At 39.7% G+C, this 275,239-nt stretch overlaps 6 protein-coding genes and 1 pseudogene across 18 annotated transcripts; 5 read left to right on the forward strand and 2 right to left on the reverse strand.

Annotated features, from left to right (window-relative positions):
* Positions 1-16,729: 16,729 nt before the first annotated feature.
* On the reverse strand, positions 16,730-72,387 carry BLTP3B (bridge-like lipid transfer protein family member 3B). 5 transcript variants are annotated; one of them, XR_013536663.1, is made up of 21 exons: positions 72,200-72,387; positions 64,406-64,568; positions 61,443-61,481; positions 57,940-58,031; positions 56,179-56,368; positions 54,951-55,091; positions 53,742-53,912; positions 52,676-52,856; positions 48,498-48,581; positions 47,617-47,799; positions 46,186-46,304; positions 42,049-42,190; positions 40,820-41,013; positions 34,456-35,918; positions 33,652-33,769; positions 31,262-31,389; positions 27,816-27,966; positions 25,974-26,230; positions 21,002-21,110; positions 18,755-18,936; positions 16,730-17,817 (listed from the first exon to the last, which is right to left on the reverse strand). XR_013536663.1 is itself a non-coding variant. In XM_078376068.1 (21 exons), exons 1-21 carry the CDS (start codon positions 72,241-72,243, stop codon positions 17,689-17,691), a joined length of 4,032 nt encoding a protein of 1,343 aa, XP_078232194.1. In that variant the 5' UTR covers positions 72,244-72,387; the 3' UTR covers positions 16,730-17,688. The 5 variants fall into 5 exon arrangements, 4 of the variants coding, with proteins under 4 accessions (XP_078232194.1, XP_020658966.3, XP_020658968.3 ...); XM_078376068.1 differs by having other exon boundaries at positions 34,704-35,918; XM_020803307.3 differs by having other exon boundaries at positions 33,652-33,827.
* Positions 72,388-81,697: 9,310 nt separating this feature from the next.
* On the forward strand, positions 81,698-92,886 carry ACTR6 (actin related protein 6). The gene is made up of 11 exons (XM_020803341.3): positions 81,698-81,997; positions 83,133-83,250; positions 84,508-84,576; positions 86,026-86,149; positions 86,304-86,439; positions 86,523-86,579; positions 88,056-88,154; positions 89,279-89,357; positions 90,473-90,644; positions 91,616-91,754; positions 91,923-92,886. The coding sequence occupies exons 1-11, from the start codon at positions 81,930-81,932 to the stop codon at positions 92,050-92,052; spliced, it is 1,191 nt and encodes a 396-aa protein (XP_020659000.1). The 5' UTR covers positions 81,698-81,929; the 3' UTR covers positions 92,053-92,886.
* A 3,698-nt stretch (positions 92,887-96,584) lies between these two features.
* On the forward strand, positions 96,585-135,044 carry SCYL2 (SCY1 like pseudokinase 2). Of its 4 annotated transcripts, none has more exons than XM_078376071.1 (19): positions 96,585-96,754; positions 107,287-107,482; positions 112,197-112,354; positions 114,401-114,534; positions 114,638-114,696; positions 115,466-115,615; positions 116,121-116,342; positions 117,417-117,533; positions 117,995-118,120; positions 118,343-118,519; positions 120,759-120,881; positions 121,897-122,010; positions 123,726-123,858; positions 124,286-124,404; positions 128,242-128,342; positions 129,090-129,150; positions 129,256-129,345; positions 131,111-131,230; positions 132,735-135,044. In XM_078376071.1, the coding sequence occupies exons 5-19, from the start codon at positions 114,685-114,687 to the stop codon at positions 133,356-133,358; spliced, it is 2,289 nt and encodes a 762-aa protein (XP_078232197.1). In that variant the 5' UTR covers positions 96,585-96,754; positions 107,287-107,482; positions 112,197-112,354; positions 114,401-114,534; positions 114,638-114,684; the 3' UTR covers positions 133,359-135,044. The 4 variants fall into 4 exon arrangements, with proteins under 4 accessions (XP_078232197.1, XP_020658980.2, XP_072856333.1 ...); XM_078376070.1 differs by having other exon boundaries at positions 96,698-96,754; positions 114,390-114,534; XM_020803321.3 differs by lacking the exon at positions 114,638-114,696 and having other exon boundaries at positions 96,617-96,754; positions 114,390-114,534.
* A 7,637-nt stretch (positions 135,045-142,681) lies between these two features.
* LOC144583374 (U6 spliceosomal RNA) lies at positions 142,682-142,777 on the reverse strand (annotated as a pseudogene).
* Positions 142,778-144,133: 1,356 nt separating this feature from the next.
* Positions 144,134-175,539, forward strand: SLC17A8 (solute carrier family 17 member 8). The gene is made up of 12 exons (XM_020803340.3): positions 144,134-145,829; positions 152,673-152,922; positions 154,122-154,240; positions 159,420-159,534; positions 162,073-162,160; positions 166,213-166,299; positions 166,539-166,675; positions 167,850-167,999; positions 169,587-169,719; positions 171,121-171,231; positions 172,693-172,820; positions 173,877-175,539. Exons 1-12 carry the CDS (start codon positions 145,729-145,731, stop codon positions 174,213-174,215), a joined length of 1,758 nt encoding a protein of 585 aa, XP_020658999.2. The 5' UTR covers positions 144,134-145,728; the 3' UTR covers positions 174,216-175,539.
* Positions 175,540-194,256: 18,717 nt separating this feature from the next.
* NR1H4 (nuclear receptor subfamily 1 group H member 4) lies at positions 194,257-238,458 on the forward strand. 5 transcript variants are annotated; one of them, XM_020803342.3, is made up of 11 exons: positions 194,257-198,661; positions 198,967-199,095; positions 201,979-202,120; positions 208,932-209,297; positions 212,104-212,244; positions 219,509-219,642; positions 221,238-221,336; positions 223,551-223,650; positions 225,289-225,435; positions 234,128-234,241; positions 235,451-238,458. In XM_020803342.3, the coding sequence occupies exons 3-11, from the start codon at positions 202,036-202,038 to the stop codon at positions 235,687-235,689; spliced, it is 1,425 nt and encodes a 474-aa protein (XP_020659001.3). In that variant the 5' UTR covers positions 194,257-198,661; positions 198,967-199,095; positions 201,979-202,035; the 3' UTR covers positions 235,690-238,458. The 5 variants fall into 5 exon arrangements, with proteins under 5 accessions (XP_020659001.3, XP_078232198.1, XP_020659002.3 ...); XM_078376072.1 differs by having other exon boundaries at positions 209,150-209,297; XM_020803343.3 differs by lacking the exon at positions 198,967-199,095.
* Positions 238,459-242,167: 3,709 nt separating this feature from the next.
* Positions 242,168-267,145, forward strand: GAS2L3 (growth arrest specific 2 like 3). Of its 2 annotated transcripts, none has more exons than XM_073000230.2 (9): positions 242,168-242,265; positions 249,486-249,518; positions 249,757-249,925; positions 250,627-250,745; positions 253,160-253,301; positions 258,078-258,141; positions 258,898-259,036; positions 262,043-262,150; positions 263,241-267,145. In XM_073000230.2, exons 2-9 carry the CDS (start codon positions 249,501-249,503, stop codon positions 264,615-264,617), a joined length of 2,136 nt encoding a protein of 711 aa, XP_072856331.2. In that variant the 5' UTR covers positions 242,168-242,265; positions 249,486-249,500; the 3' UTR covers positions 264,618-267,145. The 2 variants fall into 2 exon arrangements, with proteins under 2 accessions (XP_072856331.2, XP_072856330.2); XM_073000229.2 differs by lacking the exon at positions 242,168-242,265 and adding an exon at positions 242,466-242,483.
* Positions 267,146-275,239: the final 8,094 nt, after the last annotated feature.

Raw genomic sequence — 275,239 nt, forward strand, 5'->3', positions numbered from 1 at the left:
CAAAGTTCACCATGTATAGTTATGCATACATCATAAACACTAGAAACCAAACATCTATACATTTTTTGCACTTGTTTATAGAATTCATAAGGAAATCTCAAAATCAATTATGTAGATTCTATCCTTAGACTATAGGTTAATTCTTTCACACCCTGCCAGGATCCGTTGGGGTGGAGTTCTGCAGAGTTGCTGAGAAAGTTTGTTTGGTCTTGGTGTAATGTGAAGTCTTAGAGAATATGGTAATAGATTCTATTCTGCGTGTGCTTGACTAGGGTTCTATACAGAACTCATTTATACTGCTGCTCCTGGACTCTGAAACCCAGTCCCACAGGAGGCCAGGCTGGGGAAGCAGGTGAAGACTTTTCTCTTCAGGCAAACTTTCCCTTAGTGACTGGCTGCCTGAGTGAGGTTTTTAAATAGATTGTTGTACCTTACTGCTTTGAATGTGTTTTTGATGTTGCTTTGTTTACCATATGTTAGTGTGGAATTTGTTTGATCCTTTTTAGTACAGTGGTGCTCCACTAGACGATTACCCCGCAAAACGGGTAATCCGCAGGACGATGACTTTTTGCGATCGCTATAGCAATTTGCAAAACGGTTTTTCCTATGGGGGATTTCGCTGGACGATGATTTGGTCAGTGCTTCACAGACCGTTTTTTGCAAGATGATGATTTTTACAGTTGATCGGCGCTTCGCAAAATGGCTTCCCTATGGGCGATTTTCTCTGGATGATGACGATTTTTCCCCATTAGAATGCATTAAACGGATTTCAATGCATTCCAATGGGGAAATGCTTTTCGCAAGATGATGTTTTTGCAAAACAGTGATTTCAATGGAACGAATTAACATTGTTTGGCGGGGCACCACTGTATTTGTATACTTCATGTTTTTAGTTTTAATATTGTCCTTTAATGATGTATACTGCCTTGGATCTTTTTAAGGAGAAAGGCAGGGTAAAAATATTTTACATAAATAAAAACCCTGAGCCTTGGCTTTTCATACTGGTTCCTATTTCCTGACCTGCAGCTTTACTTGGGAATTCCCTCCCAGAGTGTTCATATTAGTCATCAATCTCTTTCAACTGAACTAAAATGCTTGAATGACATTATGAAGACTACTTGATATATTGACTGCGTGTCTTCAAAGTACACATGAATGTATAATTTCCCCCTCTCTTTTTCATCCTTGTATCTTAGTCATCATAGAACACACATCAGAAGTGAGCTTTCTCGTATTACAGCCAAAGACTCTGGTCAGAGATATCATATCAGGGAGCTCAAGGGAAATCCCTAAATGAAAGGGGACCAGCAAGAATCCTTTTCATTCTTCATTGAATGGTGAGTTTATAAAAGTAATTTAAATCTTCATGAAAGATATGTTCTGCAGCTCTTTTCATAATAGGCTTGACTGCTGCTGTGGCACTGTCCATGGTGCAGCAGTCTACTTCTTGTGGAGTCTTTGTCTTCACTACCTTTCCACCGTTTGCAGCATGCATTTTGGCAACTGTTGAACGCTATTTACTTATTTCTGATGACACTTGTTTTCTGCCTCCGATATTGGAGAACATATTTAGGGCTTTCCTGCTGAAAGAGGCAAAAGCCTCTTGGCATGAGGTGCAGTTCCAAAAAGTTGGGTTGCATAAAACTAGTATGTTATTCCTGTCACTTAAATAGAACTGTTAAGGGTATTTATAGGAATATAAGCTTTATAGTAGTACAGATATGGTGTAATATTCTTATCTGCTTAATTCAACTCATTTTAATAGTAGACATAGCACTGCAGCTTGTTGAACTCAAACCTTTGGAGGCTGGTAGCATTTGGCTCAAGACACAAGTGCCAGAGTTTTTCTCAAACTGTTATAAAAATCTAAGCTGGAAAATATCTGCCTTCAATCCTCTACCTCCTCTGATGTCTCAAGCTCCTCTTTGCTTCCATTATGTTTCAGCTTTATCGATAGATAACCTGTTGGTCTGTACATATTGGCTCATCGGTGCTCCATTTCCCCCTGTATGCTTCTCTGTCACAGACTTTCAGGTTTTACCCCTACCTTGCTCTTTTTTATCCCTACCACACTCCACTTTAAATAAAAACTTAGCTGAGGTCAGACATATTGCATTCTATTGACCCTGAACCTGCAGCTTAGGTAGCACCACACTGAACTCACTAAAACATGTGCCATCAAATTAGGGAGTGTTCTGGACTCTGTGATTTTGAACCTGGACTCAGTGGTTGAGTTCTGGCTATGATGCTCCTATTCCTATAGTCTTCTGCAGCAGATAAACTTTAAAGGGGAAAAAAGGTTGAGGGAGCTAACTAGAGTGATGGTGAACAGCTTCCAAAGTTGGTTAGGTCTGCAAAGTAAACCAGGAACTTTGCAAGCTGTTAAGGAACAGGCTATTTGCCATCTCTGCTTAGAAGCAATGTGACGTTAATAGGAACAAAATTATTTTTAATACAAAATGTTTCCCTTTTTTCTCTTCTCCACCCCCTTCTTCCCTTGCTTTTTTATTTGCAATCAATAAAAGTGAAGTTTTTTATTTTAAAAATCAGAATAAAGCTAGAGCAGCAGTATTGATCCAAACTACCATGAGCCTCCTTTTGCCCGAGGGGCTGACCACGCATACTTTCTTGGAGGATATAAATTCCTAAAATACACAAGTTTAAAACAACTCCGGGAGGCAGTAGAAGATAGGAGGGCCTGGCGTGCTCTGGTTCATGGGGTCACGAAGAGTCGGACACGACTAAACGACTAAACGAACGAACGAAACTAATCCTGCATCTCTTGGCTTAGCTTAGTTTAGTAACAGTACTGCAAAATAGTAATATTATTGCACCTTTCCCCACCAATGTGTTACATTTCCTAGTCCTAACAGTACTGCCATATACTTTTTACCATGACAGAACAAGACTCAAATAGCTGGAACAAAGCAGACGTTGCATGGAAGACAAATAGTATCCATAAAAGCAGCATGTGATCAACATGCTTGCTTGCTATAATCAAGATACTGTACTCTGTTATACAAATACTGTAGTAAAAACGAATGTACATATCTGATTCAAATTATAAAATGCGTGTACTATTATATACAGCCAGCTGACTGCTTTCTTATCTCTGCAGAAACCAATGTAAAGTCAAGATGAAGAAACTGAGATCCTCTGTAGAATGAGATATAGATTTGCTGAACAGAGAGTAGAGAGCTTGAGTGTCAATGACCTGTAGTAATGACTTGGAACAACACAGACAAGACACATCTGGAGTTATATTCACAGGAAGATCAGTTGTTTATCAATAAGAGTGATTTTTCAGTGGTCATCAAAGGTACACTTAAAACGCATAAAACCACACTGCTTTAAGTGCTAATTTAGCTTCAGATTCAAAAATGTTTGAAAAATCTCACAGTGTATGATTCATTATTATTGCCTGGAGCTTGAGTGTTATCCTCTCCTTTATTGAGAGGGTGGAGGGCATAGATGAAAGAAGCAGAAAAAAAGTCAGACTTCTTCTTTTATTGTTTTGTGCAATTGCAAAATACCTGAAATTTACTGGAGAGGCATTACCATTTAAAGCAAAGTGTGCTTCTTATATATTGCCCTATGGTGCTAAAATGTGGTTTACAATTTAATTCGGCAGATTGTATATTGCTCCCCACTCCCCAGCAAGCTGGGTACTCAGTTTTCTGACCTCAGAAAGCTGAGGCAACCTTGAGCTGGCTACCTGAACCTGTTAGAATCAAACGCAGGTCCTGAGCAGAGTTTCGACTGCAATACCGCAGCTTCCATTCATGGACATTAATTTTAAAATGGAGTAGAATAGAATGATCTAGACAAATTTTCTTTGCAGTATGGAGCCTGAATTTCATGCTTCAGGCATGTCAAAGTTCCCAGTAGAGTCATCCAATTCATGAACTGACAGAAATGAAAAATGCAGGGTTGTCTTAACTTACCATTACACCCTTTGCTGTCTTTATTGGTTAATGGTAAAGTGAAATAAAAAATAAATGAGCTGAACTCTTAATTAAAACATGTCATGTCACCAAGTGTGCCCCAGCATGTAAGTCTGTGTGTATTCTTAGCCTCTCAATAGCTTAATAAGAATGTTCATAAAATAAACAATTTATGCCTGCCGGTAGGTGGTACAGGAAGAGAAATAGGAGCAAGCAGGAGCCCACTTTCCTTTCTTGTTCCTTTGTGGGGATTTAGGTTGGTAACCTAAATAAACCTAATGGTGTCCTGTCTCTGTAGATTACAGCATGAAAAAAATTGTAGACACAAGGTATAATGTTGACTACATCTTCCACAAATCTTTTCAGTTCATAAGTGTTGCAATAAGTTTAGCAACAGTTTATCACACTCCAGCTTTCCCATTCCTGTTGCTTGGATGGTTGAAAAAGTATAAAATGATTAATTTGGAAATTTGGGTAATTTTTCAGAAGAAGATCACTGAATAATACTTGGATTAAAAAAATAAAGCTTCTCTTCACCGTTTTGTCATCTGGACTTCACTTCCAATGGTCCAGAAAATATATTCAGGTGATTTTCTTAAGTGATGTTTAAAGTTTTCTTTCTTGTTTGTTTGATTCATATTTTGAAGATGAAATTGGTAAGCTACAGTGGATGAACGTGGATGAGAATTCTAACAGGTTCTCTTCTTTCTCACATTAAAAACCTTTATAGTGGATAGATTCTGAAACAGAAGTATTCGTAGGCTGAAATCCAGCAGTAAGTCACAACTGCAGTAATATAACTGAATCAATGAAACTTACAGAGGAGTAAACTCACCAATTATTCAATGTGCTTACTCCAGTTGCAACTCATTACTGGATTTCAGCCATAAAATCACATACAAAAATACATTTGCTGCTTGAAGACTTTGAAGGAGAGAGGACCGATTCACATTTCATAGGGCAATGGTAGAATCCTATGGCCAGAGACACTCACTATAAAGCAGAAGCAGGCAATTTCAATGACTCAGGGGACAATTTTCTGCCTCTGGGCTGGGGGCACGTAGACCACCAAAAATGGGGAGAAAGCACATTTCAAAGTGGCTAGATGTCTACTTCCAATTTTGCAAAATGAGCATTTGTTAGGGGTGAATGATGCAAAGGGACTGCTAATCCAGAATGTTAGCAGGCAGGACTGCAACAATAGCTGATTTCAAACAATCACAATGCAGACTGTTTTCACATATGAAATTTAAATTGTCCAGAACCTCTCATGATGTTGATGTTACTATTTGGCTACCTTTTAGTGAAAGCATTTATAATGTGGCTTACATTCTAGCTAATACAGTTTTTTTTTATTTCAAAACACTCACAAAAATTAGTAATTACCTACAGTATGGTAGTCTGCCCATGACATTGCATTTATTTGCTTTCACAATTTCTAGAACTAAGGAAAAGTTTCAGATTTATCACTAGGTGGAGCTGATGCTCAAGTTCTTTCAATCTGATATAACTAAAACAAAGGCCAATATAAATGTATGTACGTAAAAGCATCTAATAAAAACTTAATTGGAAGGAGTAAGCTACAGCCTTTTGGGAAAGCAACGTTTCAGACTAGGACATGGTGATGTTTCTCATTGAACTAACTGCATTGTGCATTTCTGTTTTACTGGAACTTGGGTGATGTGTGCTGATGACACAAAACTAACAAAACACATAAATTATAAGTTCTAAAAAACAGTATGATACACAAGACTAGGTCAGTATCTAGAGTTACATGAATTAGATAAAATGTAATAAAATACAGTATAGCAATCATTTATTTGGAGACTTTTAATGTCTAATGTATTCCTCTATTGGAAGTGACACAGAAAGATAACTCAGGTTCCTCAGTGTTCATCAGATGACTAAGATGACGGTATGATGCCATGTATACAGGATATAAATGCAATTCTAGTGTATTAAACATGGCATTTCCAGTTCATGACAAGAGAGTGTTAATACTCACAATAACTTAACATAATAACATAAGAAGAGCCCTGCTGGATCAGGCCAAGGACCTATCTAGTCCAGCTTCCTGTATCTCACCGTGGCCCCACTAGAGGCCTCTGGGAGCACACGACACAACTAGATACCTGTCTCCTGATACTCTTCTCTGCATCTGGCATTTAGAGGTATCTTCCTTCTAAGCCTGGAGATTATACATCCCCATTAGAGATGGGGGTATTTCTTATACGAATATCCCTGCACAAGTGGTGATAACAAGAGTCCAGCCCCATGGGGCTGGATTGTCCACTCACCTATCCACCACTGCTGTAGACACCACAATTCTTCCAATGGCTCTGCAGATCATGTTCTGCAAGCCACTCTTTGACCTTGCAGCGAGGCTTCTCCTCCCGCCTCCTGCCAGGAGTGGCTAACTGATCGTGATCTGTGGAGCCATTGCAAGTATTGCGGCATCCACAGCAGCAGCAGATCAGTGAGTGGACCTTCTGGCCCCATAGGGCTGGACCTCCATTATCACCACTTGTGCAGGGATATTCGTACAAGAATACCCCCATCTCTAATCCCCATCATGGCTTGCAACCTGCAATGGACCCCCTCCCTCTAGAAATCTGTTCAATCATCCCTTAATGGCATCTAGGCTAGATGCCATCACCACATCCTGTGGCAAGGAGCTCCACAGACCAACACCACGCTGGGTAAGGACATATCCTCCCCTGTCCTCACTCTCCCAACACTCAATCTGAGTGGATGTCACCTGGTTCTAGTATTGAGTGAGAGGTAAAAAAGCTTCCCTCTATCCACTTTATCCATCCCTTGCACAATCTCTTAAAATGTTGTATCCAGTCTGAGCAATGACTCAGTCTGCAAATCCTAATCTTTATGAGAGCTCAATATAGAGTTGGACTTATTTTGCTCAGCAATAAGGAACAAGGTAAAGGACAACAGCTATCCAGGAGGACTTCATTCACCTGCATTACAGAGACTCAAGAAGATAAACCAAGGGAAATTAGTCTCCTTCAGTTCTGACCAATTGACTTCAGTGTCCAGCAGCACAAGAGACTTGAGACAGGAAGGAGACACTATTGCAGTGACTCGTTATGAATCTATTGCCCTCACCAATGCCTGTTCCTGCAGTTCATCTGGTTTCAGTGTGCATATCTGGAGGCAGATGCACAGGACAGAATTGTACTACCCCCCTTAGTGTACAACCGTCTCCTTTGGTGATGCTGAGGTCATCTCAGTTTGTTTGATTGGAAAACTTCACCGTACGTTCTGAAGCCAAAAGTGGCTCATGACCTTCAAGTCAAACATGGATTTGTTCCAAGTGGTGTCCATCCCCACTCATGCTACCAGAAGATCTGATTTTCTGTTCCAAATATGATGATAGTAGCCTGAGTGTGCAAGAACTCTCTCTAGTCCTGTTGTCATGGACTGATCACTACCTGGTGGGGTTTAGACACAGCTGAACTCATAGCCTCTTCTGGATTAGTGGGTGATTAAGATGGTCTGTGTTAGGAAGCTAATGGATCCAAGTTGTTCATCTTGAGGTGTTTCCTGTCACCTAAGCAAATGAATCTGTTGAAGCCCTGGAATAGAGAAATGTGACCTGGATGATGAACATGATCACTCTTAGGCAATGAAAGAATTGAAACATGAACTTCTAACAAGCTGTGAGAAAGTTACCAAAAACAGGCCAGAGCTCATTGGGAGGCATATTCCATTGTGATGGAATGTATTATTGTCTACCTCCTTTATGTCTGCACAGAGTCATCCAGCAGCATTCTTTTGAGTGGTCAAGAACTTATGACACTTTGGTCCCTTAGAAGAATATACAGACCATTCAGCAGTGTGCCGTGGGAATAATTTTGTACTACACTTTGAAAACAAAATCAACAAATGTGGTCTACTTGAATGCTGTAGTTGACACAGGTTCTATGGATGTTACATCAGCCCTTGCAGCCTGAGTATCTTGGACAACATGTGTGTGCTGGATTCTTACCATTCTTGGGTTATGAAATCAGCAAGGGGAGGACTAGCTTAATGGTTATGGGGAATAGGTAAACCCACTGCAACTGCACTCTATTCAATAGACAAATCTTTCAAATTGTAATGTTTCAAATGACAATATTTCATTTGAATATACAACTACATTAAGTAAAAATATTAGAGAGGCATCTTTAGGTTAACCAAGTGTGCGGCTTATGTGATGTTTAATGAGCTGGTATAGACAGTAGGTTGGAGCACCTAGCTGGGGAATGAGGGGTTAGGAGTTCAAATCCTCAATGTGCCTCCTAAGAGAGGGACCAGCTGAGATCACACAGAGCACTTGTGACTGAGGCTACCTGTGTAGCCTTGGGTAAGTTGCAGAGTCTCAGAGCACAAACAAAAGAAGAAAATGGTAAATCATTTCTGAATGTTGCTTTTCCTGTGCTGAAACACATGATTTCGCAAATATTTGGCTTTTTCTATTATTTAAGATTTTCAGTTATTATAGATCTAGCATTTCCCTAACTCATTTCCTCATATAAGATTAATACAATTTTTTTTTCATCACAGAAGAATGGAACTGTTATCTCATAAAGCGTTCAACACTTAGTTTATTTTCTAAAAGCAATGCCATTGACTTCAATTTATTTTGCAATCAAATACAAATGGAGGGTGAAAAAAAATCTAATATGGTAGCATCTGAAAACTAAGGTCTTTGGAGTCAAGTTTCAGAATAATTTATTATTTTGCCTAATTGTAATGGATATCTCATAAGACTCGCCTGATATAATTTGTAATCTTAGAATTTGAGAGGTTTATTAAAAAATCATAATAGCACTTAGAGCTGGAACTATTCCATTTAATCAAGGACCAAATATATAATTTAACATGGTAATTCTTTACTTTAAAAATTGTCTGTTAGATTCATTTTTCCTCCAAATGCAGAGTGTACAAAAGTGTACATTGATCACCTTCAATGAAATGAAATCACAGTATTGTTATCTTTCCCACTACCCACACTGTTATGAAAGCCTTCTCTAGTATCATGGTCATGAAGCATCAGAGTGACTGTTCCTATTCATACAGTACAGAGGATATTCCAAAGGGTGGCCAGGATCACAGAATTGTAGAGTTGGAGAAGTCTACAAGGGTCATGTAGTCCAAATGTCAAAGCTCTTCACATTTGACTGCCATACTACTTCTTTACTTTACTTTACTTTTATTGAACTTATACCCTGCCCCTCTAGACAACGTCTACTCAGGGCGGCTTACATGAGTAATAAAATACAATAAAATAACATACATAAAAACCTACTAACTAATATCTATTTACATTCGCAAGACGGGTTAGTTAGGGAACAGAAAATAAGTTAATTGACTGGAGGGAAGGCCTGCCTAAAGAGCCAGGTTTTTAAATGGCTTTTAAAAACGCCCAGTGAGGGAGCCAGACAGATTTCCGTTGGGAGAGTATTCCATAGCCGAGGGGCCACCGCCGAGAAGGCCTGGTTTCTTGTTCTTTCCTTCTGGGCTTCTCTTGGCATAAGGCCCCTCAGCCATCCCTGCTGGCTTTGCCGAGTGATTCGGGTAGACCTAGGTGGGAGAAGGCGATCTGCCAGGTATTGAGGTCCCAAACCGTTTAGGGCTTTATACGTGATCATTAGCACTTTGAAATCGATGCAGAAACAAATGGGCAACCAATGCAAAGCCGCCAGGGTGAGGGAGATATGTTGATATTTTCTCACCCCACTAAGAAGCCTGGCTGCCGCATTTTGCACCATTTGAAGTTTCCGCATCAATCTCAAAGGCAGCCCCATGTAGAGTGTGTTACAATGGTCTAACCTCGAGATTACGAGCACATGGACAAGAGTAGTGAGCCCCCCACCCCGTCAAGATATGATCGCAGCTGGGCAATCCACCATAGATGAAAATAGGTGAAGGGCCACGGATGCCACCTGGATTTCCATGGTAAGCGCCAGGTCCAGATGTATCCCCAAGATGCGAACCTCGCTCTTTGCGGCGAGGGTCATCCCCCCAAAGGAAAGGGATTCACCCAAACCACTGACGGAGGGACCGCCCACCCTCAAGACCTCCGTCTTGTCCAGGTTCAGCCTCAACCCATTCAACTGCATCCATTCCAGTATAGTCTCCAGGCAGCGCTGAAGGGACTGGAGGGCATCCACTGAAGTAGGTGAAAAGGAGATGTAGAGCTATGTGTCATCAGCATAGTGATAACATGATGCCCCACACCCCCTGATGACCCTACCCAGCGGCCTCATGTAGTTATTAAACAGCATTGGAGAGATGATAGACCCCTGTGGAACCCCACAATTGAGGCTCCATGGAGCCGAAGTATTCTTGCCAAGCTGCACTCTCTGGGGATGGTCCTCCTAGAAGGATTGGAGCCAGGCAAGTGCCAGGCCACTGATTCCCAACTCAGAGAGCCTCCCCAGGAGGGTACCGTGGTCGACGGTATCGAAGGCAGCTGAGATGTCAAGGAGGACCAATAAGGACATATTGCCCCTATTGGCCTCCCTCAACAGGTCATCCAACAGTGCGACCAGTGCCATTTCCGTACCATAGCGTGGCCTGAAGCCCGACTGAAACGGGTCCAGGGCATTGGTTTCTTCCAGAAGTGTCTGAAGCTGGTCTGCCACCACCTTCTCCACCACTTTACTAAGGAAGGAAACATTGGCGACGGACCTATAATTTCCAATGTCGTCCGCCGCCAATTTGTTTTTTTCCTAATGGGCCTAATGAGTGTCTCCTTGAGGGAAAGGGGAAACTTGCCCCCCTGGAGAGACCCATTAATTATTTCAGTGGTCCATTCTGTTGTTACCGGCCTGGCTTCTTTGATTAGCCAGGCCGGGCAAGGATCAAGGAAGGAGGTGGTGGCCTGACAGCGTTCAAGCGCTTTGTCCACCAAATCTGGCGTCACAGGCTGAAAGCTTATCCGTTCAACGAAGTGAGATTGTCTAGCAGCCCTTGCCTTAGCTAGGTAACGGTTAGTTGCGATCCTGACAGCTATCTTGTTATAACCCGTCGGTTTCTTTCTCCAAATGCACTCTAGCCGTCTCAATCTACTCTTCTCCAGGCTAAACACAACTCCCTCAATTGTTCCTCAAATGGCTTTGTTTCCAGACCCTTTACCATCTTGATGGCTTTCATATGAATAGCTCCCATATTCTCCATATTTGTGGTGCCCAGATGTGGACACATAACTCCAGATGGTTGACCAAAGCAAAATAGAATGGCATAACCACTTTCCTTTGTATGGACACTATACTTTTGATAATGGAACCTAAACACACAACAGCTTTTTTTGCAGCTGCATCATATTGTTGGCCTATGCTTAGCTTGAAGTCTACTAAGACCCCTAGATCATTTTCATACATACTACTGCCAAGCCATATGTTTTCTGTCAGTAATATAGGTAATTGCATATCTCAAATATTGATGTTTCTTTCACCAAATTTCATTCTTCCTTCATATGAAATTAATCCAGCTTTTCACATGATCTGTTCTGATGGAGGCTAAACATACAGAGATGAAATACACTCTTGGCTGATGTGTTTGGCAATGGAAAGGTTACATATCAGCATAAAGGTTACATGTTGGCATAATCAAATGTTGCAGTGCATTCATTTCTTTTAGGATGATCTATTGCTTTTTATGACCCACACAGTCAAAGGCCTTGGAACTATCAGAAGGCATTTTCTTCTATAATTCTGTGTACACACAAATAACCATTGCATATATAATATAGTATTTAGTGCTTCTTTGCTTTCTGAACCCTGAAAAAGATAAACATTGCAATTTTTCACTCTGTACTGTATATGGTAAAGGTCATTGTTGCAAAATCTTGAGTATCACTTTGGTTGCATGAAAAATTAATGCAATGATCGTATAGTTACCACATTCCTTGACATCTCACTTCTTTGGGACTGGAATGAATATTGAATGTTGTCTGTAGTGCACTGTTTGTTTTCCATATTTTTGGAGTTTTTATTATAAATCTGATGATACAGGACTATTGGAATAGGAAGGTATTTAACTCTCTAAGCAAACAAGAGCTAAAAATGTGCCCTAATGTTGTAGGGCAGCACTTACAATACTCCTTTTTATTGAGATTATGATGACATTTGAGACTAGCTCTATTCTACTTATGCCTAAAAGATAATAGATCAGTTGAAGGCCTTCCTCTGTTTGGGATGGAGATTTTGACCTTGGATACAAATCTTCCTTAGGGAAGTGATAGAAATCTATAAAGTAGCCCTCCCCTAACTTTGGAATGATCCAACTGTCACAGATTATTCTCATGCTGAAATAAGTGTCAGTCCTTGTCCTGTAAGGAGACCCATCTCATCAAAGTGTGAACTGCCAAATATTGTGACCTGACTACGATGAATAGAAAAATTCTGTTTCCTGGTTGGTTCCAGATTTCCGAAATGTCTGGATCAAGACACCCTAGAGAGACAAAAAGGTGTGCCAACCCATCCAAGTTGATACTTAAACCCATCCTCAGCTTTTGAAAGCATAGACTTTTTCTTGTGGTTGTTTCTACAAAGAGGTGTGTAAGACAACAGATGCTCGCCTTGAAGGAAAGAGTAGTTAAAATTGTCCTGAAACATTGATCTGTATTCCCGTGATTTAACCATAGTTATTCTCTAGCCCATGTGGCCACTGCAAATCCTCTGGTTGAGAAGCTGTGTGTAGCATTTGTCTATACCCTGTACAGTTTATTAGGTTTCCTTAGCAGGATTTTCCTGACCACAGCACAGGTAGTGGAAAAGCCCACAATTACCACTGCCAAAGGCTTTAAAGCTACACCAACTTGAAAAGCAAAATTTCAAAAACAAAAGCAGAATTTCTCAGTAATACATCTTCCTCTGGGTGCCAAAGCACATGAAAGAAGGATTGTCACCAGAGCATTAACTAAAGGTCCTTTTGGATGCTATGTAACACTACATGAGAGAATACTACTTTGAGTAGTATTGAGACTGTTTCTACCCTATAGGGAAAAAAAATACACCTCCCTACACAAGCCTCTCAGTAGCTGCCAGGAAAACTGCATCTTTGCCAGATATTTTTGATTGCAGAATAATCATAGCATCACTGACTGCCACCTCAGAGTCAGGGTGTGTGATTGGGTTTGTTGTCAGCTGGGTGCGACCCCTGTGTTGGCGCGGGAAGAAGAGACGGAGGCTGCTCCATATTTTTAACACGACTTATTACTAAACAAACTCAATTCAACAGGTTCAAAAGGGTCCATCAAACTCAACTCAGGCAAAAGGCGGTAACTTCTTACTCTAACGTCCAGCGTTTTAATATCACTCCTCACTTAGGGGCCGGTCCAAATTGCTCCCAATCGGTCATGGGCCTCCGTGGGGTGCTCCTCATGGCACATACTGTCCCACAACATGGGTGCCTCGCCCAGTCCCCCTCGCGTTGTGGCTGGAGTAAAGAGGGACTGGGACGGATCACCCTCCTTCCCCCAAGCTGGTTGCGAGGGTATACTACCACTGTCTATTCTAGTGGCTCTAAATCCTCTTGCTTCGTGCTCGCGTCCTTTGGGTCAGGCAGCAGACCTCCTCCCAGTTACAGGTTTGGAAACTCCATCATAAGCGTGGCAAATCCTTGTCCAGTGCTCCACTCTGTCTGTACTGCCTGGTCTCTCGTGGGAGATTGTTCGCCCGTTAGAATTCTAAAACTCTGCGCGCTTTCTTCCCCTTTTATGCCCTCCTCCCACACAATCAAATCCAGCTCCTCCACTTTCTCATCAGCTAAGCAAACCTCAAGTGACATTTTCCTTTCCTCTGTCCCCTGATCTATTTCTACCAATATGCCCTCCACCCAACCATGGCTCTCCTCTGTCATCTGCTCCATGGAGGACAGCACACTGGCTCTCTTTCCTTCACAGGGGGGCACAGTTCATTCAGTTTTCAGACAAGAACCTCAGTCTTGTCTGAGAACTGAATGTAGCGAAATTAATATGGAGAAGGAGAAACACCAGTGGAAAAGAGTTGCTCTTTGTAGACTCTTCTACTTGCATGGATATAATTATACCCCTCCCTCCTTTCAAGGAAGTCTCTATTCACTGCTGTTTGCCTGATGCCAAGTGCACGAGAGCCTGCAAAAGCCTGATTAGAGTCCTCACAGGGAAAGGAGCACTGCTTTTTGTAGCTCACTGATGATCCCAACAATGTGAGGAACAATCCGCTTAGCTGTCTTGCTTCAGATTCCTATATAGAACAGGACACGGCATTATTTCCCTTTTTATCTTTTCCTGGTGGCAGGAAAAAGTAGAAAGTCAGAAAGGTTAGAAATCCTAGCTCTTTTCAGCATGGCTCTGGACTGGGATGGTATGGGTAGTTCTGCTGGGAACAGTCAATAAGCTAATCAGCCAGACTTGCTTGAATAAATTGCTCCTCAGTAACCATTGGCATAATCATGGGTATGAGTGGTAAAGGTTATCAGCTGAGGCACTACAGTTCCCTGCTAGGATAGAACAAAGCCTATTGTGTAATTTGGAAGGAACTGGTCCAATATTGACCAAGCAATGTGCTTTGTAAATTTGGAGGGAAAAGATCCAAAGGAAGCTCAACAATGACCATCATGCACAATCAGGGATGGATGCTACATTTTAGTAGTACTCCAAGGCTGAAAATTGGAAGAAACATTATGGAACAATTTTTCAAGACCAGTTTCACCTGCCATGTTCTCCAGACCTCCTGATGATTGGATCAGCAAAAGGTCTAACTGATTCATGTCCTATTCCCCCTCAACCTGTAGTTTCTCATCTCTTGCAGATCCCACTGTGCTGCCTGAATGGACAAGCTCAAGGACTGCCAAGGCATCGTTTTCATCTCCTGTGGATCACACTGTGCTGCCAAAATGGACAAAATCAAGCGTAACTGAGCAGCTACTGTGGGAGAGCAATAGAGAAATTCTATGCACCCAAAGAGCTTGAAGAGATGGACAAGAATGCAAAGGCCTCCTTAAAGACCCAGATGTACCAAGGCAGCAATGTCATCTTTTCTGCTGATTCTACAGCCTTTCATAGATGCTTTCCCATAGAGGCCACAACAAAGGACAAAAGAAAAGGGAGATATTATTTGCTTGATTTTTAAGCAAACAGGAATGGAATTGAGAAGTGGAAATGAACAAGGAAAACAACCTGGAAATACTGTAAATCACAGAAACACAGTTCAAGGAGAATAAGGATATACGCGTTAGAAAAGGAGACAGAAATGCCAAAGCATGTAGCCCGGGGGTCTATAGTACCGTATTTTTTGCACCATAAGACACACTTTTTCCCCACAAAACAGGGGGGTGGAAAATCTGTGTGTCTTATGGAGCGAAGAAAACAGATTATATTTTCCTGTTTTCTTCTCCTAAAAAATTGGTGTGTCTTATGGAAAGGTGCGTCTTATGGAGCGAAAAATACGGTATACTGGACTCCTTGTCACAAATATTAATTTCTGTGATGTTGGTGACCATAGAAATCTGCCATTACTGGAAGAGCAATCTTCTGCTGCCTCAAATATTTATTTATTTAAATAGTCCCCGGCAGAGATGATAAGGAGGACTCAGGTGTGTAAAAAGAACTGGATATGCCTGAGAGGGAATCTCAGTGTCTTATGTGGCTCTTTGGCAGATTTATGCAAAAGATTTCCCACCAGAAGGCATAACAGTCAAGAAGAGAGGCGAAGACAGCAAAGAAAAAAAGATGTTATTGTTTATCTTATGATTGAGAAACTGGTGAGGAGAAAAATTTAGGAAGAACGAAGGTAAGGATTGTTAAGTAGAAAAGAGGCAAGAGAGGAAGCCATCCTGGTTTCGAGTAAGGAAAACAACTGGGAGCGGGGAGATGAGCACATGCTTGGATAGCCAAAGCTTTCCTCATTTGTTAGATCCTGCCTTGCTTGGGCAGCAAAAGGGAACAACCCCATTCTCGCAGAATTGTTTATTCCAACAGATAAGAATGTACAATCCACAGGTCAGCACTGGCACATCAATGTCCTTGCTGGCTGGGGATTTCTGGGAGTTCCCGTTCAAAAAGTAATGTGAACAAGCTGTGCTGCAGGTATGCTAGCAGAGTAATTTGCTCACACTAAACCAGATTTTATAAGCATTTTAAAAGTATTTACTAATACTTAAGGATACTAGTATTTTAGGCAATGCATTTCTGCTAGACAGAACTTTTTTGGGCTGGATACCTGGAAAAGGGTGTCAGTAACACTAAAAAAGATATAGCCTACAGAAAGGGAAAATAACTGGATGGATTCAGCAAATGGCTGCCAGGAATAAGAGCTGATGGTTTCACAGAAAGGTCTATGAAGAGGAGATGTGGTCAGGAGAAGGGCACCAAATGAAGTTGGCTCACCTAACCAAGACTGAATCTGTTTAAAAATAAGACTGATTATACAATTTTCATTAACAACTGTCCAAGACATTTTGATTTAATCATCTTTATGCTAAATCTTCAGCTGAATTCCTCTTTTTAATCCAGGGAATGAGGATTACATCAAAGAAAAAGTATCAATTAAAATTAGTTCCACTCAAGCCAGTTTTTCATTTTCCCATAGAGTTTTCCACCAGCTTTTAGATATTCGGATTCTTGTTTGTGCTTTTAAAACAAATATTAAAAAGATACCCTCTATTCACAAAAATACTGTATAATTCAGACACAAGGAATATAGTAATGTTTTCAAGTAAATTATTCAGTTATATACCTTAAGTGAATTTTCCAGGAAGTGTGTGTTTTTAACACATAGTTTAAAAAACGTACTGCACCCTTTTGCACAAGTTTGTAGTTTTTTATTTATACATTTATCGCAATTTTCAGCTGAAAATTAGAATTTCAATTTTTACAGGTAACCCATGGTTTAAAACGCAACTTTTTATTTTTATGGAATTTCACACGTTTGATATGACAATTATAATTAAAACTTTTCTTATCAAGCATATTAATGTACAGCTAGATTACAATTTTTACAAAGATAAAACTGTTAAAGGTTTTTAAAATGCACTGGTACCAGATCAAGAGTAAAGACTGTCTACAAATGACTAATGATCATCATTAAGAGAGTCCTGGACTCTTCCTTTCTATAACATAATGAGAAAGCTGCTATCTAGTGGACTAAGCAATACTCCAAAGCTCCTCAAAAATAGCCACAAGTTGCAGATAAAATGGAACCCAGTATTTGCATTGCTCCTGCACTGCTAGAATGTTTTCCCATTTTCTGCAGTGACAGCATTCTTACAATACTATGGTTTTTGCAAATTAACACCTTTTAAGAATTTGGGCATGCGGTGGGGTGCTTTTCCCCAGACAAATTCTGCTTATGTTAAAGACCAGTCTCTAGATGGTTTTAGTAGCTATAGTGGACCACCTAATGTCCAACTATATACATAGTGCAAATTTAATCTTCCCCAAATAGTGTTCTCCTACTAACAATAAAAGATTTTTATCTTCACAAATGAAGATATCTTATTGATAACATGTGGTACACTTTACTCATTTATTCATGCCACCATCTATTAACAAATTAGTAACTTACAGTAGAAACTGATTCTCCCTGCATCATAGTTTAAAACCAGAACTAAAAAAAGAAAGACATTCTAAACCTTTATAGTTATTCACATAACTATATGTTCCACAGAAATTTTGTTCTGAGCTCATTAAAAAAAAAACCAGAAAAAAAAGCTGTCTGAAATGCATCCCTTTTTGCTCCTGAGCTATAGATGGAGTCTGCTACTGCTTATTTTCATTATTCATCCTTTTTAGACGGTGAAGTAAAGTGTCTTTCTCCAAGTGAGCTTCAGCAAGCGCCATCTTAGCTTTGGCTAATTCCTGTTTCAGACATTCATTTTCTTCAATAAGCTGAAATAATTAAGTAGAAAATACAGGCTTTAGTTTTCCTATGTACTGCTAGATTAGTTTTGGCAAGAAGGGTTTTTATAAGCTATAGTGCCTTCCCAACAAAAGTTATCAAAAATATCAATTATCTGAAAAGACGTAATACCACTTGTGTCTCTGCTTTTACATAATGCTTTGTAAACATTTTGCCAGCGCTGGCTTTGCTGCAAAAATAATCTATAAAATGAAAATAAGCAAGGCAATAAACATGGTAAATTTTACAGACACAACCACAAGAGTACGATGAAAATTGCTACAAAAATAAAATAATTATGTACTAATTATACATTTTTAAAGCTATAAAAAATTCTTTCCCCACTGCTTGTAGTGTTGGAGTATGCTAATTTACATGGCACTCTCACATATGAATACACTCACTTCCACTGTAATCTCACTATTGCTACACTTCAAAGCAATTTATAGCCTGTATAATGAAATTGTAAACTGCCCGGAGAGTGCTTGTAGCACTATGGGGCGGTATATAAGTCCAAAATAAATAAATAAATAAAAAATAAAAAAATAAAATAAACATGCAATTAAAGCAGAAAACAGTGGCATCTTAATTTGATTTTCAGAATGGGTTTTGCACAGAAACTACACTGATCACTGACTGATGGGTTATATTGGGAGAAGGACAGGAGGTCACTCGTATTAAAAAAAGGGAACCTCCTCAGAGGTATTTAACCTCTGCCAGAAAATTCTAAAGGGCACATAGTGGCCTCTCTAGCACCATATGCTCTTCCAATATCTCCAGGAGACACGAGGCTAAAGCAACTCAAGTACATGCTTCAAGTATCTTTCAGAGAAGTTTGTACTTTGTTTTACAGTGCAAACAATAATTTTGATTGTTCTCCTTACTACAAATACATATTTATAAAAACACATATAGATTAATGATTACCTGCTCTTTAACTGAATCAGAGAGTGACCTCAACACATTAGGAGATCTAGTAATTTCTGGAGATGTTTGTGTGGCTTGGGAGAGATAGTTCTGTTTTGTATGCGTACTAACTTCAGCAGCCTGATCACTTGAACTTGCACTGGTCTTATTCTTTGGTAAATCACTACTAAGTATGCGGTTATCTGTTTAAGAGAAAACAGAAAATTAACGTTTTTACACTAACACAGCAACCGATCAAAGCAACTTAATAAATTGCATAATGTCAATATAAAAATAAATTGAATTGTAATCATAAGGATGTGAACACAGAGAAAACTTTTTTAGAAAAAACTTTTTGTTGTTATTCATCAGCATCAGAATGGTAAAGCAATACTATAGTAATAGTACCACAATACTAAAGCAAGACCAGTCCAAGTAATAAGAGTTACTAATTATTCCATACTGAATAGAAATTTCTCTAATCAAGGCATTTTGAAGATGCATATCCACATACAAACACAAAAGAAATGAAAAACCACAGATTCGGGTAGTTAAAGTGCTATTTGTTGCTCTTTGTTGTCAAGTCAGAACCGACTTATAGTGACCCTACCAGGACTCACATTTAACAAGTGGCTTTTACCAGTTCCACACTCCAGTGAGCTTCCATGGCTGAGCGGGGATTCAAACCCAGGCCTCCTGAGTTCTAGTCCATCGCATTATCCAATACAGCACACTGGTTATCTTGAAGTACTATCCACATCCATTTATGTACAAACATAATCTCACATCAAGACACTCTGGTAGAATTTTTTTTCGGTTTATTGTTAAAACTTTCTTAGAACTATACACCTGCATTTAGACTGACAAAATCAAGCCACGTAACAACTTCTCAATTCAAGATATCTGACTTCTGCAATTACTGGGCTGCTGGAGTATCTCAGTGCTAAGACTTAATCAGATGAACCATGTTCTACCATTGCAACTGGAAATAAGGAAGGGGCAATAGCTTTTATATGTCAGAGAAAGTTGGTAGATTGCTCTGAAACTTGGCAGAGTAGCAGTGATTGGCATGAAGGTGGCCTGGCTACCCTGTTTTCCCAAAAATAAGACCTAACCTGAAAATAAGCCCTATTATGATTTTTCAGGATGCTTGTAATATAAGCCCTACCCCAAAAATAAGCCCCAGTTAAGTGAAATCCCACCCTCCACCATTGTGCAGCATTGTGCAGCAACCAGAAGATGATGACATGACTGTAAAATAAAACATCCTCTGAAAATAAGTCCTAATGTGTTTTTGGAGCAAAAATTAGTATAAGACCCTGTCTTTTTTTCGGGGGAATACGGTACTTCTGAAAGACTGAAATGATGTACTGATGGGAGCTCAAAATTCACAACTGATCTCCAGCAGATCTGCCTGATCTTGTCTGTGGTATTGCCTACTTTGTTCCAGCTAGACTTGCCAACTGATTTGAACAGTATTTTTAAGAAAAAGATTGCTGTGCTATGTCATTGACGAGATCTGGGATGTATTGCACCCCAACAGTAATACACAGTATTCTTGATTTTTTTTAACCTATAGAAAGTCATGCTATAAGACTTATTTCCATGATACGTCATAGTGTTTTTGGCCATGACACTTAGGTTGACGGACTCCATCTCCCTTTTTGAGCCTGTCGCGCCAGCTTCGCAGGTGCATTTGATGGAAACACAGGATAGAGCCTTCCTTATGGCTGCTCCCAAACTCTGGGACTCCGTCTCATGGCAGGCCAGGCTGGCCCCATCTTTCCTATCCTTCCACAAGCAGGTGAAGACATTTCTCTTCAAAAACACTTTCCCTTAGTGACTGGCAATCTGAGAGGGGCTTTAAACAAAGTGCTTTGAATCTGCTTTTTGGTGTTGATTTTGTTTAACATTTTTAGTGTTGTATTTGTTTGATTCTTTTAAAAATATTTGTATATTTAGTGTTTTTACCTTTTAAATATTGTATTTTAATGATATAAGCCACCCTGGGTCCTTTTAAAGGAGAAAGGTGGGGTAAACATATTTTAAATCAATCAATCAATCTTATGCCTTCATTAGTAACACTCAACTATTGAATATTAAAAATATCATACTAATCTTCTGATAGTAACAAATTAGCAGTTTATTAGACAACTGAAATGAATGTGGTCTAACAATGTGGGTTTCTACTAACCAGTTCCTCAGTTCAGGTACTTCCACAGTGTATATCAATATTAAAAATAAGTACGGAAATCAAGACAGACATACCTCTGATGCAAAAGGAACCATCATCTTTCCTTTCTAGAATAAGTAGGTCAATATGCAGTGTTATAGGGACTGATTCAGGAGCAGTCAGATTGTCACGTGGGGTGTCATCCTTGAAAAAGAAAAGCAATAAAAATGCTTGATTGCATAAAAGGACAAATTCCAAATGTGCCCACCAGCCCAAATAGATTGCAAACTTCTGTCCTAATTGATTAAAGACAGAGGCACCACAGTTCTGTCTTTATATTCATTGTATACTCAAGTGGATCACAGTGGCTGAAACACTATTGGTTAGCTCCACAATCTCTGGATCTACTGGTCTAATAATCTTATAACTGCACAGCTAGAAAGGACCCTATGGATCATTGAGTCCAGTCCCTGTCAAGGAGGCACAGTGGAGAATCAAACTCCCAACCTCTGGCTCCATAGCTGGATACCTAAAAAACTGAGCTGTCCAGCAGTTCAGCATATAATATACTGCACTACATGGATCCAGAGATTACACTGTCCACATAAAGTCATGGATTGCTGCTTCATGGATTGCTGCCTTGTCGTGGCGAAGGGGCTTGAGTAACTCAGAGAAACTATGGGCTATGCCGTGCAGGGACACCCAAGACGGACAGGACATAGTGGAGAGTTCCGACTAAACGCAATCCACCTGTAGTAGGAAATGGCAAGCCACTCCAGTATCTTTGCCAAGAACGCCCCATGATCAGAAACAAAAGGCTAAAAGATATGACGCTGGAAGATGGGCCCCTCAGGTCGGAAGGCGTCCAACATGCTACTGAGGAAGAGCGGAGGACAAGTACAAGTAGCTCCAGAGCTAATGAAGTGGTTGGGCCAAAGCCGAAAGGACGCTCAGCTGTGGACGTGCCTGGAAGTGAAAGGAAAATCCAATGCTGCAAAGAAAAATACTGCATAGGAACCTGGAATGTAAGATCTATGAACCTTGGGAAGCTGGAGGTGGTCAAACAGGAGATGGCAAGAATAAACATCGACATCCTGGGCATCAGTGAACTAAAATGGACAGGAATGGGCGAATTCAGCTCAGATGATTATCATATCTACTATTGTGGGCAAGAATCCCGTAGAAGGAATGGAGTAGCCCTCATAGTCAACAAAAGAGTGGGAAAAGCTGTAATGGGATACAATCTCAAAAATGATAGAATGATGTCAATACGAATCCAAGGCAGACCATTCAACATCACAATAATCCAAGTTTATGCACCAACCAGCATTGCTGAGGAGACTGAAATTGAACAATTCTATGAAGATTTACAACACCTTCTAGAACTGACACCAAAGAAAGATGTTCTTCTCATTCTAGGGGACTGGAATGCTAAAGTAGGGAGCCAAGAGATAAAAGGAACAACAGGGAAGTTTGGCCTTGGAGTTCAAAACAAAGCAGGGCAAAGGCTAATAGAGTTTTGTCAAGAGAATAAGCTGGTCATCACAAACACTCTTTTCCAACAACACAAGAGGCGACTCTATACATGGAAATCACCAGATGGGCAATATCGAAATCAGATTGATTATATTCTCTGCAGCCAAAGATGGAGAAGCTCTATACAGTCAGCAAAAACAAGACCTGGAGCTGACTGCGGTTCTGATCATCAGCTTCTCATAGCAAAATTCAAGCTTAGACTGAAGAGATTAGGAAAAACCACTGGGCCACTCAGGTATAATCTAAACCAAATCCCTTATGAATACACAGTGGAAGTAAAGAACAGATTTAAGGAACTAGATTTGGTGGACAGAGTGCCTGAAGAACTTTGGATAGAGGCTCGTAACATTGTCCAGGAGGCAGCAACGAAAACCATCCCAAAGAAAAGGAAATGCAAGAAAGCAAAGTGGCTGTCCAACGAGGCCTTAGAAATAGCAGAGAGGAGAAGGGAAGCAAAATGCAAGGGAGATAGGGAAAGTTATAGAAACTTGAATGCAGACTTCCAAAGAATAGCAAGGAGAGACAAGAGGGCCTTCTTAAATGAACAATGCAAAGAAATAGAGGAAGATAACAGAAAAGGAAAGACCAGAGATCTGTTCAGGAAAATTGGACATATTAGAGGAACATTTTGCGCAAAGATGAACATGATAAAAGACAAAAATGGGAGGGACCTAACAGAAGCAGAAGACGTCAAGAAGAGGTGGCAAGAATACACAGAGGAATTATATCAGAAAGATTTGGATATCCTGGACAACCCAGACAATGTAGTTGCTGACCTTGAGCCAGACATCCTGGAGAGCGAAGTCAAGTGGGCCTTAGAAAGCCTGGCTAACAACAAGGCCAGTGGAGGTGATGGCATTCCAGTTGAACTATTTAAAATCTTGAAAGATGATGCTGTTAAGGTGCTACATTCAATATGCCAGCAAGTTTGGAAAACTCAACAGTGGCCAGAGGATTGGAAAAGATCAGTCTACATCCCAATCCCAAAGAAAGGCAGTGCCAAAGAATGCTCCAACTACCGTACAATTGCACTCATTTCGCACGCTAGCAAGGTTATGCTCAAAATCCTACAAGGTAGGCTTCAGCAGTATGTGGACCGAGAACTCCCAGAAGTACAAGCTGGATTCCGAAGAGGCAGAGGAACTCGAGACCAAATTGCTAACTTGCGCTGGATTATGGAGAAAGCCAGAGAGTTCCAGAAAAATATCTACTTCTGCTTCATTGACTATGCGAAAGCCCTTGACTGTGTGGACCACAGCAAACTATGGCAAGTTCTTAAAGAAATGGGAGTGCCTGACCACTTTATCTGTCTCCTGAGAAACCTATATGTGGGACAGGAAGCAACAGTTAGAACTGGTCATGGAACAACTGAGTGGTTCAAAATTGGGAAAGGAGTACGGCAAGGCTGTATATTGTCCCCCAGCTTATTTAACTTATATGCAGAATACATCATGCGGAAGGCTGGACTGGAAGAAACCCAAGCCGGAATTAAGATTGCCGGAAGAAATATCAACAACCTCCGATATGCAGATGATACCACTCTGATGGCAGAAAGTGAGGAGGAATTAAAGAACCTTGTAATGAGAGTGAAAGAGGAGAGTGCAAAAAACGGTCTGAAACTCAACATCAAAAAAACTAAGATCATGGCCACTGGTCGCATCACCTCCTGGGAAATAGAAGGGGAAGATATGGAGGCAGTGTCAAATTTTATCTTCCTGGGCTCCATGATTACTTCAGATGGAGACAGCAGCCCTGAAATTAAAAGGCGCCTTCTTCTTGGGAGGAAAGCGATGACAAATCTTGACAGCATCTTGAAAAGCAGAGACATCACCTTGCCAACAAAAGTCCGAATAGTCAAAGCTATGGTTTTTCCCGTCGTGATGTATGGAAGTGAGAGCTGGACCATAAAGAAAGCAGACAGCCGAAGAATTGATGCCTTTGAATTGTGGTGCTGGAGGAGGCTCTTGAGAATCCCCTGGACTGCAAGGAGAACAAACCTATCAGTTCTAAAGGAAATCAACCCTGAATGCTCACTTGAAGGACAGATCCTGAAGCTGAGGCTCCAGTACTTTGGCCATCTCATGAGAAGAAAAGAGTCCTTGGAAAAAACCTTGATGTTAGGAAGGTGTGATGGCAAGAGGAGAAGGGGACGACCAAGGATGAGATGGCTGGACAGTGTCTGCGAAGCAACCAACATGAACCTGACACAACTCCGGGAGGCAGTAGAAGACAGGAGGGCCTGGCGTGCTCTGGTCCATGGGGTCACGAAGAGTCGGACACGACTAAACGACTAAACACACACACACACACACACACACACACATAAAGTCAGGAAAAGACAGGATGAAATTGCACAAAAGTGTCCTTTGTTACTATTTCAAGATACGTTGGTGAAAACAGATTGTATTATTTATTAAATGTTTTTAAAAGGCAAAGCATGAAGCCTGGCCTGCCAATTATTGAATAAGTGGTGAAACGTACACATCTCCTTAATATCTTCCCTAATTTTGCATTTTTCACTCAGATGGACTTAGGAATTGTATAGTACTAATAAGAGCGGGTTGACGGTACGTATGTCTCTCAGCATGCCTTCTATTTTTTAAAACTAAAAATAGAATGGACAGGCTGGTAGAATACCACAGCTTAAGTAAAACCTAGGAAGCCAGGAGAGGATTAGTACTGGTTATACCAAAATATTCATTTTTAGGTCAGGGAGCAAGAATACCTGGAATTTTTGTATGCCTACTGCCTCATGTACCACCCAGATGACCTCTTTTGGTAGAAAACAGATAGTGCACTTGTATCAGGGAAATACACATTTGAACATTTGTTTAAAGCAGCCCAACACCAACTAATTACAGTCATGTTATATTATAGTACTTCTTTTTTAATTAATGGAATATTTTAATTTTATTATTATACATTATTAAACAGTGTGTTTATTCTCTCTTGCACTAAATCACACTCCCAACCTCAGTTGCTTTGTTTTGTTTCAAATATTTTTACAAGAGGAACGAACAGCAATGCTGCTTCTCATCTTTATGTGCAGACAGGTTTGAACACTGCCTTAACAGAAAAGATACTAAGGGTAAAAAAAAAATGCAATTGAGCTTTACAATCATAGATCATTGTATTAGAGCAATTTTACTGGAAAAGTCTTTACACTGCAGATAGTTCACTTCAGAATATACTTCCCAGCATACAACCACATTTCCACAAAACAAGGCAAGGTTCTCACTTTGGGCTATAATACTGCCAAAATGCTGTTCAGCTACTAAGCAGATGTGAAGAATAAATCTTTAAATAAACAACCACTGATGGGAGAGAACTACATGAAACTAATCATCCACTGCCATTTACTTAAAGAAAACATATAATATAGAACTGGGACAGTTCTGTATAAATCCAGTTCACCCCCAACAGTGCCTGACTGAAAGCATTCTACAGATCTTAGAACATTTAATGTAAAGTAGGTGGAGAAAAATCATATTCTATCTGAAATAAGCCTAGATTCATTTCGAAATGACATACTTTTAAGTTGATTCTTGTATTAGTAATTTTAATTTTCATAGGCATCACTTCTGCAACCATTTCATCTTCCAAAAAACGCTGAATGTTCATGAGTGAAGAAGTTAAAAAATCAGTGCTGAGATCTTCTATATGACACTGTAGAAACCCATTTTTCTCACAAAGCAATGAGTATTTTATAGCACTGGGTCCACTTTCCCATCTCAGTCTTATTTCAGGTGCTGATTTAACTGGCCCGGTCACAGATTTAGGATCTGAACCTGTGACAAAAACAGTACAGCATCAGGTCAACCACTTATAGGAGGTGAAATGCATCTGCAGATACCCTCTTTTCCAAAATGGTATTTATTTAATGAGCATTCCACTTTGAAACAGCCAACACAAGGTTACTGTGTTTTTCACTCCGTAAGACATACCTCTCCATAAGACGCAGCTCATTTTCAGGGGAGGAAAGCAGGAAAAAAATATTCTGGCAATTTCAGCCCGCTGGGCCCGTGCAGGTGGAGATGGGGGAAGCCTCGGAAGAGTCCAAGAGTGCCTTCCAGGACCCTTCTGAGGCTTCCCCTGCGGGGCCAGCAGGGGAAAATTGCCAGCTTCCAGGACCCTTCTGAGGCTTTCCAAGCCTCTGAAGGGTCCTGGAAAGTTGCGCTGTTGCCCCCGCTAGGGGTGGGGGGAACCTCCGAAGGGTCCTGGAAGGCACTCTCGGACCCTTTGGAGGCTCCCCCTGCCCCTCCGCGGGGCCAGCGGAGATGAAATTGCCAGCTTCCAGGACGCTTCTGAGGCTTTCATCCTGGAACGTCGCAATTTCACCCCCGCTGGCCCCATGGGGATCGGGGTAGGGGAGCCTCCGAAGGGTCCTGGAAGGCACTCTCGGACCCTTTGGAGGCTCCCCCTTCCCCTCCGCGGGGCCAGTGGAGATGAAAGCGGCAGCTTCCAGGATGCTTCTGAGGCTTGGCAATTTTCCCCTGCTGATTATAACAACCAAATTATAGATTTGAGGGGCACACATCCTTTTCGCTTACCGATCTTTGCATTGCAACGCCGGGAAATCAGCTGTTCAGCGGCTCCAAAATGGCCGCCGGACGACCCAAAATGGCCGCCGCAACCATTTTCGCGCCCTGCCCTCGCTTACCGGGGGCGCAAAAGTGGCGCTATGAGGAAACTTTGCTTAACGGTGAGTATAGAAGCCACTGGAACACATTAAACTAAGTTTAATGCGTTCCAATGGCATTTTGCGTCCCGTTTAGCGATGTTTCCTCAAAGCGAGGATTAACCTTGCTATGCGGGACACCACTGTAATTGTTATGAAAGATTGGAAAATCTGCGAAAAATTCCAGATTCTGAATGATTTCAGAAGGTGGACATAGATACTTTTACAAGACCACTAGAAATGAACTTTGTTTCCAAAATAGTTAACATCATGCCCCATTTTTATCTTTCCAAAAACCACATCCCTCCCCAACTCTTCTTTCATCTCCTTTCAGCAATAACACAAATTTGTAATTTAAAATAAAAAATTAAAAAGACATAACAAACCTTATTTTAAATTTAAAATTAGCACAAGTAGTTTTTCTAGAGTGACTCTAAATTCTACTAACAATATCTCTCACAGAAATACATTTAAGATTTTATATTATTTATATATACAAAGTCTCACATCTTTGTGCCTCCTTCTGGAATTTCTTCATGTTCCCAAAGGAAAATACACACCCCAGTTTAGGAACCAATGTTCTAATTACAGAAGTAGTGACCAACTTATTAATTTAAAATAAATCCTTAAAAAGGCAGTATAAGCAGCTTTTTATAAAGTATCAGTTTTTAAAAAAATATTATATTTGTTCTTACCTGCTGTTCGATTGCAGAGATAATGTCGAACACTGATATTGCCTAACTGATTTGGTTTCACTTGATTTACTTGAATGCACACTTCTGTATCTTCACCTCTGAGATCAATTTCACCATTTATACTAAAAATTTTGAAAACCACAACAGACATCTGTCAATAAAATTAAAATACTAATTAGTAATTAATCTGTATAGTCTCAGATGCTGTCACCAACTTTTTCAAATGACTACACTAATACTATAAAGAATCAATTTAAGTAACTTAAATTCAAAACTACAGAAGACAACTTACAATTTTTAAAAAGATTATATTAATTTTAGTTCTGTACCCACTGAGAACCTCTGCTACCCTCTTTGAAGACAAAATTGCTCATAGCTGCAATTAAATAGGACATAGCCAATGTACAAATTAATTTCAACTGTTTTATCCTTCAATGCCAGCAGCATTCTTGCTTTGGCCTATTATTTTCAAGATATTTATTAACAGAATGTTTATCCTGCTTTCTGTATGATACATCCAAGGCAGCTCACATTTAAAAAGCTACAACATCAAAATTAAACTAATGAAGATTTCTATCTAACAAGAAGAAGAAGAAGAAGAAGAAGAAGAAGAAGAAGAAGAAGAAGAAGAAAAAGAAGAAGAAGAAGAAGAAAAGAACAACAACAACAACAACAACAACAACAACAACAACAACAACAACAACAACAACAACAACAACAACAACAATAATAATAATAATAATAATAATAATAGTGTGCTGTCAAGTCAATTCTGGCTTATGGTGACCTCTTTCAGGGTTTTCTACCAAAGGAGTATTCATAAGTGGATTATCATTCTTAGCATCCCGGGGCGTGCCCAAGGCCACATAGGTTGGCTCTCCTTGCATGAAAAAGCAACCTCTGGCTCCAGAGCCAGATACTTAACTCAATCAGTTATGAAAAAGATTGACAGCTCACCACTATGAAGACCCTTTCCCATGCCCAAGCAAATGCACCCATGCTAGTATGAATGTAAATTAAAGACCACCCAAGAAGTTGTCTAGAATTTTCACAGTATAAGAGTAACGGCCAACTACTTCCATTTTATTGCCTTCCATTAAGACACAGAGAATACAGATAGTTTCATATTTTAGGTCACATGAGTTTAGAGCTTTAGATCATAACTTGAACTAGGCTTGCAAGCAATGGAAATGAGAGTAATAAGGAAGTCACATGCTTCCAGTTTCTAGTTTTAGTCAGTAGTTCCCCTGCCACATCCTGGACCAGTTTCAGTTTTTAAACACTCCTCAAAGAGTGCTCAATTACATGATGCAACAGAAGCATCTCTGTCACAGTAGTCAGATATGACATTTGACAGAGATGGTCAGCGGTGCAGTACTCTAAGAAATTTAAAAGCATTTCCCCCAAAAAGCTCTCCCTAGCTACTCCTGCTAGCCATAAATAGATCCAACATGCTAGTCTCCAAGAGGAGTCCTGTCAAGCCAGGTTGAACACCTTTCAAGCCTTAATCTGGTCACATTCAACTGGCTTACAACCAGCCTCAATTTTTGGAGGCAAAGTTCAGAATCAGAATGTCAATAGCTTTCTTATACTCTGATGGAACTGGGTGTCATCCATATATTGATATGACCATACCCCTAATTACAACTGTTTTCTATCTGATATTGTTTTTATCTTGACTGCTGTAATGTACTTACAGTTTAAGATCATTTGCAAAGCCTCTCTGTGTATAAAAAAGCAGCCCATAAAGTGATGGGGACTGGTCATAAATATCCTAACTCAGCTGCAATGGTTACTACTTTGTGTGGCGTTCACTCTTATTATGTTAAATTAAGTCAGGCATTATTCATGATTTATGCTGATGTGGTTGAGAGGTGGGGCCACTAGAGATGTTAAAAGGCGGAGCCTGAGAGGAGAAGGGGGAGAGTTGAGTCAGAGTTAGCGAGGAAGAGGGAGAGAGTTAGTTTGGGAATCTGAGGAGTGATTAGTCTGAGGAGTGAATAGTAACCTGTAAGATAATATAGAAGATTGTTATGGATGCTTGATGAACCTGAAGATACTTATAAATTATTATAGAAACATCTGTAATCAATAAACCTGTTTTATTCAAAAGACAGTGATGAATGGATCTTCGTCTTTCCTAAGAAAAGTACACCGATAAAGAAATCAACTGGTGGCAGTGTGTGAAAAGGTGTTTTTTTCTGGTTTGCCTTCGTGAGCTCTCTGTTTTGGGGAGGTAAACAGGGGCCACAAGGGGCAAATGTCACACTTTGCTTCTAAGCAAAACTTAAAATATTAAATTATATGTAGTTTGGTAATGTATGCGATATTGTGTACTCTTTGCATCTTACCAGGATTTAAGAATACAGGAGATGTTGTTGGGGGGATGTATGGAAGTTCAGAAGGCTCCAACACAATGTATGCTTTGATGTGTTGTTTACTTTCATCAACCCTGTTTTCCCTAGATCTGCATAATACTGACACTTTTTATTTGCAACTGTACTCTTTGTCCATTATCTAATATGACTGAGGAAATGTAGGAATGAGCTTTTTTTTTAAGACCACTCTTAGCACTGCCATTTTATTGTACACTGCCATGGAATATTATAAGGGAGAACTTAAATAAAAACACCATTAGATTATTGTTAAGCCATCCCACAGGACCTCTCGTATCACAGTAATTCATCAAATTGTTACAGTCATACAACACCCAGTCAAATTAATATTAGTAATAAATAACTTTGCCTTGATTTATTCCTTCCCTTTCAAAAGTCTGCTGTAGTCTGTTTATTCTCTACCCATTCAAAAAGTGTGTGTTCTCTTAATAATTACTATTGTTGCTTTTTATTTTATTATACTGTTTTTATTCCATTTTTATTGTTAGCTGCCCAGAGTAGACTTGTGTCTGGATGGGTGGGGTATAAATTTAATAAATAAATAAATAAAATAATCAGAAAAAGCTATAAATAGCAATGAAACTGTTCTGCTCTAAGCAGTGTCTCAATTATAGGAGAAAATGTGTGTACTGTATAAGAGTGGCTAATTAAATCCACCAGCAATAATGACCATATAGATCCCTAGGAGAAAAGACAGCTAGAAAAGACCAGGGGACGCAAAAGCCCCGGAGCTCCCAGTATTTTGAGCACTATTCTTAAGCAAATATTTGATAGCCACTTGCTAATTTCAGAATTAGTAAACTGAACCACTATTTAATATACACTTTTCTTCTAGGGTAGCAATAATTAAAGGCTCCTCCCACACATGACAGCTCCTCCCCACCCAATTTCAACCAAACAAAATTCATTGCCCTATCTCTTGCATTCATTCCCATCAACCTATTTACTTTGAGAGTAGTAGTAATGGAGTATTCCTAAACAAAGAATTGTTCAAACAGGCCCACCTCACTGAAAAGTGTAAAAATGGCCTCCGCATTTGGAGAACATTACCATTTCTTCGCTAGCCTCCTGAGCACCCTCTGAAGCTGCACTGAGGTCATCGGGAGAAGGTCCACCACAATTCTCCATCACTGTACTTTCATCAGGAGTGTTTTCCGCTGGTCTGCTTGACATGATCGCTTGTATAGTCAAGATATTTTTAAAAATAGACGTATTTAGATTTGTTCTGTATATTCATTCATAAAGCTACTTTACGCTATTGTCACCAGCTTTAAAAGTGGGGGACAGTGTATCACACGAGGACATGCAATGCATATTAAACTAGCTACAAAATAACTAAAGAAAAGTAAGCTACAAAAGAACCTAGAGATTTCAAATATTTTTACCTCATTACCTCATACTCTCCACCTCATCCCCAGATCCATTACTTAATTTTTTACAGATACGGCATATTGACCATCAAGACTTTTGTTTCTTCTGTCTAGTCATGACATAACCACTGTAACCCAGGAATATTGTAGAGAAAGTAGAAGTTTTGCTGCCACCCAAATTACAGGAATGTGTTAGAAATTATCTCCTATTTTAGAGTGCAATGAACAATTCTCAAAGAGTCTTTTAAGCTAAAGATTTGAGGGGTTACTTTGCTGGTAGCTTAAAGTGTTTAAGCATCCATAATAATGGAAGAACTCCTGAATCAATAGGATTTAAAAAGTTTCTAAAAGGTATCCCTGTTCATTTAAATGAACCATATTTTTCCATGTATAAGATGTCCCATGTATAAGACACTCCCCTTTTCTAACCCAAAATTAAGAAATCAGTATTTTAAACATAAAATGGAACCCATTTTTATTTAGTAATTAGGCAACATTTACATACCAGTACTGTCATATTATGCATTGCACTTTAACTTTATTCAGCCTCTGGGCTCAGAACACTCGGACATTAGCAGCTCCTGTTGCATCTGAGCACTGCCTACATGCTCCAACTCCAAAGTGTGTTCCAATTGGTTTGTTCAGCATCAGCTGACATCAGTTACATAAGGCTCATGAATGGAGAAAGCTAAGTCTCCTGACTGTAGTAAGCTAAGCCTTGTGATTGAAAGAAGCCTGTTTGCAGAGGCAAGGTTTGGGCACTTTTGCAATTGTGCGGTTCTCTCCTTGGCTTACTTCCGTGTATAAGAGGACCCTCAATTTTTATTTTAAACAAAAGTAATGTCTCATACACGGAAAAATACGGTACCATATTTTTCCATTTATAAGACACACATCCCACTTTTCTACCCCACAAATTAAGAAAACTAAGTTTTGAGGATTCAGCCTCTAGGCTCAGAATGCTCAGACACTAGGAATCCCTGTTGCATCTCCAGGCTCCACCTCTGATGAGGTGTGTTCTAACTGGTTTGTTTGGCATCAGCTGACATTAGTTCCATACGACTCGTGATTGGAGGAAGCCTTTTTACAGAGGTAAGGTATGGGCCGTTTTGTTCTTGTCTCAGCTTACTTCCATGTATAAGACACCCCTCAATTTTTAGTGTAAACATATTAGGAAAAATTAGTGTCTTAGATACAGAAAAACATGGTAATTCCTTTCCCTTATTGTGGGAGAAGGCTTTGAGTAGTGTGATAAATTGTGCATGCTGCTGAGAGACATACACCTCCTTTTTGCTGGTCAGCACAACAATGGTAGATTTAAAGAAATAAGAGTAAGTGCCTACCATTGTGCAACATAAAGGCCAAAGATGCCATTCTAACTTTCAAAAATGTTTTGCTTTTATTAATTTATCACGCTCAATTTAGGAAAATGCCAAAGACAACAAATTTACAATTCTCAGATAGACGCTCTTGGAGGACAGTTCCCAAGATGAGAAAAAGACTGCAGAAGTAACTGGTAGGCAGACAATAGAACTATGTATCTAATACCACAAGGTTCTGTCTCTGGCTAAAAAAGTTGTTCTTTTGAAATTTGGCTTGCATTTTAACTTATAAATTTCTCTCAAATCAGCATTTAAACACTAAATTAGATACAAAAATATATTTTAATCATAATCACTCTGATTTATATAATAAAAACTTGGTTATCCAGTAACTGGTAAAATTTAGTCACAATTTATATTACAAGAATCCAGTCTGCTTAGCTAGCATGAATTATGTTGACAAGTAATGTCAAATAGAAGCCCATCACCTATATGGGAAACCAAGCCTATAAACTCAAGGGACCAGGTAACAATGTGTAGCATTTTCTCTATAATGGTAGTCACTGAATAATCCCAACATTGTAGCCCAGAAATCTCCAAATATCTCCACTGATTTCATTTTAAAGATATAAACTAAAGCCAGTGCTAAACATTAGTACAATAAGAAAGAAGCTCAAAATAGATAATGATTGTTTCATGCAGTGATTTTTTTAATCACCAAAATGAGTTGAATAGTAAGTTTCCTTACCTCTTTCAAAAAAGCTTTGGCTATCACTTCCATCACTCTCCAAGTAGTGTTCCTCCAACAACATGCTATCAGTAGAAATGGTATCCAAAGAGGCTTGTGATGGACTTTTCTTCATATTCTTATAAGAAACAGAGAATGCAGGGAGATTGGACTGGCAGGGTTCCTTAGGCTTTCCACTTTTTAATATAAAGATATTAGGAAATCATTACTTAAGGTGAAAAAAGTTACAAAAGAGCAAAACTGAAAACAAATGGTGGAAATATAAATGGTAGAAGTTCTGAGAGTGAAATCCAGCAGTGTAATTTATTCAGCTTGGACTTCTGTATTCTAGATGAGTATTTCTATGCAATCTGCATGGCTCTATCACCATCTTGGGGATGCTTTACCATCACTAGAGCTTGAATGTACTATGCAGGTAAACTATGTCACCTTCTAAATCTTTTCTAAATACTGGGAATTCTTCCTCTACTCTAACCACCTATCTCCTGATGATAATTCCTCAAGATCTCTGTTTTCTTCCCTTTCTTGTCACATCTTGCCAGGTGTTCTGTCTTATTCATTTAAGCCCTGCCTCCCAGACACTTCTGGTGACAGCTGGCACTTGCACAGAAATATTCCACCTATTACAGAAGAAATGCTTAGCATGTAGGAGAAGCCATCACACAGAACCCCCTTCCTAAGTCCTAACAATGGTAACATGCAGAACAGGCTTAAGTCTTGAAATACATGGGAGTGCCTTTTACTTTAGTATGTTAATTTCAACTCTGAACGCAAACAACCAGCAAACCATTACATTTTCTATACCTTAATGAAGGTGGAAATACAAGCATTTTGGCTGCGGTCAACTTTTCTTTGTCATTTTCAACCTCTTCAGACTGCCAAACATCAGATTCAAACTCTGCAACTTTCTGAAGTGTGCCTCCTACTCCACTTTCCTTATTCACAAACTCATTTTTGTCATGTTCCTTGTCCGTAAGCATCTCAATAGAACCTTCTTTGCAACTTAAAACATTAACCAGTTCCCTGGCATATGTGCTACTCTTATCACTTACTGACTCACAAATTTCTTCTGAATCACTTCTACTGAAGAGTCCACTGCTATTTTCATCATTTATTTTTTCAAACAGTTTTTCTGATGCGTCATCTGAGAAAGAACTTCCTCTTCGCAAATCCGTATCACTGTCTGATTTGAAAAGCGGATCTGTCAGAATGGCTTTACTAATATCAGCATTTGTATCTAAGTTGCCTATCTGGGCAGCATGAGGAGGTATTAGCTTGTTTTCTGATGTACACATTTCTCCATTTTCCACAGGTGAGAGATCTGAAGCCACTGGACTTTCTTCTTCCAAAACAGGAGATTTGCAAGCAGTTCCCTGTGTCAGTGGATGGAGTAACAGAGCAATGTCTGCACTTTTCAGCAAGATCCCAATACAAACATCTGCCTGTTTAGCAGGTTTTCCTGTCACAGTCTCTACATCTTTTCTTAGGTTATCGAGGAGCAATACTAGGGATTCTTGGAGGTAGAGTAAGAAAAGATACTGGTAGTGGTTGATCTGCATGCTCACATGTTTTTGAATGTGAACAAGAACATGAACATCTGCATCAGTTCTAAAGCATGTAGATGGGAATCCTGAAATACTGTTCACAGGGCACAGGTTTTCTGTACCATTGGTCAAGGTTTCTTTCTCAGTGCTATAATATTCTTTCAGAAGTCTTTTACGATGTAATCGACCAGCAAAGTCACTAGAATCACTTTTTGCAACATTAAGAAGTTTGTGCCCATAGGAGAAAGGCTCTTTAAGTGACTGTTCAAATCTTGTTGGCTGGCAAATCCACAATGTAAGTGGGAATGAGTCCACAAAGCTTATTGGCCTTCCTTTCCCGCTCCTCATTCCTTCATAGTCTACCCAGAACTGGGAGAAATGCACTGCCCAGACATCAGAAGCAGCAGATGTTTTAAGTGCACATTTGTTTAGTCTGGGGACAATAAAGCCTTTGTAGATGTCATGCATCTTTGTATCTTGCTCATAAGCATGTCGCTGGAAGATTGGATGCAAAAGATTAAAACAGTCCGGGGATTTTGGAAAACTTGTGAAAGTTCTGCTGAAAAATTCAGAGTCTTTAAAGTTTTGAAACACTGCTTCCAAATCAGAGTGTCTACAGTTGGGCGAGTGTCTAGTATTTGTAGCAATCACTTCAGAACTCTGGATGGAAATTGCATTTGGGTCATCCCTATGATTTTGTTTCCTCTCAGAAGGAATTATGAACTGCAATAAAAACAAACAATGGTTAGGAACCGCAGGTTACTCACCTGTAATTATAGTTCTTCAAATGGGCCTCTGTGATTCACATTGTGGGTGATCCGCGCCTGCGCAGAGCCTCTTTGGAATATTCTAGAGCTTTTGCAGTAGCAAAAAACACATTAGAATAGACCCCTCCCTCTCGGTATAAGTACCTTGGCGTCAGGACTCTCCCTTCAGTTGTGTCAACCACCGCAAGAAAAAAATATTGCATGGCGTGACAGAGGGGAGGTCGGGTGGGATCTGTGAATCACAGAGGTCCACCTGAAGAACTACAATTACAGGTGAGCAACCTGCCGTTCTTCTTTGTGGCCTCTGTGAATCACACTGTGGGTGATAAGCTGTCTTACCCAGGAGTAGGGTGTCACACTAAGGTGGAAGCCAAAACAGCATGTCTGAATGCCACATCAGACTTTTGTCAAACATCTAGTCTTTAATGTCGGATGAAAGTAGATGGTTGTGCCCACGTAGCTGGGTTGCAGATTTCAGGGAGAGGCACCCCACATAGGAATGCTGTAGAGGCCACTAACACCCTGATGGAATGAGGGTCAATAGCTTGAGGGACCAGCTGTCAAGCAAGCTGGTATGCAAGCTGAATAGTAGAGGCAACCCAGTGGGAGATTGTCTGGGAGGTGACTTGTAGACCTTTGTTAGAGAGTTCATAACTGACAAAAAGGCATGGGGAATGTCAAAAGGGTTGCGTTCATGACAAATAAAAGGAGAGGGCTCTCCTGACGTCCAAAATATGAAGAAATTGTTCATGGATTGTTGCGGGAGGCATCTTTTGCACAGGTGGTAGAAAACTGTGTGATCTAATTCCCACTCGTGGGGTTGAGAGTTTGTGCGGTTGAGAGAGTTGGCTAGGTTGTTGTCTTGGCCTGCAATGTGCAGAGCTGTGAGACATATGTGGGGCGAGAGGCACCATTCCTATAGGTTGACCGCCAAATAGAGGAGGCTTGGGGACTGTGTGCCTCCTTGTTTGAGAATATAGTACATGGCTGTGCTGTTGTCAGTGGCAATCTGGACCACCTTGCCAGCTAGGCCGTTTCCAAATGCTTTGTATGCCTTTATCACAGCTAATAGTTCTAATTCGTTGAGGCGCAGTGAACATTCTCTGTGGGACCAATTGGTGTGTATTTTTAGAGAGCCACATTGTGCTCCACAGCCAGTAAGGCTAGCATCAGTTATGACCTGTATTTGAGGACGGGGTTGCTGGAAAGGGCATCCCATAGACAGATTTGGGACAAAACGCCACCATTGGAGTTGTGAAGCAAGTTCAGGAGTAACTCTTAAAAGAGTGTTGGGAGGATCTGTCAGTGAGTCGAAACATGTGAGGAACCATGACTATAGAGACCTCATCTTCAGGCGTACGGGTTGTATGACTGAGATCATGGAGGCCATGATACCTAGTACATGTTGGACGAGGATGGCAGGAACCAATGCATGGGGGTGTGTGAAACCTTGGAGAAGGGAGATGAAGTTTTGTTGTTTGTCAAGTGGGAAGAATGTGCGAGCTTGGGTGGAGTCTATGGAAGCCCCAATGTAATGACTAACCCTTATAGGACTCATTTTGGATTTTTGCATGTTGACTGTGAGACTGAGATCGCGAAGGAAGAATAAGGTGAAAAGGATGTCTCTGCGAGCTTTGTGGTGGGAACAAGCTACAAGGAGCCAGTCGTCTATGTATGGGAAGATGAGGATCTTTTGAAGTCTGAGGAAGGCAGCCACTGGGGCCGAGCACTTGGTGAAGACTCTGGGAGCTGTTGCAAGTCCAAAAGGAAGCTTTTTGAATTGGTAAGCTTGGGGCCTGAGGTGGAATTGAAGAAACTGTCTGTGGGAGGTGTGGATGGAGATGTGGAGTATATAACTCATAGATCTATGACTGTGAACCAGACGTTTTTTTCTGAGAAGAGGTAGAATGTATTAAAGGGTCACCATATGGAATTTTGTGGTGATGACATGTTGATTGAATTCTCTGAGGTCTAGAATAGGTTGTAAACCTCTTTTTTTTGGGGGGGGGACAGTGAAATAACAAGAGAAAAAACGTCATTTTGTTATATAGGTTCTGTTGAGTCCTTGATGAGCAAATTTTTTATCGCTTCTTGTAGAGTTTGGGACAGTGGAGCGACAATGTGATGAGAGAGTTGATGGAAATGGATGCAGTATCCGTTTTGGACAATGGAAAGAACCCGTGGTGATAGACTGCCAGGCAGGTAAGTGTTTTGAGAGAAAAGGGGGTTGATTTGTGATCTCGGTCGGGAAAACGTCGAACATGATGTTTGGGTTTGTGGTCATTGCGCCTTTGGATAGGTTGCTGGTGAGGTTTTTGTTTGTGTTGTTTAAACTACGGTAGTGTATAAGTTCTGACGTTGGGATTGGTGTTGGAACCTCTGTTGTAAGGTGCCTCCCACTGATTGTGTCAGGGGTGCTGTTGATAAGTGGGATACATGTCCCATCTTTTGCCGGCAGAACTTATCTTCTGAACATTGTCTAAGATGTCATCAAGTCTTCAATACGTGCTCGGGCATCTTCCATAAGGCCGGCTGTTCTTAGCCAGGAGAAAGTCTGAGTGTGACAGAGGTAACTATGGATTTAGTTGTGGCGTCTACTGTGTGTTAGGCAGAACATTTGCTGTTTGGCGACAGAGAGACTTCCTGTTGGAAGGTTTGTGCTAACACTTTCTTGTCTTCTGGTAAAGAGTCAAGAAAAGTGGCCATGTTATCCCAAAGGAAGTGTTGATATGCCCCTGTGACAGACAGGTCAGGAACCACTCCTGTCCATCACAATAGAACCTTGACAGATCAACCAATGGGTGAACAGAAGAGGCTGAACGGAGGCTATTTAAGAAGAATGGAAGGCAGTTAAAGTTCAGTTGGAGATATGAGTTAGTTAGAGAGAAATGAGAGAGAGTTAGAGAAGATTTCAGTGAGAGTCTGTGTTAGAGATGTCAGTTAAAGAGAAGAAGTTAGGCAGTTGGGACCAGTCTTGGGTTAGATAAGGGTAACAGATATAGAACAAGAAAAGAAATGAACAAATACTTGAAGTAACATGATTTTATCCAAGCTAATATAAATGTCATAAAAGTACAGCTGATTTACTTGTGAACATTTTAATAAATATTGTTTAATTGAATCATACTGATTGAAGAGTTATATTTGATGTAATGAGGAGTGACTCCTCTGGTGGCAGCAGAAAGAGTTGAAAAATAAGTGTCACACCTGAAAGTGAACCTGGGTTGTGGAGAGAAACAAACAGGGAAACTGGGTGCGTCACAGCCCCCATAGCTCCTTGGTAGTTAGCTACCCTCATAGTAAAAGCCGCTGATGAGTAAAGCCACCTGCCCATAGAGTCAATTCTTTGACTGTCTTTATTAGATGGGATAAGGGACTGTGGGTTTCGAGATCTGGATTGCGAGGCCTCAACAAATATCGAATTTGGAGAAAATGTGCTCCAGGGTCGTGTATCTGACAGAGATTATCGATTCTCTTTGAGACTGAATGAGAGGAGCCTGGTTTAGTCCAAGATCGCTGAGCTGAGCTAAGAAGAGATGGTAGCATGGAAATATGGATTGGGGTAGTTGTGTCCTTGGAAATAGGATCATAAAGGTGATCCGCCAGTTCGGTTATGGGGCAATGTGTTTTTTGCTACCGCAGAAGCTCTAGAATATTCCGAAGTGGCTCCGCGCAGGCGCAGATCACCCACAGTGTGATTCACAGAGGGCACGAAGAAAAACCATAGTTGATACAGAACAGCACATTTTGATTAAATGGTTCTCATACAACAGAAGTGGAAGATGTGACAGAAAAGTAACCTGCTCCTATTCCAAAATAAGTTGGGTCGGTATGTGACTCCATCAAGATTTCTGTAGAGTGTAGGGTTGGAAATCCCCAATTGGTACGGTCTTGCTTATTTAAGAAGAATGCTGAAGTGGCACATGCATGGTGAACTGCTTGCACAGTACAAGACTTGGAGGGATTACTTCATTACACTGAAGAGCAAATTTTTAATGGAAGACTAAGAAGAACAAAATATATGTGGCAAATAAAACCACAAAAATATAGTAGTGTTTGCTGGTATATTTTATGCTTTAACAGATTTACTGTGATACACATTTTGGCAACTAGAGTTTATAACAGCACACACAATACTGGCTAGATTATATCTTTCTTATTTTGAAATTAAACACAACCAGTCTGAAGCTTCTAAGCAACTTTTCACTTACATACAAGCTGAATCTACTGGCCATGCCCCAAATGGTTCAGAAAAACACCTCACATCAACTCATGGATTCAGTTTACGATTAAATCCCTGATTTTTTTTAAGTTTCGAGATTACTACACTATGCTAAAAGAGTCCATGTACCTTGGCTATACTGAGCAATATCACTGTAGATATTCTTTCCCAAGGGTAACCACATTAACTGATTCCCCACCTGTTGCATCTCTGTTCTTTTTTTTAACAAGCATTCCAGTTCCTTCATTTTAGCTTGGAAACTTTTAGCATGAGAGGCCAATATAAAAGATACTCAAGTTTTATGTTCCCTTTTAACTGCCAGATGCCTTAATAGAAAGTTAAATAGCCATGCATACTATTGCTCCATATGTGATCACAACAGTCAGAAAGGTTGTGTGGTGCCCAATGTTAGATAAAGACAAGTTTTCCAAAACATGCTCCAATTTAAAAAGCTTCCAATGTTCAATTAGAATTAGAGATGAGGGAAGGTAATATTCTGTGTCATGTATATGTAATTCAGAAGCTGGTCTTTATTAGCAACACATTTATTTTACTTCAAGTAGCTATTCTTATACATCATTCACTGCAGGAATATAACACTGAGCAACATTGAGCTGTATCTTTGCAAACAGTACCTTTATCATTAACCCATCAACTCGGACATCAACATGTTCTTCTGACTTTGAATTATCATTTAACTTGTACATGGCCATGAACTGACTGAGACTCTGTTTCAAGTCCAGCACAAACTGGTTTAACCAAAGCATACTCCTCTCATCCAGAGTGAACTGCAAAGCATTTAGCTGAACGTACAGGTTGGAGTTGGGAACTAAAGGAAATAAAAACAAATTATTTCATTGAAAGCATTTTTAACCTAGTACCATTCTCTCTAGTATCTTATCGAGGACATGAAAATTATTCTAAATCCAATACTGTAATCAAATGAACAGCTGATTTGGAAGCTCATGTTCTAACTGCATATGGAATATTATTACTGAAGAATTAAAATGACTTTTGCCTGAAAGGTAACGAAGCACTGACGGTGAACAAGCAAATGGTTGCTTGATAGCTACATAAATACAAGTGAGACCTGCAAGAAAATGTTGCAGAGATTAGTGTTCTTATTCAGTGTTCCACCCAGTCATGATTACTTTCAGGATATTTCATTCTATCCTACTCCCAACATTTCCCATGTTTTTGTGTTCTCTTCCTCATTACATATAGTTACCATTCAACTGCCACTGAAAATTACCAGTCCTCATTGGGTTGTTCTTCTGGATGAACTGATCTCCTGGGAGGGACTACTCTTAGGGTTTGCTTCGCAAAGCATTTTTTACACTTCTAGAAGGTTTCCCTAAATGCACTGATAACTCCATCATACTTCTCAGGAGCCCCATCTGGCTATGCAGCCATCATAACATACCAGCCAGATTCATTTGACAGAAGGGGGGTGGAATATGCCTGTACATATGCAAAGAGCATACGCTTATAAACTCAGTAACTGGGTGGGCAGGGGGAGCATTCTCAACAGAAGAGTTAATTCTCAGTTACATCGCTTCTTCTAATATCAAAGAAGTACAACTAACAGACTGAATCACAAGCTTCAGGTCTATTCCTTCCATTTCCAAAAGCATCTGGACAGAAAAAAAAAGAACTAACAATTTCAAATGGCCTGGCAGCACTAAGAGGAAAAGGCAGCACTGTACTTCCCTCCTCCCCCAAAGGGCTTAAACTACCATCAGCACAGCTGGAAACTACCTCCAAGTTGCACAACTCCAGCTACACCAAAACTACAATGTGCGCTTAACAGATAATTAACACATACACAAAGACACACAAATCAAAACGGAACAAAAATCCTTACTAGGAAAGTCCTTTCCATCTGGATAGTAGTATTCAGTGAATTCAATATGAATGGCTGGCATTTCTGATGGAAGGTATAGAGACTTTTTATTGCAAGAAATAAGAGTTTTAGGAGAACAACGATACTGCTCTGCTGTAGAGACCTGAAAAGATGAAATTCAGTAACAAAGACTAGTGAAACCTCCATGGTATTTCAGAATAAATGATTAATCTACTTTGCAATTTGTGTGCTGGGTTTCTTAGCTTTAAATTGCTGTCTTACTGTTTTGTTCCTTACTAAAACATGACTTAAGAAACAATTCATTTATGCTTTGAATAATTGGCTTGAATACCACAATGATGAAAAGAATGTTAAAAATGTAAATGTAAAATTCATGTTATAATATCACGTATTAAAATATAAACTAAGAAAGTATAATTCTTTTTGTACAGTGGTGCCTCGACTTACGAACGTCCCTACTTACGAAATGTTCAACTTACGAAAAGCTCTGCTTGAAAAATTTTGCTTCGACTTGTGAGTGAAGCTTCCCCTTACCAACACAAAAAAAAAGTCAAGGGAAAAAGGTGGGAAATTCAAATTCATAGAGGCACCGGCCAGTGAAGCCGGGAACCTGGCGGCAGGAGAAAGAGAGCCTTTTACGTCTGTTGTTACTCTATTCTTTTCATATGAGTTTCTTGCAGGCTCATTTTATCCCTCTTTTTAATTAAAGTTTTCTTTCCTCTTCTTAGATCCTCTCTTTTCCATGGTGGACTTTCCTTTGGTGCTTCCCATTTGGTTTTCTAGCTGAAATTCTGAACTTCCTTCTGAGTTTGGTCCTAATGATCCACTTGATTGCTCCTCTTCCTGTTTCTCATCTGTCTTTTTCTCTTCTTTCCTACCCAGTCATTTCCCCCTTTTTTTTCATAAAGTCTTCTGCCTTCATCATTGAATTAATAGAATATCTCTGCACCTGGAATTGGAAAGAGAGACCTTCGGGTATCAATCACTTATATTAACTGAGTTTGTTCTCAGGAAATCTGTCAGCTCCATGTATTGTCTCTCCTTTTCTGCCTTCTCTGCCATGGAATATATTTCAAAATCTTACTTTCTTTTCCTTTTATTGTGGATCCATTATCTTGCATATTTCTTACAACTTTTCCTCAAAATACTATTCTCGTGAATTTAACATTTTCTCTGGGAAGTTTATTATTCCTGGTGTATGCTGTATTAATTCTTCGTGCTATATCTATATTTTTCTGTACTTCCTCTGGTTGCATCTCCATAAGTGGGGCTAAAAAGCTAGTTACCAATTATATTGTGTCTTCACCTTTTTGTTCTGGAAGATTCTGGAATCTGAATATGAGGCTGGCTCTCTCCATTTGTAACTTTAGCAGGTTGATTTAATCTTGTTTTCTTTCATGTTGCATCACTACCAGCTCTGCATTCATAATCTCTTTTTAAAGGTTTATTTTATTTTGGCTATTTCTTTTTTAATTTTTTACAATTTGTTGTTTGATATCAATCATCTGCGACCTTAATCTTGAATTTGTTCAGACAGCTGAAACATTCCTCCTTGTTTCTGATGTAATCCTGTGGATAACATATTTTGAATGTTCTGTTGCCAATCCTTAAGTGTTTCTTGCCCCAATAATTTCAAATTTTGTGCCTGCACAGGTGAGCCTCTCAGGGCCTTTTCCTTTCCCCCCTTCGTTGTCATCTTCCAAATTTCTTAAAGATGCTATCTAGTTTCTTTCCAGCAGGTGTCGCTGCTGCCCCACCTTTCATTCAAACAACATTATTTACATTGTTCGTTCCTTTAGTCATGTCCGACTCTTCGTGACCCCACGGACTAGAGCACGCCAGGCCCTCCTATCTTCCACTGCTTCCCGTGGTTGTGTCAATTTCATGTTGGTTGCTTCGCAGACACTGTCCAACCATCTCATGCTCTGTTGTCCCTTCTCCTCTTGCCCTCACACTTTCCCAACATCAAGGTCTTTTCCAAGGAGTCTTCTCTTCTCATGAGATGGCCAAAGTACTGGAGCCACAGCTTCAGGATCTGTCCTTCCAGTGAGCATTCAGGTTTTATTTCCCTTATAATTGATAGGTTTGTTCTCCTTGCAGTCCAGGGGACCCCCAAGAGCCTTCTTCAGCACCACAATTCAAAGGCATCAATTCTTCGGCGGTCAGCTTTCTTTATGGTCCAGCTCTCAATTCCATACATCACTACAGGAAAAACCATAGCTTTGACTATTCGGACTTTTGTTGGCAAGGTGATGTCTCTGCTTTTTAAGATGCTGTCGAGGTTTGTCATCACTTTCCTCCCAAGAAGCAGGCGTCTTTTAATTTGGTGGCTGCTGTCTCCATCTGCAGTGATCATGGAGCCCACGAAAGTAAAATCTGTCACTGCCTCCATATCTTCCCCTTCTATTTCCCAGGAGGTGATGGGACCAGCAGCCATGATCTTAGTTTTTTTGATGTTGAGTTTCAGGCCGTTTTTTGTACTCTCCTCTTTCACCCTGATTAAAAAGTTCCTTAATTCCTCCTCACTTTCTGCCACCAGAGTGGTATCATCTGCATATCGGAGGTTGTTGATATTTCTTCCAGCAATCTTAATTCTGGTTTGGGATTCCTCCAGTCCAGCCTTCCGCATGATATATTCTGCATATAAGTTAAATAAGCCGGGGGACAATATACAGCCTTGTCGTACTCCTTTCCCAATTTTGAACCAATCAGTTGTTCCATATCCAGTTCTAACTGTTGCTTCTTGTCCCACGTATAAGTTTCTCAGGAGATAAATAAGGTGTTGAGGCACTCCCATTTCTTTAAGGACTTGTCATAGTTTGTTGTGGTCCACACAGTCAAAAGATAGCCCATCCAAAACACGTCAGCACCTCTTTCTCGCCAAAATGTTCTTGCAGCCACCAATCAACATGAGTGTTTTAAGACAGGGGTCTCCAAACTGTGGCCCACAGACCGTATCTGGCCTGTCTTGCCTTTTTATCTGGTCCGGTGAATGACGTAGGCTCAGTGCCACAGGCTGAGGTCCGTTCCCTTCAGCCTGTGTGTGCGGGCGTACACGTGTGTGCTCCTTCAGCCCTCGAAAATGTGTTTTCTGATTCTAATTTCCTCCATCAGCATTGTAATTAGACAATATGTGATTAAACTATTTCACAGAAGTGAGTCTTTGCCTTTGATTAAAACAGTTCATTCACCAAATAATTTTTCTCCTCTCCTCCCTCTTTCTCTTTCTTCTCCTTTTCCTGATCAAGGCTGAGGGATGGGGGGGAGGAGGCTCACTCTACCACAACTTGAAGGGTTACAGGATCTAATCCACTTTCATTAACTCGTTAAGACCAGCTTCCTTCTGTGTCATTGTTTTAGGTCCATAAAGGTTTCTTTATATAAAACACACATCATACTAAAGAGTCCAAGTCAGGATATTTTCCAAAATCATTCTGTACTCTTCCACTCTCTGCAAGGAGTGTTCCAAGCTCTTGCCCAACACAGCTTCCATCTCGGTCCATGCATTCAGAAATATTTCAGGGGGTGGGTGGGACAGCTTCCACCAATTTTTCTCCCCTTTCTGTAGCCTCTGCTGCTTCAGACACCGCTTTTCCTAGCGGACCATCCTTTGCCCCCTACATTGGGGGTCTCGAAACAGAGGCGTCCTGGTCAGTTTCAGGAGCTCTTCCAAAACGCAACCAGTCTTGCTGCGACAAAACCTTGCCTCCCAGAAAGTATAATTCTAAAAGCTACATTTATGTCAACTGTAAGGAAACCAAGAGGTATAGAATAAATCTAGACTGTTTCATAACTATGTCTTCAAACAAAACTATGAACAACTTGAATTCTAAGTGCAAAGTTAAAAGTGGCTAGAAGAGTAGTAAAGTTTTCTGTGGAACCCAACTTTCTTTCCCACCTTCATTTCCCCAAGATTGAAATAATTCAAGAGATGCTAAAACACAAATCATTGAGACAAAATAATCTTAAACCTTGATTTTGAGGGAGGGGGAAGCACATATTCCATCCGAAATGGATTAATTTGGTATCTCTAATCACAGTCATATTACGTCAAGACACTTCATAGAAATACATATTACATCTTTATTGCAACAAGAAACAGAAGAACTGATTTCAGTGACTAGTATAGAAATATACCTGATAAATGTTAACATCTGCAAGTCTAACCACCACAGGGCTGGACATTAATTTATCCTTTGGTTGCTCCAATGACATAGATGAAGGCTTAGCAATTTCTTTAGGTACTTGTTCCTTGCCTGGAAGAAGTAAAGGATATAAAATCATGAACAGGATATAGTTTATGCTTAACTATATTCAGAGAGAGATTCCAGTTCTCTCCTGACCTTGTACTACAAAACACATTGTAAAAGCTATGTATTAGGTGTGTCTGCTGCCTCTGAATGCAACTGTGATTTTAAAACTTTGCTCTATGTTGTAAACACCCTAGAAAACCTTTTCTTATATAATTTACAAATAACCATGGATACTAACCATTCCAAGATGGTTGAGGGCCAGCTGGGCTATACTCAGCTGACGCTATGCTGAATCCCTCTATCCGGCTGCTGGAAATTTCCAAGGACTACCCTCATCTTAGGGACATGATGCTGCTGCAGGTTAAACCGCAGAAGACTCTGCGCTGCAAGGTCAGAAGACCAGCAGTCGTAAGATCGAATCCACATGACGGAGTGAGCTCCCGTTGCTTGTCGCAGTTCCTGCCAACCTAGCAGTTCGAAAGCATGTAAAAACGCGAGTAGATAAATAGGCCCCACCTCGGTGGGAAGGTAATGGCGTTCCGTGTCTAGTTGCGCTGGCCACGTGACCATAGAAACTGTCTTCAGACAAATGCTGGCTCTATGGCTTGGAAATGGGGATGAGCACTGCACCCTAGAGTCAGACACAACTGGTCTAAATGTCAAGGGGGACCTTTACCTTTACCTACCATCATCTTGGCTTAAGTAGGTTTGAATCTGGTATAGAGCCCTCCTTCATCCCACCCCTTCTCTACCCGCTTCTTTGGCTCTCCTGCTAGCTGATCTTAGCCAGTACAGCAGCTGAACACGGAGGTCCTTCCACCAGCAGATCTCTGAAATCACCCAGCTTAACAGGTTCTGCCTATGCCAGGATAAGAAGATGCTACTCAAACCCCTTATACCTTTGACAGTGAAATCTCTGATTTATGATTTCACTGTCAAATACAAATTAAATTTAACAATGTTAGCAACAGGAAATTCATTAGTTTTCTAAAATGCAAATGATATTTGCTTTAGTATAGGTGTTCACACTTGTCAGACTTTTGCAGGCATCTCCAACCTCATTGTGTCTTTTCTTTTAGTATTCTAAGCACCAGTCTGAAAAAACTAGATTTTGCACTCCCAGGGAAATGAGAAATTCTTAGGGGGAAATAATATAAAAGCTAAGAAATCATGACCAAATACTTCCAATGCAATTGCACGATTGCTTCCAATCAACTCAGTGGAGTCTATATCCATGAAATGCACTGTAAGGTTTGAGTGGAATATTATTCAATGTTTCCCAATAAGTAATATAATACTGACTAGAATGAGATACCTGTCTGTACGTGCTGAGGAGACCCCTGAGGTGAGGATTCAGTGGGAGACTCTCCTCCGTGATCCTTCACAGCCTGCTTAAGCAATTCTACATTGTTTCTGAATTCCTGTAGTAATTCTTCTGCCCATCCGCTTCTGGCTTTGGTAGCATCGCTAAAATGCATCCAATGGCTGCAGCTGTCATCTAAAAATATTACACATATTAACAACTCCAGAGTTTTCAGTATGTTTTAAAGTTCTTTACCACATAAACCTATTTACAGCCATTTTGAAAGAATATATTCTTGTTCATTTCTAAATTCCTACTTCTGTTATATCTATGTCTAATGCACTAACAGCTTAATGACTACAAAAATAGTTCCACTGGATCAGTTTAAAATCCCATCTAATCCACAGTGGTTTCTCTGGTGACCTGTCAGATCCAGCTGGAAAGTCAAGAAACAGGAAGAGTACAGCCCACTTCTGTTGCTGCTTAATGATGCAGATCTCTTTTTTTTTAACATAGAATTTCAGACATAAGAAACTGAGCCATCAAAGTAGCTATTGGTGCCATTTGCCTATTTTACAAGGTTAATACTACTTACTAGATAACAGGATTGTTGTAGAGGTTATAATACACATGAAATGTTAAAAACATTATAAAAAGAATTCCAAAATATTTAAGTAAATATTTCAAGAGGGAACAGTTTTCACACAAGGTAGTAAATCTGCAGTACTGTCATTTCATTTGCTATAATATCATACCACATGCCAGGAGATGTATCACTCAGTATGAGAGGGTTTGATAATTATAATCATAAATTAATTACAAAAAACTAGTGTTGTTAAAACAATTTATATAAATATGATCAATAAATACTACAAATGAGCATTTAAACTTACCTGCTTTGTGAAAAGGGTAGTAGTCTACGGTTAGTTGACTAAAAGATAGCTGCATAGCACCTCCTGAAACACGTCTGTTTGCATCTGCAAAATAACACAATATTTAGCAATGCATATACGACGAGCAAATTCCTGTTGTGCAAAATTAAGCTGGAGAAAATCAGATCTGATGCTGGAAATATTTAAATTAAATGAAATAAATAAATGCAAATAAATAAATACATCTGCCTCAGAACCTGAAAGCAGAGATAGAAAACTTTAAAATAATTTAAATGATTTCCAGTGTTAGATCTGGTGTATGTCAGCATAACTTTACATAGCAGAAATTTACCCATTGATATTTATTGTTTTCCTTAACAAGGAACATCCTCTCATCGATGCCTTCTAAAGCAACATCTTCCTATTTTTTGTTAGCTCTCGAATGGCTATCCTATGAAGATCTATGGGGAAATGCGTCTTTCCAGCTGTGGGGTTACTCCTTTGTGTCAACTGATATGAGAACATTTATAGGCTGAAATCCTGTTGCTTAGCATAGTAAGTTGTTACGACAGTAGTCCATTGAATCAGTGGAACTTATAAAGAAGTCGACTCACCAAATCCTGACTGATTCAATGGACCTGCTCTAGCTGTGGCTTACTACACTAAGCAACAGGATTTCCGCCATTTCCCCCTTTTTGTACATTCTTTCACTAACTGCATTTCTAGCTTGCCTATTTTTTGTCCCTTACTTATTGTCACTTGCATCAAAGCCCTATCCATTACACAGGAATGTGACTAGAGATGGGCATGAACCACTGGTTCAGCAGTTCGGCTGATGGCTTTGCAGGTGTTCTACAATTTGGCACCCCACCCCCTCCAGTGGGCACCTACTCAGAGGCAGCACCCAGAGGAGGCAGGGAAGGGAAGCCGGGACACTGCCTCTGACTGGACACCTGCTGGGGGGGCAGGGTACTGAACTGCGGAACAACTATACAGCCATCAGCTCAACCAGCATGAACTGCGAAATACCAGTTCATGACCATCTCTAAATAGGACACATAACCTTGATACTATGAGTATTATACTATAAACAGGCAGAAAATACAAAATGAGGGGAAAGGGCTGATAATTCCTAGCCACAAGAGTCTGAATACCAGTCACTAACAGTGCTGCCTCCACTTACGGAATTAATCCGTACTGGAAGGATGGCCGTAACTCCAAATTTTCGTAAATCGAAGCACCATTTCCCATAGGAATGCATTGAAAACCGATTAATCTGTTCCAGCCGAAGAAAAAATACCCCCCCCAAAATTGACCACCTCCGCCGGTGAAGCCTGGGCTTCCCAGCCACTGTGACAGCTGCCTCCCAAGGTTCCCCGGGAGAACTTCCAGAGAACTTCTGCCCCGCCCCATCAATTCATCCCAAGGATGTGGAGGTAGGAGTCTATTTATTAGTGATACCTACTGAATTGTTGATCGGATTCCAGGAGGGGGGGGGTGTCAAACGCCCTTCGTCACCCCTCACCAGAGAGCCATGCCTCACTTTGTTCCCTTCTACTGGTCTCCCGGTCTTTCAATGCAGCCGGCATTGGCGCCCAGTTGCTGGCTGCTGGCTGGCTGGCGCGCACGGCGCCCACTGGCCCGCCTCCTCTCATCCTGTTAGGTTTCCCTCGCCAGAAGGCAAGCGGTGCCTTCCACCCCAGTGGTCAGGCAAGCAGCTGGCGGGGATGCTGCTTTTGATGCCACCTGCCCCCTAGCCGGGGAAAGACGGCGTTGTAGGCGCTTGGCGTGACTTGGCAGCTTGCTTTCAGCTGCCTGCCATGGGACAGCGAGGCAGCGGGGGGGCACTGGAACCGAGAGGAAGAGTGGGCTTTGCAAAGAGGGCCAGACGCTAGCCGAGGGCTGTCCCAGAGGAAGACGGGCGCAACAGGCAGCGCGGGCTTTCTCCAAGTTCTCCTCCCCTGGAGCTGGCACTGAGGGCACAGACGTCCTTCGGGCGTCGCTTCTCAAAACAAAACGGGTGCTCACCACCATCCAGAAAGGGCCAGGAGGGAGGCTGAGGTGCTTCCTTCCCCTCCCCTCCCTCTTACCTGGGAGGTCCGGAAGGGGTTTTTTCTCTGGAGGAAGGAACTATGGGGAAAGTTGCAACTTGCCTCCTGACTTTGGCTGGCCTGTTCCTGGCGACCAGAGCAGAGCCCTTCACAGGTAAGGAGCCACCCCACCACTGTACATTTTGGCCCTTTCATTTATGTCTTTGTTTATGCCATGTGGCGGCGGTCCCTGGGAGGCCTCCCATGGCGGCTGTCACAGTGGCAGGGAAGCCTGGGCTTCCCCAACGGCACCGGTCAGCGTGGCTTCCCCGGTGGCAGCAGTCACAGCAGCAGGGAAGTCCGGGCTTCTCCGGTGGCGGCGGTCAAAGTGGCTTTCCCAGCAGCGGCTGTCATGGCAGCAGGGAAGCCTGAGCTTCCCCAGCAGTGGCGGTCAGAGCGGCGGGGAAACCCAGGGTTTTCCTGCCTTTTTCCTTTCGTAAGTGGAAGCTCCAGCCACAAGTCTAACCAACATTTTGCAGCTGGAGCTTTCCGTAACTCGAAATTTTCATAACTAGGGATGTCTGTAAGTCAAGGCACCACTGTATAGTCATGTGAAAAACAAATGTCTATGCTTTACACATCAGGACACAATAAAAATCATCTGGTCCTTAGCAGGTCCTAAAATTAGGTAAATAACCTCAGAGGACCAACACATGACATTTTACACCATGTCATTATTTATTTTACAAAAATAAAGTCAAAATGGAGAAATCATGTGTGACCTTATGATTAAATAGCTTATAGAACAACCTTTAGCAGCAATAACTTGAATTAATACTTTTCTGTATGACTTTATCAGTCTCTCACATCATTTTGGAGTAATTCTTCTTTACAACGTTGCTTCAGTTCACTGAAGTTTGTGGGCACAGCTCCCTTAAAGTCCTGCCACAGCATTTCAATTGGGCCATTTAACACTTTGATTCTTTTCCTTTTCAGCCATTTTGTTATAGATTTGCTGGTGTGCTTTGGATCACCGTCCTGCTGCATGACCCAATTTCGGCCAAACTTTAGTTCTCGGACAGATGGCATCACATTTTACTTTATAATCCTTCTGTATACAGAAGAGTTCATAGTCAAATCAATGACTGCAAGATGCCCAGATCCTGTGACAGCAAAACCAGCCCAAATCATCATCCCTCCACCACCATGCTTGATAGCTGGTATGAGGCGTTTATGCTGATATGCTGTGTCTGGTTTTCACCAAATGTGCCACTGTGCATTATACCCAAACATCTACACTTTGGTCTAATCTGTCCAAAGGACATTATTCCAGAAATCTTGTGGTTTGTCCAGAAACAACTTTGCAAACCTAACCAGTGCTGTCATTTTTTTTAGAGAAAAGAGCTTTTTCCTGGCAATCCTTCCAAACCATACTTATTCAGTATTTTTCTAATTGTACTGTCATGAATTTTAATATTTAATATACTAACTGAGGCATGTGGAGCCTCAGATGTAACTCTTGGGTTTTTGCAATTTATCTGAGCATTGCATTGTCTGACCTTGGGGTGAATTTGCTTGGATGTCTGCTCCTGGGAAGACTGGCAACTATTTTTAATGTTTTCCACTTGTAAATAATCTTTCTCACTGGGTTTTAAATTGTTTGGAAATAGCTTTATAATCCTTCCCAGATTGATGGGCATCAACAATGGCTTCTCTGCAATCATTGCTGATGTGTTTCCTTTTTCACGTTGAGTCAACACACACCTGAATGTTCCTGACCAGCAAATTGCTAAAACTTTGGCTTTTATAGAGATGGTCACAGTTGCTGATGATCAGTTACTCAAGGGCATTTGGTTAGCAGCACTTGACTGCTACTTAGTCTTTTAATTCCTATGGAAGCAGAAATGGTGTGCTTCGTTTTTCACACACGGCTTCTCCATTTTAGCTTTATTTAAAAAGTAAATAATATGTCATGTGTTGTTGTTCCTGTGAGGTTGTACTTAACTAATTTTCAGACCTGCTAAGGACCAAATAATTTTTATTATGTCCTGATACATAAAACTATAGAATTCAAAGAGGGTGTACTTTCTTTTTCACATGACTGTATCTGACAGATAAAACAAAGCCTGCAATGCTAACTAAAATGATGGCACCAACTAAAATGCTTACCTTTCTCCTTAGCATGAATATCATCACATATATGCAGATCCAAGTGGGAAACTGCTAGATGATAAGAAGTTTCCTTAACATCAAATTCATTGAATAGTTTCACAATTGCATCATTTTGATCAGCAGCTGCTGATGATTGCTGTGTTTTTACTTGCTGTGTACTGGGTGCAGGAGTAGAACTCTGGAATTCAAACATATAATTTTACAGAAATGTCTTAAGACTTTCACATTAAGGAAACTTTCAAATATTGCATTTAGAATATGCCCTTAATGGGCTGCAAGACACATTAGTTGTCACCAACAAGTCACAATACATTGAAACTTTTGAAAACAGTACAGTACACTGGCAATGGTGCGGCTAAAAAAAACTGTAAATAAATAAATAAATAAAATTACTGCTGCCAAGGCACCGTGATGAATATGGGACTTCAAATGCAAAATATTATTAGAGGGATTTAAAGTTCAATTTTCTAAAAGAGAAGTATTTAAAACGCTTCTTAAATCCCAGAATTTCAAGAAGTCTTATTCCTGAATAAATAGATATAGAGTGACAGCCTGAATGTCTTATGCTAATATACATTGCAGGTCTGGGACCTGTACAGTCTTAATATTTTTTTTCTTTAATAAACACTAATAAACACTATTGAAAGAACAGAACTTACATAGGTTTTATAGGTGTATATTAAAGTTTTAAAATAAATAAATAAAATAATAACTCCTGAGATGCTGACTGATTCAACGGACCTATGACTATTGCAACTTACAATGGGATTTCAGCCATTACATCTGTAGTAACAATTCCACATTAGCCTCACATGACATATTGACGGCCCAATTCTTCTGAATTATAACAGGGAAGCTGTACAATGCTCTAAATAACAAAGCATGTAAGATCTGAAATTGTATTTAGTCTTTACAGATGTACCTTCTACAGCAAGCAAACAAAGGGTTGCGACATATAAAGCTCACACCACTGGAAGCTTCATGCAAGTCCAATTTTATCAAATGTTTAAGTATCTCTCATAATCTTCTTGGCTGAATTTGCAGTCTCATAAGACAAACTTACTTGAGTGGGTTCAGAAGCTAGACTTTTTCTCTGTTCAGCTGACTTTTCTATTGCTTCGCTAAGAGATTTGGCATACTGCACCATAGCTTTCAATTGGGAATCAGTCAAAACCCACAGCAAATCATCTAATATTAGAATCAGCTTGGATGCCACCACATTGCAATCCTTTAGCTGTTTGTGGGAAGAAAAGTGACAAAAATATTAGGATACATATGGAGGATACATAGTTTGTATAAAGTTATGGAATAAGGGTAAAGGGAAAACACAAAGTATAAAAATCCTACTAGCAAAACAGAACCTTTGTTCAATCATTTCTGCATCATTATAACCCTTGCTGACAGACATTTCATTCACACAGGCAAGCATGAGATTGCATCATTAAACTTCAGAGCACTCCTTCTTTGGACACTCATCTTAACAACCATGTAAGCATTTTATGTGTGCAAAAAAAAAAACAGATGAATACTATTTGATTTAGAAGCAGATAAGCTTCTGTGCATTGAATGTATGTTGTGCCATTCCATTTGCAATCTCAAGGCAACTAGCAAATGAACCATGCATAAAGTATTTATACTGAATCAGTAAGAACTGGTAAGAATGAAAATAAACCTTAGGGCATGTTGTAATACATTTTAAAAATGGAAAGCTAGCCATCGCATTCTATAGATATAGAATTTACAGCAATTAATTTCCTCAACCACTAATGTCTCATACTTGTAGAACATGATCAACAAACTTTGGCAAGCCTCAGCGGTGACCAGGCTTTGATTTCCAATGGTGTGCTTGTCAAGAGGACAGGCAAGTTCTTCACTGTGACGTTATGATCAACATTAGAGACCAATCAGAATCAGGATCCCTAGCATTTCTGCAGACTCAGGAGAAGGACAGATATCTTCATTAGTAAGTTCTGATTAACAGTTCTGTCAATGTAAACCTGACGGCAACAAAATTAAACAACTATCTGTAAGAAACTATGGCCAAAATCCTGCTTCTTAGCATAGTAAGTCACAACTAGAGTAGGCCCACTGAATCAGTGGGATGATATGGCGAATCAATTTTACCACAAGTTCCACTGGTTCAAAGGGCCTGTTGCTAGTTGCAGCTTGCTATGCTAAGCAATAAAATGCATATACTTTTTCTGTGGAACTTTTCCCACTTATTATCATTCAGGAATACATGAATTCATCACATATCTATATTCAACATTACCCTTCTTTTTAGTGTGACCCTAATTTTGGACTGGTTAGTAATCAGGCGAACTGGAGCACTCATTATTTCATGCTGAGAGCTTTGAATTGCATCCGCTTCTATTCTGATCATCTGCCAGTTTATTTCTTTAAATGTCAATACCTGAAATAAAACAAACACACACAGATTTAAACATCTGTTGGAGAAATGTATGAAGTTTTAAAGAGCATTGATTCCTAGATCCCAGATGGACTTGGCAACAGTTGGAAAAAAATACTGTATTTACATTTTTTCGTAAACAGAAATAATTATCTGATAAATTTAAGCAAAAGGAATAGGCTTCAAGTAGCCAGTACTTCAGCTTTTTTTATTTTATGCTGTGTGACTGATTTAAAGTTAGAACAAATATTCTTTATACTCAAGCCATGAAGCACATTAAACACGCAAGTAGCTTGTTGAAATCAATGGAACTTAGAATGAATCTTCTCTGAACAAAACCTGAAGAGTTTGGTTCCTTCCTAATACAGTAGCAATGGCAGAGAAACCTATTGTTAGATTTCTGAATATGATGCAACGCAAAATATACACTTTGAGGGAGAAAGATACCTATAAAAGATTCCCAAGTGATTATTTTAATGTATAATCAAGTCACATTTGTTTAACATACCAGCTACCTTCACATCTACTATTTTTATTCAGAGATCAAGTTATGCATGTGTGGATCTATGATCTCCTACAGCTGGAGTATAACATATGATATGAACACAATGAAGTATACAAGCAGATTCTATATTCTTGACTCCTATGGAATTCATCCCCCCTTTACAAGTGGTGTTGTTCTCAGTACAGTCAAGGTCCATAAAAAGCCTCCATCCATACAGTTCCATTAGCAACAAGTTTTGCATATTATAAAATAGGTGTAACTCCCACAAACCAGAATAAATGAACTGGCTTGTTAATTATCGGCTTAAACCTTCATGAAATCCAAATAGCACTGAAGAAATCTCTAAGTTAACAGTGCCACTCGAGACTGTTTCAGATGTGCAAAACAGTCTTAATATCATAAGCTTCCATTAGGATTAATTTAAGATTGAGATTTAAATAAAATTAATAGCCAGATGATTGGTTAGCCAAGACTGCTAAACAGGAAGATTCTACAAAAGGATATAATACATGAAAATAAACAACAGTTAAGGAAAAAATTTAAAAAGAATTAAAAAGCTTATCATAAAATTAAAATGAGACTTACTTCACCACGCTGAGAATCTTGTAACCGAGTAAATCTTAGATCACCATGTTCCCAATTTGCATTTACACTATATATTCTCAACTGGGAAAGTTCAAATGAAGCATTGAAGGCTTTTGCTCCAATTCGGATTACAATGGAGTTCACAGAAACAGATATTCCTTCTACAACTTTTTCTGCAAAACCATACCCGCTGAAGAAATAAAATGCAGACATTTGAATCAAAACTTTAGTATATATACATATGGAAATTTTAACAGGTATTTCAAAGACAGCACAAGCAATTAAAAGAAAAATAGTACTGGACTTGATAAAAGACCAGTAAAAGAATACAGGTCCTCATAGAATTAACATACTGTAAACTGGTTCTTCTGAAATGCAGACATATAGAAGAGTCCTACACATCCCATGGACTAATTATTTTATAAAAGGATACTTCATCAGATAGGAAAACAGAATGAAATAGTTGATTATTTAAAAATACACACTCTTGTATCTTGAACACATAATTCATCATGACAAATACAATATACTACAATGTTTCATTGAAGGCAAGATTGAGGATGAAGTGGAAGAGGTAGAAGGCATATTTCTTGGTTGAGCAATGTGATGCACTGGACCCCCCTAAAGGGCTGCTGGGCATTCAGCCAGAGAGTTCGACAGGCACTTATCTACCACCTTTGCGCTGGGATAAGTCCCAAGACCTCAGCAGTGAGTAGCCTAAGCCCTTTGAACAAGTCTGACCTGAAAAAAACACTTTACATTTACTCAGTACTTTGCAAGTACAGGCACATGGGCTTTGTGATTCCTTAGAATTCACAAGAGCTGAGTTAGGTAGGACTCTTAAATGATAGCTAGTTTGTGGCCCTCTCCCTTCCTGGATTTAGCCAGGCCCTGTTGTTCAAGAGACCAGTCCTTTGTAAGGATTTTTATAATTTATTTTTATTAGAAACATGAGTTTCATTAGAAATCAGTTTATATTGCATAAGCATTGGGATCAAAAAACTTATTCAAAGATCATTGCAATTAAATAAGATAGCTATTTCCCATTTAAAATAATACACACTAAAAAGCTGAAACTATGGAGGGCTATAGTGGGCTAGCCCCACCTCCTTCTTTTTCCTTTATTTATATCCTCTCTCCTTCAAGCTACATGCTCATAGCATCATCATGGAAAAAGATCCAGAACAGAACTCAATGAACCACATTCGGTTACATTCACATAATCTATTGTCCATTTTCTACCCTCCTAACTCCTCCCTTCTTCATGGCCTTTCTGGCTGTTAACCAATTAACTTTTAGAGGTTATACCACTTCTCTCCTCCTCTTATTCCCATGAGAGTCCAGGTGTTGTTTATCTCTTCTCTAAGAAGCTTGGAATATTGAGTCTTCCAGGGGCCTCTCCATTTGGCCTTCACGATATCTGGATCCTGGCTTTAACAGTCTTCAGGAAAACACTCTCATGGCGCTTAGAAAAACACATTCCCAAGTCTCTCAAATCATCTTCACACAGAACCTGTCTGACTCCATCATACATTTCTCTGACTACATATCCCATCATCATGACAAGTAACATACTGACTGGACCCTAATAAAGAACAACTAATCCACACAATGAGAGATAGGTAGAGATGGTAGCCACCCATAGAGAAAGAAGCTGAGTCTTGTTAAGGTAAGAGCCAGCCACCCCCATCTCAGCTTCAATAATTCAACTTTAATGATAAGCACAGGGAGAATCCACTGAATTATTAAATAGTAACTGACCTTTGCCCTGATGCAGTTGCTATTGGAGATGGTCCATTAGGGGCACGAGGTTCTTCACATGTACTCATTTCCATTATTACTTTGTCCAGTGACTTGAACATGCAAGAGAATTTTGGAACAAATGAAATGTGCTGAACTACATGCTAAATAAATGCCATCTCACAGAATTAAAGCTTTAGTAAGATCTCAAGAATAAATGCTAAAAAGTTTCAGAAATAATTTGGTTTACATGTTCTACTTCAAACTCTCAGAATCAAATCACATGTATTATTTCAGTTTTATGTTAAATATTAATATGCACCAGCCTTTTCAGTGAAAAGGTAAGAGTATAAATAACAATATTAAATTTTATTACCTGATTTTATCCAACTGTAAAATCCTACTGAGGTTTCAGGATCATAGGATTGACATTACTTGACAACATATAACAAGAACTTTACGAATATCGACATCTAGAAATCAGTCTAGATGTCACATGAATTTCTCCAGCACTCAGAATTTAGTGATTAGCTTGTTCCCTCACAAATTTTAAAAAAAGGGAATTAAAAATTCTTTTTCTTAAAAATGAGTAGAATATTATATTCATTTTACTCAGCTGTATTAATATTAGGTCAAGACATTTTCACCATCTATCATTTATTTATAGATGACATGGCTAGCTAAGTTTCACATCATAGGTTTTTTTAGATTAGGCATCCTTCAGTCTCAAGAGACTATGGTAATAAGCTCTGAATAGAGGATTTGGAACAGCATCTAGTGTGGCTGAGAAGGCCAATTCAAGAGTGACAATCCCTTCCACATTGAAGACAAATACAGTCTGTCCCCTGTCCAGCTCCCTGATTTTGCTGGTTTCAGGACTCCCTCTTTGCCTAGGGCTGCTAGACAAGTGTCTCTTCAAAATGGGAGAGGCCATGATGCACCCCCTGCCTCCAGGCTGAACGCTCAGATGTCAAGGTTTCCCATCTGTTGAGGTCCATTCCTAAGGCCTTCAGATCCCACTTGCAGATATCCTTGTATCGCAGCTATGGTCTTCCTCTAGGGCTCTTCCCCTGTACTAATTCACCATGCAGGAGATCTTTCACATCATAAAGTTCTCTTCTAAACAGTACTTAGCAAATATGATTGGCTTGCCAAGGAAAGTATAAAAGCTAGTAAAACTGTGAACAGAGATATTTATACTAGAAAGTAACAACAAACATCAGTTTCGGTAACCCTCATCCTGGCATTTTCCAAACACAATTGTAAAAAAAAATAAAAAATGACACTACGAGATTTATTTTCTACACTTTCAGTACTATATACAATGTAACCTTAGCTGTTATAAATAAATGCAAGCTCCCATCCACTCCTCAATAAAAAGCTATCAAACTGCATTCCATGAATGCCAGTAATGCGTCGTCATCATTTAGTCGTGTCCAACTTCGTGACCCCATGGACCAGAGCATGCCAGGCCCTCCCATCTTCCACTGCCTCCCAGAGTTGTGTCAAATTCAGTAATGCAGTCAAGGTCAAAAAAGAAAGCCAGCAGTAGTATGCAAACAAAAATGGATGAATTGCCTTGTAATAATTATTAGAAGTCCTGATACAATTTCATCACTTGGGACAATCTATTTTTCACAGTAATACTTGATATGTAAATTTAGCTTTTGAAAACTCATACACAAAAAAGGTCTCTTTTAGGGTCTCAAGCACCCCCTCTGCCGTTACTTGTGTGGAGTTTATGTCAAATGACAATCATTCTTATCTGCCATTACATAATAGCTTTCATGTCAAACTCTTCTTTAATTTGGAAGACATAGTACTAGAAGCCTGCTAGAGACTATAGCTTAGATATTTTAAATTCTAATGCTTGAAAAGAATTAGCACAAGAACAAGTGCATTTCAAAAGGTCAGACTAGCATTTAATAAGACAGTCTCATTAAAGGTCGGTGACTCACAGGATAACTGATGTGTGACTACCCAGGGATCTGAAACATAAATATCATCTTAGGAGTATCCGAAGGGGAGAGAATGGGGAGAAGAATGAGAATCAAAAAAATAAAAAATAATAAAAAAAAAGATGGTAACCATTTATAAATTCCTCAGTGCTTCCCAATATACCAATATGTATAAGGAAAAGTACTGTTTAACCAACTCGATATCTGTTACCCAGATGAAGTTTGATCTCCTCACACTAAAGTCTTATTGTTTTCATTTAGTTTTGTTAGTTTTCATCTGTTCACTTCCTACAAGCATAAACAGTGTTCCCTATCTCTTAGGAAAAAAATCAACTACATTTTTTTCTACTTTGTTACCAACTTAATCCCACCAATGCCTGTGAAGGTTCACTAAACGGGTCCTCCCTCTCCCCTAATAAACCAGGAGACATCTTTAAATCAAAACAAGTTTCTGTATTTATTAACTTTGGTAACGGTAATGGAACATCATGAAAACTTGTGGTGAACTTTTGTGGGAGCAACGACTCAGACAGGGGTAACAACACGTCAGTTTCAAACGGGTTAGTAGACTTGTGCTCCCGTGGACCTGCCAAAATCCTTTCAGATTCTTGGAGTTCATCTTCATCCATCTCAGGTATCAGAAGGGGGAGGGTTTCCTCATCTCCGGACCACCCCCATATCAGCGATCCCTCCCCTGGGTTGGAATCCCAAGGTCCGGGAATCAGCCCAGTCTCTTCAGTTCCTCCAAATGCCATGCTCTTTTGGCTTCTTTTCCTCTCTCTGCCGCCTCCTTTTCCTCTCTCAGCCTCAGTCTCCACTCTCGGGTTTCGGATTCACCCCACTATGAAGGCTGCTGAGGGAGTCCCTTCCTTCTCCGGTTCTCAGGCTCATGCTTAGGAACCTGGACTAGCTCCCAATGTCTGGTCCATGGATCTTGCATCCATATCATCTCCCAGCCACCCGGGATGTCGTCATGGTTCACTCTTATATCCCCCGCTCCCGCCTCCACTACAGCCCGCCCCCAATCCTCCTTTCCCACCATTTCAGGATCGGTCTGTGTGGCTACGGTTAACCTCCTCATTCCCCTCACTAAGTCCTGGGTGTCGACTCCTCAATGTGTCAGTCTAGGAGGAGTGGGTGGTGGAGTTGCCTTTGTCCCTTTTGATGCCTTGGGGAGAGACGGCACTCCTACTAGAGCTTCCTGACCCAGACTTCGGGCTCCACAATGCCAAGCAAAATATTTTTGAGCTGCCATGAAATATTTTTTTTTAAAAAATGCTTCAAATATTTAAGAAGCCAAGGAAGAGGAGAGGGAGTGTTGAATATTTTGTTATTATATATGAAGCAATAAAACCATATATACAAGTGGTATGGAAGGATGTGCCTCACACAGGTAGTATCGCTACTCTTTGAATCCCTAGTGATGGTTTTGTCCCCAATCCACTTTATAATATAACTACTACAACAAAATGCCCTTCTCTCATATATATCAACTTCAATTAATTCTGTTTGAACTGCAAGAAGAATTACAAGCTGCATGCTTTCACAGCCAAATTCCAAACTTACCAAACAGATTGGATGTGTTTTCAGTTTTGTCCATGGTATCTGCAAAATAAAGCAGATGTAAAATCCTTGAAGACAACATGCCTGGAAAGTATCCGAGACATACAAGGCATCATATTTTTTATCTATCAGTAAACAGTAGGATGAAGCCTACTTTTCTGCTATTATAATGCCCTAAAGTCATTTTACCATATTTTGTTAGGTACTACAGTGGTGCCTCGACTTACGACCGTCCTGACTTGCAACCAATTTGAGTTAACAACCAGCTCTGGTCGCAAAATTTTGCTTTGACTTGTGACTGGAGCTTTGAGATACAACCAGAAAAAAGGCAGGAAAATTTAAAATGCTAACCATTGGTCAGTGAAGAGACTGCTTCTCTGTAGCTCCTTCGCCCCAGCGGTTAGAGAGTGTGCGTTTAGAGAGAGGCTTCAGACTGCCTGGTACTGCTTTTTGCTTTTTTAAATTTTTTTAAACTGCCTGTTCTGGATGAGTACTGTACAGGGTTTTGAAGTGTGGGTTTGGGCTGGGAGGGTTATGTTTCTGTGCTTTGATGGGTCCTGCAGTGTGTTTTTCAGTCTGTGCTGGATTGGGTTTGTTTGATTCGGGGGTTATGTTTCTGTGCTTTGATGGGTCTTGCAGTGTATTTTTTAGTCCCTGCTGGAATGGGTTTGTTTGAGTCGGGGGTTATGTTTCTGTGCTTTGATGGGTCTTGCAGTGTGTACAGTGGTGCCTTGACTTACAAACTTAATCCGCTCCACAAGATGGTTGTGACTCAAACTGGTTGTAAGTCAAAGCACCATTTCCCACAGGAATGCACTGAAACCCCATTAATCTGTTCCAGCCACACAAAAATCACCAAATATTTTTAAAAACACACACACACTGCAAGCCCCATCAGAATGCGCTGGGGCCGGGAAAAAACCACACCAAAAAACAAAACAACACTGCAAGCCCCACTGGAACACACTGGGGCCAGGGAAAAAAAACCACCAAAAAACAAAACAACACTGCAAGCCCCATCAGAACTGGGATTTTTTTGGGGGGGCGGGGGGCGGGGAAATCACAAAAAAAAATCACAGCACAGAAATATAACCCCCCCTCCAGCCCAAACCCATGTTGCAAAACCCTGTATGTACTCACTCAGAAGCAGAAGGCAGCACCAGGCAGTCCAAAGCCACTCTGAAAACAAATACACTCTAACTGTTGGAGCAAAAGTGCTACAAAGAAGCAGCCTCTTCACGGACCAACGGTTTGCCCTCTAATTTGAATTCCCCACCCTTTTCCCCACCTTTTTTCTGATCGTAACTCAAAGCTCCTGATGCAAATCAAAGCAAAATTTTGCAGCCGGAGCTGGTCGTAACTCGAATTGGTCATACGTCAGGCCAGTCATAAGTCAAAGCACCACTATAACTGTGCCATTTTTTGTCCCTGCTGGAATGGTTTTTTCCCAGCCAGAATGGATTAATCGTGTTTCAATGTATTCCTATGGGAAATGGTGCCTTGATTTGCAACCAACTTGAGTTACGACCATTATTATGGAACAAATTAAGTTCGCAACTCAAGGCACCACTGTAATACAGTAGCCAAAATCAAGGATCTTTTTAAAAATGGCATAGACATAAACATGGTACAAAAAGGGGCATTTCATGCACAGAGACTGACAGTGTGCATGATGAATATAAGCAAAGTCCTTCACCCTGTTTCCATAACTGCATGCATGCAGCATAACTTCCTACTTAAAGATCTGTAGACGCAATTAAATGGTGCTGGATTCAGAGTTGTTCAGAACAGGTACAACTTTCACAGACTATCATCACTGTTTAAACCAACAGTGCTGATTACCTCACTTACTTTTGGTACTGGACATGCTCCTACTTTTTTTTCCAGTGATATCCGCTCCAGACCACAAACTAGCAAAAACTATAGCATAGCTTGAACTGGCTGAACAGTTCACTGAGTTTGCTGTAGAGCCATAGGCTGGGAGCCAGATCATCCCAGAGTAGCCAGTCTGTGTAGTCATGAGCAAGCTGCACAGTCTCAGAGCATCCCCAGAAGGGAATGGAAAACTACTTCTGAATGCTCTCTACCTAGAAAATCATGAAAAGGGTCACCATAAATCAAGTCACCAAGAACTGACTTGACAGCAATAGCACAGCTTAAGTTTCAGACTTTGCACACCCTCTTATAAATGGGTGGTGGCAATGCTGTGTCCTATTCAATAAACTGCCAGTTATCACAGATCTAGAAAAACAAAAGTGCAATGAAGACAGCTTCTCTGCAAGAAAGAGAAGGGGGATACTGTACATCAGGGGTCACCAACCCCCAGGCTGCAGACTGGTCCCGCTGGGACAGATGAGCGGCAAGCAGGTGAGTTGTGAGCAAATCTCCGCCTCCTGTCAGTGTGCTCCTATTAGGTTCTATTGCCGCTGCTGATCTGACAGGAGGCGGAGATTCATCCCCACTCCCCTCCTGCTGCTGCTAGGTCAGCTGTGGCATTAGACTCGAATAGGAGCCTCCACTCCTATTAGGTTCTAAGCCGCTGGTGATCTAACAGGAGGTGGAGCTTCAATTGCAGCTCACCTCCTGCTCACGACAAATAAATCCCCCGCCCGGTCCTTGGGAGAATGGTCTTCAACTAAACCGGTCCCTAGTGTAAAAAAGGTTGGGATCCACTGCCGTACATGATCAAATTAGTGACAGCCAAAAGAAAGCAAGAACTTCCCTCTGAAAAATTTCCGCATTTGCCTCCGAATTTGAAGTTTCAAAATAAGTAATTAGAGAAAAATGTCTAATTTACTGACAACTCATTTTTGCCACAATATGCACACCATTACTCATTCATAAAATGAAGAAACATCTATGGTAGCTTTAGTTTTCTTTGTCACAGTCTATTGAGAAAAATAACAGTAATTTGTTTTTTAAAAATAAAAGGCAAAATTCCTGTTCCAACATAAAAGTCTACTCACCCTGATAGATGCTTTATTGCAAAATACTTTGTTGATGGCAAGCCAGGTGGGAAGATCTAGCATGTTCTGAAGTACTTCTTCATCCAGCTCTAAATTGGTTAGCTGTCCTTCTCCTTTTAGGGTGCTCAAGTTGATTTTATCTGGTGACAGGTTTTTGGTGAACCTAAAATAAATTGTTACGCATATATTACCGCAAAGCAGTTACTTGGTCTATAACTTTTTATGAAAATACACTCAAATAGATCCATGAAGATGGGTATCTTGTGAAAAGTAACTCTAGATCTGAAGACTAAGCATTAAAATATTCACATGAAAATTAGAAGATGCTGTCGCAAATGCACACTTGCAAGTCTATTGGATTCACGCCATATTTTACAACCAGTACACAATTATCTGTTGTACACTTTTAAAACTACATTTTATATATTTTAACCATATAATATGTTTTATGAACTGGCTGTACACTTTTTAATTGCATTTTGTATATTTTAGCCACATACTATGTTTTATGAACTGGTTGTACATTTTCAAACTGCATTTTGTATATTTTAGCCACATACTATGTTTTATGAATTGGTTGTATATTTTCAAACTGCATTTTGTATATTTTAGCCATAAATATGTTTTATGAGCTGGTCACCCAACCGTAATAAATAAAATTCAACTCACGCTTGCAAGTCTACTGTTTGCTTAACTCAGAGATGGGAAGTGTGGTCATCCAGACATTGTTGGACTACAACTCCCAGCATTTCCCACCACTGATTATGAGGATTACAGTTGACAAAAACTCCAATCCTACAATGATCAGAAGGCAGTACTTTTTCCATCCCTATTTTAGATCAAACAAAGACCATGTTATGATATGGATTACCAACCAACTAACCACTGCAATGGATACTTTTGGAGTTTGTGTTTAGAACAGATGGAGAATGAAAGAAACTTTGAATACAGAATGTCAAGGTAAACAAGAAGAGTTGAAGGCAATACAGTATTGGGGTAGCAACAAGAATTTGGCTGATGGACACCTGTAAGAGAAAAAGAAAAGGGGAACAAGTTGAAAGGGGAGGAGACAGGCTGGTTAGAATGAATTTAGGATACTACTATTTGCAACTGTTTTCATCTCAGACTTCATTTTATTGTAAATCCGTTTTTATTATTCTTCAAATGGACACATTTACTGTGAATTACTAGTGAACCACATTGTTTACAGTTTGAGAACTTAGCCAAGTACTTATATTGCTATTGAATAGTTGGGCTAGTGTAAATACAATGGTGTAAACTGCGGTGATGAATCACTGCTAGTCGATGCATTGCTGCTTGAATCTTCTGTTGTACACCAAGTCACACAACTGGCATAAAACTTTGTATACAAGCAGGAGCTTATTGATCAAGGGCAATTCAATGCTGTCATTTACACTGCTGCAGTTGAGCTGCCAATAAGATTGTGGCCATTAGGTTTATACAAAACCTTGCCTCACTCATGTGGCATTATAAAGTAAGAGTGCTGCTAATCAAGGGAAAACTTCCATGTGTAGGGAAACTGAATCATATACTGTAACAGACACTACTTGTTCATCCGACAACATCACATTGGCAATAGGATATTATTTATTTTATTTGTTTAAAATATTTTATCCTGCCTCTATCTTTACAAGGGACCCAGGATGGCTTACATCTATAAAAGACAATATTTAAAGCTAAAAACAGTAATGAATTTATTGGAATTTACATTCGTGGAAGTTGGACTTCTACCAGATATCAAGAAAGTTAAAGTTTCCTATTTCCTATTCTATCTTTGTGAATGTTTGGTAATCTGATCAACATTTTTGTGATATAAAAATAACCATGGCATCAGGCTTTTGAGTACTACAGAGCTATTCATGAGGCAAAGATACTTCTAGCAAGAAGTTTTTAGGCAAGAACTTAGGCTCATGGCCGTGGTTCATGTCCTCAGACTACCAGAAAGGCAAAATGCAGTTTCTGTTTCTACATAAGAGATAATGGAGATATTAATTTAGGGGTTCCACATACCCTGGTTGTAAATCCAGCTTGGCGTCTTGCAGTATATACTTTCTTAATGTTGCATCAATGTTTGTGTTTCTATTTTGGGAGATGACTGTTGAGTTCTAGTACTCAACCAATGCTGAAACAGCTATCCAACCTTGTTCTCAAATGTAGATGAAAACAGTGTCTTTCCTCTAATCATATGCATGTCATTTATAAAGAACCACTGACTAAGAATCCTTCAAGTGAAACTTAGTATTTCAACTGAGCGGCTTAAAGCCAAACCATCCAACCAGGCCTTTGAAAAGTTCTTTTTCCACTTAAAGGAATACTGGAGGGAGGGTGTTTAAAAATTGAAGCCATCGTTCTGATCCTGTAAAACTTCAGTGAAGACTAAAGCAGTACCAAAAAGCAATGCCACAAATATGACATTCAGTGGTCTGAAGTACTGTTGCAAGCTATTTGTATTTTCCCCCTGGTATGCTATAAAGTATAGAGCAATTAATAAATTATAAATAACATCAAATATGCACTATTTGCTCTTCTTTCCTATATGCTTGCCAAAAGGGAAGAAATATATTCCAGCATGCACTTTATCCAAAGTACTTCCGCAATCAGATGTGACCACATTTTCCAACAATTTATGATAAAAGAACAAGAATAATTCTTATCAATCACTGAAGACCAAACGCCTCTGAAAAGAACATGAAAATATTTGACACTCCCAACACTGAGATCTTTTTCAACTGAGAACTGATTAGAAATCATTTTCACTTCCCCATGTATTTCTCTCCCCACCTCCCCCACCCATACTTACTCCTCTTTATTCTGGACAGTTTCACAATAAAATGAAGTAAAATGGCTTTTATTTATCTTTGAACAGGAATGCTGCAATACATCAGCTTTATCCAGTCATAAAAGTATATGTTGTAACTCAGTGGGTTGCAGCATTTGGATCAGGAGGAGTTCAATTCCACAATGCGGTTACTGGGAAAAGAACCAGTTTGTGCAGCCTTCGGCAAGCTGCATGGTCTCAGAAGACCACCACAAGAAGAGACTGATAAACTACTTCTTAGTATATATTTTTCTTGAAAAAATCCTGGCAGAATTAAGCTGATGCTATATAATAATTATTATCCTTCCCTGAAATTGGGACCATCATTCACATGAATTTTTGCATGGACATCTAAATAGAGTATCTTCATATATTTGAGCAGACACATTTTCCTCTGCTCTGAATTCCACTAGAACATCTAGGTGGAAAAGATACAAATAATTATTTGCATACCAGAATTAGACAGAATTATAATTAAGTGGTTTATAAACTGGCTGACGAAAAAAGAGAGAAGGGAACAAACCAAATTTAAAAACAGGGAAAGCACAGTAGATAAGAATGGGAAAATACAATGAAAGGGTTGTGCAGAATAATACTGATACTCAAAGGTAGAGATGGGCATTAACTGCTGAAGTAGTTCATTATTTTAGCCAAGCAGGTGTTTGGCATTTCGCACCCGGTCAGAGGCAGGGTCCTAGCCTCCCTGCCCCTCCTCCTCCTGGCACTGCCTCTGCCCTGAAGGACGCGGGGCTGTGAAGCTCTGAACACCTGCGGCTAATAAATGAACCAACATGAAGAGCCTATCTCTACTCAAAAGTAAATTTGTCATACCACTAAAGAACACAGACTGACGTGTACTTTGGGATCATATATAAGGAAATCTAGTACAGGCACTCCTCACTAAACGATCCAGTTCAGTTGTTATAACTAGGTCATTAAGCAAGGAGCAATAATAGTGTATAAGGGAGTAATAAATCATGTGTCATTGAGAAGGGGAATGGTGAAGGTGCAAGAATGGATTTAAGAGGGTCGTAAAGGGTTGTAAATCCAAGTGATCCTTAAACAGGTAGGTGAGGAGTGAATGTATCAGCTTGATGTAGGTCACATGAAAAAGATCACACCACTGTTCCGGAGTTCTGCTCATGTGGCTACTTAGATCAGCGTTCATAGAAAAAGAAAGCCATCAAATCCAAAGCCAAGTTGGCCCCCTCACTTTTGTCATTCCATCATCAGGCAAAAACCTTCTTTTTCAGGCAGGCATTTAAGCAATAGGTGGTGTGTTAGGAATGTTGTACTTATTGAATCTATAGTTTTATTAAATGTTTTAATGATGGTTTTTAACAACAGTGGGCAAAATTAAACTGTGTATATTTATGTAGGTGGAAGCCAATGAGGTCATTAGCTGGTGCTGGTAAGATGTAAGTGAAAGCTTCCTATCTCTAGAGAGCAAGGGGTTGGAGCCTAGGAAACTGAAAATGGGGAATAGGATGTTCAACTCATTTAAATTCTACTGAGACCACATCATCAGCTTCCACAAGTATAAATTTATACCAACAGGATTTTGGTCATTATGTGTTTGCTTTTTAGTACTGGTTGTTTTGATGTTTTTAATGGTTCTAATTGTATAGGTTTAACTGATTGTGAGCTGCCTTGAGTCCCTATAAGCATATAAAGAACATAAACAAATACACAAACATTGCACAGATCACACATATAAATGTATAAAACCCAGATTAGAGAATGCAGAAAAAAGAAAACAAGGATAATAAAATGCATCCCAGAATGGAACTTGTAAAATAAACAGCTTTAGAAAGCAATGGATTGAAGACTCCCATTACAAGAATGACTCTTGACTTCCCATTATCTACAACTACATTAAATCAATGTCAGAGGTTAAGATTTGCGCTTCAATCACTTCGGCATAATAAGATAAATGAATAATACATATAAGGAATGGTTAAGGAATCAAATGATCTGTGCCTTCAATAGTGAAGTGCAACCCTCAGTTTTCATCCTACTATAGATCAGATTATAGAGAATGATACAGCAGATATCTCAGTACATAATATTACATGTAAATGCAACAGCCATCAAGGAAGGACCACAAGACATTTATTCATTCACTTTAGGCGTGGTATAACCTACCTGTAATGAGACATATAAGTGTGGAACATTATTTGTAAAAATTACACTACCTTTTTTTAAACTTTCAGATTTAACAGTGGAAGATTGTTCATTCTCTCTTAATTTGGCAAGACACCAGAAAATATATTGATGTTATTAATAAATGAAAACCCACAATAACTTTGGTTAAACGGTCTTTTTAAAATAGTGCAATCCTATACATGTCTTCTCAGATGTAAGACCCACTGGATTCAATGGGACATCTCTAGTCAGATGTGCCTAAGTCACTTTTGCTCTCAGAAAATCATGGTAAATAAAACAAAGATTCAATGGATTATAAATCAATGAACAGTAACTATCTATAAAATATCCCATTCTTCCCCTATGCTGGTTTCCAAAATAGAAATATTCAGCCATGGTTTAAGAGAGTGAGATAAAAGGTTACCAAAACATCCTCAGCTCTCACAGAGCAATCCTACCGGGCTCCGTGCAGAGAGCCAAAGGCACATCAACCATCTCATCCAAAACTTTGCCAAGCTCATGACAGCAGGGTGCAGGCTAGGAAACAGATGTTTTCCTTTCCCGTAAAAATGAATTTTATGAGTTTTTCCCATTTAGTTTTAATGGAAATTAGTCTGTTTCAGCTCCAGAGGTGGCACAGCCCTGCCACTCTTTTGGAAGCAAGGCAGGCCCTCACAGCACACCTTCTTTCCCCATCTCAGAAAGAGTTCCAACAATTGGCTGAGGAGGTTTCTACAGTGCCTCAGAAATAGAGTAATACAGTAACTCTCACAGCCTAAGAGCATCTCTCTCACACACTCTCTGCTTTAGGAGGGAAACATACTTTGTGGCATCCTACCTACTACACCAAGGCAGAGCTAGAATTCATAAAAGTCACAGGGTCACTTCACGGGGCAGATTGCTTCACTTCTACTGCTTCATTCATGTAGAAGCATTACTGCTGAACAGATAACCAAGGCTGGAGTTGTTTATTTAATTTATTTACATACCACCTTCTGTCCACCATAAAATTCAGGCACTTCTAGGCAACTTCCCATCCTGGTATGCCTGCAAGATTGTTTTGCCGTGTGCTCCTGGGCTATACAAACTCAACCAAAATGGCAAAAAAAGAATTCATCATCTTCCAAAAATAGGCATTTCAACATGTTCTGTCAAACACCGTCATTAGCAGCAAGAGTGTATTTAACCATATATTTCTGGGAAGCCTGGTTAGTAAAAAGAAAAAGTGTATTTTAACACTTTAAAGATTAACAATTTTTATGTGATGAAAGCTTTCATGAGCTACAGTCTACTTGCATCTGTTGACATGGGCTGCAATTCTCAAAAGGTTATGTCTGTTAAAATTTGTTAGTCTTCAAGATATCACTAAACTCTTCATTATTTTTACATAATACTATACAAAGCTTCAGAAGATTCTGAATAACTGGTATAGAATACTGCACATTTGAATACTGTACATCCTTTCTCAGAGAAAATCAATTGTCCATTCTTCCGCTTCTTTTCTACATGCTTGTTACCTTAGTAACTTAGTAACTTAGACTGCAATCATATGCATGCCAACATTTTATTGTTTTTTTAAAGCAACTCTATGTTTCATCATACAGCCTGATGATTTCATAGCTGTACATACAAAAAACAATGCATATTTCAAAATGACAGAAGGGGCAAAAACACTTGTTGCCTTTGCATGTCTCCTCCGCACATGCACACTACTCTCAGAGGCAGTCAAGAAGGACTTTAAAAGGGCATTTCCAAGAAACACAAGCCTCCTCGGCTCGTCCGCCTATATTTCTCTCGAGCAACTGGCCACTGACTAGTAGCTGCTAGCATGGCAGTCTTTAAAGAGGATTACCTCGGAGACGGATCTATCAAGAGTCCAAGGACAAGCACTATCTAAGGTGGTTATTCTTTCGCTCAAAACCCCGAGACGGCGACCACTCCCTTCCCATCGCCATTTGGACGGGGGTGGTGTTGGGGGGGCGGCCAAGCTGAATCATAGTCCCAGGCACGCAAGCTGTCTCGCCCGGCGCGGCGCACAAGTTGCCAAGCTCGCCCCCCCCCCCCGCTCCCGTCCCCCCCACCCCCGGATTTGTCATCCCCGCAGCCAATCTGGCGGCGCCTTCAGCCCCGTCGGCAACAGATAGTGCGCACGGTGACATCACCGGCCCGAGCGGCCGCTCGCTCCGCCCCCTCGCCCCCCCCCCGGCAACGTGTCAGCCACACACACACTGCTTCCCAACCCACCCACCCCGTCGCCTTCAGCGCTCGCCCTCGGTTGCCAGGCGAGGATGCCCACGGCTCCCACGAATGGGGTCAAGGTCCGCTCGGCTTTGCCCCGGTGCGCTCTCCTGAGGGCGCGGGGAGCGAGAGGCAAAGCTGAGCCTCGCTGTCTCGCTGGCAAGCCCAGGCTGCCTCAGGAAGCACCACGGGGAGACCCCCAGCATAGGGAGCTGCTGGGATGGGAAGACCCACCCACGCACCCACCATTCCCCTCCCTGCCTTGCGACAAGGCAAGCATACCCTTGTATGCGGGCGCATACACACGTGTGTACATGCGCACACATACACGCAACTCAAAACCAAGGGCACGTCTTGCAGCAGCCCAACATTTAAAAACACGCCGCCCCATTTGCAAATTCCTTATCGAGAACCTTTCCAAATGCTCTCGTTCACTTCGCTATTGCCTCCCGACGGAGTGAAACAGGTGCGCTGTGAGGAGGCTTTTCGATCTCGCCCGCTGCCCTCAGCAAAGCGTCCTCCCCCAAAGTGGCAAAACCCTTCCCGAGTGAGAGGCGCTCAGCCGTCCTGACCTGGAAAGGTGCTTCAGGATCTGCTTTTTTATGATGCTCGCCATGGCCTGCGCATCCCAGCCCCGAGGCTGCCCTCTTCAAGGAAAGCAAAAGCAACCCGGCGGTTGACCCATCGCTCCTTCCTGCCCGGTGTCAGGCAGCGCCGCGGAACCACCACCGCCTCCGCTCACCCTCGCTCCGGCCCCGCCGCCATCTTGATTGCAGCACAGCCCGCCGGCAGGCTCGCGAAGAGCGGGGGCTGGGCGGGGACAAGGGCGGGGCCAGGCCCGCCGAGCCCTGCCCACCTAGGCGCGGTGTCCCTTCGGCGGTGGGCTGAGCGCTACAGCCGCTGCTCTGGGGCTGCGGTAGGGCGGGCGGGGTGGCGGCTTCTTCCCCCGGCGACTAAACGGACTTGAGAGGCCCGGCCACGCAAATGGGGCGACCCTTTGTAAATACGTGTCTGTTGTACTCTGAGTAGACCCGGGAGGTACCTCAGTATAGGATTGTTTCCTCACTCTAGCCTATTTGCAAAAAAAAAAAAAAAAAAGGGGGGGGAGGTAACCAGACAACCTCCCCTGAAGCCTTGTAGGCAACCTCAGCAAGCATCTCCTCACCAACAATGGAAGAAGGAGCATGGCTGATCGGCTTTGCATAGCATCATGTCAATGGCCACGGGGGTGATTTTAATGTTTTATCCAATTGGGAACAAAACAGTCCTTTAAAATAAGTTTTATCAGACAAGTGACCGCGTTAGTCCGTTTCAAGGGGGGAAATCGTGGCACATTTGGGACTAATAAATTGGTTTCCATGTGAACTTTCTGTGGTTTACAGTTTTCTTCGTCAGTTACATGTAAGGTAAAGAGAAGTTAGTGGTTTGTGCATACTCAAGAAACATACACATATTCTGAACAAGTATACGTTTGAAAATTAAAAGAAAACAATATATACAGAAACTCAAAGACAGCTTGGCAAGCCTCCAGGATGTATATCAAGGTGTGAGTTGAGGGTTAATAGCTTTGCAAAAAATAAAACACTGGAAATAACTTGTGACTGAGTATTACACTCTTTTCTTATGTGCATAAATGAATTTTTAAACTTATAAAAATGTTTTAGATTATTGTTTTATATTATTCTATTTTTAATTGTTTTCAATAATTTATTGTGCCTATAGGTTTACTTGTATTTTAATTAATCTGAGACTCTCTTTATGGAAGAAAGGAGGCATAGAAATGTTACCAATATTATACTATTTAACAAGAGAAAATGTTGGAAATAAATTGTGTCATTGCACTACATTGCCAGCTGCAATGTTTACAAGTACTGTACTACTATTGTTTAAATTTGGACTGAAGACAGAACAACAGCTCTCACCACTGTAAAAAAAAACCAGCATGTGTCAAATACATCTTGTTAACTTTTATTTTATAATAAATAAAGTGGAATTTGTTGGAACTTGCTTACAGATAAATATGTGCAATATCGGGTCATACACAAGCACCTTCAGCTAGCTTGGCAAGTTTTGGGGTCTGAGTCCCAAGTCCAAGTCTTTGGTACCATGTCCCAAGCCTCAAGCTTGAGTCCATATTAAAAACAAGGTTCCCCCCCCCAGAAAAAAGGAGGGGCTGGATAGGTTCTGAATTGAGTCACCAGTGTGACTTAAGTCTGACATGGCAAAGTCCTGTGACTTGAGTCCCTATCCCTGGCAAAAGCCTTGAAATGCAATTGTTTTTGTGTATTCAACTGTCAAAGTCACTTTCTGGGGAAAAAAGATTAAATTTTCCACTAGGTGGCAGTAAATGTTTTCCTATATTTTTACTCTATTGATATTAGTCTGTTCAGTTTGCTAAAAAGATAAGTATTTAAGGTTTATATTAATTTGCATGACTAGTAAGGATATAGAAATAAACTGTTTAGTCTCAAGTCTCTGATATGTTTTTATATATGCTACTACTTCCCCTTTATTCAGCACTGGTTGGGCCTCATCTAGAGTACTGTACTGTCCAGTTCTGGATACTACACTTTAAGAAGGATGCAAACAAACTGATGTAAATTCAGAGGAGAGCAACAAGGATGATCAGGGGACTGGATTAAGCCCTGTGATGAAAGACTGAAAGAACTTGGCATGTTTAGCCTTGGGAAGACAATAATGAGGGGAAATAACAGTTTTCAGATGCTTGAAAGGTAGTAATACAGAGGAAGGGCAAAAACTGTTCTTGATCATCCCAGAGTGCAGGACACATAATAAGGGACTCAAGCTACAAGAAGCCAGATTTAGGCCAATTATCAGGAAACATATCTTAACTGTTAGAGCAGTATGGCAATGGAACCAATTACCTTGGGAGGTAGTGAGCATTCCAAGAGAAAATTGGATAATCAGCTCTCAGATCTGCTTTGATTTGGATTCCTGCATTGAGCAGGAGGTTGGACCTGATTGCCTTATACGCCCCTTCCAACTCAATTATTATATGATTCTATGTTACTGCTAGAAATCAGACAAGATAATGTGCTTTGTGGGCACAGGAGAGAGATGTTTGACAGCAAATATTAAAAACATTTGCTTCATATTGCTGCTAAAGAAGCCACTTTTGTCAACAATAGTATAAGATTGGCAGATGAAAACTAGTATTACAATAGATAGCCTCAGTTTGGACAAATCTCTAAAAGCAGCCCATTTAATCAGGAGTTAGAATAAGAAAAAAAAAGGAAGATGAAGGAATACATGCTTTTTACTCGCTAGCAACACAGGGGTAAGAGATACTGTATTTCATAGCTTTATACTATATTTTTATGTTTTAATAATTATATATTAAATGTATATTTTTTTAAGAAATAGAATCTCTTTTTGCAACATAACTGTGGCTAAGACAGTTACCAGAAAATTTTTACTGCCTTAAATGTATGCTTTTTTTCTAAAATACAAGCTTGCTTAATAAAAGACAATATATTAGTATGCTTGATGTGTACCTTTTAAATACTATTAAATAGGAAATAAAGTTCTATAAAGAATATTCAGAATTACTTTCAAAGGTGCAATAGATTATCTGGGTTCTTTACAACTTAATCCCTGAAAAGGGGGATGCCAGGCATGGCTTATCTGCACAGGCTTTTCCAAACCTTTGGGTTCCATTCTACTCCAGTTTAGGGCCTGAAGAAGATGTTAACTGTCAGACCTTGACTTGACAAAATGATGTGCCTGCAATGATATACAATCTATATTTGCCATTGCTTAATGGCAGGTTGCACTTCACCTGTTAAGACATTATAATCAACTCTTCAACGATGGCCAGGATCCAAAGAACTACATTATGCCTGCCCAAGGAGGTGGGTATTTTCAACAGAATTGTTCTTGCTCTTCTGTCTTTTAACAGCAGATCTCTCTGCCATATCAAAATTCCATTTTGAAAAGACCTGCTTTGAAAAAAACTTATGATGTAACACAGAGCGCTTGTGTTAGGGAAATATAAAGCAGAAGAAACAGCTGTTCAGCTCTTTGGATCCCAGCCAGTATCTTTAATAAGGTTATCTCTGGCTGGCACTACTTTTTAAAAGCTTTTAATATAGAAAGCTTATTTTATTTTACTTAATGAGGACCATAGCAAATCATAACACTGTGACTGAAAATCTTAAAAATCTAAAATGAGAAATAAACTGTTTCACTGACCTTCAAGAATTACAACACATTTATCCAATTTATGAAAAGATTAGTGATGTTGTTAAGATATAAACACTGAGCACACCGACAGGATGGGTTTAACCCCAGATTCCCTTGTGTTCCATTTCCATTTTTAGATTATGGGAAGACATCCAATAGTTTATACCAACTTTTTTAAAAAGCTAAAACCCAAATACCACTATTAAATATTCTATCTGACTGCATGCAATATTTCTATAATTGCTATGTAATTGCTCTTAAATGGGGCTTCAGTACACAAACATCTAAATCAGCTCCCCCTTTCTCCCAGCTCTTGTGGGTTGGCCCTCACTTTAGTCACTGTAGCATTCACCGTTATTATGAAGTAGTCGTGCATATTCATGTTGCAGCCTAATGTCACTAAGATGCAGAGCTGAGAGATATGTAATAAAGAGGCAGAGTCAGAGTGAGTCAGAGTCAGAGAGTAAGAGAGAGTGGAGAGATAGAGTGCGGTATTTGGGAAATCTGAGGTGTGATTAGAGTGAAGAGTAAATAAGAACTGTATAACAAATAGAAGGTTGAGATTGATGATCATTAAAGCTGTAGAAGTTACCTCTGATTAATAATCAAACATCTGTAATCAATAAACAAGTTTTATTTAAAAAACAGTGAGGTTTGGACTTGCATCTTCATCCTCCCAGAAGTAATGTTGATTTAGTGATCAACTGGTGGCAGTGGGTAAAAAGGAGTATTGGTTTGCCTTCATGTGCTCAGGCAGGGACCACGAGGGCAAACATCACAGTCACTAAAATTAGTTTTAAAGAATATGAGAGATTTCTAACACAGTACTTGTTAAAAGCACTTCTCCACTCCTGAGTTCCCTCTGAAATAGTATGACAAGTGTTGTGTCATTGTAGAAGGTAGCCTATTCTGTCACCAGTAGTCCTGGAAGACATCTGTATTCCTTAAGGATAGTTAGAGAGAGAGAGAGAGAGGTGCAGCTTTAGATTAAGGAATTCAAATACAGTAATGTGACGAATGCCCACATCACTCCTGTCACTCAGAGCTGGAGCTCATTTGCATGAGCCTATGAGGGGATTGGAGGGGCGGGATCATTCAGTCAGTGAGTTAGAGAAAAAGAGTGCAAGGTGTGAAGGAGAGAGGTTGAAGAGTAAAGAGAGATAGAGAAATAGAGAGAACTGATATTAATAAAGACAACCTGGTTAAAGTGAATAAATAAAGCAAATGGTGATTGAGTGTGTGACAAAATATACAAGGTTTCAATGATTTTGATTCTATACAATGATTAAAGAACACCTGTGATTCATATTCAGCCTAATATCTTTTAATAAACAAGTTCTGTTGGCAGCAAGTGTCTGATTAAAGTCTTTTACAGTGTGGATAGGGGAAATCCACTGGTGGCAGCGAAGGACAGAGAGAACGTTGCCAGAGTGAACCCTTGGTTTGGGGGAAACAAGCTGAGTGGGCACTGAGTTAACGTCACAAGTAGTATACATATACTTTAGTTCTCTGCCCCAAATTTTCTTTCTATTTCATTGGGATATTCTTTCAGAAGAGACAGAAGATAATTTGTGTTGTTCTCTGTTGAAAAATTGGGGCAGAAGTCCTATTTTCTTTTCAAAACTTCATTTAACAACTTCAGCAGTGTTGTTGATATGACCTTCTGGGCTGACCTGCATGGTAGTTTCTGTACACCAGGGGTCATCAACCCCCAGCCCACAGCCTGGCGCTGGTCCATGGGCTTCTTTTAACTGGGCCGTGGACACGGATCTCGCCCCCCCATGCATGCATGGGGGCATGTCACACTCACAGGGTGGGCATGTCGCGCTTGTATGCATGCGCATGAGCACAACACAGTCAGCCACAAAGCGTGACACACCCACCCACTCTCAAAATCTGCCTGGCTTCTATTTTGAGCCCAACCTGGAATGGGAGCAGCAGCAGCGGCACCTACTTGGCGAGTGCGGGGCTTCCTCCCTGCCTCGTAGGGGCTGGGTCCAACCTGCACCCCCCAAAGTACCCACACATCCAGAAAGGGAGCTCTCTCCCTGCCCAGCAGTCTTCTCCCTCAGGGGTTTGGCGCCACTGAGGCTTCTGCTTTTAGGTCTCTCTCTCCCCCTTGTTCTTCATGGATCACCTGAGATTGCTGCTGCTGTTGCCTCATCCTCTCTGCAGCTGAGGTGAAGGAGGGGCCCCGCTCGCAACCTGACCGCACGCTTCTTCCTTCTGCCAGGCACTCCTCCACTCCCTGCCCAGACATGCCGTGGGAGGGGGTGATGCCTTCTCACGTGCACTCCCCACCCTGTCTCCTTTCGCAGCTCGCGTCCACCCATCCCTCTGTCTCGACGCTCTGTCACTTGTTCCCTCCCTGTCTCTTCCTTTCCTTTTCTTTTCCTGCTGCTGCTTGTTTGCCTCCACCACTGGGACCAAAGAGACGCGGCCAACAAGGAACAAACAAAAAGGAAAGGAATCTTGGTATCTAGTAAAACAGAACAAAGCCTATTTTATATTTGTTTCTTCCATGTAGGCAGAACACAACATATTTCAAAATATACAGTGGTGCCTCGCACAACGGGCGCCTCGTAGAGCGATGAATTCGCTGTACGAGGCCATTTTTGCGATCGCAAATGCGATCACAAAACGATGCCCGTATAGGTGGTAATTCACAGAGCGAAGGTCCGTAAGCTGCTCGCTTACCGACCTTCACTTTGCGACCCGCCGATCAGCTGCGCGCAACCATTTCGGGGCTTCCGGCAGCGTTTTCGCGCGCTCCCCTTGCTTACCAAGGGCGCGAAAACGCTGCGCCCGGCCCCTTTCGGCTGTTCCGGCGGCCATTTTGGACCCGCCGGACAGCTGATGGCAGCCATTTTGGCGCCCTCGTTGTGCGAGGGGAGGGTGCTAAAATGGCTGCCGGCCCCTGGGAAACATCGCACTACGGTGAGTATTCTATGGCATTGGAACGCATTAAACGCTGTTTAATGCGTTCCAATGCCTTTTTGTGTTCCGTAGTGCAATGTTTCCCACAGCGAAGGTTAATCCGGAATGGATTAACCTCGCTGTGCGGGTCACCACTGTATTGTTATTCTCACCCAGTAGTTGAACATATGTAGCACCAAAGACTGAAAGGGAGCAGTTTTGCTTCAGTGTGAGTAGAATTCTGTCTTCAGGCCCTGATGTAGTTTAGTTGTATGTAGGACCCACCATGTACCACAAAGAGTTCTACCATCCAGTACTCCACTATTCCTTTTCATTCCCCAGTATATGACTTCTGAATCACCCATCTCCTTCTGCCTAACCAAATGCAGACTGAACGAGGAAAAAAGGAAATTCAATTTTTAAGCAAGGAACATCTTACTCCAACACGTCCAATTGAAGAGACAGTGGTCTTCTCATCCCTTTGAGAGGCTGGATGTCACTGTGGCCATTCTGACCATGCATGGAACAACTCTAAACAATGATATTTTGTTGTATCCAGACCAATAATTGATTATTCTTCCTGCACTGCTTCTTCCATTCATTTTACCTTTTACCTTTCAGCGGTAACAATCTGTCAACAGATCGCTACAAATACCAACTCCATCTGCAGCTCTTGGAAACTTTTGTTTAAAATTTATAAGGGTCCACCCCTTGGATCTTTATCCTTCAGGATCAAGAGAAAGAGGAGAGCTTTTTTTTCTTATGTCCAAATGGGAATGCCATTAGTTTGATGTTTTCTTGCTAAATCAGCAATGCTGATCATGTGAACCCTGTCTTGGTAATTCACTTCTTGTGTGATAAGAGGCAGAATCAGTAGGAAATCAGTACAGTGTCAGGCCTGTGATTATTCTTGTGGATATTCTACATTTGGAGGGGTGGGAGATGGAACTTTGCTAGTGGCAGTCAAGATTGCTTTTGAGATGAACTGTGGAGCGGTTGAAAAAGAATGCAAAAGAGAAAATGTAGAGGAAACATGTAAACTGTCTGGAAAGAATTTGAGAATTTTTGTAGTTAAAATATTCTGCTGTGGTCCCTTGTTGACTATTGACACTTTGGAATATACAGTAATACTATGAATTTCCAAAACACTGTAGATTTATTCACATTTTAACGTTCATGAAATTAACATTCAATATTTTCCTCCACCACTGTTATTTAATCTCTGCCCACCCACTCCCAAAATAAAGAGATGGACACAGGTGTTGGAGTTAATTAGGTCCACACTTTATTGCTTTTAACCTCCAATTACCTCCAATTACTCTCATCCTGCAGAGGGGCCTGGATGTCATGTGGATCCCTGAGGCAGGCTCTACGGGTATCTCTTACCCCCTCTCCAATCCTAAGTGTGTGAGTCTCAAGCCCTGGTCAGAGCTGTCCCCTGAACAGCTTGTACCCAGCTGGCCACAGACTGGGAAGAAAAACCTCCCTATCTGCCATCCACCCAATTGTCTAGAACTAAGACATGCAATGGATGGGACTATACCTTATTCACCCCTCATCCCACCAAGTGAAACACTATATCCTGGTTGCTGTGATGCTGGGTGCAGTAGGACCCCATGTGCTTTTTGGGAGCTCACTGAAACTCACCTTCTCTTCCACACTACCTGACAGGTTGACCTATTTAAACTGTGACTCAAACCTAGAATAGCGCTCAGAATCCCATGGGTAAACAGTGTGGGATAGGCAAAATACGTCCACCCACCTTTTATACGCCAATCAGGTGAGACGGACCCAAAATTCCTATCCTGCCCCGAAGCGACCACCTCAGCCACACTGGACCCAGGGCGGGCACGTTAACTCAAAGGAAAAAGGGCTGGCTGGGGGCAGAAGGATCTCATAATTGCACCAACATCCAGCCTCAGCACAGTCTTGTGGGAAGCGCCAATTGGTGCCTCTACCTGCCTATGTCAGATCAGGAGACGTGGGAAAAGTAGTTCCAAGCTAGCGTATGAAGCCATGCCGGCAGAGGTATACATTGCCCACCAGCTCCAGAAATACAGAGATGAACTCAAGTGTTGGAGTTAACTAGGAACACACTTAACTGATTTTAACCCCTCTATTGAGGGGCGGGTTGTGGGGGGGCATGTTATAAATCGTGTGAGGAATTGGTTAGGGCTGTGGAGCATGGAAGGGATGAGGGGAGTGCATAGTGGGGTGTTTTTTGTCAATGTGGGGCAGAGGAGTCGTCGTGTGGCATGGTGTGGGATTGGGAGGGGAGGATCTCCTTTAGGGCAGCCATACAGCTGGGACGAAGGTAGAGTGTGTATGTATGAGAGGAGTTGGGTAGGTCTAGAGGTGATTTAAAAAAAAAAGTAGTATGTCGGGGTATGTGCATATGAACAGCAATGATGGGGAATTTTGGGTAGCGGAGAAGAGACATGTTCAGTCAGTTGTTGGAGGGAGGGAGGTGTGGAGAGGGCAGGTCAATGTGATAGTGAATGAAGGGTGTGTGTGAAGATTTGGCTAAGGAGTGAGATGGAGACGAGATGCGTGAAGTATATGTGGGAGACAGCAGGTCTGGATAGGACCTTGTGTTCCTCCCAAACATTTACTTACCTTTTCTGCCAACAATCTATTGACTTTAATTTTCAGTTTTCGCTTCCGCCGGTAGGCAAAATAACAATTATTTAAACCGGAAACGCTCTTTTAATTTAAGTCTACATGACAAAAATAAAAAAGGATAGTGGCGTCAGACTGACTGATTTATTTATATCTATTTATTTCCGTGTTTAAGGAAGTGGATTGTAATCCAGGAAAACTTTAGAATGACGTAAACCAAGGAGTCTTTAAGGTGCCATCCTGTTTTTACATTCATTTTTGTTACACACGCCGGAACCGATTAACAGAATCACCTCTACAAAAAACATTTAAGTCATACGTCTATGCTCACAGCAGAGCAAGGCATAGAGACATAAGGAAGAGAGAGACCACACGCGGATTTGCCCTCATATCCGGTCGTGCCACAGGCTTTGAAGGATGGAAGGGAAGGCGGCTGGTCAGGGATGAAGTGCCGCGGACTGGGTGGCGGCAGTAGCCGCGCTTCGATGTCCTTCCCGAGGCTGAGATCGTTTCCTTCCTAACCCGGGAGGCGGCGCCCCACAGGTCGGAGAGAGAAGGCGGAAGATGGCGACGCTTGTGTTGGACAACGGGGCTTACAACGCGAAGATCGGGTACAGTCACGCTCACGTCAGGTGAGAAGCCGTCTTCGGATCGGCGAATCAGCTTCAGGAAAAAAAGGGAGGACTGCTTGCAGTTCAAGACGTTAGCAGGACTGTGAAGTTTCTGGAGCAGGCACGTGTGAGGAGGTTTTATGGGTCGATGGTTTGAATGAATGAAACGTGTTCAGAAACTTGCACGTCTTTCAACAGTAAAATGCCCAATGATAAAGTGATACGTTGGTAACAGCAGATGACTTGGCTGCAGACTTTTAACTTCTGAGTGCTCACCACTTTCCCCTTCCCTCCCCCACACACTACTACATGAATGCATTCCATTTATTCATGATTCCTTGATATTTTTGAGGCTCTAGTGCTGTATCTGATTGCTTGGGTATGAATTTGCTTGTGACCTCTTTCTGCATAGGATTAGACTGAAAACCAGAGGGGCAAATGAAATTGCTGATCAAAAATTAGTAATCAATGTCAGCCTTGTAGGATTTGTTAATCATTTCAGGCTGTTGCAAAACTCAGAAGTACAGTCTTGGCTCTGTTTTGTACAAGATAACAAGATTTAATTCTTTGCCTAGTATTTGAAAAGTGTTCTGCATTCCCAGTTCCTATTATGGAATTGGATAGCTTTTTCTGGTTGATGGGCCAGAAGCAGAAACAACTTTATTGCTGTTTGCAATCTGTGATGAAAGGGGTGTTGTTAGCCAATTCCACCCTATGTTTTTGCAGAATGTCATTTTAACAGCCTACTGTATTGCAAGTTTTTTTTAAAAAAAATTAAGCATCTGATGTTTACTTATGGGAAGATGATTCCAGTAGTTGTGCAGATGTTTTTGGCCTAGAGCTCTTGCTCTGTCCTTGTACACTGGTATGCTGAGGAATTTGAGCCAACAAGGGCCAGAATTCCATTGGTGTTCACAGGAGGCTTGTGTAATTTATTGCAGCTAATTGATACAGTGTGTCTGGTCACACATCTGACAGTTCAACCAGTATGCCTCTCAGCTCCTCCTCAAGTTAGTTGCAGGGACATTAGTACCTGAACATGGGATTCTAACCAACATCTGGAAGGCCACACTTTTTCTACCCCAATGTATATTTGGCAGCTTGTTAAAATATGTATTTAGGAAGCTGGTGTGTTGTTTGTTTTTCCTTCCTACAGTGTTATTCCCAACTGTCAGTTTAGATCAAAGACTGCTCGCTTGAAAACGTTCACAGCTAACCAGCTGGATGAAATTAAAGATCCATCTGGGCTTTTTTATATTCTTCCTTTCCAGAAGGTAATTGAAATTTGGAGATATAATTTTACTCAGATTGTAGATTACATTTAAGTGAGCTCCAACTTTGAACAATATTTTTTTAAAACCACTAGTATTTAGAAGTCTGTTGCAACATACTGATAATATAATTATAGTAAATAACATTCAGAGGGGTAGGAGGATGTTTCATTGTTTGTGTAAAATGAAGCTTGCTATGGCTTAGATGCAGTGAATGATTCCGTGTTTCCATAGGCCCCATGGAGACTCCTCCATCTGTTTTTGTGATCTCTGGAATTCCCAAAGCTTCTGCCCCTGCAAAATGCTTTTAAATGTTTATTTAAAAGATGAATAACTCTCCCAGAAGCTTCCAGGAAGTGCAGTTTACCCGTAAAATAAGGAATTACCTGGGAGGAAGTCCGAATGCACTCAATAAAGCTAACAACTCTCCAAACATGCAGAGGATTGTACTGTAAATGCTAAATAAGAACTGAAGTATATTTTGCTCTGTTCATCAGGAAAACTATATTGTGAAAGGAATGGGTTTTAAAATGAGAGGCTTCCGAAACATAACCTCAAATCAAGACTTTGTTATGAACCCAACTTGATTCTTTTGAGGCCATACAATATTTCATTGATTAGTGTTTGGAGAGAAGATCTGAGAAAGCTTCTCATAGATAAAAGTATCTCTAGGGGCTGCATCTAGCCATGAGTTGGGGGCTCAGGATTCATGATAACAGGTTGGAGAATTGGGCCAAAAGAAACAAAATGAGTTTTAACAGAGATAAAACTGAAGGATGGCATTCAGGTGGGAAAAATTAGAAGAACACATAGCAAGGATGACACCTGATTTGGCAGCTGTTATGTGTGAAAACAACTTCAAAGTCCTAAAGACAATCACTAGCTGGATAACTGAGTGATTTAGGTATCTGCCTGTGAAGCTCAATTCCACATGGTGTCTCCTGTGAGTAGAGCCCTAAATGTATTTACTCCTTGCATCTGATTTTAAATTTTAAAAATCAATGCTGTTGAAATCTTGGCAACAGTGCTCTAATATGCACATGAAGTATTTTATCAGATTTAATTGTAAAGCGTCTCAGCCATTGATATGAGCATCAGGTTCTTCTGTATAGTATACTTTATATTGTGCCTTTCCTCTTTTTTCAAAATAATTTGAAAATATTTCATTTTGTTAGTACAGTGCTGAAAAATAATGGAATAAGCAGTGTGATATAATACAGGTAGCAAATGATAACTTATAAAATCCTTTTTGAAATGCAGGGCTACTTGGTAAACTGGGATGTTCAGAGACAAGTCTGGGACTACCTCTTTGGAAAAGAAATGTATCAGGTAAATAAAACATTTAGTGTGCCTTGACTAAGAACCGGAACATATATCACAGGGGGTAGCTTAATACCTGAATCATTTATGAATCTGCTTTAATGTAAGCTATGAAAGTCCTGATTAGTGCTTTGCATTTAAATTATGGTTGCTGAATGTGGGTATTGTAAGTATCCAGAATGAAGTATCAGCAAATGAAATTGTCCACATGATATCTGGAGATTTTGGTAGCCGTGTCTTAGAGTCTAGAATTTAGTATGTTCAGCCTCACTTACAGAATGCTCACCTCAACATCTTTCACAATATTACATTTTGTAAGCCATTGATTACTCATGGCTTGTCATTGTCTCTAAGCATGTAGTGTGATGCATATCAAAAAGTTGGCATTAGTTCATTTATACTGTTGGTAGCCACTTAGTGCAAGCCACCCTTATAATGTTTTTGAAAAGCAGGGCATTTGAAAGGCAAGGCATCTTTGGGCCCTGGACAATTAGGGGAACAGGTGGCAGACTGCAGAAAGAGACTGTATCCAGGGAGGTATTGGAGGTTATGGGGCAGAACTGAAGATTAAACTGCATTTGTATAACAGTGAATGTTTTTCTATTATGCTATGCTAATAAATGACTCAACAAATATACAATACAGTATTGATACTGTAATTCTTTATATGGCTACTGAATATAAGCTCTGTAACAAGTGAGTCAAGTGGTGCTAAGTCTTAGAAAGTGGGTATAGTACAGCAGCCTGAATCACTTAATTCACATTCTGCTCAATTGTGCAATAAAGTCAAACTTTATTGACTTTATAAGCAAAATGAAGACTTTGCCATATAAGGCTAGATTCAGTGTTATACCCAGTATGTAGTGGATATAGTAATGGACTAGGACTCAGGAGGCCTGGGTTCAAATTCCTGCTTAGCCATGGAAAGTCACTAGGGGAGTGGCAAAACAATATCTCACTTACCTTGAAAACCCTATTAGGCTCACTATAAGTTGGTTCTGCCTTGAAGGCACATTAAAAACAAATCCAATGTTAGTCTCTACAAAGCAGCCCTGTTGAAAAGAATGCAACCTATATTACAAAAATGTGATGCCATTGCTTTAAAGTGAGTCTGCTCTAGTTGTAACTAATATTGAATTTAGCCAATAATGTATCATTTTTCCAGGTAAATACGCATGCTAGCACTATTGACAACTAGTGCATCAACTAGAAGTCTCAGCTATGAATTATAAGAAAATTTCCAGAGCTCATCTTGGCCTCACATCTTAGTCTCTCAAGTGTAATAAGAGGACAATATCAACTGTCTTTTAAAATAGTTGTATGGGGTACTGAGATGTGAATTGCTTTGAAATATAATATGTACCTAATGGTTATTAGAAGTGACTCTAATTGCCAGGGACCCATTTCATCTAGTTTTTAAACACTATAAACTAAATATTGACATATTTTTCTATGCAGGTAGACTTTGTTGATACCAATATCATCATCACAGAGCCTTATTTCAACTTCAGTTCAATACAGGAATCCATGAATGAAATATTATTTGAAGAGTACCAGTTCCAAGCAGTTCTCAGAGTAAATGGTGAGTGTTGACATTCTGGTGTAGTGTTTTCTAAAATCATGTTTTTGCAATATTTTGATATTGATTGGTATGATATTTTCCATATTATATCAATGCATCCGGTATCCTCTCTCTATTCATATACCTGACATTATGGTATGTTATTATGTTCCAGCTGGGGCTCTTAGTGCCCACAGATACTTCAGGGATAACCCATCAGAATTATGCTGTATCATTGTGGACAGTGGCTATTCTTTTACGCACATAGTGCCTTACTGCAGAAGCAAAAAGAAGAAAGAGGCAATTGTAAGGTAAAATATTGATCTCTTAAGAAAAAGAGATGATTATGTTCCTGAAGTACATAAAGACTTAAGAAAATTTTTCTTTTGTCCAGGATTAATGTTGGAGGAAAACTCCTGACTAACCATCTGAAGGAGATAATCTCTTACAGGTAAAGCACTGATTAAATATTGCTATCTTGTATAAAGTTGATTATGATAGAAGTATTGTTTGTTGGGTTTATAGGGCAAGAGCAGGCTGTGGTGTACCTACTGACAGGTGCAACCTGAAGCCAGCTTCCCCTTGTGAGACCATAGAAGTACAGTGGTGCCTCGACTTACAACCATAAACCGTTCCAGAAGATGGACATAACTCAAAATGGTCGTAAGTCGAAGCAACATTTCCCATAGGAATGCATTGGAATGCGATTAATCTGTTCCAGTCCCCCCAAAATTACCTAAAAAATCACAAACAAAAAAACCACACAGCAAGTCCCATTAGAAGGCGCTGGGGCTTTAAAAAAAATAACAAAAAATAAACAACAGAGCAAGCCCCATCAGAAGGCGCTGGGGTTAACCCCTTCAGTGCCTGCACCAGGTCACTGGTATCAACTCCTTTATCCACTAACCCCCTGACTTTGGGTATCTCTCCCAACTCGTGAGTGTCCACCTGTTTATCTTCACGTTGGGGCAGGGAAGGAGGAGGGGATGTCTGGGTAGTCTGGACCCGCGACGGGAGTGACGGCACTCCTACATAAGCCTCCTGGCTGGGGACCTCACATAGAGGTGAACCCTACTAAATTTTATAAGACTTGCTACTGCGAAAAAATAATGCAGCATTAATCTGAAATAATAATTCATATGAACCTGCCTTCAAAAAGACAAAATATTGCCACGATTCTGGTCCCAGTCTTGGCCTTTCCATGTTGAATTTGTGCCACCAATTTTATAGAAAGTTAGGCACAGCTAAACAAACTCAGCGGGTTTCGGCATATAAGAGTACTCAGGATAGATGTTAACCTGCAGTCCTAAACACACTTACAGCATAATCCTATACCCGTCTAAATTTCATTGAGGCTTATTCCCAGTTAATGTTAATAGGATTGCACACTTCATAGTAAGAAACTCTCAGATTATTCTGTGAGCCTGATATTAGCATAACTTGTCCAGCAGATTCCAAAATTCATGGTGGCGTAATAACTTTATTACACCATCAAAATGGATTTTAGGGAAAAAATTATGACCAATATGGGTTGCTCTCGTTTAGCAGCAAATGTTAAGATTAAACAGATCCTTATCTAACAGCAGCTTAAGACTAGTAATTAAAAAATGGAAAATAACCGTTTTTCTTTTAATGTTCAGTTATTCAACTTTATCTATGCTTGCTTTCCATTTCCCAAAGTGGATACTTTAGAAATGTGGCATGTGGATAGCCAAATAAAGTAGTGCAATGTTGGGAATAATTATTCACCCTACTGTGCTTTTTTGGTCTACCAAACCTAACTCTAAGGGTTAGCCTTAAATGTGTTTTTTCAGATAGCTAACTAGTACAAGTTTAAATAAATCTTAATTTAGCACTCAGAATAGACTGGTAATTAAATGTTTAAATACAAGTAACATCATTTTCTGAAATTAATGTAATTTTATAGGCAACTCCACGTCATGGATGAGACCCATGTTATTAATCAGGTGAAAGAAGATGTGTGCTATGTTTCACAAGACTTTTTCAAAGATATGGAGATTGCTAAGTATGTTGTTGAGTTGGTTCTTTTATATTGCAGAGCACAATTCATGGTCATTTTGTCTAAACCCTGTAGAATTTATTGCCTATTGCTTGCTTGTAGTTTAGAACCTAAACACATTGACCTGGATCTGTGAATATATTCATTACCAAGTCCACCATGTCAGGTCCCAAGGCTTACTAAGGCTCTTCCTCCCCCCCCCCCCCGGGCAAGCCTTTTGGACAGTGAGGAAGACTTTTAAGGTAAAAAAACCAAAGCAGGATCTTCAATGGTGGCAACCATCCCGCTCCCACTGGCAGTGATCTGTGGCAATTTTTGTCTTTTAAAGTCTCCCTCCCTGCCATCCAAAAGACTTCCCCAGGGCGAAGGGGAGCCCTGGGGAACTCAGCTGAAAGCTGAAATGGGAAAGGATAGGAAGCTTTTAATTAAATATTTCCAGTGCCTCGATCTGATTCATGCCAACACAATGTTGCAGAATAGGGTTTTGCCCATAGGATTTTCCGCTTCATCCCTAACAAGCAAGCCATTTGTACTTAGAACTCAAGATAAAGATCTTTAAGAGTTTTTTTTTAAGCCAAACTTGAATTTATAGTCTCTTTCACTGAAGGTACCGTTAACTTATGAATGATTCTGTGCTATTTTCCAAATGATTTATATAAGTCAGCATTCTCTGTATACGCTCTGTATAAACAGTAAGTAGCGGTAGTGATACCCAGTGCTATGTAGTAGACAGAGAAAATGGGCTAGAACTTGGGAGACCTGAGTTTAATTCCCTAGCTCTTCCATGGAAACTCACAGGTGTGTGTGTATAGAACTGGTAAAAACCATCAAATATCTGACTTGTGTTGATAAACCTATTAGGGTGACTGACACTGACTTGACGGCATATAACAGCAACAGTAGTGATGCTAATTGCAAATTGTCTCATTGACCAGAAGGCATCTTCTGAACCATTTCCCACCTCTTAAATATTAGCTAAGCTTTATTTTTAGAAGCCTGCCTAACTTCAAAAAAGTTGGACTTAGAGCCACATTGCACAAAACATAGTAAATATTCGGGAAATATTGCTGGGGGTGGGCTTTAAAAAATCATTAATTTTGATTTTTCTGAATTTCAACAATCTCTTCCAGACTAAAAGGGGAAGAAAATACAGCAATGTTGGACTATGTTTTACCAGACTTCAGCACCATAAAGAAAGGGTTTTGTAAGGTAATTGTGTAACACCGTCTTCTGCATTCCCCCGAGATAACAAAATAAATAAAAAAATGAACCTCCCATAGATTTAACCATTTTTTCATCTTGTGTACCTCAAATGAAAAACAACTTTCCAGTCTATGACACACTGTAGTTTGGCACAAAATAGTCATATATGTATTTTTGGTATAAATCATTACAGCAGAGTAATATGACTACCTGATACATTTCTATTTGTACAGTGGTTCATGTGCATAATTCTCCACTTGTTGGCAAGTGACTTGGCCACTGACAGCCCCAGGAATGGGATAAATATGAAACCTACAACCTATTTTTGAAAAACAAAATCCTGTTTGAGAAAAACGAAGATATGGACTCAGTTATCAAACACTTATATCAAGCAATTCTGTTGAGTACAATAGGAAATTTCCAAGCTAAATATTTATGTACAACTGCAGCCTCATTCTTCAACTGTAACATGTTGGGCACAGGTGATAACTCATTTTGTATTTCAAGATAATCAGATGTACTTGTGTGGAAGAAGCATAGGTTACAGATTCATGACATGGGTTGGCTGTTCTGGAATACAACATATTTTGTGCATGCTAGATACAAAAAATTCTATGTAACATATCGTATTTTCCATGTATAAAACAACACTCTTTACTTAAATAATTAGACAAAAAATTGAGGGCCATTTTATACATGGCAGCCACTTTCCCTGCCTTTTGCGAAGCCACAGGCAGCCGTGAAAGCCCGGCGTGACTGCACCCATTTGATCCTGAAGCAGCCATGAAAGGGCTTCAGAATCAAAGGGGTGCAATTGTGCAAATTTTCTAATTTGGGGGTTAGTTGGAAAAGGAGTCGTCGTCTTATACACTGGGTCGTCTTATAAACAGAAAAATACGGTAACTTCATTTTAGTATACAAAATTATTTAATGTTTGATGTTAATTTCACATCAAATGCTTTTCTGTCAATAGGCAGCGTAGTATTTTTAAATGATCTCTTCGATTCCACAGAAAATGTCACTTTTCCTATTTTGCGAATGTAGAAAATATTTTATTTTTAATATTTGATGCAGTTCTATACATTCCTGTGTTTTAAGTAACTGGTGTCTGTTTGATATAGCCAAGGGAAGAAATGGTCTTAAGTGGAAAATACAAAACTGGTGAACAAATACTTCGTCTTACAAATGAGCGATTTGCTGTTCCAGAGATACTCTTCCATCCTTCAGATATTGGCATTCAAGAAATGGGAATTCCTGAAGCCATTGTTTATTCAATTCAGAACTTGCCAGAAGGTAGTTTTATTAAAACAATGAAGCATTTGTTAAATCTTATGATGGAATATGTTGCACCTTCTGTTTTGCTTCATAAACTGGTTAAGGATAAAAATTGTATTGTCTAGCTTTTTTATCTTAATAGTGATATTTGGGCTCACTTTAGAAGTTCTAGGATCTTCAATGTAGAATTAGTGTTGGAGCTTAAAGACTTAAAACCCCAGTTTAACATTTTTCTCTCTGAACTGAACTTTCTTAGCATTCAAGAACTCTAGGTCTGGTATCGAATTTAAGAAAACCTTTGAAACAAACCCTGAATAAATACCTAGTTAAAATGTTACGACACATATATTTTTTAGCAACATGAGTATGTGCTTTATTATTACTTACATAAAATTATCATAGTTATCTGAGAAATTACTGAATTAAGGCAGTTAAAATGAACCCAAAATTGCATGGGGACCACAGCTTTACTTTAGCACCCTATTCCTAAACTTAGATCAATTTATTTTAGTATAATATTTAGAAGCATGCTGCCACTCTTCCAAGGCAAGTGCTTTTCATTCCAGGCTAGGAGTGCAGTCTTAACATCTCATGTAGCTGATAGAGCAGGTTAAGATAAAAATGCATCTCTCATGGGTCTGGGTTACTTGCTGTTGGAAAGCTCTGTAGGTACAGCTCTTCTCTGCAGCGGTAGAGCTCAAAATTGGGGCATTCTGAAGATAGTTCTTTGTTCTTTGAGGCACCCACAGAGCTGCCATTGTTAATAATTGTCACTGGGGTGTTTTTTTCTGGAGGGGTGTGTTAAAAATATCTGTTGAGCCTCTTCCCCTCCCAACATTTGCCCCTGATCAGTGCAAAGCCGAAAGCCTTTGTAAATGGCAGATTGTCCACTCTGTCCTCCACAACATTAAGCTGCTCCGCCCTTTAAAATAAATTTTAACTAAGTTACTGCTGAATGCTGAATTATCTCCATGGGATCTTCTCCACAGAAATGCAGCCTCATTTCTTCAAAAATATTGTTCTGACTGGAGGAAACACACACTTTCCTGGCTTTAGAGACCGTGTTTACTCTGATGTTCGATGTCTCACTCCAACAGATTATGATGTTTCCGTTGTTCTGCCAGAGAAGTAAGTACTCCTTCATTTACAAAAGCTTATCAATTGACAAATATTTATATTTCACACTCCATCTTGTAGTATGTTTGGACAGCATCTGCTCTGGTCATAGTAGAGTATTTTAAAGAACTGTGTTTTTACAGATTAAACAACTGAAGATTATTTTTTATTTACTTTCAGTCCTATAACATATTCTTGGGAAGGTGGAAAACTGATTTCTGAAAACGATGACTTTGAAGATATGGTAGTCACAAGAGAAGACTATGAAGAAAATGGGCACAGTATATGTGAAGAGAAGTTTGATATTTAAGTGAATGTGGACATTATACTATATATATGTTGATAACTGAACCAGCTAATCTTCTTACGTTGGGACTGCTTTAGGATTCTTAGAGCAAAACCTGTATTATGAAAAGAAGTACTCCTTAGGTAATATTGTGCTTTCAGTTTATTGATTTCGTAATTCTTTCTTCTGGCCACTAAAGTTCTGAAAAAGGGTGAGAATTTATATATTTAGAGTGTCTTCAATTAATTTTGCAGTATACCACACATTTGATTCTAAAATCAATGTTTATTTTGATTGTATATAACCTTTTTTTCTATAGTTTTTACTCAGCTGATTCTGTTGCCTTTGACTGAATGCAGAAAAACTGGATACTTTTTCAAAGACTGGACTTCAGATTTTTTCAATCTCCCATTTAATTCTAATCAAGTATTATAAGAAATCTAAGTAGGATCATTGTTGTCTGTTCTGATGTGGGGCAAAGGGTAATAGTAGAAATCAAAATTTGAGAAAATTGTGAAGTCTTAAGCTTTTGTTAGACAAATGTTTTTTATAACCTAATGTAATTCAAGTCACTGTCTGAACTATTGGATGTTGGGTATTTAGTGCGGTAGTATTATGTAAATATTATCTCTGGAACTCCATAATAGAATGTGTCTGATATTTAAGCACGTGTTGAAGATAACATATTTTCCATGCCTATCCAGTTCAGCTTAGCTTGTGCTTTTATAGTTACTGTATTTTATGTATTGCTCCATACTGTATGTTGTACCATTGTTGTATACTACTTTGAAAACTTTAGACAAGTGGTTTATAAATATTACTAAATAAAAAGAGGGTGGGGCAACACCAATGACTGAATTTAGTAGCTTCAAGTTTCTTATCTCTTTCAATTTTTTATTCTGTCAGAATACAGGTTATGTAAAAGAATGAGATGATACCAGATGAAAAAATGGAAAAGAGTAAAGATTTTTTTAGAATGTTGGCAGCATAATTAAATCGCATAAAATATTCATTGTCTCCCTGAAAATAAGACCTAACCTGAAAATGTCCTAGTTTGATTTTTCAGGATGCTAGTAATATAAGCCCTACCCCCAAAATAACCCCTAGTTGTGAAACCCCGCCATCCACCACTGCACAGCAACCAGAAAAAGATGACATGACTGTATTTGAATAAATGCAGATTGTTGTACATGAAAAAAAATAGAACATCCCCTGAAAATAAGCCCTAATGTGGTTTTTTTGAAGCAAAAATTAATATAAGACACTGTCTTATTTTCGGGGAAACACAGTATTGAGTTATATTTATTTAAGAGTTATAAGAAAAATAATTTTGTTGGCATAATAGGACTTTGGATTCTCTTGCTCATCACCCTTCAAGACTGAAGTATTTGGGAGTCACATGACTTATAGGAAAATTGCAATGCCTGCTAATTTTAATCTTTTCCACTGCCCTTTAGAGATGGGGCAACCAGACATGTATGTCTTATTCCACATGTGGCTATATCACAAATGTATACAGCCTTATTAAATTATTGGTTCCTGCATTGTTTATGAAACAAGTTTTTCAGAGCAATATCCAGTTCATTGATAAGAGCTGCACTATACAGAAAAGTTTTCAAGAACAGAGCACTATACTATCTTCATCTGTGAAATCTAACTTTGTTTCTTGCAAGAAAGTCAGTAGGCCAACAGTAAAATGGAAATAATGAAACATTGCAGCAGAAGTATGATAGGAAAATAGCTGTATTCTCCATCCCCTGCAACAACACAGCGAGACCCCTCATCGTCGTTGTTGTTTAGTTGTGTCCAACTCTTCGTGACCCCATGGACCAGAGCACACCAGGCCCTCCTATGTTCCACTGCCTCCCATAGTTGTGTCAAATTCATGTTGGTTGCTTCAATGACGCTGTCCAACCATCTCATCCTCTGTTGTCCCCTTCTCCTATTGCCCTCACACTTTCCCAATATCAAGGTATTTTCCAAGGAGTCTTCTCTTCTCATGGGATGGCCAAAGTACTGGAGCCACAGCTTCAGGATCTGTGCTTCCAGTGAGCATTCAGGTTTGATTTCCTTTAGAATGGATAGGTTTGTTCTCCTTGCAGTCCAGGGGACCCCCAAGAGCCTTCTCCAGCACCACAATTCAAAGGCATCAATTCTTCGGCGGTCAGCGTTCTTTATGATCCAGCTCTCAATTCCATACATCACTACAGGAAAAACCATAGCTTTGACTATTCGGACTTTTGTTGGCAAGGTGATGTCTCTGCTTTTTTAAATGCTGTCGAGGTTTGTCATCGCTTTCCTCCCAAGAAGCAGGTGTCTTTTAATTTGGTGGCTGCTGTCCCCATCTGCAGTGATCATGGAGCCCAAGAAAGTAAAATCTGTCACTGCCTCCGTATCTTCCCCTTCTATTTCCCAGGAGGTGATGGGACCAGTGGCCATGATCTCAGTTTTTTTGATGTTGAGTTTCAGACCGTTTTTTTTGCACTCTCCTCTTTCACCCTCATTACAAGGTTCTTTAATTCCTCCTCACTTTCTGCCATCAGAGTGGTATCATCTGCATATCGGAGGTTGTTGATATTTCTTCCGGCAATCTTAATTCCGGTTTGGGATTCCTCCAGTCCAGCCTTCTGCATGATATATTCTGCATATAAGTTAAATAAGCCGGGGATTCAGATTTTGGGAATAGTCCACACAGTCAAAGGCTTTTGCATAGTCAATGAAGCAGAAGTAGATATTTTCCTGGAACTCTCTGGCTTTCTCCATAATCCAGTGCATGTTAGCAATTTGGTCTCTAGTTCCTCTGCCCCTTCGGAATCCAGCTTGTACTTCTGGGAGTTTTTGGTCCACATACTGCTGAAGCCTACCTTGGAGGATTTTGAGCATAACCTTGCTAGTGTGTGAATTGAGTGCAATTGTACAGTAGTTGGAGCATTCTTTGGCACTTCCCTTCTTTGGGATTGCCAAAGAATGCTCCAACTACCCAAAATCTACATTTTGAATAGTATAGGTGGAGAAGCAAACATAAAGATTGGCCAGGTACACTTCCGTAAAGAGGCTCTTTCACAAGCTGGTAGTGTGACTAAGAAGACCCATCCCTTATACTCATCCCAAACTGCACCTCTGATTTCAACTAGAGTTAAATCATTTTCACAGAAAAATGTTTCCTAATTCTTTTAATTAAAAATTTACTATTGTCAGGAAAAGTTCATTACAAAATATCCAAGAATTTTGAAGGCACGCTATATAGTTATGACTGGGATAAACATAGATGAATAGAGCACTCAAGAAAAGTAGAATATATCCTGACAGAACTTGGTCATCTCATAAGAAGCTTATTCAATCTTCTTGTAGAGTAGTATATTTACACAACAGGGCTAATGCACTAACTCTTGACTGCATTCCTTCAATGCCCTATTTCTGGGTAAGTTTTGTTGTGCCACTTGAGAAAATATATTCAAAGCCACTTAGCAAAGATTAGTTCCCACTTAATCTATCTCTTCAAACTAAGTGATAAAACTAGCAGAAAGGTAGATTTCCTCTTTGATTTCAATGCATGCCCATGAGAAATAAAAATACCAATCCTCAGTACAGATATATCTATTTATCACACTTATAACCTGTTTCTTGCAAAGAGCTGAGGCATGGAGGGTTATATCTCAGGAAAGGAGATGTAAGCCCCCAAAAGATCTGTGGATCTCATGTTTGAATAAGGTTGCAAACTTATGCATACATATTTCAAAGTAACTGGTTCTGAACATGAAGGCTTAGCCACTGAAGATTCAACCTCCATTAATTTATCTGAAATTCTTTACTATCTCAGCTTGTACCTATCACCATAACAATAAATTCGAGTAATACACTTTGTCCACCTCTATTTACCAATTAATTTTTCTAAGATACTCTTCAGTTTTTGTGTTGAGGACATTTTTTTCCTATGTCAATTACTATTAATTTAAAACGTTTTTAATCCCAGCTTTCTCCCTAAAAAGGACCCAAGTTTATAATAAGAACTAAGTTTCTAAACTTTAATCACGCCCCTTTCTTTTCCCTCATAATTAATAGGGCCCAAATACTTCGTTTCTCTATATACCACTACTCTAAAATACAGTAATCTTCTTTGTGTACAAGAACTGTAAACAATATTCCAAACGGAGAAAGATACAAATATAAGCTGTAAGCTTTATTTCAATCAACTTTCAAAAATTCCCGTTTCTAAAAATTGCTTTTTGCCGCAACTACCCCACATGGAACAACTCTTCCCGACAGCTCCTGCCCAGTTCAGAGGCCACTCGTCAGCGAACCCGTGAAACGGAGCACTCCTCGGCCCCTTTCGTTTCCACGACACTTATTTTGGCACGCCCTCTTTTTGTCCCTTATTAACGGTCTCGCTAAGAGGTCTTCGAAAGGACGCTCGCGCGCTTACTGAACCCGCGCACGCCCTCCTCTCTCCTCACGCAGCCGAACCGGCCGTTGGTAGGGGCCGCCTTGGACGAAACCGGCGGTGGCGGTGGGCGGGGCTTCCTCCCCATGATTTCCGGCCCTGGCGAGGGCGCCCTGTTTTCTACCTCCCTTCCCCGTGACAGGAACGGGAGGCGGCAGCGGAAGCCGGAGTGGAAGTGGCCAAGCTGGGTTCCGTTGAGGTGGCTGTCATGGTGTAGTCGCGCCCCGGGTCGACACCGGTCAACCAGGCCCCACGGTGGGCGCTGCACCTTTTCTCCCGGTGGAGGTGAGCCGGTGGGGCCTGCCGCGGTGGGGGGCGGAAAGTGGCCTTGAGACCCAGACGCCGGGGAGGGCCTGTTTTCACCACCACCACCACCACCCCCACAGTCGCCAACAGGGCCTGCTCGATAGAGAGTCTTCTTCTGGCCAGACTTGGCCGGGAGGAGGATTTGAAGGCCCTTCGGTGCCTTCTCCCGTTCAGAAACCGTCCCCAAGTGATTGCCGCCGAGTTTGGGGAAAGGGGAAGTCACGGTCAGATCCGCCCGCCCCCCTTAGGCAATATCTGCACCTTTTGTACCCACTTCTAGCTTCACGAAGAGCTGTTCCTATTTGTTGTGGGGTTGCTCTAGGTTCAGAAATACCTTTGTTTGTGTGTTTAGTCGTGTCCGACTCTTCGTGACCCCATGGACCAGAGCATGCCAGGCCCTCCTGTCTTCCACTGCCTCCCGGAATTTGGTCAGATTCATGTTGGCCACTTCCTAGCATTTCTTAAATGTTGCTGAGCTTACTCACTCGGAGGGGGTGGGCGGACTTTTGTAGGACTGGTTCCAGCTGTCAACTGATCAAAGTTTTTTTTTAAGAAGGCGAGAATGCTTTTATATTTAGGCGGTTGGCCACTCACTAAATGCATTAAAAGTAGCAGGGATGAATTGTGTTCAGCATAATTAGTGCCTAGCAGAGGCATGTTTTATTTTCAAGACATATGTAATGGTCTGTATCAGTATAAGCACACACATGCTTTATGTTCTGCTAAGAGAAACTAATATATCAAATAGATGATAAAACTAAGGTACTTAAGCACATATTGTATCCCTCACCTCCTCACTGGCTTATTGCAGCATCTGGCAGAGCTCTTGTTGTTTTTTAGTCATTTAACCCCATGGACCACAGCACGCCAGGCCCTCCAGTCTTCCACTGCCTCCCAGAGTTGGGTCAAACTCATGTTGGTAGTTTCAGTGACACTGTCCAACCATCTCATCCTCTCTCGTCCCCTTCTCCTCTTGCCTTCACACTTTCCCAACACCAGGGTCTTTTCCAGGGAGTCTTCTCATCTCATGAGATGGTCAAAGTATTGGAGCCTAAGCTTCAGGATCTATCCTTCCAGTGAGCACTCAGGGTTGATTTCCCTCCGAATGGATACGTTTGATCTTGCAGCCCAGTCTTTAAACCAAATTTCTTGTTCCAAGGAAATGGCCTTTATAAGATTACTACTGAATGAAAAATAAATGTAGTTTGGTGCTTAATATATAATGGGCCTTGAATTTTCAGATAAATGTTTTGATATTATAGCTACATCTCCTGCAAAACAGTGAGTGAAACATGAATGAAATGAAAACTGCTGTCTTTCGGTGCTGTTGTCCAAAGTGAACTTACCCTTTCCCCCCTAAAATAAGACCTAACCAGAAAATAAACACTAGTGTGATTTTTCAGGATGCTCGTAATATAAGTCCTACTCCAAAAATAGCTCGAGTTAAGTGAAACTCCGCCATCCACCATTGTGGAGCAACCAGAAGATGACATGACTGCATTTGAATAAATGTAGATGGTTGTACATGACAAAAATAAAACATCCCCTGAAAATAAGTTCTAATGTATTTTGGAGCAAAAATTAATATAAGACCCTGTCTTATTTTTGGGGAAACAGGATACAGTACTAAGAATGGAACAGAACTGAATACTAACATATGTAGGGAGCAAGTATCAGCAGGCTACTTGGACTTTTTTTGATTGGCCAGGATTTACGTGGGAGGAGAAACCTCATTTGTTTCAGTTGGAATGACTTCATGGAAGACATTTTTAGGATTTCACTGTTAATTGTTCAAAAGATAAGCTAGAACAGATTTTCCAATGCTTGTGGAACATGATACAAACAGATGACTAGATTATCAGAGTTCATTGAACCCATATTATTGCAAATTGAATAGATATGTCTGTGTGTAAATGTTAGTATTAGTATGCAATGCTTGGGGGGGGGCTTTGAAGATAATTTGGAAATTTCAGTTGGTTCGAAATGCAGCAGCCAAGTACAAGAAGCATATAACTCTCTGCTACAACAGCTCCACTGGTTACCAATCTATTTCTGGACCCAATTACAAGTTCTGATTATGATCCATAAGGCCCTCTACAGTTTGGGTCTAGACTATTGGAAGAACTGTATCTCCCCGTATGAGCCTTTCTAGCCCTTAAGATCTTCAGTGGAGGTCATTCTCTCAGTCCCATTGCCATCACAGGTGTGATTGATGAGAACATGAAAGAGGTTTTTGGCTGCTTCCATGTTGTGGAATTCTGTCCTTCAGGAAGTTAGATTGCCCCCTTCCTTTTTATCCTTTTGATAGATAAAGATCTGCCTTGTCATGCACATTTTTAATAACTTTGAGTCCATCCTGGATGCTGAGTTTTTATTCTTCTAAGTGTTTTTAAATGCTTTGAAATTTTTATTTTATAATTGTTATTAATTTTATGGTATGGTTTTTAACCTTGTCATTTTAACCTTGTGTCTGTCGATGGCCATATTTTCTCCGACGGAGACAGGTCATTGAAGGGACACATCTAACTGACTAGAATTGGAGCCAGTAATAACCACAGTGTGCAGCAATACAGGATTGCATATCATCTTGGTGTGCCACTCAGTCCTTACTCTTTTTCCATCTTATGCTTTCACCCACTAAGCAGAGGGTGAAATGATTCCTGGACAGGCAGTCCAAAGATTGGAGTTGGAGAGAGACTATAGCAGTAATGGCTAACCTTTATGAGCCCAAGTGCCCAAACAGAGACACAAAACTAAATTATTTCTTTCAAAGTGCCAACACTGCAATTAAATCTGAATACTGATGTTTTAGTTTAGAAAAAAACAACTCATACAGATGTCATCACCTTTTGTCTTCAAAACATATCAATGATACAAACACTTTTTTATTGAAAAATAACTATTAACTCTAGTAAATGGAAACAAATATCAAAGTAATACAAGCCAGGTAATTTGTACAAACTTAAAATAATTATATGCATGTATTTTTTTGATAAGGGATACTCAACTTGGCATGCTTTTGCACAATGTGATTTTTGATGTATGCATGCTGATAATTTGTCAAACCTTGGCCCATATGCTGCTGGTTTGAGAGCAACATATGTAGCACCCAGACAACCAAGATAGTGTGGTTGCTGACCTTGAGCCAGACATCCTAGAGAGTGAAGTCAAGTGGGCCTTAGAAAACATGGCTAACAACAAGGCCAGTGGAGGTGATGGCATTCCAGTTGAACTATTTAGAATCTTAAAATATGACACTGTTAAGGTGCTACACTCAATATGCCAGTGAGTTTGGAAAATTCAGCAGTGGCCAGAGGATTGGAAAAGATCAGTCTACATCCCAATCCCAAAGAAGGGCAGTGCCAAAGAATGCTCCAACTACTGTACAATTGCACTCATTTCACACGCTAGCAAGGTTATGCTCAAAATCCTCCAAGGTAGGCTTCAGCAGTATGTGGACCGAGAACTCCCAGAAATACAAGCTGGATTTCGAAGGGGCAGAGGAACTAGAGACCAAATTGCTAACATGCACTGGATTATGGAGAAAGCCAGAGAATTCCAGAAAAACATCTACCTCTGCTTCATTGACTATGGATCACAACAAACTATGTCAAGTTCTTAAAGAAATGGGAATGTCTGATCACCTTATCTACTGAGAAACCTAAATGTGGGACAGGAAGCAACAGTTAGAACTGGATATGGAACAACTGATTGGTTCAAAATTGGGAAAGGAGTAGGACAAGGCTGTATATCGTCCCCTTGCTTATTTAACTTGTGTGCAGAATACCTCATGCGAAAGGATGGACTGGAGAAATCCCAAGACAGAATTAAGTTTAAATGTAATGAGAAGAAATGGACATACTGGAAGAAATATCAGTCTCAGATATGCAGATGATACCACTCTGATGGCAGAAAGTGAGGAGGAATTAAAGACCCTCTTAATGAGGGTAAAGAGGAGAGCACAAAAATTGGTCTGAAGCTCAACATAAAAAAAACCCAACCAAGATCATGGCCACTGGTCCCATCACCTCCTGGGAAATAGAAGGGGAAGATATGGAGGCAGTGACAGATTTTACTTTCTTGGGCTCCATGATCACTGCAGATGGTGACAGCAGCCATGAAGTTAAAAGACACCTGCTTCTTGGGAGGAAAGCGATGACAAATCTAGATAGCATCTTAAAAAGCGTCACCTTGCCGACAAAGGGCCACATAGTCAAAGCTATTGTTTTTCCAGTAGCGATGTATGGAAGTGAGAGCTGGACCATAAAGAAGGCTGACAGCTGAAGAATTGATGCTTTTGAATTGTGGTGGTGGAGGAGGCTCTTGAGAGTCCCCTGGTCTGCAAGGAGAACAAACCTATCAGTTCTGAAGGAAATCAACCCTGAGTACTCACTGGAAGGATAGATCCTGAAGCTGAGGCTCCAATACTTTGGCCATCTCATGAGAAGAGAGGACTCCCTAGAAAAGACCCTATGTTGGGAAAGTGTGAAAGCAAGAGGAGTAGAGGATATCTGAGGACGAGATGGATGGTCAGTGTCATTGAAGCTACCAACATGAATTTGACCCAGCTCTGGAAGGCGTGCCCTGGTCCATTGGGTCATGAAGAGTCAGACACGACTTAACGACTAAACAACAACAACATTTATAAAGCTTATTAAGTACATTGAAATTCTGGACTTGTTTCCTCCGAAGTAAACCACCGTCAGAAAAGCAGCTATATATAGGAGTGCAGAGTTTTAATACACATTTCACTTATTTGAAATGTAGAGTTGGAAAAGAGTTTTACAGATAGCATGACTTGTCAGAAAGATAAGTAAAGCAAATTAAGTGTGGACTTTCACAACAAGCTAAAATAACCAAACAAAGGGTACTGTACTACCATCATAAGAAGCTCACTGGAAAAGGCAGCAATGCAAGAAAAAGTGCAAAGCAAGAAAGACTGCACATGAGATGGATTGACACAATAAAGAAACCCACAGTCTTTTTTGATGTTGCAGTCAAAGTAGGACCAGCAGCAGAAAGACAGGGATTCAGATTTTGGGAATAAAATGTGATACTTTTGCCTGCTTTGGGGATGATAAATAGAGAAACACGATTGCTCCATACTTCATACTTCTGTTGTTCTCAGCAGAAACTGCAGAGCTAAATGCAGTGGCAGTTAACAGTTTTTAGTCAGTCTCCCTCCCTCCCTCCCTCCCTCTCTCTCTCTCACACACACAAACACATCCTCGCTCCCTCCATTTTGTACATGCATGTAAACAAGCTTCATGAAGTTCACGTTCCTTCCCTCAACTGGAACTTTCCCTCCTTGAATCAGATCCCTTTTTTCAGTTTTGAGAGTCTCTCTCTCTCTCTCTCTCTCTCTCTCTCTCTCTCTCTCTCTCTCACACACACACACACACACACACACACACACACACACACACACACACACACACACACACACACACACACACACACACAGCCTCCATTTTGTACATACATTTAAGCAAGCTTGATGAAGTCACATGTTCCTTCTTAATCTAGAGCCTTTCCCTCCCGCTTGCAGTCACCTCTGGGTGGAAGCAGTCATTCACAAGCCCCGGATTGACTGCCAGGTGCCAGCTGTAACCAATCAAGCAGGCTTATCTCTGATCTCTTAAAGAAGGAGTGCCGGAACCAAGGAAAATAGCAGGAAGAGGTAGCTAACGATGGTGCAGTTTGAGGTTCGGTTGTGGGGGCGTGTAGTGGGGGGTAGTGCTCTGCTTGCATGCCAAGGGAGACATCTCCACGTGCCACCTGTGGCATTCTTGCTATCGGTTCACCATCCCTGATCTAACTGAATCAAATGTTTATTTCAACATGCATATACAGTCGTAACTTGACTTACGACTATTAATCTGTTCCAGAAGATGGACATAACTTGAAATGGTCATAAGTCGAGGCATCATTTCCCATAAGAATGAATTGAAATGCAATTAATTTGTTACGGCCGAAGGGGAAAAAAATCACCAAAAACAATCACTGCAAGACTCATTGGAAACGCGATTAATCCCTTCCAGCTGAAGCGGGGAAAGAAAAGCAATCAAGCATGCAAGACCCATTGGAAATGCACAGAAACAAACGGAGCAGATCAGAAATGCACAGAGAACAAAGGGGGCAGGTTGGAAATGCAGGAAAAAAAAGGAAAAAGCAAGGGAAGCATGCAGGACCCATTGAAAACGGGGGGAAAACCCAAAAGCAACCAGCCCTCCCAAGACCCATCAGAAATGGGGGGAAGCAAAAAAAAACCCAACCCCCCAAGACCCATTGGAAATGGGGGAAAAACCCAAAAAGCGACAAAACCTCCCAAAACCCATCGGAAATGGGGGGGAAGCCAACAAACAAACCCCCCAAGACCCATCAAAGCACAGAAACATAACCCCTTCAGCTCAAAACCATGGTGCAAAAACACTCAGAACAGTTTTTAAAAAGCAGAAAACAGCACCTTACTTTACCAGACAGCCCGAAGCATCCCTGCAAACACACACACACTCTCTCTCAGAAGCAGAAGGAGGCCGTCCCAAGCCTCCTACGATGCACACTCTCTAACTGCTGGGGTGAAAGAGCTACAAAGAAGCAGCGTCGTTGCCACCTACAGTTAGAAATTTGAATTTCCTGCCTTTTTCCCCTGCCTTTTTCTGTTTGTAAGTGGAAGCTCTGGTTGCAAGTAGAAGCATAATTTTGTGTCTGGAGTTGGTCGTAACTCGAAATGGTTATAAGTAGGGACGTTTGTAAGTTGAGGTACGACTGTACTTCAGTAAATACAGAATGTTATGCCTGGCTGCAGGATTCTACCAAGCGTACAAAAAGAAATAGGTAGATGTGGACCGGATGTTTTGTATGGGTGTGATGGATTACGTTTAGCATTAGTGATGAATTTGTGCAGTCTCTGCTGAAGAACCAACTTTTTTCATAAGAAATGTTGTAGGAATTATCTGTTAGCAAGTGGCCTTTCAGAGAAAGCAGAGTTGATAGATGGAGATGCTATCATTTATTTTAGGTTGAAGAATCAAAACATTACAATATTAGCACAATATTATAGAATGGTAGAATTGGAAGGAGGTAATGGATTTTGTAACTTAACAAAATATCAACAGATTGGAAGTATAAGAAGAGCTGTACTGGATCAGGCCAGGGCCCATCTAGTCCAGCTTTCTGTATCTCACAGTGGCCCCACCAGATGCCTCTGGGAGGCATAAGACAACTAGATACCTGTCTCCTGATACCACTCCCCACATCTGGCATTTTGAAGTACCTTTCTTTTAAGCCTGGGGGTTATACATCTCCATCATGGCTTGTAACCTGCAATGGACTTTTCCTCCAGGAATCTGTCCAAACCCTTTTTAAAGGCATCTAGGCTAGATGCCCTCTCCACATCCTGTGGCAAGGAGTTCCACAGATTAGCAACACACTGGGTAAAGAAATAGTTTCTTTTTTCTGTTCTCACTCTCCAAATATTCAATTTGAGTGGCTGTCTCCTGGTTCTGGTATTGCATGAGATGGAAAAGAGTTTCCCTCTAGCCACTTTATCCATCCCCTGCAGAATTGTACAGTGGTGCCCTGCTTGATGACGATAATCCGTTCCAGGAAAATCGCTGTTAAGCGAAATTGTCGTCAAGCAAAAAAACCCCCATTGAAATGCATTGAAAACCGGTTCATGCGTTCCAGTGGGGAAATACCTCATCGTCCAGTGAAGATCGTCCATAGAGAATCGCCGATAAGCTGTTTAAAATCGCTGTCTTCCAAAGCAGGGATCCGGAAAGCAGCCATTTTGCGGAACCAGAAAAATCATCGTTTATTGAACAAATGGTTTGTGAAGCAGGCTCCTAATCAACGTAATGCGAGAAAACCCATTGGAACCATTGTTTTGCGATTGCAATAGCGATCACAAAAAACTCATCATCAAGCAATTTTGTCGTCAAGCGGGGTCATCATCAAGCGGGGCACCACTGTATATGTTTCAGTCATGTCCCCCCTCAAGTGCCTTTTCTCTAAAGAACCCCAAACACTGTAGCCTCTCCTCATAAGGCAGGTGCCCAAGCCGCATCATTTTAGTTGCTCTCTTCTGCATCTTTTCCATTTCCACTATGTCTTTTTTGGGGCGCGGCGACCAGAACTGTACACAATACTCCAGGTGCAGCCTTACTAGCATTGTGTACAATGGCATTACAATGTTGGCTATTTTATTTACAGTCTCCTTTTTAATGATATGCTATAAAAACCACCTGTAGCTGAGACTTGTAGGTATTTCTCCAGCCCTTGATGAATAATTTAGGCACTTGTTACTCTTCTTTTTTATTTAAATAGAATGACTCAAAAGAACCAACCCAACAACGCTTTATAATATTCATCTCTCCAATCTATATGGTACATAATTAGATGAACAGATACTTAGCTTCCAAACCTGATATACTGTATAGCTCTGCTTCCAATTTCCAACATAGTTTCCTCAGAACTACATTATGTGAATATCTTTCTACGAGCTAAGTATTCATTTTAGAGTCCACTGAGATTGTACCATTAGCCTTCCCCAAACATGTGGAAGCAGAATTCAGAAAATCAAGCAATTATTTGACATATTGATGAATTGATTGATTTTTTTTAAAAAATGTAGTTTTTTATAGTTCAGCTTCATTTTGTTCCTTACATATTTTGTGCAAATGTATCCCTCTATATTTGCATAGCAAGGAAGAGTCTTGGGTCTGTTTCTTCATACTAAGTTGAAATGCAGTTGCTAATATCAGCTAAAGTAGATCCATTGGCTGAAAACTCGTAGTAAGTTACAGCTAGAGTAGGTCCATTGAATCAGTTCATTTGAAGAGTTGACTTGGTAAATCCCCATGGATTCAATGGGCCTACTCTAGTTGTACCTTTGACTAGATTTCATCCATTATATCAGTGAGATTAACCTAAGCATTGATGTACCATTTAGCATTTTATTCAGTGGACCTATTCTATTTGGGACTAACAAGTAGTTAGCTATACCAGAATAGACACTTTGGACTGTATCCAGAGTTGATTTTTGCTGACACTAGCATCTGTTGACCAGGTGCCCCTTTGAACTCTCCTTTTTAAGGAAAGTGAGGATTCAATTTCACCTTTTCTACCTGCAACACTGCCTTCCAGAGATTTCCACAGCCTTCTAGAACAGGGGGAGGCTGCAGAAGAAGGAATTTAAAATGCCGTATCCTTCATTCTATTTGCAGGATTTCTTCACTTTATCAAAAGCCTAGTGGGAATATAAAATGTTCTTTTGTTTGTGGGAAGAAAACTTTGGAGCCAACGCCATTTATTTAAACATCTGAGAATATTTCAGCATATTTTAATTAATTAATTATCCATTTGTTCTTCTAAAGCAGGGGTCTCCAAACTGTGGCCTACAGGCCACATCTGGCCTACTTTGCCTTTTTATCTGGCCTGGCAAATGCCGCAGGCTCAGATCTGTTCCCTTCAGCCTGTGCATGTGTGTGTGCTTTCCTTCGCCCCTCAAAAATGTGTAAAATATGTGATATGGCCCTCATGCTGAAAAGTTTGGAGTCCCCTATTCTAAAGGTATGGCAATTAAAGATATTATGTAGCACATTTTAACAGAGTTCAGTAACTCATCTTGTAGATCAATTTGTGAGCTTTTGTCAAATTTGTGCTACAAATCTGGATCCTCGAGTCTAACTTGCAATCAAAGGAGGTTCTTATTCCAGTGGTCAAATGAATTTCTGCAGTCTTTTGAGCTCGACTTTTCACTTCTGCCTTAATGTAGATTGCTTAGTCTTGTGGTTGGTCTGGCCTGTTTTTACAAGAGACATGCCTTTCTTCTCTTGCAACAGCTGATGATTTAATTTTTATTTCCTGTAACATCAGCTTCAGAGAGAGAAAAAACTAATTTTGAAATGCACCTTTCTATCATTTTGTACTTAGATGCATATTTAAGTGTTAGGTGTAACTTAAGTACAGTGGTGTCCCGCATAACGGGCGCCCCGTTTAACGAATCCGCATAGCGATGGCTTTTTTGCGATCGCAAAAGCAATCGCATTGCGATGATTTAGGTAGTAAAAATCGCTTTGCAATGATCGGTAAGCTGTTTCACTTACCGATTTTCGCATAGCGATGTTTTTGGAACAGCTGATCACCGGTTCCAAAATGGCCACCCGCTGTGTTTTCGCACCCATTCCTCACTTGCCGGGCAGCGAAAATGGCGGCCGTATGGAGGATTTTCACATAGCGGTGAGTTTACAGCCCATAGGAATGCATTAAACGTATTTTAATGCATTCCTATGGGCTTTTTTGTTCCATATAGTGACAAATCCACATAGCGACAATTTTTCCGGAACGGATTATCGTCGCTATGCAGGGCACTACTGTATTAATTATTTACACTGAATGTATCCGATGAGGAAGCATAAAATTATGAAATAGACTGTGTAAATATGTAATGTTTATTTTCTGTTTAGGAAAAATTTCAAGCTAGATTCTGAGAATTCTTTTTGTTGTAGGCAGAGTACCGTCATAATAATGGAGTCCATGCTAAACAAATTGAAGAGCACTGTTACCAAAGTGACTGCAGATGTCACTAGTGCAGTTATGGGAAATCCTGTCACCCGAGAGTTTGATGTTGGCCGACATATTGCTAGTGGTGGCAATGGGCTTGCTTGGAAGATATTTAATGGCACTAAAAAATCAACAAAACAGGTAAGATTGTAACTTTTTGTAGTATGTTTCATGAAAGTTATTAAAGAGTATGTGTATTAATTGCTGAAAAAGTAGACACAATGTACATATTATATTCATGTAAGATATACCGTATGTATATACAGTATACATATACAAGTTAGGTTGTTAAAATGCCTTGATGTATAATAGATTGTAAGAAAATCAAGAAGAACTAAATGTTGTAAAAAAGTTTTTTTTTCATTTTAATTTCTTAAGGAAGTGTTCTTAATTTCAAATCCTTCCTACTTAACTGTTTTTGTGTGCATTTGCCTTGATATTACATTTATAGGAACTGTATTTATTTTTGGAGTAAATCACCCATTAGTTTGTGAGATTAGTGGCTCATGTTCTAAAACTATTATTATCGTGATTATTTTAATTATTTTATTTTAATTAAATAGATATAAGTTTTTTCTGGGAAAGTATGGTAAAAGTATAATAATAATAATAAAAAAATACATAATAGAAAAATAGACATGAATTTTTTTTCAGAAAGACGCTTTTGAAATATAGCAATCTTAACCATGCCTTTGATAACTCTATTTGTGTTTGGGTCCGAGATGACAAAACTGATAAATAGTTAATACTTTGGTAGTTGAATGGGACTGCTGTATCTGTGTCATGAATTAACCAATTGTTACCTTAAGGAGAATTTTGATATATGTAATATTTGCTTTGGTTGTCCCACTGCAGTTTGAAATACAGCATTGAGCTCTGCCCAGCCCTTGGATATCAGTATCAAGGATAAAACATTGATCTCCATACAGTGGGGTCTCGACTTACGAACTTAATCCGTATTGGAAGACAGTTCTCAAGTCGAAAAGTTCTTAAGTCGAATCCGTATTTCCCATAGGAATGCATTGAAAACCATTTAATCCGTATCTGCTCTTTTCGTCCATAGAAACTAATGGGAAGCTGCTATTCCGCCTTCTGCCACTAGAGGGGGATAATTTTTTTCTTTTTTCCTTTTAACCTAAGATGACTTAGCTTTAAAAAAAAAGGGAAAAAGAGTTCGTAACTCGAATCTAAGTTCGTAAGTCGAGTCCATATATTCCTATGAGAGCGGTTCGTAAGTCGAAACGTTCGTATGTCGAGCCGTTCGTAAGTCGCGACCCCACTGTATTTCCCCTTTTCCACTGAACTCTGGCTCCATTTGTCTAGGAACCTTCAGTGTCAGCCTGTTGGGGTAGTATTTTTGGATATTGTGATGCATATCATGGATAGAGACATACGGGTTTGTCTGTCAGGAGATGATTTCCTATAGTAGGCCATTTTTTGAAGAAATGCTATTCTTATTGTCATGGATAGGATGATGTTTGGCCATAGTAACATAAGCCTTAGTCACCTACGTTGTATATGGAGCTGTTTTTGAAGAGTGTTCAGAAGGTGCAGGTAGGGCATAATTCAGGGATCAGAACATTTTCAAACATATTACACTGATGCCATGCAATCTATATTTTCTTTTTGTTTCCAAGCCCAAGTCAAGGTATTGATTATTTCCTATAAAAGGCTTCAGTGGCTTAGAACCAAATAGCTGAAGGGCCCCATCCTCCCATCTGAATCTACCAGCCATTTACTGTCATAACATATCAAGCCAATTCTGTATAAGTTACATTGGTACCAGTTGCTGCCCGGACCCAATTCAAAATGCTTGTTTTGACATATAAATCCCTAAACGGCTTGGGCCCTGGATACCTGAAGGACCGCCTCCTTCCATATGAACCTACCTGGCAGTTAAGATCCAGCCAGGGGGCCCTTTTGAAAGAGCCGTCCCTTAAGGAGGTAAGAGGGACAGCTTGTAGACAAAGGGCCTTTTTGGCAGCTGCCTCCAGACTATGGAATGTCCTCCCGACTGAGATTTGTCTGGCGCCGACGCTGATGACGTTTTGGCGCCAGGTCAAAACCTTCCTGTTCTAGAAGGCTTTTAATTGAAATAATATTAGCTGTGGATCCGATGGCAATTTTTATATATATTTTAATTGTATTTTAATTGTTCTGAATTTTTATTGTATTTTAAATGTTGTAAGCGGCCCAGAGACCTTTGGGTAGTGTGGGCGGCATATTAATTGATTGATTGATTGATTGATTGATTGATTGATTGATTAAACTACAATCCCTCTATCTGTATTTTCTCATCAAGGAAGGTAAAGCTAGTAGTAACATGGAAGGAGAAACCTCTATGATTGTTATTTGTGTAGGCTTGTCTCTGAAAAATGAGGGTTATCATAGCTTTCAGTGTTTGCTTTGCTTCTCTTAATCACCAAGTAGTGGCCCATAATGACTGATGTACCCAAAGGCACTCTGATTAAAATTTGTTTGAAATGGGTCCGGTTAGTAGGTGTTAATAAGGAATCCTGTATAGTGTCTAAGGAATTGTGTGCAGAATTTCATGGGAGGAAACTGAGGATATTTCACTAACAAATTGTGAAGTCATTGCTTTTGACATAAGCTTTTGTATTTTTTCATGTGCGATTAAAATAGGTGTGTCTTAAATCAGAAACATTGTGACTGACATATGGTGAGAGACTCTTGTCTAGTGCTTGTTTTTTCTTTAATAAAAGTATTGTGGTATGGAGTCTGCAGTTGGTTGACAATAGGATCAGGTGTGTTACATTGCTCTTGACCCTGTGGCAGCCAGTGCATAGTTAGTCTGCCTCATCCTGCCTGATCTGTAGTAGAAACAAAACTCGTCTAAAAATGTATGAAAGAAGCATCTTCCATTACAGAAATGAAGAAGTGCCATGCATGGAAAGAATAGTTAATTCTACTGTGTTTTTACTGTGCTTATATCTTAGTAGTATTTTCAGAGGATGTTAGAACCATAATAAATATTTAGTCTCTGTATGGTAAATTATTGTCAAATTAGTATGTGGAACAGTACCATATTAACATAACGTAAAAACAAACAAATCCTTATTACAGCAGTGCCCATTCCGGAAAAATCGTCGCTATCCGGATTCGTCGCTATGGAAAAAGAAAAAGCCCATAGGAATGCATTAAACCCCATTTAATGCGTTCCTATGGGCTTAAAACTCATCTTTAAGCGAAAATCCTCCATACGGCTGCCATTTTTGCTACCCGGTATGTGAGGAATCGGCGCAAAAACACAACAACGGGCGGCCATTTTTTTCCCGCTGGCCATTTTGGAACCGCCGATCAGCTGTTTTTAAAACATCGCTATGCGAAAATCGGTAAGTGAAACACCTTACTGATCATCACAAAGCGATTTTTACCATTAAAAATATCGCAATGCAATCGCTTTTGCGATTGCAAAAAATCCGTCGCTGTGCGGATTCATCGTTAACCGAGGTGCTCGTTAAGCGAGGCACCACTGTACTGGATAATTTTTTTCCAACTGGAAATTTTGTGGATAGACATGGATATAACCTGATATAATTTTGATTAATATTGTTTATAAATGCCAGTTTAATTCATTTTTGTAATTAGAAGGTTACTGTTCATCTCTGTTACGTTTAAAAACTATAGCAAGTGTATCTTTTTACTCTTGTCTCATTCTTTCAATAAAAAGCCATTTAACTGATTTTGTTATTGATACTTTGCAGCCAGTTTCTTTACTGAACTACTACTCAGAATGAAATGCTTTTAAAATATCTGATTCTGTTTTGCTTGTCAGCTTCTTGATGTGACTATCCCATGCCAGTTAAGCAAACTGGATTGTTTATGCAGAGTCTTGAGTTTCTTGGTAAAACTGAATCTTTAAGGGGGGGAAAAACTACATGTCTCATATATTGCTAATATATATATAATAGTATTGTGACACCTTTCTTACATGGTAAAGTAAATCTTCCTCTAGAAGATTTGGAGAATTTGCAAGGGAAAAAGGTGCTTACTCCTTACTTCATACTTTCTCTCTAAAATTGGCATCATGCAAGAGGTAAAGCAATTGCTGTAATATTTTTATCCCAGATTTTTGCATTTGTTTATTATTTTATTACATATACAGCAACAATTGTATTTTTTAGCGTGTGTGGCAGTTCTGGGCAGATATGGGAAACAGATCTCAGTGATCATATTTGTATTCGATAACAGTGTCTCCATACTTGCTGTTGTGCACGCACACTCACAACATATGCTTGCTTTTCTGTATTCATAAATGAGTTTTGAATAGGTGTCATAAGCCTCCCGAGCTCTTGGTTTTTTTATCTTTTAGGAACTGAGGAGTAAGAGTTGTATGCCTGTGTAACCTTTCCCTTGCTTCATTACTTCATATACTGGCTTTAACATATTGGACTTATGTTCTTAATAGTGGAGTTTCCTATTTTGGTTGAAATGAGAAAATCTTATCTAATGTCTGTTTTCTGATAAGCATCTTAGAAACCCAGTTTGATCCTACTGTAGTTAGTTTACCCAAATTTAAAGCAGAATTCTGTGTTTCAGGCATAACAAATCAGGACTAAAGTGCTAAAACAGATGTGCAAAAGGAATAGAAGAGAGTTGAGCTGGTGGATGTTCTGCCTTGACATTTGGCTCTGGTTTTCTAATCTGTCATTTAGAGAGCCTTTGTGATACATATATACAGGGTGGCAATGCTAGTATTGTGATGGCTAACTTGTTTAAAAATTGAAAGACATTGTGAAGATTGTTGTTTTTTTTTAAACAGTAATACATATTACATTAGTTCTGTAACTATGTTTCTTGCTTTACTAATTATGTTATCATTCTTTATTCTTAGGAAGTAGCAGTATTTGTATTTGATAAAAAGCTTATAGACAAATATCAGAAATTTGAGAAGGATCAAATTATTGATGCCTTAAAACGAGGAGTTCAACAGTTAACAAGACTTCGACACCCCCGGTTGCTTACTGTGCAACATCCACTAGAAGAATCACGGTAAATGTCTGTATTGCTTACTTAATTATAGATTGTGTAGACACTGAAGAAGTATAGTTTCAAAGTATTCTCATAATTAATTTATCTAACTTTGATTAATTTTGGAAAACTATGTACATACGCTTTGAGTTTTTAATTCGAAAGACAAATAATATACAGTGGTGCCTCGCTTAACGAGTGCACCGCATAACGACGAAATCGCATAGCGATCTGTTTTTTCGGATCGCTAATGCGATCGCTTAACGTTTTTCCTATAGGGCACAATTCGCTTTGCGAAGACCGGTAAGCGTTTCGCTTACCGATCTTCGCAAAACAAAGCCCGACGATCAGCTGTTCGGCGGCCAAAATGGCCGCCGGACGCCCGGAAATGGCCCAAAATGGCTGCGCACAGCGTTTTCGCGCCCTCGTTAAGCGAGGCGAGGGCGCGAAAATGGCTGCCAGCCATTACGAAGCTTCGTTGAACGGTGAGTATTTGGCCCATTTGGAACGCATTAAACCATGTTTAATGCGTTCCAGTGGAAATCCCTGCCCCGTTCAACAATGCTTCAGCATAGCGAAGGTTAATCCGGAACGGATTAACCTCGCTATGCGAGGCACCACTGTATTACATGCTTGAAAGATATTTGGAATATTTATTTAACATTCCAAATATTTCTCAAGCTTGTTTCACTTCTTAATAGCAACCTTAGATCAATGATCCCTAAAAAGTGGGCCCTATAGCTGCATTTGAAAATTTGAGAAGCTGTCATTGGCATCCAAAATTAAAGTTGATGTGCGACCTACCATACAGTAATCACAAAATGGCCGCTTTATATCCTGCCTGATCATAAAGGACAAGTAACACATCTAAGAAACTGAATGCATGGTGGAAGTTCAATCTGAGTTTCACGTGCTAGATCATGTATTCTGAGAAAACAGCAAAATGCCCAGTTGACATAAGGCAACCTGGTGATGTTCAGAAAAGTACACACACAATTTAAGTGCAAAACATCATTTCTCACAGTTCTGTGGTTACCTTCCCCCCCCCCCGGTGAATATGTATGCTTTATGAAGAAACATTGGGCTGTAGTTGTCTGACATTTTTATTTTTTAATCATGTCTTCAGGATACACTTGGTGCCAGAGGCACTATTTAGTATTGGCTAGCATTTGGCTTTGAGGGTTATATACACTCAAAGGGGGAAAATATTTTTATATTTTTGTCATTGGTCAGGAGGAACATTAAAATCGGTGCAGGTCAATCAATGAGGAATGTTTGCATAGTGGCCACTTTGGAGGCCCCAGTCTTAGGGAAACAGAACATAGTTTATCTGTTTCCTGTGAAGCACTGAAAAACACCAGCAAGGGTCGTTCGGGGGTCCCACTGTCTGAAGCAGAGATAAAGTTCTGTTCCTTCTTCCATTGTGGCATTACTGCTCATACGTACTGCAGAATAAAAAGAGGCCACTCTCTCATAGCAGAGCGTAATCATTCTTCCAAGGCATCCTTCTTACAGTGTCTGGATCAAAGGATCTCTGTGAGCCAAGTATTTAGGAAGTCTTGCACTTTGGAGAGGTGCCCAGAGAGCCTCCTCAAAGCAGCCATGTGTAAGGTATTGTGAGTTTGCCACCCTGGCAGTTCTGAGGCATTTGCCTCATTTCATCTGATAGCAAACTTGACAGTTCTCTCCAGAATAAGGTAGTTTTTATTCAAGAGCACAGGAAAGAAAAATCCCAAATCTGAATTTGGGATTTTTCCTTTCTCCTGACATTCCTGTATGCTTTGGTGGACCCTTACAGCTGTAGTGTCGTGTTGACCCTTGCAAAAATTGAAATGTGATTGTCACGATGCAGTTCAGTATATTGCATCCTGTTATTGTAATAAAGAAGTGTAATATTTGGTGCCCTTCAATGTCATACATTATAATGTTTTTCGTATGTTTTGAAGCTGCCAATGTGCCACAAGACACCTAGGATGCCCTTTCTCTTACTTTGTAGTTTATTTAGATAGCAATTAAGGATATTGGCCCAGTAAGTTGAACTCCTGTTTCCTCCTAGGGACTGTTTAGCATTCTGTACAGAACCAGTATGTGCAAGTTTGGCTAATGTTCTTGGAAGCTGGGACAACCTTCCCTCACCTTTGCCATCTGATATCAAAGAATATAAACTCTATGATGTAGAAATGAAGTATGGTTTGCTTCAGGTATGTAACTGCTGATTTTTACAGTTTCATCAATACTTATGAGCCTTAGAAGATATGATACATTTGGTGTCATACACTGGTTGTCTATCTCTCTTTTCTTCAGATTCTTAAGTCTGCATTAATTTCTATTACACAATTTCCGATACACAGATGAAAATATTTGTAAGTGTGACATCTTTCAGAACTTCTGCAGTATTATGCCTTTTTCCCCAATTTTATAGCTCTCAAATCTGAGTATTCACCAATATAAATCTGGCACCTCAAACTATAAGATTTGTCTAAACAACGGAGCAATAGAATCAGTGCTCTTACAGTAGGTTTGTACAATAACCACTTGCCTGTTGGTAAAATAAGGTCAATCTTTAAAGAAAAGAACAGTGTCTCTAGCTATCTTCCCTGGTTGGAAGATAAATTAGTTTTGGTTTCTCAATTCATTGGCTCTCATTTGACACCATTTTAAAATGTTATTTTCTCTTTCCCACGTTACTGTATGTTCTAAAAGAAGAGTGAGTACAAGTTCATTTTCTATTTCCTGAGCAAGACATGGATAAAGACAGGTTGCACACCTTATGTCAGGTGATGTTTCCAGGCTTAGCCTGCCTAGGTCTTCTGGTGATGTTGTCACTACATAGATGGGAATATTCAAATAAGATTGCATGTACTCTGTGCCTCCTGGAAAACCAGATCAAGCATCCTGCTTTTGCAGAAGTCATACCTGTACTTGAAGATTGCTGCTGAGGTGGAAGAAGAAGGTGAAGATAGGCTTCTCCCTCATCTGGGCTTGAATCTCCTCATCTTTCCTTCCTTACTGTAGCAACAGCTCTTCTGAAATCAGTTCTAGGAAGAAAAATTCTAACATCAAAGCTGAATTTACAGAACTTCAGAATGGTAGAAAATGAATACCCTGACGAGAATGTCTTCTTCCTAACAGGTTTCTGAAGGTCTGTCATTTCTTCATAGCAGTGTAAAAATGATCCATGGCAACCTTACTCCAGAAAATATAATTTTAAATAAAACTGGAGCATGGAAGATTATGGGATTTGACTTCTGTATTCAGTCTATAAATCCTTCTGAGCAAGAGGTAACAAGGTGTTTAATTTTTCTTCCTTATTGAAGTATAGACTGAAAATATTGGAAATGTAACTAATGTAACTTTTAGTATTAGTTGTCTAACATACACAAATATTGTAACATAACAATTGCCTGTGAGTGTAGGTTTCAATTGCAGTGGAGTGTGAATAGCAATGGAACATTAAGAGGATTTAGGACAAGCACAAGTTCATTCTTTGCACAGTTCACATAGTTCAGAAACCCTAATTGGATTGCCATAGTTTTAAAACAAATTGATGGCACAGAACATTTGAAATAGGCTATTTATTATTCACAATATATGAAGATCATCTTGCTTCTTATCCTTCCTTCAGAATTTTAGTGCTGAATGGCTAAACTCAGTAGTTTCTAAGCTGCAGAAAAAGAAAACGTTATTATAATCTCCTTAGGTATTAAAATAAGACTTTTCATTGTTAAGATTGCATTGCTTATCCTAAATTTTTTAAATAACCTTTGTACTATTTTTTTTCTTACAGCAAAAGTTCTCTTGTAAAGAATGGGATCCAAATTTGCCATCTTTATGTCTTCCAAATCCAGAATATTTGGCCCCAGAATACATCCTTTCAGTGAGCTGTGAAACAGCTAGTGACATGTACTCTCTTGGAGCAATTATGTATGCTGTGTTTAATAATGGAAAACCTATTTTTGAGGTTAACAAGCAGGATATCTATAAAAGTTTCAGCAGACAGTTGGATCAGGTACATTGAAAAATTGGATGTCAAATTTAGAACACATAACTTTGATGAGCAACTCACTCTTGCAGTTTTGGGGCACTATGTGAAAAGGTAGACAATGTGAAAATAGAAAAGTAAGCTGAATTCCATGGAATTTCTAAAGCCAAGAAGAGAATAATTGAAATAGGTTCTCGGAACCTATGTTGTGCAGAGATTTTTCCCTTCCCCTCTCTTTGAGCCAAAGCCAGATCAGTTGTGCAACATAAGCAAACATCAGTCGGACACCAGACTTGAGTGGTGAGGACTGACAGAAACAGAGACAAAAATGGGGCCACTAAGCGACATGAATGGGATGTTTATGAGCTTTGGAGGATCCCAAGTTTTGTAGAAGCACAAAAAGTATTTTTAGAAAAAGAAAAGGAGAGAATTCCTCTTGGATAGTCCTATGAGCAGCCTCTGTGACTGTAAAAAGCTGAGTATTCATTTTTAAAACACAAAACGGGAATTGAAAGATGTGAACTGGAGAAGGGCATAGCTGGCCAGCTAGAATCCTGGTGAACTACATTGCAGCATTGTGTTGCCTTTGTACTGTTTCTATTTGCAAATATCTATGCCAACACACCACATAATATAGTTGTGAATAGCCCTATTAAGGTGTTATAAGTATAATAGGAATTGAAATGCAAGGCAATATGCTAGCCCTGTGCTTCACCACCACTCTCGCATGAAGAGAAAGTTTGTGATAACAGGAGTCTCCACTGAAGTTATCCACACAACCCAGAATGCTTAAAAATTAGCACTGGTATTCCTCTATAGACAGCGAATACTTGGTTCTAGAAAAGGTTGCTCTTCAGATGAGAGGAGTGATCCACAGATTTCTGATTTTGCAACACTTGCAACTACTGAAGAGGGCTTGTATATCTATTTGTGTCTTGTTTAGCAAATATCTGTTTATACATATTGCAGAATCAGGTTTTTTTGGCACAGAACTTGCAGAAATTCATTACCACATAGAACAGAGTACAGTCTATATTATATACACACTACATGCAGAATATTGTTTTAATATAAATGGTGATCTGTATTTTATTTATGCAGCTTAGTCGTTTGGGTGCCAATAACCTTCAAAATATCCCAGAAGAAGTCTGTGAGCACGTAAAGCTGCTGCTAAATGTAGCACCTGCAGTCAGACCAGATGCAGACCAAATGACTAAAGTGAGTAAAGAGAAGGGCTAATTTAGAAAAGCTGTAGAAAATAAAGCACAGCCTTCTTAGCTGCTCTGATTAGCAAATTAGTGTATATGTGCTCAAATGTGAACTTTTGTTTGAACAGTGTTCTGGTCTTGAAATGTATAAATTCAGATGTTTGTGATATAAGAAATTAAATGTGCTTTATTCTGAAAAGAAAGATCCTGGTGATTTATCGAAACTGTTTTCAGAAAGTACTTTTTTTAGACTATGGTAATATGATGCTGACTGGAAAATAGGTCATATTTATGGAAATACAAAAAGCAAAAATCCATTTAGCATAACTGCTGTTCTGATTATTGTACAATACGGATATTAGACTTGCTTGTTTCATACAATTTTATGAATTTTATTTAAATGTTGTAGAGATTTTGATATATCATGTTCATAACCTCAAGGATAACTTCCATTTTTATGTTTGTGTTTAGATACCATTCTTTGGTGACGTTGGCGCCGTGACACTACAGTACTTTGATTCTTTATTCCAAAGGGATAATCTGCAAAAGTCCCAGTTTTTCAAAGGGCTGCCAAAAGTTTTACCAAAACTACCCAAGGTTGGCAAGCTTGGTTTATTTTATAAGACTGTGGATTTTTTTCTAGTTAAACTATGAATTGGTGCTTCATAAAACACTATTATCATGCTGAAAAATGTTCAACAAATTGATATGTATATTTTTAAAATACAATTTTTTTTAATCTTTAGAGAAAAGTCAGCATAATTGTCAGCATTTTTAAAGAAAACTTCAGGTGCCAACTAATAGGTCTTTTTCTTTTAGCGTGTTATAGTACAGCGGATTTTGCCTTCCTTGACATCCGAGTTTGTAAATCCAGATATGGTACCTTTTGTATTGCCTAATGTTCTGCTTATCGCGGAGGAGTGTACCAAAGAAGAATATGTAAAGCTAATTTTACCTGAGCTTAGTCCCGTCTTTAAACAGCAGGAACCAATCCAGGTATGTTTGTGGCAAGTCTTAATTTACATTTGCTGTTCTTGGAAATTGCTATTTTCCATTAAATCTAGATCCATTAACCAAGTGCAAGAATGATATACTTTTACCCCAGCCAAAAAAGCACATCTTAGCCAGTTGTTTATATCTCATAAATGTTTAAAGATCCCTTTCCTAATTCAGAATGTACAATGTTTTTTTAATTTGTAGGTTTACCTAATTATTTTTGTGTTTGTGAAAACTGCAGTGGCAGCATGCTCAAAACCAATAAATCTATCTTGAAAAATGAAATGATTCTAATATCTCACTGCAGTTGGTATAAGCTCAAGAGAGTTAGTTATACAGTAATTGAGATGTTTTTAATTTTATTTTTAAATCCTCACCTATAGCCCTGCCTAAACATTCTTAAAGCACATTGAATTAAACATTCAGGCTGAAAATAAATGTTCAAATAAATATGTATTTTTTTCCTCTTCCAATATTTTAACTCCATTGGCATTATCCTTTTAGCTATGAATCAACATGCTATCAGACTGATAAAGGAAGCCTATATTCCCATTTCACATCAATTATGTATGTGCTGGTGATATCCCCCAATATATCTTGATTTAATTTTTTCTATCTTTCTATATTTCTCTCTGCTGCTTTTGCAAAAACCTTATGTTGCAATCCTCTGTCCACCAGGAAAAAGATGTTCTATATTTCAATGGAATCCTCTTTCTTGTGCTTACTGCATTCCTCCAGTGGTATAACGTTCAGCAGTGCATTACATGCAGTTAAGAATTTGGTGGTTGTTTTTCTTGTGACACAGCAGTTGCGGGAATTGGCGCACAACAACATAAACAATTGCTTTTTAACTTGTAGCAGTTCACTAAAAATTCATGCCATTAGACTTATGCTATTGTGAATGTATAATATGACTCTGGCCTGGGCTGGAAGGAGATGGAATATGGATTTACCTATCTTTCTGTGGGCACCAATGGAAGAATTTTCCTTTAAGAAACACAAAAACACAACAGTGCATATGGGGGTGTGGGTGCTTGTATAGTTATACTGATGTTTTCCACCACTGCTGATTCTCCATATGGCAAGGAACTGAGATGAGGTCCTCTAAGAAGATCTTTCTCCCATATGAGCTTGACTGGGCATGACAGACCACTTCAGAGGGCTTTCTCCTTGCTGTTGGAGATACAGCAGGTGGGCACTAAAGCTAGGGCCTTCTGAGTTGCGGTTTGCAGAAACTGGAACAGTCTCTTTGAAAACTGCACCTTGATGTGTTGCTAGCAACTTGCACTTGCTGGCATAGTATTCAGAAATATCTGAGCCATCTCCATGGCATAGTAGGAAGGACTTTGTAGGAGGGCTTTGTGTCCTGTTCATGTAAGTTGTAATTTTATACTGGCCAGAACCTTGTTTGGGATTTTCTTACATGCAACTAACTAATTTTGGACAAGCAGGAGTCTTATTTGACAAGGTATCTGTTCCATGACTGGCTGCACAACTGGTTGTGCAACCAGTCATGCAATAGATAGCCAAATACAGTAACTGTATCCTGTTCAAGAAATCCCCAATAGGATATTGGCCATTATCTTTTATATTGTTAGTCACTTGGACAAGTATTCTTAGAAGGACTGAGTATTTTTTTAATTTTATTCTCAAAACAATCCTTAAGGATAGGGTTACAGTTTGGTCTGAGGTCCCCTAGTGTAAGTTATCTAGTTTTCTGTGATCCTAAGACTGATGTTAGCTGTCCTTGTGCCATCATAAATATTTCTTCTTTTCTGGTCTTACACGTGCAGTGTAACTTCTGGAGCACAGTCACATTTTGAAGTAAAAAAGCTTAAGCAATTAGTGTCTTCATAACATATATCCTGCCTAAAATTTCCAGCCATCCACATATTTCAGATATATTTAAATATGGTTCAGTTGAATAGATTATGTGCCAGTTGGGCATTTACTGGAAAGGCAGAGTTGTTGTTTGTCAGTAACAGAGTGCAAGTTATATAGATAGTACTTCACTGTGTTAGTAATCCTTTAGTAAACATCTGCAATCTGAATGTTAGAACAGAGGATAATATCAGGATGTTCTTGTTTTTCATGCTTACAGGCTAGCAACATGGTGAGTGATGCATTTGCTATGTTTACTTTAATATTTAAGCTCCAAATTTAACAGCAAATGTTACCTTGAAAAAAATTAACAAATCAAAATTGTATAATACATATACATATTTTATTTCTTGTACAGATTCTGTTGATATTTCTTCAAAAAATGGACTTGCTGCTGACCAAAACACCTCCTGATGAAATAAAGAATAGTGTTTTACCAATGGTTTACAGAGCCTTGGAAGCACCTTCAATTCAGATACAGGTCTTGAAGCTTTTTGTTTTGTTCCCCTCCAGTACATCTAGAGAAGGTTTTACATGTTTGAAAGGAACATATTTTCTTAGATTTTCCTTAATTTAAGAAATTTTAATTAATTTATGTCTACCCCAGTATTAAGGCAAGCCTGCACAAAGCAACATACAACAAAACTATTCAAACAGATTATGAGGAAGAGAAAATCAAACTTACAACCCTTAAATTTCAACAACTATTTTAAGAATAGTCACCTTCCCTTGCGGTTTACATATGGAAATAGATTTGTAATACCTGTGTTTATGTCAGGTCCTGTACCTATATTTTAAAGTCAAATACTTTCCTTGCAAATTCCTTTTAAAGCAAACCAGCACACTTTGCTTTTACATCTCCTTCTCCTGCCTGTGCAGATCTGAGTATTATGTTCCATTGTTGGGAAATTAGAAGCGAAAGCAAGAATATATCTGATGTAACAGTTTTGATTGTCAGTCATGTAGAACTTGAAATGTCACATTCTTCCCAGTATTGCATAGATGCTGTGTAAAACATTTGCAGGGCCAAAGGGCATGGCCTCTGTGTGATAGACTTCTTTTAGATATCCTGTTGCTACAGTAATATTATCATTAGTAAAGGAGGGAGTCCTACACTGGAGATATCCTATGTCTGCATTTTGTTTTAAAATCAGCACTGAAAAGCATGGATACCTTCAGATGTTGCTGGAGTACAATGTCTAACAGCCCCAGCCAACATAGCCAATGCGAGTTATGGTCCAGCAACATCTGGAGAGATGCATGGTCTCAAGCTGTATTTAAATGATTATATTTTCACATTATTATTATTATTATTTAATTTTTACTAGAGGCCTTAAAATGCTAAGAAAGTGGGAGCAAACATTTGTGGAAACAAATCAATAACTACTTTGAAGGAACATAGAGACAGTGATGAACTGAATGTTAGTTTAGAAAAACAACTGCTCTCAATCTGTTTACTGTTTTATGTTTAATAATACTGATACTTTTATTTGCAGGAACTCTGTTTAAACATTATTCCTACATTTGCTAACCTTATAGATTATCCGTCAATGAAAAATTCTTTGATACCAAGGATTAAAAATGCGTGTTTACAAACATCATCTCTTGCTGTAAGTTAACTAATATTTGACTGAAAATGATGTTCCAGAAATCTTTGAAATGGCATATCAACTTTTTTCTTCTCATTGAATTTTCTTCCCTCACCCCCCTTCTTCCTCTTCCATTTTCCCCCTTTTTTGCACATTTATTCATTCATTCATCCATTCAACTTCTTTACCGCCCATCTGGCTACCAAGGCCACTCTGGGTGGTTCAGAACATGGTAACACAAACAACACTTTAAAAAACATTAAACTTAATAATTATACAAAAACCAAAATTAAAGATACTAATCCACATACAAAAAAATACGACATCAAAATAACCAAAACTAATTTAAAAAGTCAAGATGGCAGAACAGGTGACATGAATGCTGAAAAAGCTTCTGCACGATGATGTAATCTCTGGGAAAGCATGTCTAAATAGCCATGTTTTTAAGGATTGTTTGAAAATTCCCAGTGAATTTAATAAACATGACGTTCATCCAAGATTTTGCTTCACTATTGGAAGGAAATCATTCATTTAAGGAATGCTTATCTCTAATGTGGCAATAATGGTGCTGGAACCTATAGCATACTCTACATCAAGTTTTCCCTTTTTAATTTCTTTGTGTCACTTTTCTTATGCTGTATGTCATGATATTAGTTTCCTAGTGGATATCATTCACTGCTGTTGGCAGAGAAATGCAGAAACAAAAACTATCAGGAATAAAATATTTGGAGAACTTACTGGCCAAAATCATATGGCATAACTACAGGCACTCAACTCGAGTTTGTGCCCAGAATACTTACATGAGCACTGAGCCAGAAGTGCATTGTGCAGTTAGTCACACTAAGGACGTGTGACCAATTGTTCAATTACAGAGCACAATTCCTTGATGCCATATGTAACATCTGTCACATTTACACCAGTGTTGCTTTATGTTACACCAGAATGAACAGGATGCTAGCCGTTATTTCTGTATGAACTTTCCCATATACTAACATCACCCACTGAGCCTGGACTAAATGTCATAGGTAACCTTTACCTTCAGAGTTACCTGAAGGTAACTCTGAATTAATCCAGCCTTATACTTCTCCTTTTGTGGTTGCTCATGGTGATTCATTTTTTTCTTTGTCTTGATGAATTAATTTCATGGATTGGCTGTTTTATTGTTTCCAACTTTTTAAACAATTAATGACATAAGACTTGCTTATGTTTTACTCATGGCAACTTAAACATACGGTAGTTGAAAAATAAGATTAAGTAAATAGATTATATAATGTATGTATGTTGTGATATCACAAAACAATGTAAAGGATACTATGCTTCATAGAGAAAAACAAACTTGTTGCTGTGGTCCCATGTTCTCCTGAAAATAATTTTGTTTCCTGTGCATGTAATAATTGTTTAAAAAGCTGTTTCTGAAGTATTTCTTCACAGGAGAGTAGTTCGTCATTGCTGTATGTGTTGTTGACTGTGCAGTCTTAATACATGTTTGTTCAGAAGAAAATTTCACAGAACTCACTAGGGTTTGCTCCTAGATGAATAGGTATTCCGGTCTTAGATGAATATTGCAGTCTTAACCCTAATCATAATTTGTGGGAAGTTAATTGAAAATTCAGCTCCAGTAAACCCATTGCTTTTGGGTAATTTTCAAAATCTTAGTGTTGCTTGTAATTCTAAAAGTTTTTTTTTTTTTTTTTAATAAAACTTCAATTTAGAACATTGCTTTCTGTATTTATTAGGTCCGTGTAAATTCCTTAGTCTGTTTGGGAAAGATTTTGGAATATTTGGATAAATGGTTTGTTCTTGATGATATCCTGCCTTTTTTGCAACAAATTCCTTCTAAGGAACCTGCAGTCCTCATGGGAATTCTAGGTAATATGATCTTTTGTTTCCAATACCGCATGTAATTTTCTCTGTCTAGCAATCATCTATACTCTATTGTGACAAAAGGTTTCAAAGTCAGTGATTTTTATGTTAATATCATGAATATCACTTTTTAAATGTCCTATTTGTTTCTGCTCACTTTTCTGTTCAGTCAGCTCTGTCAAAATTTGTATTACCATCTCAAGTTCACATTGGAGTCTTTAGTTGTAGAAATAATTACTTTGGCGTCTTTTCTTTCACCATCCTCTTCGCAGACAAATACAGAAATATATATGTTTTATCAAAGGTGTGTTTTTGGAATGTGTCTTTAGCGTATTTTTTTCCTTTGAAACTATAGTAGTATTTAACAGGTTTAGTAATTTAATAACTGCTTGTTATTAGTAGTTAAATCATTGTGCTTAATGTTTTACAACAGGTATCTACAAATGTACATTTAGTCATAAAAAGCTGGGGATCACAAAAGAACAACTTGCAGGAAAGGTGCTGCCACATCTGATTCCTCTTAGCATTGAAAACAATCTTAATCTAAATCAGGTAGGCTACCTTTGTTGTAGCTTTCGGAGAAGTAGTCATGTCAGTCTGTTTCAGCAAAAATACTGTAAAAGTATTGTGCTACCTTCAGGATTAAAACATTTATCCCAAGGCGGATAAATGTTTTAATCTGTGCATTACAATCCTGTGGATTCCATTTAAAATGAAATTACAAAAATGTGCACATGGCTAAGAATGCAAAATTATGGTCACATATATTCTTCATTTTGTATTCTGCTTTACTACGATAATCCATTGCTACTGTTTGTTGCAGTTTTGATTTAATAAGACAGACCAAATTTCTTTCATTGGTCCTGCTGAATTCTATAAATATGTTGTATTTTAAAAACACTATTTTTTCACTCCTCCAATGACTTTAACTCAGGTATTGTAACTTTATAGCCATCTTCACTTCCTGATTGGTATGTGCTTTCATGATCCAAGTGGTGAGAACAGTGCCATTCAGTCATTGCTATTCTAAGTGCACTGAACATACAGTGGACCCTCGACTTACGGAATTAATCCGTATTGGAACAGTGGCCACAGGTCGAAAAGTCTGTAGATCGAGGGTCCATTTTCCATAGGAATGCATTGAAAACCATTTAATCTGTTCCAACCAAAGAAAAAAATCCAAGGCTTCCAAAGCTGCACCTGCTGTCCTCTGCCTTCTGTCCCCGCTGCCTTCTGACTCCCATCCCCGCGGGGACAGGAGGCAGAGGGCACCGGGGACAGAAGACAAGAGGGCAGCAGAGGGGTTTTGGAAGCCTGGGAAGCCGAAAGCTGGTAGCAGGTGCGGAGGTCGGGGCAGCTTTTGGCTTCCTGGGCTTCCTAAGCTGCTCCCACTGCCCTCTGCCTCCTGTCCCCGCTGCTCTCTGTCTCCTGTCCCCGCGGGGATGGGAGGCAGAGGGCAGCGGGGGTGGCTTTGAATTTCCCGCCCTTTCCCCCTGCCTTTCGTAGATTGATGCTCCGGAGCTTTTCGTACCTCAAAATTTTCATAAGTAGGGACCTTCGTAAGTCGAGGGTCTACTGTACTAGGAGGAAGAATGGTAGCCCCCACCCCTGTTGATTTTTCCATCACCATCTAGATATGGGCGACAATGTCATTGTAGAGTTTTCCCACGTTGGTCTGGAACCTTTGAAAATCAGGGTTCCCATTTACGTGGAACACTGAACTCTGTGGATATGATTTTTCAGTATTTATTTATTTAATTATTTAATTATTTAATTATTTAATTATTTATTTAATTTATACCCCGCCTATCTGGCCCACTGGACCACTCTAGGCGGCTTCCAAATGTAAAATCAAATAATAAAACATAGACAAATACATAATAATCAAACAAGAACAGCAGTAAAAATAAAAAGGGAAAGTAAGAAAAAATCAAGAGTTGGCTGGAGGGAAGGCCTGAATAAACAGCCATGTTTTTAATTGGGTTTTAAAGGTGCCTAGCGTGGGGGGCGCGCGAATCTCCGGAGGGAGATTGTTCCAGAGGTGAGGAGCCACCGCCGAGAAGGCCCGGTTTCGTGTCTTCTCCTTCTGGGCCTCTCTCGGCGTCAGGCTCCTCAGCCTCACCTCCTGACTCGCGTGGGTGATCCGGGTAGACCTTGGTGGGAGGAGGCGTTCCGCCAAATATCGAGGTCCTAAACCGTTTAGGGCCTTATAAGTAAGCATTAAAACTTTGAAGTTGACACGGAAACAGATGGGCAGCCAATGCAATGCAGCCAGCGTTGGAGAGATGTGTTGATATTTTCTCACTCCTGTAAGGAGCCTGGCTGCCGCATTCTGCACCACCTGAAGTTTCCGTGTCAGCCTCAAAGGCAGCCCCACATAGAGCGTGTTACAGTGATCTAATCTTGAGATTACAAGCGTATGCACCAAGGTAGTGAGCGCCCCCACGTCGAGATAGGGTCGCAGCCGGGCAATCCGCCAAAGATGGAAAAATGCGGTGCGGACTACCGACACCACCTGAGTTTCCATGGTGAGCGTTGGGTCCAAATATATGCCGAGGCTGCGGACCCCACTCTTCGCGGCCAAGGTGGTCCCCCCAAATGTGAGAGAGCCACCCAAGCCACCTACCACGGGGGCACCCACCCTCAGAACTTCCGTCTTATCCGGATTCAGCCTCAGTCCGTTCTCCTGCATCCATTGCAGTACGGCCCCCAGGCAACGCTGAAGGGAAAGGACAGCATCACCTGCAGTGGGTGAAAAGGAGATGTAGAGCTGGGTGTCATCGGCATATTGATGACACGAAGCCCCACATCCCCTAATGACCCCACCCAGCGGCCTCATATAGATGTTAAACAGCATTGGGGAGATAATCGACCCCTGTGGAACCCCACAATTGAGACTCCACGGGGCCGAGACGCTCTCCCCAAGCTGAACTCTCTGGGGACGGTCCCCCAAGAAGGAACGGAGCCAGGCAAGTGCCGAGCCACCAATTCCCAACTCAGAGAGCCTCCCCAGGAGGATACTGTGGTCGACGGTATCAAAGGCCGCCGAGATGTCGAGGAGGACCAGCAGGAAGATTTTGCCCGTGTCGGCCTCCCTCAACAGGTCATCGTACAGGGCGACCAATGCCTTCTCAGTACCGTGGCACGGCCTGAAGCCCAACTGAAATGGATCCAGGGCATCTGTTTCATCCAGGTGAGCCTGGAGCTGATCGGCCACCACCCTCTCGGCCACTTTGCTCATGAAAGAAACATTGGTGACGGGCCTATAATTGCCAATTTCGTCCGCCACCAGACTAGGTTTCTTTCTTATGGGCCTAATGAGTGTCTCCTTGAGGGCGGATGGAAATCTACCCTCAAGGAAAGACTCATTTATTATTACTGTGGCCCATTCTGTTGTTATCGGCCTGGCTGCTTTGATTAGCCAGGCCGGGCAAGGGTCCAAGGAGGAGGTGGTGGCTCGGCAGCGGTCAAGCACCCTGGAGACGGAATCAGGCGTTACAGGCTGAAAAGAATCGAAAGTCACCGGGTAAGACGGAGCGCTGGACATCTCTGCTCGACTCACTGTTTTTAAAAACGGAGAGAGCTCCCGGTGGATGGCCTCCACTTTAGATTTTTAAAAGGCTGCAAACTGGTCCAGGGAAAAACTAGGGGGAGGCCTATCACCTGAACCAGTTCCAGATAGGTCGTGCACTATACGGAATAACTGCGCCTGCTGGTTGGACGCTTCGCTTATCCGGTTAGCGAAGAATGATCTGCATGCAGCCTTTACCTTAGTCAGGTAAAGGTTAGTTGCGACCCTGACAGCTATCCAATTGTAGTCCGCCGGGTTCTTCCTCCACCTACGCTCTAGCCTTCTCCTATGTCGCTTCATCGCTCGGAGCTCCTGGTTAAACCAGGGCGCAGGCCGAGCTCTGAGCCGGAGAGGGCGTTTAGGTGCGATTGTGTCTATAGTCCTAGTGGCAGCGATGGACCAGCTGTCAACCAGAGCCTCGACAGGAGCGCCAGCCAGGTCAGCTGGAACACCTCTCATGGCCTCCTGGAATCCAACAGGGTCTAGTAGCCTTCGAGGTCGGACCATAGAAATAGGTCCTTGCTCCCTGCGAGGGGGGAGTGCCGCTGAGAGGTTGCATTTTATTAGGTGGTGATCTGACCATGACAAGGGGACCGACATGAGGTCAGTCACCACCAGACCACACTCGCTCCAATTGGTGGAAAAAAACAGGTCTAACGTATGGCCACATACGTTAAGAATCATGCTGTGAATTGCTTCTTTTCTAGTTGCTTCATTTTTGCCCATTCATTTACTTTGATATCTCTTCATACAACATTTACTATTAAAATGCTGTTCTTAAAACTATACTTATGATGTAAAATATATCTCTCTTTTAGTTTAATTCCTTCATTTCAGTCATAAAGGAGATGTTAAGTAGATTGGAAGCTGAGCATAAGACTAAACTGGAACAAATCCATATTATGCAAGAACAGCAAAAGTAAGTATGTCTGCATCATTGTAGTTAACAGTGAATAGGGTAATACAGTATTTTACTGTCTTCTGATATACTTGGCTTTTCCACATTGAAGAATTCTCATCTATTAATTATCCCACATTAATTAATATATGAAATTTGATGTCCTAGAGCAAACCATGTGCATTCAGTGATGCAATTATATTGTTTAAAATCAACATTGGGATGTCAGAATCCTGTGGGTTTTCGTGTACAGTTTGCATAACTTGAAACACAAGATGCAGCTCCCCCTTCCTCCAACATACACCAAAAAAGGAAAGAAATTACACCTGTCTGTCCAGCCTTCTGACCTAGCCTGTCCAAGCCCAGCAGAGCTTGGACATGTTGGTTTCTTTCCCACATACATCCTTCCTAATCTCCATCAGATGGCTTTATCTGTGGAGTAGCACAGTAACTTGTTCTGAGTTTGAGATTGCTGTTATTTTGATGCTTTGGTTGTTCTTTGTGGGCTGAAGTTGTACCTTGAGTCTCTGGAATGAATTTAGAAAGCCATTTTGTATTGACATGAAGAAAAATGGATAGAAAATTCTGCATGTGACTTCAACAATGCATGCATATATTAATTACTAGATCAAGAATTCATCAGGTCAGATAGTTTTGTTTCTCTTAGTAAACATAGAACATAATTCACATTGCTGGTAGTTGTTTTTAATGCTGTTGATGCTAAAATGAATTACTGTACCTGCTTATAATTGTACCATTATGCTACAGATCTTTGGATATAAATCAAATGAATATGGCTGACGAAACAAAAGCCAGTACAGGCAATCAGGTAAGTTGCTGTTTTAAATGGATTATTCCCATACTTGGTTTAACTTATATGGATTGTCCCTGTATTTGTTTTAACTATTTTTCATTTTTTTTTTAATTTGAACAGATTGACAAGGTGTTTAGCAATTTAGGAACAGATATTGTATCAGGTCATTCTGACTGTAAGGAGAATGGACTACTGGCAAATCAGAGAAAGGTGAGTTTCAATGAAAAGAAGAACATTTTTCATCTCTTAAGTTTTCTTAAAGGTGCAGCTATAAGCTAGGTGAATCAAGGCTATTTATCATGCCCAATTTAAATAAGTTCTGGTTTACAAGAGCCTTATTCTTCCTTGTTGGTATTGATGATTATGAGATACACAGCTTTGGTATCTAGATTTGCAACTTTGTTTTCTCTCTTTTTAATTTGAAGAAGGGATACTTAAGGTATAAGGAACACTGTATTTAATGAATATTTTTCATATGTTGTGATATTGATAAGTGTTTGAAATATTAGTAACTTTATGTTAAGAATTATAGTGGAATTGTGTGTTGATTTATTTAAAATATGCTGCCCCCTCTTTTTTTAAGCAGAAAGTCTTCCAAAGCAGTTGACAGATCAATTTGTTAAAAATTATATTTCATGTCAAGGTTGTCATGAAAAAAAACAGCAGGAGAAGAGAGGAAGAACCTGGTTTCTAATAGAGCAGATAGTGCCCTTCTTCCCTTCCCTTCCTCTGCTGTAACCCGATGGATGGATGCAGCTAGGTGATAATTACAGGTTCCCAGTAGAGGTAACAGAGTGACCCTGCCTCCTGCCTTTTCCTCTGCTGCAGTCTGACAGAATTATATATACTTTTTGATTGAGAATAATTTTATTTATTTATTTATTTATTTATTTATTTATTTATTTGATTTTTACCCCGCCCCTCTAGACAACGTCTACTTACATTATACTTCTCAATAAGAAGGTCTCAAAACATGATATATCAAACATGTTTCACTAAAATTGGTTTCAGTCTCTGCAGGGGCAGATTTTTCACATGCATATTTTTCACCTTTATACAAAGGAGCAGACTCTCTGTCACCTTGTACCCGATTATCTTTTCAGGTTCTGATAATCTTATAAATGACTCCTCCCATGAAGCATAATTCTTTTACTTCCCAGCAACCAAATTCAAAAACAGATGAGATAACGTGTAGGCCTAGAAGATGCCACTATACTACATCTGCCATACAACTGGGTTCAGTCTAGTAAAGATTTTCATAAGAGTACCCTTTATGGAATTGCTTTTTCCCTCAACAATTTTAGTTGAGTTTTTTACTGTCTTGGTCCCAGCAAACTGTGGTGTATTGCCAGAAGCATCTGAGAGCAGGACTGAGAGCAGGACTGCGTCTGGCATACAGTGGCCAGAATCCTGTTATTTGCATATGTCAGTGTAAGTTACATTGCATAAATCTCAGTGGCAAATAACCGCTAGTTGAAGAACTGATGTTTGCATTCCTCATTGCGGCATAGTGCATAATAAGGCATACAAATGTCAGCTCCCTTACTAGTGGGAATTTGCTGCCAAAATGTAGGCTGCTCAATTTTTTCATACAGTTATGCATATGCAATAAGAATCTGGTCACTTTTTCTGTCAGATAGTGGTCTTGATCTCACTTGGAATCTTCTCAGTGGGGAAGTCAGTGGAGTTTTTCTCCCTTGCTATCAGTGGTAATTCTGGCTTTGATAAAGAGCAATGGTTTGGACTGGTTTACAACAGAAGATAATCAAGGGATGATGGAGAAGGGTCTCTCAACAGTGTCGATGGAGTGGGCATGCTTTAGTCCGAGGTAATCAGTGTATATTGTATCTCTAAATCAGATAAAAGCATTCCATTGGTTGGAATGGATATTTTATATAAAAGAAATGCAGTCATAGTCTACTCAAACTGTAAAACTGAATCCTGTGCCACCTTGCTGTTATATATTGTCTGGCAGGGATCACTTACATTGGAGGAGAAGCAAAAGTTAGCAAAGGAACAAGAACAAGCACAAAAACTCAAAAACCAACCACCACTTAAACCTCAGCCTCACACAGTTACTGCTCCAGTCAAACAGGTATGGATGCAGTCATGACTGAACTCTACGTAGTAATCTCTGGTTCTGTAGCAGCAAGGCACAAAAATATATGTTCTGTCCTGTGTAGCTTGGAATAGTTGTGAAACTCTTTACATATTTTGCTATTGTGTAAATGCATCTGAAGAAGCTATATTGGCAAAACGTAGAGTGCTGATAGCTGAACTCAGAATGTTTAAAAAAAACAAACATAGAAATAATAAAAGTATAGCAGCAGCTATATAAATCATTTCAGGTGACATTTTTAAAAGGTCCAGAAAATAGAAAAGATTTTCACTTCAGGCAATTATGACTGTGCAGTAGATAAACCTCTTTAAGGAAACTTCCAGAGCTGGGGTGCCACAGTTCAAAAGTTTAAAGCTGGACTGCCACAGTTCAGTTGGCTACTGTCCCTACAACCTAACACCAAAGTGGCAACCAGACAAGGACTCAAAAGACCTCAGTCTGTAGCTAGGTTCACATGGAGAAAGGTAGCTCTCCATGTATCCAAGACAGACATAAAGGGTTTTAAACGTAAGCTATCTTTCTTTTTGTGACTAATTGCTTGAAATCCTATGGCATAGCTCTGCATGTACAGTGGAAAACTGGTGCAGCATTAGTGAAAAGTGTGGCAGGATGGAAAAGCTATTCACCAAGCACCTCTACATGACAAGAGCTGCATGTGAACATCCATAGACATAACTATATATTACTCCAACCTGAACAGGATTGCAGACATAGTTTTCCTGCCAACGATGCTCTCAAGACTGACCACTATTATGCTTGTTCCCTTGCTTGATCTGAGTACCAGCTGGTGTACCTTAGATCTGAAAAGTCTGATAATTCTTCCTTATAGGAGAGGAATGAAGATCCATTGATTTTGAGGAGCCAGTGCTTTTTTTTTCCACTGCTGCTACAGCAAATATTGTTAGATATGCAGACATAAAACTTAGCAGTAGCCAAAGCAGCAAGAAAGGGAGGGGAGTAGCAGCAGCTCATTTCAGAAAATGCTTGTTTAAACAAAAGTATATATCCCAACGTCTAACTGAGGTAGCTGCTACAGAAATATAATTGCATAACTTGTGAACTTTTCTATGGGCTGAACACACAAAATGGTATTCCTGCTACCTAAAATGGGCCTTATTCTGTTACCATGTTTCTTTCAACTGCAGTCTGTTGATGGCATTATTATTTCAATTACAACTATATTTGGTTGTTGTGGGGTTTTTTTTGGGGGGGGGGGCTCTTTGGCCGTGTTCTGAAGGTTGCTCTTCCTAACGTTTCGCCAGTCTCTGTGGCTGGCATCTTCAGAGGACAGCACTCTGTCCAGAGTGTTGTCCTCTGAAGATGCCGGCCACAGAGACTGGCGAAACGTTAGGAAGAGCAACCTTCAGAACACGGCCAAAGAGCCCAAAAAAACCACAACAACCATTAGATCCTGGCCGTGAAACCCTTCGAGAATACATACAACTATACGTATTTCTTTTTTATTCATTTTGTTTTGCAGACAAAGGACTTGACTGATACTTTAAGAGAGAACATGGCATCATTGACCAGCCAGTCGGTCAACAAACCTAAAGTTCCTTCTTCAAGTAGCTTTTCTTCAATGGGTATTGGAATGGGTTTCTCATCATCAGTTGAAAGCAGCAAGAGAAATGGACTAAATGCTAATGTGGGATTTCAGTCTTCTGGATTTGGTATTGGGGTTGGTACTGTAAGCCAGAATTACTTTGGTAATGCTGGTGTCACTGGATTGGCCAACATGAACATGTTGCCAACAGCAAACATGTCACCTTACAACCCTGTGAACACTACAGCTGCAGTTTCACAGCCATCACAGCAAAACAGGCCACCTGACATGTCAGCTTTAGACAGCTTGTTTGGTCCTCAAAAACCCAAGGTTAGCATGAATCAGTTGTCGCAACAAAAAACAAATCAGTGGCTTAATCAGTTGGTACCTCCTCAGGGTACCAACAATTCACCCTTGGGGACACAGATGAATGTAATGGGACAGTCTGGCTTTGGCTTACAGGGAAATCCTTTCTTTAATCCTCAAAACTTTGCACAACCAACAAACAGCATGACAACCAGCAGCTCAGCTAGCAATGACTTAAAAGACATCTTTGGATAATATCTAATTGTGAGAAAGCTAATTGAATATCTCTTTATGTCTGGTAAAAAGCTGATTAGAAGAAACTTCATCTAGCAAAATGGACACAAGAAAAGCTTTCCATGATGGCTTCATGCTACTATTTATGTTCCTATGCATTTAATTTTCTTAGGCATCAAGTAGCACCTTTCCCCTATTTTACAGTTTTGTGGTCAGATTGAATCATAATACCCAGAAAAATTAGAAACCATGTACCTCAGAACTTCAGGAATTTGTCTCCATACCACTGTGTACTTCTAAAAATAAATAAATTGCAAATAAACTTAAGTAGATACATTGTAAGTGTTAATAAGGGGTTGGGTCCATTGAACCCACAAGACCTTAAGTCTGTACTAAATTGTGGTCTCTTGTTGACTTTGCATTGTCTGAATTTACTATGTTACTGAGTTATAAATACCTCTTGGTATAGGATGGTTTGTAGTTGGATGCATGTATTAGAATGAAAAAATATATAAACTTCAGACTAGATTTCAGGACAGAATTCTTCCCTTATAAGTACTACTCCCAATTGAGAATAAAGTATATTTGAGAGTGATACTTTTAAAATAAAAAATGAGCTGTCGTTAAAACACTGCTAAGGTGGCCATGTTATCACTCTTCCCATTAATAATGCCAAAATGTTTGGCCTTACAATACCAGGCATATTGTGTTTCCTGAGTCAAGTCTAAAAATGCAAGGTAACTTAATTAGACTTTGGTTTCTACCTGACACCTAGTTCATGAAATAATGCAAATGAAAGTTAATGAATGGAAGTCTGTTTCAGATCATCCTAGAATTACAGTACACTACCTTAGAATTTAGAATTCATGCTGAACTTTGGGCTGCATAATATGGAAAGATTTCAGATTACTATTTCAAACTTTACTGTTTACTTCTGAGACAAAAGTAAGTTTACCATCTCTGCAATGTACTTCTTGTGGCTTCAGATATGATTACAATTGACATATGCCAAAGTGATTTCTTTAGATTAAGTGATAAATCACAATCTGCTGTGAGCAATTGCTGAATTTGGCCAAACCAGAGTCTTCTGAAAGACTTATATAAACATTTTAATAGATTTGAAGTGAACAATTTTTGCAGTCTCCCTTGAAATATTACTCCATATGAAAAATCTCCAACCAGCAGAAGCAGGAGGGGGATTTTCAGCTTCTGTCTTTGACCTGAGACCTATTTCTTACTAGACTTTAACTATTTCTTCCCTAGGAATTTTGGAACTTTTCATATGTAGGACTTGGAATATAGCTAGCTTATTTTGCGAAGGAAATAATTTGTTTCCTTTTTTTAAATAGACAGCCTAAATACTTTATTTTTCAAAGCTTTTCACTGATTATATTGTTTCCATTTGCTGCTTAAGAAACCAAAGGGCCTTATGCTGTAAATGTGGGTTGTATTTTGTTAAATTATATTTCCAGTTTTAAGCAGTAATAATGGTAACTGTATCTAAGATCTTTGTATTATAGCTGCTGCCTTAGTACTTTTACTTTGTATTTCTGGGACCAGTGATAAAATTGTGTTTTTTTACAAAAGAAAACACTTATGTTATTTATGTACAGTATACACTCACTGAACTATGCTTAATTAGTTACGTAATTGTGTGTGTGTGTGTGTGTGTGTGTAAAATTATGACTATTAAATGTGCTAGGTATACATGCGGTTTGTCATATGTTCTCCAGATTTCTCAAAACTTAGTTTTCACATTTATGGTTTATAACAATTTTCCAAATGTTAGGCTTTTAAAAAATAGAGATGAAAACAGAATTTCTCCATAGTACATGAAAGGCAAGCTTTGGTAACAGAACACGATTGTGGATGATTTGAATGTAAAACACAATTCCAATGTATTGCAAATTAATGTCACCTTTGTGGTTCCCAGTATTCATGACTGTTAGTGGTTTCAAATTTTAATAATTAAATTTCTGTCTGTCAGAGACATGGATCTTTTCTCCTCTTCCCCTTGCTGCAACCCCTACAGCACCCCCAAAATCAAATCCAGAGAGTTTCCAGGTCCTCCAGAAGAGGTTATTTGGCAGCCGTGGGAAAGGGGGGTAGTTTCCCTCTCAGTTTTTCTGCATTTTACTGTTGCCAATTGACGTCTAGCACTGCAACCCACTCTGATGGGTTTTATATAAAGTTACCCCTGACAATATCATTCTGTTCTACATCACTAGAGACTTGACATCTTAGAACTTTCATCTTGAAGTGAGACAATGAGAGTCTTGTTGGCATTTTAAAAAGTAAAATACTAATTTGCTAAAATGTGGTGTCAGTTCCTTCATGCCTGGCCAGCATAAACCTTTGTGAAGCATCTTGATACACGGCGAATGTTGATTATAATATGTCTGTGTTTTGCTGCTATTAAGAGCGTAGAAGCTATGATCCAAAAGATAATTGAAAAGAAAATGCTTAAATGTAACATATAAACTGTTCTCTTAACTACTATCAAATCTCTAGTAAAATTCATTCTTACTAAGTAATTTAAAATGCAGATTATTTACTGTATAGATTTATGAGATCAAGAAAGAGAAAATTTAACTTTTTGCTAGCAGAGAGATTTATTCAACCATCTCAGTTTCAATGAGATGTCAAGATCAGGCAGAAGTATTTAAGCTGGCTCAAGCATAACTAAGAGTAGATTCCCTGTAGAGTTTAGCAGAATCTCTCTGACCTGTTAATGCAAACAGCTGATTTTGTAATAGAAGACCTTTTCCTTTGCAGTTAGCTGAACAAAGAAACCTTGAGCTTAATGACATACTAGGATAATGTTGGTGACATCTGCACTGTCACTTTTTCATTAGGACTAGAAATTTACATTAACATGTCAGCACCTTTAGGGACTTTTACAAGTGGCACTAGCACAGGTGGAAGCATTTAAGAGATGTTTAGGTTACAGGAAAAGGAAGGCACAGTCTAAATGCTTAACAACAAATATATTTTTCTATTTAGTGTACACTTCATGAATTGTCCTGACATTTTTGATCTTAATTCATGAAAGTAAGCTCCAGCTCTATCCCAGGTTTTTTTTGGTTTTGTTTTTGTGGGGTTTTTTTTCCTTTCAGGTACTTTGGGATTCAGAAAGTCCCAGATATTAGGTACTTTTGGAGGAAAAGACCCCAGCTTTTATTCTGGTTGCTTTTATCAGGGATGAAGAAGTTGAAATGTAGCTAAGTGTTTGCAGTGGGTCCTTAACTCTAAGAAAGAACATGAGCATTGCGTTTTTACTGGCTAATTATCCAGAGGCACAGTTGGATCTTTGTTTTTTAGTGGTGGGGGTAGCTTTTTCGCAGGAAGAGAACGTAAACCAACCTGTTTGGCAGACCAATCTATGTGTTTCAAGTGGGAGCATTCCTCCAAAGGACCTTGGGATTCATTTAAAGAAATAATGTTTCATATTCAGTCTTTTTAATGATTTTTCTCTAGTAAAATTACTGAACATAAAATATTCCTCATTGTGGATACTTTCTGATTATAGATGGGATTGTGTAGTTTATAAAAACAGCATAAGAAATCAAAGTTATAGCTTGAAATCTCTTTAAACAGTGGCTGTAAAACAATAATATGGTATCTTGACATATTAATTTGGGGGCAAATGAGTATCTAATATTTGGGCATGGTAATATTTCAGTAGCATGAGAATCTGGCCTTTGTTTTTTTCAATTATATCAAGTATGTTGTCTCATGATACAAAATCAGGCCTGTAATACAATCACTTGTATATTAGTACATTTTAATTACATTTGGTTATTTTAGTGAGTATCAAATTTGTGACAACTGGCTTATAGTTTTCCATGGGTATGTTTCATATGGAAATTATTATTTGTATCAGACCATGCTCTCGCTTTATCAGTCTGATCTCACTAGCATGAATAGAATATGTCTTTATGAAGTAAACAACTGCCCCTTCTCTTGGTGATACAATCATTCAAATCTTACTACTTGTGGATATTTTATGAATTTAGATGAGTTCTTGGAGTTCAGATTTTTTTAAAAATTCAGTTTTCAAAACCATACTTAAGCTTCAGTCCTATACACACCCAGGGATGTGTCCACACTTGGTAGGACTTATTTCTGAGTATATGCATAGGATTGTGCTATTGTTGTATACTACCTTGGCCTGCCTTTTGTTAATGTAATGTATATTGATTCTTACACGTTATGATTAGAATTTAATTACCTTGAACTCAAAATGCACTAGACTTGTTGGAAATGAAACTGATTAAATCTTGGACTACCCTTTGGGTTTTCTGACCTCCAATCCTTGTTTCAAGACTAAACAAATAAGTCACTTGTACAGAAATGTGTAAAAATTTAACTTCCCTTTGAAATGCTAGAATTCAGGCAATTCTAATCATTATATCTCCCAATTTGGACATTGTATATGAAAACGGCTTTATACATATTGAACTCAGGCTTGATTTGAAATACTTAATGTATGTCTCTACTTTGTAGAGACAATTTTTATGTTTAGATTTCAAAGCATTCCCATTCTTGTGTGTAAAGTGGTGAATATAGTGCTCTAGTGTTTCTGTGGTCTGTCATAAGCAGAATGGTTGGAGCATGGAATTCTATTATTTATTGGACTTTGCTGCTCTTCAGAACAAATCTATTCTTTATATCAACTTTTAAAACTGGTGATATTTAAAATATGTAAAATATACAGTGATCGTTACAAGAAATTCTTTCTACTTTGTACTGTGAATAATTGTAGTTTTCAAATCCTGAATGATGTATCTTTATTGCAATAAAGTGTTTTTTTCATATTTTCAGCTTTCCAGGTGAGAGTGAAATGTCTTCAAGTTCAAAAAATCCAGTGCTTTCCACAATTGGCCATGTAGAATAAATTCTTTAAACAGAGTTCCAACTTCACTAGTAAATTAGAGCCAAACTATACAACATTAGAAGCAGGAAGAGAATCAAGTTGTTGTCATAGAAGTCATGCTCCCCATGATTTGGCAGTTAGCTTATTTTGTTATGTGATCACTGGAGGTAAGAAAAATGCTTGAAAGTACCATTGCTTAATTTCAAAGATCTGCCTGAATTGCTCCTCTGCACGGTCAGACTTCTAATATGCCATCTGTATAGTCTGGACTTTAGTAAATTAAGTGAAGTAGAATAGAAGCAAATCCTGGCTCTTGGTGATACTGGCCAATAGTGGTAAATATAAAATGTGATCAGGCTAGCCAGCTGATCAGAGAAACATGACACAGATCGGTACAACATGGACCTAAGGTAGCAAGCCAAGGTTTGTGGTTATTGCTATGTTCTGATACTCTGTGACTGCCTGCCTACTGATAGAAAATCTCCCAGGACCAGCTAGGATTCTCTGGCTGGAATCCAATTCGTGTTTGCATAAGGTTTGTCTAGTTTGCTGCTATACATTAGAGCTAATTAATGAAGTACATCTCCGTTGCACAATCAGAGACATGACCAGGTACATAACCAATATGTTCCCCAATACTTTGTCAATCAAACATAAGCAGCTAATGTGAGGGTGTGCAAGCATTTGAAGCTTTGTCCTGCAACTGCTCGCCATCTCACTGTCTGCCTCTCATAGCTACTCACTGCCCCCACTGGTAGTATTACTTTTTTATTTGTTTAATTTTTTATTTTACTTCTTTCAAACTGGGATAGCAACCAGTTCAATATTTCGGGGGGTGAGAGGTTTTATTGCAAGGTTTCCCTGCAGTCCCAAGCCCATGATCCTGGCATTCATTATTTGACAAACCCCACAGAGACAATTTACTCCAACACAGGTGAGCTCGCATGCCAAAACGATTCAAAATAGTGTCCACAATCATTAAAATAAACAGCTCTTAAAGATGTTTAAAATAACACTTCCTGAAAAAAAAATGCTTACCAGCTTTTTAAAAAAGTGCATATAGCTGTACGTTGTGTAAATTGATATTTTTAAAATTGATTTCAGGTGTGCTAACCTGATGCAAACCCAGAAGCATTTCAGTGTCTGAAATGAGGACATACTTGGATTAACAAACATATAACTAGAACTGTACACCTGAACACATGCCTACTGAATTTTGAAAATAATAAAGTGGACATATCCAAAATACAGAATGAAGTTACGATAAGTATCATCTTAACGTAAGAATTAAGTCAGGATATAGATTTTAGACGATGTTTGCACATTATTAAATTTCAATAATATTTAATGGTTTTATTAATACATTTAGCAAATTTAATTACAGTACTGATAAAACTATGTGTTTACAAGTATAACCAAATGCAAATGACTGTGTTCTTAAAAGTAATAGTTGTAGACGATACGCATAACTTCCCAGAAAGAAATTACATCTTGTGGCATCATTAAGACTAACAACTTTATATTAGTACGTGTTTTCATGGAACAATTTGCTTCAGTTGTTGCAACAGAATTTCTAATGAATTGTATTCCTTACCCTTATAGATAAGAGACGTGGTGGCGCTGCGGGTTAAACCGCTGAAGCCTCTGTGCTGCAAGGTGAGAAGACCTGCAGTTGTAAGATCGAATCCATGCGACAGAGTGAGTCCCCATTGCTTGTCCCAGCTCCCACCAACCTAGCAGTTCAAAAGCATACAAAATGCAAAAATGCGAGTAGATAAATAGGTACCACTTTGGTGGGAAGGTAAACGGCGTTCCATGTCTAGTCACGCTGGCCATGTGACCACGGAGGAACCTTTACCTTTTTTTTTACCCTCATAGATGTCTATATTTACAGTATGCGCCTGTTTAGTAATTAGACTATTTCAATTAGTAGCAATTTACACAGTACTTCAATACAAATAGCCTTAATTCTTTCTCCAATAGTTTGCTAGTTCACCTAGTTACAGGAGTGAACTTCAGAGTTCAGACATCTTCTCAAGATAAACATGACAACTCTCTGTGTCTCTGCTTATAAGCAGAAATCAGTCTCTAGCTATGGGTGAAAACATTTACCAGAGTAAGCTGATGCTTTTGCTCCCAAGTTACTCAAAGCTTAATCAGGTACCTGCAGCACCTATGATTGGTTAACTCACTCAACCTGCAGTCTCTGTTTTGAGGATCAGTCTCAATGGCAGACCTCACGGCCACAATATCTGCTCTTAATTTTTCAACTTTCTGCTACTTCATGGCTTGATGAGTTCCTGAGAACTCAAAACTTGCATGTTCTTTTATGGCATTTTAGTTAGTCTAAATAAAAATATTGTACCAACGGTGGAGTCTTACTCTCAAGAGTCATTAGTCTATGTTAGACATTGTGTGTTCTGGCTATGAAGCAAAAGTGTTAGAAAGTATGTATTAGAACAACATAAAATATCGTAAAACATTAAAAAATAGTAATAGTATATGTGGAGCTCTTAATAACAAAGACCCTAAAGGCTGCAAATTAAAATGAGACCAGAAAATGGCATTACAGACCCAGGCAGAACGCACCTAATGTAATGTGAAACTAGTGTTAAATGACTGTGTTAACAATTGCCAATGATGTATGCCTTGTTTTCAGAGATCTCTCTAAAACCAGCAGTAGTTTAATTATATACAACCTTTTACACTAAAAATAATGTGCATTGGCTTCCTGTTTGAACCTGAGAGTGTTTCTTTTTCATATATCAAATACATCAAAAGCACTGTACAACAAAGGGACCAGATCTAGATTAATATGATTTCTTTCCATAGAGGGAATTAGTACTGGACTTGAGATTTGAAAGTCAAATCTATTTTACCATATGCTAGAAACAGACACAGCTTTAGGTTTTTTAAAAACACACACATGATAGGTTTCAGATAAATGTTACCTTTAGAATTTGAGTCTATATTTTACACGTGAATTTCTGCTTCAGTAACTACAATAAGGTCTTCATATGATGTGGACTATCACCAACTGAATGAGAATACAGTACATTGGTTAAATTGCAATCTGTCAATAAATGCTGAACAAAGATAATGGTTTCTTAGCACTGTTCCTGTATTAACATGCTACTTAGTGCTCATGATAACGGTTTTGCATATTCGCTGGGGTTTCAGTAAGAAACCTTTAATTGTTTTACAATGTGAAATAACAGCAAAGCAGAATGAGAATGAGACAGCACCAGATACAGATTCTCACCACACCATGTAGTGCCAGGATGCTTATGTTAATATAATTGCCACCAGTGATAATTCTGCATTTAAATTTGGTCTCACACCTGAATTATTCTCTCTGAAACTATATGTATTGTCACTATATCTGGAGAGAAATTTGAGGTACTGCTGTTGGGTGATTTGTCTGTCCAGCTGAATCATGTTCAATGCGTTTTAGAAAAAGCTCTCTTTACCCTAAAATGCAGGTTGGTAACCCCAGCAAATTTGAGTGCCAATTTCCCCCTATCCACATTTGGGTATTAAAGTGGGTCAAACACTGTGGGTGATCACGGAACAAAGGAAGGCAATTAACCTTAGAGAAAGTACAAAGGAGTCGACAAGCAGATGTCGAAGCCAGCGGAGCCTCAAGGCAATGCCCTAAGAACTCTTTTTATTGACTTAGCATGAGTTACATAGTATGTTGTGAGACTTCAGATAGGATACTAGTTACCTAATCACCACTAGGATTGGTTGAAGAAACTCTTTGATCTAATGCTCTACCTCTAAGCAAAAGGGCAGAACGAGTGTATGCACGTCACTGGAACAGAATATAGCTACAACTTAGGCAGAAGTTTCCCACAAAACACCATACAAATGTTTTAGTAAACAAAACCCCAAAGTTAACCTTTTCTGTTTGCTGAATGAAATGGCACCTCCACCCCAACCCCCCAAAAATACCCTTTTGCTCTAGCACCTTACACCCTACTTTAGGGGAGAGCTGCTACTCCTGGAGGCTTTGATGAATGCAATCTCTTTTTAAATGATTAAAAAAAACAGTAGGAATATATTCAGCTGCATCATTGAAACAGGGTGATTAGAGCACAGACAATGTGGCGCCCCAGATACTGTTGGACTCGAACATCCTTCTGTTCCATCTAATGCTCAAGGATATGGTTGCCAGGTCAGCAGCAGTTATTGCCTAAGATTTGAGGGCCAAAACCTGAAACTAGAAGGTGGGCCCTTGAGATAACATAAAAGGAAGAAAGGTAAGACTTGGGCAGGGACTGGAACTGGTTCTGGTCCAGTGGATTGTGGAAATGGACATGAGAGGAATCTGGGTAAAAGGACTGCAAATCCAGCTGAAGCTCTTAAGCAGCTAATATGGAGACCCAGATCTTTTTGGCAACTAGACTGGCAGTAACATGCATTTAGCAGCTAAAATGTTACCTGCCATCTAGCTTTTTTGTACACCAACATTACATAAGCACACATGCAGACAGCTTTGCGCAGGGGCCATGCTAATCTTCTCTGTATCGTTCCAATTTTAGTAAATTAATTAATCCAAGTAAAAGGAGGGCTTTTATGCTAGCAAGACTAAACATTTTCCCATCAGCTGTTCACTTTGGAAGATTTGCAAACATACCACGCATCAATAGACTCTGTCTCTCTTGCTCATCTGAGCCCGATACTCTAGACCACATATTATTCCGCTGCCCGACTCATCAACATTTAAGAAACAACATCCTTGAACCCCTTCTGTCGTCCCTTTTTGTTTCCCTAACTGACCCCCTCCCCACCCTTTTAAGCGATTACTCAGCGACCATCACTAGTGTGGTAGCGGATTTTCTTTTAGCGGTCTCCAAGTCAAAACCCCTGCCCCATCCTCCCGCCGCATCACCCTCCCAGTTCTTACCTTCACACCCGTCCTTCTTGGTTTGTAACACTATGATATAAATTGTTACTGCTGTTTTATCCCCTTTTAATGCCAATAAAGGTTTTAAGAAAGGACAGCTTTGCACTAAGTCCGTGAGCCCTTCTGGCAGCTGGGAATGGGCAGAAATTGGTGGCCAGACTTCAAAGCCACCTCCAAAATCACTCAAGCTGCCATTTGTCTTCCCACTTAGAAAGCCAGAGAATTATAGCAGTTCTCTGAAACGTCAACTGGCAGTCTTGAGACCTTGTACGTCTATTCAAGGATGGTGAAAGCTATCATTCAAAAAGTGTAGAGGGGATTTGGAGCAGGGAAGAAAGAGCAATGCTGATCATCAGGATGCTGTTAGCCCTTTTGGTTTTATAGATATCCTCTATCATCTGAACAGTGTTGGCTGATTCCTCATAATTTATTACAAGGTAATAAAGTTTCAGTTATAAAATAAAGTACCACTTGCCTTCTAAAAACTTGCTTAGATCTTCTGATAGCATTATATGGCGCTCAAAGTATGCAGCAGATTATTCTGTAGTTTTGGGGCCATTACTAACATTATACTCCTACCAGCTGGCTAATGGTAAGCATAACAGGCTACAGTAGGACTGTGATATCCATGGGGATTGGTTCCAAGATCACTCGTGGATTCTAAAAACGACAAATAATAGTCTCCCATATATACAGGATTGTATCTGGTTCCTTTTAATGGCCAGTTCTGGTAACATCATCATGGAAATTCATATTTCTGGGTTTTTTAAATTTAATATCTTTAACATTTTCAGACTGTGGATAAGTGAAACTATGGATACTGATCCCAACTATAAGGGGTCCCTACTGTATTCTTTGTTAATCTTATATAAATCAATGAGATGTTTCTGGAACATGCTCTTACAAATCATTTCACTGAACCTTTAAAATTGGCTCCCTTCCAAGCAGGCTTCACATGTTTTAAAAGCATTAATGGATCACAGACTTCACAGTGATCAACTGATGGGTAGATGTTCCTACAGCATGCAGTCAAGTGGCACCACCCCTGCAGGCCTCCCAATCTTCAGACAGGTTATGTAATTGCTGCTAACATCAGCTTATCATCCATGTTTGTGTTTGTATTTCTCCTGGCTGCATTGTTTTCTGTCTCCCCACCTACACCTACCCACCATCACCTATTATGTAACAGAATGTTTCAGATGGGCATATTCAGTATACTGATGAACAGAAACAAGAACCGTGAGCCCTTAATAGAGAACATTTACTCTCTGGTTAGCATTGCAACATTTGGCCCATGTTTCGTTGGGTTTTTTAAAGCACATTTTTACAAAAATTGAATAAGCTGTAACTGTAGTTAAGTACTCTAAATTCAGACCAACACCCACCAACTGTTAAAAACAGAAATAGATCTAGTTTTTAATGGGTTGGATTCAAATTTAGATGCAAATAAGTGATCTGTAGTCCCATGGCAGCCTTTCCAACCTATTGCTCAGTTATGAAAGGGTGAGAACTCAGAAGCAAAGCAAAAGGTGTGCATGCCCAAGTTTAGATTCACACCTGAAAGTCTTGAAGGCTGCTGCATGTCAGTTTTGAGAATACTGGGCAATATGGTCTAATGTTCTGACCCAGCAGCAGCTTGCAGCTTCCTCTATTCTTCTTTTGCGGGACTCTCTGTACATCAGGGCCAACCCTATTCAACCCACTCCTGGTCTTTTGTGCTGGATATGTAAGGGAGGGGAGGAGGCTGGCAGGGAAGTCCATTTCTCCCATACCAGCCCCACGCTGCTACATCTGGATCTAACCTGATATTTTCTTCTTATTTTCTTCTTATTTTAAAATTTTAATGATCACAGCCAGGATTTAATGCTAATCTCTTGCCCTTGCCTAGTCACACAACATCCCTTCAGAGCAATCTTGCTTTGGTGTTGCAAACTTCTCCAGAAGAGGGAAACTAGGGAACCTAGCTGAGCAAATTTCCAAAAAATCAGGGGAAATGATTCTTTGGGGAACCCTGGGAAAATGGGAAAGAGCTATAAGCCATGCTTGTTCCATGACAGACAGGGAAGGTTTATAAATGTTTAATAAAGTTTGCTGTGGATGCGATCCAATTAATAAGCTCGAGTGGCCAGAGAGACAGGTATTGTGTTCGTTACTATAGCATCACCTAGCTAGCATAGGATATGTGTGAGAGGAGCCGTGGAGGAAAACCGGGAGAGAAGATGAGCGAGTTACAGAGTTGTTCGGTGTGATGCACAGGCTGAACACACCAGGTCCAGCGTTAATAATCTCTAGGTGTATCCCTGTGCATTAACCTCTCCATCTCAAGATAGACAGCTGTGGAACAACAATAGATGCAAAATACAGCAGCCGTTTCTGCTTGAACTATTGGCAGTGGTTGAGAGGCTCTACTGAAAATTTCACACTCTTAAAATATTTTGGAGAATTAACAGTCGTACCTGCTGGATCATATGGTCACAATCCTGAGGATGAAGAGAAAGGAAAATTAAAAACAGAACACAGAAGAAGACTACTAAAATCTGGGGGAAACTGATGATGAGAGCAAGCAAATATTACGTTAAAGGATTTATTTAAATAAGGAAGACAAGATGCCTTTTGAGGTGTTCAATACATTGAAGGAGAGGTTTTTGAAGCCTGGGAAAGAAGAAGTGAAGAATACAGTAAGCGACTCACTGGGACACTTGCAAAGGTAATAGTCTGATCTAAACTTCCAGGAAAGAGTAAAATGAAATAATGTTTTGAGCAATTTATATGAAAGAGAAAGCTAGGGACATGTGGGTAAAGCAAACTATGTAGAGACCTGTACCAAATTGACAGTGCAGTAGCTCTAAAAAACTGTGTAGTATATATGCTTCTAAACCCGGTGAGAATTTTGAAATAGGCCATAGTTCTAAAGTTCTAAACATGCTTTTTGTTGTTGAATATGTTTGTGTAAAATAATACCTCAAGAAAGGCATTATAGACTCTAAGAGTGTACAATGTTCATGTGACATGTAGTTCCACTATTTTTAAAGAATAATATTAAGTATGTAACACATAGGCCAAAAGTTGTTGTATATGCTATTTTAAATTACGAGCAGCTAAAATTATATATATATCAGTAGACTGGTGTGGCCATGAATGAGATTTGCACTCAGCTCTGTGTCTGTGGGTCTCAGCACAAGTGTGCGTACTTTGCAGCATGCATTGTTATAAATACAAGGCTCTTCGTTTATCAAGATTATGACTGTTTCTACAATATTCTCGAAAGACAGGAACCATTTAACATCTCAAAAGAAATGAATCATCCATGACATGTGAGCGGATACAAGTTTTCACAATATTCATCTTATGTTTCAGAGCCACCAGATAATTTGTAAGTCAGTTGAAGAAAAATAAACCACAATCTCCTGGCACTTTAAAATACTAACAATTTTATCATTCAGCTCCCAGAAAACAATACTGTACAGGTTTTGTAGTCAGATGGTTCAAGGTGGTAGGAGAGCAATAGCAAGTAATCCATTGATTACAAGTTTTGGTTTATTGTTTTATTTTGGTATCTTTCATTTCCACAAAACTTAACATAGTATTAACCCTATAGTAAGTTAATACTTGCCTTGCTTTTTTATATACTGCTTTTATGCTGTCCCTGACAAGATGTCTTTTGAGTAGCTTGCAAATTTATCCAAGATCTCTAACGGCTCTAATATGTAGTATGGAGACACTTCAGCACACTATCGTGTTGTTATACATTTAAACTGCAATCCTGTGCAGACTTATCAGGAAGCAAGCGTGCTTGATGACAATAAGATGTAGCTGTGAGTAACCATGCATAGGATTTTGCTGCTTACGGTATATATAATTAATTGTTTTACTTTCTAAATGCCCAGGGACTGTGTATGTAAAAAGTGTAGTTTTCTGAATTGTTCTAGGTAACCAGCTTAGTGTCTTTTTTGTGATGGTGTTAAATAAACTGTTTAACAAGGCACAGCCAAATAAACAGCTATCCATCTCTCTTTTTCTAATATATATGCACAAATGCAGTTGATTCTGTGTTATACAATATAGGTTCTGAATTCAGATTCAAGCATAACTATAGAAACTGAAAACTTTAGGACATTCCTCGTCTTAGATGACACATTCCTGCAACGCATTAGAAAGAGAGACAGGATAGAAGGCTGGACAAGAACTCAGGAGATCTGAGTTCTAATTCCTGCTCAGCCATGGAAACTGATAAGGTGGAGGATGACAACGATCAACCTCTCCTTGAACATTGCGCATACATGCCAGGGTCACCAGGAGTTGAACGTGATTTGACGGCATATAACATACATGCATATTGGGATGGACAAATGGAAGTTTAAGAAATAAAGGTTAAAAGGCATGGGTTACATATGAAAAGAGGGGCAGTTATTAAAGAGCTATAATTATGCTTTGATTTGGCTAAGCAGCTGCCTCAAAGTAGGCTGCAGACTATAAATGCTCATAGCAAATAAAACATCTTAGTCTTTCAGGAGCCCCACGATTCTTCATTATTGTGCAAGAGAGACCAATAACACAGAAACTGAATTTTACAGTAATAGTTTAAGTCATTAAGATTTGCCATTCAATGTGAATGAATGGTAACGTCCAGGATTATTTTAAAACCTCTTCCTCAGTAGGTAAATTATCTGTGTTTCAGTGGCTGAAATGCTGTTGCTGTAAGTTATGTCATGTAAGGCTGATTATGTCGTCAACGGTGGCATTTGTTCAGAAATAAAGATTCCCTCCCCTGTTCCATGACCACAAGTGGCTTCTTCATAAAGAAAGAGATTTTGTGGGAGCCTTGAGAACATCAAAGCAGGGGGGAATTGGAAATGTTTTATTTCCATCAAATCATCTTGGCTGATGAAGTAATCAGGTTTGCATGGTATAGCTGTTCACACAGGATTTCAGCCAGCACTTGGTCCTTGGCCTAATGCATTTGGAGTATTCAGTGTGGAGTACTGGACAGAGTAACAGACTAAGACTCAGGGGTCCTGGGTTCAATTCCATAGCTCTGCCATGGAAACTCACTGATAAAAACTTTTCCTCACTGTGGGCAGCCCCTGCACGCCCTTCCATGACAACACCAAGAGTAGTTGCTGAAACAGGCTCCTTTATTGAGCAACAGAACTGTTAAAGGTCCAACAGGGCCATTAACTTAAATCAGGTAACTCAGGGCACTAGGGAGTCAACTTCACTCCTTCAGTCTTTGGGGCATTGCCTCTGTATATCCTTCTAGTGGAAAGAGTGGAGCTCCACCTCCTCTACCTGGTCAAGGTGGACCCAGCATGGAGTTTTGTGATAATAGAATTGGATACATGCCATCAGGTGTCCCTGGAGGCAGGTGGCAAAGGCCCCCTCACCAGCCACTCCCCCTAAGTCACTGCTGGAAGCTGCTGGCCTATAGGTATGGTAATCCTTCCAGTCAGCTTGTCCAAACTGCATGCAAACCTGGCTGGTATCTCTCATGTATCGGGACAGAGGGTGGAATGGAAGCCTGATCTTATGGGACCTGGAGGGACTGCTTGCCCCTGCTGTTTGTTCTGTTGACGGTGAGCCCAATGCTGGTTCTCAAACCTCCGAGCCTCTCAGCACTTTGCCTAGTTTTGGCAGACCTCTGGTGACACAAGCAGTTCTCCCAGTAGCCAGTCTCAGGACATCTGCAGACTATCTTCCAACCAGCCCTTGACTTCTCCAGGAGTGGCAGCACCTCCAGGACCTCACACACCTCTTAATCTAGAGCATCCACTCAAGAGTCCTCCTGTCCTGTTTCCCACTCCTCCTTAAGTCAAAGTCCCACCTTGGCCACACCTGTGGCCTTGAGGGTATCTGCCTTCCCAGTCCACAGTCTGCAGGGGCCTCTTGATGGTCCCACATTCACTTCTTTAGAAACCCTGTTAGGGTTGCTATAAGTCAGATGGCACATAACAACAACTAATGCATTCAGTGATCCTTCATTCTTTTACAGATCTTGGAAGTTACCAAGTAGTTTGGGTTCACATCAAAAGCTACTAAGCCCAAGCCAAGAACTAGCCAGGCCAAATCTTGCTTAGTTTCTGAACTCAGAGGAGATTATTGCCTTCAGAGTAGTAAGGCATTGTACAGGAGCATCTTTTTAAGAATGGCAGTTTGTAAAATTGGCATTGCCCCTTCAAGAACGTCAGATAGTTAACCATTTTAGCACTTCACTAGACAGGACACTGATTCCATATCTAGAAGCAGTGCATGTTTCAGAGGAAATAATTGTTTGTTTACCCTAATGTATGCTTGCTTCAATACACATTTGGAAAACTAACCTGATTCCAGTAGTTGGGAGAGAGCATAGCTTTGTTTTCCACAACACATAGCCTAGCAAATTTGCTTACCTTGAGGAATAACATTGTGAGGTATAACAGGAGGAAATAAGCATTGTCCAAATGTGCAATCCAACCCTAAGATTTGCTAAACACACTATTGAAATGGTCATGTTGAAAGGGAATTTGTGTATGTAGACAAATTATTGTTACAAATAACAAAACATTATTTCAGATTTTTGTGAAATCCAGTTTAAAGACCTTCCCAAACCACCCATAGCTTCTAATTTGTTCCTTCAGTATTGTCTGCTGTTACATGTTAGTTGATCCCTGCTGGATGTCACAGCCCTACTTACACTCTCTCCTCACAGTTGTTTTATTTTGACTAACATGGTCTGAGCAGTGCTCACTCCACCATTTCAGATGGTTTGCTGGCTCCTCCTTGTAGAGTATAGACTGCCAGACTTCTGGCTGGAGGAACTGATGAGTAGAAATAAATTGTAAATATCATGAGTTTTGTACATGGTAATGCTTTCTGTCCCCCCCCCCCCGGTCCCTCTGAAGTACATAGTACAGCCAAACTTCCTCAGTTTTTCTCAGTCTCATGGCTTCGACCAGATCACCCAGCCATTCTATCCATACAAACTATCTTCTCAGTTTATAAGGGTGCCCATTAAGAACCAGTCCATGAGCCTATCTGGATCTTTTCCTAAGTATGCTGAATTAATGGTATTACAAAACATAGGATACTTCCTCTAAAGCTCCTACAACTATTACGTCTTGCAAGACTGCAATATAGGTAGGTTACATGGGCTACATAAAAACATGCTTCAATCTGGCTCTTTTTCTCTGCCCTCCCAATCTTTCTTCTTCTTCTTTCTGTTGCATCCAAGGGGTTATAGAGAATTCATTGTAAATTATCTGGATGGTATTGCCAGAAAGCAGGAAATAAATGTAGTCAATATGTAAAACGTATTGCTTATATGTTGTGTGTGATGGCTTAATTATGTTTACATAATGTTGTCATGCGTCAGAGTCATAAAAGAACATTAATAAAAATAAATGTGTGAAGCAAACCCTACTAAAGAAACACTTTGGGGATCATCAGAAAGGTAGGAGGGCACATGCTTATTTGTTTCAGGTAAAACAAGGGCTCACTGAGGAGTCAAGAAATAAAGCAAAGGAACAATTTAGCAAGCTTTTGTTTGTTTGTTTGTTCTGAGGTGGTAGTAGGGCAGAACACTGATAATGTTAATCTAGGCTTCCAAAAGGCTCAAGGGTAGCCCAGGTGGCAACCTAAATATTCATGTCAGTTTTTCTTCTCACATACTTCTCTTGCCTTTCTTCTGTGCACATAATTAATTAAGAAGAAGCAATTATTCAAGACATCAACAAGAAGAATGTGTTTGAACAGATAAAGTGATTAGAACCTCATTAGGGCGAGCAAAGTACTGCCAAGAGCACTATGGCTTTTGACAGATGGTCAGGAATTGCTATGCCAGACAGACTTATTCACCTGACTTATGATGCCAAACATATTCACAGTAAATGTCTGTATTCCTGTGTAAGTGGAATTCTTGAAGTGAATGGTCAGAAATGACCATCAAAAATAAGCCTGTCAAGATACCTCCTATTTCAGTTTTACAGCCTGGGGATGGGGGAATCATGGGAATATCCCCCAGTCCCTAAATTGAAGAGTTCTCCTTCTGGAGGTCTCCTGGTGTTGAAATAACATCTCCCCAAACCGGGCAGTATTTTTACAGTGGCTTCTGGCACTGTCTTAAGGGCTGCAAAAATCCTGCTGGGGGCCAGGGGATTACATGTTGCCCAGCCCAACATGTAAATTTAAACTAATCCCTTTGGACAAAAAGCAGACTAATAAATGCCTTTACAATAGATCTGTTGTTGTTACATGCCATCAAGTTGCCTCTGACATCTGGTGACCCAATGAATGAGTGATCTTCAAAATGTTCTGTCCTCAACAACCCTGCTCAGCTCTTGTAAACTCAAGTTAGTGGTCTCCTTTATGAAGTCAATCCCAATCATATTATCTTCTTTTTCTGATGCCTTCATCTCAGTATTATTGTATTTCCCAACATATTTTCCCTTCTTATAATCTGCCCAATGTATGGCAGTCTCGGTTTTGTGTTCTTTTGCTTCCAGAGAAAGTTCAGGCATGGCTCTATAGATTTATCTTGAGACTATAACCCTGCCCCAGGTGCTACTGCTGATTGGGTGCCTGCTGGAGGGGGGGGGCACCAAACCACAGATCAGCTGTTTGGCCAGGAAATGAACCACACCAAATTGAGCAGGGAGCTGGACTCAGTGGCCTTATCAGCCCCTTCCAACTTCAGTATTCTATGAAATCTCCACATCAGTCTTGCTCCTAGCATAAACTAAAATGATTTCGGCCTTTCATATCCCAGTATCTCATTATTTGCCTCACACTACCTTTAGCTTGGGTCTCTTAACATTTTATATACCCAGTGGCTACAGATCAGTGCTGCTCACCCTTCACATGTTCTAGGAAAACAGCTTCCACCAGCCCTAGCCAGTATTGCCGAAGGACAGATGGGACCCACAGTCCAACAACGTCTGAAAGAACAAACTTTGCCTACCACTGCTATCAACCATAAAAAAATGATTGAATGTTTCCCCCCAAGGGGTGGCCACATTAATCTGCTGTTGCTGCAAAAAAGCAACAAACAATTGCTTCCTGTTGCCAAAAGACTATACATGTTGTTTTGAGGGAGAAAGCAATGCTAAATTACATTGGCCAAAGAGATAAAAGTCCTTACTGACTGTTTATTTATTAAATATATGCCTTACCTAAGATGGCTGCTATCCTTAAAGCTCTGCACAGGAACTTGAACTGCTATATTCTGCTCTAGATTCCAATTCTTTAGATGCTACTGTACTATACATTTCTATTCTATAAATTTATACCAGAAAGAATTTATAATATAGAACTCCTAGCATAGGACTGGACAAGATAATTGTTGAGCGTATTTCCTGCTTGTTTTTATCCAGCTAACCCATTGTTTCCCTGAATTCTTCAAGGTCTTATACAAACACTGGAGCTGTTTTCTTGTGCACATTTTGAGTCCAGTTTATTGAAAACAGTTGCCATGGGAACTTAAAATGTAGTAGTTAATCAGTGTGTTACGTATTTCAACTACATATTGGCAACTTCTCCTAAGAACATCTTCCCCTCTTCTTATTTTGCACGGTTTCAGAAAAATTGATGGAACCAACCAGGAAGAAGAGAACATTGAGCTGAATGAAGAAGGAAGACCTGTGCAAGCCACAAACAAACCCCCTTTGTTTGACTGCTATTGCTGCGGACTGCCCAAACGTTACATCATTGCTATCATGAGCGGCCTGGGGTTTTGTATTTCTTTTGGAATTAGATGCAATCTTGGTGTTGCCATAGTTGAAATGGTCAACAACAGTACAATCTATGTGAATGGGAAGCCAGAGATTGAGGTAAGCAGCAGCATATGTTATATGGCGGCGAAAATGACATCTTGGTTTAGCTCAGGCTTCTTAAGAAATCTGTAGAACAGTTTGGACCTGGTTGTGCATATTTCTCTAACAATGTCAGAAATATCTTGTGCTTTTTTCTAATAGACACCAACACTACCCTACGCAATATGTTTACCTTTTGAAGCCAGTTATAATATAAATCAGTCTGTTACTGGAGAATAAGGTGGAGATGTACAGAGGTTAGGTAAACAAGATGTCAAATTCTTAAAGTAAAAGGAACTCTAGGAAATGTGAATTTTTAAATACATAAAGCTGTTTTGTGTACAGCAGCTTTCCCCAATCCTAAGAAGCTCAACCTGGCACACATGATTTTCCATGCACCCACCTAACCACATACCTCCCAAGCAACCCTGTAAGGTAAGTTGGGCTGAGCAATAAAGACTGGTCCAAGAGATTGCCGAGGGAGTTTCATGGCTAAATAGGAATGTGGCCCCATATTTCTCCAGTCCTGAGCTAACACTCCCTCTACTATCTATTAGATCCTGTTATGGAAGAAAACTGAGGCTGCAAACCTAGTGCACTTACCTAGAAGACAGGAAGGCTGAACACGGGGAGATGGATGCATCAGGTTGCACTGCAAACCTGGTAGCTCAAAGAAAACCAAACTCTGAGTGAGGAAAATATATGCACATTGTTAGAGTTATGGAAGAAGCAAGCAAGTCACTTTAAGCCATGCAGATGGATGGGAGACCAGCTCCAGCAAAAGCGTTCCCACTAACCTCACTTGCCCCCTCTTCTGTCTCCAATTTACTGTTATGCCCAGAATGTATTTCAGTTAATCTTTCTCAAATACTGTAATCAAAAGCAAATTTTGTTTCATGGTACTTCTCTGTCTAAGGGGAGAGAAATGATCTCTCAGGCTGATCAAGTCCGAAAATGAACTGTGTAGTGACCGTTAACTAAGAATATTCGACAAAATTGAGCTATAGCTCAGATAGAAAGAAATAATGAAATGCTTCCAAATCTCATTGGATTTTCATAGCTTTTGGCAGGCCAAACATACACAACTTTTGGCTCAGTGATACCACATTCAAGATTTTGCAGCAATATAGTGCTTTCAATTGTTCAATAAAATATTGAACATGCAATTATCAAGGTGTTAACTCCATGTTACTACATAAATGCTGTTTTCTTTGCAGAAAGCACAATTCAACTGGGATCCAGAAACAGTGGGACTCATTCACGGCTCATTTTTCTGGGGTTATATTGTTACGCAAATTCCAGGAGGCTTCATTGCAAATAAACTAGCAGCTAATAGGTAAGATAAGATAATGAGATATAATGAAGTAATAAGAATAATGTTCTAGGTTATCTAATCCTATACTTATAAAAACAAGTGTATTTTTCGTATGGAGTTGTTCTAGCAAAGCTTCACTGCTCTGTGGACTTTGGCAATAAACGATGATGTTCCTTTGAAAAGTTAATAGACAACCACAGTAGCAGTTACTATTAATGACTGCATTTAAATAATGTGGCATGCTAGTGTCCCTCTAGAAACCTACGTGTTGATTTCATAAAATGAAAAGATTTCTTGTCTCACTGTACAATGTAATTTTGGTAAGGTCTATCCAGAGATTCATATGATTGAAAGGCTCTATATTCTCTTAAGAGCACGAATGATGCAGGGTTTATGCTTGTTTATGCTTGGATATTGTGAGGAGGGAGAGTTGAATTGAAATTCCATTTGTAAATATGGCCTATCTGGCAGCCAGTTTGCAACATTGCCCACAATGAAACCTGAAATCAACAAGACAAAAACACATGTAGCTACCATATCTTGTGGTCATGGGCCGTGGTTGATGCTGAATCACAATGCTACAAGATTCATCACTCTCATAATATATGTGTGTGTGCAGTGCTTTTAAAGCTATTGGTAGAGAAGCAGCCTTTTAAAAAAAAAAACTGATCACAAACACTGGTTTAAATATCAGGGGTAGGCAAATTTGGCCTTTCTTATGCTGTTGGATTCCTCTGACCATAATCCCAGACCACTGCCTATTCTGACCAGGGCCAATAGATTCACATGGAGGACCACAATTTCCTTTTTCTCCTTTACACTTCCTCAACCAACAGACTCAGGCAATAATCTTATTGGGTTCTTACACTGTTGGAAGTAGTCTGTTACAAAATACCAGAAGTGGAAATAGCTTCCCACACAGCCACAGTGCACTCCCAGTACTGTATCTGCTTCTGCAGGACAGAGCTTGAGAAGAAATCCTCCACAGTACCGTTTGGATTGCCACACAGTGCTGGAGGGACAGAAGCAGAACATCCTGCTGTGCTAAAGAGGGATACCAAGATTGTCTGATGGGGCTTCTTCCATCAGCACAAGGGCCCAACAGAATCCTGGCCATCACTCTAGGAATCTTTGAATAGGCCTGCCCATGAGAGGCTGTTGTAAATACAGATATCTGCCACAAAGGTATGATAATAATTTGCTAAAATCTCAGCTTATTTCAGCTAAAAGACCTTCATTAGGGTTCAGATATAGATAAGCATTATTTGAAAATACTTCCTGATAACTCTAAGAAATGCGTATTTCAGTCATTCAAATTGAACAGGGGGTTGGACTCTATGGGCTTATAGGCCCTTTCCAACTTCATTATTCTATGATTCTACAAAGCATAGCAGAAACATTTTGGATCTATAAAAAAGCATCAGCAGCATCTTGAGAAGCACTCTCTCTTTCTGGTGATCAATTGGTTCAATACTTCCCAGTTTGCTTTATTTGTTTGTTTGTTAGTTAATCCACTTACATCACAATTTTCAAGCTGCTTTCAAAATCAAGAGATTGAAGATAAAACTAAGTAACATGCTTACTTAGTACATATTATTTTTCAGAAAAAGGTGCTCCCTGATGGGAAGATATCTGTCTGTCATAGCCCATGACTGTCCTCACCTACATGTTACAGATTTAGCATTCCCCCGACCAACCCCATTGGTCATTAGGGAAGACAAACGAGGCTTAATTTTTGCAACTCTGTTGCTGCATATTTCTCGGAAGAAAACCAATTGTGAGAAGAAAAACAATCAGAGGAATTATGCATTCCTTTCAATGCCTTGCTTGATGTCAAACGATATAATATATTAAATTCATATAGTGCAGATCCACAACCTTTTTTTACCTTACAGGAAACTGACACAGCCCTGATCCAAACTAAGACCAGTACATTTGTGTGGGGATGTTTACTTTAAACCCTACCATCTTTTTCAAAAATGTAAAAAAAAAAAAAATTCCCCTGTGAGTGGCTTAAGAAAACAACATCGGTGTACACTTTTTTCTTGCTGACCCTTCCCCAATTTTTAAAATGAAAAATAAATAAATTGGAGGAGGTTTGAATTGTTCCCAACTATGCTTGTTTTAAACTGGTGGAGGTTTTGTACAGCTGCACACTGCCTGTTCAACACAGTTTTTAATAATTTCATTCTGAGAATAATTCAGTTTTGTGTTAAAATGTTATTCTCTGCTATAATAAATGTAAAAAGTGTTAGCAAGTTGCCTGAAGAAAGAGATTTTTTAAAACTTTAATGGTCTGTTATTTGATGTGAAAAGGAGGGTTTCACTTACACATGTGAATATTATATTTCAACTAATGTATAACTGATTTCATGCTGGCATGGCCTATCAGCTGTTGTCAGCAGTTAAGGAAAAAAATACGTGTGAGCAAATTAAAAGAAGTAAGATAGGTGGAGAAGGGGAGGTTAAACACATTATTCAATTCTTTCTTTTATATACCAGCTTTTGTCCCAACTATGGAGGAGTCAGGGATGCGGGGTGCTGCGGGCTAAACCGCAGAAGCCTTTGTGAGCTGCAGGGTCAGAAGACCAGCAGTCATAAGATTGAATCCATGGGACGGAGTGAGCTCCCGTCACTTTGTCCCAGCTCCTTGCCAACCTAGCAGTTTGAAAGCATGCAAATACAAGTAGATAAATAGGGACCACCTCGGTGGGAAGGTAAATAGCATTCCAGGTCTAAGTCGCGCTGGCCATGTGACCACGGAAAACTGTCTATGGACAAACGCTGGCTCTACGGCTTGGAAACGGGGATGAGCACCACCCCCTAGAGTCGGACACGACTAACTAAATGTCAAGGGGAACCTTTACCTTTTATGGAGGAGACATGGTTGTTACTGAATGTCATCTGAGATGGAAGCGATCCTAAAAGGTACCAGCATATTGGAGCACGAACCAGCACGGCTTCTGTGCATTGCCAGACAACAAGCTAACAAGTGTAGTATTCTTAGTCATACCAGGAGGAACACGCCTCCTGTTAAATAGGTGTCTCTTATGGGGCCTACAAAAATTCAGGATCCCCGTCAGGAATAAATAGATAAACAGCTCCACAGAAGAACAGATAGAAGACTCCTAACTCAGCCCATGGCAGTCCCTGTTTTGCCAACAAAGGGATCCAGGAAACACCCCTTCCCTTCCTCAAGCTCCTCCTCCTTCCCCAAGCTCTGTCTAACAGATTCTTAACACACACATACACATACTCCCAGTCAGGAACAAAGCAAGCATCAGCTATATTTGAGTAGATATTGCTCTCCCGCAGCAGCTTACGCTACCAAATGATAGACAGTTAAATACCTGCAATTATTACAGATGTCTAGTTGGAAGTGTGATGCAATGGATACAGACTAGGCCTCAGGAGTCCTGGGTTGAAATCCCCACTCAGCCATGGAAACTAACTGGGAGGTGAAACTGGTAAAACCAGTTCTTAAACATCTCACTTAGCTTGAAAGCCTTCACTAAGGTCAGGAAAAGTTGATGCACATAAAGCACACATAAGAATAGCTCTTCATGTGGAGATACAGAAGAGGGCACATGAGCTTTGGTTTTAGAACCTGATAGTACGTTAGTTCTCCTGTGACTGAACTCCTTGAGTGTCTGAACAATAAGATTCTCAAATTACACCTGTGTTCACTTCCCAATAGCCAAGCACAAAACAGTACAAGGTAATTTGCAACAAACAGGAGGGGAGAAAAGCTTGTGCTCTGAAAAATAGATCTCTTTCAGACTTAAGGACTTAAGGATGTTCTGCTTCTAATGACATGCTAAATGTGTTGGTGTTTTAGACCCTTGGTTATTACCGTCTACTGTGCATTTATGTTCTGGTCATGGTGGTGTGCTGTGATTGAATATAGAGTTGGGCAGTATCCCGTTTCTCTCCTTTAAGTCATTAATAAAAAACCTTTCTTTTTATTTTTGTTGTTGTTGTTGTTGTTGTTGTTGTTGTTGTTGTTGTTGTTGTTAAATAATAGCAACAAATAGAAATTAATTTTGCAGCTCATCGAAAACAGAATATATAAATATATAGCACTGAGGAAATAGGGGTCACAAAAATAAGAGAAGAAGGAAGACAACAGTGTGGCTTTGAGAAGAGAATAATTAAGAAACCTCTTATGACAAGTCCAGGGCTAGTGCAAAGTTGTTTTGTCACATGGCCATAACCATTGCTTGTGGAATAACGAGTGTGGTCTAGCTGTGCTTCTCTCAAATATCTGCCTGCATCTCAACACTAACTTTGCCTCATCTGGGACCTTTCTACTAATGTAACTTCAACAGCAAAACATTTCTGCTGGCATATCAAACAGTTGCAGTGGAATATTTTTCATGATTGCAATTTATGTCACTGCAAGATTGCCACAAAAACCTGTGGCTCACTTGGATAATGAAAATCGCCAATATGATTGCACCCTAATTCTGTAGAGCGAATGCTCTGTAGTTCAAGTGGGAGGAACACCAGAACTCTGTTTATTTAAACTGTTGATGGATCATAGCTTTCCTAATCTCTCAGTGTTGGCTAGGGCTGATGAGGTTTGTAATTGCTAGAGGGTATTTAGTCCTCACCCCTGCTGCAGCTGGCGCATGATTCCAAATAAGTGTGTCAGATTAGCCCGTTGCAAGTGGTACTCATGGCCTGTTTTCTTATGAAACCATAGAATTGTCTGTTGCTGTTGGAATTTTATTTACTGTTAAATAGTTGCCACCATTTATTAAACTGTTTTAGAGTTGGTTTTGCACCCTGAAATAAGTATGTGCTTAAATACAAGAGAGCATAGATGAGAAAGTCCTGCATTTTTTTCAGAATAGCAGTATTAGAAAGATTGCTACACTCTAAAGGGAGACTGTGTTGTGTGTTTTTTTGTAATGGCTTTTGTAAAGACATAAAATGTCAATGACTGGTTTTCTTACAATTTGAAACACCTCTGTTCAACACCCCCCCTTTGGGGTCTGGTTTAGTTTTTAATAAGAAATGGTCTTTCAGGCTGAAGTTCAGCGTGTGAATTAAAAAGACACCAAGAAAGTCAGTTTGCTTCTGTTCTACAGACTTGGTATCTAAAACTTGGGTTTACTTTGCATTCCTTCTACTCAATAATATGTACATACATTTATTCCTATATAAAATGATGCACAAAATCTCCCTTTCCATCCAGGGTATTTGGAGCAGCCATTTTCCTGACTTCCACACTAAACATGTTCATCCCTGCAGCTGCAAGAGTACATTATGGCTGTGTTATGTTTGTAAGAATTTTGCAAGGTCTTGTGGAGGTAGGTATGCAGTGTATTTATTTGTTTCATTATCTTATGTTCTATTGTCTAAAATCCTGTTGCTTTGTAATTCATACAGATGGCCAATGGTATAAGATTAAATTGGTTCTAAGTAGCAGTTAACAAGTCCTGGCAGTGATTCTTGAAAACATGCCAAGTCAGCAAGTATGTGTGTCCCCAATACTCCTAGCAGTAACTCATTAATTGCTGAATGGAAACCATTTGCCTCCCACATGTATAACAAAGCAACAAGATTTCAGTCATTAGATTATAGGCTAGTATTAAGGCTTTTTGTTGTTGTTGTTTAGTCATTTATGCATGTCTAACTCTTCGTGACCCCATGGGTCACGAATTTTTGTGTTGCTCATTTCTTTTTAATTACTGTACTTGAAAGATGAGTTTGGTCAGTCCTTTTTTACAATATATGTAACAACAACATATGAGAAGAGAAGACTCCCTGGAAAAGACCCTGATGTTGGGAAAGTGTGAAGGCAAGAGGAGAAGGGGACAACAGAGGATGAGATGGTTGGACAGTGTCACTGAAGCTACCAACATGACTTTGACCCAACTCCAGGAGGCAGTGGAATACAGGAGGGCCTGGCATGCTCTGGTCCATGGGGTCACGAAGAGTCGGACATGACTTAATGACTAAACAACAACAACAACGACAAAAATAAAAAGAAAGGTTTTTTATTAATGACTTAAAGGAGAGAAACGGGATACTGCCCAACTCTATATTCAATCACAGCACAAGCTTGTAGCGCTATGGGGCGGTATATAAATCCAATAAATAAATAAATAATATAAATAAATAAATAACAAAGTTACATCTATACTCATTGCTTCTCGGATTGAAACATCCATAGTCAGAAGCAAATTGTAGCATGAGTTCAAAGAGGGCTGAGGAAATATGCCAGCAATGCGAGGAATAGCAAAATTCAAAATGAACATTGCTTGTCCTCTGTAGACATGTTTTTATTTGGGGAAAAGGATCCTTACTCTTTCTGGGTCTTTCACTCCTTCTCAAAATTTGCTGCACTCCGGTTGCTTCATTCACTGGGATGAGACTTTGGATTTCTTCAGGGACTAGTGCGTGACATCCCAACAGATATCAGGACACTGGATCTAAATTGATAAATCAAGAAATATAGATGGAATGCACAGAAGCTTTTGAACATTAAGGGCCATGGATTCAGCACAATTGTAAATAACTCACCATGCCACTACTCCATTGAGTTCCACAATCCTCCCTTAGTGCAGTGTGAAGTTCCAGCTGATTCTGTGTGGGTTTCATTGGAAGAAAGTTCCTTTGTATTTTGGGGTGGTGAAAACATTTTAAATATGTTCTATACTTTGGTTCAATTGTCAATCTGTATGGAGGCTATAACCAAAAAAATCAAAATACGTAATAAGATTGAGCCTTGGAAGCACAGCTCTGAAGAAACTAGAAAAAGATCCTCATACGCAAGTATATGTAACTGGAAACCAAGGCCAAATAATCAGGTATTAATTGTCCAGCTTTCCCATCAACATAGAGTAATCAGGTATTTCTGATTGTTTGTAAAAGGAAAAATTAAAATACAGCCTTATTTATTTATTTAAAATATTTTTAATGCCTAAGGGAGTCAATTTTCTACTTCTAGGATTCTCTTCCACAATTATACTGTAAGTATATCCTTGTCTATAGTCACAGGTTGTATAGTCCTCAGCACCAGCACTTCAGAGTGAGCAACTAATTTATTTTATTTATTTAAAATATTTTTACCTTGTCTTTGTTCCTAAAAAAGGACTCAAGGCAGCCTACATCATTAAAAGATGATTATTTAAAGCTAAAAACAGTAAGTATAAAAATACTAAAAAGAACCAAACAAATATCGCACTAAAAGATGGTAAAGCAACACCAAAAACATATTGAAAACAGTAAAGCAGAGCTATCTATTAAAAAAACCCACCCAGGCACCCAGTCATTCAGGGAAAGGTTGCCTGAAGAAAAAGGTCTTTATCTGCTTGCAGAAGGACAGCAAGGCAGGGCTGGCAAGGCCTCCTGTGGGAGGGAGTTCCAAAGTCTGGGAGCTTTATAAATACAGTACCATGGACTGCTAGAAAGATAATTTAGTTCTATGGCAAATGAAGCCTAAACTCTCACTAGATGCTAAAATGACAAAGCTCAGGCTATTGTATTTTGGATATATCACGAGAAGACAAAACTCACTGGAAAAGGCAATAATGGTGGGCACAGCTGAAGGCAGCAGAAAAAGAGAAATACGTAATACAAATATTTGATAAAGAAAGCCACAACTTTTAGTTTGCAAGAGCTAAGCAGAGCTGATAATGAGAAGACCTTTTGGAGACCATTAATTCATAGGGTCACCGTACATCAGAAAGTGACTTTATAACACTTGCCGGCAACAAAAGAGCTGTGCTCTAAAAGGTTCTTTATACAGTAAGTTTATAAATTAGTTAAAATAATAAAAAAATATTTTAGACAAAAGTGGGTGTGCTATAGAAACGTCATGCTTTACATAAAATGTTTCCCAGGGAGTGACCTACCCAGCATGCCATGGAATGTGGAGTAAATGGGCCCCTCCACTGGAAAGAAGCAGGCTAGCAACTACATCTTTCTGTGGTAAGTTGGCTGATATTGAGAAATTTTAGAGAATATGTTGTTGGCATCATGGGTTTAAAGACACAAAGTAAATAACACAAATAGTAGATCTCCGATGCTTTGCTGTTTAAGAATATCTGACAGATAACTGAAGTAGGATCTAATTCCTGGAGGATCTCTTTTTAATCTCAAAGATATATACTGTATGCTGGGTTGGTTTATTTCAAATGGAATCTGGGCTAAAATTCCTGTGCGTCATACTGCATTTCAACAGGAGAAATTCTGACTTTCCTTCCCCTTTCATTGACAGTTCTGACAGGGAGAAAAGAGGAGTCTCGCAGGGCAGAATCCTATTATTTCACACCACTCTCACACAACACAAACAATTTGACATAGATACTGCTCCCATACTTGAGGCATCCAGAACCTTACTGTGCACGTGGAGGTTGCATTTTCTCAGTGGCCATCATGGGATGCACAAAACTGCCATTGGCTGGTCTCATGTTCCTGCATCATCAGGCTTTTCACCCTACAATAGGATCTCAGGCTTGAGGTGTATCCTATCAAGCTTCTACTGAGCAGAAAGTCCCACCAGTGTAGCAAGATGGAATCACACTGCTTACACAAGTACTTCCCCATAGATACGGTATCACTGCTGTGTCAATAGCAACACTTGCACAGTACTGTGTTACTCTGCTAGTGAATCAGACATCTGTGTGTTTTTGTCTCTACTGTATCTCAGATACTGTTTTCCCCTCTCTCTGTTGTCCTCATGTTGCCATCACACTAATTCATGTTCCTTCTGAGTTTGAGCCACCTATTTTTACAGCTTTCCCCTCTTTGATTACGCATTTGAATTTGTTTATATACAGAATATTAGATTGGGAAGGCAGATAGCAAGCTTAAATTTTTCTTTCTTTCATTAATTAGCTCACTTTATTAAACCTTCATTAATGCTTGAAAGAGTGTTTGGGAAATAGCTTTTAGGTCATGGTGCACACATAAAACATGGGCAATACCAAATTAAACTGATTTCCTAATGAATTATTCTAAGGGCAGCTCAGAGTGAGATGTTCTCAGCATGGCCAACAGTGGTTCATACATAGGTTAACTGTTCATTAACAAAGTATGAACTAATGTCAAATGAGGAAAAGAAGAACACCTGCGTCTGTACACCCCTCAGAATAATTCATTAGTAGCATGGGTTACTGCCAAAGTGGAATTTCACGGCTTGTCTGTTTGAGTCTTCTGTTAAACTCAAATACTACTTATTTTGCTACACTCTATTACCACTTGCCCAATAAGTAAATAGACAGGTTTTAGTTTTAGTTTTCTTACATTTTATGATTCTGTAGTGCAAATGCTTTCAAACTGGACTTCTATTTCTTTAAGAACTCTAAGCATGGGATTTCTTAAGTACAAATCCTCCCCATCAGGGAAATATGGAACCTGCTGAATAGTGCTGCACCCTAGAATTCTTAAAGTGGTAGAAATTCTATATCTTCAAGAACATGAACATCCATTCTTTATTTGCCCCTGTGGGTGAAAGGTGTAACCAGAGATGATCTAAGGCAGTGGTTCTTAACCTTTGTTAGGTGTTTTTGAACTGCAACTCCCAGAAACCCCAGCCAGCAGAGCTGATGGTGAAGGCTTCTGGGAGTTGCAGTCCAAAAAGATCTGAGAAACAAAGGTTAAGAACCAGTGATCTAAGGCAATTCACGAGTGCAATTAATGTGAAGATTTATTTATATCACTGCAGATAAAAAAGGAATAAGATCCATGAAATGAAGGCACAATGTAAAATAAATAAAATGAATTTCTAACAAAATACAATGCAATGATGAAACGAGAAATGTAAAGCAGAACAATTTGGATTAAATTCAGATTAAGTTATAGTTATGCAAATTAGCCTCAGTTCCCCCTTTATGAAACACTATACTTGCCCTTAATCTTCCATGAGCATTCTAGTTAAAACTCACTGTGTTCCCAGCTGTGTAGCAGTCTTTGGCCTAAAGACTGAGAATGAAAAACATTAAACTACCTATTCCAGGGAACGGGTTCCTGAAGACTCAGGGGAATTGATCCAGAGAATCCACATGGAAAAATCAGAAGAAGAAGAAAAAATGTAAAATACTGTATAGTGAAATGAGTGGGGTGTGACAGTCCAATTCACATATCCGCACATATCCAATGCATCTTAGACCCTAAAAGCAGGACCTGATTAATACCTGTAATACTGAAATCTAATCTGGATTTAGTGATGGCAGCTTTCTGAGAGAGATATTTTGTTTTACATTTAACTGACAATACAGAAGAAACTTCAGATGTATCTGATATTATATAAAGTTTTCCAATGGAGAATGAGAACTTAGTCATGGAACATCCAAAGCACCTTTATTGACTGTGCAGGAAAAATAATCAGCAGGTATAGCTGGGGCCAGAAATATGTACATACTGAGTTAGAGGGATGTGCATTGAAGTTCCTACCTACCAACTGAAGAGCATTGCTATTTTCAAATATCCAGAAGTCTCCTATACTGTATGCTAGAGTGGGGAATCAGCTCTCCAGATATTTTGGACAATGATATCCATAATACCCTACCACTGGCTGTTTTAACTGGGACTTCTGGATGTTGAACCCCATCAGGAAAGCCAAATGTTATCTTTCCCTCCTTTACACATTATGTTGACTTCAAGCAGAGACTGTACAGTAGTAGGATTCTGAGAAAGGCTTTACACAGTCCCTCTTTGTCATTGCAGATGCATGCAAGTTTTGAGACTTGATTCCTATAATATTCTCTGCTCTCTGTTTGTTTGTTCTTGAAGCTGTATTTACTTGTATTAGTCAGTTTCTACTGGCCCAAATCCTCTTGCATAAATTACACTGTTAGCTCCAGATACATCCTGTCTTGGCCCAGTTTTCAGAGGCACAGGATTTCAAAGAGCTCAAGAGGAACAGAATAATACAACTTGATTAAAGAGCGATCAGTAAAAATTTAAGGATTTTATCATTTGAGTACAGTGTAATTAACCCCAAAAATGCAAATTTGTATCTCCCATTCTTACAAAAGATCAGACCAAGTAACATTCAAGAAGTAATAAGACAGTTTGATGTCTCAAGAGGTTATATTCTAGCTGAAATTTTATTAAATTGCTGAAATAAAGGGATTAGTCAAAAATTGTATAATATTGCATAAAATAGTTTAATCTCTAGGGATCCAACAAAACGAGGAAAAAGAATTTGTGATGAAGAGTAAAAGATTTTCAAAAGTAGATCCACATAGAGGCAGTTCAGCATGCATTATGAAAGAATTTATGTAAGATTATGTAGAGATGATACTATACTATTAAAATGTAAAAATGAAAGCATGCTATCAAATGCTTGCAAGTAATATTGGTGCTGTAGAAATAGAAGTGGCATATTTGCCCATATTCAGTGATATAGTACTCAAGTAAAACAATATTGGACCATGATTGCATCTATCATCAAGAAAATGTACTACTGAATCCATCCACTGTATGGTTATGCAGTATTTCCAACCAGATATCCAGAATTTACAGAACAATTGTATCCTCTGTAGTCCACATATGCCCCAACAATCACTGGTTTGCAGTTATATAAACAGTAGAGGTTGCTGGTTTCCCTCTTGCAAAAATAACAGGGAGATAATGGGGAAGGAAGATCCCAGACCTACCTTTTTCAAACTATGCTCACTACTGACAGGATATTAGCTATTTTTTAAAAACTATACAGTACTTCCCACAATCCACAGCCGGCATGGCCACTGTGGATTTTGGAAACTTTAGTCCAAATACATAGCATTTCGATGTTCTGCTTAAAAGTGCATCTTCAGCAACATGAGTACATATGTTACCTGTAGGTCCGCCTGTCATGAACTTAGATATTCTACAAGCATATTTCTACAATGTTTTGCACTTTCTTTTTGTGAAAGGTAGATGGTGCCATTTTTCAGGTGGCACTCCCTGCTACTGTAAGCTAATGAAATTGACAAATGACATTTTATGTGATGGAATACTGTTCTTGACCCATATAATATGCTTTTATTCCACAGGCTCCTATGCTGGAGCAGTGGTCGCCATGCCACTAGCTGGTATTTTGGTACAGTACATAGGATGGTCCTCTGTCTTTTATATATATGGTGAGCATATAGTTAATATATTTAAATTTGTGCTCTTAAGATATCTTAAACTATTTTATAGATAATAATGCTCTTTTGGGGAGGAGTAATTTTCGGGAAATGTACCAATATTCCTACAGGGTAAACTTTTAAATATTGTTGAAATAATATTATGAAATAATTTGAAATAGTGTATTCAGCAGAAAATGTATAAGAAGTGCTTTTTGGTTATTGTCCTGTTTTTCTTTCTTCCTCTTCAGGAATGTTTGGTATTATCTGGTACATGTTCTGGCTGTTGCACGCCTATGAGAGCCCAGCAATCCACCCAACAATAACCTCAGAGGAACGAACTTATATAGAAACAAGTATAGGAGGGGCCAATTTAGTCAGTGCCAGTGTAAGTTAAATTCTTACAAGATTTTAATTTAATGGTTATTTTCCCTCAGAAACTATTCCGTCATCCAAAACCATGGCAAAGACCTTTAAAAAGGAGTATTTTGTGGCTGCAGATAGAGTTCTGTACATTTTTCACCAGATTGTTGCTTATCTCAATTCTCTATGCAGTTGCTAATGTGTGATTAAGCCCTCATTCCTGGAGTCTTTCGTGATACCAGTGATGTCAGTGTAAAGGTAAAGGTTCCCCTTGACAATTTTTGTCCAGTCGTGTTCGACTCCAGGGGGCGGTGATCATCCCCGTTTCCAAGCCATAGAGCCAGCGTTTTGTCCGAAGACAATCTTCCGTGGTCACATGGCCAGTGCGACTTAGACACGGAACGCTGTTACCTTCCCACCGAGGTGGTCCCTATTTATCTATTTGCATTTGCATGCTTTTGAACCGCTAGGTTGGCGGGAGCTGGGACAAGCGACGGGCGCTCACTCCGTCACATGGATTCGATCTTACGACTGCTTGGTCTTCTGACCCTGCAGCACAGGTTTCTGCGGTTTAGCCCGCAGCGCCACCACGTCCCACCAATGTCAGTGTAACGTCCCTATAATACTGATGTGATGGTATATTTTGTGCTGACAGATTTTGAATGATGCCTGATTTAGAAGAAGCAATAGAAAAAGCATCTTCCTCCCCTGCCTCATACAAATGTGTATGCTACCCCCCCAAAAAAAGTTTAGGATTAAACTCTCTCTCTATGTGTGTGTATGCGTGTGGGGGGGGAGGGAGGGAGGTAGAAAGAACGGTGTTTACTGTTGTCTGTTTTTGTTTTGGATTGTCTCCTGCCTGTAAACTGTGAAGACACAAGGATTATTTTACTCACTCCTGCTTTAAAAAAACCCATATAAACTGTGCATAGTACAGTAGTTCTTAATGCAAATGTTTCCAGAGGAGTAAGGCTGCAAAATTCCAGCTAGAACAGACCCATCTGATTGAGATATATTTTGACTTGCCAATCCCCAATTGGATTCAGCCAGAAATTTGGTACTGGGGAGTCAGCCTCACTGCTGAGTATAAATATGCATAGGACTGTGCTATCAAACCAATACTATCTGGCCACATTTGTGATTCCTGAAATCTCTCCCATTTCTCAGCTATTCTAAGGCTTTCCCATTCTCTATTCTAGAGATTTAGTACGCCGTGGAAGCAGTTCTTCACATCAATGCCAGTTTATGCAATCATTGTGGCAAACTTCTGCAGAAGCTGGACTTTCTACTTACTGCTTATAAGTCAGCCTGCCTACTTTGAAGAGGTCTTTGGATTTGCGATAAGTAAGGTAGATCCACAGGCTCCTTTTTTAATGGTCTCATGGTGAAGTGCTCATTGTTCATGCTTTTCTTGAACCCAGACAGACTGAGAATCCTCAGAAACAGGCATCTGATTCTTCCATTAGGATCATTCAATTTTATTCTAAGATCCTTTATGTCTGCTACTTCACATATAAGTGGTTAACACAAACCAAAGGCTTCTGATTGGAGGCAAGGATATAAGGCTGCATAAATGATGTTCTCATTTTTCCAGCCAATTACTCTTCCTTATATTCATATCATAGGGCCAACAATTCAGTAGACAAAATGTTCTTGTGTAGCTATGCAAGTAGTGTAATCTTCAGAAGCATTGTCTCAAATTAAGGAAACAGTGTAGATATTATCAGTTGCATATTGAGTCACACAGTACCACAATGGAACCAATTACCTCTGGAGGTGGTGAACACTCCAACACTAGAGACATTCAAGAAAAAATTAGACAGCTGTATGTAAAATCTGTTTTGACTTTGATTTCTGCATTGAGCAGGGCGTTGGACTTTATAGCCTTCTAGGCTCCTTTCAACTCAATTATTCTGTGATTCTATGTCGACAGTGAATTCTTGACTTAAATCAATTTGTTATTTATACAGATTTAAAAATCTTTGCTCCTTGTTTGATATTTTAAAGAAATATTAAAAATGCAGGTTTAATTCCTTTTGCCTAAGCCAATTTATTTATTTATTAAATTTATACCCTGCCCATGTGGTGCTGGAGGAGGCTCTTGAGAGTTCCCTGGACTGCAAGGAGAACAAACCTATGAATTCTGAAGGAAATCCACCCTGAGTGTTCACTTGATGGACAGATCCTGAAGCAGAGGCTCCAATACTTTGGCCATCTCATGAGAAGAGAAGACTCCCTGGAAAAGACTCTGATGTTGGGAAAGTGTGAAGGCAAGAGAAGAAGGGGACGACAGTGGATGAGATGGTTGGACAGTGTCATTGAAGCGAGCAACACGAATTTGACCCAACTCCAGGAAGCAGTGGAAGACAGGAAGGCCTGGTGTGCTCTGGTCTATGGGGTCACGAAGAGTCGGACACAACTAAACAACTAAACAACTAAAAAACAAGCCGATTTTACCTATTTTTTTGTATAATTTGTACCCAGCTATCTATAACAATCTGCCCAAGTTCAATGAGAAAATCAGAGCCACAGCATCTGTAGCCCAGTGATTCCCAATCATTTTCATCAGTAACCCAGCTGTAGGCCTCTATGTTACACTGTTCATCATTCAGGAAGCCCCTCCTTCCCTGGTCTCAGGAGTGATCTCTGAAAGGGCAAGAGGGTGGCCAAGTCCTGTTGCATGAAGAGAATACCTTTCAAAGTTCTCTCGTTCCAAATACCACGCATATCTGTTATTTCCATTGGACAACTCATGGTAGCTTACATAGGGCAAAACTCACAAACTCACACATATTCCATTTCAGCATTGTGTGCTCCTAAACTGTTCAGTGAGTTAAGTATGGGAAATATACAGGGGGGAGGCAGTATCCTTACAGATACAAAATATTAAGAGACATAAAATATTCTTCCACAGTACTCTGTATATTTACTTTCAGGTTGGCCTTTTGTCTGCAGTTCCACATATGGTCATGACTATCATTGTGCCCATTGGAGGCCAGCTGGCTGACTTTTTACGAAGCAGAAGAATTTTAACAACTACTGCAGTAAGAAAAATCATGAACTGTGGAGGTATAGTTAGATTTTCGGGGTAAAATACATGACTTTTGCATTACTAAATAATACTGGAATCTCTTTTCCTGACAGTGAAATGTAATTGAGAAAACTGAAAACAGTGTGATACTGTAGAAATGTTATGTTGAAACCCCTAAATATTTGCAGAACATATGTTGAACATGGGTTTTTAATGTGGAAGAGTCCACATTTGATTTATAGCATCTCGAGGCAGGAATTCCTTTGGAAACAAGATTCCTATTGGAAACCATGGAGAGATGGCGCCCTTCGGTATAGGCAGAACTGAGCTGTATATCCAACTTGTCAGGAACTGTCACAAATTATATACTATGCAGAATCCAATAATCACATGAATCACAACCGTAACATTATGGTATCTGGAGTTCAAGTGTTTAAATTAGACTGAAATTCTATGCTCTCTGAGTGGCACAACACAGAGTATTATTATTTTATTATATTGTTTTTACTTTATCTATTATTGTTAGCCGCCCAGAGTAGACTTCGGTCTAGATGGGTGGGGTATAAATGTAATGAATGAATGAATGAATGAATGAATGAATGAATGAATGAATGAATGAATGAATGAATGAATGAATGAATGAATGTGGAGATTTATTAACTTGAGGCAATTTCCCTCCAAAAGTTATGCCTTTTTACATAGCAGTGAAATAGGATTTCAGCCACAGGGTCACATCAGAGCAATAACTTCTTACAGCTCAAAAGATTGGTTCAGTCTTTCCTTCATATTATCCTGGAGAACATAAATGAAAACCATTGCATGTTATTTCATACTTCCTTGTCAACAGAACTAGTGCTATAGCAGGGCTTATTGTGATAAGATGCTAGCTAAATTTCAACATGTTTAGGTCATTAGTTTATTATCACCATCATCTTGGAACTGCAGAGATGGAAGGGACCCCATGAACCATTGAATCTAGCCCTTGTCAAGGACGCACAGTGGGGAATTAAACTCCCATTCTTTGCTCCACAGCCAGACACCTAAACCACTGATTTATCAACAAGCTTTAAGTGTGTTCTGTATTGAAGACATTTAATTTTTACATCTATTTATGTTTTGTTTTTAATAAATTCTCCCTCCCTCCCTCCCTCCCTCCCTCTCTCTCTCTCTCTCCTCCCTTGCCATCATGCACATGAAAAATATAAAGCATAAACTGCTCTTAAATGGGACAAGGGAACCCCATCTAATCCACAACCCACTCAAGTATCAAGTATAGCCCTCAAACTTTGAGTTAGGAAAAATAAAACTGAAAATGATACCAGGCATTTAGAACTCATAAATGTCAAGGTAAACACTAATGTTTAAAAGGAACTAAAATACACTGCTTAGTATCACTTGAATCATGTTATTTCAAATAATGCACTTTGTTTCATTTCCAGGCTTTGGGATGGAAGCAACTTTACTTTTGGTGGTTGGCTATTCTCACACAAGAGGAGTGGCTATCTCTTTCTTGGTTTTAGCAGTAGGCTTCAGTGGATTTGCTATTTCAGGTAACACTTCAAAATATTAATTTTTCTAAAAAAGATTGGAGAAACAGTTTCAAAAATCAGCAGACTCACCATTGAAGTTAACTCTATTTATTTACATGTATACCTCATAGAAAGTGCCACAGGCATGGGGGTAAACATGCAGTATGGCTATTACATATTTACGACGACCTCAGGCAGTATCAAACAATGACCAAAATCCTGTTACTTAGGATAGTAAATGTCACTAGAGGACGCTCACTAAATCAGTTGGGATTTGGTGACTCACCTCCTCTGTAGTTCCATTGCTTCAAATGAGCCTACTCTACTTATGACTTCCTTTAGCACAGTAAGTCACAGAGTAAGCCCATTTGAGGAAATTTATGGAGGAAGCGGCTCATGACATCCGCACTGATTCAAGGGGCCTACTCTGTTACTATAAAGTCTCTGTTACTATAAAGTCCTGTTACTACACTGGGTAATAGGACTTTGGTCAATGTCACTTCAATCCTAGATAAGACGAGGTATTTTAAAGGGTATTTGCTGGTGTATTCATTTCAATTAGAAAAAAGATGTAGATTGATTTCCAATGTGCATACATGGACAGGCTGGGATTCCTTTATAAAATAATGTTTTCTCCTTGGCCAACTGAGCCATTCATGTGGCCTCACTTTCTATACAAAAAATGTTGGGCCAAGGGTTCACACAAATCTGTACTGAGAGCAGCCATGAAGTTTGTAAATATGCCCTAATTTACCTAATAGCACCTGTGATTGTGTCCAAATCAGAAGTCTATAGTTCTGCCTTATTTTGACTCCATCGTTGTGATGGATTTAAAAATTTACCTTGCTTAAATAGTAGGGAGGTAAAAGTCACACGGGCAATGCCTTTATTGGATTACTCAAATATCAGAAAAGGGCAACCGTTCAAGTCCAGCAGGATCCTTCATCAGGCTGGTCATTGCCCTCTACTGCCCATCCTAAGAAAAGATCCTCTGGGGCTCGGAGACTTTCTTATTTCTAATATTTTAATGGTCTATCAACAGTATTCATCAGCCTTGTTTCCAGATTTTTATTAAATACTTTGCTGCACTTAGGTGAAGCCAGGGGAGCAAGGAGGAAAGGAACAGAGAGGAACTTGCCAGATCCAGAGGCTGAGAGAGTTTCTCTTTAAGTGCTGATCGTAGGGGAAAATTTCACCAAATGGAACCAGTACAGAATTAGGTCGAGAAAATTAATATTTTCTGTCCTGTAGTTAAGGGTACAGGAGCCTTCTGAGGTCTGAGAAGACTGAACAGGAGTACCAGTCATAAGTTCATATTTGTCTGTCTGTCTGTCTGTTTGTTTGTTCCATCTGCTTGAATAATTTCCACTGGAGGCACACAGAACTGTAGCCCAAAAACACAAATGCAAACACCTCTAATTTCTGTTGTAATTGTTGTAGCCCTGCAGGATGCACACAGTTAACCAGCATTGTGTATTACAGGATTTAATGTCAACCATTTAGATATTGCACCCCGGTACGCCAGCATCCTCATGGGCATCTCCAATGGAGTTGGGACACTGTCCGGAATGGTGTGCCCCCTCATTGTTGGTGCAATGACTAAACATAAGGTAAAGCATTCAGCCAGATTTTTATTTGAATACAGTCAAATGCATTCCAGACAAATATTGTTTTAAGCAGCCATTAGCCTTGCTAACTTCCAGTCCATTCCTAGTAACTTTGAGAAACTATTGTAGTGTCACAGTCTGTCTTTATTGAAGCAGATACAGTTTGATATCAGCGAGGAAAGGCATGTCTGATATTGCTCTAAAAAGGTGTTCCCAGCCTTGGGTTTCCAGATGTTCTTGGACTTCAGCTCCCAGAAACCTTGACCAGTACAGCTACTGGTGAAGGCTTCTGGGATTTTTTGTCCAAGAAAATCTGGGGACCCCAGGTTGGGAAGCGCTGCTCTAAAAGATAGAACAAGGGAAATGAACTTCTCTGATTTTCACTCATGTATTCTACTAGGAAATAATCCAAGAAAATTCTGTGAACTTTTCTATGCAAATATTTGTGATAAGAGGCCAAGATGGGGAGATTCCAAGAAACAGAGGATCAAGCTGGTTGTCAGCACAGCATATTTGTAGCCCCACCTGTAACCCAACAGTTGCACTAGGGTGATACCTACTCCACCTGGGATCATGGCACCCTGACATTGTCACTGGGATCTGCTTGGGTCTCCAGTTGGAATGCCAAATTTGTTTCTTGAACCATGTTGTATGCCCCAAAATGCATTGCCTGACATGTGGCAGAAAAATTAAAAAACACCTTAAAATTATCATTTCCTGTCAGGAAGTGAAGCCAATGGTAGTCTGGAGGTAGAATTAGCTCTCAGATCCACTTCCACAGTATAGCAATGCGTATTGTTGTGATAATTGTTTTGTATGCATTGCTGTAAACGGCACAGACAATACATTGTAAATTGTGGCAGTATATCGTTTGAAATAATAGATAAATAAATAATTCAGAATAGACTTGCTAGAAAGTGAGTATCTGCTAGGTATTTTGGTGCTCACTGGAAGAAGAATGTTATTTGAAAAAATCAGAGAGCAGCTTGCTTCTCAAGGTTCTGTGTTAAATTTGGGCCTTTATCTTTGTCTGTGTATGTCTTCTGTTCTCCTTTTTAGACTCGTGAAGAGTGGCAAAATGTCTTCCTAATAGCTGCTCTAGTTCACTATAGTGGAGTGATATTTTATGCAATTTTTGCTTCTGGTGAGAAGCAGAAATGGGCTGATCCTGAAAGCTTGAATGATGAGAAATGTGGAATCATTGACCAAGATGAACTGGCTGAAGAGACTGAAATGAACAATGACAGTTTTGTTTGCCCGAAGAAAACGTACGGTGCTACCATTCAAAATGATGAAGTACAACGAAAAGGATTGCAAAAGCAAAAGGGAGTGACCAAAGATGTAGAAGAACAGACTTCCTACCAGTATGAAAATGGAAAGTTTCAAGATTCATCATGAATTCAACCATGTATGATTTGTGTTAATGTTTCCATCCCTGTGCAAACTCAAACGACATCTATATTTACTTAGTTGTCATTTTAGTGGAGGGTCATGCCAAATGGCTACAAGTCATTTTCAACTTGTATTACAACACATGGGTTAATTAGGAACAAAACTTGGATGTGTAGTTTCCCTTTGTTCAGCCATGGATTCAATCTCCTCTATAAGAAGACCTCAGTCCTTCATATCATACAGATCCTTGCTAGCATTATTAATGAGGTTCTGTACTATGTCACTCGTTACCAATGTAAGCATGGTTTCAGATCCAACACTTACTTCCCAACAAATATTTCTGCTGTGTTCATCCCCACAGTGTCATGAAACAGAGAATGTATTGTAGTGGAGAGATGATGCAGTGTTTAACCAAAGATGACATTGGTGACAATGGATGTTATTCACTAGATACACCGTTGATAAGTCCACTGGTTAATTTTTTTCCAAAGGTCTACTGGTGTTGGGCTATTATTTGAAGAGGGATAACTTCAGCCATTTCTCAACTTAGTAGCACGTAGAGAGAATACATGCTTTAAAAATGTTGTACATATGCAATGATCGTAGTTATGTCTTTAATCCCACAACTTTGGCGTTGTAGCTTTGTTTGGTAAAATATTTAAACCCCACCTTTCTGTTAAAAATTTCCTCAAGATGGCTAACAATACAAAATCAAAATAGAATAAGATTAGGTAAAGTTAAAGGTTCCCCTTGACATTTTTTAGTCCAGTTGTGTCCGACTCTAGAGGGCGACGCTCATCCTGCTTTTCAAGCAATAGAGCCAGCGCCTGTCCGAAGACAGTTTCCGTTGTCACATGGCCAGTGTGACTAGGGAACGCCGTTTTACCTTCCCACCGAGATGGTACCTATTTATCTACTCGCATTTACATGCTTTCGAACTGCTAGGTTGGCAAGGAGCTGGGACAAAGTGACGGGAGCTCACTCCATTGCATGGATTCGATCTTATGACTGCTGGTCTTCTGACCCTACAGCACAGGCTTCTGTGGTTTAGCCCAGAGCACCACCACATCCCTTAATCAGAATAAGATTAAAGCACTGCAAAAGAGAGAGAGAGAGAGAGAGAGAGAGAGAGAACAATAGTTAACGTCTTTGTCAGCAGTTTCCCTAAGCAATATTGAGGGCAACTTCTTCTTAGTTTTTACTGTGTGCAGAGCCAAAGTCATGGAAGTAGCTATAACTGTTTGGTGACATGCTAGTTGTGTGACAGGTTGCATGACCAGGCATGTGGCTGACATCTGGCCAAATAGCCATTGTCATTTGTGACTGTAACACCATGCATGAAAAAAAATCCAAGAAGATACTGTCCTCAATCTTTATTCATTCTCAAAACCCCTTGAAAAAAGTTTGGGTGAGTGGGGGGTTCACCAGCTACTGAAAGGAAAATAATTAAAGGTCTTGCTTGACAACGTCTTCCTTAGGGCCATGCCTAAAGAGACCCTTTTATATCACTGCTCACCATATTTCAGGTGGTGAGTAAATAAAGAATAGGGCCTCTTCCATTGACCAGAGTCCTTAGGTAGGTTCACAAGTATAGAGCAGGTCCTTATATGATATGAGATTATTTGGTTTGGGGACAGCTAGAGTTTAGTTTCTGGAGAGTGGAAGGAAAATAGGCCATTTGAGGCACAGTGGTGTTCTTTCTTTCTGAATTCTGTTTTTTTACACTTTCTTGTAAACTGAAGGTCCAGCCTAATAAAGATTAGAACTGTGAAAACACTATCTGAATTATCCCTCTGTATAAGAGAACAGCTAAGATCTGGTTCAGCGTTCACATGCTTTCAAAAGGTTTGTGTACTGTAATTGATGTTCTCATAGCATGGATCCTATAGATGTCATGAGAAGAAAGAGAAGTTATTTTAAAAGCAATTTTATTTCCTATTAAAGCTCTTACAATAATTTATTTGCACCCAACAATATGTTCAATAGTATAAAAGTCTATTTAGACCTTTCCCTGCAGTCTAAGATAGCTATATGGCAAACATGCTGTATCAATGCTAAATTGCTAATGCGAGCACACAGTGTTCTCCAACTGAGAAATTTCAATAAACAATAGGTTTGTTTTCACATTATCAATGTCTTAGTAAAATTCAGGTAAAACTATTTTGCTCGATTGTAATTTTTATTGCATCAGTTGTTTCATCGTGACAGAGGAAGACAGCTGATCTGCATAATTACTTTAAGGACTTTATCCCAGCAAGAGGCAACAGGAATGATGGAAATTAGAGCAAGCTACATTGTTGGTTGTTGGTCCAGTTTTGTGGGGATAAAGAAGTGAAAGATGGCACAGCATTTTGTGCATTAATAACCTTTTTTTGGGGGGGGCATGGCCCTGGAACCTGAGGTCTTCTCAGATTTCAGGACCCCTTGTCATGCAAGGATATAACACAAAGAGATATCTTTCAGAAATTTTTCACATTTTTCAGTCTGTGGCTCCCATATGGTTCCCATTGAGAATGGCTGGACTAAGAGATCTGATTTTCAAAAAATTTAAATGCAGTATTCCTAACACATAACGAATATTTTAACTAATATTTCTGCCTTCTTGAAAACACTTAGAAGAATGTCAGAACAGTAACTATTGTTCAGCTGATAGCAAGGGCTAAGCCCTTATTAAATTGGTCTTGAAGTTGGCTGTGGAAATCTACTCTGTTTTCATTAACTAGAACATTTCTGTCTCTTCGTCCTTGAAGTGTTTATATTATTCAGCATATGGTGTGTTTTGATGTTTTCCTTATCTGCTGGATTACGAGAAGTTTGAAGTACCCTTAATAGAAACATCCTTATAATTATTTACTTTTTCCACACATGCATATTTTTGGAACAACAGACTTGATCTTTCATCACCCATAAAAATTTGTAATGAAGCTGCTTTGATTCTGAAATAGCTAAATGTTGGCTACTCTAATTGGTCTAATTAGAGTTCGTTTATTTATATATTATCCTTTATCCCAGTGGATTGAGATTGTTTCAATGTCTTTTTCACTAGTGCCCTGAGAAACATAGATGTTTCAGTCACAGATCTCCAACCTCCTATTTACAGTATATCCCTTTTAAAAGTAGCAGTAGGAGAGGAATGGACTGGAAAAGGCTGGGAGATGAAGGATTAACCTTTTTTCTCACCATTCCACAAGCTGTTATTTGTCCCATTTGAGAAAATGTACAGAAGAAAAAGCTAAGGAGAATAAGAATGGGAAAGGTAGAGGGGCATTAAAGGCAGAGAAATGGTCTGGATTTCCCAAGTTACGGCCATAAGAATTGCTGTGCTGTATCATATCAAAGGCCTATCCATCCAAAATTCTGTTCACACAGCAGCCAACCAATTGGGTATAGGAAGCCAGACAGCAGCTGTATTCTCCGTCTTGTATTCCCTTCTGCTTTCCAACTGGTATTGAGAGTTAGACTGTACTGTATTTGATATGGGAATGGTAGAGATGATGTATCCATCCTGCCTAATTCCTGTAAAAATGTTTCTAAAAATACCCTTAAAAGGGGCAGTACAGAAGGAGAATTCAAGGAAACAAAAGGAGATACAGATGAATTAGAGAGATTGTTTAATATGGAAGGTTAAATCACCAAGGAGCAAAATGGTGATGAAACATGGTTTGACAGACATCTTACCCTTTCTCTCATTCTTGTTTCCCCCGCACCTCTCTTTTTGAAGCAATGGTCTATGGTATGTGGTCAAAGGTTGACATTTGCAGATTTGGAGAGGAACAGAAAGTAACATTAACATCTTGTGTAGAAACGGTATGTGTGAAAAAGAGAGACAGCTAAAAAGGCCACCAGCAATGATGGAAAGGTCCAGGGTAAAATGGGGAGAGTGAAATCCAAGATTCAATGAAGGCAGGTGGCTGTTAGGGTTAAAACAGGTCCATGGGTCATGTCTTGTTTGGCAATGAAGTAGCACTTCCACTGGCATCAGAAAACAATGGACAGAGGAGGCTATGAGGTGTGATGAAGCTAGAGGGAGAGGGAAAATAGTTATCCATAGACCTTGGGGGGATCCTTTTTCTATAGATGTGCTAGGTGCCTAGAACAGAGTGGGCAACACAGAAGTAAACTGTGGTTTAAGCTTACACTCTTTTTTTTAATGATTTATTGCCACAGGGAATAGAAGAATAAGGTGAGTTTAAAAGCTCACAGAAACACTGCTGGCATTTACTATGCTAACTAAGAGCTTTCCTAACAGCTTCCCACAGACTTAACAGTACAAACTGACTCTGGCTAAGGGCCTGTCCAGACAGGTATATAGATTACTGTTTGCACTGCTGTTGGTCTGAACTAAATTACAGTGTCCACATGTGTTTCTACTTAGATCAATCCATCTTGTCCCTTTAAGAGCTGCCCCACTCTCGCACAGTACTAGGGACTTCTCCCTTCCTTCCTTCTTTCCTTTCTTCTTGTATGTTTTAGCGTGCTCCTAATTATCTCATTTCGTAGCCTGCACAGATGGTTGTTTTGCACCCCAAGGGAGCTGTGGGAAGCATTGAGGTGACACCCCTTTGATGTATTATGTGGGTTGTGCCATTAAAAAGGAGGACGGAGAAACTCTTTCCTCTCTTTTTTATCTTATTTTAAAAATATTTATCTAACTGACACAGTGCAGTTCTAATATCATGCTTGGTTGAAGCATTGCTGTTTCAATATGCTAGTTACTTTATTTAACAACAACAAAAAGGAAAGTCACTGCATCCCACTGAATGATGGCCACAAGAAAATGCAAGGAAGTGGGCTATGTCAACTCCATGGTGTAGTGTTCTCCCTATTATGTTAAATAGTTATGCATTATTCATGTTGTAGGCTAATATTGCTGAGAGGCGGAGCCGAGAGAGATGTAAAAAGAGGCGGGGTCAGACAGAGTCAGGAGAGAGATCAGAGTGGAGAGATAGTGTGGTATTTGGGAGATCTGAGGTGTGATTAGAGTGAAGAATGAATAAGAACTGTGATAACCAATAGAAGGTTGAGATTGATGATCAATAAACCTATAGAAGTTACCTGTGATTAATAATCAAACATCTGTGATCAATAAACAAGTTTTATTTAAAAGACAGTGAAGTTTGGACCTGCATCTTCATCCTTTATAATGTTGATTTAGTGATCAACTGGTGGCAGCGGGTAAAAAGGAGTATTGATTTGCCTTCGTGTGCTCTGTGTTTGGGGAGTCAGGCAGGGGCCATGAGGGGCGAACGCCACACATGGACTCCACCTTCACAAGGCAGGGTAGCCCCAGCAGAGTCCTGGTTGAGGAGAAATGTGGGGAAAAGCGAAGGTTTCCTTTCAGTCTCCCCAACCTTCATTCCAATGTTTTCTCCACACGTCACCGCTGTCCTCAGCTGCTGTTGCTGCTCCTTCCTTACTCATAAGTAAACCAGGTACATAAGAACACAAAAAGAGCCTTGCTGGATCAGGTCAAGAGCCCATCTAGTCCAGCTTCCTGTATCTCACAGTGGCCCCACCAGATGTCTCTGGGAGCGCACACGACAACTAGATACCTGTCTCCTGATGCCACTCCCCTGCATCTGGGATTTTGAGGTACCTTCCTTCTAAGACTGGAGATTATACATCCCCATCATGGCTTGTAACCTGCCATGGACTTTTCCTCCAAGAATCTGTCCAATCCCCTTTCAAAGACATCTAGGCCAGATGCCATCACCACATCCTGTGACAAGGGGTTCCACAGACAAACAACACGCCAGGTAAAGAAATATTTTCTTTTGTCTGTTCTCACTCTCCCAACACTCATTTTGAGGGGATGTTCATGGGTAAACTGGGTAAGCCTCGCTCATTAGTAAACAGACAATCTGAAGGCCTGTGTGGACCCTTCTCACGGGAGAATAAACAAACATCTCCAGTATGAACAGAAGGATCGCTCAAGGGAGAGATAAAATAGATTGCACTGAAAATAAGAATCTTTTAAATGCAAACCAGACCACATCAAGTTTCACTGTCTGGACAGGCCCTAAGGAAAAAAAATTTCTCTTCCCAAATTGGCACTCCAGTATCTCTGGCAGGAAAGCCAGCACAAAGGCAATAACTGTGAGAAGGAACAAGGAGCTAGCTGGGTGACACAGCATATACAATATTTAGAAGTTGCACCTGTTTAAGATAGCACAAGTATGCCTCATTTTATATGTTGAAAATTAGCTTTTTTTAAAAAAGTTTACTTGTAAATCTAATTGCTGAGGCATAGAACTTTGGAGGGGTTATGATCCTGGATGGAAAAAGCTCTAATAGGAAGTATGCATTTTTAATGTGTCATTCGATCCTCTTGATCAAATGGACAAGAAAAGAAAGTGCTGAAGAAAGCAAGTGTATCCTACTTGCATACGAAGCTGCAAGTCTCTCTCCCCAGCAGCTTCTCAACAGATGAAACTTCATCTTCTTAAAGCAAATCTGTCTGCCTTTCATCTTGGCATACACTCTTTGTATGCCATATCGGAATTCTACCCTTCCTACTGCCTGTGGTGGTATCTCTATGTTTAGCTAATTTTATGCTTACAGCAGCCCTGCACAATAGTCTATGCCGCTGTGCCTCAGATCTTCTTAAAACTAAACAAAACACCAGGTAATGGAAGAATGCTCAAGGAAGGGAAAGGAGGCTCTCTTACTCCATGTTCATTCTCTCTGGAACAGAAAGGGTTCAGGAGTGCAAGAGCATTTGATCTTAAGTGAATTGTCTGGTGACTGATCAGTCTCATAATACATAGATGGATGCTTTATCAGCTTAATAATCTAGAGTACTGCCACTCACTGCACAATAATTGATGGCAATTGTAGTTTGACTGTTATATGGCATTCAATAAAACTGTATGGTACATTTTAGCATAGATGATCACTCAGTAAATGATGAATCTGAATCTTCCAAAAGGAGATCCTGAGCAGAAGGGCAGATAATACCTTCCTCCTGGTCAGAGATGGTGCTAGTGCTGGGCGGACTGGCAATAAATATTAGTACTCTCCTCCGCTAGTGTAGCTAATTTTTAGCCTACAATGGGCCAAAAATAAGATTCTATGTATGCCCACACGTACTTAATTTTTATCAAACAAATCAAAGTTAAACTTCCCTTCCATATCAGAACCATGACTGTGGGAGGAAAGGAAGCTTTAACTGATGAGTGGTAAGCCTTTTTTCAGGCCCAAGGGAGCCAATATTCAATTTTGGAAGACTCTTACTTATTTAAAATATTAAAAGACAGTATTAAAGCTAACAACAGTGAATATACAAGATTTTAAAAGGATCAAACAAATACCATACTAAAAAACATAAGCAATATCAAAACACATTCAAAGCAGTAAAGTACAACAATCCATTTGAAAACCCCACTCAGCAGCCAGTCACTCAGGGAAAGCCTGGCTGAAGAGAAAGGCTCGCGAAGGACAGCAAAGATAGGGCCATTCTCGCCTCCTGTGGGAGGGAGTTCCACTGCTGAATTCCAGCATTGGCCATTAGACTGCAAAGCATGACAACTCAGCTCATTGTTAACTGCTTTCTTTGCTGCAAAGCACTGTTTATTTGTACAGAACGTCTTCTTGAGCCAGCTCAGATGGCTGCAACAGCTTCCCGGGTTTCAATAGCCTCCTATCTTATCTTTACTTGGACAGAACAGCAGAAGGAGTTTGCAAGGTGAATGGACAATTCTCTCCCAGATAGGATCTACTCTGTGGGTTTCAAATTCCCTGTCTTTGTTCTACCTTTTTGCCCTTGCAGGACTTCCAGCTGGAATTGTCCTTCCTGCCCACTGGTTGCAAATGGGATAAATCTTCCCTCAGTAATAAAAGACACAGTGGCAGGTGATTCCAGTTCAGCCCACAAATCCCCCTTCACATCTTTAATAAGTACAGGAAAGAGGAGAGCAAGCGGTATGGCCAGAGTGGGATTAGAAAGCTGCAGGCAATAAGACAGGAGAGAGAGTGGGGAATGATGCTCAGATTAATGAAACAACACAGGAAGAAACAAAGATAACAGCAGACATCTATCAAAACTGGAAAGAAGTAGTGACAGACTGTGTGGAATAAAGATGCATGATGACGTGAAATGAAACATGTCCCTGACAGAAGAGGCTTGAATATCTGGTTAATTCCTGGAATTCGTGATAGGTTTCCAAATCAGATTTGATTAGACTTCTTTCCAGGCCAGTGTATACTACTGGCAGGCTGTTCAAAGGTTTCTTATTTTAGGAGAATTACGTAAAATCTTATGCAGCAGTAAGTGACAAAGGTTTTATTTATTTCACATTGCTTTGTGTTGACTTTAAAGGCCTAAGTACTGAAGAGATGGAGCAATATTTAGTCAATGATTGAACTGATAGAGAATGAGTATGGACAGTGAAAGACAGTTTCTGTTACATGTTTTATTTAAAAATCACAACGATCTCTGCTCTGCAGTGTCCCTCTTACAAATTATGACTTCAGCAGTGCCGTTCCCGCTTCCCACATGCATGTTTCTAAACTACCACTATAATATGTAACCAACTCTGATAGTTCTTTATATAAAACTCTGACTTTCATAGCAAGTTAAAAGCTTTGTACATTTCATATGTGGTCATGTTTATAGCCCTGGGACGTTTAGAAATTAAGAGAGAGCTTTGGTAGTTTCAGATCTGGGATATAATGAACAGGTGAAAACTGTGAACAGAGAAAAGGTTAATGATGAAATCAGCACTGCTGTGGCCTGAATGAAGCTAGCCAGTAGATTCTCAGACATCGGAATTAGCATGATGATGGGAACTGGAGTGTCTCTAGAAGGCAGTAGAAAGACCAAATGCAGCCACATCCTTATCTTAAGTGAAAGGAAAATGAAGGTGTAATGGGATCTACATGGAGGAGGTTTAGAAATGAGTCAGACTGAGTAAAAAGGTTGTGTGGAGGGGAGGTTGGTGCATCTTTTTGGTTGTCTAGGCATCTTTCCTATTGATGGCTTCTCTCACAATTCAAATACAGTGGTATCTTGGTTTACGAACACCTCAGTTAACGTAATTTTCGGTTTACGGACGGAAATCCATTGAAAATAATGCCTCAGTTTACGAATTTTTCCCCCAATATGAAGCAAGTTTGCATTGCGCCTAGGAGGTTTATAGCGCCATCCCTGTGCATGCATTCCTATGGGAAACCGCATTTCAGTTTGTGAATTTTTCCCATTATGAAACCAGAGAACGCATTAAATTCGTAAACTGAGGTACTACTGTACCAGCTTTGCACGCTAGGGAGGTATTGTTGGGGACATTTCCCCTTCTTACCCTCACTGTAATGATGATCTTGTTTTCCCTCCTGTCTCATTTGTTTATGCAATTAACAATATGTCTAATTTGGCCTGACTTTGTTATTGGCTCAAGGATACTGATTGTATAGAATATGTTATCTAGGTAGAAGATTTGCTACCAGTTGGATAGTTTTATGAACTGACAGTCAAAGTTTCTATATAAGAATTTATCACACCAATAACTCTGCTTTCAGATTTTGCCTTTAGAATCTTCAGGTACATTATCTTAGGAGTTTATGCAGCAGCAGTACAAGATAAGACTTATTGACTGATTGAGTGTATCAATAACAGAGCAGTGGTAGGATGATGCTCTGGACCCAAAGCATTATGCTACCACTTCTCAGCTATGCCTGGTTTCAACAGGCCATTATACTTACTCTTCTTAAAAGTAACATTTCAATTTCTGCTGTCCAGTAGCTACTCCTGAAGGCAGCAGCAGTAGCTGAATGTAGCACTTATGGAAGATCTTGCACAAACAACAGCAGTGACACTCAAGATAAATTTTATTAGTACTGTGCAGAAGAAGGCAATGGGAAATCCTGCTGAACTTTCCTTACCATGAAAACCCTATGGTGAGGTAGTCCAAAATGAAACAAGAGATAGTGCTGGGAGATGAGATTCCCAGGTCAGAAAGCTCTCAAATAGCTAATGAAAAAGAGCAAAGGACAAGTACAAATAACTCTGTTACTAATGATGCAACGATATTAAATCTGAAAGGACATCCAATATCTGATGTTCACAGAAGCGAAAAAAAAGTCTAATGCTACAATTGGAACATGGAATATGAGAAATATGAATCAAAAGAAACCTGGAAACAGTCAAGCAAGTAATGGGATGTATAAACATTGCAGTGCTTGGTGTCAGTGAACTAAAGTGGACTGGACTGGAATATTTTCAGTCAGACAACTACAAAATGTTCTGCTCTGGAAATGGCAAACTCATAAGAAATGGAGTGGTTCTAATACTGAGGCAAGATGAAGCACAGGTAGTTAGGAGCTATAACGCAAGGTCTGACTGAATAATGTCAATTATACACCATGGAAAACCTATCAACATAACCATCATTCAAGTCTATGCTCCAACTACCAATGCTGAAAAAGATGAAATAGAAAACTTTTATGCAAGCATTTAAGAGGAAATTGAGCACATGCCAACACAAGACATACTTATTGGAATGCAAAAGTAGGAAACAAAGCAGAACCAAACGTTTTTGGCCCAGGAGACAGAAATGAAGCAGGAGAATTCATAGAATTCAGGGAGGCCAACAGATATCTGTACATTTGGACATCACCAGATGATCAATACAGATATCAAATAGGCTATGTAATTGGAAGCAGGAGATGAAGAAGCTGCTTCCTGTCTGCTGAAACAAGACCAGGAGCAGGTTTTGGTACTGATCATGAACTGTTTCTATCCAACATTAGAGAAAAGCTGAAAAAGAACACTAAAGGAATCATAGTTCCAAAATATAATTTAAATAACATTCTTGATTTAAAGTCCACATAAAGAACATATTTGCTTTACGTTCTAAAGGCCATGAGCCAGAAGAACTGTGGATTGAAACTAGGGATATTATTAGGAAAGAATGCAAAAAAAAAATTCCTGTAGTAAAAAGAAAAGAAAAATCTGGATGGATGATGGAAGCAACATTTAAAATTGAAAAGGACCTACAAGTATACTGCAGCTAAAACTGTGCTCACGACCTGGGGTTCAAATCCCAGATAGCCGGCTCAAGGTTGACTCAGCCTTCCATCCTTCCGGGGTCGGTAAAATGAGTAACCAGCTTGCTGGGGGGGGGCAATGTGTAGCCTGTATAATTAAAATTGTAAACTGCCTGGAGAGTGCTTGTAGCGCTATGGGGCGGTATATAAGTCCAATAAATAAATAAATATAAGGTGACAGACCTTTTCAGCAACTGTCAATAGAGACAAAGAAAACTATTACCAGTGCAAAGAAATAGAGGAGAAAAACAAAAAAGGAGAAAACAAGAGATCTCTTCCAGAACATCCAAGAAATCAAAGGAAAATGTAAACCTAGATTAGGAATGCTGAATAACCAACAAAGAAACACAATAATCTGAGAAAATAAAGGGAGAATGGTAACAATAAGGTAAGACCTATAAAGAAACAATGCAACAATTACAAACTCATTTGAATAGGAATCCTATGATGAAAAACATACAGTTCTAAAAAATGAAGTGAAAGCTGCTCTGAAAACACTAAGAAGAAATAGATCACTATGGTAGATGGAATACCAATAGACTTATTTCAAGCCACAGGGACTGAATCATCAAAGCCTAAAAAGAATATGCCAACAAATATGGAAAACAAAACAATGGCCCACAGACCACCAGCAGCATTCTATATCCATTCTAATCCCCAAGAAAGGAGATGCCCAGGAGTGCATTAACTATAGGACTGCTTTAATTTCTCATGCAAGTAAAGTGATATTTTAAAGTGTTGCAACAAAGGATTTTATGGAGTGAGAAATGCCTTGTGCTCAAGCTGGATTCTGAAAAGAAAGAGGCACTCAAGATTATATTTCAAATATCTGCTGGCTAATTGAGTACACTACGGAATTTCAGGAGATCAGTCGGTGCTTTATAGACTACAGCAAAGCCTTTGACTGTGTGGATCATGAGAAAACATGGGTTGTTCTGAAATGCACCCTTGTCTGACCCCGTTGTCAATAGGAAACCATTCTGTCTCTCTATAGCCTATCCAGAGGTGGGATTCAGCAGGTTCGCACCGGTTCCATCGATCCGTTTCCTAAATCTGATAATAGTTCGCCGAACCGTTTCCTAAAGGCCAGGTGACCAGCGAGGAGCGGGGGGGGAGGGGGGCTATGTTTTTTTTTCCCAAGTTAAACGTAACTAAGACTGTTGCTCTGACAATCTGTGGAGACAAATGGCACACATTGATCTCTCACTCAAAAACAGGAAGACAGCTATCAGCTTTTTAACACTAGTAAGATTTACCACCAGGCCAGGGTTAAAGCAGAGCAGATCAACATATCAAAGGGAAATCTGAACTATCCAGACCTTCAGGCTGGGGGTGGGGGTGGGGGCCGGAGGGACTGAGAGGAAGAGGAGGAAAGGGCACACAGAGCATGTTAATTCAAGCATGCATGCTGCATTTGTCTCTGTGACCAGCATCATCAGAGGACTGTTCAAACTGGCTTTCACAAGCTTTCATTTTTAAGATTATTCAAGTAAGTAGGTAAGTATAATACATAAAGCAGACTATGTCTGAGCATAAAGCCACTTTTTATTAAATATTTCCCTGTCTTAGCTGTTTGCCATGCAGTCTTGAGAAATGGAAGGAAGAAAATGAAATGATATTTTATCATGTAAAATATATTTTGAAAATTATTTCAACAGGATTCCCTTTAGGACCTTTTAGCATTTATGTAATTGTTATTGTGTTTGAGTTTAGAAAATTTGATACTTCTAATTTTTGAAATAAATAAATACCTGAACTTTGGAGAAAAAAGGTCAGAAGCTTGTTGGTGATTAATTAGTTATGCAAAATTAACTTACAGCAACTAGGTTTTCAAAGAAAGTATATGTTTTTAAAGAGTGATTTTACAATTTCCACTCCTAGTGAATTTCCATGGCTGAGTGAGGATTTGAACCCTGGTCTCCAGAGTCCTAATATGCCAGACTATTCCTGTATTTGTGATTAACACATGCTTAAGTTTAATTGTGTTCATCAGGTGCCCCAAGAAACATAACCAAATTTTGCCACCATGAGTTAATGCTTTTTAACATGAAGTTAATTTGCCTCCCTCCAGTGATGTCCTTTCAAGGGAAAATGAACATTTATGATATAGGCCACTATGTTTAGATTTTCAGGGAGGGAGGGCATAACATGCCACTTTTTTCATTGGTATGCAGAAATCTAGTATTTAGGATCTATGGAAAAACTAATGGGGAACCAGGCTTGGTCAGGAGGAGGGGATGGCATTATATTTTATTATGATGATGATTAAAAAATTTAAAAGCTGGTAAGGGCATTTATTTGCAAAGGCTTTCATGGCCGGGATCTGATGGTTGTTGTGGGTTTTTCGGGAAGAGCAACCTTCAGAACATGGCCAAAGAGCCCGAAAAACTCACAACAACCAATTAAGGGAATAACCTTTCAACTTTTTTGGAATTGGCAGTTAGATGCAGGGAATCCATACAAAGCCTGTGGTTTCTGTTAGTCAAATTCCACCCCTACTTAGGGTGACCCCAGGAATGAGCAATCTCCAACATGGCCTGGCCTCAACAGCCCTGCCCATCTGTTGCAAACTCAAGCTTGTGGTTTCCTTAGGGAGTAGGTCTATCTTGCATTTAGCCTTCCTCTTTTCCTGCTGCCTTCCACCTTTCCAAATATTATGGTCTTTTTCAATCTATGCCTGCCTTCTCATGATGTGCCCGAAGTAGGACAGCCTCAGGTTTGTTTGTTTGTGGTTTTTTTTCTTTTTGCCTCTGGAGATAATTTAGGCTTAATTGGATCGAGAACCCACTTACTCATCTTTTTTGGCAGTCCAGGGTATCTGCCATACGATCTGATCAGGCCAAGGGTGTCTGCAAAGATGATCGTAATTTTGTTAATTGGGACAGTCCTCTTTGTGTCAGCAAGCTGTTTTAAGCTTCTGTTGTTGTTACATGCTATCAACATTGCCCCTTTGTGCTGTCCTCAACAGCCCTGCACAGCTGCTGCAAACTCAACCCTGTGGGTTCTCTGATGGTGTCAATCCATCTCACATTTGGTTTTCCTCTTTTCCTGTTGCCTCCAGCTTTTCTGCAGAACCTGGAATGGGGAGGGATTAAATGATTGTGACGTTGTTCAGAGACCAGTTCCAAATCCCAGGGTGGCAGCCCTCTCTTGCTTGTGCTACAGAAAAAGCTTTGTTACTGTTGCTTTGTGGTAAGAACTTTTTCTTCAGAAGGGGTCAGAGAATTTGAGAGTTATTCTCAAGTTCATCTTTGCTTTACATGTGTGTTATGTGCCATTCAAGATGACCCTAATGGGCCTTTCAAGGCAAGTGAGATATTTAAAGATATTTGAGATATCTAAGGAGTGGCTTTACGTTTTACCAGTTCCACGCCCTCAGTGAGTTTCCACGCCTGAATGGGAATTCGAATGCAGGACTCTGGAGTCCCAGTCTGTCCCTCTCTGAATTGCATTACTTAATGTTAAGGGTTGTTGTGAAAGGCAGGATGTTATTATTTGCAAGCATATAAGCATGTCCTATTTTGTCTCTGTGAAAAATTTGATTTCTCTTGAAAAATTTCTCTGGAGAGAATTCTACTTCACTGTCATCATTAATACTACCAGCCTACAATTTCGTTACAAATGTGGTAGCTTTGGGGCATGAAATAGGAGCAGTCTAGAGGTAGCTTCCAGTAAACATTTATGGAAACAAGTCATTGATAATGTTAAACTGCAGTTAAGAGAACAAAAGCCAGAGGAACTTCGACAACCACATTGTTGGTGAATTGGGGGGTGGGGGGCGGGGGGGAGGAAGTGTCTGGCAGCCTACTGCTGAGTCAACATGTTTTTACATCCCTGTCTTGTTCCTTTTCAATCTGTATATTTCCATAACTAGATAGTGCTGTAGTAGATAATAATGTACTGATGAAGGTATGTGAAATCATTCAGGGCCACCCAAAGACAATTTGTGAAGTAGTGTTAATGACACATGAAGCAGAAAATCCTGCACCTCTCCCCAATCCTGTCAGTAAAAATACAACAAGTAACCCTAAGTTACTAATAATTTCCTGCCATTTCATGACATGAGGTAGTTGTCACACTCTGCATAACTACAGGCTTGACCCTGAGGCAGTGGTTGCTGAGGTCTCCAGGCTTAAAAGGAAGGTCCTTTCAAATTCCAGATGCAGGGAAGGGGGATCAGGAGACAGGAGTCTAGTTGTCTCTTTGCTCCCAGAGGCATCTGATGGGGCCACTGAGAGATCCAGGATGCTGGACTGAGATGGGTCCTTGGCCTAATCCAGCAGGGCTCCTCTTAGGTTCTTATGCGGTTTTACTATTTTCCCATGTGTGCAGATATGGGGAGAAAAATGTGTCTAATTTTCTATATTTTAGACACAGACTGGGTTTTAGCAAATTAAAGTTTTGTGTAGCACAACAGCAGTTTAAGGAAACTTATGAGAAGCATAATTCTCTTGAATAATTTAAATATAATATCTATGTACAGCAGGGGTGAGCAACGTCTGTTGCCCCTGGTCTCAATTTTTGCCGCAAAGTCTGTAAGTTGCAAAGTCCACCTCCTCCTTCTTCCCAAAGTGGCTAGAATTCTAATTCTGGTTTTCAAAAAGAGTTATTTTGTGTGTGTGTGTGTGTGTGTGCGCGCGCGCATGCTTAGTAATGCCAAAGGGCCCTGTAGATATTTTGTAAGGTAAATCCCTACACCTGGAAGAGCAGTTGTTCACATTCTTTTCACCAGGAATCTTCTGAAGTTTTAAATTTCTGGTCAAATTCCTTTGTGTGTTGCAGTAGAAGTACAGAGATCCACAGAGCAGATGTGACAGGGTTCGTCACTAGGGTATGACAGTTCCTTGATTTTTGATATGGGGGGAAATGGAGAGGTCGAGTTCTTTGGAATAGAAATTTGATTAACAGCTTTAATGGATTTGTCAGCAACAACTTCTGCAGGTGTGCAAAGGTGGCCTCTAGTTAACAACAAACTGAGCTATCAGTCATTTCAGGAGCAGGAAAGGGGAGGGAAGCAATTTTTACTGGTGAGCTATAGGGCGAAATTGGAGGTAAAGGAAAGATGTGTCAGTTCTCTGTCAAACTTGGTCATAAGCACTCACTGTGAGGTGTGTGTGTGTTTGTGTGTGCGTTTTTGGCACAAGCCCATGGTGAGGGTAACAGCAGTGGTATGCCCAAAGAGATACAGTACAGTTATCCAGATGTCTTAATCATGTGAGAGGTAGTTGTGATAATAGGCAGTAGGGAGACCACTATGGAAGAAACCCTCATCAGATCCCACTGCCCTGGGCATTTATTTAATTTATTTATTTATTTATTTATTTATTTATTTATTTATTTATTTATTTATTTGTTTATTTGTTTGTTTGTTTGTTTGTTTATTTATTTATTTATTTATTTATTTATTTATTTATTTATTTATTTATTTATTTATTTATTTATTTATTTATTTATTTATTTATTTATCATTAGGACATAGAACCGGTTGTTAATTTATTTGAATCCCACCACTGAGCCTATCCCAACAGTACCTTCTTGTCCCCAATACAAGTTGCACACCAGGACAAGCAAGTGATGGGACACACCCATTTTGGAGGTCACTCATTCAGAGGGCTGCCTTCTGCATAGTACTAACAAAAGTTAGCTTGAGTGTCATCCCCATTGCCTGCTCCACCAGTGTCACTTTCAGCTAATGCTGCTACCCAGTAGCTGCCTTGAAGAGGGTGGATGCATCTTAGTCTCAGCTGTGACCACTCCACCTTGGGTGACCATGCTAGGAGCTCAGGCTCATAATGGATTCTGGCCTCCTGATGGCTTTGCTCTCAGCTTTACTAACAAACTCAAATCCTTTCACCATATCAAGGTGTGCATCCAAAAACGGGTTTTCATCATCAGGGGTGGAGTGGAGAAATCTCCTTCTGTTGCTTAGAATGGGAGATCATAGAATCATAGAAAACTGAAGTTGGAAGGGGCCTACAAGGCCATCAAGTACAACCCCCTGCTCAATGCAGGAATACCACCAAAGCATAACTGCCAGGTGATTATCCAAGTTTTTCTTGAACGCCTCCAGCGTTGGAGCACTCACCAACTCGTGAAGTAACTGGTTCCACTGTCGTACTGCTCTAACAGTTAGGAAGTTTTTCCTGATCTTCAAAAGAAATCTGGCTTCCTTTAATTTGAGCCCATTGTTGCATGTCCTGCACTCTGGGATGATCGAGAATAGATCTTGCCCCTCCTCTGTATGACAGCCTTTCAAATATTTGAAAAGTGCTATCATATCACCCCTCAGCCTTCTTTTTTCAAGGCTCAACATGGTCAATTCTTTCAGCCTTTCCTCACATGTCTTGGTTTCCAGCCCCCTGATCATCCTTGTCGCCCTCCTCTGAACTTGTTCCAATTTGTTAGCATCCTTCTTAAAGTGTGGTGTCCAGAAATGGACACAAGACTCAAGGTGAGGCTTAACCAGTGCTGAATAGAGGGGTACTAGCACCTCACAGGATTTGGAAACTATACTTCTATTAATGCACCCTAAAATAGCATTTGTCTTTTTTTGTAGCCACATCACACTGTTAGCTTATATTTAGCTTGTGATCTATGACAATTCCAAGATTCTTTTCACTCGTAGTTTTGCTGAGCCAGGTATCCCCCATCTTGTAACTGTCTGATTGGTTTCTTTTTTCCGAGATGCAGTACTTTGCACTTATCCCTGTTGAATTTAATTCTGTTGCTTTTGGCCCAGTGCTCTATCATTTCAAGGTTATTTTGAATTTTGTTTCTGTCTTCTATTAGCTATTCCACCTAATTTGGTATCATCTGCAAATTTGACAAGCATTCCCTGCACTCCCTCATCCAAGTGATTAATAAAAAATATTGAAGAGCACCGGGCCCAAGACTGAGCCTTAGAGTACCCTACTTGTTACCGCCTCCCAGGTAGAGAAAAAGCCATTAATCATCATCATGTTTATCTATCTCCAGCTGCAATCCTGTCCCCCACCCCCCCTGCACTTCCAATTTGTTTGGAAGTTCATAGTCTGTCTTATGGAAAAAGAAGGAAATAAAATAGGGATTCAGCACCTCTGCCTTTTCTTTGTCCTCTGTTATCATTTTTCCATCTCCATTGCAGAGCTGTGCCGCTATGTCTTTTGTTTGTCTTTTGCTACTCACATACCTGAAGAATGCTTTTTGTGTTTTTTTTGCTTTTGGTGTCCCTAGCTAACCTGAGCTCCTTCTCAGCTTTTGCAGTCCTAATGCCATCCCTGCATTACTTTGCTACTTCTCTGTACTCATCCTTGGCGACCTGGCCTTCTTTCTACTTCCTGTACATGTCTTTTTTGGTTTTTAGGTCCTTCCTGACCTTTCTGTGAAGCCATACTGGCCTTTTTTGCCACCTCCCATGATTTTTTCTTATTGGAATTGTTTGTATTTGTGACTTTAGAATTTCTTTTTTTAGAAGCTCCTACTCCTCTCGGACTCCTCTTCTTGTTAGGATCTCCTGCCATGCGCCCTTACTTATTCTTGTTCTGAGATTATTAAAATTGGCTTTTTAAAAATCCAGCAGGCATGTATGGCTACACTCTGCTTTTGTTTTCTTTGAAATCAGGAATTCTAGAAGGACATGGTCACTCTCACCTAGAGTTCCCCTTACTGCCACTTCCTCCACCAAGTCATCTCTGTTGGTCAGAATCAAGTCAAGGATAGCAAATCCTCTAGTTTCTTTCTCCACTTTTTAAAAACTTTTCTTTGTATTATTATTATTATTATTATTATTATTATTATTATTATTATTATTATTATTATTATTATTATTATTATTATTATTATTATCATCATCATCATCATCATCATCATCATCATCATCATCTTCATCATCATCGATGATGAGGATGAGGATGATGAGGATGAGGATGATGTTTAAATCCATCTATGCTTATTTAACATCATGTCAATTGGGTTCAGCTTATTTGTTAATACAGAATTGACTTGGTGGCACATAATTATAGCATGTTGTGGCAATATATGAGATGTGTAAAAACTGTGTTGAACATGGGAAGACTTCCATCTCTGTTTGGCTTAAGTTTTAGTTAAGGGTGGTAGGAATATGCCACAGTAGTAATGGTATCAACAACTCTGGCCCTTTGTAACAGAGCTCTCTAAGGAGGAGAGAATGATTGTAAGCAATGAGATTTTCAGAAGAGCTACAATATCTGACTTTGGGACTGGACACCTATTAAATAAACTATAGTTGCCACTCTTAGTTGTTTTAACCATCAGTTTCCAGCATTGATGATTGGTATGAGAAATTAAGTTGAAAAGGTTAAAAGTACGGTTTAGAGGGAATTTTTGCTCTTGTTCTATTCAGTGGCTTAAATCCTGGTGTACTGTGTGACATGTGCAACAGTGATGACATCAACAGTAGTGAGAAATTGCTGCTATTTAATGATTAAAGTGCATTTTGCATGTGAATTATACACAATGTGACAAAATCATGTACACCCCAAAATCCCCTCACAAGTTTTTATTCTGTGGCAACTTGCCACTGCTGGTGATGTCCTGGTAATGCTGCACATGTGAAGTTGTGCAACAGAATTTCAGCCAATAGATGCTCTGTTTGGGTTTGTTTTAGTGTAGTACCTTGTGACTTATGTGGCTGATAATTTTCTCCTGCAAAAAGTGAAGAAAGAAACTAGAGGACTAGCTATCCTTGACTTGATTCTAACCAATAGGGAACTCTGGGTGAGAGTGACCATGTTCTACTAGAATTCTTGATTTCAAAGGAAACCAAAGCAGAGTGTAGCCACTAGAGATGGGGATATTTGTATTTGTATACAATCGCCTCTATTGGTTAGAATCAAGTACAAATACAAATATTCCCATCCCAGCTATCTTTCTGCTTGGCTGGCCACTCCAGGCAGGGGGCGGGAGGACAAGTCTGCCCCCATGGCTGCTGAGTGGCCATCCAAGCAGGAAGACAGCAAAGCTCTGGGCATCACTGGCAGTACGAGTGGGACCATAGTTGAAGTAGGACACATGAGTGGACAGTCGGGTCCTGGGGACCGGACCCTCATTAAGGCCAGCTTGGCTGGGGATATTCATATTCAAATACAGTGGTGCCACGCTAGACGCTTACCCCGCATGACGTCAAAATCGCTTGACGATGACATTTTTGCAATCGCTATTGCGATCACAAAATGACGGTTCCAATGGGGGAAATCCGCTTTACGTTGATTAGGAGCCTGTTTTTTCCGGCTCCGCAAAATGGCTTCCCTCCCTTTTCAAAATGGCTGCTTTCCGGTTCCGCAAAATGGCTTCCCTCCCATCTCAAAATGGCTGCTTTCTGGCTCCGTAAAATGGCTTCCCTCCGCAAAATGACTTCCCTCGCTTCTCAAAATGGCTGCTTTCCGGTTCCACAAAATGTCTTCCCTCCGCAAAATGTCTTCCCTCCCTTCTCAAAATGGCTGCTTTCCAGACAGAAGCTTTGCATTACAGCGATTCTTAACAGCTGATCAGTGGTTCTCTATGGGCAATCTTCACTGGACGATGAGGTATTTCCCCCATTGGAAAACACTGACCGGTTTTCAATGCATTTCAATGGGTTTTTTACTTTTGCTTGATGACGATTTCAATCTACAGCAATTTTGCTGGAACGCATTATTGTCGTCAAGCGGGGCACCACTGTATCCCCATATCTAGTAGCCACACATACATGCTGGATTTTGAAAAAGCCAGTGTTAATGAACTCAGAACAAGGATAAATAAAATTCCATGGCAGGGGAACCTAATGAGAAATGGAGTCCAAGAAGGGTGGCAGTTTCTAAAGGCACAACTACAAACAATATAAGCAAAAAAAGAGGAGGGAAACAGCAAAAAAGAGGCCAGCGTGGTGGCTTTATGAAAAGCTCAAAGAGGACATGAGAACAAACAAACAAAAAGTTAAGCTTTTGATTTTAAAAAGCCCCATGATATCCTGATTAGCAAACTAACTAAGTGTGGGCTGAATGGAACAAGTGTCCGGTGGATACACAATTGTCTACAGAATCATAAGCAGAGGGTAATGATTAATGGCTCCTTCTCAAACTGGGAGGAGGTGAAAAATGGGGATTCCCCAGGTCTCAGTCCTGGGCCCAATACTCTTCAACACTTTTATTAATGATTTGGATCAGGGGTTACAGGGAATGCTAAACAAATTGCCAGATGACACAAAATTGGGTGGAATAGTTAATAACCTGGAAGACAGAAACAAAATTCAAAATGATCCAGATAGGCTTGAGCACTGGGCTGAAAACAACAGAATGCAATTCAACAGGAAAGTACTACAGATGTTGTAGGTTTTTCAGGCTGTTTGGCCTTGTTCTGAACATTGTTCTTCCTAATGTTTCACCAGTTTCTGTGGCCGGCATCTTCAGAGAAGCTCTGCTGGTGTTTGTGGATTTCGATGGCTTCCCTGTGCAGTTTAACATAATGATTGCTGGTGTTGTCCAGTATTTCTGTATTTTGAAATACAATTTCATGTCCAGCTTGTTTCAGGAAACAATGAAATTGAAATCCACAAACACCAGCAAAGCTTCAACAAAAAGAAGAAAGTCTGAAACTCAACAAAGCCTGGCTCCCAGCACTGAAAAATACAGCTCGCAAAAGGTCAACAAACTCTACCCAGCCACAAGGACCGGTGATCACTGCACACAAAAGACCAGCTAACGACAACCCATCAATTACAGTGGCATATCATCTCTCCCCTTTATCATAACAATACACCCACAACAAAAAACATGCTGATCACTATAATCACCCAATAACCACCCAATCTCTTGAAAAAGACAAAAGCTGATCCCACAGCTATAAATACTCAACTATCCCACAAAACTGCACCAGAGCACAGACAGAGTTCTGGCTACTGTCATCTGAAGATGCCGGTCACAGAGACTGGTGAAATGTTAGGAAGAAAAACCTTCAAAACATGGCCAAACAGCCAAAAAAACCTACAAGAACCATTGGATCCCGACCGTGAAAGCATTCGAGAATGCAAAGTACTATACCTAGGAAAAAGAAACCAAACACACAGTTACAAGATGGGGGATACCTCATTCAGCAATACTACGACTGAGATGGATCTTGGAGTCATTGTAAATCACAAGCTGAATATGAGCTAACAGTCTGATATGGTTACCAAAAAAAGGCAAATGCTTAGGCTCCATTAATAGAAGTATAGTTTCCAAATCCCGCGAGGTAGTAGTTCCCCTCTATTTGGCACTGGTTAGGCCTCATCTTGAATACTGTGTCCAGTTCTGGGCACTGCTCTTCAAGAAAGATGCTGACAAATTGGAACAAGTTCAGAGGACAGGAACAAGTATGATTAGGGGCTGAAATCAAGCCCTGAGAAAACTGTGCATGTATAGCCTTGAGAAAAGAAGACTGATGGATGATACGATAGCACTTTTCAAATATTTGAAAGACTGTCATACATAGGAGGGGCAGGATATGTTCTCAATCATCCCAGAGTTCAGGGCATGCAATAATGGGCTCAAGCTAAAGGAAGCCAGATTTTGGTTGAATATCAGGAAAAACCTCCTGTTAGAGTAGTATGGCAATGGAATCTATTACTTCATGAGGTGGTGAGTGCTGCAACACTGGAGGCATTCAAGAGAAATTTAGACTACCAACTAGCAGATATCCTTTCATCTGTATTCCTGCATTGAGCAGGGGGTTGGACTCAATGGTCTCATACACCCCTTCCAATTTAATTATTCTATGATTCTATTATCGCCCAGTATCCAAAACTCCATTTAGCATTAGTTCCATATAAGTATTGTGAAGTATAAGTATTTTGCTTATCTTAGTCCAGAAATGTAGGAGCTTTCTTGACAGTATAGTCTGATAGTTGTCCCAGAAGAACTGTGTGGCAATATTTACAGCTACAACATATTTGGTATCCACATTCAAGCCATTGCCTCAGCAACCCCTGCTCCTTTAATACCATTAATTACATCTTCATAGAAACTGAAACCAACAACCATAGCTTATAAATGCCCATTAGAAAGTACTAAATTTGATTTAATGGGGTACACCAAATGTTACTATCCAGGATAAAGTAACCAATGGAAATCTGAGATAGCTTCAGTATCTAAAATCTTTTAAAATCAAAAATTATGCTTGGTTCAGCAATATGACATTTCATGACGTTGGGCACTACTCCATTTGTTTTGAAAGAAACTGTCCCCTTTATGAAAATATTGGCAATACAACACTGGTTTTGGCAATTGGGAGGGGGGGTTGATGACTCGCAAGACAAATGTTCCTATGGCCATGCTTCACAAGATGAATGTTTTCCTTTTCTTTGTTTTGTTTTTGTTTTTGTTTTGGACTTATATACCGCCCCATAGCGCTACAAGCACTCTCCGGGCGGTTTACAATTTTAATTATACAGGCTACACATTGTCCCCCCAGCAAGCTGGGTACTCATTTTACCGACCCCGGAAGGATGGAAGGCTGAGTCAACCTTGAGCCGGCTACCTGGGATTTGAACCCCAGGTCGTGAGCACAGTTTTAGCTGCAGTACAGTGTTTTAACCACTGCGCCACGAGGCTCATATTTGCTGATTTTTAAATGTTTTTCTATGATGTTTAAAAAGTTAAAAAAAATTGATGGAAATTTTTGAAATCATCTGCACAATATGTATGGCTTTAAAGAGCATTTAATAAACCCTTTGTAAACCAAATTTGACTTTGTTCTGACTTTTTTTGCCCATAGGAACACATTAATTAGATTTCAATGCATTCCTATGGGAAAACGAGTTTCGCAAGACAATTTTTTTGCAAGACAACATTAACCGCGAAATGAATTAAATTCATCTTGCGAGGCACCACTGTACTTGAGTGTCTATTTTACCAGCACCAACTCAAAACAAAATGTCTTTTGGACATATGGACAGCTTTCTTTCATATGTATTTTGTATTCTTCCCTTTTTTTTCCTTTTTTTTCTTTTTCCTTCTTCTTTTCCCTTCCTTTGTTTTGGTTTGGTTTGGTTTGGGTTTTTTGGTAGAATAAATAGATGGTGAAAGAAGAGGGGGGGGGAAGTTCCCAATATGAAACGCATCCTGTCAAGGCAGTATGCTGTGTCTTATGTTGATGTTGTTGCTGCTTTTTAAATAAGGCTCCATACTTCAAGTCTGTTTAGACAGTTTGTCAAAGAAAGGGTTGTTAATGAGTAATCTTTCTCCATTGCAGCGCTGAGCCAATAAAAAGAAGAGGGCTAAGCCTAAAGTCAGCGTGTTATCACGGAAGGCTTCTGAAAAAAGTGAGAAAAGCAAAACAAAAATGTTCCCATTTGAAAGTCATTTGGATTCTGAGCTGAGTGCAGAAGCATTGATTCACAAAGCCAGTATCTACTACTAGCAAACTCTAAGAAGAAACCAAGTGTAAGTCACTGTGTAGTGGACTATATGTTTTGGATCAAATGATCTATATCTTTGATATATTTATGTATTGATCATATTAGTCTTTGGTCAGTATAGAAACTTAAGTTTTCATTTCATAGAAAAGCTTAACAAGTGAATTATCTAGAGATGAAGTCTGTAACATGGCTTTGTTATTTATTCTTACAGTTATTTAGGCAAATATTTTTGGTAAATAATGTTCTTAAAATAGTACTTCATGCAATCAAGTGAAGAAAGTTCATTATGGATTTAGCATCTATGCTAGAATGTGACTTTTGTGATTTCAGATCATTAATCTGTGAGGAGTAGCAGAAAAAGCAGAATTCCCTACTGTCATAATACATCATTGTTAAATATTGAATGAATATATCCGGAATTCATGCTTTATAAGAATTACGCTTTTGAGCCAGCTTACGGTAAGAATTTTTCCCATTACAAGAAATGCTATCAGGCCTCTAGGTGTATGTTGCAAATAGGTTTTCTCTATTCTCTGTTGTACTATTGTTCAAAATTCCCAAAATAAAACCAACTATGTATAATTATTTAGGAATAATTATACCTAAATACCAAACCCAGAATTTGGCAGCAATATGTACTTTACATGAGCCTGGGGGGTGGGGGAAGACAAAAGGAAATAAAACACACATCAAAAATTTTTTGGAATGAGTTCTCATCACCTGAATGATTAAAAAGTGTATTGTTGATGAAATGTGAGTGACCCAGTGAGAGAATTGAATAAAACTGGGGACACCTAGTCATCTTTCAAATGAAATATATTTATCAGATCCTTTTGCTTTTCTTTAAAGGAAACTTTAAAAATGAGTTTCAATTGTTTACACTGTTTCATTTCCTCTTGAAGATCTATCACAGTATCCTGATTAGTACATTTCCAGATAGGTGTTGATTCCAGCAGCAATCACACTGGTCTATCAGCTTGATTTTTTCAGTCCTTTCTTACACTGGCATACAGCTGACATTCAATGAAGAGTCAGAATTAATTATGTGTGCAAGTAGTCTAAGAGAGATTCATTATTTTTTCAACTTTATTTCCAACTTCCCATGTGATTTTATTTTATTTTGAAAACATGTTAAATATAAAGGCAACATGAATGAAGACTATACATAGGAACAGACCTTAAAAATGAAAAAAAAACCTTAAGATTATAATTATAATCTTCAGTATATTATTTATTTTATTTATTTATTTATTCAGTTTATATCCTGCCCATCTGGTCTGTACAACCACTCTGAGCAGCTATAACATGGGGACATTAGGTGAAGTTTGCTACCCCATGAAAGATTAGATATACACGTTATGCAGCAAAGTATGTTTTACAGTATGTGTGTGTGTATGTATGCACATATGCAATGGAAACAAATGGAAGTCATCCTGCCATAATAAGGCATTTATAGAACAGAGATTTTCTTGTTGTGAATTCAGGATATGTTTGTACACAGCGACTGTCATCTCTCAAATATTGCTGCTTAGTTATTTGTTTTGAAGATTACCTTATATGTCCTGTGTACAGCAGTGGTTGAAATTCTGTTGCTTAGTGCAGCAAGCTGCAACTAGGGTAAGCCAATTGAATCAATGGAGTTTACTCATCGATTTCCCATGGGCTCAATGTGCCTATTCTAGTTGCAACATATTACACTAAGCAACAAGATTTCAGCCAATATGTTCAACATTACAAGGAAGCTTAGCTGTAATTTAATTACTTATAAATAGCACATCCCCAAAATTGTCATAGTATTGCACATTCCCATAAATTATATATATATGAATCAAGCTGGTGGGTTGTTGCCAGCAATATTTAGAGCAATTTGAATGTATCCTTTCTGTAGATAATAGTCCAAAAATGTACTGAAAAATTATCTTCCCTCTTTTTCCCCCCGACTGCCAAATCATAGCCATGGATGCTTGATTCCTTCTGTAGGAAGATGAAAGATATCACACATATATTTCAGTCTATAGATACAATTCTACAGGACTAAATTAGACAGTTTTTACATATATATTGCTGGCAGCACTGTCAAGACTGTACTTCTCAACAGAGGTCCAGGGCCAGACCCAGCAGGACAAGCAGAAGGGGCCCCAGATGCAGCAGGAGTGGCTTCCCATACTTTGAATGATGTGAAGTAATCTACTTTATCATATAACAAGGGAGGCCATATAAGGCTGTTAAGTCTGGAGTTTAAAATTATCTCACACACCTTTAGGCATTGCAGAGGAAGATGAAGGTGGCATGGCTAAAGCTTATGAACAGATAACTGTGCATTCATGCTTCTCAGATTTTGTCTTTCCATCTTCACTTTGTTTGCTAAGAGGGCCCCATTCGTATGTAGTAAATGTGACATTCTGCAAATATGTTTGGCATTTTAAATAAACTGTTTATTTTATCTGTGCATGGACAATGTCTGCTATATTTTAATTAGGGATTCTGGTGTTATGTGAAGAATAAAATAGATAATCCTGGAAAATGAGTCTTTCATGGAAACTGAAATGACAAACCCAACCTGGAAATTTCTGTTGAAGGACAGTATAATCATTTCTATAATAAAACGAAGAAATCAGCTGGCAAAGTGGTATAGTTAATTCTAGACAGCAACTTTCTCATATTAAAAACTGTCACAGTTTTAAATACTGTTACAAAATTTTCACAAAAAGTTGTTCGTTGGCAGAAACAAACAGAAGCATTATCATAAAATGGCATTTTTTCCTTAACTGAACAATTTAGTCCAAATTGCACTAAAACCCACTCATGGAACTTACAAAATATAATGGAATCATGATTTATATCACTGACATTTAGAGGTTGATTTTCTTGCCATCATAATAAAAGAAATTGAATTTTAATACTGTTAAGCCTATTTAGTTTATAGTCTAAAATTTGTCCTTTTATTTAAACAATTGTCAGCTGTTAACTGGTGGGATTTACATGTTGAAAACTGTCATGGTAAACTTGTGAATTATAGAGTAGAGTGGGAGAAATTATATAGCACAGTCCTGGCAGATGCAACATAACATATATAATCATAATCATAACCACAACAACAACAATTGTGTGCCATCGTGTCAATCATAATTCATGGCAACCCCTTCCAGGGTTTCCTAGGTAGGGAGTACTGAGAAATGGTTTACCATTTCCTTCTTTTGGGGGTGCCCTGAGACTGTTCCAATTGCCAAAGACCAAACAAGCTGGCTCTTCTTCTTGGAGGCATCGTGGGAAATTGATCTCCCAATCTCTGGCTCCACCTAACTCACTGGGTTTTGTTTGTCCTTTTCTTTGTCCTTTTAGGGTTTTGTCAGCATTTGGCATAACTTATTGTAACGCCTCTCACAGTAAAAAGACTCTATGGCTTCAGAGATGAACCTAATAGAACATCCTCAGCTACCTCCAGGAGATGGATTTTCTCTTTCCGAAGGTCCTCATTTATTTGGTAAATCAGAAAATGTGCTCGCACCAAAATAATAGCATGGGAAGAAATGCTATTATTTTCCTGCTAACTTTCTTCAAGCTATTTATATTTTTCTGAAAAATGCTCAGGTTTTGCTGATTCCCACAGTTGGTTTATTTGTATGTTATAATTTATACTTGTCATACCGCTCTAAGTAACAGAATAAAACCAGAACATACAAGCAGGGGATGGACTGTAGCTCAGTGGCAGTGCATGTGATCTAGCTTGTGGCATCTTAAGGCAGAAGTGTGTGAGAGAGATTGCTGTGTGAAATCTGGGGGGCCAGTCATTGTAGGTTCAGGAGTAGTCAGACAGATGAACCCCTGATCTCACTCAGCCCAGAGCAGCTTCCACGGTTCCAAGTGAAATTCAAAACTGAATAAACTCATAACCAGAACTTCCAAGAGGCAGGTGTGGTAGAGTGCAATCCAGTGTCACATTAGGTAATATTATATGTATTAAACATTAATGCAAATTCATTCTTTCTTTCTTTCTTTCTTTCTTTCTTTCTTTCTTTCTTTCTTTCTTTCTTTCTTTCTTTCTTTCTTTCTTTCTTTCTTTCTTTCTTTCTTTCTTTCTTTCTTTCTTTCTTTCTTTCTTTAGTGGCTAGGCCACTACTCTAGGCTGCTTACAATATCATAAACATATATTGAAATTGCAGTAATAATCTGATAAAACATCATACAAGGAAAAGCCAATCTCTAAGTATAAAATAACTAATAGATATAGATATAGATTTTAAAAAATCAAAGCACAATATATGGTGGCAAAACAGGGGCGATTTTACCAGAATTCATGGAATATAGGTAGAATTAGTTCTGGGTGAGGCTATGAAGGGCCTGTAAGAACATACAAGTTTTGAGTTGTTTTTTTAAAGCCAAGGAAGGAAGGGGCCAATTGTACCTCAGTTGGGAGGGAGTTCCATAATCATGCAGCTACCACAGAGAAGGTCTGGTTTTGAGTTGTATGTGAGGTGTGGGTACAGGTGGTCATTCTGAAGGTGAGGTGCTCAGACAAGTAACAAGACCCTAAACCAGTTAGGGCTTTAGAAATCAGCATAAGCACCTTGAATTTAGCACGGTAGCATACAGGCAGCCAGTGCAAATGCACCAGGACAGGTGACATATGATCATAGTTTGATGTTCTTGACACCAGCCTGGCTGCTGCATTTTGCATTTGCAGCAGCTCCCAAACCACCCTCAAAGGCAGCCCCACATAAAGAGCATTGCAATAGTCTCTCCTCAAGATTACCATTGCATCAACCAGTGTTGTTAGGAATTTCATGTTAAGGTAGGGGTGAAGTTGTACAAGCTACCTCAGATGAAAAAAAAGACAGACCTGGCCATGGTTGAGATCTGATTTGTCATTGAGAGGTCCAGGTTCAGGAGCACACCCAGATTGCAAACTGGATCCTTCAGGGGCAGTGTGAGTCCATTTAGACCAGACAAGCTGCCTCCTAGTCCATCAGGAGTCTCTCCCAACAACAGATCTCCATCCTATCAAGGTTAAATTTCAACTTGTTAGCCTCTGTCCAGTCTATAACTGCAACCGGTCAGGGCTCAAAGATCTGCGCAGCTTGTGCTGCTGAAGATGAGAAGGAGAGGTAGAGTTGTGTGTCATCAGCATATTCATGAAAGTGGACTCCAAATCTCCAAACGATCTCCCCCAGTGGCCTCATATAGATGTTAAATAGCAGTGGAGAGATGACCAAGCCCTGTGGGACACGGCATTGCAGTACACATGGGGACAAAATAACCTCCCCAAGCTGAACACTCTGGTGCTGGCTCTCAAAGAAGGATAGGAGCCAAAATAATGATGTGCCTCTGATCCCCAACCCAACAACCAGTGCAGGAGGATACTGTGGTCGATGGTATCAAAGGCTGCTAAGAGATCCAGGAGGACCAACTGAGTCACACTCCCTTAGTCAGCTTCCTGAAGAAGATCATCAAGCAAAGCAACCAAAACTATCTCAGTCCTGCGGTGTGGCCTGAACCCCAATTGAAATGGAATAATGGGATTTCCCAATCCCTTCTCCCTCCCATGACAGGACTATTTCTTCTTGCAGCTTGCCAGTCTTCAGACCCTCTTGGTCTCTCTCCAGTTTTCCCCACCTGCATGCTCTGAAGTTTTCATTAAATAGATTGAGGTGATGATGTGGGAAAATAGGAACTTTAACTCAAGGGTCTTGTGAACCCATATGTGCCTGTAAAATTTATCTCTGTGGCTAATAGGGTAATCCAAACAGTTGCCCTCCACACTTACCTGCTTTTACCTGCCTTTCCCATATACAGTAGTACATAGTTTGGTATGGCACTGTCTCTCCACAATGAAGGCCCTGCCTGTCAGAACATTTTACCAGCTCAGCCAGTAGTTTGGGATAATTAGGATAACTAGTTTTTAGTATATGTATTATTTTTGTTAGGTAAAACAATAGTAACTGTTCAGCTTCTATATAGTGTCCCTGTACAATGCAATAATATCTTTTTATCAGGGAACAATAAAAAATACGTTTACTAAATATCTAAAAGATATGACGTACTTTTATTCTCTTTTTGTTGTGCATTTCATTTGTAAACCAGCAAAAGAGGGCCATTATCTCCCATGAGGTAAAAAGAAGCAGTTACCTCAGGAACTAGAGTTTCACTGCCACTGACAGGCACTGAATAATTAAATATGTGTATTTATTGTTATACTTTCAAATCTGAGAGGAATGGGGGCAATTTGGCAGTTTCCATTTCATACACTTTTATACCACAAACCAGATCTAGAGACTTCCCTGTGACACAGCCTTAGGTTATGTGGTAAACACCGGTCTGTACTCTCTTCTTAAACAACATTAGAATTAAAGGTTTAGCTACTCTTTTCTTTGGTGAAAGACGGTTTAAACCATGTGAATAGTAAACAAACACCACATTTAGACAGCCAAAAACTAAGCATATTAGTGGCTCTACAAAAGGGGCAAGCAAGATCAATTCCTTGTCTTTGTTTTGCAGAGAGGGCGAAGACTCCAGTGTTTTAAATGTCGAAAATGGTTGAACAATAGGATCATATCATGCTTGAGATCAGGCTGCATCTGGCATAAAAAAAAGAGCATCTGGATTGTTGCTTTCATAACATAGATTCTCGTAATAAACAGGCCAGAAAGAGTTTTCAGGGTCAAAAGAATACAGACCAATATTTAAACTGGGCCTACATAGTGAATGTAAAATAATTTAACAGAAAGAAGAGGCAAAGTCAATGCAGTCCCCATTCTGCAAACAAAAATACAGTATGCATAAGCAATAATATAAAGAGGACTGTTTCATGGAACCAGAAAACTAACAAATGAAGTATCTGTAGCCCCAGCTTTTAATTTCAGCTGGAATAGCAACTGAATTGCTATTTAAAGGCAATTGTTTAAAGGCATAATAGCTAAAATATTCTAAGCCCTGGCAAACAAACTCCAGGTGCATTGAAAAGCTGAAAGTGAATACTGACTGGCCTTCAAGCTTAGTGCAGTGATGGCTTGAAGTTTCTCCTCCCTCAAATGCTGCTGCTGCTGTGCTCACTCTCGTTTCCCCCACATGACACAGCCACCATGGCAACAAGTAATTCTGCTTTGGCCTGTCCCTTGCTAGCTAGTGCTTATGGTTCAAAACTAAACTACTACTTGATTTTCATTGGAACCAGGCAGCCATCACCTTAGATTCCACCAACCCACTCTCAGGTGCCAGCCCATTGCACAGAAAGGTAGAGTGGTGGATCACATCCCATTCTAAAGCATTGGGAGTCAGGGACACATATGGTGTGGTGCATGTGTAAAAGTACCTGGACATCACAGCAGTACTGTTGGGTTAGCATTAGAGGTAATCTAGGTGGGAAGTACAGTGTTCACAGCGCCATACCAAAGGATAGTAATGAAAAGGGGTACTTGGCTCTAGTCAGGGCATGAGCCAAAGAATTCGTAGTACTGGTCCTTAGTGCCTCTTCTAATGAGGCCTCTTTTTATGAACAGTACTGAAAACAGTTATTTACAGCCTCAGAAGGGAAGGAACCCTTCACAAAGCTAGCTAGGCCATGCTAGGTGGGGAATTCTGGGAGTTGTAGTCCAAAAAGTAATATTCCCTGTCTCTGAACTGCTTCCACATGTAGATCTTTTTGTTCAACGGGGAGAAAGGAATAGATTCATTGTCCTTGCTGTTGACTTCTTTTCTGACTCTATCTGCCTTGACATTGGCACTGTGAGAAAGAGCAAGATCTTCCTGGAAACACTCCCACACTCTTGATCAAATCCAAGAGCAGAACAGATTGTGTGGCCAGCAATTCAGGGCTATTTTTGACACACAATTATTCTTGAAGAATATTGAGATGAGAATCTCAGAGGAGAATCCTTATAGCAGGGGGTCTTGATGGAGCAGCTGTCTTCCCTCCCTCATGCAAACTTGGTGCTGTTCCCTCCCCCAATGATCTAGAAGATATCAAATGGTACAGGAAATTTTACATAGCATTTTCCAAACAGACTTTTCATAACAAAGTTAATCAGTAAACTGCATAACCTCTGGCCTAGTATTTCCTTGGCTAGTCTTAGAGGAAGTTTTAGTTTTCACTTCTGAGTCAAGTACTGGAATGTTAAAGCAATAGGAGAAAGCCATACTATAAAGGAACTGGTTCTCTGGAACTGCCTTGTAAATGGTCAGATTGACACTCTCAGACAAAAAAGGTAGGAAATGTCCATAGAATGCTTGTGGTTTGTGACTCTAAATACTAGATAAAGCTATTTCAGCTCCACAGAAATGTATGTAGAAATGGGTGTTTGGGTATTGAAGATTTTCATCATTGTTTTCCATGCTATATGTCACAACGTGGGTGCTTGTTTGCATAGCCCAGTTTGGTTTGGATTATGAAGATCTTCACTATCTTGTGCAATAGTTTCTGATAGGGTTGTTGTGATTCTTCTTGCTCTGAGCTTATGATAGATTATAACAAGTGTTTGTGTGTGCATATGTATGCATGTGCACATGTGTGCTGTTTTATAGGAATGAACCAGCCACTCTAGCAAAGTGTCATAACGACCATCCTCCTCCTCACTGCTGCTGTTGTTCTATTGTTTCAGGATACTCATGGTCTCCTGGTCTCTGTTAAACTTATGAAGCAAAATTGAATATCTAGAGCCTCTTACCAGTTAAATTGAACTAATATGTATTCAATAATCTTGACTATACCTAAAATGTGTACTGCAAAGTTCGACCAAAATCTACCAAGTCCAGTTGTCATTGAACCTGAACAATTGGTAGCACCTGATGTTCCTTTGAAATATGACCAGTTGAGGACCATGGCCTGCTTTTGCCAACCCTGCTGTATGGCATTCTTTGCTAGAGTACAGTACAGGGATAAGCTCAGTGAATAAGATCCAGAGCTTGGAACATATGCAGGAAAAGGCAGCCAGTGTCTTCTGAAACTGGAAATGCTGTCAGTCACCTATTTTGCCAGGCTACGCCCACCACATTCCCTCGGCCAGAGCCACCCAAAGTTTCTCCTACTTGCTCTGCTCCAATTCTGGACAGGAAAACTCTTCCTGCCAGCTATGAGAGATCAATCCATCCTCCATATTGAGAGACACCTCTGTGCCTTTGACTATGAAGTACTGGGGGAAAGCAACAAGAGAAGGGTACAGTACATAGTGGCTTCCTAGAGGCATATGGAAACAGAATGCTAAACAAGATACAAATAAATTACTTTTCCAGTACCACCAGTTCATTACAAGATATACCATCTGTGTGTATGTGTATGTTGGAATGACTGAGATGTATTATTTACATAATAAAATATTGTTACCAATCAGATTTTGTCCGGCATTAGCCAATTGGTGTTTGAAGTGGTTAACTGCCAGATAAAAGAAAACATGACAGGATGAGGCTTATTCTGCTAATTATGTTTGTCTATTACCATGAGGCTTTTCCATTGAGAAGTAGTGTTTTTTTCAGTTGAGCTGCCTGCTATTAGTACTTTATTAAAGGAAGCTGTTTTTAAATGTTCTAAGTCTGTCAAGCACAAATCTGTACCAAGTAAAATGTTCAAGTACTGTTAGTTTATTTTTCAAAATGTTATACAGTAAACATTCTTAAAGTTTTCCTGTGACTAAATGAACATTATTTCAATTGCTGGTCAACACAAGTTCATATAGGTACACCAAGCAAGAAGTTATTTATGATCTGTGTGGTTTTTATGCTCATGCTTGTTTTGTAAACCTCAACATCCTTCAGTACCATTTGTCCCCACATTTTCTTAAGTTGAGTTGAGTTGCGGAGACCCAGAAAGGTCTGGGTTCTATCAGAAGCCCTACTTAGCACTTGTTTGTTTTTAAATACAAACATCATCTGGGCAGCAGGGAAAATGCTAGTGACTTTGATCAACTTTTTTTTAAATCCAAAATTTCAGCTGATCTGTGAACTGGACGCATGCTGAGCCTCTAATATGCTTGTCTATATGTGGATCAGGCACAGCTTCTCTTGAGTCTGTCCTCAAACTCAGGAATCAGATGGGTGTACCAAAACATGTACAGAACAACTTATATTCTGGTTGGAAGACACCTACATGACTACCAGAGAGGTGGAAAGATTCAGAAGGAACAGGAAACAGGTTTTTTTTAAAAGAGTACACCATGGCTGCAGATTCATTAATAGGGTCTGCTTATCTCATCAGCATATTCAACTCAGAATGACTGGACATGAGTCCATGGGGAGGGAGATGAAAAATAGCAATGAACATCCCATAGACTGATAAAAACAAATGTGGATTTTGTGTTATTTTGTAGGTGTACTTCCAGAGCCAATGACTTCCCCATTGCAAGATTCTGGTGTGTCACATTATTCCCAGTATAACAACACTGTGCACTTTCCTTCAGCACAGCCTCCAGGCTCTTCACCATCTTATTATCCCAGCCTCAGCTTCTATCCCCAACAGCCTGATGAATGGTACTCACCTGTAACCTATGAGGTCAGAAAAATACCCTCTGAAAACTTTTTCCCAAAGGAGCCTGACCTAGGAAGCATGCCAGTTGCCAAGAAGTCTCGGATGGGCCTTTCCTCAGGAAGAATGAAAGGCGAGGAGCTGTGTGTTGTCTGTGGTGATAAAGCCTCTGGGTACCATTACAATGCTCTTACTTGTGAAGGTTGCAAAGGTAAGGCAAGCAAGCAAATAAACAAACAAACAAACAAACAATGTGTGTTCCTATGTGTGTACACAAAATGACTGCTTATATATGTCATTTATTTGGATAAAATTGGAATCTGAACATGGAATTCTGGTCACTTTAGGTTTCATTTTTCTGGTTCATAAAGATCTAATAAATATCATAATAAGTCTTTACAAATGCAGACTGCAACTTTTGGTAGAGTTGCTCACAATTTAGCAAGAGACGTTTTGGAAGAGAGGCAATGGATGAATAGTGTGCCAGCATAATGGTTGTGTCTTTTCTTCTGGATGTCAGCTTTCTAGTGCATTTTCCCTGTCAGAAAGTAGGGCAGGCCCAAGGCCATGGAGACATTATTAGGGATGTGCATGGCAAAAAAAATGTCCATGTTTCTTTCCCATAAGGTTCTTTCAGGGGTGCCTCATTTGTTTTGGTATTTTTTTGTTGTTGTACCGGTCCTTTCATTTTTTTGTGAAAAGAAAAAAAATACTGTAGGTCATTTTGTTTTGAGTATCTCAATTTCTTTTTCCCAGCACTCCAAAAGCGCTAAAAAAAATATCTAAAAACAATTCCAAAATTATAGAGAGGCTCAGTCCACTCCAATGGTAATGGTACCATGTTGGTAATGGTACAGCCAACAACAGCCACCCATACAGCCCAGTGGCACATTGGTCCACCTCCTGGCCCACACATCCTCACAGAAGCAAACAAAACAGTCCCACCCCGCCCGATAATACACTTTTAGCAGAATAAATACAGGTTAAAATAATAAAACAACATATTTTTTAAAAAACAAATCAAGCAAGCAGGAATGAAACTCTTCAAAAGGGGGGGGGGGATAACAAACAAACAAAAAAAGACCATGTGGAGATAGCCTCTATTGGAACTCATTCCTTCACACACCTTTGTGAGTCATTGAGAATCCTGGCAGCTTACAGGAGTGTCTGGGGAGATTTTCAAAGGGTGAAAAGAAGAGGCACAGGAAGAGCAAACACATAAAAGAACAGCTCTACCTCCTGCCATTTTGACAGCTCCCTGTCCCTTAATTTGGCCAGGTGGGGGTCTTGCCGAATTAATTTTTTACTGAAGTCCCATTCCTAGTAGATACCTAGTATTCCTGCACTGAGCAGCGGGTTCGACTTGATGACCTTGTAGGCCCCTTCCAACTTCACTTTTCTATGATTCTGTGATACCCTTATGATCTGTATGGAGATTTGATTGTTTGCTTTTAAGTACTAGTGCAGGTTCTTTTGATAGATTATATAGTTTTAAATATCCTATTTTAATTTTATCTTAAACCTATTTTTAAATTAAGGAAAAAAATTTGCCGGCAGGGAAAAAATCATAAGCTTTAAACTCAGCCTGTTATTTCCCCTCCTTAACATCGAAATATATTAAACTCTTTAAAAAAAAAGTTATGGAACAGCAAATATATGGCTCTGAGTGAAAATAGCAGGTAATTTACATTTCAAAAGAGGTCTGCCAGTGTCAGTCAAGCATATTTGAATGGAGATTGCACACAAAACAATTCAGATGCAACTTCCCATGGACATAGCCAAATGCCAGTTTTGTTGACAAAAGATGCAGCTTTATTATTTCATAAGAAAAACTGCCACTGTCTACTTTGAATGAGAGGCATGCCAGATCCTAAACAGGCCTCATTACTACAGTACTAGCAATGGTACTACTGCATGTTTATAAAGTTTATAAATTAAAAGCAATATACTTCTAATTGTTGTGGGAAAACAAAGCTGCCTCCCATTGTTGCTCCTTGTTGGGAATTCTTGAAGAGGCATCAGGCTGCCTACTTGGAGAAAAACATACTGAACAAAATGGATGTTCTGGGATCTCGTCCAGAAATGCAGTCCTTATCTGAATTATTCCTTATTTAAAATAGGTCTGGAATTTGTTTGTTTCTTTGGGAACATAAAACAGATCACTGATGTCCTCTCTATAAGCTGCCCAGAGTGGTAGAATATACCAGATGGGTGGGATATAAATCGAACAAATAAGTAAATAAATAAATAAATAAGTAAAGCTCAAAACATTTTAAAAGGAACCTTGTTGCGCATGGGGCATTTTGTAGCCTGCACAATTAATTTTTAAACCTCTCAGAGAGTTTTTTATGTGGTACATAAGCAGCACACTTTTCTTTTCTTTGAAACAGTTAGCTGCTCTTATCCTGTTACCTTTCCACCAGTTGGCAGAAACCTTTTGGCTTGGGGCAGTTAAATAGCTATTGAGTAAAAGGCTTGTAAGTAGTTGATGCTGTGCTTTTCTCCTGATAAGTTTTTTTTTAATTTTTTCATCTTCTTGTGAGCCAGTCTGAGTTTTGTGAGAAAAGTAAAGTAGAAATAGAAATCAAAAAGACATTAATTTATATAGATCTAAAAAGACATATATCATCTGGATCAAAGAAACTTCCTAATTGTGTCAAGGAAATTTCCATCACTATTGATCTGTGTTTTTTTTTAATTTATGTACTGCCTTACATCTTGTTGCACAACAGGAATTATATAATTGGGAGCAGAATATTGCTGCTGATTAAAGGCTTCCTCTTTTTCTGTGATTTTGGGGTGTGCACTGCTTCTATATGCAATGAAGTTATGTGCACCTCCCAAAATTACAAAAGAAAGCTTACAATCAGTAGCAATCAGGCACTACCAATGACATTATTCTTCCATCCAACAGAATTTCTGCCAATAATTAATTGTAGCATTTCTTTTTAAGTAAAACCCAGTTTCAAACTAAAACCTCACCAAACTAAAACCTCACCTCCCTGTTCATTCCTCAGGTTTCTTCAGAAGAAGCATCACCAAAAATGCTGTATACAAGTGTAAAAATGGTGGGAACTGTGAGATGGACATGTATATGAGGAGAAAATGCCAGAAGTGTCGTCTACAGAAATGCAAAGAAGTAGGAATGCTGGCTGAGTGTATGTATACAGATATTTGTACCCCATAAATATTTGTTTAAGCTTGGGAGTTTACATGGTTCCCTTATATATGGGGAAAAGCAAACTAAAAATGAGGATCTAACGTATTTATTGGTTTATAGTTATACCTATAATTTTGAGTGTTATATCTCAGAATGCTATTTTTGGATATTCAAGCCTTTAAACAACAATAAAACAAAACAAAAAGGTAAGGAACCAACACCAAGGTATTCTATTTAATTAAAAGAACAACTGCCCATGACCCTCTGTAACTGACTGCTGAGCACAGGAGGCAAATGGTATACCAATTAAGGCAATTAACTGGTCTACCTACACTTGACTACACTGACAGACAGCTGTCATCTAGATTCTAGCTAATTGTCCTACTAATTGGACCTTGCCTTCTTAAGCTGTTTTAGGACCTACATTTGCTTGTTAAGCATTGGAATCCTCTAATAAAAGCATGGGATTCCATTTTCAGTCACTTCTTCAGATTCTGCAGTATAGAAAGGCTGTGAAAAGAAGTGTTCAACCCTTTTCTCCTATAACATTTTTATGAAATAGCTGTCCATCTCCCCCAGATTCCCTTTGCTCTTTACAGGAAGATATACCTGGTATCTCTATAGCTGCAATTCAATTTTTTAATTAATATTATTAAATTTTATTTTTCATAAATTTTGTTCCATAAAAGTATTAAATCATATTTTACTATAATTGGAGATTTTTTGCATAATATGTGAGTTGGTCCTCAGAGTCTTGGCATTACCTTAACTACTAAACTATAAGTGCATTTTATATAAAGCATTAAGACTGTGTGTTTTATTTAAAAACTCACTTCCTGGCACATACCTCCTTTGGAAAGATGGAGGAATAGGATTAAGGCTGCTTTTTATGTTCCCTGTTGATGGTTCCAATCATCTTTGCATAACCATAGTGTCGCACCAATTTAGGTTCATACCGGAAATTAATCTACTCTGGGTTTTTAATATACTTTCGTCCTCCAATCTGATCATGAGATGCAATATTAACTGTTAGGCTTTGTGAAAAACAACAGCTTCTGTCAGTGCTTCAAAATCATGCAAAAATTATAATATAATTAATCTTTTATTCTGTAAATTTAACAGACCACAGAGATTATGAGATATGTTCAATTTCCACCCAATGCATCAATACACAAAACAAATCATTCAATGAATCGGCAGGTGTTACATGAAAATAAAAAGCCACAGTGTGGAATCCAGCTTTATCAATTGCTGCGAGAGAAGCTGAGGAAAGGGGAGAGTCGTACGGATTGCCACTGTCCTGGTGCCTAATAATAGAATAAACAGGGAAGGAAAAATAGGTCATTGTAAATAATACTGACCAAATATACTGGAAATGGAAACTTTTAAAGTAGCTGATCATTTTCTCAGATTGTCCTGTATGAAACAAAGGCCAACAACAGGTGCTGACACTTGAATCTTCTTCTGCAATGGAAACCTGCACTTTGTTACTTTGAGGCTCATATAACTCATTACTTAAACATAAGCACCTTCTTGTAAAGTGCAGCAATGAGGACACATTGCAAGTTGTTTGCCTAGCAACTTTCAAATAAGGAGTGGTACTGTACATTTTCGTGAGCTTAAAAAAACCCTCAAGGTTAATTGAGTGGTTGAACATGAGACTCCTACTTGTAAATCAACTTGAAGTGAAATAGTTTCTTTGAAATTAATGTTACCTTGGACTTTGCTTCATTTACACATAATATAGTCCTGCAATTATTCCTGTGGAATTTTGCTCTACTACCAAAGAGAGAGTTTTACCAATATTTATCGTCTTACTCAGGTGTTCCTGGTTCATGATGCATCACAAAGTCAGTAATAGGTAATCATGTCATTGTAGGTCTCTGTATCTTATACAGCTTTGCATCAGAAGCTATTTCAATGAAGCAGATTTTGAAAACAGTCTTCTCTCTGTTCCAGTTTGTATACCAAAGGGAAGGAGAGATTGGCATTGTACATAATTTATTAAAAGCTAAAGTATGGCATTATAATCCCTTGATTGGAAACCTGCAGTGTAGCCAAATATAGAACCATGAATACACCTCCAAAAACGGAGGAGGAAGTGAAGTACAGTACTGTAGTAAGTTGCAAGCAGACCCATTAAATCGGGGTAATTTGATTTCCATAAGTTCCATGGATTCAATGTGTCTACTCTAATTGCAACTTATTACTGTATTAGATGTCTGTCATTGTGAAGTACATAAGAAGGGACTAGGGTAACTATCTTATAAGATTACATTCAGAGCTGGGAAGTAAGCATTACAAGTAATGTCACATACAATGCACTACCTTGATGGGTAATGACGGCCAACATTATTACTTTTTTAGTATTCTAAAATGAATCACAAAAATGTTACAATATTTGCAGTGAGAAAATGGTATTCAGTATTGTTAAAAATTTACTGGGGTTATCCTTTTTAGCTATTCTTTCTGTTAAAAAAAATAACACATATTATTATTTGTGTCTAACAAATGACAAGTAATGTAAAAATAGTAGCAAACAAGTAAAAATGAGCTTTTTTTCTGTATCATTTCTACACTCTGGCAACCCTTGAGTCTTTTTAGATCATTAAAAGTCAAGCAACAAGAGAGCATGATTACTGCTGCAGATAATTATGTATGATGTGGAGAAAGTAAATGCAGATTCTCCTCTCTTTCTCTCTCCATACTATTCCCTCTGTCATATTATTAGTCCTTCAAATCATCCATTGAAGCTCAATGGTGGGAGATTTAGGACTGATAAAAAAGAATTACTTCAGCCAACACATAATTAAACTACGAAATTTGTTGCCACAAGATATAATTGCGGCCACTAAATGCACGGCTTTATGAGATCGTAGACAACATTTATGGAGGATAAACAGGGACTATCCTGATGCCTCATGATGGAAAGCAACAGAATACCCCCAACACATGGCCTTCAGCTTGTATATGTGCACAGACATGTTGTACCTGCAGCAACACAAACAACCATCCTTGTCCTCACCCCGTTTCCTGGCTCAGAGAGGGTGGAGGAGGAAAAGACAATGCTGCTGCAATATTCTCATCCTTGGAGGAAAATAAGCAAAAGAAGAGGGAGAGAAGGTGAAGAAGAGCTACAACAGGAGCACCTCCTGAGGGAGTAAGAGTAAGGCAAGCTGCATGGCCCAAATATTTGTTGTCATGTGTCATCAGATCACTTTCAAATTATGACAGTCCTAACAGAGACTTCGAGCTGTGTGAGATGTTCAAGGTTTCCTATTACTACACATACACCCGTATGTTTGACCCCTGGTTTTCTGAGTTTTAGTTTGACACTCCTGACAGTGTATCCACCACACCACATTGGCACAGGTATAGCTGGACTTTTTTTAAAAAATCACAAGACCCCACAGAGCTATGTATTTATTTACAGTGGGGTCTTGACTTGAGAACTTAATCCGTATTGGAAGGCGGTTCTCAAGTCAAAAAGTCTGTAAGTCAAGTCTCCATTGACCTACAGTGCATTGAAAACCGATTAATCCCGTAACAGGCCGTTTTTGTTCCATTTTGGTTTTTTTTCTGGTCTGTAAGTCAAATCTCAGTCTGCAAGTCAAACCTAAATTTTGCGGCCAGAGAAGTCTGTAACTCAAAAAGTCTGTAAGTCAAGCCTTCTGTAAGTCAAGGGTCCACTGTAGAATATTGCCAACTCTGTAGAGCTGTCCTCTGGTGGGGGACATGTGTTGTCTAGCCTTCTTCTGTTTAGGTTGCTAAAGAGACAGCTACAATTCATGGCAGCTATACATTACCTTCTGTATCACAGGCAGAGAGCTTTTGACTAAGATTTGCTAAGATCGTAAGCAAGACACCCATACTATGGTTGTGTTTTGCTTAGATGTCTTTTTAGCTACTGCAGGAACAGAATGCTGGATCAGATGGCCTTTGGTGATGCAACACAGTTCTTCTTCTCTGTGTGTACCATCAGCAGTGGAGATTAAGAAGATGGTTACTGGAGAGGGAAGATTTTCTGTGCTTTTGCTTCTATTGTGGAACTTTCTCCCACAGAAAATTTACCTGGTACTTTTTTGTGAGTCATAGAGAATTCTCATTGCTCAATCAAAGTTTGCCCTTCCAGTGGGTAAACTGTTCATTTTGTCTTGGGCTGTCTCTATGGCTGTTATTTCAGTATAATTTTGTGGTTTTTTGGTTTTATCTCCTGTGCCATTTTCGAATACATATGCTTTTACATACTGTAACTTTAAAAAACAGACAGGGCTGGCGAGTACCTTTGGCAGAAATGTGACCTTTTTAAACAAAAACCCAACCAAACAAAATAAGCTCCAATATTTTATCATGTGTTGTTATGACAACAATTGAAATGTGAGGAAGGACATTCATCCCTGAAAACATGAAGTTAACATCAAATGGTGTAGTGGGCATAATGGGGGGCTAGGACCTGAGTGATCTCGTCCATAAAATTCCCTAGATGATCTTGGTCACTTTCTTTCAGCCTGACTTACCTCATGGGATATTGTGATATGAAGTGGTAAGGAGGAAAGCCATGGAAGTAGTTCTGATCTTGCCAGAGAAAAGATGGGATATACATGTAATGAATAAATAGAAACAAAAATAAATAGAATATTCAGCAGATGGAAGGCACTATGTTTGTGCTTCCTATGTGTTACAAGTACATCTTTCCCTTCCTCCCAGCACTGCAATGTTCACTGTATGTGAAAGCCACATTCAGGTACAGGTATTGCTTTCCTGCAACATGTGAAATGGCCACCACACTTTAGCAGTATTCATTCTTCATAAGAAGCTCGGGGGGGGGGGGGGACAAACACACGACCAGGTGAAATGAGGAAAGTAAGCATCAATTCTCCTGTCTGCATCATTGTCATGAACAGTATTTTACTCCTTCCAGATATTATATGTGGAACTGTTATTTTAATCCTTTAAATTTCCTCTTCTTCCAGTGATAGAGGAAGCTTGCTTTCTGTGAGGCATAATTTTATAATATACAGGATATTAAAAGCATTCACCACTGAATTAGGCATTTTCATTGATATCTTCCTCAACAGTATCTGGACTCTGAAAGATACGATTTACGTGTTCTCCAGCATCAAAGGGAGGACTCTCAGGTGACCCTCTCTTTTAAAAAAAAACCTACTTTAATTTCAGCTGTTATGGAGGTTACGCCCTTGGATTGACATTTTCCTGCTTCTCTGTCAATGGCAGTTCGTCACTCAGGAAGATTTTGTCCACATGATATAGTGAAAGATGCAATATAATATCCCATATCAAACAAGCTATAGAACTTCATAACAGCATTTTTGAATATTAAGAGCAGTTTTTCATAATTAACTTTGCTTGGGGATGACCTTTTGAACAACTGTGGACTGAGGAGGATTCATACTTGATTCATGGGAGGCAGTGTTTGGTTTTGCAATAAAAAAAGAGGGAGGCTTAGATTATCACAGAAAGCCAGAGCCTGGATGTTCTCACTCCCCCATCCTCAATATATGTATATCAACTGAATTTTGTTAGCTGCCCAGGGGGCTGCCTATTGAGAGGGTAGTATTTACATGTTTGCCAATAATAATAATAATAATAATAATAATAATAATAATAATAATAATAATAATAATAATAATAATAATAATAATAATAATAATAATAATAATAATAATAATAATAATAAAAATTCCATCATCACCAACAGGATCTCCCAGTAATCCAGTATGTGGCTGACATACTGGCCAAAATCCTGTTGCTTTGTGTAGTAAATAGTACAAGGTTGGCTGACTGAATCAATGAAGATTTGGTGAATCAATTCCTCCTTAAGTTCCATTGATTCAATGGGCATGCACTGGTGTAATTTACTTTTACTATACTGAGCAACAGAATTTTGGTCTCTACGTTGCTGGTAAAAAAACTATTTTTCTGAGGCTTCACTTTACAAGTTGTTTTTTATCCTTTCAATTACTTTGTAAGAGAGCACTTTTGTGACCTCTGAATTCCAGTGTTTCTCCAACTAGAACAGATGCTATGGAGTGATTTCCACAAATGTAGAGCAGCCGGGCTTAGAAATGAACTGAAAACCAGAACAATATTTTAATGTTGCTATTCTGCTGAAAAAGCTCACAATCAATATCTATTTCAGGTACAGCTAACCAACTTCAAGTACAGCCCCATGTTCAATACACTGTAGAAGACTAAATACTGTATTAGTTTTTGTTGCAGTAGACCAGCAATGGTGAACCTATGGCATGTGTGCCACAGCTGGCACGTGGAGCTCTTTCTGCCGGCATGTGAGCCATAAGTTGCCACATCGCTACTCTCCCCCCCCCCCCGGCGCAGCCAAACCTGGGAAGGCAGTGCTGGCACTTCAGCAGGCAGATCCAGAGCAACTGGCTCTGGCGGCGTATCCAGAGTGGGGTCTCGAGGCATCTCTGTGCCAGGATTTTCCCTTCCGCTGCCACTTCCAGTTCCACTGCCACCACTTCTGATTCTGCTGCTGCTGCTGTGGCACACCACGTGTGTGTGTGGGGGTGTTTGTTTGTTTGTTTTCCGGTTTGGTCACTCGAGCCCAAAAAAGTTTGCCACCACTGCAGTAGACTAACAAGTATAAGGATGTGCCTCTGGTGAGCAAGGCCAAGACCACCCATCCTATGGTATTCCCAATTACAATCTATGAATAAGAACACCAGTCAGTGAAGAAAACTGCCTTGTAGATTATTGTGGACCAACAGAAAGATAAATAGGTGGTGCTAGATTACATCAAAACTGACTAGAAATCAAAATGATTTATCTGAGGTTGTCATATTTTGGACATATTTATTAGAGAACAACACTGACTAGAATGACAATAATGCTAGGAAACGTGGAAGATGGGAGAAAAAGAGGAAAATCCAGTATGAAATGGGTTGATTCAGTAAAGGAAGTCATGACCCTTAGTTTGCAAGACCCAAGCAAGGTTGTTAATGATGGGACCTTTTGGAATTTATTAATTCATATGGTTACTATACATCAGAAGCAAGTTGATGACACATAACAACAACAGATTAAATGAAGAGTTTTCCATTCTATCAATAATTCCATTCTATCAATAATTGTGGCCAGAAGAGTTTGCAGCTGGCTTAGTATAGTAAATTAAGGAATATATTAGATGCACATGGAGAGATGTTTATTTTTAATCTAACTTGCACACATGATGAAATGTCATACGTACACATGCTAGATGTTCATTATGCACTGTGTTGCAGGTTTGTTAACAGAAATACAGTGCAAGTCAAAACGGCTAAGAAAAAATATATCTCAGCCTCTTCATCAGACAGCTAGTGAAGATACTGAGGGATGTGACTCAAAGCAAGTGTCATCCACAACCAGACTCTACAAGGTAATAAAATTATTGTAGCATCTTGCCGATTGCAGAGTTCTGAGGTGTGATACAATTAAGAAGCATAGAAGGTTACATCAGGAAAATGACATGCTAGGTTCTGGATAATAAATCAAAAGATATTTCGATATGCATTTGGCAGGTGACATTAAATATCTGATCTCTGTAGACAACACAAAGGACTGCATTGGAATAAAACCATGAGCATTTGAATTCTGGTTTATTTTCATACTACATAAGCACATGATTTCAACATTATTTGCATGGTTGTGCTGAAAATGTTGGGTTGAGGGGTCTCAAGTGAGGTATAATCGATACAAATATACAGTGGTGCCTCGACTTACGAATGTCCTGACATACGACTATTTAGGGTTGCGACCAGCTCCAGCCGCAAAATTTTGCTTCAACTTGAGGGTGGAGCTTCGAGTTGCAACTGGAAAAAGGCAGGGAAAAAAGGTGGGGAATTCAAATTTGCTAACCATTGGTAGGCGAAGAGGCTGCTTCTTCGTTGCTCTTTCGCCCCAACAATTAGAGTAAGTGTGTCAGAGGAGGCTTTGGACTGCCTAGAGCTGCTTTCTGCTCCTGAGTAAGTACATTTACTTTGTTCTGCAAGGTGGTTTTGGGTTTTTGGGGGGGGGGGTTATGTTTCTGTGCTGTGATGTTTTTTGTGTTTTGGTGTGTGCTTTCTCTCAGCCCCATTGCGTTCTGTGTGGGGGGGGTGTTTTTGTGTGTTTTTCCCAGCCCCATTGCATTCCGATGTGGCTGGCTGTGTGTGTGAGGTTCTTTTTGTGTGTTTTCCCCCAGCCCTATAGTGTTCCGATGGGGCTGGATGTGTGTTTTTGGTTTTGGTAATTATTTTTTTCAGCCACGGTGCATTCTGATGGGGCTTGTGGTTTGTTATTTTGTTTGTTTGTTTGTTTGGTAATTTTCCCCCTGGCCCCAACACATTCCTATGGGGCTTGGAGTGTATTATTATTATTATTATTATTATTATTATTATTATTATTATTATTATTATTATTATTATTATTATTATTATTATTATTATTATTATTATTATTATTATTATTATTATTATTATTATTGGTGTTTTTCCCCTTCTGGAATGGATTAATTGTGTTCCAATGCATTCCTATGGGAAATGGTGCTTTGACTTGTGACCATTTCGAGTTACACCCACCCAACCTCTGGAACAGATTATGGACGTAAATTGAGGCACCACTGTAATTTCATTACTCTCACATTGTAGCTTGTGCTGCTGTAAATACAGGGTTAATTCATCTCAAGCATTCATTTTCTCTTGGATCATTTCTTACTGTGGCTGGAACAGGTACTAGGATTTCCTTCCTGCCTCATAAATTAACGGGATATCTACTGCTGGCTTTGGAAAGATGGTTCTATCTCAAGGGTATGAATCCTTTGCAAAATGCATCCGTGTCAAACTCACATTTCTTAAACTATCTCCTTATTTGTGTTATATACATAGACAATACAAGGATAACTCTGTGCTGAAATGAAGTTGTGTAATATAACTAACATGAAGTGAAAAATCATATTCAGTTACTGATGCTTATGATTTATTATTGCCAGTATAGGAGAAAGTAGAACTAACCCCAGAACAGCAGAACCTTCTTCACTATATCATGGATTCATATAATAAACAACGGATTCCTCCTGAAGTTTCCAAAAAGTTGGTAAGTATAACATTAAGTACGTGCCAAAATATTTCAGAATACAGTATTGTCTATCAAAGCATTTCTTGTAACATTTTAGTTATTCTGGATACACTCTTTCTCCCATTGCAAAGTGGGTTTTGTAATATGAATGACTCATATGGGACACAGTTCCATTCTCTATATTCACAGAGCAGGTTAGGCAGTTCTGCATGAAGATAAGCAGATGAGCAGTAAGAAGGAGAAGGGTAACTCAGTTGACTTTTTCCATGTCGCTATCCGCTACTTTCACCTGCCATTTAGCAATGGTAGCCAAATGGTGCAGGACACAGAGAATGACCACTAGGGAAGTGCAGGGGGGAAACTTTTCATTTGCTTTAGTTTGGGGTTCTTTCAGGAGGCTCTTCTTTTATTTTTGGCTGTTTGGGGATAGCTGGTCTTTTCCTGAACCTGAAAGGACCCATATCTCTCATGTACATTTGTTTTGGTGTCTTCATTTGGGTCTCCAGTGCTGGACCAAGTTAACCTCTACAGAACCATCAAAACTACTTCAAAAAAACCCAGGGATAAAGCAACAACACATAATCTACACCAAAAGCAGGCAAAACAAAAATGGTGCCTGAGAAACAAAAAACATCATCAGACCTCTGCAGTAGGTACATATCACATCCACAGTAGAGAAGCACCATCAGATTCCTCAGATCTCATTATTTACCATTTACCAGACCTATGGCCTTCTGATTAAAGAAATCCAAATTAAATATGATAGTTTCATTACCCTCTCTTTTGGAATCCCGAGTCTGTTGTATTTCTGATACTTTCTCTTGTAAAGCAACAACAGATTTTTCTGTTTTTTCCCCCCACTTTTCCTCATGGTCTCTGCAAATCATACATATGGGTTCCTTTCACACCTGTGTGGATTTCCTCAAAACCTTCTAGTTCCCAACCTTGGACCCCCCAGGTGTTCCTGCACTATGATGATGATGATGATGATGATGATGATGATGATGATGATGCCACATTTCTCCCAACAAGGGACTCAAAGTGGCTAAAATTTCTAAAAGCCTTAACCACTAGCTGTCCTCGCTGGGATTTCTGGGATTTGTAGTCCAAGGACATTTGAGACTCAAGGTGGGAACCACTATTCTAGAGCCTAAATAAGGTATTAGGACATGCCCTCTCCAACATGCTCACTCCCCTCCCTATATCAAATTCTCAGTTCCTTTTTTGTCACTGCTGAGAGAACATCTTAGAAGCTCCTCTAGAGCTATTGTATATTGTATATTCAGATAGTCTATATAGTAGTTCTTACTTACCTTCTCCTTGACCCAGTTACTTGATTTTAATTCTTATGAATCTTACGAAACAAATAAATCCTGGCATGTTTAAATCACATGATCAAGCAAACATAGGTAGTGTACTGTACACTAACATGCAGTTTATGGATATTTTGCAAGGAAACCAACAGAAGTTGTTGGATACTAACTTCCATCAGCCCCAGCCAGCATGGCCAATAGTCAACAATGATGCAAACGGTAATCAAACAACAGTGGAAAGGGGCATGACATTCCTTACCACTGATATTATTGCTTAATTATTCATGATTTCTGGGTTAAAATGATGGGTGAATGCACCTAATAGGTAGTACAGATTCACTCACATGCAGCATTCATAGTTGCTCTCATTAAGTGAAATCTACATGCATAGGAGCCTAGTTAGTTATGTGACTTAACGAATAAAGGAGCTCCAGCTGTTGTGTAAAGTCTGGTGTAGAAAGAGCCTCTGCAGTCCACTCACAGGGACCTGCTGTTTCTTCTTATTCCATGTGACAAGCATTGCTTTAAAGGAGACCTTCAAAATAAGTTACAAGTACCATACGGTCTTCTCAATGCTTTTCATTTTCTCTTGGTGAGACTTACGATCATCAGTTCTTTCAATTGTTCATAAAACACATACTCTAGAAACAAATGATTGAGTAGCAGGCTATCCAGTTCTACAGATTCTCTTTTGACGTAATTAGGAATAGATCTAAAATCAAGCATGGGAGTGCCTCTCACCACACATTCAGGGAGCTCTAATCAGAGGTCACGGATGTTATAGGACAGTAGTAGTAGTAGTAGTAGTAGTAGTAGTAGTAGTAGTAGTAGTAGTAGTAGTAGTAGTAGTAGTAGTAGTGCTACTAAAAACAACAAAAAATAGCAACCATAGTAATAATAATTCTGCTTGAATTCTTAGTTACAAGAAGAATTCAGTGCTGAAGAAAACTTCCTTATCTTAACAGAAATGGCCACTAGTCATGTACAAGTCCTTGTGGAATTCACCAAACGATTACCAGGTAAGATGTGTTTTAAAACTTTGGCCAAACAGGTTGACATCTCACTGCATCACTAAAAATAAATTGGGCAATAAAACCAGTAAAACCAACAACAGAGAGGAATGAAACAATAAAGTCATTTACATCAGCACTAGAAAGAAATGAATCAATAAAACCATAATCATAATAACCTATAAACCATTAAATCAATTTAAAAGGCCAATTTAAAGTGATGTGTCCTATGTCTTCAAGTCCTTCCTTAAAGCAGAGAGGTCTGGATCTGGCCACAGCTCTGGAAACAGATAAAAGGAAGCCCTCTTCCAGAGGCCTGTCAATCAATCTTCTGCAGGAGAGAATACCCTCAAGAGGGACTCTAATGAAATCTTAACTCTGTAGGAGACATTATTCTCAAGAGGGACTGCAATATCTTTTGGGTTGTTAGGCTGCTAATTGTTCAAATTGTCCAAAGTCTAAAAGAACACCTTGGACTGGAACCAGAAAGCAACTGGCAACCAGTTCAGTTCTCTCAGTAACAAGTTATGTGGTTTCGATACTTTGCGCTGTTCACTATTTTGTACCAGTCCACATTAATATTTAAAACAACTGGATTTGGGTGACCCAGTGCCTTTCAGGGTCAGACACTTACATGATTAGGTTTGTTTCTGTTGCTTAGAAAAAAAAGTGTAGATAAGCTAGAACACCTTCACCAGAAACTCTCTATATCCTTATACAATCCATGCCAGCTAGACACAGGTCAGAAACGAAGGAATCACAGGAGAGCCGGTCAAAGTGAGAAATGTGCTATCATCCTGCCTTGCATGTGTGTGTGGATGTGCACATACACACACACATATATATGTACATTCACAGAGAGAATTCAATGCAGATATATATCTCGTTTCTGCACCATATGCATGTTTTTCATATGTTGTAGTTATGTGCCATCAAGTCACTTCTGAGTTGTGAAGACCCTAAGGGTTTGTTGAACTGTGTGAAGTATTCAACAAGTAGTTTACTGTTGCCACCCATAGTGAGTTATCATAGCTGAGTAGGGTTTAAGCCCAGTGTCTGCTACACCACATTGGTTCCTATTGTATTATTTCCCCTTTTTGTAACTCCCCTTCCATTCTTTGAGATAAACTAAACAGGGTGGGAGTAAGGAATTTAATAGACAATGGAAGAAAAAGACAAATGACAGAGTTGGAGAATATTCTATTTATCAGTGAAAGCTGATAATGCAACCCGCTGTCCTTTAAAACTAAAGAAGGAATTTAATTTGTAACACTCTAATCAAGTTGAAAGATCTTCCTGTGACCTTAAACAAGATTGCAAGTATTTGCATGTAAGAATTTTTTTCCCCGGGATTCTTGCTTCTTTAATATAGGAGGATAAAATCTGAAGTGCTGGGGTGACTCGATCATCAGCCACTGCAAAAATATACCCTTGAAAGAGAATGTGCTGCTATTAGATAGTCAGTGGGTTTTGTGTTAAATCTTGGGCCTTAGTAAAGTTACTTTTTGGACTTTACAGTAACTTTTCCAGGTTCTGCTAAATTGTCAGATGGACCACCAGCCATAGTTGCTACAACTACTATGTCTCAGTATCTTGGCAGTAGAATATGATGACTTCATAGTATGATATTATCACATTTCATTCTAGGCTTTCAAACCCTTGACCATGAAGATCAGATTGCTTTGTTAAAGGGTTCTGCTGTGGAAGCCATGTTCCTTCGGTCGGCTGAGATCTTCAACAGGAAACTTCCTATAGGGCATGCAGACCTCCTGGAAGAAAGAATTCGCAACAGTGGTAGGTGTTTTCATTCCATACTGCGATTGTTGTATGTTCCAGTGTTCAACAATAAGCTGTTCAGTCAGCCTGGTGTCCAAAATTTATCAAATAAACATTTAATCATAAAAAATTAAGTTGTGAAAATAAAACTGCTCCATTACAACCAGCTACACAGTTTTCAAGGATATACATAAATAAATTAGGGCAATGGAACACACTTCTATCACAGTAATTCCAACCACTTTGAATATTGCAAATAATGCAATAAGGTCAGGACAAGATTTGCTGTTGCTAGTGGGTAATGTTTGGGAGCTAATGTAGATTAGTAGGTGGAAAGGCTCATTTGGAATCAACTGCAGAGTTATGTAGGGAGTGTAAAACATTCATTCTATGTTTGATTTCATAGAGGCTCTTAGATTTCTAGTTTAATGTTATGCATGTGTGATGAACATAATGTTTTTGTTGTTAATTTTAAAACAATTTTCTGTGTTCAAATGCATTTCATTGCTATTAAGAACAATATCTGTCTAAAAGTTTGGATGATATACAGTTGTGTCTGTCCACTTAGGAAATAAAATTCCTCTCCTCTTGCAGTTCCCGGTCAACCCTCAAAATCTGTTGGAAATCACTGGGACGCCTTCAAAAGCAGATTTTGAGGCTGTGTGGAGAGCTGCAGGACGGGAAGTCAGAACAGGGAAGTTCTAGTGTACAAGCAGAAATCTGTTGAAAGGACACTGATATACCTCTCAACTATAAGGAGTTAGGTATCTGGCCGTGGAGCCAGAGGTTGGGAACTCAGTCCCCCACTGTGTATCCCAGAAGAGCTAGCCTGTGTTGCCTTGCGCAAGCCATAGTAGGGATCCTTCCCAGTGAGTGGGAGCAGCATAGTGGCTGTACTGACTTTAGTTTCCATATTTATAGTAGGTTTTAAGTCTAAATGGTGGCAAACAGTAACAATCCAGAACTGAGAAAAGAATTCAAGAAGTAATAGAGCTGGCCAGTACTTTAGCTCTAACAGAATATTCTCCATTTTCTACTATAAATAGGGGCTAAAGAACACTGATGGTAAATGCAATAATAGTAGAATCGTATTTTTCAATATCTATTTAAACCTTTTGCCAGTGTCTCATGTGTTTTATTTTCTTCCTTCCTTCCTTCCTTCCTTCCTTCCTCATCACATAAACTTCATTTTCCTGTTCCCATGGCCCAAATACAGCTGGAATCCCAAGTACACCCATTGAATCAATGGAATGTACACAAATGATAACTGTTCAAATTCTCATTGACTGAAACGGTCTACTCTAGCTGAGACTGACACTCAGATTTATGCTTTTGGAATCAGATTGTGATGTTATTTTGTAAAGTACAATGACGGGATCAAGTTCTTTAATGCATAACACTCAACATGACATAATAATTCATACATTATGGTATAAACTAATTGTCTTTACTGAAAATGTCTGCTGGGAAAATGTCCAAGTTACTTGTGACAAAATATAGAGGAAAAATTTCACTGGATTGTGTTCAGGTAGTTTTTATATGAAGAAGAGTGTCAAGCTGTCAGCTAGGTTTCACTGACAGGGTCTGAGAAATGGTGCCACAAAAGCTGAAAATATGAAAGCACCTCACAATACTGACTGTTTTGTCACCTGCCACAATGCTGACTCTGAAGCTTCTTCTATCCCTTAACATTTACAGTCTCCCCCTCCTGTCCTAACTGTTTTGCATTACAATTTTGTGTGTCATAAAGAAACTAGAGCAATCCAGTGGGGATGACCTTTCAGCATTGTTATCCCTGTGCTGATGCACTGTAGTTTTATTATTTAGGCAAGACTATTGGTCAAATAGCTCCTGACATGTAATGTTATCTTGCCTTGGGTTTTTCTGCACAAAACCTTAGGCAAATAGATATTTGCCATGACTTGCGCTGAACTGTTACCTAATTATAGATCTCGTATATTGTTGTTACCGATAAAAGCTTGTGTCACTCGAATTCACAAAACAGAAACCAAGTCATTGCCAGGTGGGTTTAATATATCAGTAGCTGAATTGCTAAGTTAACTAGCCTCTAACTACTCTGTAAATTTGATTCAGAACCACACATTTCAGCAATACAGAATGTCAAGTGCAATATTCTCTTTTTTGAAAATATTTCCAAAGCAAATCTTCAGGGAGCAATAATATAGTTTATCATATGTTTTATAAAATAATATTATAGGTGTTTAGTATTTTGTTTCACTATTACACAATTTAGTTCTTTATCTATCTGATGTTGCTAACCTGCTTTACAGTTACAATTCTGAACTTTGGGTTTTAAAAGTGTCAGAATCCAATAACTTTATTAAAACAGAAAACAGCAGTACGAGTCGTAAAACAAAAGGCCCACAAAATGATAAAAGAAGCAGCATACATTTTAAGTCATAAAAAGCATGGCCAAAATACAGACATCCTATCATGACATACAAAATAATGAAATGGGTGCACAGTGGAGGGAATCTGAGGCAGGGAATACAAAAGCTTGGATTTCATAATCAATAAGGTTCTTTCCTTGACATCTCGCCATAGAGGATACTCATGGAAGGGTCTTTGCTAATGACTTTAACAAATTGCAGCTGGTTCACATGGAAACAGACAGCTCTTTTACCAAGCTTCAAAACATTACTTTTTGTGCTACTCCCAAAACTCCCAAAATTTCCCTTTTTTAAAGGAATAATACTGCCAACAGAGACAGTTTCCTGTAAAATAGCACAGGCTACCTGAGAGATTCAAGGAATGACTATACAGTGGCAAAAATATTGGTGGATCCACTGTGAGGCACACCTATGGAAACTGGGTTTCTCTGAGTGAAATAATTGTAGCCATCTAGATTTGCAGGAATCAGCAGGGGCAGAAGCAGAGAGCTGAGTTTGCATTGAGCCTCAGCAGTAGAAGCCGCCTCAACAAAGTGCTAATGAGTGCTGATTGGGAATTTCCACCTCTCTCTTTTGAAAACTATCCTCCTAAGAGCAGTAGTGAAAGACTGTTCCAGCACTGAGTTGAAACTTATTTTTTAAAAAGAAAAAAAATCCAATATCTTGTCTTTTTAGCAGCTATGTCAGAAATGGTGCTGGCTTTTGTCCTTTGAATTGTGCCCAGAAATAATCTACAGGTCTAAAATCTTCATAGTTTTAAAGCAAATGTTCCCAATGGCATGTGATCAGTTTTCCTCATTTTTCTGAAATATTTTGTGCTCCAGATTTGGAGAAAGATCACATTCCAAAGCTGGATGAGTAAAGTACATGCTTCCAGATGTTGCTGGATTGCAAGCCCCATAATTCCTCACCACGGGCTATGCTCGCTAAATCAGGGATGGGGACTTGAGCTACTGGATTGTTGTCAAATCAGACTTAGATTACACCAGTGACTTGCATTGGAATGGACTTGCTTGTTTTTTTCAATGATTCAGATTCAATTTGTGACTCAGAACTCACCCACCCCTCTCTTTTTTCTGGGGAAAACAGCTTGTTTTTTTTATAGAGACTCATACTTGTGACTTGGTGAAGACTTGCCAACATCCCTGGTAGGAGCTGTAGCCCAATAACATATGGAACACCTTGCTCCTCCATGCAGTAAAGGAATGTACTGTTTATTAATAGAATAGGGTGAATTTAGTCCTTCACACATTATTGGACTGTGTGAAATCCCAACAGCCCTTTTCAGACTTATCAGTGATGAGGGAGGATGGGAGTTACAGTCCAACAACATCTGAGCATACACACTTCCTCCAATTCTAGGCCAAGCAACAAGTCAGCAGGGCTTGAGAGAAGATTTTTTAAATAATGTATTCCATTATAACATTTCAATAACATTAAACCAAAGCATCTAGTGACGGTCTTGGAATTGGAAAAGCACTTTGCTATAGATAAAATACTGTGAAATAATGAGTAATTAATATATTTATTTCCTCTTAAAACAAGAGCTCATTTACTCTTTGATTTAATATCCACTGGCAGTTTCAAGCCTATCCAGATGAAAGATCTCTTCATCCATATTAACAACAGTCTTAGTCATGATTAATTAGCACAAAACCTTCTCCCTCACAGCTGTTTGTCTTCTTTTCTTTTCATCTAAGGAACTAGGTATAATAAGTACATAGATCCCATGATTGTTACTGAAGAAGGGAAAAAATTAAAATAGGATGTACAATAAGGAACATGAATCTGAAAACAGAGATAAATTTTGGCAAGTACCATGGAGAGAAAGAACGGTTTGGGCTGCAGTTCTGCAGTGTCTAGAACAGTGGTTCTCAAGCTTGGTTCCCCAGATGTTCTTGGACTAAAGAAGCCTTCACTACTAGCTGTGCTAGCCAGGATTTCTAGGATGTGTATTTATTTATCTATTTTTTTATTTATTACTTAAATTTGTATACCACTCCCATTAGTGCTGAAGTCCAAGAACATCTGGTGAACAGAAGAACATTAGTGGTGAGATCTTCAGAGCCTGGCAAGGCAGCATGCTGGCTAGGAGATTCTTGGAGATGCAATCCAAAAAGTAACTTTTCTATATTTCTTCACAGACAGATTGGAAAGCCCCCTCCCAGCTTGCAGGCAGAACGTCAGAAAGATTTCCACCTCTGCCTCCCCCTCCCAACCAAAATCTTTTCAAGAGCCCTGTCCCAATGTCACAGGTGGGAAGTGGATGGATTGAGAAAAGCTCTGAGTCCAGATTGGGGGAACATTTAAATCAGTCTGAGAGCTGGCCCTCACAGCATAGAGTTGGAGGAACACAAGGGTCACTTAGTTCAAGACCCTGAAAGTGCAGGAGTCCACAGTTCAAACACCTCCAAATATCTGGTCATCCAACCTCTGTTTAAAAACCTCCAACAAAAGAGATCATCAGTTCTTGCCATCAGAAAGTTCTTCTTTGTGTTTAGTTAAAATCCTGTTCTTTCTTGTAATCTGAATCCACTGGTTGAGGTCCTCCTCAACCATAAGGGTCTCTTTTTTTCAGGGGGCAGGTTGGTCAAGACTGTGTCCTCATGTGATTGGTTCAAGGTTCTCTTTGCCTGGCTAAGTGTACCAAATGCTCATCCTTCACATGAGGACACAGTCTTGACCAAAACCCCCCTGAAAAAAAGAGAGACCCTTATTACACCTAAAGAAGAAGAGTTGGTGCCCTCAACCAGAAAAAAAATGGAGAGTGGTGGCCATGGCAACCCCTTCCTCTCCTGAAGAAAGGTGGCAGCACCCAAAGCCCCCACAGCCATCAGAGGCTGGCTACAAAATGTTAGGCTTCCTGAATGCCTGTCTTGGAGGACCCCTTGAAGCTGACTGTCTCCCTCAGACTCATGGCAACACTACCCATGATTTGATTCCTATTCCAACTCTCAGAGAATGGGACTCATGGTGGCTTTTTAGAAATTATTCACTTGCCTGCTTACCTTTAAAAGCAAGAAGGTGTCAGGAGCTCCAAGCCCATTTATGGGCCTCAGTCAAAGCCTTTGTTTTATCAGGAAAGCCGCTACGCTTCAACAGAAGTAATGAAAATAACTCGTTCCAAATAATTGTGATTTATTCCCTTTTTTTGCAGTTATTAAAGCCAAATAGATTACATTACAGCTGTTAAGTTAATAGCAGCTGTACTCCTTTTGTGGCATAAGTGCAACTGTAAGTGATTTTGTTACAAGGTGTGTGCAGGTGCATTTTGTACCACAGGCTAGTTCTCAATTTGTTTTAAAAAATAAATAGTAACTAGCTTAGTAACTTTGAAATAATAAAATGGAGTTGCTTTTGAAAAAGTTCCAGCTATGACTGCTTGTAACTGCAGTTGTGACATATAAGTTTTTAACATCAGCTTTTCATGCTCTGCTCTTCAGAATGAAATTCTCAAATGCATTTCCAAGTTTCCTAAATTTATGTTTCCCAACTGTACAAATTGCCAAAGAACACAAAAAACAGTAAAGTTCACAGCTGCATCAAGACAACCTTCTTAATGTATCCTATAATCTTCCAGCATTTATTCAGCTGGCATGCTGAAACTGTACGTAGAATTTGTTGAGTGAAATGGTATACTTTTTGATTCATTCTTTCATCCTCATATATGTCAGGCTGTGTTGTATTTTGACTTTTTTTCCTTGCTTCTTTTTTTGTTTTGTTTCAACTTTTTATAGATTAACAGATACCGTATATGGTTCTTATTTATTTCATATAATTTACATATTGGAATAAGTTAGAGGTTGCCAAATTAAAACATCTGGTGATATGATCTAGAGAGTTTTTTCCCCAAGAGGAGGCCGTGCTTCAGTTAAGATAGAACGCTTGGGATTTCATTTCATCTTTCTGAACACAGTAATCCCAACAAAAGAAGCTCTTGTGATAAGGCTATATTCCACTGCTAGCAAATCACGCCTTTACATCAGTATTGTTCCCCAAGAGGAAGGAGGAGTCCTCTAACCAAGCTTTGATCTTCTTCACCACCCTCAATGTATCTGCCCTTGGGATTAAGCATGGTGAGCAGGGTAGCTACTTGCGCATTTTCAGAAAAGGAGAACAGAAGAGGAGAAGGGTTTGCCTTAAAAACTGTACATGTTGATGTACGTATATAGCTGCAACTTTAGCAATAATCACCATAGTTTACACAGATAGAGATTCTATCTCCCCATAGTGGAGAAGAGTGTGTGGGTCACCTGTGTGTCTTGGATTTTCAAACAGATGACTTCAAAGCATAGCTTCTCAGCTTCTGATGGTTCTTTCTTTTTAAGCCAGACTTCGACTAAGTAAAGATAAAGGTTCCCCTTGACATTTTAGTCAGTCGTGTTTGACTCTAGGGGGCGGTGCTCATCCCTGTTTCCAAGCCATGGAGCCAGCGTTTGTCCGAAGACAGTTTCCATGGTCACATGGCCAGCGCGACTAGACATGGAACGCTATTTACCTTCCCGCCGAGGTGGTCCCTATTTATCTACTTGCATTTACATGCTTTCAAACTGCTAGGTTGGTGAGGAGCTGGGACAAAGCGACAGGAGCTCACTCTGTTGCGTGGATTCGATCTTATGACTGCTGGTCTTCTGACCCTGCAGCATATAAAGGCTTCTGCGGTTTAGCCCACAGCGCCACCACGTCCCTAGACTTGGACTAGGCAGCCTTTGATAGAAGAGGGTTTCAAATGGCTATCCTTTTCTTTACAATATTATGGTCAAAGCAGAGACTGATTTTTGGACTACAGTTCCTAGCATCCCTCAGCCAGCACAGCAAGTGACCATGGGAATTGTAGTTTGAAAAGTCTGACCTTGTCTAACAAATAAAATAAGCATTAATAGCAACATTTAGCATTCCATTATTTTGTGTCTTACATCCATTAAACCAAAAAAAGGGGGGGGGGAAGAACCATCACACAACTAAATCATACAGGATAAAATTTAAAGTTTGGATTTGGCTTGTACAAACACCAGAGTAGTTTATATAATATGGAAAATAGCCCCCTCTTGTGGTTAAAATGTGTAATCAAAAGTATTATGAAATGGAGAAGACGTGAGATTACGAGAGCACACAACTAGAGTGGGTGTGTGTACACTGGAAAAGCGCTTTCCCGCTTTGATCTTTAGTTTCAACTTCTTGCTTAACTGAATCATATTGAGTTTCAGTTACACTGGATTGCAACATACTTCAGCTGTAAGTGTTCATACCATATGCTGCTTTTCTTTATTCCCTGTTTCCTGAGGATCATATCATAGGACAGTGGTTCTTAGCCTTTGTTACTCGGATGTTTTTGAACTGCAACTCCCAGAAACCCCAGCCAGCACAGTTGGTGGTGAAGGCTTCTGGGAGTTGCAATCCAAAACTCCTGAGTAACCCAAGGTTAAGAACCAGTGTCATAGGAAACAGTTACTACTGCACAGCCTGGCCCCACAAAGCCAGATTTAAGTAGTTTAGGTTTAGATTAACCCTTCCCAGGGCCTCTTTCAGTTTTAGCACTACTTACTTGGGAATAAAGCCCACAGTGAGATTTAAAACCATGTAAACCTTAAACCTACATAAGATTCCACAGCATGTTTCATTATAATAGACTGAACTTCAAGGTAGTCATGACTTACCATTCCTAGTGAGTGGGAACCGGGTATAAAGTGCTTTTTAAAAATTTTCTGTGATTTATATTCAAAATGGATTGATCATTATATCTGCATCTGAATGTGAACATTGTCTAACTTGGCTTTTAAGAAGTCAGTATCTCTAATGGCTTCCCTGATCTGCCAAAGAAGAATAAAATTGATTTCACAAACCATTATGGGTGAGACTCATGAAAAATATGATATAATACTTTGTATAACAAAACACTACATAAATAATGTGAAATGATAATATGTTCTTCCTACTACATCATATCCGACATTGGTTAGAATCTGATTGACGTTTTATGTGTACACAAATGATATCATTTAAACAGTGGTGGTGAATCACTAATAGTTAATGAATGGCTAGTAACATTTATGGTCACATGTCTTGACACAGGATGAGCACACAACTAGGAACACAACTAGTATCACATTAATTAATGGAAACCCATCAATTAGTGTTAAATGCCTGTGGTGACTTAATGTGTTTTTCCTTTTGTATGGAAAAATTCAACAATTGTTGAATTCAACCAAAATGCAACAATTCTGGCCATTGACTAAACAACAATATTACAGATTGGATTGTGTTTTGTTTAAACTGTTTCCATTATTTCCATTATATAGGTATCTCAGATGAATATATAACACCCATGTTCCATTTCTATAAAAGTATGGGAGAACTGAAGATGACACAAGAAGAATATGCTCTACTCACAGCAATAGTGATTTTATCTCCAGGTAATTTCAGCTGTTCAATTGATCTCTATAAGTCAGTCAGTGTAAAGGAAGAAAAAAAAAATCAGGAAAATGAGGGAAAAGTAAATTTTTGATTAAAATGAGCTTCCAAATTCAGTTCTGTAATAAAAGGCACAATTATAAAGCAAAGCAAAAAAAAGCTTGCTGCTTATATATCATCCCATAGCGCTTAAAGCACTCGCTGGGCGGTTTACAAGATAATTATGCAGGCTACACAATTATAACTAAGGAAAACATCTGCTACTCATGTGTAGAAGTAGGAACACTGATTTTGCTTCAGATATAACAGTTTTAAGAGTTTCGTAATACCCATCCTGGAATTAAACAATATTGAAATAGAGGTCGGCCTGCATGTCACATTGACCTTTGTAGCCCCATCTCCCTGAAAACATCAAGACTGCTTGAGTGGCACAGAGAAAGGTCCCTAGAACTGAAAAAGTTCTCCATCCCTTGTTGACATTGTTTTCTATAATGACAGGATATGTGACAATGTTCAAAAGAGCATGCCAATGAAACTTTAGCTGAGCTCCCATATTATATAGCTGCAGTTGTTTAAAGATCCACCAGATAGAGCCGCAATAGTAGACATACTAAGAATGCATGGATTTCCCTTGCAGTAGCTGTTTCAAGACATACTGAAATGTTAATGTTTACATATAAAGCCCTAAACGGTTTAGGACCTCGATACTTGGCGGAACGCTTACTCCCAACTAGTTCTACCCGTGTCACCCGCGCGAGCCAGGAGGTGAGGCTGAGGAGCCTGACACTGAGGGAGGCCCGGAAAGAAAACTAGAAACCAGGCATTCTCGGCGGTAGCTCCTCGTCTCTGGAATAACCTACCTCCGGAGATTCGCGCTGAACCCTCACTGGGTACTTTTAAGAACCAACTAAAAACATGGATGTATAGGCAGGCCTTCCCTTCCAGTTAATTCCTGTCCTCTTTCCTTTTTTCTCTCTCTTTATTTGATTTATTTTTATTTTTCCCATCTTATAGAATCATTTAATTAATTAATTGTTATAAATTTTTTTAGAACTTGTTATCCTTATGTTGTAAGCCGCCTAGAGTGGTCAAAATGACTAGATAGGCGGGGTATAAATACAATAAATAAATAAAAATAAATAAAAAAATAAAGCTGAAATAATACTCATAATTGTTTCTTCACAACCTCATTTCCATGTGATGTAAACCAGATCGACAATACATACAGGACAGAGAATCTGTGGAGAAACTTCAAGAGCCGCTGTTAGAAGTTCTGGAAAAATACTGCAAGCTTTATCACACGGATAATCCTCAACATTTTGCATGCCTCTTGGGTCGTCTCACAGAACTGCGGACTTTTAATCACCATCACGCAGATATGCTGATGTCTTGGCGAGTTAACGATCACAAGTTTACACCACTTCTTTGTGAAATATGGGATGTGCAGTGATAAAACAACTGGTTTCCTTCTAATCCTAAGCATGACTGCTTGGAATGTATGGAACCTACTCCACATAAATGTATTCAGGATTGAATTCTTTGGTTTGTATATTAAAAATAATAATAATTGTAAACCACCGGAGCACATGGATTGTAAATTTTCCTTATTGGGCTTTATATTGCTTAATATTTACCAAAGTTGTGTAAGAAAGCCTTTGAAAATACATTGTTTAAGAAACTTTGACACAGGAAGCTGGAGTTATCTGTCTTGGTTTTTAAACCTATTGGACCAAAAACAAATGTCTTCTGCATGTCTGAAACATTTCTTTTGAAATTATACTGGTTATTATCTCAATGTCTTCCTTAAAAACGGTGAGATGTCCATGTTTGTTCACTGCATTCTATGTATTCTAAATAGTTCATCTGTAGGCAATGGTGTAGATGTTATAAGAATTCAGTAAACAATACTCTGCCTGAACATGTCCCTCTCTTTTTAAAAATGGCTAACTTGGGAGCCAATGTGGTATAGTGGATAGACTGTCAGATTAAGGCTGAGAAGACCTGAGTTCAAATCTCCACTGGGAGGTAGCCATGATAAACCACTCCTTGAACATTTCACAGACTTCGAAAATCCTATGAGGATCACCATATGTCAGAAGCAACTTGACAGAACTAAACAACTCTAGCAAAGGAAAAGAGCAAATTCTAAATAGGTGTGAAAGAGAGAGGGAGATGGTGAGGAGAAAACATGAGTGGACAAAAAGAGACAGAGCAAAGGGCACAGGTACTTATTTTTGGCTGTGGCCCCATCCACCACTGGCCTCAGCCGTAGTCATTTTCAGCATGGTCCCAGAAATATTACTCCCAAGAGAACACAGTCAGCAAGAAAAGTATCACCTAGTCTCCATCTAGAATTTGCTTCTTAAGTAAGCATGCTTAAGAGTACCTTAAAAATCTGGATTTATAATTACTGCTTCTGTTATGTATGGGAGCAGAAACTGCAGGGGCAGGATTTGGGCAGAGAATCAAACTTACATTTAAAATTTTTATTTTTATTTTTCTCTCAGATCCCCTTAGCAAACCGATGGGAGAGACCATGTATGTAATATCTTGACTATGAAAGAAAGAAAGGCTGATCCAAATGTCCAAGAAGGGAAGCCTGCCCAGTATGAGCTTCCAGGTTGCAAGAAGTAATGTAATGGAGCCATAGTTCACAAGGTTGAAGTGCTCAAGCTTTCTGATTAACAGGGATGACGGTATCTTCCGCCATCACTATCCACCCATTAAGTTTCCTTCATTTTCTCTGGTTTTAGCAGCAGTTCTGATAGCAGGGGTAGGGAAGAAATTTCTTCTAACAATTTATTATTGTGCGCTATCCTTCAGTAGGGGATAGAGTGACAGACTACAACTAAAGACAGTTGGATTTGAATCTCCACTTGTCGTGGAAATGTGCAAAGGAGAGGCATGGCACTGGTAAAACAACTTAAATATCTCACTGACATTGAAATCCCTATTAGGGTCACCATAAATCAGTCCTCGCTTGATGGCACGTAACACTCACCTCTGTTGCAACACGAAGTATTCTACAATGGCTTCATCTGGAATGGACAGTGAAGAACCATTTGCCTTACAAAATAAGTGCTCTACATGGAAACTGGTTTGTTGATGTGCTGCCTACATCTTTTTTTATCACTGTCTGCAGGACTGTGGCTGCAAGGACTGTCATGATGAGCACCTGCATTTCAAATTGTACTCTTACACCAGTGACTACCGGGTATACCCCCAAGAAGAGACCAATGTTTGGCTAGGCTAGAGTCTAGAACATCCTTTCATCGGATTTTAGCAGTTTGTGGTTTGGGGATTATCTAAGGCACCCCCTAGTGTTTAAATGAAAAGTATCCCAGTCCTAGAATATTAGAGATTGCCAGTTGCTAAATGCTCCATTGAGAATTTATATTAGCTCTACCTGTGTGAGGGAATGAAGAAAAAACATAGGCCTTCTGTCCTGTAACAGGTCCCTATCAGACTGCTCTATGCCCCCCAAACACCAGAAAAGAGGTTCACACTATGTGCTTCCCAGATTCTGTGCAGGGGAAGTACGTAATGAACTCAGGGTGGCATGAAAGCAAACCCTGTCCTTTCAGGTTGGAGTGGGCAACTGTGATGCCTGGTTATATTTAAATGTATTGTTTGTATCATATATTGTGATGGCAAATATATTGTTTGAGATGCTGTGGTTTGAAGTACGTATAGGATTGGGGGTGAGCAAAGAGCACGGAATGGTGGTAAGAATGGCTCTGGTTGGATGGGAGAGCAACTAGTAAAGTCTGAGGAAAAATTGGTCTAGTTTCTGTATTACAGCGGTCTGAAAGAGCAATCTGGGAGAAAGACTGAGGAGGAGAGAGATGATATACAGAGTGATGAATTGTGCTAAATGAAGCCAAGGAACAAACAACATCCCTTTGACACTGTTATTTTAATTTTAGAAGAGGTAGCCATGTTAGTCTGTGCTAGCATATAAGGCAAAAACAAACGAAAAATAAATAATAAAGAAGACAAAAACCTTGTGGCACTTTAAAGACTAACTTGTGATCTTTTATGGATATATCTGATGAGCCTGACTCATCCACAAAAGCTCACATTAAAATTTGGCAGTTAGTTTTTTAAGAACATTTTCATCTTTATTTTTTTACTTCTCTTTTGTTTTTGCCTGATACGTTATTTTAATAAAACATAATTAGTTCTATTCAAGATGAGTGGCGCCAAGTTCAATACCTGAGGACAGGCTACTTGGATGGTGTTATAAGGGTCTGAGTTAAGGGGAAAATATGGGGCAAATAAAAGCTGGTGGTGACAAAAGAGGAAGAGAGGAAATACATGAAGATTATTAAAGAAAACATGTTTATTCATGTGGTTATTTTAAAAAGAGCATTATTATAAATGGTCAAGTGACCAGACCGAGGGAGTTTTGACATCAGTATATGAGAGAGGGGTCTGACTTCAACTTTCAGAGGAGTGGACACCTCACATACCTCCTTTGCTTTCCCAAAAGCTATCCATACCTGATTCTGAACCTGGTAAGTTTTTTCTTATATTTTTTTAACTAAAAAAGCCCCCTCACACCCTCTAGTCTAGTGGCTATAGGGAGCAGTTTAACCTGTTTCTGACATCTTGAGCTGTTCTGAGTATTTTTGTGGTTGTGGAACACCCACACATGGACTTAAAACAGTTCATGGGTTGCCTAAAACATGCACATCCCTAGAAAGCACAAGAGGATTTTTTGAGCAAAAGAGGATTTTTTATTTTTTTTTGGCTGGGGGCCTTAATTGGATTCTCAAAGACCACCTAATGGCCCACCTATTTCACATTATCCACCTCTATCTTATATAGAAAGCAATGTTTTCTGTTCCATCTTGCAAAGACCCAGCCTGTGGTACAGAAGCAATAGAGTCTATTATATTTATCAATATTGAATAGACTGATGAAGACTTCTAAAGTTATGCAGCTGTTAACCCAAGCTGTTGAATGATACATTTCTGAATGAGGAAAACCTTTGGGTGAACTAGGTCAGAAACTCTAACCATCTTATTGTGATACTTTCATTAGGCCAACACAAAGAGCAGAAAATTCTCTATATAAACTCTTGAGAGAACCTATTTTTGCCATGCATGATGCTACAATAAACAAGCCAGGCCAGGGGAAATCTTGATGATAAAGCAACATAGTTGCCTTAGCATCTATGCTAAGGTGTAATGGATAAGAACTTGCAGTGACTAAAACAGGGTTCATCAGGTTTTCAGATAAGCCTTGATTTCTTCTGACTGGCCCCTAGTATAGCTGGCAACAAGAAAGGCCATAAAAAGCAATAAAATGTGCTGCTTAAACACGTTGAATGTCCATTTAAATTTTTTTTGGAAATCCAAAACAAACTGAGAAAGCTCATTTTATGCAACTGTAGATAAAGTCTAATGACTGACCATGTGATCCAAGTCTACATACATAGGCCTCATTCATACCTCACAACCTTGTATGTATGTCCAGGGATATTCCAGGGGGAGACACCACGTAACCCGTCTTCTGACCCCAGCCAGGAATCCGTCACCCGGACGAGCCGGCGGCCCACAGCCAGCGGGCAACGGTCACATGCTGCTGCCTCGGCACTCGCGGAGAGCCAGAGCCCAGACCGTGACAGCACGGCACGTGGGCTCGGAATCCGCGCCCGGCGCTCGGGCAGCGCCCACGCTCGAAGGCCGGGTCACGCCGAGGGCGCGGGCAGGAGCGTGTGTCCTCCTCGCCAGCTAAATTAGACCTGTCTCCTTGTGACACTCTTCTTCTTCCTTATTATTATCATTTAGGTTTACCGGATTCATATCCTGCCTTTCCTCCAATGAGCTCTAAGTGACAGATATGGCTCTCGTGTTCCCTACTAGCAACTCTGTGAGGTAGGTTGGGCTGACAGTTGAACACTAGCTCAAGGTCTCTCAGGGAGTTTCATGATGGAATGGGAATTTGAACCCATATCTCCTCAATCCTACTCCAACACTCTGACACTACAGACAGTACACTCCTCTGGTTTATAAAAGTGGAAATAAGTGTAATAAGAAATTGTGACAGGTTTTTAAAAGATTTTCTAGATTTCTGCTTCATTAAGCGCTGTGCACCCATAATGTTGACTTCCTCTATAGCAGTGGTCCCCAACCTTGGGCCTCCATATGTTCTTGGACTTCAGCTCCCATAAATCCTGGCCAGCAGAGGTGGTGGTGAGTTGTAGTCCAAGAACATCTGTAGGCTTCTGGGAGTTGTAGTCCAAGAACATCTGGAGGCCCAAGGTTGGGGACCACTGCTCTATAGCCTCCCCCTCTCTGTCACCAAGACAATCCAGCATTATGAGTCACAGAGGGCACACCACAAGGGGTGAGCATGATTTTGGTGAAGGAATCTTCCAAACACAAGTGTGGGGAACTCCCAATCATCCCTGACAATTGGTGATTGGGTCTGCTGGGAGATGGAAGTTAAGCAACATCTGGATGGCCACGTGTTCCCCCATCCCTATCCTTGACAACCAAACCTTTTTGTTTTTTACCATGGTTAGTTTTATCCATGCCATACACATTTATCCTGTATGTGAAGAATGTAACAGGCTGCATAATAACTTGTATGGCGTTCTCAAGCAAAACTACAATGTATTCTCTAAGGCTTTCACAGCTGGGATTTGATGGTTGTTGTGGGTTTTTCAGGCTCTTTGGCCATGTTCTGAAGGTTGTTCTTCCGGCCTTTTCTCCAGTCTCTGTGGCCGGCATCTTCAGAGGACTGGAGCAGGAACTCCAGCATGGACAGTGTTCCTACTCCAGTCCTCTGAAGATGCCGGCCACAGAGACTGGCGAAATGTCAGGAAGAACACCCTTCAGAACATGGCCAAACAGCCCGAAAAACCCACAACAACCATCAAAACTACAATCTTAATTAGCCAAAAAAATCCATGGACCTGCTGAAATTGTGCTAGATTTAAATCCCCCCCCATTTAGAGATGTGCAAAATTATTTAGATTATATTGCCCTGGCATGACTTTGCACTGGGCTTGCAGGAAGGTAAACATCTGGTATTGTCCAACTCCTCTCTTCTGCCCCCCTTATTCCTTCTTTGTTTTGGTTTTTCTGTTGACAGATCTGAGGCATTTCTACTGAGGGAAGAATCTTCCGCCACATCCCAATTCTCCATCGTTTAGTCACTACCACCCCTGTATGGCTTTCACATTTTAAACGCTGGCCCATATACTTGTATTTGAAAGCAGCTGGTAGATGGGGTGTAACTGGTATGCCATCAATTTAAAAAAAAAGGGGTGCAGATTATGTGTTTTCAAACCTCACGGACCAAACAGAAATACAGGGGTGGTTATATGTCTGGCCCCCAAATTTCCTAACCCTGAAGTTTGTTCCAGATTTAAAAAAAAACAAACAAACATGTTTTAGAAGGTATTTCTTGTAATGTACTTTATTGGCTTGATTTTGCCCTGCAGGCCATTGCCCAAAATCTATGAAGGAAAAGGGACTATCCGGTCCCTAAATCCAGAGCAGCTTGTCTGTCTCCATAAACCAAAGCTGGACAGGAAAGCGTTTCCACTGCAACCCGCCCGCCCGCTCCGCTGATGCCGCCTGCCTGCTAACCCGTCTTCCGACCCCAGCCAGGAATCCGTCACCCGGACGAGCCGGCGGCCCACAGCCAGCGGGCGACGGTCACATGCTGCTGCTGCCTCGGCACCCGCGGAGAGCCAGAGCCCAGCCCGCGACAGCACGGCACGCGGGCTCGGAATCCGCGCCCGGCGCTCGGGCAGCGCCCACGCTCCAAGGCCGGGTCACGCCGAGGGCGGCCTCTGGCTCCTCCTCGCGCCGCCCTGATTGGGCCTTTCGAACTGTGCGGGCGGACGCGGCGGCATGAATCCGGGAGCGCTCGCGCCGGGGAAGGGTCCCGCTGCTGCTGCTGCTGCTGCTGCTGCTGCTGCTGCTGCTGCTGCTGCTGCTGCAATCCTGGTGTGCCTGGCAGAGGAGGATGGCGGGGGTAGCCTGAGCCGGAGGGAGCAGCCGCGGCTGTAAGTGGCTCCCCGGTCCGTCCGTTTGTCGAGCCCGGCTGACCCGGGTGGGTGCGTGGGTGGGTTTTATCCTTCGTCTGCAGGGACCGCGGCGAGGAGAGCAGCCTTCCCATCGGTCTCTCCAGGCTGGCGGCAGAGCGGGGGGTCTTTGGAGCGGGGCGTGAGGGATGACCGTCAGGAAGAGCGGGGCCGAGGTGTTCTGAAAAAGGCACCCCAAGGTGGCGGTTGTATTTGTATCGTCAGGAATGGGGAGGAAGGGCTGGGGACGAGAGGGGAGGTGTTTTTTTATTTCCTTGTATCTTGATTCATGTACCGAACTAATCTGGTGAGCTTTTGAGTCCTCAGCATTTCGGCGACGGCAGAGAGGCACTTGCCGTTCTGCCTCAGGCAGCAAAATACCGTAGATGTCCATAATAGCTCATGGCTTTAAAGCTTTTCCAGCCAAACTGCATCTATTAGGGCTCTCTACGGACTTTCTTTATGCCCAGGAACCTAAAGCAGCCAACTCTATCCTAGAAAAGCGGATTAGGGACATTGACTTTCAATATTCTGTTTCAAAGGCTCGCAAAACATGCTCCATCTTGCACCTTGGCCTAAATTTCTCCCAAAGTGCTAGGTATTTAGAGAATCTGATTATCCCAAAATACTGACCGTCTTCTCAAGAGCCGGATTTAACTGTCTCCAATCCGCAATTGTATATGGGCAATATTCTGGCACCCCTTATGAAAAAAGATTGTGTCCTTGTAAGGGTAGAAAAATTGAAACTTTGAAATGCGTCCTATTTGAGTGTAATTTTTACAGAAGTGAGCGTATCAAGCCCATAATAAATGTCTTCCCAGGTAGGACTCTCATTTGGCGTACAAAATATGTATTAAGCGACACAAACAAGATAACCACCGAATCAGTGACCAAATTTCTTCTCTCTGCCCAAAGAATACGAAAAACAATCTTGACCTCTACCTGGCCCTGTCAGAAAAAACTATGTATGGGTAATCTATTTTATTAATGTATACTATTTTAGCTATCTTGAAATGTTTGAATTGCTTACATCTGTTTTAAATATTACATGTATGTATCCTAGTGGGTCGGAGACCGCAAATAAAAATTGACTGATAGATTGAAAATACCTTAGGTGGGCTTTGAAAGGTGGGGACTCCTGAGGAAAGGGGTTAAGGTTGCTGTCTTGAACTACCTACTTTTAAGAAAGATAAGATACTGTTTATTTGCAGAGAAACAGGTGGGGGAAATCATTTTAGAATGTGTTGTGGTACCTATACGGAAAGCATTTCTCACAGGTCATCGTCTTGAAACATGTAAAATCCAGGCTGTGGTGTCTACAGTTTTCTTTCCAAAGTTGAGAGTACCATAAAGATGCCCAGAAGTTTTAGGGGGAGCTGTGACCTGGATAAAATTTCACTAGAGCATGCTCTTTAATAAGCCTCTGAGTATGCAGCTTTTGAATTTAGCCTTTCTCCAGTCTAGCTGGCTAAATAGCACAGTGGTTTAGGTCTCTGGCTGCAGAGCCACAGGTTGGGAGTTCAATTCCCTGCTATGCCTCGAGGGAGAAGAGCCAGCCTGTGTGGCTTTGGGCAAGTTGCACAGTCCCAAGATGTGCCCAGAAAAAGGGAATGGTAAGGCACTTTTGAGTACTCTCTACCAGGAAAGCCCTAAAAAGGGTCAACATACAGTAAGTCAGGATTGACTTGACCACACATGATTATTATTATATCCCCAGCCTGGTGCCCTCCAGATGTGTTGACCCAACATTCCCACTGCCCCTAGCCAATGACCATGATGGTTGGGACACAGTACGAGTTGCAGTCTGTTAGGTCCGAATGAGGCCAAGCTGGGAACGAATGCATGGTCTAATTTAAAAAAAAAAACATTCTACTACAGCTTTGAAGCAGGCATGACATTTTTCATGAATGTGAATTTGTGTAGCAGAATCTTAATTTAAAATTCATATATTGCATGAATGATAGTGGATGAGTAGCTTTTTACTTCTAGCCGGCACATAACAGTTTGTGATTTTTCCAGAGTTATGAATTGCATTTTTAGTTATGATGTCTGGATCAATCCTGACGGTGTCTTTCAAAACCAGTCAACATATGTGGGAATCCTGCAGCACACAACATGGAGCAGTTAATAGTTATGTTTATATTTAAGGTCTGAATCTTCAATACACATAAATACTTATTCACTACTAAATGGAAGGTCCTTCAGATGTAAAGCTATATGCATTCTGTTTGAATAAAATAGAAGCAAAATAGATAAACTTGTCAGCACTTCACAGTGTAATAGTGTTTACTTCAGTTTCCAGTGCAAGAGCTTACAAATCATGGTGTTCTATGTAGATTTTAACTCTAAACATAAATAATAATAATGTGCCATCAAGTCAGTTGTAACTTATGGTGACCATTTTCAGGGTTTTCTAGGTAGAGAGTGCCCCAAGTGGTTTACCATTCCCTTCTTCTGGGGGCATCCTGGAACTGCAGCTTGCCCAAGGCCACACAGGCTGGCTCTTCTCCCTGGAGACACAGTGGAGAATTGAACTCTCAGGCTCCACAGTCCAATATCTAATTCATTGAGCTATCCAGACAACTGCAAACATAATTAGTTCAAAATAAATAAATAAATAAATAAATAAATAAATAAATAAATAAATAAATAAATAAGAGCTGCACTGAAACCCATGGGATTTACTTCTGAGTAAACATGTTCATGATCACTTGGGTGCCAGACATCTTTCACAAAAGTTATAGATAACCAATATTCCAGTTTTTCTTTCTTAGACAACCTGATGTTGCAAATACAGCTGTCATCTTGCATGCACATACTTAGGAATAAGTCTCATTTAATAAAGTATGGCTTTGAGAAGATCTATGTAATGTAAAAAGTTTGAAAGTCCCTTGGTTACAGTTTTTATCTGATTCCCAAACCTGTTATGGCAGGAAATAATGCATTTCGAATAAAGAGTAGGGCAGTGCGAGCTGTAACAGGATACTACCATTGAAGGGGTAAGTTGATGGGTTTGATATTTAGGGTTTAAATTGTGGCTTACTGGTTATTAGGTGTAGTAGCAGTACAAAGCACATTTCCAGCTTTGTTTGTAGTAAACTATAATAGAAATTCTTCTGAGCTTTAGGCATGGGTGGCTTCCAAAACTTGTCTAAATTATTGTGTAACACAATTCAAGAAAAAAAAACATTGCAACTTAGGATCATATAAGAAACATGTTTCTTCTTGTTGTGGATTTCAGCTATTAATTCCAAAATTTCATTACTTACCCAGTCTTCAAATCAAGACTCTCAGTGGTCATTTAAGACTAGTTTGGCTGAAAACCTGTTGCTCCATGTAGTAGGTCACACTAGAAGAGTCCCATTGAATCACTGGAAATCGGTGAGATAATTCCTCCATAAGTTCCATTGATTCAAAAGGGCCTAGTTTAGTTGTGACTTAACTACACTAAAGTAAATTGTAACTAGAGTATGTCTACTCTACAGGATGGATACCTGTTTCTCTCCTGACACTCTACTGTCAGGGCAGTTGGCTGTTGGAGCTGAGTATTCTTTGGAGTAGTCGAGGAGAAGGATATGCTGTGCAGCTGCTCCCTTGCTGGATGGGTTCAGGGTGGTCTTCCTTTTGCTGGAGTGTTCTAGGGTGTGGGAAAGAGTCTAGCATTGCAGTGATCCTTGATCCCTACCAGTTGCATTGTCTAGTTTGTTTCAGCTCTGCAGTTTCAGGCCAGTGCCAATTATAGCGTTAAGATCTTTGTTACAGGTTTTCAGTGCTAGATGAAGGACTAAAAATAATTTCATTGTACCTCAATCAAGTTACTCAGTGAGTGATTTCAGATGACCAGAACTGTTTCTGGTGGCTGCACAGGATTTTGCCATGGAGTAGTCACATACATGTGCAGAATGGATTTTCCCTAAAACTAATCAGGCAGTAAGCTTATGGGTCTAAAAGTTCTACTACAAAGAACGCTAACACCTTTCCGCATGAATTCATCTATACTACAATGAGATCATTTGTTTAATTTTAAATATTTATTTATATCCCACATTTTCATCTTGGAGTTCAGAGGGGTTATCAAATAAATACATAATACATGCTGAGCATTTGGAACACAGAAGCAGTCATGGGCAACAGCAACCAAAATACTAGAAGAGAAATCATTTAAGACAACAGCTTAATATTCTATTCCATTACCTTCATAAAAAGGAAAGTCTTTACTGGCTTCTGAAAGACTATTACTCAGGAAAGGATATCGGTTTCTCTTGGAATGGAGTTCCAAACAGAGCCTGGGTGCACCCAACAAAGAGTCCTGCTCCCTAATTTTAGCCAAGCATGTATTTGAGGTTGTTGGGACACATAGGAAGGTCCCTGAAGATTTCCCCAATATGTAAGCAGGGAGAAGATGGGCCTTCCAGTACCCTGTTCCTAGCCATGAGTGACTTCAAAGGTAATTGTTAGAACTTTGAATCATACTAAGAAACAAATAGGAAACCTACGTAGCTGTTACAACAGTATGTGGCCATGACCACTATTAACAATCAGGCTGCTTCATTCAATGGTTTTTGAACGCACTTGAGGGTTGAAATGATCATCATAAAGTACTCCTTAGCTGAAACCACCCACACAACCTAGTCTTGTGCATACCTACCTTAGGATTTTTTTTTGGAATTTTCTTCCCATCAAAAAAAAAAAAGGCGAAAATCATATTGTGTAACTTTTCCTGTGCAGGGGAAATGATATCACTGGTAGCAGCTGATTGCCACTAATTAAAGAGTCTGCACTTTGATTCCTCATGGCCTCAGTTAGGTCTGATTGCACACGACTCTTGCACAACCTGGAATCAAAGTAAGGACTCTTGTCTTAGTGGCAAAGAACTAAGAGGTACAAAGAGCAGGTGGGGGGAGTGTACAAATGTCACTAGTTCCTAAAACAGGCTGCAATGCTTAAAAGTAGGATTTTCACTGGTGTATCTAGTTGCCATTTTGTCACCAAATTCATGGTTGTGTTTTAACAAACTTCTGCAGCACTTGTAGTATTACTTTGCAATGCAACTGAACTGGTGTAAAACAATTGACATTTGAACAGTGTTTTTCCACATGCACTGTTTTTTGAGGCATGTTTGGAAAAATTGAAGATGCTGATTATTCTAATAGTTCCTTTTTTGAATCTTTCACTTTGTTTGGATTTTGAGCATTCCATCCCAATTAGGCTATCCTTTGTCCTTTCTGTGGCAGCTGGCATTTTAAAGCCCTTGTTTAGTTGTGTGGGGTTTCTTATTTTAATGAGAGCAGCTTCTTTGCTAGCTGTTTCAGCCATATTTTGGTTCTCTGTAAAAGTCAATGGAACCTCTTACTTTGGCTTGTTATTGACACAAAGGGCTTATTATACTGATGGAAATGTATTCCCTGTAACAACTGGTGGGAATCATAAGATGCTGTTTATTATGGCCTGCTCATATGCTATGTCCTTTTTGTGTAATATGGAGAAGAGGAATAATATCAAGAAAACGGTATGTTACTAATACTCAGCAGAGAAGTAATGGAACATTTGTTAATAGATACTGTATGGTAAGTTCAGGATCTGTAAGTAACCTCAAATTGGCTATTGCTAAACTCAAATAAATCAGTCATACAGCCCTGTATCAGCAATTTGAGCAATGTTGGTTTAGGGAAGGACTTATTAAAAAGTCCAGTGGTAGAAAGGTAGATGTAAAATTAAAGCATTTTTATATTGTAAACATTGCAACTCAATTGGAAAATTGTCAGAGCAAAAGTATTGGGTGAAGTAGATGATGATGCTATTTCTATACTGTTAATCTGCAGCTGTACTTCCAGCATCAAATTTTGTCAGTGTTCTCTTTATGAAAGTATGAGTTGGCTGTTTATTTCTTTTCATTTAAATCATGCCTCTCTCTCAATTAAGGTACCCAAGGCAGGTCGGTTTCAAACTGGAGGAGGGGGGGAAGAGAGTAATATAAATTATATTAGAATTCAGTTAAACATATGTTAATGTAAAAAAAACTATTAAAACTAACCAGAAAACTCCTGAAGAACTCAAATTTTAAAAAAAGTATTCCAGTTTACAATTTTCCTCCCCCCCCCCCCCCCCGAGTCTATTCAGTTACCAAAATTGGCTTGAAGAGGGAGGTCATTGAGGGCTTGCAGACAGACAGTGGGGAAAAGTGAATCTGTTCTTCCATGGAAGGAAGTTTCCCTTCTGAGACCACACAATGGAAAGACCTCCTGCAGAGTCCGCACCATATCTGCCTTTTTGGTTAGTAGGATCAGGAGGCTAGCTATTCTTAAAGATGTTAATGCCAGAGGAGGCTTATGGAGGGGTGGGTGGAGTTCTTCAGAAAGGGGTTTTATAGATCATACCAAGTGTGTAGAATTGGTATGGAAACAAACTAGTAGCTAGTGGAGCTTTTGCATTTATATTCTGGCCCTGTTCAACAGTTTGGCTGTTGGACTTTGAAACTCTTCAAAGAAAACCCTAAATAACGTGTTAGAGTCATACAGGTGTGTTAGAGTCATCATAAGTGGGATGTAACAAAGGTATGGTTCTCTATAGCCAAATCAAACCTCTTAGACTGTGAAAGTTCATCCGAATTAGTCTATTCCATATGTACAGTATTCAGCTTAATAAGATATAATGGGTAGGCATTTAGGCAAAATGGCCCAGGGCTGAAGATACTGCATTCTCATTTTTACTCACAGATGCAAACAAAATCGAGTAAGCCTTGGAAAATATTGGTTTTTTTAATGGACTTAGAAATAGTATTTATTGAGTATTGTGGTGCAAGGAAGATTCCTGCATTTCTGTGGCTTTTAATTTTCTTCCCTTTGTCCCCAGGTTTTCAACTTTTTGTTGTCCTATTTCAAAGCTTACCTTCAGCGGATAGGCTTCACAAACATGTTTGGGGGAATATACGTAGCCTGCACAGTAGATAAAAATCAATTATTTTTAAAAAATCAAATTGATATAAATCACAATTTAATTCATGATTTAAATTTAAAAAATAATTTTAAAATCAAATCCACCCTACTAGCCTGTGAACTATAGCTTGTTAGCTATACAGTCCAAGTTAACTACATTGTGTTTTCACATGTCAGTTTATTAGTTACTCTAAGTTTGTAAATACTGGAGTTGACTCCAATTAAATATTGCGCTGGTCTTAAAGTGTCTCCTGTTTCCTTTTTCAGGAAAGTACAGACACCATGCAGAATGCAGTTCAGGTAGGCAAAATGAAATACCAACATTATCTTGGATGTTTTCCTTATCTCAGAAATATAGTAATACGTTATGAAAATGATAGGTACTTTTGTTGATTTAATGGGCCACTGTTACAGAGTCATGCTTCACATTTCATAAATATGCTGAAAGTAGCTATTGTGTTCAGTTATAATTTGCAATCTGCTGATTATATTAAAGTGTAGCCATGTATTCTTGTTTCATTGCTGATGTTTTTATTAGGTGTGGTTTGGAGATGATCCCCCTTTAAATCCGCGTAGTCCACTGACTCCAAGGCATGGGCCAGGCTTAGCAGATGTTCTGCTCTATGACCAGTGGATATCTGTCCGACATGAGGCAACTTTGATCCCTATGCAGGAGGACCTAGCCATCTGGCTATCTGGTTTGTTGGGTAATGTTGCCATGAATATTTATCTCTTTGGAAAAGCTATGAGCCATCCCTGTAGTTACTGTAAACTGCTAAGTATTAGCATAATGAGTAGAGTTCATGCTAACCTATAAAAGGAATTGTAGATTCCTGCTCCTTTTTAGCTTGTTTTCCAGAATTGTCCCCTTTCTCTGTAAGATAAATGAAAGTTACAAAGACCATATAGCAGTGCCTCTCCATAATCTTTAAATGCGCAAGTGAGACTAGTAGGTCCCAGTGTTGATTTCTAACAACTGTTGTGCAACCTGTAGCCTAAAACAGCATGCATTTTAAGACCAATTTGAATTGCATTAATGTGCAATAGATTGAAGAGTGTGAATGTCATTTGTGACACCCCTGATGTGTCAGATGTGATGAAATTTTGTTGCTCAGTTCTGGCCTTCTCAAGAGTCATCCACAGCCTTGCCATGGCTCCTTTTGTTGTTTTATATGGAATTCCATGCCCACCTTTTTGTTTCCTGACATTATTTCCAACAAATATTTGAAGTGGAGAGAGAGTTTGAAAGATCAGGTGGAGCAGGAAACACACACCAAAAACTCAAGAGTTGTAGAAGTTATTTCCTTGTGAATTTGCACTGTGGATATGTCTGTGCATGTCTGAATTTTGCTTTGAGCTTGAGTTTTGCTTTCTCTCTACTAATGAAGAATGTGTGTCTGTTTTATAGGGGTAGAACTTACAGCAGAACGACTACTGGAAGAGCTTGACAATGGCGTACTGTTATGCAAGTTGATTGGAGTAATTCAAAGTGCAGTTAAAAAGAATTGTAACCCAAATGACTTAAGGGCAAGTAGTGTGTTCTTCATAACTTTTTAATACAAAAGTGAAATGTCGAACACCTTCATATCTTTGGGATTCCACAGAGTAAACAGGATTTAAACTTCCTAGTTTTTGAAGTTGCTGCCATGTCAGACTGTGCAAGGATTTCAACAAGAATCACAAAACAAGAGTAATAAAAGACATTGTGGTACCTTAAAGACTGTTTAGCCTATTAAATGCAGCTATAGCAATACCACAAAGCACTGTGCATTTTCAGCAGTCAGATGTAACCAGGTGTACACATGCTCCTATTCTGTTCCTTCTGTAGAAATCTAGGGAAGAGCTTTACGGCAGAGCCTGAGAGGTTACTTTTAAGAAGAATTCATCTAATGGCATGGTAAAACCATTTGTAATTAAATAATGCTTTGGGTCCCAGAACATCATCCTACCACTGCTTAGTTATGGATGGATTTAGCAAGTCATTGTATTTGTTCTTCTTAACTGTAGCTCTCCATTACCTGCCTAAGAGTTCTGCCATTAATAAATGTTTTGGGCATCATCTCATATATGAGTACAACACAATCCACATGGGTTTTAATTTTTATTACTTGCTTGCTTAGTTAAACTTGCATCCACTTTCCCTACAGTGAGCTCAAAGCCATGTATATGCGCCTCTTCTTTTCTTGCTGTAGCCTCATGACAAAAACAATCCTGTGAAATAGGGCGGGCAGAACAAGCAACTTGTAGTTCCAGTGGTATCTTATTTTCCAGTCATGCTCTCAGAATCCATCTGGATTTGACTTAGAGTAGTTAGAATGATGCTTTTGCCTTGTGTTACATGGTTTCTCTAACACATGCCTTGGTTTCTCACTAGAACTGACTTTGGGAAAAAATAGGTAGGCTAGAATCTTCTTGGCTTAAGGGCAGTCACATATCTGATGTGAGCTGTCTGCCACATGTTGGGTCTTTCTTTGGTTATACAATCCGTTGCACAACTGGCAGCCCAGACAACATGAAAACACTATAATAAGTGCCCTTATCCCATAAATTCCCTGAAGTAAAAAAAATCTGTTGGATTTTCATTTAGGTTTTTACAAGTAGCTATGCATCAAGATTGTTTGGAATTCTGGGACACACTGTGTTTCCTACTGCCCTAAGGTGCATTCCATTTAGTCCTGGGCAGGTGAGAGTAGCAAATGTGAGTAGTCTAGTTAGACAGGTGAGGTCTGAGGTAGTGTGTTGTGGAAAGAAAATGCATGGCTTTCATGCAAAAAATATATATATATACAAACTGAAAGGGACTCCAGAAGGCAGAGGTGCTGTGGCTGATACACATTTGTGATAGAGAAGATTTTTTTCCGATGGAGAGAAGCAGGTGGTTTTTCACAGGTTTGAAAAGGAATAGAAGAATAAAAGGAATAATTCTGAAGGTAGCCACAGGGGCTTACAGCTGTGTGTCCAGATTGTAGGAAATTTGGGCTACTCAGTTGATGTCATTTACAGTTAGAAATTTAGGCTGAAGCCCAGGGAGTAAGTTGTATTTGGTAGTATATGTACTAGTTCACAATCATGTGAAATACGAAGAATGGTGAAAACAAGTGATCATGTTCTTATGAAAGTAAAAAACTAATTTTGAAGGGGGCATGAAAAATCTGCTGATCATAATGTTCTAAAGTTGTACATGACTTGACATTCATTAGAAGCACCAGCAAATCATATGTTGAGTCTGCTGAGAAACTTGTACCACTTTTAGATTTCTGGAGCACTGTTCTGTATAAGGCTTAAGGGTATATTCTGACTCTCCTTGTGATATTCTTAATGTTGTATTCTATATTTGCCAGAGAGAGATTTCAGAGCTGTCTTTCATATTATGTTTTTGACAGAGCAAGTAAGCTAGTCAGTCAGTCCTGGCTTATCTTCCCATTTTGAAGACAATGTTTCTAACAGCGGAAGTTCAGCCTTCACAAATTTTGTGCACGGTCTATTTATCTCTGTCTCAACTGAGTCCTTAATAATTCTAGTCAAAACCATTTCCATCATTACTGAAATGTATACAACAGGGATTAATTGTTACCATAATTTTCTGTTTTCCATGGAAAATGTGTTTTCCATTCAACCACAAATTGCTACTGGAGTGGACTGCTGGCTGCTATCTGATAATAATTTTCTGATATTAAAGACTCCCTCAGGGGCAAAAGAGATCCTTAGGAAGCCTCAGAAACTGATGAGGAGGATAGGAAAGCTTAAATTAATTCGTTTAATTAAAGACTTGTGTCGCCAGATGATGACATCACCCGGCTTGCACAGCAAAGTTTTATGCCAACAGAATTTCAGCCACAATGTTATGGAATGTAAACCGTGAACATTTTGTTATGATAGAAAAATGTTTTGTTTTCAAACCGTTGCAGATAAATTTTACTCCATCATTTTCCTCTTTCTAGGATTTCCCTTTGAGAAAAGTCCCTTGTAAGAAAGATGCTGCTTCAGGATCTTTCTTTGCTAGAGACAACACAGCCAATTTTCTGAACTGGTGTAGATGTATTGGAGTGGATGAAACTTACCTCTTCGAATCTGAAGGCTTAGGTAATTATTTTTCAGACTCTTTGTATCACAGTCCCCTGATGTTACATGTCCACTGATTCTTCCCACAGTTTCTTACTGATTTCTGTATCTAAAAGAGGGGAAGTGTTTGTGAGAACTTATTGCTATAATTATTTTGCAAAATGCATGGTTAAACAGATAGTACACAATATTCTTGTGGTAGATAAAATTAAATAAAAGTGTAACAATATAGAAATACACAGAAAGTAAAAGAAACAATTCAAAAGTATCACGTGTCATGTGCTATGAAGTCACAGCTCACTTATGGTGATCCTAGTAGGATTTCCAAGGCATGTGAGACGTTTAAGGAGTAGTTTTAACAGTGCCATCCTGCACTGAGTTTCCATGGCCAAGTGGAAATTTGAACCCAGCTCTCCTGAGTCCTAATCTGTTGAGATATAGTGGGGGTGGAGGTATGTGGAATTCCTGTTAGCACTGTTGAAAAATTTGTCAGAGTGCAAGAATATCTGGAATATCTCAACCAGTTACAGAGGCAACAAATCTTAATAGTCTTAAAACAGCAAGATAGGTTTATTATCTATGTTGTATTGTGTTCTATAGAATAGGGAACTTTTGTTTTCACCAGTGTTGGTATTTTCTTCCCTCTCGTGCAGCATTAGTTCCTGTAGCTCCTAGTTTCTTTGGGGAATCTTTGTATCTTATTCATACTCTAGTCTAGTGTTTGGCAGGGCAAGCTTTTCACATTCCAACAAGCTCTGAAATGCTGATTTTAGACCAGCAAATAATAAGTCACTGTACTGAAACTTCTTGTTAGATGTACTATGGTGGTGTCATCATTTTAACTACTATCCTATAATGTCATTGACTCAGTTATGGCTAGTGATACTCAACAATTCTAAGATTTTTGTTTTGTTTTCTTCTGGAAATATGGGCATACTTTTTAAAAGGATCATTTTATTTGGAAATGGTAAAGAAGCTTTCTTCCCAAGTGAATCCTGGCTTGCATGTTTAATTTTTTTGATTTGCCTTGCCTCTTGCTTTTTTATATCTGATGGTTCAGAAGTGGCCTTGAGCAGTCAAACCTCTCCATGCCACCTATGCACCAACATAGAAAGTGCCAGCAAAGAATGCATGCATGAAATGTGGGGATTCCACTGTATTCTCTAGAAAAGAGAGAAGACAGTAGAAAAGAAGAAGAATCTTTGAACTGCAGAGCTGGAAGAAACTCCATGGATCATTGAATCCAGTCCCTCTCAAGGAGGCACAGTGGGGAATTGAACTCCTCCACAGCCAGAGACATAAGCCACTGATCAAGGTGGTTTTGACTACTCCCAACATTAAAATGATGAAATTGAGAAGGACAAGATTGTACTAAGGTCCTGCTAGGGATGCCATATAAAACTGAGTAGCACCAACAGAGAATATAGCTGGTACAACACAAGTGCCATGGCTGGGTGACTGAAAACATTTTAGACTTAGCAATGTGACCGGGACATAAAGATGAATCAGTTCATTTGGACTGAGTAGCCAATGTTTATCTAAATGTCTCTGAGCATTAATACAGTGGTGCCTTGCTTAACGACGATAATCTGTTCCAGGAAAATCGCCGTTAAGCTAAAACATCGTAAAGCGAAAATAAAAAGCCCATTGAAACGCATTGAAAACCTTTCAATGCATTCCAGTGGGCTTAAAACTCACCATCCAGTGAAGATCCTCCATACGGCGGCCATTTTCGCTGCCTGTGTAGCGAGGAATCTGTCCCTAAACACAGCGGAGAGCCAATTTATTTACCTGGCGGCCATTTTGAAACCGCCGATCAGCTGTTGAAAAATCATTGTTTTGCGAAGAATCGGTTCCCGAAGCAGGGAACCGATCATCGCAAAGCAAAATTCCCCCATTTAGACCATCGTTTTGCAATCGCAATTGCGATCACAAAAAGATCATCATAAAGCGGATTCGTCATAATGTGGGGCAGTCGTAAAGCGAGGCACTACTGTACTAGGCAAACACTTCCTTTTATCTCTCTTGGCCAATGACAACTAATGCCTCTATGAATCTTCTGTAAAATATGTTTGAAGTATACATGATGTGCATAATTACAAAATGAGACAGCCATGCTAAGCACTGTTTGGTAGCTACAGGATGATAAGCTTTCCATAATTTATTACCTTGCATAAAAATTTAGATATTGGACTCTGTCCTCCAGCACGTTTCTTTTTTGGCTAGACAGCTGTTAAAACATAAATAGTCAAACATACGCAGACCTACTTATTTTAGCCTCACACATGCATTGTCAACTTAAATAGCTGGATTTGCCCCTAGAGGGCTGGACTGTCTGTCTTTGCTGTTCAGCCTGTACCCTAAAACTGGCTGCTGCCAGACCAGTTTTTTTTCCAGATGGAGCAAAACCTTTGACTGCTTCATTAAGGCAAGTAGCTGAAAATTGTTTTGTTAATTATAGTTTCAGTACAGTCTGTCTGTTTTTAAACTAGAAATACATCAGTGTGAGTTCCAGCCAGGTGCAAGAAATAATTTTGAAGTTGTAGTATAATCTTTGTGCATGTTGAAACATGAATCTTTGTCTATTTGCTGTGGAAGTTTAAAAACACACACCTAGGAATATTGGGTTGTTCAATGCATAATATAAACAGTAAATTTTGCACTTCAGACAACTGGACCAATAATCACCTGTGTGCCTTGAAACTCTGTTTCTGTTCAGTTCTGGTTTTTATTTTATTTTTTCTATAAATGGAATATTCAGAACTTATAACTGGAATCAGTCCCTCAGATTCGGGCTGCAAGCTTGTACAATACTGTAACTTTTTCTTAGATAGAGCTCAACATATTTGGAAAGCTGCTGACTATTTAGAATTATTGGAATAAATGGTTGCTTTGTATGTTCTTGGCAGAGAACTTGATCAAAGGGGCTAAATTCTTCTTACCCTGCACTGCCCTTTTCCCAGCATTTTTGTATGAGGGAAGAATAAAGAAGGCTTTTATGCTCAGACAGTGGATTCTCATGTGTGGGCACATAACTCTGGCTTTCTACACTCTTCTTTTGCCTTAGAACAATGGAACTTTGATGCATTGTCCAGTGAATACTTGAACATTATAGTCAGAAATCTCTGTGTGATAACAAATGTGCTGTACGTGATTTCATGCAAAACATTGGCCCAGATAAAGTGGAAGGAAGCAAGCCTTGCTGTCATGTCCATGCACTTGCTGCTTCTCTTATGTGACATTCTGATATAGCCTACTGTATGTATTTAAAGTTGAAAGCAGGGAGTCCCATTTTATGCAGCTACAGATATATAGTATATCCTGCCTTTTCTCCAGTAAACTCAAGGTGGGATATGGAGATCTCCTCTCCCCCTTTTGTCCTCACAACAACCCTTTAAGGGAGGCTAGGCTATGAGGGTGACCTTGGCTGAAGTTCATTCAAAGAGTGTGTTGGATATTCATCAGCTCCATAATAAAACGGCTGCTAAAGCCTACCCTTGCGTGCCTATGTGAGTGCCATCTATAGGCCTTTGTGCAGCCAAGGTGCTCTGGCATTAGAAATAACAGAGGACAAAGTATAGGAGGCAAGTGTGACTTAGGTGAAGGTCTTTTCCTAAGGAACAAGGAAGCTCAGATTGTATTAAATTATAACTTCCTTCACCCCTAAACCATTGGACATGTTGCTTAGGTCTAATGCAGGGGTGGGCAATTAATTTCTATAGGGGGCCACATGAAAAATCTGAATTGTGTTCGGGGGCCGAACCAACTATGTAAAAATAAAATATAAGCAACTGATCAACTTTAGACAAAAAGCTATACAGTGGTGCCTCGACGATAATCCGTTCCGGGAAAAACGCTGTTAAGCAAAAACATCATAAAGCGAAATGGGAAAAGCCCATTGAAATGCATTGAAAACCCCTCAATGCGTTCCAATGGGCTGAAAACTCACCGTCTAGCGAAGATCATAGGGTGGCCATTTTCGGTGCCTGTATAGCGAGGAATCCGTCCCTAAGCACAGCGGGGAGCCATTTTAAGCACCCGACGGCCATTTTGAAAACCCGACAATCAGCTGTTTTTGATCGTCATAAAGCAAAAATCGGTTCCCGAAGCAGGGAACCGATCATCGCTAAGTGAAATTTCCCCATTTAGACCATCGTTTTGTGATCGCAATTGTGATCACAAAAACATCATCGTAAAGCGGATTTGTCGTAAAGTGGGGCAATCGCTAAGCGAGGCACCACTGTAAATGGTTTTGATGTTCAACTTGTTCAGTGAGAGAAATCCAGTCTGTCTTGGGCTTGAACACTGGACTGGAGCGACAACCGGCAGGCCAGACAGGAGTGGCTTGCAGGCTGTATATGGCCCTCGGGCCACACTTTGCCCAGGTCTGGTCTAATGGGAGTCCAACAACATCTGGATGGTCACATGTTTCTCCTATACCTGTGATAAGTATAGGAGTGAAGTGAAAGGATAGTGAACTGGTAGATTACACTAATTTTGCTCTAACCAACTGACCTGATGTGAACACTGGCAGAGTCCACATAGATGGTAGGTGCTGTTTTCTTTTTCCTCTCTGTTACAAACGGGACTGCATAGCAAGAGAAACAGACCTTGCGAGGGCAGAGTTGCATAGCTATGTGTAATTTGGAGTTCTAGGGGACTTCGCATTTTAGTCTTGGGATGCCATCCTCAAGCCATTTACTGTGGACAGGTTCCACTGATCCAAAAGAAATGATGTGATTGCTACTTAACACTGATACCCCTTCCCCCTTGCACATTGTAATTTTTTTTAAATAGTTCTGCACAAGGATCCAAGACAAGTGTACCTTTGCCTCCTGGAAATTGGTCGCATTGTATCAAGGTATGTATCTGTCACAGTTTTCCTAACCAGGAATTTTTATGTGCATAGTAAACATATGCAGTAGTATATGTTCTCCGGGATGCTACATAATGCAAAAAAAATTGTAAACTGTAATGCGGATTGCCATAGGACTGTGGGTGGTGCTATAAATCTCCAGACACAATGCATCCTGGGGAAACTTCTTTCATACAGCCGAAAAAAAAACGTAAACTGAGGCATTATTTTCAATGGATTTTCCTTCATAAACCGAAAAGAACATTAACCGAGGTATTTGTAAACGGAGGTACTACTGTATCTAAAAGATTCCCTAAAGTTTTCTTCAGAATTTTGGAGTACAGTCCTTTAGTACAGTTCTAGGAAGGCATCCCCAAAGCCATAACATATAGTGGAACTTTCTTTTCTCTGTATTTCCAAACTGCATTGGTTTTAAAAAAAGCCCTGCCACTATCATTGTTCTTCCAATGCTTCTGTTGTGCTTTAAATCACTATTGTATAAGTGCAAAAATCTGCTCCCTGCCAAAGAGTTGTTCCCAAAGATCGGTGGTGCAGGTTATAGAATTGTCCTTTAGTTCCCCCATGTCTGTACATTTTTGAACTCTTTCACAAACAATTTCTAGGAAGACAACTTACGTTCAAGTACCATGTACCGTATTCCATGTTTATGTTTAGACATAGCAGCCCATGTTCATACTTTCACTTCTTTGAAATAAAAAGATTTAATTCAATGCAAATGCAGAGTCTACTCTTTTCTTTTAGCTATGGAGTTGAGCCTCCCGTGTTAGTGAAACTGGAAAAGGAAATTGAATTGGAAGAAACCTTATTGATGTCCTCTGATCCTGTGGCTCCTGTCATCCCACCCAAATCCTGTTGTCAACATGGAGAGTTGCATGAAGCAGTAGGTATTATGTCCATTTTGCCCTGGGAAGGCTTAGTCTTGGGGAGGAGAGGGCAAAGGAGGAGCCCCTCTGATGTTTGTTCGTGGCTTCATAAACCATGCGGCAATCAGTAATAAGCAAGCAGGTCAACGAAAGCAATTGAAGATCTAAAAATGAAAATATAGACGACTTGGCAAAAATAAGTACCTTGAAATTTGAATGAACAGTGGGATCATAGCTATGCAATCAAAATCAGAACTGAGTTGGTATGGGGCAGCTTCTTTAAAATTAAAAAAATGTAATATATGACAAAAATTTAAAATTGGCAATATATGTGCTCTTGGTATTGCTTCATGGTATGGAATCATGGGCTTTAACACAGGAAGCATTTGAGACATGGATTTATTGCAGCATTCCAAGAATTACTTTGATGGAGAGGATGACAAACAAAAACATGATTGTGGTTATGTGTCTAGATTTCTGCATTTTATATATTTCACAATTTCATGAACTTTATTGACTTTCTTCATTGGTTACCCTCTCAACTTAGAGGTAATTATTCAAGGAAAAATAAATGGAAAAGAAGGGCAGGAAAAATAATAATTTAATGACTTGAAGAAACTAGACAATAGTTTTACAATACAAATGTCATTTCTAGAGCTGCTACGTTTAAACCATAATAGCTGTAATGATGTCCAACCTCTATCTTCAACAAGAAGATGAAGCCTAGAATGACTGTCAGAACCAGATTATTCTCCAGTTTGCCCATGACCTTTCCCAAGAGCAAGACAAGAAACCCTTTTAAGTCATGACTCTCCTAAGTGCAGAGAGTCAGTGTGTGCAGTAGTTAGGATAGGGCTGGGACTCTAGAGATGCAGGATCACATCTGATCTCATCTGAATTTGGAAGCTAAGGATGATGAAGTACTTGTATTCCTAAGTAGTATTTGATTGGGAAACCACCAGGGAATATCAGAAATCTACGTGTAAGGCTAGAAAATAATCCTGCAACAGAGCTGCGACACTCAAAGCTGACAGTACTGGGTAGATGGGCAAATTAACATAAGACAGTTTCCTTTGTTACTAAGGATTTGACTACATTGACAGATAATGTGAGAAATGCTCCAGGGTTGATTGTCTGGTTCACATTATTTCTCATTGACTACATTATGTAATAGTCAATACATTTTCCCCTAATCTGGTTCCTCCCCCCCCCTGCCATTGGGGCTTCTTCTTGTTTGGAATCAAATGTATTCACATTGGTTCAGATAGTGTGATCAAATGAGCTGATGTGGAGGGGTTTGTAGCCATTTTTTTCAAGCTGTCCCAGCTGGCTAAAGCAGTAGTAAGGGACAGTAAGGAAACTGGAAGCTATTTGAATCCTCTTGTCCCCACACTTGTTGCCTGGGTCTGCTTTTATGCTCCCATTCCATTGCCTTTCTTTCTTTCTTTCTTTCTTTCTTTCTTTCTTTCTTTCTTTCTTTCTTTCTTTCTTTCTTTCTTTCTTTCTTTCTTTCACTAATATAGTGCAGCTGGCTGACCAAATAAAAAGAGTGAGGAGGAAGTTTTTAAGGTAGCTTGACTCCAACCATGCCTCCTGCAAATCTGGATGGCCAGAGCAGAGAGCTGCCCTAACATGCTGGAAACAAGGCTGAAGGGAAACCTTTATCCTGTCTCTCACCTGATTCCTTGCTTTTCTTTCTCTCTTTTTGGTCTTCTAACTATCCTAGTGCTATGACAGAGGGAGGAGACCCAGGCACCAGGTGTGGGGAGGAGAGGATTAAAATGATTAACAAGTTCCCCTCTCTCTGCTGACTCAATGTGTGGTTGGCTGAAGTGAATTAAGCCAGAGAAACCTGATTTCACAATGGATCCATTCACTTTTTCCCCTTCTGTGTAGTTACACTCTTAAGTCAGTACTAGATCATGGAGTTCAGTGGATGACGTTCAGGTAGTCATTTTTTTCTAAGCTTAACCTGCATCAGTGTAAGCTAAGCCACCTTAAGTTTATTAGCGAAACGTGTAAGACAAATGTACATAATAATTATGAAAACAGTCCTTTAAGAGTCAGCATATGGAACATTCATCATTATCATCATCATCTAAGAATTTCAGAGCTGGAAAGGACTCTATAGATCATAAAGTCCAGTCCCTGTCAAGGAGGCACAGTGGGGAATCATTGCCCTTGATGTATTTTCTGTTCTGTCCATGAAATTCCAGCCTTAAAAGCAACAGTGTCATTTATTTATATTTTGTTCAGTTTTTACTGTCAGACTATTAAAGCAATAATAATAATGAGTGTTGTCAAGCTGATTACAAGTTAGACAGCAACCATTTTCAGGGTTTTCCCTGAAATTGCTTGTAATTGAAGAAATGGATTGTAATCCACGAAGGTCCCCCTTGAAATAAATGTTTTTGTCTTAGAGATGCCACAGCGCTTTTGTTTTTGCTTTTGCTTTGATTATAGCTGCTCTGCAAGGGTTCTTATCAAGTTCTTGCTTCTTCAACTTTTGGGTTAGGGTGGTATGTTTGAAGGAAAAATATTAGAAACATCCCAGTTTTGTATATTATCTTGAAACTTGAGCAAGATTGCAGTTCTTCACACAGTTTGGATTTTAAAAGCTTCAAACTACATTTGAACTCAGAGGGGTTTTCTCTGAGTAAATCTCCCAATTTTACTGATATTCAAGTTTCCAAATGGAACAGAGGATTCTAGTCTTAACATCACCATCCCATGACTTGCTTACCCAAGGCAAGGGAATTCATTCAGAATACAGGTAGGAGGAAATGCATGCTGTTACAAATATAACTTGTCATAAAGTATTAAAATATTCTTTATTTCGTCTGTGATATTGTGAGCTCATTATCCGCCTGGGAATTATGACACAAAAGAAAATCATCATATCCAAAAGGCATTATTTTGGCTTTCTGTGATACAATTTTTGGAGCAAAATAGGAAGTTCACATTTAGCTGTATCTCTAAAAATTAGCATGAAAATATTTGCATGTAATTTTTATACAATATAGGTTAAGCACATTGCTGAAGATCCTCCTTGCAGCTGCTCCCATAGATTTTCAATTGAGTATCTATCTGAAGGACGCTATAGACTGGGAGACAAAATACTTTTTATACGAGTAAGTAGAATTTCTCTACATAGTTCTGTTTTTTAGAGTTGTTCTTTGACATAATACCATTTCTTCAGGTGTTTACGACCTTTCTATAAGACATATGTCATATTGGTGATTTCCATCTTGTCAGCATATCAACAGCGAGGAAGGATCTCCCTTACTCATGAAGACAGGAAATGGTTGAATAATAATTTTCTTTGCTTTCTGTTGTTGTAGTTGGTAGCTTCTACTCCTTTTCTTCTTTTGACCTGCACTTATTTGTATCTTGGGGGTGTTTATGAGTACAGTATGCTTGTTCTTATTATAGGCCATTGAGTCAAAACCAACATACAGTGATGCCTCACAAGACGAGCGCTTCGTTTAACGAAGAAATTGCATAACGAAGAAGTTTTTGCGATCGCAAAAGCGATCGCAAAACAATGTTTCCTATGGGGTTTTTTCGCTTTGCGATGATCGGTTACCTGCTTCGCTAACCGATTATCGCAAAATGAAGATTTTTGCACAGCTGATTGGCAGTTTCAAAATGGCCGCCGGGTTAAAAAAAAAGGCCACCCGCTGTTTTCTGGGACGGATTCCTCATTGCACGGGCAGCGAAAATGGCCGTACTATGGAGGATCTTCACTGGACAGTGAGTTTCAAGCCCATAGGAACGCATTAATCGGGTTTTAATGCATTCCTATGGGCTTTTAAAAATGTTTTGTGATGTTTTCGTTCTACAGCGATTTCACTGGAACGAATTAACATCGTAATGCGAGGCACCACTGTATATTGATGCTAATAGGACGTCATGCTAGATTAGGTGTTTAAAGCGTGGTTTTGCCACTTCCATGCCCTCAGTGAGTGTCCACAGCTGAGCAGGAATAGAATCCAAGCTTCCTAACTCCTAGTCCATCATTCTATCTACTACCCCATACTGGATATGCACTGCGTGGTATACGTCTGTTATTTGGGGAAGAATCTGGTAACCCATAACTACAAAAAGATCTAGCCAAGAAGAAAGCTAAATGTTAAAGCTAATTTAAAAAATCCTAACATATCCTGTAGCAAAATGCAACAAATTCAAACCTGATACTCTTACCAATTTTTCCTCTGCTAGATGTTGCATGGCAAGCATGTGATGGTACGTGTTGGTGGAGGATGGGACACTCTTCAAGGCTTTCTCCTCAAGTACGATCCGTGCCGAGTGCTGCAGTTTGCAACGTTAGAACAAAAAATCTTGGCCTTTCAGAAAGGTGCATCTAGCGAGACAACTCCTGATTCATCTGCTAAAACTCCTCAGCCTCCTCTCATGAACCCCATATCTGCTGTTGAAACCTACCAGAAACAAAATCCAAAGACCCTGACTCCTGCTTCAGCTCCAAAGACTACTCGGCCAGTTAATAGAAAGCAGCCAGTCAATAAGCTTCCACAATCACCTGCACCTTCTTCTTCCAAAACAAAAGTCCATACAACTTCAAGAAGCCAATCTGTGTTAGGCCAAGCCAAGTCTAAAGGTGTCTCAGCAAGTAATAGTCAGTTGTCTTCCAAACCCCCAACAGCTGCTTCAAAAAACCCAGCAACATCCTCTCATAAACTCACATCTGTTTTAAAACCTGCCCAACCTGTACACAAAGGTTCTTCATCCGTCTTACTGAGAACTGCTCTAACTTCTTCGGAATCTCGTCCGAAACGTACCTTGTTGTCAGCCAAACGTGACCAGGTACAGAATTCTCCAGTCGTGTCACGTCAGACTGTTGCTTGTTCAACAAGTACGCTTTCTCGGCTACCTGGGACAACAAAAAGAACAGCTGCAGAAGATTCGTCTAATGGTAGGACAAGGCTCAATGCCACAGTCAAATCTAAAGCTCTTTCAAAAACTTCCAAAAAATTTACAGAGCCAGCTAACAAAAATCTGCATGGTCCTAAAGCAGGTTGCTCTCAGCAGCCTTCAACAACATCAGCAAAACCAGTTCCAAAAAGTACTACTCAGATGTTACCAACACAATGTTGGTCACTTAGAGATACACTAAAATCTAGAGAGGCAAAGAATGTCAAAACTACTAGTACTGCCAAACAGCAGGCTTCTCCGTCTCCACTTACAGCAGGTAAATCAACACAATTGACACCTGCATTGGGATCAAGAAGTAAAAATGTGTCTTCACCTGTCAGCAATCACTCTTCAGCCAAGAATACACAGGTCCAAAGTAACAGGCCAAAACCTCTGGCTGGTTCCAGTATGTCAAAGCATCCTGAGCGTACTCCATTGTCTGTTGTACGTCTTCCTCAAACATCAGCTGTAGCCGAAACCAGAAAAAAGAAGACACAAGCAGCCACCGAAAGTCAATCATTGGTTAAAGCATCCCAGAAGAATGATAAAGTCCTTGCTGCAACTATCACTAGGAAAGCACCTGGAGGATTAAAGGATCCTATGCTGAAAACAAAACCAGATGATCACTATTTTGTTATGTCTGGAAATAAGAAAATCAGAAAGTAAGATAAGCACATGAATTGGGACTGTTGCTCCTTCATTCAGAAGAAAACTCACATTAAACAATAGAATGGTAATTGAACTATCAGTGTTTTTTTTAAAATGGTGCCGTTTGCTAAGAATGCTTCCCCAGTATTTAACCAGTCTTCCCTAATGCAGGAATATATTGATCAGCATAAGGCACTTTCCTTTAGCTTGCATTATCTTTACTTTTGATCCTTTCCAAACATGTTTAATGTGATAAAGTCCTCATAAAATGGCAAACAATGGATCCCAAGTGCCAGCTTGTATTTACCACATTAGAGGAAAAAGTTGGATATTGCAGGCGCTTATATTAATGGTTGCCCGTTGGTAATCAGATTTAACTAGAAATATCTGCAATCTCCTGATAACACTCATGCCATTGATTCGGGGCCTTTGTCTTGAGTGAATGTGGGGATTACTTGTCTTGCATGTATGTGAGTGCTGTGTTCAGGGGGGAAAATAAGATGCAAATGACTTTATTAATTAGAAATAGCAACCTTGATGAGTAATACTATATGGAAGAAGGATCAAGTTGTTTACTGAATTTTCAGTGCTCTGGAGCAGAGATTGATACATTTTTGTAAAAAAAAATCTATAAATTCCAAAGCTGTCAGTACAATCAAGTCATTAATAATGTTTAAGAGTTTGGCCTTAAATCTCACCACCTTGAGTGCCTTAGTTGATGATTTGCCCTGTCAGTGGCATCACAAGACATTGGCAATTGATCGCCCTAGATAGGTGGTCTGGTTTATTAATATGAGCCATGTCGAAGCCTATCCTGATATTTGCAGGGCTTAAGCAAATGAAATGGTGGGTGTGGTTGCACAGGAACAATAAATGCAGCATCCAAACTTACCTGTGGGCAGGGAGCACCTTATAAAGTTGTAGGAAATAGGACGACATGAGAGCAACTATCAGATCATACTGTTTACATGTGTGAGGGCAGCTAAAACACTGTTCAGATAAGCTTCCTGTGTGATTTTCGTATTTATATCACAAGTTGCTTCATTTCCAGCATTTCTGCTTGCTAATGCTTTTAGTTGCTGCCCAACATCTTGTACATACCTAACTTCTTATACATATCTATGTACAACCTCTTGTACATACTGTATCTACAACACAGGGAAAGCATCTGGGTCTTTTTTCTCTTTGCATACAAAGTTTTATGTTATTAAGCAAATCAATGATTAGAGTTCCATGTGATTTTTGTATGCACTTCTACTTGTTAAAACAGTATTTTAAGGCAAAATACATATATATATATATATTTAAAATGATGGTTGCAACTCCTCCATAATAAAACTTTATGTGAGAGTCAGGAAAACCATGGTTAAGTATTAATGGAATTTCACTCTTTCGCAGACTGCAGTTTAGTCTGTTCGATATCAAACTGTAGATTTAATTTGAACATATGTTTCAGGAAAAGGGTAATTGGATCCTCACTGAATGAAATTGTGATAATCCCACTGACTCAAACTGAAATAGCCAGTCAAGCACAACCCCTGAACCTCTTATTGTTGCACTTTAGAATTATATTTATGCCTGACTGGTTAAGGCAAGATGTCGGTGGTAGCAGCAAATTCGAATCTCTATTCCATGGAAAGCCATGTGTAGTGCACAAATGATATTCAGGGTTGTATGTATATTCTAGTGCACACCCAATATACACCCTTGGATCTTGACTCAACATGTGTTACTTTGAATGGAAACTTGCTGAGTTGCACAGATTTCCCAGGCTGGATCAGACTGACTAATTTTGTAAAGCGACAGTCTTGTAGCAATTTAGGAGAGTTAGCATCATTGCATTCAATAGTCTTTGCTTGTGAGCGGACAAGTGTAGGCTTATAGGTATTATACAACCAGAAATGGTTTGTTTACAAAAGACTGGTGGTGCCTGAAACTGTTACTGTCTTTGAAAACTGCAGCAGAAAGTGTTCTCAAGTGTCGGATCTGTAATGGCAATGCAGACATGCATTTCTGCAATTCCTGTTTCAATTATTTATAGATTACTGGAAAACAAACCACCCAACGTTACTCGCAAAGTCTTTGACAAATGCAGCATACCAGAGGTCTGTTGATTGTTGTTGCTTCAGAGTTCTTCATTAAGGCTGGAAGTACTGAAGTTATTTAGTCAGCAGAAAATGTGAGTCTCTGTTTACTGAACAGAGATGTAGACATGACCTAGACACACCTGCCCTCCCCAGCTGTATCTCAGTTCATAAAAGATATGTGTGTTCAATAGCATAGGATGGGATTAAATGTGCTTTGTCGGTTGTCCTAGTTAACAAAAATAAGTGTTTTGAAATTATGGTCATGATCCAATGAAGCGGCTCTGTACCTTTAGCTGGGGCCTACCAGTTCTGAGCTTGATGCCTGTACATGCTCCTGGAGCTTTAGCTGAAAGGGCAAGGAGCAGCAGTCCATATAATTTCTAATGCAAATGTGGGGTCTCTTTCCAAAGTGGCTTCTGCTTTTGTATGCAATAATAAATGTATCGGTTTTTTAATTGCTGCAAGACTCTGTTTTCTTTAGAAAAGGTTGTTTATTACATCTCGCTTGTAAGAGATACAATGAACACCTCTATGGAATTTTTGCTCCTATCTTCCTTTGAGCACAACAGGGTTTCCCTACCACCTCTCACTATAGTCCTGTGATGTAGATGAAAGGGAAAAAATGATAAGCAGTCCATGACACCAATTATGACCGAGTGCAGTTTTGAAGCCAGTTTCTTGTCCTGGTGCAACACTATACCCACTAGAGAACACTGCCTGTCAAGAATGGGGGTATAGGTTGCCCACATCCCTGGGTGAATACAGTGGTGCCCCGCTAGATTATTACCTCGCAAAATGACACATCCACATGATGAGTTTTTGCAATCGCTATTGCGCTTTGCAAAACAGTGCTTCCTATGGGCGTTTTTTACTCAACAATGTTTTGGTCTGTGCGTCGCAAGACTTTTTTTTTTAACCGATTTTCGCAAGATGACGATTTTAACAACTGATCAGTGGCTTCGCAAAACGGGTGTTTTCGGGACTGATTTTCGCAAGACAGCGATTGGCGGCTTCGCAAAACGGGTTCTGTATGGGCGAATTTTGCAAAACAACAACGATTTGTCCCAATTGGAACGCATTAAACGGATTTCAATGCATTCAAATGGGGAAACGCTTTTCGCAAGATGATGTTTTCGCAAAACAGCGATTTTCACAGAACAAATTAACATCGTCTTGCGGGGCGCCACTGTATTGTTTACTGTTGCAGAAGAGACTGAATATATCAAGTTGCAGGAGAGTCCTATGAATGCAGCACTTTAAACAAAAGAATTGCTGGATAATTATTGCAATGATTTTACTTACATTCTGGGCAAACATAGATATTTTTAAAACCAGACAGTTGATGGTGGGTGCTAATATTGAAAACTATTCAGTATTTTAATATGGTAGCCATATTAGCCACTGAAAACTAATCATCCAGGCCCGGTTGGTGTGATACCCTCCACAGAGAGAGTTATACATTCAGTGGCTGTCTACCTGTTTTAGAAGTTACTGTTTAAATTAAATGGGCTTTGCTTTCAAACAATACATTTGGAGTCAATGAGATAATTTCAGGTTAGCAAAAACATTCCTGTCCAAGTGATTATACATTGAAGTCTTGAGTTGTATTTAGTTCGAATTATAAATTTACCAAAGATCTCTGATGAGCTACTCTAAAAGATCTCTCGAATTGTGAGGAAAGACTAGTAAAAGTACTCTAAAGATCTACAGCAAATTAGTATAGGAGAAGCAATGCATACATGCAAACCTCTCAGTTCAGATTAAGAATATAGTGCATTTAAAATTAACATTGAACACATTATCTCCTAGAATGGGGCATGTATCTAGAAATGTTTGGTGGAGATTAAGAAGTTTTACTGCAGAAGACCAATTTTTTAACCAAATGTGTGCAGAAGATCAATTTTTTTAACCAAATGTGACAAAACATGCCATATAACCTCAAGTCAGTGGAATCTCAAATGGAGCCTCAGAGGTTAGTGTTCAGTTTGAAGGTGCTTTCACATTCTACCATAATGAATGTACAGCCCCAGTGCAGTTGCCTCATGACACAGTGCTAGGGCAAGATCTCAATAAGTTTGGACTTTAACAGACAGTATCCAACTCAGCCTTATTGCAGAGTTCAAGATAAGACATTCAATAAATGTAGACTGGCAGAAACCATAATGAATGCATTGTTACAAACTTTGTGACCTCTCCTGCTTGTTCCATGCACATATATAATGGAAGATTTGGGGTGATTCAGATTTGGAAAGGAACTTTACAGGCTGTGTGCTGTCTTGATTAAGAACTAAGATTTGATTAAGAACTTCATATACTTTCCCATGAACATACTCTGCAGGAGTATCTGTCACATACTGTACATTTCTGTTCAACAGAACAGAAAGATTGAGAAGTAAGATAAGACTATGTTGGAAAGCCCAACAAGCCACTCTTCCCCCCCATCTAGGTCCTGGGATCCTACCTTGTTAGCACAAGGGCCAGCCCAACACCCCAAATTGCACTGTTCAAGTCAACTGCTCTTCCAGGAAGACGTGACAAGATGCTGCAGTTGAAGACCCCTGCTTGTTTCTCACACTTACAGAAGCAAAGTAAAAGCTTGAGTGGAATTCTCTGGCCTCAAAAGAACAAGACTTCCATTCCAGACCTTGTCCCCTTGAAGTTTAAGAATTTTTAGATCCTGTAACTCCATCATAAGTCACTCCGTAGCAGTGGTTCCCAACCTTTTGTGACATGACACCCCCTTTTTTATAATAGCCAAGTAACCTGCAACAACCCTGTCACATTTGCATAAACAAGCTGTTGTGCCCCAACATGGTGGCACTGTTGCTGCTGCTGGTGCTTGCTGTCCTCTTACTTCTGCCACAAACTCTGTTGCCACCACTTCAAGCTGGGGATGGAACAGGTTGGGGGAGGTTGAATGTAGGGAGAAGACAAGACAAGGGACTTTAAAAATGAACCAGGTGGCAGAAGGACTTTGCAGTACACAGGAAAGGGGCAAAACCTTCGAGCAGAGAGGATCCCCCTCAGAAACCAGGATGAAGCTTTCCTTGCACCTGCTGCAGAAGAGGCAGGTCATTTGTTTTTGTGCCCCCCACTTTGGCGTTTGTTGTGGGTTTGTTTTTTCCTTTTCCTCCTTTTTAGGCTCTCTGGAATTGAGACATCATACCGTATTTTTCGCACCATAAGACGCACTTTTCCCCCACAAAACATGGGGGTGGAAAGTCTGTGCATCTTATGGAGCGAAGAAAACAGATTATATTTTCCTGTTTTCTTCTAAAAAATTGGTGCGTCTTATGGAAAGGTGCGTCGTATGGAGCGAAAAATACGGTAGTTTAAAAAAAACCTTTCTTGGGGAAGCAGCAGCAATTATATCTGCTGGCATTTCTTTTTTTGTAAAAAATGGTCCCAGTCATCCCTTCTCAGAAAGTAGAGGCTTCTTTGTTCAACAAAGGGCCTGTTTCTCAAACATACACATGCACACTAACTAATATCTTACTCTGATAGGTCAAGGAAGAAATTATTTGACAAGGGCTAGTACACATATATGGAGACCCAGGACACACACCCACACACCCACACACACCATGCTGTATATAATGCTGGAAGAATTCCCCCCCCCCCCCCAAATTCTGATTTCAAAACATTGTTAGAAGATGCATTGGAATGCCTGTTTTGGCAATATTTGTAGTGGGATTCGTGTGTGCATGTGCATATGCATGCATCCACCCACCCACCCACACAAAGCTGGTTTTTGTGAACTGGATATATATAAAAAACATTCTCGTCCAGAGTTGTTATACCTCTTCTTCAGCAATCACATCACTTGAAAAGACAAACATACAGTCAGTCCTCCCCTTCTCGTTGCAAAAAGGCTTTTGATTTCAGCTCTACTTCAGCCTGAACACCCAGGAACTATAATTGCTGAACAATAGATGTGGTTCTTCTAAAATAGTAAGCAATTGCACTGACATCCAGATCTGGGTTATCCAATTTTCTGTGATGGAAAGATACTATTTAAAACAACAACAAAAAAATGAAATATTTAACAATACTTTGGTGACCTCTGGTGGATACTACAATGTACTAAACTGTAATCTCTTCCAGCATGTGGATAGGAAGGAGGAAATATTATACATGAGATGAAATACATGTGAGCAGATATTAACACCTGGCTATCCAGATATTCATACCCGGCATAATAGGAAGGCTATGGGTTTACATATGGATATGGTAGACAAATGGCCACCAAACAAAATGGAAGAGTGTGCCAATTGCATTGGTAATGGGCTTTCCATGAAAGCTCAAGTTAGAATAAATGTTAGCAGTTGAGATGACACAACTCTTTAGTTTCGATCTTTGTTATACAGACCTTTGTATTGTGAATGTCCGTGGTAAATGCTCCAGTAGTGAAAAAAATTATTCTGGGAAGCCTGGCTGCTGGGGGATAATTAGCAGTTTCATTATATGTGCTCATTTCAAAGTTGAGCATGAGTAAAGCTTACAAGCTTTGCATCCTAACAGGTGACCCAAATTCCACTACTTCTCCCACCTGCTGTTTAGCTCATAAAAATGCTGTTAGCTTCCAATGGCTAAGGCTCACTTATCTGTCTGACTTCAGTACCTACACACTCTGAAACTGCTGCTTTGCTCCATACTCTGCAGAGGATGTCAGAACATTCCTTTGCTAGAATGCTGTCTAATGTCAGACCATCCTTGACAACTTTGTCAGAACCTCCATGATTATCTCCAGCAATCTTGCCTTCATCCTGTTCTGACCAAACCCCAGTTGTACAACCAATGTTTTCTTCGTAAGCTTTCTATTGCATCATGTGATGCAAGCTTGGAGATTTTAAAAGGTAAGACTTAAGTATTTTAATAAGCAAATAAAATGATTTTAATTTTAGGTTACAATAAAAACTTTGATATTTGCAAGACGTGTATGCAGAGCAAGTTACAAACGCTATTGTTGTTTTTTCAGCACTGCAAGAATAGAGATGCTGTGGAATGTGCGATACTGGCCACTGTGACTGCAGCTGTAAAACATAATTACCACCGAGTGTCATTCTGATGAATTGTGCATCTAACAGAAGCACAGTTTTGCTGAGTCTAGCATTCTGTGTGTATATGTGGAGCAAGGGCATAATAAATTATGTGTGTTTGTGTACACACTACAGAGTCCAGCCTTTCAAAACATTAATAAATGCTGCCAAAAGTGAGCAATGAGAGCAGAAACATTTTAGAAATTATGATAAGCAATTTTGCCTGCCCCATTGTCTCTTCCTATTAACCCTGGGTCTGGCCTTTGAAGCAATGAGAATATTGGACCAGCTTAGGTGGGTCAGCGTTCTGCAACTCCTGGCTCCAGTTTGTCCTGGAAGCATTCATATCTGATGCCTGCAGGGCCAGTTCTACCATTAGGCAGAGTAAGCAACAACCTCAGGCGGCCACCACTGAGGGCAGCAGCAATAAAGTTCTGGATATTCTTCCTGTGTTCTCTAACCATGAGCGCATGTACCATCTGTTTTCCCCCCTGCTCCCTTGTGCTGGACTACTGTCCTTGGCGATGGTGGAGTATGCTCTTCCATCATCACTATTTAAGTAGGATTCAACTGACAGTTTACTCAGTTTCTGTGTATGAAATGGAGGTGGGGGTGTCTCATTTTATCATTCACCTCAGACAGTAAGATATCTTCAGCTAGGTCTGGGTGTCAGGAATGCAGGTTAGCATCCCAGATTCATATCAGTCCAAGAGAGTGAAAAGGTTTTTGGCAGAGATGCATCAAGGATGATGATAAGAAGGCAGCATGAGCTTTCAAGGAAGGTGAGTCAAGAAGCAGCTCAGTCTGTGCCTTAGCAGCAAATTGCTCAGCCCCTGGAGCCAGTCTAGAGCTGGCAGTTTTACAGGATTGGTGGAACCTTCCTCATCTGAGGTATCGTTTGACCCTTATTTGCAATGGTGTCCCTGCAGCATAGTGAGAGAGGAAGCACTTTCTGGCAGCAAGATTCCATTTTCTAGTAGAAAAAGTAAAATAGCATCCTGCTTTTAGAACCCTGCATGGAGGCCATCTTGTTCCCCACTACACACAAACACTGTTCCAGAGAGGCTCCTGCCCACACGAAATGAAGGACATGGCTTCAACACATTTAACGGATGTGTGAAAGAGGAAATTTCAGGAAGTGTGCCATACAACAGATACACCATTTTTGTATGATGAAAAGGAGAAGAGGTTGAAATTTCTTCTTGCACAGTGCTCGCAAAGATGCACTAGCCTTGTTCTCTGTTTCATGCAGCCATTGTTATCCCAATGCATCAAAGTAGATTTTTAGGGGGCTGAAGCTTAGGAAGTTACAGCTGCTGAAATATCCTCTTGCACACAATGACTAGAAGTAGAGAAAACCTCTCCTCCATTTCATGTGGCCACTCTTGGTGGGGGCTGAATGAGAAATTGGTAAAAATCAGCTCCCTCTCCCGTTGAAGCTCCCGTGGGAGCATCTTGTAAGACATGTTTGGGTCATGGGAATGGCCCCGCTTTTAAAATATTTGTTTTATGTATTTATTATATTTATATTCCTTTCTTTAAGGAGTTCTGGGTGATATATATTTCTCCTCAAAATAAACGTCTGAGGAAAGTTAGGCTGAAAAAGAGTGACAGGCATATTGTGTCACTCTGTGTGAGCTTCAGACTAAGGAAAGGGTTTCAGCTTCCATTGCTCTTATTTGAGTACAAGACTCAAACCACAGGGCTCTCATACTTGAAGTCTAATTCAGCAAAAGCATTTCTTACATGTATCTGCTTTAAAAAATGGTACAGTTGGCTACTGTCTGGTGGTGGGACCATCCAGCAATCTCCCTATAGATCTGCCACTGTATGGCAGAGGATGGAGGGACGGAGTAGGGAAGAGCTATTATTCTTGATTTCTGGACAAAGGAGCACTCAGAAAAGTGCTTTAAAGATAAAGCATTCTGGTTTTTTTTTTTTTACTACACAATGTTCTGTTAGGGACTAATGCCAAGGTGTATTGTTATCTCCTCACTGGTAATAATTATTTAGCCATATCGAAAGGGGCTGAAATGTTCTCTATAAGCTTCCTAATTTGTAATGGAAAGCAACTGCAGATGTAGCTCATAAGCCATAAGAATATGCACCTGTAAACTATTTATGCTCTAGAAACCATAATGTATATAATATGAATAAGAAACGAAATTAATCTTACTGACCTGCTTGAGATTTTTTTCTGAAACAACCCCCACCCTCCTTTGGGTTATTTAACAACTGCATAGCCAGTCTGAAAAAAAGAAAAAGATGAAGGGTTTTATCTTTGGTTTTCTTTTCTTTCTTTCTTTCTTTCTTTCTTTCTTTCTTTCTTTCTTTCTTTCTTTCTTTCTTTCTTTCTTTCTTTCTTTCTTATAAAAGTAAATAATGTACCAGGAAATGCAGATCAATCAAAATAACACAACATGAGCTCGTAAGTTCTCTCCATTCTCACTTATTTGAGTCCAAAAGAAAATAAAGTACTACATATATGTAACCTGATTACCATGGCACCTCTAATTGGTTCATTGAATATCTAGTCTTTATCTTGGGCTTAGTCTAGTTGCAGACCTAACAGTTACAAAATCTAACCTGATTTTTCAGTTTTCCTGGTTTCTTTCCCACCCCCTATTTACTGAGAGGGTAAACTCAAATTTTTGCACACCTTTGTGGCATTTTGACTGGTTCTAATGAAAATAATTCTGAAATCTGCTTTTATTCATGGATCACACAGCTACTGCTATTTTTTTTTAAAACTGACCCCTCTTGCATGAGGATTATTTTAAAGGAATATGGAATTGGTGTATTTTCTGAATTCTAACTCACTGAAAGTTAGCAGTAGGTTTAGCTATGTGGTTAGGGTTAGGAGCTGGGTTTCATCGATATTTCCTGAAACTGTTGAGATTTTCTGTGTATTCCCCACACACACACACACACCAGCCACCAACTACCTTTTTGGTCTAGTTCTATATGAATTCAGTGACAAAACATGATGCTGGGAGACTCAGATGTGCTATTCTAATGAATGAGCATTAATATCAAAGGAGACATGTTCTTCCTTTCTCCTTGCTATTATTATACTGTAATGGAATAAAGTCTTCATATGTTTCTTTGGATCTTTGCACAGTTGATAATGCGTCTTTAGATGTTCACCACACAACAGCTGTGAAGGGAGAATCCCCATCCCACCTCCTAGTCTGAGTGGTCGGCTGCTGGAGGAAGCGTGGGAAAGGCAGCCCAAGCTCCTGCCCAGACTGGAGCACCACCGGAGAAGGAGAATGACAGATTGTGAGTAGACCAGCTTGCTTGGAGGGGGGACCACATGGGACTTGTGGTGCCTTGTGGAGGACCCATACAAAGGGGCACAACTTAATTCATGGTCATCTCTAGTGGAAATGGTTGTTTAAGAGATGCCTGTTCAAAGTCTCTGGCATGTGGATTTCAACAGCTGTATCCAAAAACTTAGCTGTAGAAAATAGATGTTCTGGTGCATTCCGGCTGGAAGCTGCACATGTCTGAG

This window comes from Pogona vitticeps, chromosome 5 (genome assembly GCF_051106095.1).
Source record: "Pogona vitticeps strain Pit_001003342236 chromosome 5, PviZW2.1, whole genome shotgun sequence".
NCBI lineage: Eukaryota > Metazoa > Chordata > Lepidosauria > Squamata > Agamidae > Pogona > Pogona vitticeps.

Bases quoted from the DNA above. Each gene is read 5' to 3' on its own strand.
- BLTP3B (XM_020803307.3), bottom strand. From the start codon at position 72,243: ATGGCGAGCATCATAAAAAAGCAGATCCTGAAGCACCTTTCCAG. The intron at 58,032-61,442 runs GTAAGTTTGGAA...TGCATGTTCAAG, and splicing joins AAACACATCCAATCTGTTTG to TCACTGGACAAAGTAATAAT. The intron at 17,818-18,754 runs GTAATCATTAAT...TAATTATTTCAG, and splicing joins CTGATTCAGTTAAAGAGCAG to CTTATTGAAGAAAATGAATG.
- GAS2L3 (XM_073000230.2), top strand. The intron at 249,926-250,626 runs GTAATGTTGCCA...TCTGTTTTATAG, and splicing joins CTGGCTATCTGGTTTGTTGG to GGGTAGAACTTACAGCAGAA. The intron at 253,302-258,077 runs GTAATTATTTTT...TTTTTTAAATAG, and splicing joins CTTCGAATCTGAAGGCTTAG to TTCTGCACAAGGATCCAAGA.
- SCYL2 (XM_020803321.3), top strand. From the start codon at position 107,306: ATGGAGTCCATGCTAAACAAATTGAAGAGCACTGTTACCAAAGTGACT. The intron at 118,520-120,758 runs GTATGTTTGTGG...TTTCTTGTACAG, and splicing joins AACAGCAGGAACCAATCCAG to ATTCTGTTGATATTTCTTCA. The intron at 123,859-124,285 runs GTAATATGATCT...GTTTTACAACAG, and splicing joins AGTCCTCATGGGAATTCTAG to GTATCTACAAATGTACATTT.
- ACTR6 (XM_020803341.3), top strand. From the start codon at position 81,930: ATGGCGACGCTTGTGTTGGACAACGGGGCTTACAACGCGAAGATCGGG. The intron at 84,577-86,025 runs GTAAATAAAACA...TTTTCTATGCAG, and splicing joins TTGGAAAAGAAATGTATCAG to GTAGACTTTGTTGATACCAA. The intron at 90,645-91,615 runs GTAGTTTTATTA...TCTTCTCCACAG, and splicing joins AATTCAGAACTTGCCAGAAG to AAATGCAGCCTCATTTCTTC.
- NR1H4 (XM_020803342.3), top strand. From the start codon at position 202,036: ATGGCTTCAGAGATGAACCTAATAGAACATCCTCAGCTACCTCCAGGA. The intron at 212,245-219,508 runs GTATGTATACAG...ACTGTGTTGCAG, and splicing joins AGTAGGAATGCTGGCTGAGT to GTTTGTTAACAGAAATACAG. The intron at 223,651-225,288 runs GTAAGATGTGTT...ATTTCATTCTAG, and splicing joins ATTCACCAAACGATTACCAG to GCTTTCAAACCCTTGACCAT.
- SLC17A8 (XM_020803340.3), top strand. From the start codon at position 145,729: ATGCCTTTTGAGGTGTTCAATACATTGAAGGAGAGGTTTTTGAAGCCT. The intron at 145,830-152,672 runs GTAATAGTCTGA...GCACGGTTTCAG, and splicing joins TCACTGGGACACTTGCAAAG to AAAAATTGATGGAACCAACC. The intron at 162,161-166,212 runs GTAAGTTGGCTG...TTTATTCCACAG, and splicing joins AGCAACTACATCTTTCTGTG to GCTCCTATGCTGGAGCAGTG.